This window comes from Carettochelys insculpta, chromosome 3 (assembly GCF_033958435.1).
Source record: "Carettochelys insculpta isolate YL-2023 chromosome 3, ASM3395843v1, whole genome shotgun sequence".
Lineage (NCBI taxonomy): Eukaryota > Metazoa > Chordata > Testudines > Carettochelyidae > Carettochelys > Carettochelys insculpta.
Genome location: NC_134139.1, coordinates 13,194,645 through 13,483,002, shown reverse-complemented (window position 1 = coordinate 13,483,002; position 288,358 = coordinate 13,194,645).

The following is a 288,358-nucleotide window of genomic DNA, read 5'->3' as shown; positions in this document are numbered from 1 at the left end:
GGCTTTACTAACCTTCCTGGGATCAGGGTGACTGCTTCCAGAGTCTATGTGTACCATCATTTCTACTCCATCTACTTTTACCAGCCTTTTATAACTACAGGGGCTGACTGCAACCTCCACCAAATTGAGAAGCAATCCTGAGTTGCCTCAGTCCCTGAAACTACACTGCCTGAGCTCTTTGAGGTTGCGGTATTGAGAGGCTAGGTGGCTAAACTCCCCCACCCATAACACCAATAGTTATTCCTCCTGTCCTATGGGGAGCTTGATGTGGGGTCCTCTCCACTCAAACCATCTCCATCCTCCTGAGTACTCTGCTGGTCGTTGGTCTCCTTCTTCCTCCTCCAAGGACTGTCCGGGTCTCTGGACTGCTGAACTCTCGTGGCTGATCTTGGTAGCCTGTCTTGCTAGGCACCTTCCCTGGCCATCAGCTGTCTCTCTGCTAATGCAATCATGTCATCATAGGTGGACAGATCATTCTGGCGTACGCAGGAGTGAAGGTCTGTGGTAGCTGCCTCATGAATTGATCTATGACCAGTATCTCCAACACAACCTCCAAGCATCACACCTCAAGTTGCAACATTTCCGAGTGAGGTGTAACAGAACAAACGGCTGGAACCTCAGTGGTCCACTCTCCTTGTGTTTCCACTCATGGAACTTCTGGGTGCATACAGCTGTTGTCACCCATGAATGGGCCAGAAGCAATTGGCTGCATTCTCAGCCAGTAGATCATAGTAGGCCTTCTGGGTCTCTCCACACTGGAAAGGAGCAGGTATACTGGCCCACTGTTCATGTGGCCACACCTCACTCAGAGCAGTTATCTCAAAAGATGGACAATAGACCTCCACATCATCCCCATTCATCATCTTTGGAAGACAGCCCATGGCTCGCAAGGCTTTACCCCTTCAGGCTTTGGGATATGGTTGGTAAGGAGCTTCAGCTGAGATACAGATTGATTAACAGGTAATTAGTTTCTTGCTGCAGGTGGGTGGCCTCCTGTAGTGCCAAACCCTGCACCAGGGAGACCTCCTGCTGGGCTCCCATGGGCTGCACCAAAGCTTTCACCACATTCTCCGTTGTGGTGTGAACAAACAAACAAACAAGCAAAGAAAACCCCAAATCCAACACCCCATTGTACCTATTTTCCCTCCTTTTTCGTTTTTGTTTTTTTGTAAACAGGCCTTCCTTTCCTCCACCATGCTGTACAATATCCCCCTTCTCTCACCAGTTGTAGTAAAGCTCCGGTTTTGCCTCAGGAGTTCTGCACTTCTGGGCAGTAAGTGCTTGCTTCAGAGACTCTCTGTGGCCCTCAAAATAGCCTCTCAACCTTTACTAGAGACAAGAATCACAGCCTACTTAGCCACCTCCATCACAGGCCAGCCAATGAATTTGGGGTGAAATGCTTCTCCAGACACCATCTCCTCTCTCGGTACCTTCTTTCTAGTACCTGATCTCATCCTTCTTGCTTCCCTACAGCATACCTCCTCAGTTCCAGTCCTTACCTCCCCCCAACACTTTCTGAGGGGAAGCCTTTCCACCTAGTCCCCCAGCAAGTTTGTGATGGACTGCATGTGCATTGATTAGCCTGTTTTTTCCCTTGCTTCTGGCATGCTCTTAATTGGCTCCAGGAGCCCACCTGAATGCACTGCAACAGCCCATTCCTTGGTCACTCAGGGTATGTCTACACAGCAAATTTATTTCAAAATAACAGCTGTTATTTTGAAATAACTGTCTTGGCATCTATGAAATGCAACCACTATTTCAAAGTAATTTCGTAATAGTGGTTGGCTTATTTCGCAATAGGTAAACCTCATTGCTTGAGGAATAGTGCCTCTTTTGAAATAGCTATTTGGAAATAGGGGCTGTGTAGACAGGGAATAGAACCTATTTCAAAATAAACCAAATCCAATGGCTTTATTTACAAATATGCTTTACTGTGTGTAGACGCTACATTTCAAAACAGCTAAGTGCTACATGCTATTTTGAAAAGAATTTTGTGTGCAGCAGCATTATTTGGTCCTGAAACAAAATCGGAAGAAGGGTTCTTTCAAAGATGGGGTTTATTTTTGAAAGAGCCCTGTCTACACTGCTTTTTTCCTTCCGAAAGAATCTCTTCCGTAAAAAGATTATGCAAATGAAGCAAGAGATTTGTAAATCAGTGCCTCATTTGCATTTTTGATTTCCCTTGTTTGTATTCCTCTTTCGAAAGAGGAATGCGAGTGTGGACACAGCCACTACGTGTACACGGCAGGAGCTATTTTGGGATATAGCAGTATCCTGAAATAGCTGTCGCGCATCTGTGCAATGGGCCCATCATTCTGAAATACTTTTTGAAATAACAGGCAGCTATGTCAACATCTCTGTACTCCTCATCACAGGAGGAGTAAGGGATGGCTTGAAATCGTGCTTTATTTTGACATGTAGAGCCAGCTGGACAGTGCCACATGCTGAAATAGTCTATTTTGAAACTGACCCAAAATAAGCTATGCAATTTGTGTAGCTTGGTTTGAGTTTAGGCTCTCATGTAGACATAGCCCCGTGACCAATATATTTGCCTTCCACCAAGCTCCTGTATGCCTGCCCACTTCTCCGTACATCAATAGGCCCAAGTAGTCTAAGTTTGTCATACTGTTTATAAATATAGTCTTATTACAAAATTGGATCAGAATCCCAGCTTTCAGAGAAGTTGTTTTTTCTTCTTCCTTTTACTCAGATTGTTTCATATCACTGATCTTGGAAGCTAGAACACTGTCATAACAGTGAAAACTGCTTGAGAAACATCTGTCATTGAGTAAAGGAGCTAAAATACATAGTTTACAATAACTTCTCTAGGAAAAGATCCAGTTACTTTGGCCTAAGGCACATTGAAAATATGGACTTTTTAGGATAGATGTTCCCTCCCAAAACAGCTTCCCAAGTTCATTGCTTAGGATAAAAAAAAGTTAATTTTTTGCTATTTTAGGAGCAAGCAATGAAGACTATACATGGATATGCTTTGGATATGTGCCTGAGTGACACCTAAGAAGTCTGTCTGAAATCCCAGACGACCAAGAAATCACATGTGAACAGATGGACTAATTCAGTATGATGCAAATGTGAAGGAAACCTGGCAATTTGAGACAACAGGGTTTGCCTGAATTCAGCACGGCAGCTATAAAGGCAAACCCTTTAGAAAAAAAAACTGTCACAGTAATCTTAAGGAGATGAGTGTAGCAGTGGGTTTGAAGCGCTCACCTTCTGTTTCCTGGTGCAGGGGGTTAAATTGAAACTCCGAGCTGCAACTCAATACAGCTTCAAGTTTCAGTCCAATTCATGGTAGAAATTTCTCCTCCACAAGCTGCTCTGCCGTTCATTCTGCATTGACATTATCTGCTGGAAATGCACCAGGACTAAAATTACGAAGTTGTTTTAGATCAGTCTTTGGCGTGATGTTAGCTCTGAATGTTCAGAGTGACCAGTAGCAGGCATAGACCCTAGGGGATTAGAAGTCTGTGTAACAGGAGTTTACATCAGTCTTGATTTCCCCAGTCATGATGTACATGGGAGCTGAGCAGGACTGAATAAAGATCCAACGGAAAACAGAACACCCCTGTAAAAGGAGAAAAGGAAGACTCGTAATCTGTCTGGCCCTAGTCAGAACAACCAAAAAGCTGCACTTAGGAGCAGAACAAGCAGAGGAGAGGTCTGAAAGCAGAGAGAACCTAGAAAGATCAGCCAAAGTGAACTCAGGCTGCAACAGGGGTGGAGGGTTTATCCAGGCATGGCAGAGCACAAGCAGAGAACTAAACAAACTGCTTGGTAGCCGAAGCAAACAGCTACAACAGGGAGTTCAGAATGGGATAGCTGTGCTCGTCTGAGAACCAGTGTTCCCTCAATTTTTTTTTCATCCCTGGGTGGAATAATTTTTTTCATGTGCAGCAGAGCATGTGAAGATGTGAACCACCAACAGAAATTAGCTCTGCTAATCAGCTGGGTGGTGCCTGAATCTCTCCTGGTTAGCTGCCCAAGTGCTCAGCTGACAGGGAACACATCCCTGGAAGTTGCCAGACTGCTCAATGCCACATCAGGTTTTTCCCCGGAGGGAATAAAACCCATCTTAACTCATTTCAGGATTTCAGAGGTGGTCAGCTCTTACAGTGGTCCTCAGTTTTCATCTCTGATGTCTATGGTTTAACTCCTGTCACTTCCAGCCCAGTTTTTTAGAATAATGCTGATGCAGAACATACAGTATAGACCACAAACTTTTCTAAATCCTCACCTCTCACATTTCTGACAAACGCATTCAGTCCTGCAGAGCTGTTGATGGGAAGGAAATTGAAGTCCATGATCCCAATCATTCCTTCCCAGCTAAGATCCTGCTTGGCTTGACTTCTTCACTAGAGGGAAGAAGGAAGTTCCATAGAAAACCTGTCAGGAGAGGAGATTTTGACAGGTGCCATGTAGTCAAATTCTTGTAAGCACTGAATCCAGGAGATCTCATTTGGGTAAAAGACTCTGAAGAAAAGGGGATTGTGGAAACATGTTCCAAGAGACCTCAGTTCAGTTTGGTTACAGAGATAGCTGGAATTGTCTGTCTGCACTGGTATCATTTTGTTGCATCACCAAGGATACTGTCAGTACAGGACAACCACTCTCCTGAGGTGGAATCTGTGAACAAAACCCCACTCGTCCACATGAAATGACCAGTGAATTTTCCAGATCATCTCCTTGTAAGGAACAAGCAATCCTGTAGCACCTTGAAGACTAAGAATTTTGTGTCTTAGGTAATGAGATGCTGTGGGCCTTAGTCTTTAAGGTGCTACAAAACTGCTTGTTTTTTTGTGAAGCTACAGACTAACACAGCTACCCCTCTTAGACTATTGTACCTGTGAGGAGATATCTAGCATGAGAGAGACTGCCTCTGGAATCCTGGAGGATTAAACAAAATATTGAGCAATCAAGAAAGCCACAGGGTTAGTACAGGTTCAGCCTCTCTAATCCAGTACCCTCAGGACGTGACCAGTGCTGGATGAGAGAATTGGGCAAACCACAGGACATCAACATTGTCTAGCAGCATTACCAACAATTCCCCTGCTTACTGGGCTCTTAGAGGTCACTTGTGGGTAAATTACAGCTAAATAACAGCCAGGGTTGCCAACTGTCAGTATATTTACAGACAGTCCATACAAAATTAGCTGAAATTAGATGTGTCCATAAAGTCCATTTAAAAAAATTAGGTGTCCATAAATTCCCTAAAAGTGCAATGAAATTTCAAAAACCCGCAATTTTTCTATAGCAATTACATTTCTCCTGTGCTGCTTCAGCCATTTTACTGAGGAGCAGCAGAAATTGGACATTTTAATTGTTTATTTAGGTCAAGGGTTGAGGTGATGTAATGTGAATCATGTGATGTTATCATCTACATTATCCTGCCGAGTTAGTGTCAGCACATTGGCAACATGACTAACTAAATAAAAGTGAGTTAAACAGCATATTTGTTCTTGTGATGTATGAATGAGGATTACTTTTTGCTTTTGGCCATTTATGTCATCTTAACATAGTACAAAAATTATGTCTGTAAAAAAATTTGTCTGTAAATTTTTCCAGTTTTGTCTTTAAGTGAAATTTCTGTGGGTTGGCAACCCTGATAACAGCACAGAACATGGAGAGCCAGGACAGGTGGCTGTAAACAAACTTTATAGGACCATGGGAAACAAGGCCACACCCGCAGAATCATAGAATCATAGAATGCTAGGACTGGAAGGGACCTTGAAGAGGTCATTGAGTCCAGCCCCCTGCCCTCATGGGAGGACCAAGTACTGTGTAGACCATCCCTGATAGACATTTATCTAACCTGTTCTTAAATATCTCCAGAGATGCAGATTCCACAACCTCCCTAGGCAATTTATTCTAGTGTTTGACCACCCTGACAGTTAGGAACTTTTTCCTAATGTCCAACCTAAACCTCCCTTGCTGCAGTTTTAGCCCATTGCTTCTTGTTCTATTTTCAGAGGCTGAGAAGAACAAGTTTCCGCACTCCTACTTGTGACACCCTTTTACATACTTGAAAACCGCTATCATATCCCCACCCCAAGCTTCTTTTTTCCAAGCTAAACAAGCCCAATTCTTTCAGCCTTTCTTCATAGGTCATATACCCCTAGACCTTTGATCATTCTTGTTGCTCTTTTCTGGACCCTTTCCAATTTCTCCACATCTTTCTTGAAATGTAGCACCCAGAACTGGACACAATACTCCAATTGAGGCCTAACCAGTACAGAGTAGAGCGGAAGAATGACTTCTCGTGTCTTGTTTACAACACACCTGTTAATGCATCCCAGAATCATGTTTGCTTTTTTTGCAACAGCATCACACTGTTGACTCATATTTAACTTGTGGTCCACTATAACCCCTAGATCCCTTTCTGCCATACTCCTTCCTAGACAGTTGCTTCCCATTCTGTACCTGTGAAACTGATTGTTCCTTCCTAAATGGAGCACTTTGCATTTGTCTTTATTAAACTTCATCCTATTTACCTCAGACCATTTCTCCAATTTGTCCAAATAATTTTGAATTTTGACCCTATCCTCCAAAGCAGTTGCAACGCCTCCTGACTTGGTATCATCTGCAAACTTAATAAGCGTACAGTTTATGCCAATGTCTAAATTATTGATGAGATATGGAACAGAACTGGTCCCAATACAGACCCCTGAAGAACCCCACTTGTTGTACCTTTGCAGCAGGATTGAGAACCATTAATAACTACTCTCTGAGTACAGTTATTCAGCCAGTTTTGCACTCACCTTATAGTAGCCCCCACCTAAGCTGTGTTTGCCTAGTTTATTGATAAGAATATCATGCAAGACTGTATCAAATGCCTTACTAAAATCTAGGTATACTACATCCACCGCTTCTCCCTTATCCACAAGACTCGTTATCCTATCAAAGAAAGCTGTCAGATTGGTTTGACATGATTTGATCTTTGCAAATCCATGTTGACCATTCCTTATCAGCTTACCACCTTCCAAGTGTTTGCAGATGATTTCTTTAATTACTTGTGCCATTATCTTTACTGGCACAGAAGTTAAACTAACTGGTCTGTGGTTTCCTGCATTATTTTTATTCCCCTTTTTATAGATGGGCACTATATTTGCCTTTTTCCAGTCCTCTGGAATCTCTCCTGTCTCCCATGATTTTCCAAAGATGATAGCTAGTGGCTCAGATACCTCCCCCATCAGCTCCTTGAGTATTCTAGGATGCATTTCATCAGGCCCCAGTGACCTGCAGACATCTAACTTTCTTAGGTGATTTTTAACTTGTTCTTTTTTTATTTTATCTTCTAAACCTATCCCTTTCCCACTAGCATTCACTATGTTAGGCATTCCTTCTTCAGCCTTCTCAGTGAAGACCGAAACAAAGAAGTCATTAAGCATCTCTGCCATTTCCAAGTTTCCCGTTACTGTTTCTGCCTCCTCACTGAGCAATGGGCCTACCCTATCCTTGGTCTTCCTCTTGCTTTTAATGTATTTATAAAAAGTCTTCTTGTTTCCCTTTATGCCCGTAGCCAATTTGAGCTCATTTTGTGCCTTCCCCTTTCTAATCTTGCCCCTGCATTCCTGTGTTGTTTGCCTATATTCATCCTTCATAATTTGTCCTAGTTTCCATTTTTTATAAGACTCCTTTTTTATTTTGAGATCCTGCAAGATCTACTGGCTAAGCCGAGACGGTCTTTTGCCGTATTTTCTATCTTTCCTATGCAGAGGAATAGCTTGCTTTTGGGCCCTTAATAATGTCCCTTTGAAAAACTGCCAACTCTCCTCTGTTGTTTTTCCCCTCAGTCTTGCTTTCCATGGGACCTACCTACCAGGTCTCTGAGTTCACGAAAATCCGCCTTCCTGAAATCCGTTGTCTCTATTTTGCTGTTCTCCCTTCTACCCGTTCTTAAAATTGTGAATTCTATGATTTCACGATCACTTTCACCCAAGCTGCCTTCCATTTTCAGATTCTCTATCAGTTCCTCTCTATTTGTTAAAATCATATCTAGGACAGCTTCTCCCGTGGTAGGTTTTTCAACCTTCTGAAATAAAAAGTTGTCTCCAATGCAGTCCAAGAACTTATTGGATAGTCCATGTGTTGCTGTGTTAGTTTCCCAACATATATCTGTATAGTTGAAGTCCCCCATCATCACCAAATCCTGGGCCCTGGATGATTTTGTTAGTTGTTTAAAAAAAGCCTCATCCACCTCTGCCATCCGGGTAGGTGGCCTGTAGTAGACTCCTAGCAGGACATCACCCTTGTTTTTTACCTCTTTTAGCTTAATCCAGAGGCTCTCAACAATCCGTTTCCTGTGTTCATCTCCACCTCAGTCCAAGTGTGTACATTTTTAATATGTAAGGCAACACCTCCTCCCTTTTCCCCGTCTATCCTTCTTGAGCAAGCTGTACCCTTCCATACCAACAGTCCAATCATGTGTATCCCACCAAGTTTCTGTGATGCCAACAATGTCATAACCGTATTTATTTATTAGCACTTCCAGTTCTTCCTGCTTATTACCCATACTTCTTGCATTTGTATATAGGCATCTAAGATATTGATTTGATCTTGCCTCCTAGTTTTGCCCTGACCCTCCTTTTTCTCTGCCATTATAGCCCGTGCTCCCACCCATTTCCGACCCATCTCCCAGGTCTCCATCTTCTCTACTTACTCATGGGCTTTGCTCCCCTGTCCCTGTCGAACCTATGAACGCCCATGGTAAGTGGTTATCCAGCTAACTGAATTCATGCTGGATTACGGAGGTTGCCAGGCCAGAGAGCATCAGACTAGGGAGTTTCAATGAGTAGCTAAGTGTCTGGAGGGCAAAATAGGTTCAGGCAGCCCACCCTGTTCTTGGTAGGGCTGTTTGTTCTTGGTTTGTGTTGATATTTTGTTCCTGTTACATATTTAATGTCAAATTTGGACAAAAGTGTTATCACTTGTCCCTTTTCAGAAAAGGGGCTGTGGGATTAATTGGGCACGTTTAGAGCCAGTGCTCAGGGGGCAATAGAGTAAGAGGAGATGGGTTTGTGTACACAGAAAATAAAATCTGGCTTATGTTTTCCCCAACCATGGTGCGTTGGGCTCTGTAATTGCTACACCACAGCTTTCTTCCTAGCTTGAGCAGACAAGCAAGTTACAGCTCTGCTTGAGCTAACATGCTGAAAAGAGCAGTGCAACCAAGCTAGTAAGTGAAGGTGAGATTTCTTAAGGATGCTCTAGATCAGAGTTAGTCTCTGTTTGAGCTGGGAAGCACACTCCCAGCTGTAGCCCTTGGAAGCCCTGGCAGAGGTGTGTAGAGAAACTTGAATAATTCCTTTCAGCTTGTCAGGGTTTAACACAAATTCTTAAGCTGTCACTTTCCTGAGCATTCTAAACTAACTCACATTGCCTTGAAGAAAAAATAAGATGAAGTCAGTGGTGTTCCCTGTTGAAAGAGCTATTAACCCAAAGAGACAAAGGGTTGGGAAAAATGAAACAGAGCTGTTAAGTGATGTGCCCAAGGTCACGTAGACAGTTTGGCACAGCTGCTAAGTGAATCTAGTCTTCCTGAGTTCCACACAGGTCCTACACCACAAAACTCAACCTTTTTGTCAATAAAATACAATGAATATAAATGTATGTTAACAGTAAGGGCCAGATCTGAAGATACTGACTTTCATTTTTGTAGGTGCCAATACATGAAGACTAGAAACTGTGCCTGCATTTATTTGTGAGTATAACTTTTCTCACCTGAAATGGAGGTTTTGTGAAGGTGAAGCTTGAAATTTGGCAATGAATATTTTGCCACGGTGCTGTAATACTGATCTTGGTTAATGTGCTGTCTCTCATAGAGCACCTTTAGCCGGAAACTCTGACCCACCAGACATTTAAAAGCCTGTTATCCCTTCAGCAGGCCAAATTAATTCCTGGGATAATGACACAAAATTCAATGGGCTAATCTAAAGGAGGGTTTATCCCAGCATGTTCACTTAATTCCGGCTGATGTTACTGGGAGCACAGAATGTGCTAGAAAAGAAACAGAATCTCTATTTTTAATGCCTGAGGTTCTGAGAGAATTTTTAGTTTAAACCCTTTTGGTTCTCATGAAAGATGTGAGTCTGTAGTTTTGATTGTGTGTGGAGCTACTGCTGTGTATTGTCCAGAAGCCTTCCCGCTACCTCCCCTTCGCAAATGAAATGTTAAATCCACGTGGTAACATGATTTAGAAATCAATACAGTCTCAGCAGGTAGGCTGAAATACAACAAAGATAAATAAATAAATAAATAAATGACAAATCCACTCAGCAAACAAAGCCTCAGGAGCAATACTGCTAAAAGGAGATTCCTTCCCCTGTAGCTGAGGGCATAGTGGCCAGTAACAGTGGTAATACCTCCAACATCAAGAATTAAATGGAACGTTTCCCCTCAAAGAGATTCCATTCGCTCACCTCTGGCCCTATCTCTGTCATCTACTTGTATACACTATTAGTGAAAGGGGATTTACTATTACATGAGACATCCTATTGTCCTCTTCAGGAAAGCTGTCCAGGATGTAAGCATGTGCTTAAGTTTATCACTACTGAGCACTGCAGAAGCATGGAAGTCAGTGCCAGTTCAGCAAGTGTCTATGTGCTTTGCAGAAGCATAGTCTTAATGAGAGGTTCAGTGTAGATCTTTTGTTTTCCCAGCTAGCACATAGACCTAAGGAAACCTAATTTCACTTAATGCTAATCCCTTTTGGCACACTAACGAACAGCAGTGATAGTGAGTCCCTTCCAAGGGAAAAAAGTCTTAAACTAAAAGAGGGAAAATCCCAGAACTATTTGGAAAATTACAGAGGCATGACTTGATTGCTAGATATAGGGTACAGAGATGAACATAGAAGGTCTGATGCCGAGTGACAAGAAATCAGAAGTTACTGATATCGTATGAGATTGATCCATGGTGCATAGGGACAATGCCAGGCTTACCATGCTACTTACACCCTGTATTTGGGCTCTGCAGGGGGCAATGTAACTTAAGCCCCGCTTACAGAGGGTGCCCACAGAGGGTGGCTAGGGAGGTCATGCACTAACCCTTCAGGGATAGTTTGCATTTACTTAAATCCAGTGGCCATATAGAATCCTAGAATACTAGAACTGGAAGGGACCTGAAGAGCTCATCACATCTAGTCCTTTGCTCTCATGGCAGGGCCAACCACCGTCTCTATCATCTCTGTTGATATTTATCTAACCTGTCCTTAAATATCTCCAGTGATGGAGATTGTACAAGCACCCTAAGCAATTTATTCTAGTAACTAACTGCCCTGACAGTTAGGAAATGTTTTCTAATGTCCAACCTAAACTTTCCTTGTTTCAATTTAAGCCCATTGCTTCTTGTCCTATTTTCAGAAGCTGAGGAGAATATTTTTTCTCCCTCCTTCTCGTAACACCCTTTTAGGTACGTGAAAGCTGTTATCATGTCCCCTCTCAGCCTTCTTTTTTCCTAACTAAAGCAACCCAATTCTTTTAATCTTCTGTTATCAGTCATGTTTTCCAGACCTTTAATCATTTTAGTTGCCCTTCTATGAACCCTTTCCAATTTCTCCACATCTTTCGTAAAATATGGGGCCCAGAATGGGACACAGTGCTCCAGATGAGGCCAAATCAGTGCAGAAGAGAGCAGAATGACTTCTTGTGGCTTGCCCACAACACTCCTGTTAATGCATCCCAAAATCAGGTTTGCTTTTTTTGCAACAGCTTACAGGCTTTGGTTCACTACACAGGTGGATTGAATGACAAATAAATGTAAATGGAACCAAAAGCCATTCACCTGCAGGTAAAGGAACAGAAATACTCTCACATATTTAAAAAATACCCAGCTCTTTGAAGGAAAATACAGCTAAGTATAGTTTGTAAAAGGCTGAATTAAATACACTAGATGGTCTCTCTTGATCTTTACTAGGCAAAATGAGCATTTCTTGAGCAATAAGCTTTTTCTTAATACCTTCTGATGCTAAACAGGCACACCAGGCTTGCTTGATGAGCATCTCTGGGATCATACTGAGCAGAAACACACACAGAGTAAAATGTGACCTGTTTAGAAAACTCGATGGCCAGCCGTGCAGCTCAGAAGTACACTTCAGAACAGAGGGATGTGAAATTTGGTGTAATTACCTGCCAGAGCAGTGGGAAAGCAATTGAAAGAGACTGTAGATTGGGCTCAGACATTCAGGATTGTATAGTAAATTCATCAAAAGGTAAAATTTTGAAGAAGTTACACGATGATTACCAGGTTGTTAAGTGCCTAAATGCTAAAATGCACGCATAAAGTATGAGATACCAAGCATTACTAAGGCCTGGCATACACAATCATTTTACCTGCAGAGCTACTTTGCTTGGAACAGTGATATCAGAATAGTCTGTAGCATAGTTTTCTGTTAAAAAAAAGAGGAAACAGTATACAGCTGGCTTCCCACCCCTAACCAGGGTTCCCACGGCTGGGGCTGCCAGCAGGGCTCTGCACCCCAGCTGGCTCCCCAGCATGGGGCTGCCAGGGACCCCTGCTCCTAGGTCAGGTCCCGGGGCTGGAGCTGCTGGAGGGGCCCCCAGGTTTTTCCCGGGCCCAGTCAGGTCCCTGCGGCTGCAGCTGCTGGTGGAGGTCTGAGCCCTTGCTGGCTCCCAACCCCAGGGCTGACAGGATTCCCTGGCCCTGGCCAGGTCCCCAGGAAGGCTGGAGCTGCTGGCAAGGCTCCATGCCCCAGCCAGCTCACAGCCGTGGGGCTGGTGGCCCTCTCCTTCTCACCGTCCAGGATTCTGGCAGGGGCTGCTGAGGTGCCGGTATGGCATACCATCGCGTACCATCACAAAAAAGCACTGGTTATACCAGCAAGAAGGTCCCTTCTATTAGTCTATGGATACAGCTACACTTATGAGAAAATCAACCCACTGGCGGTTGTTCTTCCTGAGTTTGATTTAGCACACCTAGTGCAGATGCGCTAAATCAAACTGTCATGGTGCTGCTGTCAACACTAGTACTCCTGGCAGTTGTGAGGCACAAGGGAAGTGAAAGGGAGAGTCAACTTCCTGCTGTGGGGATGGCAGCAAAAATTGATTTTAGATAAGTCAACCCCAGCTATGCAATTCTCGTAGGTGGATTTGTATACCTAAAATGGATTTTACCTCCTAGTGTAGATCTGGCCTAGCTCATTACTATGTAGGAAAATACTTCATAATTGTAAGCACTTTTAAGCTGGTGTAACTATGTCCACGGTAGTTGTATCGCTTTAGCTCTATGGCTATAGTTAAAATATTTGTGTATAAACAAGGCAATTCAATTTGGGATAGCTTTCATTTATGTGAATGGCTGGTAACAAAAAATAGAGCAGCACCATGACAATGCACTAAATCAAACCTGGGAAGAACAACTGCCAGCTCATAAGTGTAGACATCCCCTTAGATTGGTAGAAAGGAGCTTCTTACAGGTGTAACTATACTAGAGGCTGTTCTGATATCACCATTTTGAACCACTGTACTAAGATCTACTGGTGAAAAGTGATATAAAAAAGCTAGGGATTGGTATTTGAACTACCTCTTAATTATCTGTGTTATAAAAATGTGTAGCTATGCTGTCCTAATTGGCAGCCCAATAACTGTGTATGCTGGATTGGATCAAAGATGATGAGCCCCCATGATTATAGACTGAAATACAAACTATTCCAGACAGGAAAAGCTGATGTCACTAAGAACCTTTTCCAGCAATGAGCTCTGCAGGGTTGGGGATTTACCAGCTCAATCTTACACAGCTGGAATCAACAGGAGGTTTCCCATTGACTTCAGTTAGGGAAGGATCAGTCCTAAAAAGTTGTCATTTCTAGGTCAAACAAATTTTAACAGTAAAGAAAATCACCAACACACCAGGAAATAAACTAGATTTCCAATACACTGACAATATGAGGTGAAAGAACAAAGCAACAGTATTTTAGACATTTCATTACTGACCAACATTTAAAATTCTATATTAATCTGACAAAGGATATAAAGCAAACAAGAGCCAATGTCATATAGAAAATCATGTGACTCAACTGGCTGTATCTACACTGGCACAAAACTTCAAAATGGCCATGCAAATGGACATTTCATAGATTACTAATGAGTCATCAAAATGCATATTCAGTGCTTCATTAGCATGCCGCCATCTGCGGCTCTTCAAAATTGCTGCCTTTCGCTCCTGCGTAGCTCGTCCAGACGGGGCTCCTTTTCAAAAGGACCATGCCAACTTTGAAGTCCCCTTATTCCTATCAGCTAACCAGATGATAGGAATAAGGGGACTTCAAAGTTGGCATGGTCCTTTTGAAAAGGAGCCCCGTCTGGACGAGCTACGCAGGAGCGAAAGGCAGCAATTTTGAAGAGCGGTGGCCGGTGGCATGCTAATGAAGTGCTGAATATGCATTTCAGTGCCTCATTAGTACTCTTTGAAATGGCCATTTGCGTGGCCATTTCAAAGTTTTGTGCCAGTGCAGATGTAGCCAACTGAGTCCTAAAGTTCAAGAGGAGCATAAACGAGAAACAGGAGCTTATATTACTTTATCTTTAGGATATGATTTACAAAGTTGTAAGAATGGAGACTCTTGATTAGGGCCTGTGTAAGGAAGATACCGGACAGATCAGAGGTCTGGTTTTAAGCAAATAAGGGCACTGCATGTGTGTGCATCTGCCTGTATATGCACACGTCTGTTTTCCCCCTGCTCTTGCCCAGAGAACTCCAGATCAGTATTGACAAGAGGGGGCTAAATTAAAAAAAGGAAGTGGGCCAGGAAATCTTTGTAGCCTTCTGGATGGATATAACATTACAGGCTGAACCTCTGAAACCTGGGACTATCTGGTCCAGCAACATTCATGGTTCTGACACACCACAGATGTTGCTGGACCAGAGAGCCAGGGGGGCAAGCTGGGAGTCCAGTAGCCAGTAGCCCTGGCTGGGCAGCCACAACTGGGCCAGTGGCAGGGGAGCCAGTGGCCCACAGCCTGGTCCAGGGATCTGGTGGCCATGGACTGGTGACTAGGAGCAGGCCATTGTCCAGGTAGGGAGCTCTGGAGCGCTGACCTCCCATGATATGGCAAAAATCCCTGGATAGGGACTGCTCAGGTCCAACCTGCAGCTACTATTTCCAACACAAATACCTGATCATGGAAACAATCCAAGTGAAAAAAAATATGCTTAGGTGTTATGGCTCTTCCATTTCCAAAAATATACTTGTTTACACTCAGGCCACTTGTCACTGGTCTGGCAGTGTGAGGATGTCTTCCCTGAAATAAGTATAAATCTCTATATTTACAGAGAAGTGCTGATGGAATGTGATGATCAGAAGAAACCAGCTTCAGGCTTTTGGGAATGTCCCATACTGAAAGGTTTGTGGCTCCTTAGTAGGAAACTGATTCAAGAGTTATTTCGGGGCTAGAGCCCCCAAAGCCTTCCTGTTTTGTAAAGTTTGGGAAATGTCCTGATTCATTGAACTCAAACCAAGACAGATATCCATGAGAACAGCCATAGTAGGTCAGACCAAGAGTCCATCTAGCTCAGTATCCTGCTTTCCAACAGTGGCCAATGCCAGAGGCCCCAGAGGGAATGAACGGAACAGGTGATCCCTCCCCTCTCATCCATTTCCACCCTTTGACAAACTATTTCTACCCATCCTCGCTAATTCATATTGATGGACCTGTCCTCCATGAATTTATCTAGCTGTTTTTTGAAGCCTGTTCTGGTGCTGGCCTTCACAACATCCTCCGGCAAGGCATTCCAGAGGTTGACTGTGGATTCTTTGTGAACTGCAGTACTTCATCACTAGGGTTACCATATTTAAACTTTTAAAAAAAAGAGAACACCCCGAGAGAGCGTGTATCTGTATCAATATCTACCGACTCATGGTGCATGAATGTGTTAACAGTATATGTAGTACATTAATACAACATGAGTTGGTAGATACTGATACAGTCCCCCTCATAATCTGCTGGTCAGAGACATGGAGTAGGAATTATCTCATACCACAGTTAATTGTTGCAGAGTGGCTGTTGACTCATTCCAAATGAGGCTCTTGAAGCCCAGTGATGAACTAGCCCCTGTGAGCTCCTACTTATAATTCCTCTTACGGGAGGGGGACAGGATCCATGGAGCTTCTTATTCTTTGCTCTCCCTCATCCTGGCAAGCTTGTCAGGACACATGCTTCCTTCCCCCTACCCACTGTCCCTTATTTAGCCCCATCTTGGACTGGGGAGCTACCCCAATCTCTTCTGCCGAAAGTTCTTCTGCTCATCCCCTATAGAAATGTATCAAAACAAAAAGCAGTCAAGTAGCACTTTAAAGACTAGCAAAATAGTTTATTAGGTGAGCTTTCGTGGGACAGACCCACTTCTTCATACCATAGCCAGACCAGAATAGACTCAGAACAGACTCTGGTCTGGCTATGGTCTGAAGAAATGGGTCTGTCCCACGAAAGCTCACCTAATAAACTATTTTGCTAGTCTTTAAAGTGCTACTTGACTGCTTTTTGCTTTGATACTGTATAGACTAGCGTGGCTTCCTCTCTGTGACTATAGAAATGTAGCGAACACGGGGACTAAAAACTTGGGAGAAATGAAATGTCTGTACTTATAACTGAGGAAAGATGTACCAAGTGAGACGAAATGGTTAAAAGAAATCTTTGACATAGCTTTTATAATGGCAGTAGATGCACTTATTGTAACCCATCACTTATATTGATGTAGTCCTGCTTATCTCTACATTCTTTCATGGAATATGTAAGCAAATTACCAGGGCCGTTGTCAGTGACAGTATCTTTAATGAAAAATTAGTGATTCGAAAAGGAAAAGTGAAAAGACTAAGTCCTCCCTTTGTTAGATCCCTGCAGTAATTAGATTTGCTTATGCTAATTTTGCTTCTATGGCAATGACTACTGTCACGAGAGAAATTGGTTTTGCAGACAAGTTAGTAAATACAATTGTTTAGCTGTACAGTTGGAAGAGAGACATTGGCCTGCAGGGTGGTTGATGCCAGATTTGGTGGTCAGACAGATATGTTTCACTCCTTGGCTGTTTTATTTCCTACTTCAGTTTCCACAACAAGCAAGTCCGCTAAGGTGGACAGCTTGTCAGTAAGCCTAAGTGAACGATGGTGTATTTCACACTGCTTAACACGTGTCCTGACTGCAGCCATGGATGCACCTGTCCAAAGTTGGGGCCTATGCCATTGTTTGTTGGCAGGGAGGGGCTGGGCAGAGGCCAAAGGGCCCATTGTGGGGCCAGGCTTTGGGCAGAAAGAGCAGGACTGTGGGGGGCTTACCTCCCCATGCTGTAGTGTCACCCACTGCCCATGGACTGGATGGAAATAAGCCAGACAAAGAACATAAACCATGTAAGATGGAAAAGAATATAGATCCTCCAAGGTCCTGCCTTCCCAGCAGGAACTGCCTTTACTTCTCATTTGCTGTCTCCCGTGAGGATAAAATATTGTATTATAATAATTTATTTCTGCTATCACCTGCAAAAGTGCTAGGTACTGTACAACTGTAAAAGCTGACAAGATGCTGACTCCCAGCCCCCGCTAAGCTTACTCTCTAAAGATGCTTTTAAGGGCCTAATCCAAACCTCACTCTAGTCAATGGGAGACTTCCCATTAACTTCACTGGAGTTTGGATTAGGCCCAAAATGTTTTCTAGTTTGGATTTAATGTTGCAGGCGGGCTAGTCCATATGCTAATAAACCTTTGAGTTACAAAAGAAAGTGCCTTAAAGAGACAGTGCATGGCATCTGGCAGAAACTTCTCCAAGAGCCAACAGACACATACACATACAGTCATACACACTTTGGGTCTGTGCCAGACAAGAACAAGCACAATGTCTCTGTGTCACCCCCATATGCACATATATTCTCAAATTTCATTTTTTCAAAAGGCTGTTATTCTAGTTTTTGACTGGTGTATGCAGTTCTTAATTTTTATTTCTCTCCATTTTATTTCAGTTTCTGTCAAAGCTCCCAACACATGCTTGTATTACTGGTGTTGTTACTTCTTGGTCTGTGCATTTCTTCATTTTTATGTCTCTCTTACACTTTACATTTAATTCTTTGAGTAGTGAAGTCTAAAATGCTTAACCTGTCTTAGCTGGGGTAATTATCCCTACAGTAACTTTTTAAAAATACTAATTATAACTAGTGTTTTTGTTTCTACTGGTGATGCACATCCATGCATAACTTGGTGCATGTAACAAAATGTATTCCACTCATGGATGGGAAAACATAGAGGGAACATTGCTCTGCCCTCCTGCCATCTCAGATTGTCAGTGGTATTAAATATTGCACATACATCACCTTTCCTTTGTCTCCCCTATAGTCTTTATATACTGACATCAGGTCAGTGCTTCTTAGTGCTGGGTCTTTCTTTCGTTCTGCTCCTTAAGTTCTGCTCCAAAAGAGGAATGCAAATGGGAAATATTGGAAATGCAAATTAGATGCCAATTTACATATCACACACTTCATTTGCATAATTTGTTTTTGGAAGACATTCTTTTGAAAGAAAAGAAGGCAGTGTAGATGGGGCTCTTTTGAAAATAAACCCTGTCTTCGAAGGAGCCCTCATTCCAATTTGTTTTTAGCAATAAGGGTTCTTTCAAAAATGGGGGTTATAATTGGTAGAACCCCATCCACAATGCTTTTCTTCTTTCAAAATAATCTTTTCCAAAAAGAGATTATACAAATGAAGCCCAAGATATGTGAATAAGAGCCTTGTTTACATTTCCGATTTCCCTCATTTGCTTTCCTCTTTCAAAGGAGGAATGCATGTGTAGACAGAGCTCCTGTGTCCTCAGCAAATTCAACATAGAATGAGTGGTGCTCCTTTTGTGATGTATAATTTATTACTGATTGCTTCCTCTAGCTGTGGGTAACAAAGCGAGAGTGAAAAGCACACAACTTCACATGTGTTTAATGTCTCCATTCTGTGCGAAGTGAATGTAAAAAAAAAAAAGGTAATTTCTTGCAATTTTTAAACAAGGGCTTTATCTTGACCGCTCTTTTATATACCTTTCATGTTACCTTAGAATTCAATAGCTCATCAAGCGGAAGCCTGAATTGTTCCACTTGGAAAAGTAATGAGAAATGACCCTTTGAGTCACTATAGCTGCGTCTACACGTGCACGCTACTTCGAAGTAGCGGCACCAACTTCGAAATAGTGCCCGATGTGTGTAGACGCGACGGGCGCTATTTCGAAGTTAACTTCGATGTTAGGCGGCAAGACGTCGAAGTCGCTAACCTCATGAGGGGATCGGAATAGCGCCCTACTTCGACGTTCAACGTCGAAGTAGGGACCGTGTAGACGATCCGCGTCCCGCAACGTCGAAATTGCTGGGTCCTCCATGGCGACCATCAGCTGGGGGGTTGAGAGATGCTCTCTCTCCAGCCCCTGCGGGGCTCTATGGTCACCGTGGGCAGCAGCCCTTAGCCCAGGGCTTCTGGCTGCTTCTGCGGCAGCTGGGGATCTATGCTGCAGGCACAGGGTCTGCAACCAGTTGTCAGCTCTGTGTATCTTGTGTTGTTTAGTGCAACTGTGTCTGGGAGGGGCCCTTTAAGGGAGCGGCTGGCTGTTGAGTCCGCCCTGTGACCCTGTCTGCAGCTGTGTCTGGCATCCCTATTTCGATGTGTGCTACTTTGACGTGTAGACGTTCCCTCGCTGCGCCTATTTCGATGTTGGGCTGAGCAACGTCGAAGTTGAACATCGACGTTGCCGGCCCTGGAGGACGTGTAGACGTTATTCATCGAAATAGACTATTTCGATGTCGCAACATCGAAATAAGCTATTTCGATGTTGGCTGCACGTGTAGACGTAGCCTATAAAAACAGCTACAGAAGTGAAATGCAGTAGACCCATCACTGCACAAGAGAAGTAGTGATTAGAAGATTTTTTGTCCAACTCAATTGACTTTTTAAAATTTTGACGATTGCAACCGTGAAAGTTCTTACGTGACACAATATAAAACATCTTCTAGGATTTTAATGTATATTTATAGTTATCTAAGAGTCAGAGCCCTGATCATTAATTCTTATTTGCAACAGTTACTGAATGGAACTTCAGTGCATCTACCTTTAGGTGAACCTTGTAAGAGGATAATATTTATCTCGGTGGGGGCATATTGCATAATCAAACTGGAATTTGATGCGCTCATAAAGATTCAACTGACTGCCTTTGCCTTTTCATTTTGCAGGACCGCGTCCTGCAATTTCCCATTCCTGCCTCAAGCCCAATGTTGGATTGAAATTATCAAAAATTCTGGGTTAAGCTGATGGACCTGGGCCATGATCAGAGCTCTTGTGGGGGAACTGCTTTACGATTATGAAAAATAAACTGGATTCTTGGGAGGGAACGAGGACTGAACATATATTTTGTTGGTAATCAGTATTAGACATTAAAAACCAGCGCCAGTAATGCCTCCCTGCTCATGAGCTTTGTCCATTAGCAGACTTTTCTTTTTTCCCAGAAAGTGTGCATTGACTGAAATTCCACTAAGTAATTTGCTGTTGGAAACTGACAACTGTCTATCAACTACTTGCCTCATTTTTGATGGTTTCTTCCACAGGAGGGATGGGGTTTCTTCTAACCAGAGAAGAAATGGCCCTGTGGAAGTTGTTGTCTGGTGGTGTGGCAGATGGGTGGCTATTGACTTAGAGCCTGGAAGATAACTCAGCAGAAAAAGAAAGAAGTCCTGTGGCACCTTATGGACTAACAGATATTTTGGAACATAAGCGTTTGTGGGCAAAGACCCGCTGTTAATCTAAAAGGTGCCACAGGACTTGTTGTTGTTTTTGAAGATACAGACTAACTTGGTTACCCCCTCTGATACTTGTCACCAGAAAAAGGAAACCGCTCCAACTGGAATTCAGGTCTGCTGAATCTTGTGCTCAGGTCTGCCAGAAACAGGGTCAAATCCTCAGGTCTAGCAAGTCATGCTCAATCCTGGTGGTGATGGCTATGTAAAGACAATTTAAAGGTACTTTTGTGCTTGCTCCTGTCCTGGATCATGTGGAAGCTATTACTGACCACAGAACGTAGGTTAGAGATGCCACAGGTCTGTATTGACCAATGCTGGCTCGTTGTGGTCTAGGAAGAACAGTTATGTTGTCTGAGATTGCTGGACAGAGGTACCAGCTGGTCATTCCCCTTTCCACCCATTATATGCCCCAGAATGTCAGTTGTGGTGAGTGGATGGTATAGAACCCTCCACAACTGTGATGGCTCCACTCCAGGGGTGGGGGTAGAGTCTGTGGGCCACATGCAGTCAACCAGGATAATCTGATTGTGGGCCACAAGACACATTTTACTAAGGTTGTCCATCTGCAGGCACTGCCCCATCAGCTCCCAGTGTCTGCAGTTTTCAGTGCTCAGTCAATGGAAATTGCAGGAAGTGGCAGCCAGCAGAATCCGGCAGCCCCTTCACCTGCAACTGCCGTTGCCACCACAGCTCGCAGTGGCTGTGTTCATTGTTCCTGCAGTTCCCATTGGCTGGGAATGGCAAACCATGGCCACTGAGAGCTGCAAAGGGAGGAACCTGTGGATGGCCAACATCAACAAAAAGTCTTGTTGCCCACAGTCAGATTATCTGCCCACCACTGCTCCACTGACATACTGGGGTAATCACCAATTGCCCTACTAGAGCATTTTCTACTGGATGCTTTTGATAGTCTCCCACAACATTCTTGCCCATAAGTTGAGGAAGTGTGGATTGGATCCATGGACTATAAGATGGATAGAAAGCTGGCTTGACAGTCTAGGCCCAACGGATAGCGGTCAATGGCTCAGTATCTGGATGGTGGTCGGTTTCAAGCACAGCGCTGCAAGGCTCTGTTCCAGGGCCAGTGTTGTTCAACATCTTTATTAACGACCTAGATGAGGGACTGGATTGCACCCTCAGCCAGTTTGCTGATGACACTAAGCTAGGAGAAGAGGCAGATACGTTGGAGGGTAGAAATAGGATCCAGAGTGACCTGGATAAATTGGAGAATTGGGCCAAAAGAAATCTGATGAGGATCGACAAGGAGAAGTGTAGAGTCCTGCACTTGGGAAGGAAGAATCCCAAACATTGTTATAGGCTGCAGACTGACGGGCTAAGCATCAGTACAATGGAAAGGGACCTAGGGGCTATGGTCGATGAAAGGCTGGATATTAGTAAACAGTGTGCCCTTGTAGCCAAGAAGGCTAATGACATATTAGGGTGCATTAGGAGGAGCATTGCAAGCAGATCTAGAGAAGTGGTTATTCCCCTCTATTCAGCACTGGTGAGGCCACATCTGGAATATTGTGTCCAGTTTTAGGCCCCCTAGTATGCAAAGGATATGGATGTGCTGGAGCACGTTCAGCAGAGGGCAACAAAAATGATTAAGAGGCTGGAGCACATGACCTATGAGATGAGGCTGAGGGATTTGGGCTTATTTAGTTTACAGAAGAGAAGACTGAGGGGTGATTTAATAGCAGCCTTCAACTTTCCGAAGAGGAGCTCTAAAGAGGATGGAAAGAAATAGTTCTCAGTGGTGACAGATAGCCGAACAAGGAGCAATGGTCTGAAGTTACAGAGGGAGAGGTGTAGTTTGGATATTAGGAAAAAGTACTTCACCAGGAGGGTGGTGAAGTGTTGGAATGTGTTGCCTAGAGAGGTGGTGGATTCTCCATCCCTCGAGGTTTTTAAGTCCTGGCTTGAGAAGGTGTTAGCCAACACAAAAGGGGTGGCTGATCGGGCTAGTGCTTAGTGCCAGAGGGAGTCCCTTTTACATCCGAGTCTTTAACTGCTAGGACAGACTGTCCCTTCACAGCGGGCAGCCAGGGTGGCTGACGGATGCCCCAGGAGTTTGCCCCTTGGCAGGTGGTCAAACTCACCGTGCAGTTTCCAGCACACTAGCCCCACCGACCCTAAGGGGTTAATTAGCCAGAAGCCGGCTAGGGTTCTGTGGTTGTGTATGGCTCGATGCAATTACTGGAGGAGTCAGGCTTAGTGTAGTGGTTACTATGATTTATTACAGTGAAAAGTTTAGCAGGTATGAGATGTGAACTTACAAGTTATTTAGATTATTAAACTTAACTTTAGTTACAACAACAACAACACTTAACCTATTAAATGCATGCAAAATAATGCATAGCAGGCATAATTCTCACCACTACATTGTCCGACTCCGGCGTTGCCAGCGTCTGTCACTCAATCCCTTGGGAAGAAGAGTATGAGGAGGGTGTCCCCTTACCTCGGGATGCAAAGGCCCGTCCTGACCAGCAGGTTAGGCAATTGCACCTCAGTTCATATCTGCTGCCAGGCCCTACTTTATACCCCACTGGTTACGTACACCCTTCCTTATCTGAAGACACCAACTGTGCTGGTACGTCTCAGTGACACCAGTCTTAAAAGGCAGTTACTAGTTAATTTACACTTGTTATGTGAAGATAGCCGAATGTTAGCCGAATCATTAAGGCAAAACATTCTTTTCACATGGGCATAGGATTCCTCTCCTGGAACATTATGTGGGCGTATCACATATCGGTACTGTTCAAGGGTAGCCCAAGGCCCCCAGTTCCAGAAGCAGCCTGCTTGTCCCCTTTTTCTAGTTTCTTGTGCTTCTCGTGGTTTCGATGCCTTAGCACATCTGTGGCTTGAAGTAGTTACAGTGAAGGAGGAAAGAAGGGTTGGGAGATTTGTCTGGCTACACAAGGTCCTGGTTGGTATGACTTAGTTTGGCTCCTTACACTTATTTGTGCTTCAGCAGTAGCTAGAGTCTCCTGCTGAGTTCAGAGACTCATTCTGCCAAGTACTTAACAGGCCCAGTAGGAGGGCCCCATCCCAAAGTGCTTCCAGTCTTGACAAGGCAGTCAAAGAGTGGGGAAAAGGGAGTATTTTCCCTGCCCCCCATTTTACAGCTGAGGAAATTGAGGTACTTAAACGATTAGCTAACTTTGAGGATGTAAGTAAGCCATTTGACTTCACAGGGTTAAGGCTAAGATTTTATCCTAGGTATTTTTATTAACAGAAACGAGATGTGGGCAATAAATAATACAATCATTGCCATGTACACACAGCAATGCAGTTTTCACTACATCAGTACAGAAGCTTTTAAAATGCCTATTAAGGCTTATATAATTTTGACTATTGACAAGATTAATTGTTAGAGTGCAAAATGGTCATTTACTAAGAGTTTTCCAAGACTCTAAAACAGCATGTTTTACATCACCACTTTGTCATCTTTTTGATTGAGTGTCTGCCATCTCGCAAGATATCTTTGTAAAACAAAAACGACCTTTTACAATTCACACAGTTAATGGGCACCAATTGACACCTCAGGGTTATTACAGACAGACTTGGAAAGCAATCTTTTAAGTTACACCCAAATTCCACAATGTCAAGGCACTTTATTTTAGAAATGGCACTGCTGTAGTTCCAAAACTTGGCCTTTGCCAACTCATTGTCTTCAAACATGGGAATAGACTCAGAAACAATTATTGATGCAAGGTCAAGAACTTGGCCTGATTGGGACCGTAGAATCCTAGAGTTGGAAGAAACCTCAGGAGGGCTACGTCTACACTAGCACACTACGTCAAAGTAGCCTATTTCGAAGTAAGAACATTGAAATAGACTACTTCGACACGTTTCGTCTACATGTCCTCCAGGGCTGGTGCCATCGATGTTCAACGTCGAAGTAGCGATGGGGAACGTCGAAAGGAGCCGCCCTGGAAGGAAATGCGGAGCATCCACACGCACAAGCACTCTCCGTCGCATGCTATTTCGATGTTGTGCCAGCTGCTTCGAAGTAGCTGGCTAGTGTAGAGGCACCCGAGGTGATCAAGTCCAACCCTCTGCTAAAAAGAGGAGCAATCCCAACTAAATAATCACAGCCAGGACTTTGTGAAGCTGGGACTTAAAAACCTCTAGGAATAGAGATTCCATTGACTCCCGAGGTAACCCCTTCCAGTGCTTTGACACCCCACCAGTGAAATAGTTTTTCCTTATATCCAACCTAGACCTCCTCTGCTGCAACTTAAGATCATTGCTCCTGGTTCTGTCATCTGTCACCACTGAGAAAAGGCTGCTATTAAATCCCCCCTCACGCTTCTGTAGACTTAATAAGCCCAGATCCCTCAGTCAATCCTCATGTGTTCCAGCCCCCTAATTATTTTTGTTGCCTTCTCCAATGCATCCACAATCTTTCTGTAAACAATACTCCAGATCTGGCCTCACCAGTGCTGAATAAAGAGGAATTATCACTTCCCTAGATCTGCTGGCAATGCTTCTAGTAATGTACCCCAATATGCTGTTAGCCTTCTTGGCTACAAGGGCACACTGTTGACTCATATCCAGATTCTTATTCATTATAATCCCCAAACCCTTTCTGCAGAACTTCAGCTTGGCCAGTCAGTCCCCAGTCCTCATCAGATTTCTTTTGGCCCAGCCTTCCAATTTGTTCACGTCACTCTGAATCCTATCCCTACCCTCCAGCAGATCTATCTCTCCCCCCAGCTTAGCATCATCCATGAACTTGCTGAGGGTGCACTCCATACCCTCACCCAGGTCATTAATAAAAATGTTGAACAAAGACACCGCAGAACTTGGGGCACTCTGCTTGATACCAACTGCCAACCAGACATCGGGCTGGTGATCATTACCTGTTGGGCCCAATGATCTAGCCAGCTTTTTGTCCACCTCACAGTCCATTTATCCAATCCATAATCCTTTAACTTGCTGGCAAAGATACTGTGGGAAACTATACAAAATTTTTTTGCTAAAGTCAAGGAATATCATATCACAACTGCCTTTCCCATATCCATGGAGCCAGTTACGTCATAACAGAAGACAATGAGGCTGGTCAGGCATGACCTGCCCTTGGTGAATCCATGCTGACTGTTTCTGATCACTTTTGTCTCCAAGTGCTTCAGAACATAGTCCTTGAGGATCCCCTGCATGACTTTTCTGGGGACTGAGGAGAGGCTGACTGGTCTGTAGTCCCTCAGATTCTCATTCTTCTCCTTTCAGAGATAATTGTCAATGGCTCTTCCATCACATCACCCAACTCCCTCAGCACCCTCGGAAGCAGATCTGGCCCCATGGATTTGTGTCTGTCCAGCTTTTCTAAATAGTTCGTACCCTGTTCTTTCTCCACTGAGGACTGCCAACCCCCACCCCCCCATTAAACACTCAGCCAGCTTAAAAATTGTCAGCAGGTTGACAAAACCATTCATGTAGATGTGGTTTTTATTGCTGTTTTGGGGGAGGGCTTTCATAGCTACGAGGTTTTGGTCTTGACACGGAAGGACTATGCCTCCACCCGCATCAGTGAGCTTGAAGTTGGGCAGAGCGACAATTGCCCCAGGGCTCAGTGATTCAAAAGGACCCCAGGCCCTTGAAAATCAGAACCTGAGCAACTGCTGTGGCATGCTCCAGGCACGTCCTGAGGGCTGTCTGGGGTGTGCTTGCAGCACCGCATGCTGTAGGCGGCACTGAAGGCTGGCTGCCCCCAGCTCCGCCCCTTCTGCCTGAGGATATGCCCCCTCTGGGAGTATGGCTCTTGTCCCCCCATCAGCTGGTCCAGGAGCCCACCCAGTTTCTTGTCTCCCCTGCTCAATGGGCAAGAGCTGCCAAATCATTTGCCACCGTCTGTAGGCGGATTTCTCACAGGCAGTGAAAATTGCCATTCATCTCAGTGCAAAGGCTCAGACTGCCTCACCTGCTCTAATTTCCATTAATTGATTTAAAGTGACTACATCCAGGGTCAACATATAGAGGAGAAGGCCTCAAGGGGCCAGATCCTCTAGGGGGCCAAGAGGAGTAGTGGAGAGGGGCCTGGCACCCACAGCAGGGATTGGCAGAACAAGCTAGGGCCATGTCACGCCACTTGCCCCTGCTAGTTCCCCAGCCCATGATGCTTGGTGAAGGGATTTTCAGAGAAAAGGTGGAGGAGAGGTTGAATGAAAAGGGGCAGGGGTAAAGGCAGGACCTGGCTCACGTGGCATTGTTCCAGCGCTTCCTTGGGCTAGAGATGGAGTGAGAAGAAGTCACAGGTGGGAGGTGGTCACAGCTAACCAACTGTAACCTACTAGGAAGTTATGCCTGAGTCCCAGGAGTTGGGTAAAGGTGGGTGTTTGAATTAACAGGGTTGTACTTTGAGCCTTAGGAATTAGGCAAAGGTGTGTGTGTCTCTGAAATGTGGAAGGGTTAAAGAAATTTGTGCAGGTAACAATCATTTGGGCAGTGCCCCCCATGTCCTTCGTCACCGGCAGCCCCAACCACATCTTCAACAAATGAACTACAGCTGTGTTCCCATTCCTCTTTAAAAAAACAAAACCAACCAAACAACAACAACATCAAAACCCTTGCATCATCCTGTGAGTAGCTGGTATGAGAAGGGACAACTTCAAGTCAGCTGGTCCACCCCATGATTCCTAGGGAGGGAGGAATTGAAGGCATGTTCCCTTTTTCCTGCAACAATTGAGGGAACTGTGTTTTGGGAACTGGCAGGGCAGGCAGTAAATGATGTTTTATGACAATGTCAAGTTCATTTACTTTTCTAGGTGTTTTTCTCCAGATCTCACTAAGCTGAGAAGATGGGCAGTGCACGTTACGTGCACCTCATTCAGAAAAAAATGATGCTAAGGCTATGGTTCCTGATTTTGTTCATTTTGTTTGCAGCATCATCAGGAACAGAAGCAGTGATTTCATCAAAAGGAATTCCATATTTCTGAACCGACTTCCCAAGTCCCGCAGCCTGGGGCTGAAGTTGCCGAATGCATGAAAAAACAAAAACAAAACACAGCTTCGGTGACCTTCATGGCCAACTCTTAGCTTTACCTTTGCTTGAAGTAAGATGTGCTAAACTACCTTCCTGAATCAAGCCCAGATAGATTAAGTGACTTGATCAATATCACACAGGAAGTCTGTGGCATAGCCAGAAACCAGATCTTTTCTACCATATTCCAGTGGCACAAGCCAAAGACCATCTTTCCCCCATCACCTTCTTCTCTCCCTCTTTGCTACCTTCCTGTGCATGCTTATCTGATTTAACATGGTTCATACTAAGTATTGAATCACAAATGGGACATTACAGTGGTGGTGCAGGGGGAAAAACGCTGGAAGACAGAAGAATTAGGCTGACATTTTATGTCTTTTAAAAGTCTGACCTTTTGGAAATATCACTGTGTACATTTTAAATATTAATACAGGCACTAGCTGTTAGAAGGTGGAGGGGCTGTTGTTGGGGCTGACCTTTCATTGAAAGAAAAGAAAATTGACAGTTTTATTAGCTGTAGAGCTCTGAAAATGAAAAGTCGAAAAGAGCTGCCACTGTAATTAGCTAAACTAGCTACATTCTGTAAACGAATCCAAATATAAGGTTAAGTTGCAATGTTGCTGCAGGCGCCATTTGTACTTCTACCTTGATTCAATTCCTGGCTAATCTCTGATTTGGGAAGACTGTGTTTCTATTTTCCTTGTCTTCTCAAGGCATTGAGGTTGGAAGGGGGACACAGGGACCCTAGGAGCAATGGACCACTTGATTAAATCTCAGAGCCGAACGACAACTGGTATTCGGAGAAAATGAATCGCACCTAAACTGCACTCTTCAATTTAAGATTTCAAAATGCTAGTAATAAAATAATTACTTGATTTTCAGTTGCTATGGAATTACATTCGTAGACGTCTTTAGAACATGAAAGCACATGGGCCCAGATGCTCAGAAGTATTCAGGCTTTGAATGGAAACCTCTATTGATTTCACAGGCTAGTTCACGTACGACGTCAATATGGATCAAGCACAGGGAGAAAGTAGGGGTATAAGAATATGAATAAATAAGCAGCATTTAGAGTGAAAAAATTCCTAGGGAGACTTAAATCCTCAATGGGAAAAGAATTTGGGTTCACTTCAGTGTTTTGTGTGCAGCCAGCAGTTGCAGACATGAAGCAAAAACCATGGGGAGTTTAAAAGTAATATAGAAAACTCAGGCACTAGCTCAGAAACAAAACACCAGCCTTCTTGCTCGTTGGTTCTTTCTGTTTTTTAGGACTGTACAGTTTTTTTTGGGCTACTTTTGTACTGGCGTAGTTATTTGCCCTTTTCTGGTTACTACACATGGTCAGTTCACATCTAAGTTCAGTAAAAATAAAATAATTTAAAATATTAATCCTAATAAGGATTTGATAATGTTGAAACCATCCTATAGAAAGGACAGGCAAATAAGCAGCCAGGTACTAACAACCAATAATCCATTGAGGTTAAAAGGTGGAGAAACAATTGAAAAATAAATAGCACACCTGGCATGGAACTCTGGGATGGCCATTTGTCATGGAACGTGGTCATCATGTCAGCAATGTCATTTTGCATGAGTCCACAAAGATATTTTTTAAAGTTCTCATGTCTCTCAGTTCCCAGGAGATTTGGAAGTTCATCGTTACTTTCACTCCATTTGCCACAAGCCCCAGTTACCAGACCAGAGATGTGGACATTTATATTCCAAATGGTTTTGATTTCTTTCCCCAGCTCAATAATAGGCAACCTTCTACCTGTGGGCCCTTTCCAAACTGTCAGAATTATCCTCCCCATGAACAGTAACTTCAACATCTACTGCAGCATCACCCTTCATAAAACCCATATCTAGCTGACATAAATTTCCCTCACTATTCCTAAGATGTCATACCACTCTTGTCTTCCCCCACATTTACTAGCTTAGTCAATCACAGCAGAGACTGTGTACCTTATTCTGCCTCTTAATCTGCACATCTTTAGTTGTGTTGCAATGCCGGATATAAGTGAGACAGTCTTCCTCACCTTTCCATAACTTCCACACATAGCATTAGTTCCCTTTTTCCCTTTTGTTAACAGCTCCCTCATTGGCTAAACAGTAGCCTCATCTGTAATACAGCAGTTGAGGAAGATTTAACCATAAAGATCTCTTCAAGAACAAGTTGCTTAAATGCTTTTCCAGTATTATCTAGTGTACCTATATAATAGTGGTCAGTGTCAGTAAGGGCAATGTTTCATTTGACTCTATTAGGTTATATTTCATGTGCCAATTTTATATCTTTAAAAAATACCTTGATAACATTTATAACTAGTCTTTATGGGGGCATATCTTCCAATGGAACTCGACTACCTCTTACGACCTGCATTCCCTTTATTGCTTATTTTGTTTCTATCCCTCACTCCATGTTCTTTAACATCAGCACTTAAACCAACATCTACCAATGATTTACACAATTCCTTTACCATTGCCCCGCCAGCGGAAGCCATACAGGAGTCTCTCAATAACATTTTAATTTCCTGTAGACTATTTAAGATCTGTCCAGACTCCCTCCCTTGCCTAGCCTAATTACACACTACAGCCCATTATCCACAGATGGATGTTCTCTCAATGGCAATTTTTAGGACCCTCCACTACACAGACATCACCAATTCCTTCATTATTTAATCAATAACATTAACCTTTCTATCCCTCTTCCTAGCCAACACATGTCTTGTCAGGATCTGTTTTAGTTTTCATCCTTAATTCACTATATGCACTTATAGGCTACATCTACATGACAGTCCTCTTTAGAAATAGGATATTTCAAAATAACATAACCAGGGCTTGTCTACACTAGCCCCCTCTTTCCAAGGGGTCATGCAAATGACACCAAGCAGGGAATAGCAATGAAGTGTTGTGCTGCATATGCAGCACCTCATTAGCCTTATTCTCACCGTGTGAACTTTGAAGTTGCTAACTTTGAAACTCTGGCAAGCCATGTAGCCTCAGGCACTTCGAAGTACCTGTGTAGCTTCAAAGTGCCCTTACTCACAAAATTCCCCATAAAGGGAACTTCAAAGTTGAATGGGTACTTCAAACTGCACACAGCTATACGGCTTGCTGGCGCTTCGAAGTTAACAACTTTGAAGTTCGTGTGGCGAGAACTGTGCTAATGAGGTGCTGCATATGCAGCGCAAAACTTCAATGCTATTCATCAAGCCACCTTGTTTACATGCCCCCTTCGAAGGACGGGGGTAGTGTAGATGAGCCCCCAGATACAAAATGCATTTTGAAAATAGCACCCAGCTATTTCAGAATAGCATTTCTGGGTCCATAGCGCTATTTCAAAATAGTGCCATTGGAGCCCACTATGGCCTATTCTGAAACACGTGGTATTCCTAGGAAATGAGTTCTACCAGAACTGAAATAATGCACCCGTTATTTCTAATTTATTTTGAAGTAGTATGTGTGTCATTTAGACACTACCAAAGTTTTTTCACATAACTGCTGTTATTTTAAGGTAACATGGCCATGTAGACATCATCATATGTACCTCTTGCCTGTTCATTTAATTTCGAATTGGCTAAGATGTCCAACTTCTTGTTCAGTGCATACTTGATTGAGTAGTTTCACTATCAGCCTTCCTAACAACCTGACCTTCTTTCCTTTGTTCATTACTAACCGCATAATATTTGTCTAAAATGTTGGCTCAATGCCAATTTAGCATGGAAGGCCAGCCTACAAATAGAAGAGACACAGCCCATCTGTTGGGTAGCCACCTCCCTGGGCACATCCTCGGATTAGTGGCAAACTATATGATGGACCTGAGGATATTTATTATGCTTTTTACATGCAACTTTAATGGTCTTGCTCTTATGAGCCACATTTATGTTTTGTCCACTTTCCAAAAGTTGCTAAAATTCTGTGGGAAGAGAGGACAATTAAAACGATTTTCAGGATATTCTAAATAAAAAATAATCCATCATTCCATGAGCTGCTATTTGGTCAATTATCTGTATTAAAAACAGTAGTTAAATAAACATTAAGATGTTCAAAGTGTCTAACTACTTTAAAATTGTTCACATCCATATTATTAAAAGGGTTATTTGTTAAAAAACATAACTAAAAATGACAAATCTTTATCAACCTGGTCCTCATATATCACATCAAATTTCTCAACTCCCTTATCCTCCCTGACAGGGACATCACATATCTCATTCTTCTGAGGTAATTACTCACAGAAAAGAATGTTTTATGCATAGGTCCAGTGACCTGAATTAGTTCCATAATGTATTTAACGTTGTCAGCCAGGGCACTGAAACCAGCAGTAGGAGTGCTGTTTACCTGGTCTAGTTCCAATCTGGTATAAATATTAAAATTTCTTTTCTCCATAACAAAAAAGATAAAAACCCTCCCAGGGTAAAGTGTCCTTCACCAAGGTGATTCATCCATTCCTGAAGAAGGCTATCCTTGCCTGGGGAGATCTACGCTTACTGAGGGAGCAGATTTTCTTGGGGCAGCTTCCTCTCCCCATAGAGGATGGATTCACCTGCAAGCCAAGCCAGTTATTGATTCTCACCATGAGGAGGTGGTTGTAGGACTTCCTGCCAGCTTACTACCCAGTCTTAATGGTGAAAAAGGGCTCAGATGTTGCTAGAAATTGTCCCTCATGGCAAGTGGCTTTCTACTTGTCGTTATGTACATTGAATTTAGGACTTCTCCCAGGGCTGTGTTAGCAGTGTAAGAGGGATATAAATGATTAATAAGAATATCTCACAATTATATGCTGCTTTTCAGCCCCCGGACTGCAAAGCACTTTAATAAGCGTGTCCTAAGTTTTGTTATTGTTTGTCCACAGAACTCCTATTGAAGGGCTGAAGGCAGGTTGCTGGTAAGGCGAGGTCTGTGTAACAGTGCGCCTCCTACTAGTCACTCCATGAATTAGATTGATTCATGCGCCCTTTTGGATAGTGTCTGTCCCTTCATCACTGTCTCCATCTTGCTGTAGGTTCTGGATGTGTGTTACTCCTGGGCCATGGTGCTCTCTTCAGAGCACAGCCCTCTGGCTGCACTTCCATCTCTGTTTCCAGGGGAACTAGCAGTCAGCGGTGAACCACAGCCCCTAGTCTAGCTACTTCCTCAGGGGCAAATTGCAGTTCTTTGGCTGGCCACTCTTCGGCAGCCAGTGAGGCAAAGCCAGGGTGAGAGGATACAGTCCGGCTTACTACTGGGGGACCCCATAGCTGGCAGCCTCTCACTGCCACTCCTTCCCCTCTGCCCTTGCCTCATTTCCTTGGGCCACTTTTCATTGGGTGAAGCACCTACTCTGCCTTTGTATCAGGGCTTCAGGCTGGAGCTCCACTGTCTCTCCCAACGGTACTCAGCACTACTCTGTCCCTGATATTTCCCTTTATAGGCAGCCAGTCCTTCTCCCTCAAGTTCAGGGGAGAGACTGAGCTCCTCTATCTTGCAGCTTTTCTCACAAGGCCCAGCCTGGCCCTGATTGGCTGCTTCTAAGCCTTCCTCTGTTTAGCTTCCAATAAGCCCTTTCCCCATTGGCTGGGCTTTGCATAGCTGCTCTAAAGCTGCTTTAGTCCCTCCCCATCCAGAGGAGGCCACCACACCACTACAATCCATAATAAGAAAAGGAATAACTAGACACAAAGGAAATACTGCTGACATTTATGCAACTGCTTGGGAAAGAGTAGTAGAAGTACTAAATTCAAAATTCCACTTAAATTTAGGGAACCCATGTCCACTGAAGTCAACAGAGACACTGTTTATTGACCCCCTTGGGCTCTGAATCAGGCCTACAGTCATATACGATATAATTATCTATTTTTGAACTATGCAGAATACTTTCACTACTACAGCTCTAGTTAAGAAATAAATGTCCTCATAACATCTCACCCAAAGGATGTTGATATCAATAACATATAGTTTTGACCAGAAGTTAAAATGATCCATCTTTAATGAGAGAATGTTAAAACTCAGCAACAGTTTGTAATTGAATTTCACATCTCATCTAACCGCAGAATAGTGTGTGTGTCACAGGAGAAGAATCTCAAGGGAAAAGTTATTAGATTTGCAAGATTTTAGAGTGACTGGCAGACTCATTTAGCAGTTATTTCACTACTATAGTACTTTTCCCAATCACAGGAATGAACATCTTTGCAAGAGTAATTTAAAGGAACAAATGTCCTGAAAAGAAAGAATCAATATTTTGTGAGCTCTTGAAAAGATCGTGGGGCTGGTGCTGTTATTTTTATGTGATGTCCTTTCCCTGATGGGATTTTCTTGGCCCTTCCTCAGTGCCCAGGGACTGAACTTGATGGTCCCTTCCAGCCCTGCATTTCTATTATTTTATGATCTTCAGTATTTAGGCTGTTGGTGCTTTTCATAGTCACCAGTAATAAGAATATAAGAATGATCATGTTGGCCAGGCTAATGGCTCAGAGCTCAGTGTCAGATGTTTCAGAGATGATGGACAAAAGAAGGCAATTACTGAGCAATATATGACCTGTTATCCACTCCCAGCAGCTGGCAACCAGAGGGTTAGGGACAGCCAGAGGATGGGTTGCATCCCTGACCATGGGGGCTGGATCTGTCCTCTGTGAACTTACCTCATTCTTTTCCGAATCCAGTTACACTTTTGACCTTCACGATAAGCTCTGGCAACCAGTTCTGTAGGTTAACTCTGGATTGTACAAAGAAGTATGTCCGTCTGCAGGCCTCTATGCAAGTATTTCTGTGTGGTTGGGGTACTTTTTTTTGTAAACGTGGACTGCATTTTTTTAAAATATAAAAGAATTTAAAATAGTCATTCAATGAGTGTACATAAAAGAGGTTAATGAAAAATTTGAGTGGAAACTGACTGGTACAACAATTTTGTTGTAACATTAAAATTTATACAGTAATAAAGGTTTTATAGAAATTCCCTTCTGGGATCTTGCCGTAATATCATAAGTGAAAGCAATATTCCCTCATTCCCCCACTTCCTGTTGCTGATGGCCAAAGACATGCTGGGAATTGTAGTCCCTTCCCTGCCCCAGGGCCTGCTCTCTAGGCAGGGAAGAACTACAAAGAACTTTGAAGAACTACAGCTTCTAGGGTGTCTTCTGTTGCCCCATCATGCCCTGCAGGGATGAAGGGAGAGAAAATGGACAGGGAGTATATTTGCAACATTTGCACCCCAGTATACAGGCCTGTTTTATTAGTTTTAAACCTGCTGCCGAGTAGTTTCATTCAGTGACTCCCTTGTTCTTGTGTTATGCCAAAGGAGTAAAGAACTCTTCCCACACACCATGATTTTCTGTATTTTTATTCTTCCCTTTTTCTGCTATTAGCGGTTCCTTTCTTAACGGTGCCTAATGGTCCATTAGATGTTTTCATCTGCTCCTGCACATTGAGCAGATATTTTCAGAGCGCTATCCACCATCACTCTCAGCTTTCTTTCATTAGTGGTAATAGGTCATTTAGACTCCTTCACTTTGTAGGCAGCAGCACTGCTGACCAGGCTGTTAAAAGTCTGGTTGGCAAAGAGCTTGCAGACTGCCTGATTGGCTCTGCACAGCTCCTATGAAGCAATTAGCAAGTCCCTCCAGCTTGGGATGGCCACAGGTGCTCTGCATGCAACTCCACCCTGAGTGCCAGCTGATGAAGTGGGTCTTTGCCCACGAGAGCTTACGCTCCAAAGCATCTGTTGGTCTATAAGGTGCCACAGGACTTCTTGTGTTCAACAATGCTCACTAGCTCTGGAAAAGAATATAGTAAATGGTTGGCTTGCAGCATGGTTGGATTAAGAAACAACGAGGCCCACATTTATTTTTACTGCAAGTGACTGCCAATTAAAAGTAAGAAGTGGGATTAAAATAGCTCCTCAGTGAATTCAGTATTTCTCCCTTTGGCCATTGTGATCAGCTCTCAGCAATTAAAGAGGGCACCAATTCATGGATCAACCAGCTACTGATTCTCGTGTTAGACATTCATCCACTAAATCAAAGTCTCCACTCAGCTTTAATTTCAGACAAAAATGAGCATTTACTGGAAAAGCAAAGTATTTGGTTTTCATATTAATAATGTGAGATTCTGTGTATTTCTGCTTAGCTTTGCTTCTTGTTCTGACTTGATAGTTGTTCCCCAGCAATTTTCCCTTCTTTGCCAGGAAATGTAAGAAAGTAGCTCAGCCAAGCCTAATAACACCATTTATTCTATAAAAAGGTTGGCTGGCTCTTTCCTCCTGGGGTTCTTTATGCTTGATCTTTATAGTATTGTGCTACCAGCCACAGAACCAGCTGCTAGAAAAAGAGGGAAGAGGAAATAAATGGATGGGCTGAAGAAGAAGGTATTTAGGACTGATCTCTGCAGAGGATTTCATCTACAGATAAGAGGTTTTGGAATCTTTTCAGAGGTCTTTGTTGAAAAAAAGAGTGCATCTAAGTGACTAGTGGTCTAGAGTACAACTCTGGAGCTGTTGATTCAGTTTCTAGCTTCACTATAGGCTTAGGGGGTAACCCTGGCCAACACATTCCCCCTCAGTTTACTCATCTGTAAAATGGGGATAATTGTAAAGTACCTTGAGGATCCACAGGAGAAGAGCACTATATAAAAACTAGTTGCTGTTAGATTATTTGTACAGCACTGGATTGGGACTCAGGAGATCTGTGCTCAGTTCCTAGCTCTATCAGACTTTAACAAAACAAAGAGCAGTCAAGTAGCACTTTAAAGACTAGCAAAATAATTTATTAGGTGCGCTTTCGTGGGACAGACCCAGATCCAGACTTTGACAAGTTACCTAATCTGTGTCTCGGTTCTCCAGCTATAAAATGGCCACAATAATACCTGTGTCTCTGAACTGCTTAGCCTGAAGTCTCTTCAGGCAGGAACTGTCTCTCATTATGTTAGTGATGAGACTTAGTAGAGGTTGTACCACCCTCGTCCAACACCCTCAGGACCTGAGTGGTCCCAAACTAGGGAATTTACCGGGCCTGGAGAAGTCGGGTGCCCAGGACGCCTGCAGGGGGGGCCCACTCCTGCAGGACACCCCTGTGAGGCTGTTGGGCTCCCCCTGGCCATCCCTGGGTCCCTGCAGCTGTAGGGCTGCCGGAAGGGCTCCCTGCCCCAGCTGGCTCCCTGCTGTCGGACTGCTAGGGTTCCTCTGCCACTACTGGGTCCCTGCAGATGCAGAGCTGTTGCTGAGGCTCCTGACTGAGGCTGGACTCCCCAGAGTGGGGCTCCCCAACCCCCCTGGCTCCCAATAGTGGTGCTTCCTGACCTGGCTGCCTGCCCTGGGGCTGCCCCTGGTGCTCACCAGAGCAAGCTGCCAGCTGAGCTCTCTGCCACCAGTTGCGGTCCGGTGTGCCAGATACAGCTGCAGCTCTCTGATCCAGGTGTGCTCTGGCCCAGCAACTTCCCTTATCCTGCCAGACAGGGGATGTTGTTGGACAAGGGAGTTCTGGGTGAGAGAGTTTCAACCTGTACAAGGGGTCTGCTCTCTGTCTACACTTCTAGGAGTCAGGCTTCTGGTGCATTAATCCACCGTCCATCTCAGCATCATTTCAACTCCCATTTCCTGTGTAGGGTGATAGCTGGAAATCGTTGGTGGGAATTTAAAATTACTCCACATTCACCCCACTCTGCTCCCAGTGCTGGTAACAACGAGAGCTGAGTTTAGAACATGCCCCGGCCTTTTGGAAAATCCCACCCAGTGGGTCTGTAATAAAAGATGCAGCACTTTAAGATGTCACTAGCTTGATCAGTCATGTTGCTTACAAAACATCAGGCTCTAATAGGTAAACAGACACATGTGGGATCAAATGTTTGCCACACAAGCAATCAAACAAATTGATGAACAAGAAGAAATGATTATGGAACTATAGCGGTTCTATTATTAACCAGCAATCTGCATATCTTCCTCCAATTAATGTCTAAGAGATGGGATGTGACTTAGCTGAAACCTAATTACTGGCATAACACTTTGTTGATTAGAAGCACTGTAACAGTCAGTGCTTCTACTTCATTTGCATGAGACCCATAGTAACAACCCAACAGGACATCAGTCATTATGCGGCTGGCAGAAGTTTCTGTGCTGGCGATAACTTTCAGGGCAAAAGTACTTCCTTCTCTCTGTCACTCAGCTTAGTAATTGCCTTGCCACTCAGAACCTCCGCTCTGATCTGGAGACAGGGTTTTGCTTGACATGTTAAGAAAATGGTAGCGGAGGGCTTTTGTCAGGTTATGCTCTGCTAACGAAAGCAAAGAGGATGAGAGGCTCCGTGCCAGCAGATGTCGCATTGGGAGTGAATACGGCGTGCATCAGGTTAATGAATGGGCTTCAAAAGGTAATCATGAGCTGCCATGATTAGATGGCTATTCCAATGCTCAGGAAGTCCACATGTGCAGAAGAAGTGTTGGTTGAAGTGGAGCCTGGGCATAATGATAGTGAATCAGCAGGAAGAGGAAATTCCTTGGAGGAGCTTGTGGCTTCTGCAACACTTCATTCATTTATATGCCTCTTCCCTCAAGTTGTTGCCAGTCTGCAGCCCCTCAGGGTCGTAGCTGCTGAATACTCAGACAGCAACGCATCCTAAAAAACATCTGCTTCTGGGCACAGCTGTCCAAAGACTGCACCCCCTCCAGTGTGCCACCAGTCGGAGCATTCACAGCTTGCCATTGTCTCCCAGAGCTAACCCCTTCTTGCCTGGGCAGAAGCCCAGTTGGTGCAGAAGTCAGCAGTTCTCTTATTTAGCAATACCACCCCCGGACATCTGCAGTCTGCTGTGCCCCCCATCAAATATAAAATCAAACCCAAGGTTTCTCTCTGATACCCAAGGCTCTCCACCCTCAAAGAGGTTCCCCCACAACTGCTCAAGGGACCACCCATCCTGCCACTGTCTCAGCTGCCTCAGGAACAGCTAGAATGAGAAATCAGAAGCATGGAAGATGGAGCCTTCCTAGTTGGCATAACATCACTCCCACCCACAGCTGCGGCTACAGCTAAGTTCCCTGCTTTCCCACAGCAACAATGATGGGGAAAAAATTAGAAGAGGGGAAACCAAACCAGTCCAGGTATTTCTTTTAACTGCCACCCTTGTAAAATGCTCACTTCCTAAGGTGAGGAGCACAACATATCTAAATAGACAAGCTACAGGGCTTCTCTACATAGGAACATCCAGGAAAATTTAGTCTGAATTAATTAACGCCATGGATTTGAAGTCGGTTAATTAAATCCCATTCCATCCCCATGGGAACACCCTCATTCAGATTTAAAGTGGCCTTAGTTCAGTTTAGTTTAAAATGGATTCGGAATGCAGCTGTCTATTCAGGGATTCAATACAGTTTAACTAATCTGCTTCAAATCCACACCGTCAGTTTCTTTGGGTTAATTTTCATGGGTGGGTGTCTCATGCAGACAGACCCAGTGAGTTAAGCTGTAAGATTCCTTTTGTGAGGAGGATTTTAAATCTTGGATACGTGATATTGTTTCCTCAGCTGGAAATAGGGTTTGGGTGACCACCAGGATAAAGCAAAGGCAAAAGGTCTAATTCTGCTTCATACCCAGGTTCTTGTTTTCCAGTTTAAATGAGAATATGGGTTGCACCTCCCTTGTCTGGCATGGTTGGAAGCTGACAGGTTCTGAACAAGAGAATTTGCCGGATGAGGTGAGATCCAGGGTTTTTGCCCACAGACAGCTCCTGGAGCTGCTGCAGCCCCAACCTCCCTCCCGCAGGTCTCCAGACCCAGCCTGGGTCTTCTTAGGGCTACCACAGGGCTCCAGCTCCTGCCCTCACCCCAGGGAACCCTGGCTCTGTCCCTGGCCCCACAGGACAGGTGTGTGGGGGCCCTTTCTTTCACCCTGAACTGCTGCAGGGCAGTCAGGGACTATGGCTCCTGGCTCCATGCTGCCACGGGGTGAAGTGGGGGCTCCCAGTTCCCAGCCCCAGGATGCTGCGGGGCAGGCAGTGCTCCTGCAAAAGATACAGCCCCACCCTGGTACTTTCTCACCCTGGAACAACCATGGTCCAGAAGACAAGAGAGTATCAGATTTGAAAGGTGCAACCTGTATATGTAATTTACTTCCACTTCAAGGCCTCTTTATAGTGCTGGAATAGCAGAGAGAGGCTTTAGCATAAGTGGGAACCAGACTTCAAACTAACACACACAACACTGCATAGGCCAGCTGAACTCCCACTCAGATAACTCTGATAACTGCAGGGGAAAGGGGGTTTTTGGAGTTGCTCGGTTGCCCTATAGAAAGGCAGCAAGTAGGCCTCTAGGCTTGTGAAGAAGAAAAAAGTTTGAGTCTGAGTATATGCAAAAGACCCAGGTACAGCAGGGTGAACAATTTGTGATGAGTTATTTTATCTGGCAAATTCCCTCTTTCTCGGGGTTTGAAAACTCTGCCCAAGCCATGCAAATGGGTAACATTTATGCACTTCATCACTAGAGAAGCAAAGTCCCAAAGTATAGCACTGCCAATATATAACCCACACTTTAATGAGAAGCAACAAAAATAGCCAGTCTAGAATGATGGAAGGTGCGGATATTTGTTTCTAAGGCTCTTCAACCTAATTACCAGTATGTACGATATAGACGTGCACATTCCAATGAGGAATTTGTCACAACATCTGCTAGACAAAGTGCTGAATTAATCCATCCATATCACTTGCTTTCACTGATGACATGGACTTGTTTCGTAGCCAAGCATTAGAGTGCAATATTGCCATCAGAAAATCTTGTGATACGAATGAAATGATTTCCTGTCTTCAGCGTACTTTCTATTTCAGCACATACTAGTGAAAGGAATGAGTTATGAAGGACTGAGATGCAGCAAGCTTCTTCTCTCTTTGCAGCACAGTCTATATCTTATCCATGCCACATCAATATGGGAAGTCAAAGTATATCAAGTTATTGGGAAAAGCCTCCCTCAGCACTACTTCAAAGGGTTCTATTCTGCTTGGTGCACAAGCCATTGCTGTGATGGACATCGGAGAAATGACTCTTGCCTTAACAGTGCCAAGAGGCAGAAAGGTACTTTTCTATAGATTGACACTGAATCATGACAACTTGGGGCCTTGGTCTGCCCCTGGGCTTTCTTTGCAAAGTCTAAGGCTATGGTTACACTCGAGAGTTTTGTTGACAAAACCCCGGTTTTGTCAACTAAACTGGTGGGACGTCCGCACACAAAATGCATTTTGTCAACAGTTTGCTGACAAAACTCAGAACTTTTGCCAGCAGCGTTCTGCCTCTCAGCCATGAGGCATAAATCTGGTGTCAACAGATTCTGTCGACAAAAAAGCTGCTTGGATGCTTGGAGGTGGTGTGTGTGGGGGGTCTTCTCTCGATAGACGGGGCATCCAGAACAATGGGCAGCCCTGTCTGCTGTGTTTCTGGGTGCCTGTTTTGTTGAAAGAGCAGCCAGGCAGTCCAGCAGCTCTGTCAACAGAGCAGAGTGCTCTTTTGATCCGCTGTTAGTGTGCAGCCGCACTCTGTCAACAGAAGTTTTGTCAGGAAATCTCTTCCGACAGTGACGTCTATTGACAGAACACTGTAGCGTAACTGTAGTCTAAGTGAATAGTTGCACGTCTGAGAGAATTAGTGGGGGTTTTCCCCTCCGCCTGTTATCCAACATATTCAAGTCCTTTCTCACCTGAAAGGCAGCACTGGCTTGAGAGCTAGTGAAATAACCAGACTATAAAAAGCCAAGAGAATCGAAGTGAAGCTTTTTCTGGTCGAAGTATTTAAAATGCTTATTTCAATTCTATGAAGAATGAACATTTTAGAAGAAGAAAGATCCCAAAGCTCTCCACTTTCATGAAGGTGCAGCAACTCACTCTCTGAAATATCCAAGAGCTCCTGGAGCAAAACTAGGGAAGACCAAGCCTGATACTGATATTTCTATGTTAATAAAAAATCAGCCCGTCTTTATATGTAATAAAGAAGCCTTTTAGGGTGTGTGCCTAATATTTAAAAAAAAATGCTTTGCATGGCATATGTTGACACAGTCATATTTTTTCATTAGATCACTTTCTATTATTTGCGCATTGATTTAAAAATAAGCTTCTACAGGCTGGCACATAATTGAAAAGAAATCCTGTCTCTTACATATCATAGATAACCATTATGGCCTACATTTGACCCTGCTATAACTCCAGTGAGATCAAAGGAGTTGCGGCGGTGATGGCTTGTTCTAATACAGGGGGTACGCTTTGGAAATGATTCAGTAGTCCACCCCAAGCAGCAAAGCACTTAAGCATATGATTTAGGTACATGTTTAATTTAAGCTTTGCTGAATTAAACACATTTTTCTGAACAGGGTTGGACTGGTGACAGGTCCCACCTGCATCCGTAGCATTCCGGCTAATTTATTCCCTTTCCCTGAGTTTGTTCTCTCTGCTCCCAATCTCCCCATATTCTTCTCATCTTCCTCTTCTCCTGCCCATGTTCTTCTGTGCTCCTTCATTAAAGGGTCACCATTATTTTAGTTCCTGCTCCACAAAAGTCATGCACAGTCTTACCAGTAACATTTGGTAGGGGTGCTGCTTAGTTATATTAATATGAGGCAAAGGTACATTAAAAATAAATGTGTGCATGTGTCAGTACTGCCAGTTGCTGATGCAACACCACTCTGTGCATGACTCCAGGAGCAGGACTGTTTGCAGCAGCCAGTGCCAGTTCCTCACCAATGTTTCTTCTAATCTTTGCCCTCAGTATACAAGTTTTGTTTTAATCCAACCATGTTGAGAATAAATTTTTATATGCACCAAGGCATGTGCAACTGTACACCACCGGTAGAAACAAAAACCTAGCAGCGGGTGCTCTGCTAAGCACATGGGTGGCATTTGATTCTCCCCTGAGTGGCTAATCAGCACACATCTTAGGAACGCCAGTCCTCACTAAAAGAATTAGGTCAACCCAACTATCTTGCTCGGGGAATGGATTTTTCACACCACACTGTCTGAGTGGTGTAGCTAAACTGACCTGCCCCCCACCCCCATTTAGTCTGTGCTAGGACAACAGAAGGATTCTTCCCTATTGTCCCTCTGGGGTGTGTGGATTAACAACAGCAATGGGAAAACCCCTCCTGGAGCTGTATGAGTGTGAACACCAGGAGTGGGAAATTTATGGCCCATGGGCTGGATCCAGCCTACAACTTGTCCAAATCCAGCCCCTGAGGCTCAGGGTTCTCCCCCGATATCCAGCTGGGGGGAACAGTAGCACAGGGAAGTGCTGCCTAGAGAGACTTGTCCCCCACCATTCTGATTGGCTGGAATGCAGCCAATAGAAGCAGTAAGGGCAGGCCTAGGAGGGACAGGCGACATGAAGCCACATGTGCCTGTGGGGAGCTGCACAGGTAAGTGCTTCTTTATTGCCCAGACCCCACATTCCTTGCCTTCTCCTGCACCCCCTCCCACCAGACCCCTCTGTAAATTGATGGGGTTTCTGAGCATGGCAGAGGAAATCAATCCAGGGTAAAATTGCTGAAATCAGGGCCACTTACAGCCCAGGCTGTGATTTCCTTCTGACTAAGGCAAATCAAACCAGCCACAAAAATACCTCTGCCAGCCCCATTGGCCAGCCAGAGGCCACACAAGCAAACCCGCAGACTTCCCAGCTATCTCAAAATGCCCAGTTCAACAAGCCCCTACTCAAGTGAGAGGTTGTGAAAACCTATTTCACCAACTCCACACTGATTCTTCCAGGCCCCAAAGGGTCCAGCCACAGGTCCAGGTCAATATATACCTGGATCTTACCCAAACCACCATGCTGATGCCAGTCCTTCAGATCTAAAATCTAAGGGTTTATTAACAACGAAAGAAAGAACAGGGTGAGAGAGAAAAATTGTTACAGTGAAACATTACATACATCAGTTACAGATATTGATGCAGGGCAGTGATGTTATATGCTAATCCTTGATAGTTTCTGAAAACACACACCATGCGGGGTTAAGTATCGGAGGGGTAGCCTTGTTAGTCTGGATCTGTAACAGCAACGAAGGGTCCTGTGGCACCTTATAGACTAACAGAAAAGTTTTGAGCATGAGCTTTCGTGAGCACAGACTCACTTCAACAGATGCTGGTCTTGGAAACCTGCAGGGCCAGGTATTGCAATCCCAGGTTACATTGGCTTAGATCATGGGGACTAAAGATCTGGAACACTGGCTTTCTGAACTCTGGAACTGGACCCAAAACTGGAACCAAGGTGGTCACTGCCAGGGCCACCTAAGAGTTTTTCAAGTGGAAGGAAAAGTTCTTTCTGCTTCACATCAGACACTGTAGGGTCAGAGTCACCTGACCCAGGTGAGTTATTGTGGCAAACTCCCATTGGTGGCTGATTTTGCTAGCCCGCCTCAGTTATTTACATGGCGTGTGGAACAGATATCTGGGCATCTGATTTCAACCCCATCGCTCAGCCCATGTCACCTGACACCTGACCTGCATTCCACTGACAAGTCCCAAATTCCTGAGATGTGTAGTCGGCATCTGAGCCTTTGTCTTCAGTCCATCATCCTGGCTGGGGTGGTGATCTCTCCTCCTATTGTGAAACTCATCACTAGAACATTTCTAATACAGCTATAGAGCCAATACCTATAACTTCACATACAAACATGGCACAGACATACAAGTAAGGTAGACAGATTCCAGGCGTTACCAGCTTTCATTAGACACCTCACTTGGGTTACTTAGCACAAGAATTGGTGCCACTATGTACAACGGTGAGTGAAATGGCTCCAATATTCAATTTAATAATTCAATAATGTCACATCCCCCCTGGCAGCTGGCATCTGCACCCTCCCTCCCGTCCATACCTCACACCCCAAGCCCGCTTCCCGGCAGCCACCTCCTGTTCTGAACCCCTCATTTTTGGCCCCACCCAGAACCCAGGATGGCCCACAAAATCTAGCCCTGACTTGCCTAGGCTCTGGGGCTGGTGCGTGACGGGAATGAGAGGAGCGGTTTTTTTGTTTTTTTTTTTTTAATGTTTTTCAGTCAGGGACCACATCAGTGAGGTGACTTTTTTCGTTTTTTTAAAGTTTTTGCTTTCACTTGTGAGGCTCTCAACTGATTTTTCTGTTGGTCAGTGGTCTCTCACCCAAAAGTTCCTCACGCCTGGTCTACACTGAAGTGGTGCTGCACTGAAGATGTGCGGTTTCCATGTAAACCTAGCCTGAGTGTTCTGAATTAGTTTATCATGCAGCATCAAGTAACTTGTCAAGATTCACTCTGAGCTTGAGCAAAGGTTCAGTTTCCTCAGAGCCTACCTCAGTTTGACTTTTGTCTGCACTCCGAGCCTTCATTCCACCTGACTGTTTGCTCCTAGTAAATACAGAGCCAGTTCTACCTGTCTGGCCGTGCATCTTGAACAGCTCCTCTTCATTCATGTTTCTGTCAGGGAGAGCAAGCATCACATGCCTCTTATAAAGAAAAAAGTGCTGGAGATAAGAGCATGGAAATAGAATTTTAGCCATTCTCACCGTGGGAAAGGAACCAACTGAATGACACAATGACAATAGATAAATAAAAGCACAAGGATTTTGACCCCTTATAATAACCAGTTTTAAATAAGTTCTTCCTGCTTAACCCCCTTTCTCCTAAACTCTGTGTTTTTAAATTCTCTTTCCTGTTTCAGTTCGTCCTTTGTGAACTTCCTGGACCTGTGTCTCCAGCATATTGGAGAACAACAAGAAGTCCTGTGGCACCTTATAGACTAACATATTTTGGAGTCTCAGCTTCCATGGGCAAAGATCCGCTTCATCAGATGCATGAGTTGGGGGGTGGTTTCAGAGGAGTATTTAAAGAATGGGGTCCCGGTGAAAGGGAGGGACAGAGCTGACAAGGTCTATACAGTCAGGGTGGAAAAGGCCCATTGTCAGTAGTACATATGGAGAGAGGAAAAAACAGGTCAGATAAGTCAGGGGGGATACGGCCCATTGTCAGTCTAATGTGGAGATATTAACATCTAAGGCAGAGAAGCTCCTTTTGTAAGGTGCGAGCCATTTCCAGTCTCTGTTTAATCCTTGGTTAATGGGGTCAAATTTGCAAATAAATTGCAGCTCAGAGATTTGTCTCTCCATTTGATTTTTGAAATTTCTTTGTTTCAGGACTGCCACCCTTAAATCTGCTACTGAGTGACCAGGGAGATTGAAGTGCTCTCCCACAGACTTCTGTACATGACCGTTCCTGAAGTCTGATTTATGTCCATTTATTCTTTTATGTAGCGATTGTCCGGTTTGGCCAATGTAAATTGCAGTGGGGCATTTCTGGCACATGATGGCATATGTTATATTAGTAGATGTGCAGGTAAAGGAGCCCCGATGGTATATTTGATGTTAGGTCCTGTGATGATATGTGAGCAGAGTTGGCAGTGGGGTTTGTTGCAGGGATTGGTTCTAGGCTTAGAGTTACTGGTTTGTGATCTATAGTGGCTGGTGAGGATTTGTTTAAGGTTGGTAGGCCGTCTGTAGGCGAGGACAGGCCTGCCTGCCAAGGTCTGTGGGAGTGAAAGATCATTGTTCAGGATGGGTTGCCGATCGCTGATGATGTGTTGGAGAGGCCTTAGATGGGGGCTGTATGTGATGGTCAGTGGTGTTCTCTTGTTTTCCTTGTAAGGCCTGTCTTGTAGCAGGTGGCTTCTGGGTACCTGTCTGGCTCTATTAGTCTGTTTCCTCACTTCCTTAAGTGGGTATTGTGGTTTGAGGAAAGCTTGGTAAAGGTCTTGTAGTTGTTTGTCTCTGTCTGATGGATCAGAGCACATACGGTTGTACCTTAGTGCCTGGCTGTAAACAATGGATCATGTAGTATGCCCTGGATGGAAGTTGGAGGCGTGTAGATAAGCATAGCTGTCCGTGGGTTTTCGGTATAGGGTGGTATTTACGTGACCATCTCTTATCTGCACAGTATTGTCCAGGAAGTGAATTTCTTGTGTGGACTGGTCCAGGCTAAGGTTGATGGTGGGGTGAAAACTGTTGAGATCACGGTGGAACTCCTCAAAAGCCTCCTTCCCATGGGTCCAGATGATGAAGATGTCATCAGTGTGGCACAGGCAGAGGTAGGGCACTAGGGACACCTGTGGTAGCCAGAAATGGCACCTGTGGTAGGCAGAGGGTTCTGGGATGGCCATAGGTTGTGGCAAGATGCAGCTCCCCTGTGACAGTACAAAGGCCACCTTGTGCCACATACCAGGCACCAGGTATCACAAGCCACAGCAGCAGGGCACTGGCTGGGTGACCTGCAGAGGTGGAAAAAATACCCCAAAAGTTACATGAGTAAAGTGCAGCAGCTTTCATTTCTGGATACTTGAGTACAATCTAGATGAGATGTGTGCACCCATGCATGTGTGTGTGTACTTTCCCTCAAGTAGTTTTCCAGAGGGACACTGGTCACTTGTACTTAAGTACGTTCCCTCCCAAGCAGCTGCACTTTTACTCAAGTAACTTTTCGGATACTTTCCCCACCTCTGGCGACTCGCTAACAGTGTGTGCTGACTGGAGGTCCGCTCTAAAGGCAACACTGCCACCTGGTCCATGGTGTATTGCCACCCGGTCCATGGTGTATTGCCACCCTTCCTTCTGTTCTGCTGCTGGGGGTAATATTGCCTTCAGCGCTGGATACCTAGCCAGCATAGGCTGGTCAAAGGTCACCCAACCAGTGCTTGAAGTTTGGCCAGAGCTGAGCTCTGGCACCTCTTTCAATACAAATTTCAAACACTGGGGGAGGCAGCAAGGCCAAGAGGTGATGGGGCTGGGGAAGCCCAGGGAGCTCTTGGGAGCCAGGGGTGATGATGAAGAGGGGCACCATAATAAAGATTTCCCAGGGTGCAATTTTCCCTGTGGCTGGCCCTGCCTCAGGCCATGCAACGCAAGCAGAGAAAGGCATGATTGAACTTACTGGAGGCTAGTACGTTTATTGCCACAAATGTGACACCCATGACCATCTGGCTGCACAAACTGGTATGATCCTGCAGTGGAAGAAAGCCCACAGGAACAGAATACACTGTTTATTTGTTGGGGAGAACAGTTTGGTGAGATTTATCCCTTCCATAAGTGAGTCTGTCGGCAGTGTTCAAACTCTCCCCTTACTAATGCAACACTGCATGGCCTCCTGCAATAGAATAATGGCCACGTTCATTACTCTGTTGGTGATTACATTAGAAGGATGCCCAAAGCTTTACAGTGACATTGAATAGAAAGCATATTGGATTTAGTGCACTTATGGAGTGGGAAAAAAATAGTTCTAATTTAATTTATGTGTGTTCTTTATTCTAATAGCCACCCATTTGCTCACCAGAACAGTCTGGGCTTCGGGCTACCAGGTAATTTTTCTGTGTTATTCTTGCAGTCTGTAGCTCTTCAATCTCCAAAGTGGGGTTCACCATTAATCGACTTGCTGCTAATGGGATTTCTGAAAAGGACCAAACTACGAACAGCTATTGGAAGCTTTAAGTTGTTAAAAGTCTTGGAAAATGGATCTGAGTGAATTCAACATCAAGGATAAAACAAGTAGTCTGAAGCACAGCTGTTTTAACACGCTGTGCATTCTCTTAATTCATCAAAATGCGTTAAATTACAAATAGATTGGGAAGCTGAGGGAAATAAGTCTTGGAATTATTAAATAGGCTGTAGCTAGAGTTCTAGCACACTTTAAAGCAACCGATCTCAGTTAGTGTAAGCTTTTGAAATCAATGGAGCAATGCTGATTTATGCCCACGGAGAATTTAGCCCATTCTATTTATGTAGACTTCAGCATGTATAAAAATAGCAGTTGGCCATCTTCCAAGTACCTGGATACAAATGATCTGGAATGAGGGAGCAATCAAATTCTTACCAGGGCTCAGCATCAACTGTTTGCAGATGGCTCCTACTTTAAAATGGGTGACGTCACAGCCTCAGAGCTCAATTGCTCTAACATATGCACTGTTCAAAAAGGTTGATTTGGATCTCGATCATCTCTTTATTTAAACTAGAGAGTCTTTGGTTGCCTTTCTTATTGGAAGCTTTATATGTTGCCCTTTTAGAACTCTCAGTGCCTTCACACAAAGTCTAACAACACTTACAATGTAGAAGAGTTACTCAGCCACTTAGACTGTTATAAGGATTGGGCTACCTTAGAAAAATTGAACTAATGTAACTACATGGATTCAAAAATTAACTCCATGACCTCTCTAAAAGCAAAAGCTTTTCATTGCCTGTCATTTCCTTACTCTTATCCAATGTGTGGATGTTGGCTTTCACTTTCACAGGTCCTGGAGTTCTGAAGGTATTCATCTCCTGAAACTATTCTGTTCATCAGCGGAAGGATCCTTTCCACCGCTAATGTCTGTCATCATTCAGGGACTCTGGAGTTCTAAAAGAACTAGAAATGCAGTCCTCTGACATGGAAGTTGACAATTTCCAGTACAATAACTCTGCAAGGATTAGTCCTTCTTATTGGAAACCTTACACAATGCCCATTTAGAGAGTTCAGTACCATTACATAGAGTCTGACAGTGCTCATATAGTGTGGTTGGCTCTGCTACTTAGAATTTTTTTAAAAAAAGGAGTGGTCTACATTTGAAAAAATAACAAATGTAACTGAAGTGATCTAGTTGCACTGATGCAAACCCTTAATGTAGACTGTGGGGATCAGAAGTTTTCTGTTCACAATTTTTGACAAAGATTCAGTTTCTACTAAATCTAAATTTTCCAGTTTTCCACTTGGAAAGCCAAACGAAATATTTCATTTCAGGATTGCTTGACTCAGATCAGAACACTTTGGTTTGTCAAACTGAATCAAAAATATTTCATCTCAGTCTCATGGTGGGAAATGTAATCCAGTGAGGAAACCCTGCGCACAGAGAGAAATGATGGCAGGAAACACTCAAGCCAACATGAGGCATTGTGGCTACAAAGGGGACGCAGGTTAATGCATCAAAATGAACTGCAGTTTGACTTGCTCCAACAAACTGGGAACATTTTGATCCTAGAATGTCAAAATATTATGTTTGGGTCAAAAATGTTGCAGCAAAACATTTCTAGATCAGTTCTTCTAGAACATAGTTTCCCAAACGGGGGGGGGCATACCCCCAGGAGGCCATGAAGAAATTCCAGGGGGGGAGCAAGGCAACCCAGCCCCCTCATATGATTCCCCTCACCCTTTGCTTCTGGCATTCAGCCCCTGCCATTTTATGTTGGGGATCTGGCACAGCTGCTGTAAAAAGCAGGCAGCCAATGAAGACTCACTTGCAAAGGCGAGTGAGTGTGGGTTGTGGAGGGAAGAGGAGGCTGAGGATGGGGTTAGAGAGGGGCTGGGGGTGCCTGGCTCAGGTAAGGGGGATGGGGATGGGGTAAGAGCAGGGAGCTGTTGGTGCCTGGCTTTGCGGGAAAGGAGGGGTTGGGGCAGGTGGCTTGTGGGGCTCAGGCGCCTGGCCAGCTTGCAGGACTCACAGGACTTGGTTGGCTGGCTGCAGCACTGCAGGCTCAGGCGTCTCAGGCTGGTGGGCGGGTGGCTGGCCCCAGCAACATGGGGCTCAGGCTGGCAGCTGGCCTGGGCAGTGTGGAGCTTGGGTGGGCAGCTGGGGCGGCTGGCCTGAGGGTGCGGTGGGCAGCTGTGGGTGGGGTGGGCACTGTGATCCACAAGCCTGGATTTTGGGCACCTAAGTCTGGTGTTTAGGTGTCTGTGTAACTTGACAGCTCCTACCCACAGGCCCTGATTCTGGAAGTCATTTAAGACATTAAGTAATCCCATTAAAGTCAAGGAAACTATTCACTTTGCATGAGACAGATATTCCTGAATCAGAGTCAGAATGCTGTTACTCAAAAAGGTCGCATCATGACAGCATCTGAAAGGCTGCTTTTTGCCTAGGCATGGCCTGGGAGAGCAAAAATATAAATACCCAGAGATTTCTACTTGTTCCCTTATTAAAATCTTCAAGGTAACTCTGCCACAGTTGAAACTGGAAGAGAGAGCAGGACAATTTCAGTTACCCTGTGTTTGTTTTTGGTTTGGAAATGGGATTACCAGTGTGTCAGGGACATGTATATCTGCATCCTTTTGCCCATTGCTGGGATCAGTAATGCTACAAGAAGCGTTCCCTTTCCATCTCCCATGTGTAATCATTAGTCTGCCAGGCCAGCCTCTGCAAAACATGATCTTTTGGGGATGATGGAAAGAGCTGGTGTTTTGCTTCTGTACCAAGGCGCAAATTCTTCACTTCCATTGAGCATCTTATTCCATTCTGTTGATTTCAATGGGGCAACTCGTACAGTAAGCAGTTCCTTAGGGTGAGCAAGGGTGGCAGATGTCACTTTGGGGAATAAAGTCCCAGGTCCCTTACTAGGCTAGAGTAATTGGCTTAGCAGAGCGGTGTGAAGGGTGGCTTCAGAGACCATGCAACTGGAGGTTCTGTAGCAGCCTGGCCTTGGAATTGCTTGGGTGCTGTTCAAAACTATAATGGCAGTCAATGGTTCCCTTGGGACCATTGGCCAGTGGACAATGGCTGGAGCACACCACTCTCCGGTCGCACCTCTCCCTGGTGCTCCCCACATACGGCTGTGCCCTTATGGGGGAACTCAAAATGGGAGCTGGCCATAGTGAATTTGAACCCAGTTCAGCCATTGCTGGGCAGATAAAAACTAACCTCTATCCTCTTTGCAGTGAAAAGTGATAGGGTAAAAGAGACCCTGGTCCAGCGTTTCCTCCGATGACCAAACCACATACTTTCTCCAAAATTTGTCTTAAAATCTCCCGATACCTAATTTGGAAGGTTTGCTCTGACCTTCATTTGTCCATTGGTCTTTGATTAGCTTTCCTGCTCTGTGTCTTTGCACTGTAGATCACAAAATATTAAAAGGCACCCAAAATGAATTCTGGCTGTGCCCGTTTAGTGTCTTAGTTTCTGGTGGCAGTCTAGCAATATACTCTGCACTAAAAGACAGGAAAGGGCCAACCCCGGAAAAGCTGCTGGCTACTCAGTGTAATAACTAGTGTCACAAGAGCAATAAAATGTTATACAATTTTAATTGGTGCCCTGCTGGAAAATTATAGCTGTAGCAGAGGCTTGCAGAGCAGATGTGCAAAGCTGCAGCCAGAATACATCTGTTTCCTTTCTATTCAAGTCACCCTGTTCCCTACATCTGTAAACAAGGATATTTCACATAATGACCTCATAAATCATATCTACAATAAAATGATCTTTAAATATAGTCACATATTACTTCGTAGTTTTTAAAATGACCTTTCTCTCCCCTGTCTTTCCATCAAAAAATAATTCTGTTTCACCACTTATTTCCTGGAGCTTTGCCAGCTCTATAAATTGGGTGTTTCCTTTCATACTAGCACTTAGAGCAAAGAGGGGCGTAGGGGTACAGGGACATGTCAAAAGGGATTTACTTCCTCCTGCTATATGGAAAAATATTCAGCACCCTGTTTCCTGCTGTTTTTTCAGGAAGCTGGTGCCTACCAGCAGAGGTAAAAATGGCCACAAGTCACATAGGAAGTTAAACAGTGAGCTGTGTTTCCTGGATTCAGAAAGTTCCTGGCAACCTGTAAAGCGCAAGAAGAGATCATGCCCTCCCTTCTCCCTGGTTGTGCAATGGTACATGAAGGAAAGGCTCAGTAACTGTGTTGAACAAGAAGATGGAGGGAATGAGTTGCAGGGAACTTGATTTCCACCACGACTTGATTATGCCCTTTGCGGAGATTTTCCGTCAGTATGATAGGTAAATAGACACTCAAATTGTAGCAAGGATTTTATTGGACTAAACATAATGGATTTAAATAAAGACACAAACTTGTCTGGATCACAAACTTTTTGAAAGTTATCCCATGCCCATTTTCAGTGTCCACCTTGCCTTGTTCATTCTTTGGGGTACAGCCTGAGCTGGCACAGTGCTGAGTAAAAAATAAGTGTCATGACATGTGTTACATTATTTAGATCAGGGGTTCTCAGCCTTTTTCTTTTTAAGATCTGCTCCGCTCCCCAACAACTCCATGGCTCACTTTTACTAAGACAACTGTTTTTTCTCCACGTACAAGTGAGGACCCAGCGTTAAGGGGCTGGAGGTGGGGCAGTTGCCTGGGGTTCCACATCTCAAGGGTCACTGCAAAGGTAAGTTGCTCAGGCTTTGACTTTAACCCCAAATGCTGGAGCTCAGGACTCAGGGCTGTAATCCTACACACCACGACTTTGGCTTTCTACCGTGTGCCCTAGTGAGTCTAATACTAGCCATGCTTGGCAGATCCCCAGAAATCTGCTTATGGTCCCACACCTCTGGTTGGGTTACCATTGATTTAGATGTGTGTACTGTAGAGAGTGTTCCAGACAGAATGTGATTACCTGGTAAACAAACAAGATAGAGCTGGAATCCAAAATATGTGGAAGACTGTTCATATGCATCTGTAGTTGTAGCTGTTCTGTTCAATGAATGCTTCCTGTTAAAGGACTGTGATTCCATATATTTTGACAATAGGCTTTAATATTGATTGGGCAGACAGCCGAGCTCTGATGCCACAACTGACCTCTGACGCTAGCATGGCACAAACATTAAACCACAATTATATTCCCATGTGACAGAGTTGCTTTCACTACCATGGAGCCTTCTGGATGTCCTGAAAAGTAGCTCATTTGAGTACCAGAGCACTCTACTCTGAAGGTGTCTTGCCCACTATTACCTGTCTCTTCTGCCTACACCATTCTGGGACCCACATCCTTCCCACATCACAACCTCCTTTCTGTGGTTTACTTCCTTCTGGTGGTGTCCACTTCAGGGTTCCTCTGCTTCAGAGAACCGGCTATTCCTAATCCCACTGCTTGCCTCAGTGACTCACAGCAATCCTTAGTCCAACTCTTTCCCCAAAGCAAAGTGAAATCTGTATTAGTCACTCTTATCATTGGCAAGGGGTGTGGACATGCTGCCTGTTTCTCTCCTGGCTGCCCCTACGTAGCCCTACTACCTCCTCCAGACTTTTTGTTAGGGCCTGAGCCTGGCAATCAGTCAGGCTGGCTCCCGGCTGGCTCCCTTGCCCCTCCCAGCACCGCTCTGTCCTTGGTACTAGTCCCTCTTAGTCAGCCCAGTCCATCTCCCAGAAGGTAGACTAAACTCCCTCAAGTTCAACACTTTGTGGCTTGGTGTTACTAGAGTTAGCAATTACCTCATGCATTACAAAGACACCTTCCCCACCTTTGATATTTATAGTGATCTCAGGCAAGTCTCTTAACTTAATAGATACCTACAATAAGGTATTTTCTTCCCTCTCTTCCCACCATCCAAACCCCCTTCTGTCCTATACAGCTGATTTGTCAGTTTTCCTTTAAATTTTTTTTATCTCTGTTATATTTTTGTCGTGCCAGTTTACTTTCATCAGAATTCCCAGAGCTGAAGAAGTGGGTCTGTTCTGCCAAAGTTCATCATCTAATAAATTATTTTGTTAGTCTTTAAAGTGCTAGAGGAATGCTTTTTTGTTCTGCACAGCAGCTCTTCATATAGGGCCAAGCCAGGTGCTGATTGGCTGCCTTCAGCCTTCCGCTGACTGGCTCCTCCCACAGCCCTCTCCAAGAGCTGCTTTAACCCCTTGTTTTCCAGTGAAGAGTAGCCACTCTGTCACATCCTGAAAGACCAGAGTTTCAGCTGGGGTGCATTTTAAAGTTCTGTGCTAGTGAGGTACTTTATCATCACACTTACACTAGGATTTTGAAAGTATATTGTTAACACAACAAATTTCGTCTTCCATTGTCTGCACAGATTAACAGTGTCTTAAAGGGCAACAAAATATTTGGGCAGGTTAAAATGTGGCAAAAGAGACAAGGGTGAGAGGAATTAATTGAGTTTCTAAGAAGAAATTGGTGACAAGTGCTCTGAAGCAGTTGTGTCTACACTGCAGTCAAAAACCCATGACTCTACACTAGCTGGCTCAGACTGAGGGACAGTTTAACTGCAGAATAGACATTTGACCTTGGGCTGGAGCTAGCACCTGAGGACACTGTGCTATGGAACGATCCCAGAATATGGACTGCAGCCCAAGTCTGAATGTCTACACTGCAGTTAAATTGTCCCACAGCCTGCCTCCTACAAACTGGACTCAGCTGCCATGGGCCAGGCATGTGGTCCTCAGATGACCAAACCCTGTTGCTGTTCCATTTTTAGATCGCTCTCTGTATTTTTCATCACTGGCTGAGTTCAAACCACAAGGAGCAGATGATAATGTGCGACCAATAACGTGCTAAATTAAACGAATTCATCCAGCTATTAAATTCCTAAAGGCCTGCAATGCTGCAGCAAGTGTGCTGTCAGAGCGGAAGAGTGAATAGGAACATTTGGAGCTGGACTAAAATATTAATAGCAGCTCCCTTCTAGGAAATGTAAGTTATTGCTTTAATATTTTATAAACCAGTGCATACAGAGCTGGTTGAGAGCCGTGGAAAAACCCTCGGGATGCTTTTGTCACATGCCGTATTGCCTGAAGTCAATTACCAGTCAGTTTATTAGCTAGGAATTAACACTAATAAATATAGCAGACAAGCGTCTAATGCTTGGCCCATCCCAGGCAAGTAGGACCTCCATGCGAACACGGTCCCTAGGTCATTTTGTGCTTGCAGTATAACTGAAAGAAGACGTATCTCCTTCTCTCACAGAAGAAGTGCTGCAGAGCCCCTGCAGGCTTTCTTATCATATTGTCTAGCTGAATTGAAATTGCAGTGGTACAAAGACAAATTGCTAAATTCAGTGGGGCCAATCATCTGGGCTGGAATACAGCAAACAGCTTCGGACAACGGGCTGGAGATGGCGTGGGATGAGGAGCACAGCAATGCAAAATGCATGGAAAACGAAGCACTATAATGCTCCTCCTGGGCATGGTGAGGTTTACTCCACCCCAGAAGTGCAGGTGTTGTGCATAGGGTCAGTAAAGTGAAAAGAGGGGCATGATCCCAGCAAAGGGAGGGATGGGTTGGGAGGGAAAGCTATACTGTGTGTGCTCCTGCCAGAGAAAAGATCTGCCATAAAGAGCACAGTGTGAAATGGGACCAGGCCGCTGTTCAGTCTTCGTTTGTCACCGTTCATATGATAATTGAGCTCATTGGATCACAGCTTGGAGCCGCTGCACTTGTATTACCCCACAGAGGTCCAGCCAGGATACGGTCTCTTAGGGCTTCAGCTCCCAGGCATTGCCTTTTTGAGGTAGCTACCTTGGTCAGACTCTCTTCTAACCAGGGTTTGTCCACACTGTACAATTCCCCATCTGCACTGTGCTAATCCCAGCAGAGAGGCAGCCCACGCATGCCTGCTTGCTTTCACTTCAGCAAAGGCGAACAGCCTGGCTGCCCATTGTTATAGACACCGTATAGCTCTCTGCATGAAAGCCAGTTTTATTGTTACGTTAAGGCCTGGAGCACTCTGTGGACCATTTGCTGGCTCAGGAAGAAGGCCCGGAACTTGTTTCAAATTAACCTATTTATCCAAAATTCCTCTTTGTCTGTTGTGCCCTGAAGACTCCTGTTTGAATTAGATTAAGCATACCTCTCCGGGGGGGGTGGCTTCGAAAAGGTTGATAGCCAGAGAAATTACCTCAGCATCTCCGTCCCCCTCACCAAGTTACGTACAGTTCCTTAATAACAATTACACATTTTGCATTTTTAATACAGTGGATCCCAAAGGCATTAACGCTCACTTGGACAGATTTCACCCAAGTCAATCAATTTTAACTCAGGTCCCTCAGGATTGGCCAGGATATGGTGAGGCTGTTGTAGGAAGCATGTGGGAAAAGGTGCAGGGGTCTGCATTGGCTCCTGCTGCTGTTCTGCCTTATTGTGATTCTAGGAGTCAGACAATCGTGCCATGATGCACAGCAATCAATGGTGGCTGTGGAAGAGGTTCCCTGACAGCGATACCGTGGGCAAACCAGCCTGTTTGGTAGAGTTACCATCAGCAGATGTCCTTGGTACTCGTTTCTCCCTCCTGCAGTAAGCGTCATCTGTTGCATGACCAGCTGTCTGCATACAAGGTGACTCCCTTGGCCCCTTCCTCCTTCCTACCATAACCCATTTGTTAGCTAGTTAGGGCAATGTCTTAGCTGTCCTTGTGTTAGCACTAATGTCATTTGCTGCCTTCTGGTGTTTCAATGTGTCATAAACAAGGGATGGAAGCTGCTGCCATAATGTGGCTATATTGAGAAGGTGCCACTGGTGTTACACCCACGCTGGAAGATCTAGAGCATGTATAGCACTTCCCTGTGGATGAGTCTTTGTGTGCACCTTGCTCCTTGGCTAAAGTCCTTTTGTTGTGCAATAGGATAAAATAGCCCAGTGCTCGTTATTCATTCACTTTGTAGGTGCCTATGAGGGATAAGAGACAAAAATACTGTGGCATCCTTCCCTTTCAAACTGGGAAATGAAAACTCCACTGGAACTATAAATGAAGATGGACTTTCCTTGCCATTGAATGCAACATACTGTTCCTGTACCTGTTTTCTATTCCCTAGAAAGCTGTAAGCTGATTTTGCGAAGAGCTGCCAATTATTTTTGTGAAATCCCTGTGACTTTCCATGAAGAGGGGAATGAATTGTTTCTAAGCAATAGAATTTGCTGTTACCATGCAATGCCAATTACCCAGCCCACAAATATGTACTTCTATTCTACAGGGTGTGTTTAAAAGAAGAAGAGATTTCCAGATAAATGAGGTAAAATCACACAGTATTACCCATCCCAACCAAAACAGAGCTGCCCAGAAGTGAAGTCTTCAGTGCCTCACTCATGTGAGTGCTAGACAGTGGCATCAAATTTTGTGTAACTATTTGTAAACCCTGCAGATCCTCAGATATCCACTTTATATGCACCGATTTCTGCATCTGTGGATGCAGATGTGATTCTACTTTGTACAGATTTTTTTTGGGGGGGAGCGGGGATTGCAGATCAGAAGTGGAGCCATATTTTTGCATCTGTGCCAGTCTCTAGAGAAGCAGTTCTCAACCAGGGGGCCCATGACCTGAAAGGGGTCTATGAGCTGGTTTAGGGGATGTCCACAGAGCAGAAGGACAGAGCCCCGAGGCCAGCACCCCTTGCAGCCCAGAGCATTAAGTCGTGTTCTTGGGCCACCACCCAGGAGATCCCACCCAGTTGAGTAGAGGTGCACCCACAGCCAGCAGCATGTGTTTCTACGGCAGTGCACATCTGCACATGCCTGGGTGTACAAAACAAAAGTTAGTACACCACTAAGGGAAAAAATAGATGGAACACTGGGGGAGGCGGTGTTGGGGAGTGAGTCTCTGAGCTTCAACTCCCTGAAGACATCAAGGTTTGGCACTTCTGCCCCACAGGGACCCACAGACCCCCTGAAACGGGCATGTGGACCCATGGGGGGAGAGGGGTGAACGCAGAGGCCTGGTTGCAAACAGCTATTCTGATGGGTGCTGGTGTGGATGTAGATATATAGGTATCTAAAATATATATATGTATTTAGGTATCTAAAAGGGTGTCATAAGGAGGAGGGAGAAAACTTCTTCTTGGCCTCTGAGGATAGAACAAGAAGCAACGGGCTTAAACTGCAGCAAGGGAGGTTTAGGATGGACATTAGGAAAAAATTCCTAACTGTCAGGGTGGTCAAACACTGGAATAAATTGCCTAAGGCGGTTGTGGAATCTCCATCTCTAGAGATATTTAAGAACAGGTTAGATAAATGTCTATCAGGGATGGTCTAGATGGTACTTTGTCCTGCCATGAGGGCAGGAGGCTGGACTCAATGACCTCTCAAGGTCCCTTCCAGGCCTAGCATTCTATGAATCTATGGTATATAAAAGACGAACTGCAGATCGCAGGTTGGATACAATTATTTATTGCAGATGCTGATCCAAATTTTTGTATAGGCGCAGGGCTCTAAGTAGTTGCTTTCAGGGGTATTGGATAACTAGTGTGAACTAATTCTGAGATAAAAAGCAGCCCATCCCACCCTGCAATGAATTCTACATATGAACCATATTACTCTTATGGTGCTGCACAGAGTAATGTGCATTGTTGCTACTTTGAACTGTACCTGGTCACAATTTAGGTAGCTTATAAGATTAGTAAATAAGAATAGCTGTTACGAGCATATTACAGACATGAGAAGCAGGCATTACAGATGGCTATAAACACATCGTTACAAGGTGTTATGGATGGCTGTAAGATGGCTGTTGATATGCAGGAGAAATAGCAATGGATTATACCTTAATTAAAATATCAACCATTTATTAAGGTACCCATAATATAAAGCACGCCCGATTTTTTTTTCTGTCAAAATGGCTTTAATGTCATGCACATTTTTTTCACTTTCAAGTTCAGCTAATGAATCTTCCGTGAAGTGAATACAGCAGATGGTGGTGGCAGCAAGAAATTGCAGGACCTTATTAAAGCACTGGGACAAAAGAGACTGAGACAGTGAAGATGTGGTATGAAAAACACAAACGTGGGCAAATGCCTTTAGGGGTGGAGATAAAAAAACCATTTTTCTTAAAATTAAAAATTCTCCTGGGGAAAAGCTGTTCAATTTTAAATAGCTATTAAATAGTAAAAGTAAAAACCTCTACAATGAATTTTTATTTCGTTTTAGTTTTCCCAGATGAAAAAAAAAATCTTGGAAAGTAGGACCAAAGTTATCAGTAAATCCAAAAGAGCTTTGCCCAAGGGTTTTGGTTTTTTAACTGGCAGCAGTGCTAGGTAGCCATCTCCTGTTCCAAAGGTGATGGGCAGGCCTGGAGCCTGCCATGGACTCCAGGCTCTTGCAAGGAGAACTTTTCAGCTACCAGCAGGAAGCAACATTATTTTTCATTGAGTCCAACATTACCAGCCACCAAAAGCCTGTGGGAAGATTCCAGAGGTGATTCTCATTATTTTTGCTTATTTTGTGGGCTTTGAGCATGTAAGGGAAGGAATGTTTAATTATTGCTGTGCGATTTGTTAGTCAGCTGTTACACCCAATTCCCCTTCCTTTTCTTTTTGTTTTTTACAATTACCTTTTGCTAGAATAAAAGATTTGTGTATCCTGATAATCTCCTGGGCTTTGATTTGCTATAATGATAAATTGCAGAGCTGTGCTCAGAAGGGCTGTGGATTAGTTTATACACTGTGCAATTGGTGGAAGGCACAGGGTGTGAGGATCCTATGATACATGGGTGCTAATGTGGGTCACTTAGGCTATGTCTGCGCTACCCCAGAAGACTGACCCACTCAGGGTCAATCTTCTGGGCTTTGATTTTATGTGTCTAGTATGGACATATGAATGTGACTGCTCAGGGGTCACAGCTGACCCCCCCGTATTGGTGAGACGTGAGGAGTAAAGGAGGTCGAAAGGAGAAATTCTCCCATTGACCTTCCCCAGTAGGGATGGCTGAGTTAGCCGAGTGCAGATACGTTAACTTCTAACTACACAATTGCTGTAGCCAGCATGGAGTATCTGTAGCTGACATACTTTGCCTAGTATAGATGTAGCCTGAGTCCCTGAGGTGGGAGGAACAAGGGACTATGCCATGCTCAAAAAGCAAGGTTATCCAGGAACATATTTATTAAAACACATAAAAATATTCCTGCTTCAGGAAACACAGTGGGGTAAAAGCCACTGATTGATTGTTCAGGAAGCCCTAGTGGGGGTAAAAGCCACTGATTGATTGTTTCTCAGCTCATGAGGCCTAAGGTATACAACGTATACACACACCCAACTGGACCATACCATTGCTTTTCTGTCTGTTCTGCAAACGATAACAACAAACGCTTAAAGTTCCTGACATTTAATTGGGCTGTTACTCATTACAATGGCTCTGCACAGCTGATGGATAAATGAACCACTGTGCAATGCGATCCTGCCACCCCTGGAAGCCTTTAAAAAAAAAAAAAGGCAATCAATGAGGCAACCAGAACTTAAGAGGGTGAATCAGTTTGAAAATGAAGCTCTTTGCAGGGTTTGAAAGCATGCTGAGGTTCACCCTTGTCTGAAATGTGGTGTTTGATGCACTTTAGAAATTAAGAAGGGGGTCAGAGATTTGGCCCTACCTGTGGCAAAACATAAGGGATGCTTTCAACACCTAATTTGCATCTGAATTAACCAGGCTGGTTAAATAAAAAGCCACCCATTATGAAGGTGGAATTTAGCATCTGTCTTTCAGAATCCCTATTGTGTTGAGTGAGGAGGCACAGAGGAAGGGACGAGTGGTTATGTTAAAAGCATCAATAATTTAATTTCCTTAGAATTCGTAGACAGTTTGCACTGAAGAACTGGAAATTTGATTTTGCTGGAGGGGTGTCCTCCAGGAGCCCCTCAGCTTCTCTCCAGACTCCATGCTGAAGACCTTCACTGCAGCAAGAAAAGCTCTGTCTGGCAGCCTTCCTCATTTGGCCTCAAAGGCTACGTCTACACGTGAACGCTACATCGAAGTAGCTTATTTCGATGTAGTGACATCGAAATAGGCTATTTCGATGAATAACGTCTACACGTCCTCCAGGGCTGGCAACGTCGACGTTCAACGTTGATGTTGCGCAGCACCACATCGAAATAGGCGCTGCGAGGGAACGTCTACACGCCAAAGTAGCACACATCGAAATAAGGGTGCCAGGCACAGCTGCAGACAGGGTCACAGGGTGGACTAGCGCTTCCGGGGCAACAGCCAGCCGCTCCCTTAAAAGGCCCCTCCCAGACACACTCAGCCTGCACAGCACGTGGTCTGAGGAGCCATAGGCACACAGACCCTGGGCGACGCAGGCATGGACCCCCAGCAGCAGCAGCAGCAGCAGCAGCAGCAGCAGCAGCAGCAGCAGCAGCAGCAGCCAGAGGTCCACCCAGCCCTCCCGGCAGGAGCAGGACTCGCCCTGATCCATGCCATGCGGGAGGCAGCTGAGCACCTCCTTGCTACACCGGAGGAGGAGCTGCCCCCAGGGCAGCAGGGCTCAACCCCCAACCCTGCAGCACCCTGCCCCCCCTCCCCTGCCTCACACGCCGGCGGCTGTGGAGCTACCCCACCAGCACTGACTGGTGGGAGCGGCTGGTGCTTGAGGAGTGGGACGACGACCGCCGGCTCAGGAACTTCAGGATGAGCCGTCAGACATTTATGGAGCTGTGCCAGTGGCTCACCCCCGCACTCAGGCACCAGGACACTGCCATGTGGCGTGCCCTCACGGTGCAGAAACGGGTCAGCATCACTGTCTGGAAGCTGGCCACTCCAGACAGCTACCGATCCGTGGGCCAGCAGTTTGGTGTCAGCAAGGCCACCGTCGGGGCTGTCCTCATGGAGGTAAGAGAACCCACGGGGGGAGGGCAGGGCAGGGAAGGGGGGCCCGGGCAGAGGAGGGCAGGGGAGGGCAGGGCAGGGCGGGGGAGGGCAGGGCAGGGCAGAGCCACGCACTCCCTGCTCACCCTTCATTGGTGCTCTCCCATGTGCTTTCCCTGCAGGTTGTGCATGCCATTAACGCCATGCTCCTGCACAGGCTCGTGAGGATGGGGGACCCAGATGCCACCATCGCGGGCTTTGCCACCCTGGGCTTCCCCAGTTGCTTCGGGGCTCTGGATGGGACTCACATCCCCATCCGCGCCCCGCATCACAGTGGAGGATGCTACATCAATCGCAAGGGCTACCATTCTGTGGTCCTCCAGGCCTTGGTAGACAGCCGGGGCCGTTTCCAGGACATTTATGTGGGCTGACCTGGCAGCACCCACGATGCCCGGGTTTTCCGGAACTCGGGCCTGTGCCACCAGCTGGAGGCGGGGACCTACATCCCCCAGCGGGAGATCCCTCTGGGGGACACCACCATGCCCCTCTGCGTCATCGCAGATGTGGCATACCCCCTTCGGCCCTGGCTCATGCACCCGTACACGGGCCATCTCTCCGCTAGCCAGGAGCGCTTCAACCAGCGCCTGAACCACGCGCGCCAGGTGGTGGAGTGCTCATTTGGCCACCTGACAGGACGCTGGTGATGTCTCCTGACCCGCCTGGATGCGGGCCCCAACAACATCCCCCTGATTGTGGGTGCCTGCTGCGCCCTGCACAATTTGGTGGGGAGCAAGAGGGAGGCCTTTTTCCAGGGCTGGGCTGTGGAGGCCGGCAGGGCCGACGTGCAGCCACCTGCTGCCCCCAGTTGCCAGGTGGACCCCGAAGGGACCCGGGTACGGGAGGCCCTGCGGGCCCACTTCGATGATGAGGCCGCGGGGTGAACTCTGCCAGGCCCCCCACTGCCCACCCCTTCCTCCACAACACTCCCTGCCCCAACGCCCACACCACGGAGCACCCAACCGTACCCCCCCCCACTTTTCCTGGACAAATGACAGCACTCACTTGTGGCTGAACTTAAACTGGTTTTTCTTTGAAAACTTTGTTTTTTTGGAACTAGAATTAAAACAAGAACAAACTATATACAAGATGTGTGTAACAAAAGTAATGTGTCCAAAGAAAACAATAGTAATAAAAAAGTTTGTTCACTAAAAAGAAAACCAGGGATGATAAAGGGGAGAACTATTTACATGGGGGGGGGATGGGGCAAAGGGGGGCACAAAAAAGAGAACTACAACTGTCCATCATAGTCCTTTTTTAAACATCAACTATATACAAGGGGGGAGGCCACGTCCCGGGCCCCACGCCCCTAAAGTCCGGCACTGGGGGTGGACGGCCGGGAGCCCCACCGCGGCCGCAGCACTGTCCAGGGCTGGCTGGAGGCGGGGCAGACCGGAAGATATGCCTGGCGAGTCTCAGCTGGCTCCAGGGGTCCCTCGGCAGTCTGGCCCTCGCTGGTGGATGGCGGGGCGACAGCGGACGGGACGGCAACGAGCGGAGCAGCAGGTGGTGTGGCGGGTGGCGCAGTCAGGGTGGGCGCTGCGGCAGCCGGCGTGGCATGGGGGGCCAGGTAGTCCACAAGGCGGTTGAAAGTGTCCATGTAGGCCCCCCATGCCTCTTGGCGGCAGGCCAGCGCCCGCTCCTGCAGTTCGAGGCGGCGTTGCTCCACCCGCAGGCGCTGCTCCGCCACCTCCAGCTGCCGACGGTGGATGGCCAGCAGCTGGGGGTCCATTGCCGTCGGCTGGTGGTGGCGCGGGGTCCGCTGTCTAGCCTGCCGTGGGGCTGGTCGGTCCTCGGCTGAGGGGCTTGCCTGAAGCGATGGCCCCGGAGGGGTCTCTGGGACCACTGATGCCTCGCCGGCACTCTCTTCCGGCCCTTCCGATGGTGCAGCTGCGGGACACAGGAGAGGAGGAGGGGAAGAAGAATGGAGACAGGCGTTAGTGTGGGCCCCGAGCCGTGGCCTTTGTCCCCCCAGCCCTGTGCTGCAGGTTCCCCATCCCCGTCCCCGGGAGATGCTGCTGTGATGGATGGGGTTCAGGGGTCCCCCTGCCCTGCACCCCGTCCCCTGGTGGGAGCGACTCTCACTTCACTCCGCAGGGTCTGACAGGAGAGGTTTCTTAGGCCACAGATGCCCATTTTCTCCCAGGAGTGACAGCACCAGCTGTCGGAAGAGACAGTCCTTCCAACCCGTCGTGGGTAGAAGACCCCAAGGGGTGCCCCTCTGGGATGTAGCTTTCCCCCTCCTCAGGCTGGCTGCCTTCCAGCTCTCCCTTCCCCTAGCCTCTACCTGTGGCCCCCGCCCCCCCCCCGATTCAAAGCCAGCTCGGCTCCTCCCTCCTCTTTGTTCAGAGCAGTGGTGTCACGTGCCAGCTGTAGCCCCAGGATCATCCTTTGCCCCGGGAGCTATTCAGCTCTTGTTGCTCATATCTAGCCTGAGTCTCCCTTTTGCACTCCCCCCACTCCATCACATGCTGCTGCTGCTGCTGCTGCGGGGTGTCCCACCCCCTCCTCCCGAGGGCCCCTCGACGTTCCGATCCCCCCTGCCCCGGGGACGGGGCATGGCACTGTCGTGCGGGGTGGGGGGGGCAGGGGCTGATGCACTGCTGTGAGGGACATGGCCCTGCTGTCCTTGGGGCCATGGCCATGTGAGCATGTGGGGGGCCCTGGACACATATCTATTACCCACGCCCCTCAAGCCCAGGGGTGTACACCAGAGGGGGGTACATACCTGTCGGTCCACTCCCACGGTCCGGAGATCCCCAGGGGGCGGAGGCCCGGCTGCTGCTCCGGGATGGCAGGAGGAGGATCTGCAGCCCGGATTCTGCGGAGGAGGAGCCCCCCCACCTCCTTCTCCTGCCACGATGGCCCGGGGGTGGGCTCTGGGGGGGGCCCCTGGGGTGCAGGACTTACCTCTGGGGTGGACTCCGGCTGAAGGGCCTGCTGGGGCTCGTCGGCTGAAGTATCAAGGGTGGCCGGACGGGAGGAGGTGTGCCGGGGGCCCAGGATGTCCCTGAGCTCCCTGTAAAAGGGGCGAGTGACGGGGGCGGCCCCAGGTTGGCTGGCCGCATCCCGGGCCCGGGCGTAACCCTGCCGCAGCTCCTTCACCTTACTCCTGACGTGATCAGGAGTGCGGGCAGGGTGACCCCGGGCGGCCAGGCCCTCGGCCAGCCGAGCGAACGCGTCCGCGTTCCACCTCTTGCTCCCCATTACCTGGAGCACCTCCTCCTCGCTCCAGAGCCCCAGCAGGTCCCAAAGCTCGGCCTCCGTCCAGGAGGGGCCCCGCTGCCGCTTGCCAGCCTGGCTGTCCACCTGGCTGGGCTGGCTGCCCTCGCTCCCCTTGGGGGGGGGTCCCCGGGGGTGCTGGGGGGGCTGCCGGGCGGCCATTGAGGGTCCTGTGGCTGCTGAGGGACGTGCAGGCTGGTCGTGTGTCTGAGCTGCTGCTTGCACGTTCCCTCAGCTTCCTGCACAGGAAGGGAGGGGGAGGGGACCTTTAAGGGGCCGCTCCACGCGGCCACCATTGAGCTGAGGGGCTGGAGAGAGTGTCTCTCAACCCCTCAGCTGATGGCTGCCATGGAGGACCCCGCAATTTCGACGTTGTGGGACGTGCAACGACTACACGTTCCCTACTTCGATGACGTTGAACGTCGAAGTAGGGCACTATTCCTATCTCCTGATGAGGATAGCGGCTTCGACGTCTCGCCGCCTAACGTCGATGTTAACATCGAAATAGCACCCAAGACGTGTAGCCGTGACGGGCGCTATTTCGAAGTTAGTGCCGCTACTTCGAAGTAGTGTGCACGTGTAAACACGGCTCTACACGCCAAAGTAACACACATCGAAATAAGGGTGCCAGGAACAGCTGCAGACAGGGTCAAAGGGCGGACTAGCGCTTCCGGGGCAACAGTTAGCCGTTCCCTTAAAAGGCCCCTCCCAGACACACTCAGCCTGCACAGCACGCGGTCTGCAGAGCCATAGGCATGCACACCTCGAGTGATGCAGTCATGGACCCCCGGCAGCAGCAGCAGCAGCAGGAGCAGCAGCCAGAGGTCCACACAGCCGCCCCTGCAGGAGCAGTGCTCGCCCTGCTCGATGCCATGCACGAGGCAGCTGAGCACTTCCTTGCCACAGAGGAGGAGCTGCCCGCAGGGGAGAAGGACGCAACCCCCAACCCTGCAGCACCCCACCGCCCCCCTTGCTGCACACGCCGCCGGCTGTGGATCTACCCCACGAGCACCGACTGGTGGGAGCGGCTGGTGCTCGGAGAGTGGGACGACGACCGCTGGCTCCAGAACTTTCGCAGGAGCCGGCAGACATTTCTGGAGCTCTGCCAGTGGCTCACCCCTGCACTAAGGCACCAGGACACCGCCATGCAGCGTGCCCTCAGCATCGAGAAGCGGGTCGGCATCGCTGTCTGGAAGCTGGCCACTCCAGACAGCTACCAATCCATGGCCAGCAGTTTGGCGTCGGCAAGGCCACCATCGGGGCTGTCCTCATGGAGGTAAGAGGACCCACGGGGGGAGGCGGAGGCAGCCCTGGCAGGGGAGGGGAGGGGAGGGGAGGGGGGCCCTGGCAGGGGAGGGCCACACACACCCTGCACACCCCTCATTGGTGCTCTCCCATGTGCTTCCCCTTCAGGTCGTCCGCGCCATCAACGCCCTGCTCCTCCACAGGCTCGTGAGGCTTGGGGACCCGTATGCTGCCATCGTGGGCTTTGCCACCCTGGGCTTCCCCAGTTGCTTCAGGGCTCTGGATGGGACGCACATCCCCATCCGCGCCCCGGAACACAGTGGAGGATGCTACATAAACAGGAAGGGCTACCACTCAGTGGTCCTCCAGGCCTTGGTGGACAGCCGGGGCCGTTTCCTGGACATTTATGTGGGCTGGCCTAGCAGCACCCACGACGCCCAGGTATTCTGGAACTCGGGCCTGTGCCACCGGCTGGAGGCGGGGACCTACATCCCTCAGTGGGAGATCCTTGTGGGGAACACCACCATGCCCCCTGCGTCATCGCAGATGCGGCATACCCCCTCCGGCCCTGGCTCATGCACCCGTACATGGGCCAGCTGTCTGCCAGCCAGGAGCGCTTCAACCTGCGCCTGAATCACGCACACCAGGTGGTGGAGCGCACATTTGGCCGCCTCAAAGGGCGCTGGAGGTGTTTCCTCACCCGCCTTGATGTGGGCCGCACCAACATCCCCCAGATTGTGGGCGCCTGCAGTGCCCTCCACAACCTCGTGGAGAGCAAGGGGGAGGCCTTCTTTCAGGGCTGGGCTGTGGAGGCCGGCAGGGCCGATGTGCAGCAACCCGCTGCCCCCAGTCGCCAGGTGGACCTCGAAGGGACCCGGGTCTGGGAGGCCCTGTGGGCCCAGTTCGATGAGGCCGCGGGGTGAATGCTGGCAGGCCACCCACTGCCCCCCCCATCCTCCACAACACTCCCTGCCCTACGCCCACACCACAGAGCACCCAAGAGCACACCCCCCCCCGCACTTTTCTTGTAAAAATAAAAGCAGACAGTTGTTTGTCAAATCAAATATCTTTAGAACTCATTATTATTATTATTATTATTATTGATATTATTATTATTATTATTATTATTATTATCAACAAGACTAACTAACTATGTACAGGGGAAATCTAACTGATAAATATATATACATTATAAAAATAGGGATAACATGAAAGGGGAAGACAAGGAAGGGGAGAACTATTTACATGGGTGGGTAAGGATCAGCATTGTAACGGGTCAAATATACAAACTATTTGCAACAAACTAACTTAAAAGTGGGGGGAATATATACAAACGGAGTGGGGGCACGTCCTGGGCCCCACACCCCTAAAGTCTAGTGCTGGGAGTGGGCGGCCAGGATCCCCGCCTCGGCCTCAGCCCTGGCCGGAGCTGGCTGGGGGCCAGGAGGACCGGGAGATATGGCCGGCGAGTGTCAGCTGGCCCCAGGTCCCCCTCGGCGGAATGGCCCTCGGTGGCGGGTGGCGGTGTGACGGCGGACGGCGCAGCGGCTGGAGCAGCGGGTGGAGCAGCAGGTGGAGCAGGCAGGGCAGGCACTGCGGCGGCCGGCGTGGCATGGGGGGCCAGGGAGTCCGCGATGAGGTTGAGGGTCTGCATGTAGACCCCCTATGCCTCCTGGCACCAGGCCAGTGCCCGCTCCTGCAGGTGGAGGCGGTGTTCCTCCACCTGCAGCTGCTGCTTGGCGACCTCCAGCTGCCGACGGTGGAGGGCCAGCAGCTGGGGGTCCGTCACCGTCGGCTGTTGGTGCTGGGTCCGCCGTCTTCCCCACCGTGGGGCTGGTCAGTCCTCCGCCAAGGGGCTGGCCTGGAGTGATGGCCCCGGGGGGCTGTCTGGGACCACTGACGCCTCGCCGGCGCTCTCCGGTCCTTCCAATGGTGCAGATGCGGAACACAGGAGCAGGGGAAGAAGAGTGGAGACAGCCGTTAGTGTGGGCCCCGAGCTGTGGCCCTTGTCCCCCCACCCCTCTGCTGCAGGTTCCCCATCCCCGGGAGATGCTGCTGTGATGGGGTTCAGGGGTCCCCCTGCACTGCATCCCGTCCGCTGACAGGAGTGACTCTCACTCAGCAGGTACGACAGGAGGTTTATTAGGCAACAGATGCCCAGTTTCTCACAGAAGCGACAGTACAGCAGTCAGAGACAGTCCTTCCAACCCGTTCTGGGGAGAAGACCCCGAGGGGTGCCCCTCTGCGGTGTAGCTTTCCCCCTCCTCAGGCTGGCTGCCTTCTAGCTCTCCCTTCCCCTAGCCTCTAACTGCCACCCCTGATTCAAACCCAGCTCGGCTCCTCCCTCCTCTTTGTTCAGGGCAGAGGTGTAACCTGCCAGTTGTAGCCCCAGGATCATCCTTAGCCACTGGGAGTTATTCAGCTTGTTGCTCATATCTAGCCTGAGTCTCGCATTTGCACTCCCCCCACTCCATCACATGCTGCTGCTGCTGCTGCTGCTGGGTGTCCCACTCCCTCCCCCCGGGGGACCCTAGAGGTTCCGCTCCCCCCAGCCCTGGGGATGGGGCATGGCACTGTCGTGCTGGGGGGGGACAGGGGCTGATGCACTCTTCTGAGGGACATGCCACTGCTGTCCTTGGGGCCATGGTCATCTGGGAATGTGGAGGGCCCTGGTCATATCTATTACCCCCTCCCCATAACCCCAGGGGTGTGCACCGGCGGGGGGTACATACCTGATGGTCCACTCCCACGGTTGGGGGACACCCAGGGGGCGGACGCCCGGCTGGAGCTCCAGGACGGCAGCATTATCTGGAGGCCAGTGTCGCTGGAGGAGGACTCCCCTCCTCCTCCTCCTTCTCCGGTGCCCCGGGGGTGGGCTCCTGGGGGGGCCCTCAGGGTGCAGGGCTTGCCTCCGGGGCGGACTCCGCCTTCGGGGCCTGCTGGGGCTCGTCGGCCGAGGTGTCACGAGTGGCCGGAGGGGAGGAGGTGTGCCGGGGGCCCAGGATGTCCCTGAGCTCCCTGTAAAAGGGGCAAGTGACGGGGGTGGCCCCAGATTGGCCGGCCGCATCCTGGGCCTGGGCATAACCCAGCCGCAGCTCCTTCACTTTACTCCGGACATGATCCGGAGTGCGGGCAGGGTGACCCTGGGTGGCCAGGCCCTTGGCCAGCCGAGCGAAGGCATCTGCATTCCACCTCTTGCTCCCCATTACCTGGAGCACCTCCTCCTCGCTCCAGAGCCCCAGCAGGTCCCAAAGCTCGGCCTCCGTCCAGGAGGGGCCCTGCTGCTGCTTCCCCGCCTGGCTGCTGGGCTGGGAGGCCTAGCTCCCCTTGGGGGGGGTCCCCTGGGGGAGCTTGGGGGGCTGCCATGCAGCCATCGCAGCTGGGGTGGGTGTCTGTGGTGGCTGAGGAACGTGCAGTCTGGCCGCGTGTCTGGGCTGCCGCCTGCACGTTCTCTCAGCTTCCTGCAGAGGAAGGGAGGGGGTGGGGAGCTTTAAGGGGCCACTCCACGCGGCCACCATTGAGCTCAGGGGCTGGAGAGAGCGCCTCTCAGCCCCTCAGCTGCTGGCTGCCATGGAGGACCCCGCAATTTCGATGTTGCGGGATGCGTAACGACTACACGTTCCTTACTTCGACGTTGAACATCGAAGTACGGCACTATTCCCATCTCTTCATGGGGTTAGCGACTTCGACGTCTCGCCACCTAACGTCGATATTAACTTCGAAATAGCGCCCAACACGTGTAGCCGTGACGGGCACTATTTCGAAGTTGGCGCCGGTACTTCAAAGTAGTGTGCACGTGTAGACACGGCTAAAGTGTCTCTGCAGAGTGACACAAAGCACTTTTCTGCGCCTGCTGTCCATGGGGCTGGGGGTGCCGTTCCTTTGCAGCATTCACCTGCACTCCTGAGGAATGTTGAGCCCACTTGGCTGTGTCTACAAGGCAGAGCTATTTCGGGATCCCTCTGGTGTCTTTGACACAGGCCCGCTATTTCGAAATGATTTTTGAAAGGACAGGCACGCTATTATGGCATCCCTGTACTCGTCATTGCAGGAGAAATAAGGGGTGCCTTGAAATAGTGCAGTATTTCTACATTTAGCACTGTTTAGATAGTGCCAAATGCTGAAACAGCATATTTCGAACTGCACTTTAAATAAGCTACACAATTTGCACAGTGCAAATTGTGAATCTTTTTTCTAGTTTAGTCTGCTGTTTGGACATAGCCTTCAGGTCCTGACATTGGATCCAGTTTAGGGTAGTATGTTTTTAATTCTAAACATGGCATATACTATACATCGTTAGTTCTGTCCACCGAAATGGAAGGCCAGACACACAGCTATTATGAGGCTAAAGCACTGAAAGGAATAAAGTAATCTGCAGGAGAATATCAATCTTGTTTCATTGCAATGCAGTCTGCACATATTTATCCACAATCAAACAAACATAAGGCATATTCTCAGCGTATTTTTAGCCTGCAATAATCCAGATCCTTTTGTTGTTACTCACAATGTAGCTTTCGTGAGAGGTAATAGTCCACATTTTTCTTTTTTCCCCTAAATATTTTGTGTCAGATTCCACAAATACTTCAACTCCCCTTCCTCCAAAAACACAGTTCGCTTGGCTCTGTCTTGTGATGAAAGATCCATGTAATTTAATTCGTGATAGCACCTAGAGTCTGTAGCCAAGATTCCATTTATAATCAGGTAGTAATAGAGATGTCCTTCGGATTTATGGGGCCCTACACCATACTCTAAACAGGTGCCACTTTATGCCTAACAGCAGTCTGGGAGATGTGATTTTATAATCTTCAATGAATGTGGAACATTCTGATGGAACACACTGATGGAACATTTGCTGAGCAAATTTTAAACTAAGGCCCTAAACACTAACACAGTAAATTCAGAAACTGGTAGCATATACTTGAGGTTGGCAAATGCCCATTAAATGGCTTCATTACCACTTGAATGGCTCTGTCACAGGTTCAATGTTCAACTAGTGGCGTGGACAAGCTTTTTCACCTTTAAGTTAACTAGATCCTCTCTGAGGGAAGCAAACCCACAGAACAGGGATAGGAAAAGGAGAGTGGGTGAACATTAAGACTCAGAGATGCCCCCACATTTCTGAGTGCCCTATGTAGTTGTGTAGTCTGTGTATGGGGAAGGATGGCCCTGAGAGGTGCAAAACAGACACCACTTTATTGGGGTAATATGCAGTGGTGTAACTTTCACTTCTTTGAGGTTCATGCTGATCTGAGATCTGTCGTGGTTGCATCATGGCAGACTCCCTCAGACCTTGAAGCAAAAAGTGATTAGGCAATTACAGGGTCACATATATTGCTGCATGTTTATGGATGGAAAAGACATTTTCTCTTTTTAATATAGGCGCTAAGAAGGTGACGAGGCAGGGCTGATGAGGTATGTGAGAAACAGATCCTCAGCTGATATCCATCATCACAACTCCATTGGCTTCAGCAGAGCTGTGCTCCGTCTGCTTAGGTAGGATCTGGCCATTGTGTTTTGTTTCATCATAAGCATGAGGACATATTTTTGAAAATACCTACACTCTTTGAAAGGAACTAACCAGGCTCAACTTCGGATTACACATGTGATGAGATCGATTAATGCACTGCATGCACTGGGCAAATTACATTTCCACTGCTGCTCCATGGACCACATACAGTAGCAGGGTTCCCTCCAATATTTTCCATCCTCGTGCAGTATCAATTTTTATGTGTACTCAGACATGTGCCCATGTGCACCACCAGTAGATACATATGCTGTTGTCTGTGGGTGCTTTACTAATCAGGTGGGTGGCACCTGAATCTCTCCTGATCACCCATGTGCTCAGCTTACAGGGAACACTACGCAGTGGTCAGCATTCAAATGTCCATTTGTACCTGGAGTTATCACACTGACATCATCATCTGGCATTTTGTGGTGAAGGCCTAATCCAGAGCTTGTTTAAATCAATCACAAGGCCCCTACTGTTATCGAATCGTTTGGTTTAAGGGTTCATATCCCATTACTTAGCAGAGGGGATTGGTGTGTTTTTCAAATATCATTAGATGATATCTCCAGGTGTACGTTGACTTTTGAGCGGTGAACACATATGTTCCCTTTGAAACACTGATGTTCCACAGTAGCGTGTGTGCTGCTCTTTTCTACCCTGAGAACATGGTTATATCTTTCAATATGTCAGCATATCTCTAGGGAACACTGTTTCCCTATTCTACAAGTTATTTTACCTCAGGATCTAATTCCATCTAAGAGTTTACTAGGGCTGTTTACATCTGACCTGAGTGGGTTTGAAAACCACCACAGGAAGAGACCTAACAATATTGATTTTCTTTGTTATGGAAAGTTATGACACTAAACATTCATACCAGATGGAGCCAAGATAGTTTTACACCAGCTATAGCAAATTAGACCTTAGAGTCCTACAGGATATCTTTAAAAAATGTTAATCAAATTAAAATTGTAACCATTAGCTGGATAACGCAGTCAAGTGACCTAAGATGAGTGACATTTTACTCTTGCAGTATCAAGCTTTCAAACAGACTGAACACTGACAACTGCTGGGCTATAAAATGAGGAGAGCAGATTGCCACTAAAGCGAATACTTCCTTCCATCCAGAGAACGCTGTTGATGAAAGCGAAGTGTGGCATTCTCCTAAGTCATAGCGGCAAGTCTGAATTTTTTTAATTTTTGGGAGTTGATACAAATCAGGAAATATTCAGAGGTACCCAGCAATTCAACATCAAGATAAGGCAGAATAAAAGAATCTCACTGAACATCATAACTGGAGGGACTGGTTTCTTTCCATGACACCAATGGGATTCTGGACATGTTTATGGAACAGTCTTTTTAAAATAAAGGAGAGAAGTCTGTGCTTTCAAAGACCTGTGCACATATCCGAATACCTCACCCACCACCATATTCAATGCAATTCTCTTTAAAAATGAAATTAATTCCATATCCCTGAAAAGGTCATTTGCTCAGGATTACTGGCAGGTGCCATAAGCTTAAGAGATGTCAGTTGCATGTCAGTTCAGCTCAGCTGAACACAAAGCAAATCAATTTAGGCTGGTCAAATATTATCTAAGGCTGGTGAGGGAGTGATTTTGTATTTTATTATTAGCATTACAATAGGACCCAGAAAACACTAAACTGGATCAGGGTTAGGCCTTGTACAAACTCCTTCTAAGAGATAGGTCTTTGAGAAAAGCGGTTACAATCTAATTACTACAGCATGAATAACTGTTTATTGAGTTTTTTGTTTGGTTGTGTCAACACTACAGTGACCTTTCAAAAGATCTTCCAGAAGAGCTTTCAAAAGCGCACGTCTACACACAAAAAAGCGAATCAAAAGAGCAATCTGTTCTTTTGAAAGAGTGTGATCAGAGAAAAAAGTCTCATGTTTTGTAAATATGAAATTTAAGCTCTACATTTACATTAAACATTATATATAAATATATAAGGACAAAAGTTAGAAAGGAAAGGAACCAGCAAAATGAATAACTAGGAAAGCTAAATGACACAAAGCTGGTGGCTAATAGTGCCAATATATACACAATAGCAGCTTACAAAATTAGGAGAAAGGGGAATGTCAGAGCAACAGATTAGATGGAATTTCACGGACAAAACTTCTAATTTACTGTCCCAGAGACATTACAGGGTAAAGAAATTTTTATAGTGTCTTTTAATTGTCAGTTCAATTGTGTGGTTATCGTTGCATTAAGTGTTTTTATAAGCTGTGATGTTTCCAGGGTATTTGAGGCAAGGAAGGTGAGGTAAAATTTTGTATTAGGTCTCTTGAGGAGAAAGACAAGCTGTCCTGCTTACACAGAGCTCTTCTTCAGCTCAGGTTACATCTGCACTACAAGGTAAATTTGAATTTAAGGCAGTTAGCTCAATTGTACCACGTGACTGTCTTCACTGTTAATGCCACTAGCTTGAGTTAGGGGACATTAACATCGATAGCATAGTACCGTCAGAACCAGGTGGATATAGTGTCAAGTTGGCATTTAACAGTTCAAATGAAGGCTAGTGTCTTAAAATCAAATTCATTAGCCTCCAGAAACTTACTGGCGCTGCTGCCTCTGGCTTCCCGCACTGTGCCTCTCTCAGGAGTTGGGAAACTGATTAGATTATCACCTGGCTGCCTGCTGCATCTAGGTTCTGGCTCCCATGAGCCAGGTACAGCAGCACCGGTCAATTTCGTGGCTCCACCAAGCTGCGGGGACTTGGGAACCAAGCAGGAGGATGAGTGCTGCCAGCAGTGGGGGGTGCACATGGGCCTGGGGGAGGGTGCAGAATGAGGCCGAGGAAACTGTGGGATAGGTTCCCACAATGCACTGCTGCAACAGTCAATGTTTAGCCACTCAAGTCTGGCAGCACTAACTCGACTTTGGGTGGACTTTGTGGGGAAGTGAGGATACTCAAAATTGAATTTATAAAACCCAGAGCTACAAAATCAAATGTATCTGGTAGTTTAGATGTAGCCTCAGTGTCACAGTTAAACATCAGGTGGAACCCGTTATTTAGCGTTAAGATAGGCTATGGCTACACATGGGGCATGTTTATGAGGCAGTTTGGAAGATGCTAGTGAGGCACTGACATGAATATGCAGTGCCTCATTAGCATAATGGCAGCCACACGTGATTTGAAAGTGCCACTTTCGGAACACTTGCTGCCCATGTAGACAGAGGCCCTTTGAAAGGACCCCCCTGACTTTGAAATTCCCTTCTTCTTATTTGGCTGTCTGAGTATTGGCTATTGTATCACAGATATTTGATAGCAGCAATCATGTTGTCATTGTGAAGGGTGTGGGTATAGAGGGAAGTGACATTTATGGTCTGAGGGAGGTCGCTAACATTGTGGAGTCTCTGGAGGAAGTTGTTTGTGTCCTGGAGAAAGCTGGCCCTTTGTGTGAAGAGCGGTTTGAAGATGGTTTCTATGAATCCTGATATTCTTTTAGTAAGACCGCCATGACAATACCATGGGCTTGCCTGAGTTACCTTGTCTGTGCATTTTGGGAAGTATGTAGCAGGTCTGTGGGGTGGTTTCATGTGAGATGAAGTTGTAGACGTTCTCTTGGAGTTGCTTGGAGGAAGTGTTTGATGATGTCCTTAACTCTCGTGGCAAATTTTGGTGTGGGGTCTTCCCACTATTTATAGCAGATGGCGTCAGAGTTGTTAGCAGTCTTTATTAACACCATCGACACGTTGTTATAGAGGACTGTGACAGTGTCCCATTTGTCTGCTAGTTTGATTATTATCTGGTGGTTAGATTTCAGGGTGTATATTGTCTTCTCAGCAGTGGAGAGATTTGTGATAGATGTGAGGTTTGTTTAAGAATTCATAGTCATTTTTTCCCTTATGCAATCAATTGAATGGTTGGGCTTATGGTTTAATTTGCTGTGGAGTGTCTGGTGACCAACACTGCACACTAGATCTTTCAAAATCTAAGGACCCTGCACATGCCTATCACAACATGTGATGTACCTCATCCAGTGCACTCAATGCCCCCAATAACATCTCTGTGGGTGAAACCAGACACTCAGTGCTAAAAATCAAAAGCCCCACATCACCTTTCGGTGCACCCTTTCACAAAGTGCTGACTCCACACTTGACTTCAGCCCTCATCCTCAAAGGAAACTGGCACAAGATCAGCCTCTGAGTTTAAATTCATAACTTCCAGTGTCTAACAAAGTTATGGACTGAATAAAGATATTGGACATGTGGCTTAGGACAACAGCTTATAACACCTCTGTCAGCTCCCCACAGGGGCTCTGCATGGGGTGGCACAAGGGGTCTGATGCCCCAAATGCTGAGTGGGGAGGGCAAGGGGCTGGCCAGCAGCTGGCAGGGGGATTGGCGGGGAGGGCCTGGTGCATGCAGATGGGGTCCTCCCCCTACACTCACTAGCAGCAGCAGGGCTAGTGGAACAGTGTGTCTTCAGCCATGTCACTTGGAAGAGGAGGTGAGACTGACCTCATACTCACTGGCGGGAAGGAATGCAACACAGCTGGGAAAACAAAGTGATCAGGGGCCACGTTGCTCCACTTCCTCTGCTGGTGAGGGTGTGGGGGGCCAGAACCCTGACACTGTTGTGGGACTTGTGGCTCCGCTAGGCCCGTGGGCTGCCTCGTCTGGGGGAGGAGATGGGGTGAGGGTGGGGCAAGGGTGTGGAAGAGGTGGGGAGGGGGCAGAGGAGAGGCAAGGATAGGTGGGGCCTGGGGCAAAGGAGATTGTCCTGGCCCTTCCTTGGGCTGGGGGAGGTCACATGGCTGATGCTCACCCAGATCCCCTCTTACCAGTCACCCCATCTCCCGCATTTCCTTCTTACGATTGGATAGCCGTTTCCTCTTGATTATTCTGTTGTGTGAACCACCTTTGCTAAATGATCAATTTTACCTTGTATTTAGCTGTGACACTGAGTACCCTTCTCAGACCTGAAGAAGACCCCTGTTTAAGCCGGAACACTCATCTCTCCTGCCAACAGAAGTTGGTCCAATAGAAAACATTATCTCATCCACCTTGTCTCTAGCTATATTGTGACATTCTGGGATCAGATGAGAACTGCTCTGTTTCTTCTAGGCTGTCATGTTTCTTCTAGGTTGTCCCTCATGTTCCTATGAACACTGAATGAAGTGTACTCCTTTAATAAAAAGAAAGTGTAACATGCAAAAAAATCCATGACAAATTAAGATAAGTCTGGACATCAGAGGGATTACAATGTAATTATCAAATTAATCATGAGCTTGCCCTCATTATGTTCATTGTTGAACCAGGCATTGTGCAAATTCAATAACACGCATTAGATTGCAATTGCCCCAATGCCCTTTCCAACAATTAGTATCTACTGGGATTCCTGAGTTTTCTAATCAGATAACGTGCCTGGATGTTATTTAAAATAAGCAGTGTTTAGCTCAAAGAATATAACTCGGTAGACGGTAGAATGCAACTTATCTTTCTTTGCAAGACGCATACTGAAAACATAGCTCTCTTGGCTATATAGTCAAAATCAATTCACACCACCATTCGTTGCGCCTCAGGGATGAACGGATGCCGTGTCTGTGTCACATCCATAAGAGTTGCTTCCATTAGTTTCCATGCCCACCCAAACAAGCCTAATTCAATTGATTCTCTAGATGCCTCTGTGAAGGTTACTAGGGACAGAGCACAGCAAAGGAGAGCCACATCATTCCTGAACAGCTTTTAGAATGATAGGAATGGGGAGAGTTTGTAGAGGATGATGGTCATAAGAAAGGCCATATTGGGTCAGATCAAAGGTCCATCCAGCCCAGTAGCCTGTCTGCTGACAGTGGCCACTGCCAGGTGCCCCAGAGGGGGTGGACCAAAGACAATGATCAAGCGATTTGTCTGCTGCCATCCATCTCCAGCCTCTGACAACCAGGCCAGGGACACCGTTCCTACCCTTGGCTAATAGCCTTTTATGGACCTAACCTCCATGAATTTATTTAGCTCTTTCTTAAATTCTGTTATAGTCTTGGCCTTCACACTCTCCTCTGGCAAGGAGTTCCACAAGTTAACTATGTGCTGAGTGAAGAAGGGCTTTCTTTTATTAGTTTTAAACCTGCTACCCATTAATTTAATTTGATCTCCTATTGTTCTTGTGTTATGTGCACAAGTAAATAACTTCCCCTTATTCACCCTCTCCACACCTGTCATAATTTTATATACCTCTATCACGTCCCCTCTCAGTCTCCTCTTTTCTAAACTGAAAAGTGCCAATCTTTTTAGCATCTCCTCATATGGGACCTGTTCCAAGCTCCTAATCATTTTATTTTCCCTTTTCTGAAACTTTTCCAATGCCAGGATATCTTGTTTTAGGTGGTCCTAGCCAGGGGTTCTTGAAATCTCTAAGTTGCAGAGATTTTTGTTTGTAAGACTGTACAATTCTGATACAGAGAAGGACCAAGCACCATCTTTAGATATTTATCCAACCTGTTCTTAAAAATTTCCAATGATGGAGATTCTACAACAACTCTAGGCAATTTATTCCAGTACTTGACCACCCAAACAATCAGAAAACTTTTTCTAATGTCCAGCTTAACCCTCCCTTGCTTCAGTTTAAGCCTATTTCTTCTTACCTGATCACCATAAATCAAAGAGAACAATTTTTCTCCCTCCTCCTTGTAACATCCTTTTAGATACTTGAAAGCTGCTATTGTGAATCCTCTCAGTTTTCTCTTTTCCAAACTAAACAAACCCAGTTTCTTTAATCTTCTCTCATAGGTCATATTTTCTAGAGCTTTAATCATTCTAGCTGCCTTTCTCTGGATCCTCTCCAATATCTCTATAGCTGCATCTTCATGTGCCACTTCATCCGGAAATGGCATGCTAATGAGCTAACCGGAAGATGCTCGTTAGCATATTGACACGTGGTTCGGAGTCTGTAAGAAGTTCTTCTGGGTTCTGAACCATATGCTGACATGCTAACGAGACATGGAAAATTTACATGTGTGCTTCATTAGCATCTTCTGTTTAGCTCATTAGAGTGCCGCTTCTGGAAGAGGGGGCATGCGGAGATGCAGCCTACACCTTTTTTTTCAAATGTGGTGCCCAGAACTGAACACAGTACTCCAACTGAGGCACCCTTATACTCTTCTAAGCTGCAAACAGGTGTGGTGAGGGAATACAACTCTTCTTGAGATAAAGTAGAAGGGCAGCTTCTTTTCTATTGGCTCAGGCCTTCTCTTTGCTCCTACGTGCAGCAACCCCTCTCATGTAGTGATATGAGGAACCTGCAGCACCAAAAACGATAGGTTTCCCTGAAGTCTGTCTCTCACTGGGAGCCCTCATTCAGCTGGTTGAACTTCCTGTTCTTCATGCAGGAGAGACAGTAGAACCATTTCCCATCATTCTTCCTCTTCCATTTTTCCCACCCTAGGAATCTGGAGTGTAGAGAAGATCCCTGTGGCCTAGACATTTATGGTTTAATATACTGTACCAAGACCAATGGATGGAAAAGATTTTTGTAATATGCCTTTTAAATCCCCTTCTAATATAAAACCGACTTCTCTCACACCACCTACATGCTGCACAAATGTTTCTCCTGACTGCTGCCTCATCCCTCCACTTCTCCTTTCTCTCAGATAGTCATATAGGACTTTATGCTTAGCCCAGCCCCACCACATTCTGTTTGCCCAGCATCCTCCCTTTCTTTCAGAGGACTTCAACTATTCTGGAATTTTCCATTACACTTAAAAAAGTACCTACAGACAAGCACAACCTGTGTTTTAGATAAGCTTGCCGTTTTTGGACAAAATCTCAGTCTTTTGTCAGATAACTTTTGGTTTTTGTCTATAGTAAGTATATGGAGAAACCTTTTTGTGCGGTAAGTGGACACTTTTAGTGAAACCATTTGTTAAGTTGAAAGCCCATTTTTCCATTGAGAAAAGTGTTGATAGAAAACTTCCCACCAACCCTACACCTCCACCCCTGTTCTTTATTGTATTGAACCTTGAACGACTTCATGTATTCAAGTCTGTAGGGAAGTGACTCAGGGTTTTTTTTAACCTGATGGTAGCTGGCCAATAGGACCATGCACACACATAGCTAGAAAGGTTTGAATATACTTTGACAGAAGTATAGATTCTCAATTAGAGAAAAGAGTTCCATCTAAACTGATATGTTGCAACATTGTCTTGGAGGTAGCCATGTTAGTCTGTAGTTTTACAAATGACAAGCAGTCCTGTAGCACCTTAGAAATGAGCCAGTTTGTTAGATCATGAGCTTTCATAGTTAAGACCAACTTCCTCAGAGGATTGTGCTCATTTTACTGAAATTTTGTTTCAGAGGAAATAAAAAAGGCGGAGAGGAGATGACAAATTTGGATAATGTCTAAACATTCATTTGAATACTTATCAAATGAAACATTTTGATATTTCCTTTTAAAATGGCTTTTTTCATTTTTTAGAATTTAAAATTTAAAAGTCAGAATAAAAATAAAATATTCTGAAACATTTCTTTCTGAAGCTTTTGAAACATTCAGCTTCCATTCTTGATTGGAAAACCAAAACCAAAACCAAAACCAAAACCAAAACCAAAACCAAAACAAAAACAAGGTTTGAAATCTTTTGCCAAATGGAATCAGACCTACCTGTGTAATCAATAAGAAGGGAACAATATCTGCATCCTTTCTCCATCAAAATTTATACTAAAATCAATAGTAGCGTTGAGTGAGAAAGGATTAATGGATTGAGCCCACCAGCTTTAAATCTCAATTATCCAGGGCAGAAATCTGTTGTTCATAATATTGTCCTCATCACAATGTTTTGTTTCCTTCATTTACAGGGAAAATAGTTTTGTCAAAAGCTAACTGTGGTAAAAATTAATTACTAAACTAAAAAAATGCAGCTCATCCAACATGTAAACTGTCACCCCCTGACATTTTGCTCACAGAGCTTTTTGTCTGCCTTCATGAAATCACTACCCCTCACATGCCCAAATTAAATTAGACCTGATAATCTTGACATTAAAAAAAGAGATCCCAAGAGCTGCAGGCAAAGAGTGGCCTTACTGTCGATGAGGTGACCCTAACTGAGTTTAATTAGCGTGCAGTCTTGGTACAGAGTGCTTTAACAAATCTATTCAGCCTCAGTCTTGTTTTGCAACACTTTTTCATGATCTACATACTGACATTTTTTTTTCCTCCTGGGGATCACAGCTGCAAAAGATGATAACTTTTCATAGCCTTTGACAGTATGTTGCAGATGGCCTTTGGAAGCTGACTCTTAAAGTATTTCACCATTTGTTTTTAATGCACCCATCACACCATGTAGGCCGGGGTGGCCAATCAGTTAGAGATGAAGTGTGAAAATAGCAGTGGATAGAGTGCAAAGAGCTGTATTATTATACATAGATAGATAGATAGATAGATATTTATACATATATAGCTATACATCGATATATATAGATATATAAAATATAAATATCTATCTATATATAGATATATACAAATAAATATAGATCAATATGCAGATAAATAAAACCAAATATAAGTCTCGATGCCCTTCCCTGCCCCCATAGCCTAGCATGCCCCAGCCTTCCTGCTCTAACTCAATGCCCTCCACTTCCCCAGAGCCATAGACCCCCAGCCTCCCGCCCTTCACTCTAATTCCATGCCAGCAACTCACCAGAGCTGCTGGAGCTGCCGCTGGAACTGCTACCACGCGCTTCTCCTACCAAGAGGTAGGGTGCATGCATGGAGCGGACGGACGGCACTCCACATGTGCAGCTCTTAGGAGGAGCCTCGTTTAAAGGCTCAAAGAACTGCATGCGGCTCGAGAGCCGTGGGTTGGCCACTCCGGATGTAGGCATCAAAATTATTATTCCTACAGGCAGAGCATTATTTATTAAATTTACTCCAGATCAGCTACTGAATACCAACCAGCACTAGTTATATTGTAGCATTCAGAGGCACCCATCATCAAAACGGTGGCCCTAGGATCTTTGGTGCCAAGCAAGCATATGCAAAACATTCTCCCTACTCCAAAGAGCACACAGTCTAATGCAACACATAACATATGAAGGGGATGGGGCAAGTTTACAATTAATTATAAGCCATATGCAAATGGCAATTAATTATATAGCTATTTGGCTTTTTAAATGATTGTGTCTAGGAAAAAGTAAGTGCCAGATATCACCATATGCTTAATTGTTTTATGTAGCTTATCTTAGGAGGTTTCCTAAAATATGCAATTTTCAGTGGTGTTATGGAAAGTGTAGGATAGAGGTGATCCTTCATTTTGCCCTGAAAGGGGTCAGCTTTCAGGCCATCCTCATTTCTTGTAGGAGGCTGTTCAATATGACGGGCACCATTTCATATTTGGGGATGGATGTAACTCTAACCATGATTCCTGGGGCTACTTAGGCACTTAAAATTTTTTTTTTCCTTTTTGCGAATAGCAATCTACGAATTAGCTGAAATAAACTGTTTTAATTCATATTGAAAGAAAGACGTACCTGCTAACTCTATTTAAACTTGTATTTTAGGTTTCTGTGTAAGTTTAGAACAGGAGATAATAGAGGAAGGCTGCGTCTACACTAGCAAGTACATTCAAAATTAGGATCAGAAGACCGACCTCTTTTGAAAGAACCCGCGGAGCGTCCACACACACCCCACACCCTTTCAAAAGTAACTTTGAAAGAACTCCCGCGTTCTTTTGAAGTCAGTCCTCCATTCCTGGGATGGGAAGAGCACCCTCCTTTGAAAGATAATTTCGAAAGAGAGCAAGTGTAGACGCTCCGCGGCCCTCTCATTCGAAAGAGGGAGTCCTCCACGGCGGCGATCAGCTGGCAGGCAGCAGTGCCACTCACAGCACAGACGGAGCTCTATGGTTCTAGTGTCCAGAGACACTGGGGAGTCGTTCCAGGAGGCAGGCCAGGCCCCAAACCGTTGAGCCCCTCCTGGACAGAGGCCAAGATCCAGGACCTCCTCTCCCTCTGGGAGGATGAGGAGGTCCTCCAACAAATGAGGGGGTCCATCGCCACAAAGCGGTCACCTTCGAGCAGCTGGCAAAGGGGCTGCTCAGCTGCAGTCACCCCACCCACACACTAGACTAGATCCTGTCAAAGGTGAAAGAACTGCGGCAGGGGTATTGCAGGGCCCGGGATGCAGTCGGGGGGGTCGGAAACAGCCCCCACAAGCTGCCCCTACTACAAAGAGCTCCACCACCTCCTGAGGCTGAAAGAGGCCGGACCTCCCGCCATCCTCCTCGACACGTCCGTGGGTGACACCAAGCCAGAGAAGGTGACCAAAGGCGAGGAGCCCCTGGGGTCGTTCGCCAGAACCAGGCGACCGCGGACAGCTCAGCAACTTAACCCCACCAGCGATGACGAGGGCTGAAGTGAGGGGCCCCTCGCCATTGACCTCCCATCCGGGCTGTCCAGCCAGGCTTTCCATCTGACCATGCCTTGCCTGCCTTCCCAGAGGGACCCCTAGGTAGGTGGCGTGCACACCAGCCTCCCTAGTGTCCAGGGAGGGAGTGTCAGGTCCCACCCGGGGTGGCCACAGGCATCCCATATGGCCAACAGCCCAGGTGCATGTGGACCCTGGACAGCTATGCTCCCCGGGCTCTCAGGGGGATGATGCGCGGCGCTCAGCACCGCATAGATGGGACAGCACCAGGGGCTGGCCAGACTTGGAGGGACCAGGGAACAGTGTAGGGGATGTGCGTCCTTGGTATGCCTGCGGGGCACCCAGGGACATAGACCCGGTGCGGGGGTGGGCAGGACACGGGGACCTGCACCTAGGACTAATGGCCCATTACCCCCTCCCCTTCTGTCTCCATAGCTCTTGCAGCCAGTGGCCAGACCAGCCCCACCATGGAGGGCGAGGGGGAGCGGCCGGTATCCTGAGCAGGGACTGTGCGGGGTCACCTCTGCACCATCTGCCGGTGCCACCAGGGCGGCAACGAGGAGGCAGGGGATGCTGCCCATACCGCAGCTCTGCGAGACCTTACCGGCGTGCTGCGGGAGTGGCTTGCCATGGAGCAGCAGGCCTGGGACAAGGTCGCAGCGAACATGGACGCCCTGACCTGGGCGGTGGTGGGCCACCTGGACCCAGCTGCCGCCCCATCGCAAGCCACTCCCGCACCCGCCTCCCATCCCACCATCCCTCATACCCCCATCACCCAGCTGCCCCCCTACCTCCCAGTACCCCGGTCAGCCTCCCCACCCCGACCTTGACCACCTCCCCAGTCCCCTGGTTAACCTCCCCACCCCCAACATGACCCAACCCCCCCAGACTCCCCCCCACCCCACCTCCCTGCAGCAAATCACCCCCCATGAGCCTGACCTCTCTTGCCTTGTCCCAACCCACCTGCCCCTGGCTGCCCTGATACAGCTGGCCCATAAGTTGATGGCCAGGGCTGGCCAGGGTGAGGCCATCTCCCCCGCCCCCAACTCCCCTCATGCCGACCCCAGGGAGCCCTCAGGTGTCCCACCCCAGCAGCACCCCTGCCTCCCTGTGCCACCCACCCCAGCCCAGCTGCAATGGACCACCTGAACTCGGGGGGGGGGGAGGGGCAGATGTGGGCGATGGGGATCCAGTCCCTTGACCCCTGTAAATGAATAGGGCCTTCTGCCCTTACCTTCGGCCCTCCCAGGGCCCGGAGGGTGACCGCTGGGGCCATAATGCCCATGTATATGGTTCTCCCCAACCCCCCTTTCTGTGATACCCCCTGTATATAGTTCCCCCAGCCCCACTTTCTGTGATACCCCTCCTCATACATAGGCGGCAAAGCAGTAACAGCGGTTAAGTAAAGTGATTATTTTGTGGTTCCATCTGGGTCTCCTGTGCATGTGGGGGGTGGGGCTGGGGGGTGTGTGTGCATTGGGGTGAGGTGGTTACTGTGGTCCCCGCTCAAAGGCCTGATGCAGGGCCTCCCATACCTGCACCCTGTCCCACTGGGCCTGGAGGCATGGGGCAGCAGGGGGCTGCTCATACCCGTGCCCTGCCTCAGTGGCCCACCCATGTACGAATGACCCGTGCTCTGCCTCCATGCAGTTGTGCAGGGCACAGCAGGCCCCAACCACTGCAAGAACACTGGGGAGGCCACCTTCCAGCCTTGAGAGCAAGCATCTGAAGTGCCCTTTCAAGTGGCCAAATGCCCGCTCCACCATGTTGCGGGCCAGGTTCAGCAGCTCATTAAAAATTTTCTGGTTGGGCTGTGTGTGTCCTGTGTACGGACTTATGAGTCAGGCCTGCAGGGGGTAGGGCGCGTCTGCCACGATTCAGGGTGGCATTATGGTGTCCCCAGTGGGGAGCTCCTGCTGGGGTATGAAGGTCCCCTCAGCCACGCGGTGGCCTGGCCCCAAGTTCTGGACCACCCTGGCGTCATGGGCACGGCTGGACCAGCCCACACAGATGTCCTGGAACTGACAGTTGGCATTGACGAGTGCCTGCAGGACCATAGAGTGGTAGCCCTTACAGTTTATGAAAGCCCCACTACTGTGCTCTGGGGCCCAGATGGCGATGTATGTGCTGTCCAGAGCCCCGAAACAGTTTAGGAAGCCCAACTCCTTGAAGTCCTGGATGGCATCATCCAGGTCCCTCACACGCACCAGCTGCCGCAGGAGGACCCTGTTGATGGCCCAGACGACCTGCAGGGAGCGGGAGGAGGATGCGCTCATGAGCATGGGGTGGGGTGTAGCGTGCCTGACCATCCTGTCCCCTGCAGGGCAGGCCTACCTGGGGCCCCTGTCCCCATCCCTGTCCCATCCCTGGTGGGGGCTGCCCTGTGGTCCTCGATGGTGCCCCATGCCGGAGTGCCCCTCCATTCCCCAGCCCCCGCATGTGCACAGCTTACCTCATTGAGGACGGCCCCCGTGGTGGCTCTGCCCACCCCAAACTGATGGCTGATGGATCGATGACTGCCCAGAGTGGCCAGTTTCCAGAGGGTGATAACCACCCTTTTCTGGAGCAGGAGGGCTGGCCTCATGCTGGTGTCCTGGTGCTGGAGGGCTGGGGTGAGCCAGTGGCACAGCTCTAGGAATGTCCCCTTGGTCATCCAGAAGTTCTGTAGCCACCGGTCGTCGCCCCGGTCCTCCAGCACCAGCTGGTCCCACCAGTTGCGCTTGTGGGTAAGCTCCACAGGCAGTGGATGCCCTGGGGGACTGGCTGGGGAAGTCACACCCTCAGGATGACTTCCAGGATTGTGGCTAGTAGGCTAGCTGACCGTAGCCGCTGCTGCATGGCGGCCAGGACCACAGCCAGTGCACTGACCATTGCCTCGATGGGGACAGAGGGCTGCTCAGGTTCCATGGGGGCCTGGGGTGCCTCCTCTGATCTCCTCCGTGTGTAAGCCTGGGGACAGGTGGCTGGCCCTCGACGCATGCACGCTGACTTATGGGATGGTGGGGCCCTTTAAGGGAACAGTGGGCCATGGTCCTGGAAGGGATCATCTGTCATATGACCCTGCCCGTGAGAGTTCCTGCACCTGTCCTTTCAAAGAGCGCTCTGCATAGTGTGGACGCTCATTTTCGAAACTGCACTCCGGAACTTTTGAAAGAGCAGATCGCACCTTCGGTCTCTGTTTGTCTGTGTGGACGCTCCCTTTCAAAAGGACGGTTTTCAACATCCTGTTTCGAAAACCGTCCTTTCGAAAGGGGGCTGTAGTGTAGACGCGGCCCAAGACTTTCCAAGTCTGAAGCCTTGAGGTAGCAATTTTGAAGGCTTAACTCTGTACAAGTTTTATACTTTATCTTTAGCAGAGAAAAACAAAAAAGAAATAAAATTTGCTCACTTTTTCTAACATGCATTATATTACTGCCATTATCTACTTTATTTTAGTCAGTTGTTTTTCACTCCTCTAAAAAAGTACTTATTTAATGCAAGGATATGTAATTCAGTCTTTTCTTCTACAGGTTGAACCTCTTTAATCTGACACTTTATCTGGCAACATCCATAGTCCAGCATGATTTTAGTTAGCTGGATGACCACTTATCATGGGGGAGGCCAAGTTTCCCTTGGTTCCATGAAGTTTGTGTACAGCCACCTGTCCTGGCTATCAGTGTTCTGTACCACTATTTGGCTATAATTTATCCCTAAATGTCTTCTGAGAGCCCAGTGAGCAGTAGAAGTGTTGCTAATGCTGTTAGAGAATATTGACCTCCCACAGTCCAGCAAATTCTCTTGTTTGGCACTGGTTAGGTCCTCAGGATACAGGACTAGAGAGGTTCAACCTGTAATATGCATTAAATTCACAGCTTTTAGGAAAATTTAGGTGGCTAAACTGCATTCAAAAGCCTCAGTGACCAATCATTTAGGGCTCATCTACACTAGCCCCATCCTTTGAAGGGGGTCTATAAACAAGTTGGATGGGTGAATAGCAAGTACCGGTGCAGCTTTGAAGTGCCTGTGGCTAGACTGCTTGCCAGCGCTTTGAAGTTAGCAACTTCAAAGTTTGCATGGAGAGAATTATGCTAATGAGGTGCTGCATATGCAGTGCAGCACCTCATTGCTAATTCACCAGTCAGGCTCGTTTGCATGCCCCCTTCAAAGGAGAGGGCAGTGGAGACGAGCCCTTAGACTTAAATAAAGCCATTTTAATTCTGATAGAGTGTGTCCTCACCTGTGTTTTAAGGTCACATTTTTCATTATCTGACATTAATTTTCCTAGGTGTTCCTTTTGTAATGCCAACAGACCCAGGTTGCTAGCCCCAGGGATAGAACCTATAAGCATAGGGTCTAAAGTCCTGCAGGCTCTCAGCTGAGGCTGTAGAGCAGAGACTTCATGCACCCCAAATGAGGTCTCAGTGCCTCTGGGTACTACACTTTGTAGACAAGAATCTACAGTATTAAATACATGTCCAAAGATTTTATTAAAGTGACTTTGGTTATTACTTATTACATAGGCTGTGTCTACACTAGCACAAATTACTAATGAGGTGCTGACATGCATAGTTAGTGCCTCATTAGCATGTCATGGCTCTTTGAAATTGCTGCTTTTCACTGCAGCTCAGTTTATCCAGATGGGGGTCCTTTTCAAAAGGACCCCACCAACTTTGAAAAGGACCCATCTGGATGAGCTGCGCGGGAGCGAAGCGCGGCAATTTTGAAGAGCCACAGCCGGCGGCATGCTAATGAGGCACTAAACATGCATTTCAGTGCCTCATTAGTAATCTTCGACATGGCTATGTACATGGCCATTTCGAAGGTTTGTGCTAGTGTAGACATAGCCATAGAGTGAAAAATTGTGCTCGGATTCTCTGTGTATGAGTGGCACAAGATCCCTGTCTGGAAAAGCAAATAATTAAAGGGGCTGCTATTTCCAATTACATAAGCAGTCAAACACTCTGACATAACAAAACGCTCTCCAGGTTTATGCATGTGAGCAGTTCTATTGCAATTCATGGCACTTGAAGTTCAGCAAATGTTTAAGTGCCTTACTGGACAAGTGCCACATAGAGAAGAATGTGGCTACTCACAGCAGTAAAGCTGTTTGTAAAAATAAGGCTGCTAGGTTCATATATAGGCTTCATTAATAGGGTCTTTTATTTCACAATAGGGCATTGTGACCTATGAGGGAAGATTGAAAGAACTGGGTGTGTTTAGTTTGGAAAAGAGAAGACAGAGGAGACATGATAACAGCTCTCAAGTATCTAAAAGGGTATTACAAAGAGGAGGGAGAGAAATTGTTCTCCCTGACCTCTGATGATAGGATAAGAAGCAACAGGCTTAAAGTGGAGCAAGGTTGGACATTAGGAAAAACTTCCTAACTGGAATGAATTGCCTATGGAGGTCATGGAATCATCATCACTGGAGATGTTTAAGAGCAGGTTAAATAGACATCTAATCAGGGATGATCTACATGGTGCCTGGGCCTGCTCTAGGTCCCCTCCAGGTCTAGTATTCTATGATTCTGTGATCATTACACTGAGTTATGCAAGAAAGGAAGCAAGTTTGAGATCACAAGAATATGACTAGGTGCATGCACAGCAGAGTTGAACAGCTTTCTTTTAATAATTAAATGGTTTTAGCTTTTAACATATATTTTATCTTCAAGGGTAGAAGTGTCTTGTTTGACTCATGGCTGGTAAAGGTTGAGGTAGAAGGAAGTCTCACCTCTGTACTAGACATTATTTGAAAATGAAACATCTGCAGTCAAGCTTTTCAATTGCATTCTCCTTCTTTATGACTTTCAGAAGGGGTGTAAGCAACATGCCATAAACAAGAATATTGTGAAGAGGACTGAATAGTTTTATTAGCCCCATTTGAAAAATTATATTCCCCATCCACTCCAAAATATGCTGTGATATTCTACTGGCCATCATTTGTCACACAGAATTTAAGCCATCATTTCAGTGCAATGCATAATTACAATACCCGAGTAATGCATAATTCATCTGAGCCATCAGTTCCCAAGGAAAGAATATGAATTGTTTTAAGTGCTGTGCCTTTTGCTCATCATCAATAATACAGTAGATTCTGCTGGGGACAGGGGATTTGAGTTCATCTGCTGAAGAAAGTCTCAGAAGTGGGATTTTCACCCTGCAGGCGGGAAGGAAACTGTATCCATGTCCACTCATCCTTGAGAGGGAAAATTCTGAAGGATAGAGACAGGCGAACATGTCACTAAATTAATGTCCCAGTTCTGCTGTGGGGGTTGTCACATCAGTTCTGCTGCTGTCATCCCACACTGCTGTGGGCATTAATTGAGAACAAGTTTGTCACACTTCATTTCCCAGTCTTTGATGACAGATTTGGCTCACTCTTACCCTTGAATGATGGGCTATTGTTTTTTTGTAAGTGATCAAAGATGTACAATAAATTCCAACCAGAACTCAGGGCTGGAGTGGTAAGATGAAGGTTACCACTTTGATTTCTCACACTGTGGCCGTGTCTACACTAGCACAAATCTTCAAAATGGCCATGTAAATGGCCATTTCGAAGATTACTAATGAGGCACTGAAATGCATGTTCAGCGCCTCATTAGCAGGCCGCCAGCTGTGGCTTTTCAAAATTGCTGCTTTTTGCTCCCGCGTGGCTCATCCAGACTGGGCTCCTTTTCGAAAGGGCACTGGGAACTTCCAAATCCCCTTATTCCCATCAGCAGATAGGAATAAGGGGATTTCGAAGTTGGCGGGGTCCTTTCAAAAAGGACCTGTCTGGATGAGCTGTGCAGCAGAGAAAAGCGGCAATTTTGAAGAGCTGTGGCCGGCGGTCTGCTAATGAGGTGCTGAACATGCATTTCAATGCCTCATTAGTAGTCTTTGAAATGGTCATTTACATGGCCATTTCGAGGATTTGTGCTTGTGTAGACGTAGCCTGCGTGGTGGAGGTGAAGTAGGACTTGCAGGGCCAGAACAAAGGTAGGTTATGAATAATCCACAAGTGTCCCAGGCAGTTTTCCTCTTTGGATTGCACATGGTTAGCATACTACAGGTTTCCCTGCAGTTGAGAGAACATAACCAAACCGAACCACTATTAAAGATGAATAAATGTCTCCTTTTTGGCTGCATTATTGAAGTTTGAATCCACTTCGAACATGATGAGTGAGGGGCAGTTTGATAGCAGCCTTCAATCTGCTGAAGGGAAGTTCTAAAGAGGATGGAGAGAGGTTGTTCTCAGTAATGATGGACGGCAGAATGAGGAGCAATGGTCTCAAGTTACAGAGCAGGAGGGGTAGGTTGGCTATTAGGAAAAAAATATTTCACCAGGAGTGTGATGAAGCACTGGAATGGGTTACCGAGAGAGGTGGTGGAAACTCCATCCTAGAGGTTTTTAAGTCCCAGCATGACATAGTCCTGGCTGGGATGATTTGGTATGGGTTGATCCTGCTTTAGGCAGGGAGCTGGACTTGATGATCTCCTGAGGTCCCTTCCAGCCTTAGGATTCTATGATTCTATGAATTAAAAAATCACCAAGAAACTGTGTGTCCACATTTCTTCACAATCTGCTTGAGAAGTGAGGGCTGAAAAAAAGAGATTAAATAAGAGATTCAGGAAACTCTCCCTTTCCCACCCTGACTCCAAGCAACTCTGAGTTAGCAACTCTTGAGTTTTATTTCATCTCCAGTTTTATTACAATATATTTAAGTAGCTGAGTTCTAGTGGCACTAGCCTGTTGCATGATCTTACGCAAATCATTTTCATTGAAGTGAGTCTCTTATGTCACTGGACATGCTTGGGACAAACATATTACTGGGCTCCATACAGGAATATCTGGGCAAAATGTCATGGCTTGTGACATATAGGAGTTGAACCTAAGTGATCTAATGGTCCCTAAGTTCTCTATGAATCTAATATGAATTTGCCATTGGCAAGGCCCACAGTTTAAAATCTCAAGTGGCTGTTGTATTTTTGACTGCCTCCATTTTTGGGGATCATCTGGGCTGCAGAGAATGAGTGCTCACTGCTTTCAGGTCCCTTTATAGTGACACAAGTGACCCAAAAAACAAGACTACCAAAATCAGCAGCTGTTTTTGACAATTCAGGGCTCCCTGTAAATGTACGTACCAAGAACTCATTACTGTGGAAGCCAAGCAGCCACTGGGCCAGGTATGTTGTCATTCCATGTGACAGAGCTCACCCAACAGAGCAGCACCTCTGCCTGACCATGTCAGGAATTAGTTCTGTCAGGTGGCATGCCCTCTCCTAGTGGTGCCTTTGCTACTACCTTCTCTGCTTGCAGGCTGGTCTCAGCCCAAGTAGAGCATTGCTCTTGTCTTGCGTCGGCCATCTGGCCATGCTACCCTCTTGTCTTCCCCCTTCCATGATGTGGTGGTGGGTCGGGGAGAGTGTCAGGTCCTGGCCCAGGGACCCTGTAGATAGCAGCCTCATGCTGACTCTCTTTAACTTCTCCACTGGTGATGCTTCCATTCCCAATGGCATCTTCTTTGTCTTCTTCTCAGGACTCCCAGCCTGCACATTCATCTCCTGCCAGGAGCACCTTCTTGCTGCCCCAACCCCTGCCTGCAACTGCTCTCTCCAAGATGCTACCTTCCTATAGCCTGCTACGAACACAATCCTCTGTCCTTGGGCTCCCTGCAGTTGTTCCTTTTGTATAAGACTACTGGGCCCTTATAGGCTATTTCCTGTGAAGCTTCCTTAGACTGTCTTTAACTCTGCCTTGCTGGTGATGGTTGAACCTTCTCATCACACTCCACCAGCCTCAGTGTACCTTCTACACTTGTAACTAAAGCCTTTTTGATATTAAAAGGCAGCATAGTTTGGAGAGAAGCAAGCTCCCAGTAGTGTATGTAGGATAGGAGGGCATAAAGGAGGAGTCTGTGGCCAGAAAACCTTGACTAAGTTGGAATGTTCCTTTTTCACATTGGGTGCATCTACACTAGCTAGCTACTTTGAAGTAGCTGGCACAACGTCAAAATAGCACGCATCGTGTCTACATGCACCGTGTGCTATTTTGAGGTTGCAATTGAGGTTAAGCGGCGAGACGTCGAAATCGCTATTGCTATCCGAAGATGGGAATAGCGCCCTACTTCGACATTCAATGTCGAAGTAGGGCATGTGTAGGTGATCCGCGTCTTGCTACATCGAAATAGGGGGTCCTCCATGGTGGCCATCAGCTGAGGGCTTGAGAGACACTCTGTCCAGCCCCTGTGGGGCTCTGTGGTTGCCACGTGCAGCAGCCCTTAGCCCAGGGCTTCTGGCTGCTGCTGCTGCTGCTGCTGCTGCAGGTGGGGGTCCATGTTGTGTGCATGGGGTCTGCAACCGGTTGTCTGCTCTGTGGATTTTGTGCTGTGCAGGCCGAGTGTGTCTGGGAGGGACCATTTAAGGGAGAAGCTTGGGACTTTGCTGGCCCCTTATTTCGATGGGGAGCGCTTGTGTGTGTGGACGCTCCACTTTTCCTTCTGGGGCAGCTCCTTTTGACCTTCTCCATCGTTACTTCGACGTTGAAGGTCGATGGCACCAGCCCTGGAGGACGTGTATACGATACGTGTTGAAGTAGCCTATTTCGATGTTCTTACATTGAAATAGGCTACTTCAACGTAGTGTGCTAGGGTAGACATAGTCATTGTATACTGGGTAGGTCATGGTAAATTCAGAACCCCAATTTGGCAAGCAAAATCCGAGCAGGGACAAGCTAATGAATATACTGATTACTGAAAATACCATGAACTCTGATGTGCTTGGAGTGCAAAGCTAGGAAGGGCACAATCGGAAGATGAGTAAAAATCTTTCTTTAGCTACTTGCTGACTCCTCAGCTCTGTTGCACAAAGTGCATGTTTTCAACTCTGCCCTCTCAAGAATGGCTGGCCCTGCAGTGCTTTCCAATGGATTTTCACCAATGCTTTAATTAGGAAGCCTGCTTCTTGACAGTGGACCTTGAGCACATACGTGATGACTACGCCCTCTTGTCTCTCTCACACTGAGGGGTTTTCCTTTGTCAAAAATTGGATGTCAGCAGGATGTCTAATCTTATCAGTATCTGTGACAAACAACTTCCCCATTGATCCAACATTTTATCTGTCGTCAATTCAGCAAGCAACGACCAGTGACCCAACAGTTCTCTTCTATGTACTGCAGATATTGAAATAAGGCCTTGTAGGATTTTTAAAGGTGGTCTGTGAACTTCCAGAGAGCCACTCATGTACTGTGGTGTAAGACACCACACCATGTCTTATCCTCAGACCTAGGCCATGGAGGGGAGGTGGTGAAAATAAGAGATCTGAGGCATCTGTGCTGTAGGGTGATAAAATGATTTCATAGACCTCATGGCAACATGAGGGTCTTCAGCACAATTGTCTATGAACCAGAGACTGCACTGAGGTGAGATATTGGGAGCCAAATGGAGATCAGAATCCGATCATTCCTAAGCTGTGCAGTTGCTCAAATTTAGTGTTCATACTTGGTACAGAGATGAGCTCAAACTGTTCTTCACTGGAACCTGAGCTCTCTCTCAAAGTTCAGGGCAGGGGTTCAGGTCCAGACTTCTTATTCAGACCCTGTGACATTACGCAGGGTACCATCTGGGCTGTTGAACAGCAGTGTCCCCTCAATTTCTAAGCTGGGGTGCCTGTTACACTTCCCTGCTGAGCCAATTTGTCTCCACAACAGGGCAGATTGACACTGCAACGATCGATCCATTGGCCATCAATTTATCATATCTGCTCAGACGTGAGAAATCAATCTTCACATGCTCTCCTGTTGACTCTGATTCTCCACAAGGATGACAAGAGTAGCTGGAGTTGATGGGAGAGCAACCCCTGGTGACTTTCTTGCACAGAAGTCACGACAGTATGTCAACTTCAGCTGTGTAATTTAAATCAACAGGAGGTGGGGAGTTAATGAAGACAAGGCCTTAGTGTAACCACTCCTAGTCCACACATGCCCAGCCTCCGGCACATAACTTATTCCCAGATATACTGTCTGAGAGCTGGGGCCAGCCAGCCCTGAATTTCACTGAAGGGCAACACCAGTGAATTCCCAGTTCCAGATTTTCCAATGTGCATCTTTTCTTGCCCAGCTCTCTCCTGGACAAAATAAGCTCATGTAAAGTCTATCATTTCATTAAGAGAAAAACGATACACACACATTCTGTTGTCCCTGGTGGAATTTCCCAAGCATTTCAATTCAAGCACACTGGTTTTAGGTAAAAAAAATTAAACAAGTCTATTAACTACAGAAAAATAGGTTGTATGTGATTAGAAATAAGGAGGCATAAAGGCAAAATCAGTTATAAGAAAATAAAAAGGTAAAACAAAATTGATATTAAAGGCTGCTTCTACACTCTCATTCTCCCGTTGGAGGTGGCATTGTAATCAGGCAATTCGAAGCAAGCTAATGAGGTGCTAATATGCATATTCAGTGCCTCATTAGCATAACGGCAGCCATGCGAATTTCCAAGTGCAGACTTCAAATTGCAGATTGACAGTGTAGATGGGAGCAGCTTCAAAATAAGCACCTCACTTCGACATTCCATTACTCCAATCCAGTTTTGTGGGAGTGAGGGAATGTGGAAGCGGGGCGCTTATTTTGAAGCTGCCTCCATATACACTGTCAATCTGCAATTTGAAGTCTGCACTTCAAAAATCGCACATCTGCCATTATGCTAACGAGGTGCTGAATATGCAAGTTGGAGCCTCATTAGCCTTCTTTGAATTGCCTCATTACCATGCCACCTCCGACGGGAGAGTAAAAGCGCAGAAGCAGCCTAACTTAACAAAATAAATGAATTCAAAGCAAAAGTTCTTGCAGTCTTAGACCCCATGTCCCAAATCAGTGGTAATTTCCTTGTTCGTCAGGTCTTTATGCCATGGGTAGAGAAAAAGAAGGAATATTTTGGGGACATCTAATCCCCTTTCTTGCAATTCTTTTTCTTTGGCACCTTGTAGACTAACAAATATTTTGGAGCCTAAGCTTTTGGGGGCAAAGACCCACATGAAGTGAGCGGGTCTTTGCCCATGAAAGCTTATGCTCCAAAATATCTGTTAGTCTATAAGGTACCACAGGACTTCTTGTTGTTCCCAAAGATACAGGCTAACATGGCTACCTCTGTGATTCTTTTTCTTTGAAAGTCATCTTCAGCAGACATTCAGAAGACAGAAAGTCTGCAGAGAGATAGACTTCCAGCTGTTTCTCTGCCAAAATGAAAAATTTTCATTCATACCCTATTTCCTCTCAAAGAATGGTCAGCAAACAAGGTGATAATCCATCTGGTTTTACATACACTTGGCTGAAGCATCAGTTCGCTTTTTGTCTTTGTGGAATTGGTTTGTTCTTGCTTTCCTAAACTTGGGACATATTTTAGTGACGGTATTCAGTCTATAGCCAATAACTTTACATACGATCTTGCCACACGTATTTTACAAGGACAATAATAAGCAACAAATTATGAGTTTTCAAATATCTCATGAGGTATACCTTGTACGAAATCCATCATTGTTTCATCAAAAGGGCAAACCTATGGCTACAAACTGTCATAGATCCATCTCTGTTATGAAATGCTCCAAGAAACAATTGGACAGACCCTCTACTGGGGTAAACCAGTGCAACTCCATTGGCTTCAGACAAGTGGAGATATGCTGATTTACACCTGTTGAGGATCTGGCTCTCCGAAAACTGAGTTCTGTTGTTTGGAATCTGTTCTCGTGAGGGGAATGTGGACTGCATAGAACTATCTGGTCCCACGCTGGAAGAGATATTGAGGTATTTGGTACTCATTATTTATAGTTAATCAAAATGAAAATTGGTCAGATGCTAAGACAGGAAATGGATAAGAGGAATTGCCCCACCCCTTTTCCGTGTCCGGGTTCTACTTCTTGGCGGCTTGATTTGGGCTGTGTATTTTATTCCATGGAGCTCCACAGGGTTGCACATCACTGCAAAGTAACTTGCAGCTGGTTAGTGGGAAATCGGGATAAGAATTATGGTGAGATCAGGGGATTCCTGCTCACTTCAGCTGAAAATTGGAAGTGCTGCAACAGAGGCCACCCATCAGGTCATGCACTAATGGGGCCTGCAAATAGAGGATTTGTCTTAAAGTGAGTGAGGAAAAACTATTTTAATGTAAAAGATAGTGTTCTCTTCTGCTTCTTAGAAGTGTCCCACTCCACTGCTCTGTAACTGTGTTATTAATATAGGGGAGTGGTTAGCAATACATTTGCATGGAAAATGCCATATAAATTAAAGTGTATTATCTAAATTTAGGAACAGGAGAAAACAATGTTGTCTGAAGAATTGTGCTTACCGATGATTAGATGAAAGAATTAGATAAATATGTTGAGGACAGTTCTCGGTACCATGTAATTAGATTTACACACACTTAGAATGCATCGTACTGAGAGATAATGAACTGAAGAGTTTAGATTCCTTTGTTTTTATTACTCTGTCTCTCTAATCTGCTTTTTGAAAGGAAGGAGCTGGGAGAACGTGGGGCTGCCCATTCAGGCAGCACATTGCACAGAGCTGAAGAAGGAAGCTATTACTTTTTACAGGGTGATAGTACCTACGAGCAGGATAAACCAAGGAGAGATTCAGCTGTCTCCCAGCTGATTAGCACAGCACCCACAGCTGGTAGCATGGTGCTCATCCACACATGCATATAATAAAATTTAGTCTGCCCATGGATGGAAAAAATTAGAGGGAATACTGCCTATGGGCTTGAACCCCTTTGTGCCAGGTCCTGCACAAACCAGACAAGAAAACAGCAAAGAGCTTTCAGGTAGGAGGTTGTATGAGCATGCACGGACACATCTCCAGAAACCTCTGAGGTGCTGTTCCTCATTCTCCTGGGTATACAAAGCTTGCACCTACAACTTGCACAAAGGGACAGGGGTGTGGATGGAATGGGAATGACTAGAGACATCTTATTTCCACACATGCCTGTGTTCAGGTAGGAAAAAGATAGAGCAGGAAAAAAGACAATGAGAAATCATGAGAAAACCTTATAGACCCACAGATTTTTTTGGAGCATAAGCTTTGGTGGGCAAAGACCTGCTTTGTCAGATGCACATGAAAAAAAAGAATAAAAAACAGCATGTGAAAAAGAAAAAGCAGGAAAACAAAAACCTTACTGCTGCACACAAAGTCACTGAAGCTGATCGTCTGAGATGGGTAACATTTTGCACACGATCAGCTGAGTGGCTAGTTAAACAGCTGAGCAATTTCTCCTCTTGCCTCCACACTAAGGATCTTGGTTTTGAAGTACATAGTTGGGGCCTGTGGTCTGATCCTGCAAGTTTCTGAGCATCTCCAGAGATGGCTTGACTCTTCCCAGCAAGTGTTCAACACCATCCAGAATCAGCTCCCTGTTCATAGGCATGAATGTAATTCCCTAATTCATTTCTCTGTCCCTACGTGGGAAGTCATGGGCCCCAAACCCACTGTCCTTGCTTGCATTTATCTTTCACTGAAGGGCTGGCTTCACCCAGCGTTAGTGTTTTCTGAAATTCTGTACCCAGTTCTGGGAACTTCTGCAGAGAATATCCATCCTCCAGAGGAATCTTACTGCACCTTTGCCTTTTTCAAACTCTTGGTTCATTAACAAAAGACAGTATAGGCTTGACTGTCTAGAAGGTGGGACTCTCTGGCCTGGCAACATCCGTGGTCTGACAGGACCATGGATATTCCTGGATCAGAAAGCCCTGACATTTGGGACTCGGGCTGCAGGAGGGGGTCTGGCTGGGAGCCCTGGCAGGGTCAGTAGATCAGTCAGAGCTGGGGGAATGAGGCTGGCAGCCTGAGTGTGGCTGGCATCCAGGAACCCCACTGGGGCAGGCAGCCTGAGTGGACACGTGCTGGCATCTCAACTGGGGCAGGAGGCCAACAACCTGAGTGCAGCCAGAGCAGTTGACTGGCAGGCCTTCTGGCCAGGGCCGGAAGCAGAGCTGGTCTGGGCGTCGGGGGGCTGGCAGCTGGGGCCAGCAGTGGAGCTGGGCAGAGGGACCTCCCCTGGTCAGGTGAACTCTCTCCTGCAGAACCGGTCAGGTCCTGAGAGTGTCAGACCAGGGAGGACCAGCCTGTACATTTTTACAAGAGAGAAGGGGTTACTCTGGCTCAAACCATAGATATATTACAACGACAGATGCCAGCCAGCCCAATATTGGGTATTTATGCCTGTTCCTTTTTGTGATTGTAATAAGGAACAGAGCCAGGCTCATATCAGCAGGGAGGGGCAGGGCTCAAATTCATTGGGGCTTTGAATCTACGGTGCCTGCTCTGTATTGTTAAGAGAATCACTATTCTCAGTGAAGTCTGTGGACACTTTGCTTGAGTAAAGAATGCAGAAATGGACTTTAAAAAGGAATATTGGATCCTCCTTTTTCCAGCTTGAGGAGGGATGTGCTGGGGAGAGGAGGTGGGCTGGGGTGCATGTATATTTTAAAACTCTACCTTCCATTGTTCTTGAGTAGCAAATCTTCCTGCTTCAATCAGCTATTATTAAAACAAACTCTCCACAGAATTTCAACAGGACAGAGAAAAGACAATCTCAGGAAAAACAGGGTAGTCACAACAATGGGTGACAGCACTTATTTCAACAGCACTTAAAATAATCACTTTCTGTATGTTTTAATCTCCTCATCCGGTCTGCGAAGAGAGAGTGGTTTTGTAGAAGTGGCGATGAATTAATTGAATATGTCTCAGAGAGCTCAGTCAGCAGTTTTAGTCATAGGATCCAATTTTCTGAAGTGGCTGGCAGATTGTGGACGTGGTTGTGCACTGAAAGAGGTACAGAGGTACCAAAATTTACTCCGGCATCTCAGGGCTCTTCTGAGTATGCAAACAAAAGACTGCCCTGCCTGGCTCAGGGTGCTGCTTCTCGAAACTGGGGTGAAGGGGCAGAATCCTAGTCTGGTATATAGCCACACAGCTCATTTTGGGATCTGGCCCAAGTCTGTTGGCTGCTTTGTTGGCACACTCATCAGACATTCCGCCAGGGACCTTCAGAGCTAGAGCTCCTGCAGCTGCAGCTAATGAGCAGAGGTTTATTAGCCAGGGGTGTTACCGACTCATACCCTCTGTAGACTGGGCACACAAGGGCTACGTCTACACGTGAAGCCTACTTCGAAGTAGCCTATTTCGTTGTGGAGACATCGAAATAGGCTATTTCGATGAATAACGTCTACACGTCCTCCAGGGCTGGCAACGTCGATGTTCAACATCGATGTTGCGCAGCACCACATCGAAATAGGCGCAGCGAGGGAATGTCTACACGCCAAAGTAGCACACATCAAAATAAGGGTGCCAGGCACAGCTGCAGACAGGGTCACAGGGTGGACTCAGCAGCCAGCCGCTCCCTTAAAGGGCCCCTCCCAGACACACTTGCACTAAACAGCACAAGATACACAGAGCCGACAACGAGCTGCAGACCCTGTGCCTGCAGCATGAATCCCCTGCTGCAGCAGCAGCAGCCAGAAGCCCTGGGCTAAGGGCTGCTGCACACAGTGACCATAGAGCCCCGCACGGGCTGGAGAGACAGCGTCTCTCAACCCCCCAGCTGATGGCCGCCATGGAGGACCCCACAATTTCGATGTTGCGGGACGCGCAACGACTACACGGTCCCTACTTCGACGTTGAACCTCGAAGTAGGGCGCTATTCCCATCCCCTCATGGGGTTAGCGGCTTTGACATCTCACCGCCTAACATCAATGTTAACATCGAAATAGCGCCCAACACTTGTAGCCGTGATGGGCGCTATTTCGAAGTTAGTGCCGCTACTTCAAAGTAGCGTGCACGTGTAGACACGGCTAAGGGGAGCTGTTATACATACTAGTCAGAGAGCTATACAAGCTCTCCATACACTCCTCACCTAGCTTTCATCTTTTCCTTCTCTAGGCCCCAAGCCATCAGATAGAGGAATCCCTGCCAATGTAACCTGATACAGGAACAGGGTCTTCTTTGTTTTTAGATTGGGGTGAGCAAACTTTTAAAGTCAGGCCCCACTTTTCACCCCTACAATTAGCAGGGGGTCCCCTCCAGTCTAATCCAAACTGATGGAAATTTTGGGTTTAGTTATCTGAAAAAAATAAAAACTTTTGGCAGGTGTAAGAAAATAAGTCTGCAGAATGTAAAAACTTTTGGAGTTGGTATATAAATGTGAATACACAGACATAAAAATGATTATGATAATATAATGATAAAATCTATTTTCAATTAGATGGATGAGCCTGAGACCCAGAAGCTGATTGTGCTGCCCCTCCTTAAAAGAAATTTCATGCTCCCATGAGTGGGCCCACCCTCCACTTTGTGCATCCCGATTTAGAAGAAGGTAGGGCTTGATGCTTACTGGGGCTGGTTAGAATTTTTCCAACAGAAGACATTTTTTCCTTCCACTGAAACCCCAATTCTACAAAACTGAAGTGGTTCTCAGGATTCCTCCAGCCCCTTTTGGGGGAATTTCCTCATTGTATGTCTACGCAAGAGAGTTTTGTTGACAAAACTGGGGTTTTGTCAACAAAACTCATAGAGCATCCACACACAACATGCAGAAAAGCCATGTAGATGCTCCCGGGGATCCTTTTGTCAACAGAGTGGTTCAACGTATCGATGTACTTTTATGCGTAGATGAGATCTATCAACAGACGTTTTCTCAGAACATCTCTTCTGACGGTAACTTCTGTAGGCAGATGCTTCTAGTGCAGACATAGCCATTATATACACCAACTTCATTTCCCCCATTCATCCAGCCCTACAGCCAGCAGGGAGAGCATCCTTCTGCCAAGGCAAACTGTGCAAAAACAGGGGCCCATCAACACTGCATGCAGTTTGGGCTGAGAATTCCCTGCAGGATACTCCTTTGTCTTCACTGGATGAGCCTATTGTCCTTTAGCATTCCCCACGCCAGCCATCCCAGGAGCATGGAAGGATCCTACTGCATAGTAGTGAGCTCATTGATGGCTGAGTCATCTCTCAGGAATTGTTTGTATACCTATAATATAGCAGTAACGTCTCCTTCTGATGTTCTACTGTGAGAGAACATCCAGAAGGAAATGAATAATTCTGTATATCGAGTGTAGGGCTTCGGTGGGGTCCAGTGAAGAGGACCTGGGGCTACATATTAAATGTGAATGAAAAAGAATAATTTCCTCATTTAAAAAACTGCACTGGAAACACAGACGTTCCATACCCGAAACCGAGCATGAGATCTTGAGGTCAGCTGGGCAGGATGGTGTGCTCTTGAACTAGCAGAGCCTGGTGGCAGGAGTAGGCTGTGTGTGGACCAAGCACCAGAGTGGGAGGAGATATACACTTTTGCCAGGGGGTGTCACAACTGATTGCAGCCCACAGAGGAAGAGGAAGTCTTGACCTCCATCCTGGGCTGAATTCTAGGTCCTGGAGTGGGGTGTTTTAGTCATTCCACATACTTGTGTCCCTGTGGAATAGTGACAGAGTAATAGCCGTGTTAGTCTCTATTCTATCAAAACAAAGAAGCAGTCAGGTGGCACTTTAAAGACTGACAATTTAGTAGGTGATGAGTTTTCATGGGACAGAACCACATCTTCAGACCATAGCCAGACCAGCACAGACTCAAGACTTCTGGCCTCAAGTCGGTGAACAGGCTTGTGTCCCTGTTTCTCCCAGTCTCCACAAACCTGTCTCTGTCCACTCAACTCTGTCTGTTGTCCCTGTGCTTCTACCCACCGGCCATCTGCATGTACATGCCCACTGGCCCCTTCTCTGATCCCCACCCAATCACTTGCCCCCTACTTATCTTCTCTCTCTGCCTCTCTTCCCCTCCCCCTCTTTCCTCAGTCTGCCGTGTTCTCCATCAAGCTGTGTCTTCTTTCTGCTCGTTGCCTCAGCTATGAAGAAAAAATCTTATAACCACTTTTGTTAACCTGGGCAAAATGTGGGATTCCCCCTGACCTTGATCCTGGAAATAGCTGGGCCAATTTAGCTGAAATTTTCCAAAACAGTTCAGCTGGAAGCTAATATTCAGCATGGAAAATTTCCTCTTGACTGGTTACCGTTTGGCAAAAGTTTTAACCAACAGAAAGCAGGAGTTTATAGCGAGGGAAGTGCTGGGCAACCTTAACTATAGTCATCACTACATGTACTACTATAAGTGTCGTTAAGTGCTGCCATACATTCTAGCTGTCTGATCTCACTGAGTCTGCAAAACGGAGCTAAAATTACACCGAGAACTGCTTTTCTCATGATATTTCAGCACTTTCATGTTTTGCTGAACCTGAGCAGGGCAGCCCTGCATGAAAGTGAAAAACCAGTGCTGAATAAAAAGTTACCTAGATTGTCTGAAACATCAAAAAAGTTCTTGTATGTGTTCAGATTGTGGGGATGCTGGAGGTCAGTCCTTGCCTAGTGAAGCTCACACAAATTTAATAGCCCATGCAGAGCAAAGAAATAACTTACAAATATTAGACAGTAAATAGATTAGTGCACAAGGTCTCCTGTATTCTTGGGCATGAGAGGTGTTTGCACATTGCAGCTATAGGGCTTAAGACTTAGCAGTAGTCAGAAAGAATTTGGTAACAGAAACAAATGAAATGGCTTATTAGCCTTCAAGTTATAGGTGTGTTCATGCATGGCTCTTCCTCAGGAGCTTGAGCTCCCATTGAGTGAGTGTAGATACCAATATTTCTAAACAACACTCCACATAATTTATACTCTGGTAAAATATCCATCCCATGACAGAGGTCATCAGGCAATTAACTTGCAAAGCTTTAGCAAGATTTCCCCTTTCTTGTTGCTGAAGTATATCCAGGGCCATTAATGAGAGCTAATTAAATCAATCAATTTTCCCTCCTTTTCCAACAGCCCTGCATTTACCAAACAGATATCAGATGTGAAATGCTGTCTTGGAGGTATCAAATATCAAGCTGCACATTCATCACGTTGTCCTTCCAGCGTACATCTGTTCTCACCATTGCAGATTGCATTTATCATATGCTGACACCAGGTAGATTTCCAATACAGCTGCGTGTCAATTAATTCCTTTCTCATTTCCTTGTGCTACCCAAATGTGTTGCACTGAGTACTTTCTAGGTTTATATAGATGCTTAAACTTTAACTGTTTCCCTTCTAGGAACACAACAACTCTGAGCTAAATCTTCCAAATGAAGCCATGATCAATGTGTCTTGTCTGCCTCCATCTTGTGAATGATAAAGTGCTACATGTTTCCATTTCAGACTCCCGAGAAAGTTCTGACAGGTAGCTCAATAGAGACAGACAAATTAGGGATTACCCAGCTAGGATGCTTTCGTCTCCTCATGGCAATGACACTGTTTCTCATAGCAATCTCCTGCCCTCAGCAGGCCAACCCACTCTGGCTAAGATTAAAGAGGCTTGCATTTTACTGAAAATGAATACAAACGATGCAGTGGAATTAGATGTAAACCACGGCCAGCAGCACCAACAGCTGCTGTGGTCCTTGGGGGAAGGTGGGAGGTGGGACCTAACTTTGTGTCCAGAAAGGGTGGGACCAAGATAGGAAGGGGTGGAGCTAAGGGCAGTCAGCCCTCAGTGCCACCCAGGCCACAGCATTGCCCACCCTCTCAACGTTCTCATAGCCAATCACAGCTGAAACAGCACTGCTGTGGTGTTTCAAAGGGGCCAAGAGCTCTGGCCACGGCTGCTGCCAAAGCAGCAGTGGTGGAGGCTAGAGCTCCAGGCCCCTTTGAAATACCAGGCCTGGGGGCAACTGCTCCCCTTTCCTCCCCACCATTGGTGGGCCTGGCTACTGCCCATGCAGCATGCAAACAACACTCCACAAATCCTAGATGTTTTAATGGGTCTTTATAAAACCCAGCCTTTAGCTCATATGCCAATAAGAAGATAAGATCATGGCAGAAGACCCTGAAGTAGGCTTCCAAGCCAAACCCATTTCTGGTGGCTGTATATTTTATTATAAGACTTGGGGGTGCTGTGCTTTGGGACACCCAGGCCTGGGTGAGGGAAGGCAAAGGAGGTTTGCGTGGCTTGCACACACAGCCTGGCCTAGCTCAGGCACCAGAGTGCCAGGCTAGTGAGGGACTCTCAGGGTACATCTACACTGTAACAGAGGCACTGAATTTCATGGCCCAGGTCAGCTGACCAGGGCTTGGGCTTCAGGACTAAAAATTGCGTTAGTGATGTTAAGGCTGGAGTCTGGGTTCTGAGATGCTCTACTCTCAGCCCGAGCCCAAATGACTCTGCTGAAATTTTATAGCCAGGCAGCTCAGTCCCCAGGAGCCTATGTCATCTGAGCCAGGCCAGACAGGGCTGTGCTGTGGGTCTTTTCTCGCAGTGCCCAAGTACTTTAACTGTGCTGCTGGACACGCTCAGGCTCCAAAAATTATACCTGAAGATAGCAGGAAGTGCACTCTCCAAATCAAATGGCCACACAGTGGGCTAGGACCACGGTGCCCTAGAAGCCAAGAAAATGTCAATAAACTGATTTAAGTTCAGAGATCATCACAGCTAAAATGATCAATGGCTCAGCAATCATCACAGTCTAGCCCAGGTTAGCCAGCCTGGGAGCACAGTTTAAACGTCCGTGGCTGGCCTCTTTGGTTTTTTGTTTTACTCAGGCCAGCCAGTCAGCTCATCCAAGGCCTTCGTAGAAGCTGCCTAGAACTGAGGCTTGAGAGGACTGTAATGTAGTACAGACAGACTGCTGGCTGATTACAATCCCAGAGGAAGGCCGTCACTAAACATTAGGCATCTGGGAATCCTGGCTCTCTGGAGTTTGACAGATTTTCGTTGTACGGTAATATGCGTTAGCTATGGTTTAGGACTTGATCCACAGTCTATTGACATCAACAGGAGTCTTTCTTTTAAGTTCAGTAGGCTTTGGAATAAACCCAGAAGGGGATATATAGTCTTCTACAAGCATCTGCATGCTGGCAACAGAAGGAGGAAAAGGAAATAGCGTAGTCTTGGATAGTACAGTAAATCCTCAAGTTATGTGGGGTTGCTTTTCTGCAACCCTGCATAATTCGCATTTTCGTGCAAGTCGAGGGGAGATGGGAACCAGGCTGCAGCCTGGTTTCTGGCTCCCTTGGGCTTACAGGAGCCAGGAAACTGTCCAGCCCACCAGGGCTGATCAGTTTCCTGGCTCCCAGACTGGCAGGGAGGCAGGAACCAGGGAGCAGCTTGGTTCCCCTCTTCCTGCCACTTGCTGCTTTCAGTACCCGGGAAACTGACCAATTGGTCAGTTTCCTGGGTTGCACAAGCAGTGGGGAGCTGGGAACCAGGCAGCAGCCACTTTCAGAGAGGGGAAACTGCCCAAGGAAGCAGCCTCCCTGAGTTTCCTGGCTCCAGCCAGTGGAGAGGAGCTGGGAACCAGAGGCAGCCTGGCTCCCAGATCCATTCCACTCTTTGGAGCCAGGAAACTAACCAAAGTTGCTGCCCTGCTCAGCTTCCCTGCTCTGCAAGTAAAGGGGAGCTGGGAGCCAGGCTGCTGCCTGGTTCCCAGCCCCATCACACTCTGAGGACTGGGAAACCGCTCCTGTCAGGGATGGCAGCCTGACTCGTGGCTGTCACCCCGACAGGAGCAGTTTCCTGCTCCTGTTTGGGGCAGCAAGAGTCAGGCTATTGCCCCAGACAGGAATGGTTCCTGCTCCTGCTCCTGTCAGGGTCAGCAGACACTTTAGCCCGAGACATTCTCAGCCTGGTTGCATGTATCTTGATGGTTTACGGTATAACTAGGAGTAGGGGGATACAATTGAGAAAAGGAAGATGTAAACCAAATATCAGCAAAAATTCCCATCTGACCATGGCATAATCTCCAAGGGAAGGTTGTAGTTTTGTATAAGCCCCACTGCTAACCCCGGGAAAGCTTTGGAGGCTGTTGCAGACTTAGCAGTAGCCATGGATGGATTTTGCTATTATTATTTTTTACAAGCACCTGGGCTTTAAAATAAGCCTGCCCTGCGTATCATTTTCTAAAGTAAATAGATTTAAGCTGAAAGGGCCATTCCGCATCATTTTGCATATTCATATGTCATCCGGCACCGACAGCTCAGGACAACTTGTCAGTGGCTGGTGGGTCACGTCTGGAACATGCAACCATAATGAAGAGTGGATACTATTTTAGACGTTACATTTGCTACCTGCTGTAGATAAATTTACCCTGGTATTTGCTTCCTGCTCCAAGTATAGGCATTGTTATAGTAAAGTCAAATATGTGGCAAAGGTTGAGTTTTTTAATAATCTCCATTGCACCTTAGTATTTCCTTGCTCAGTGGAACACAGCTTCATCACATGGTCAGAGAAATTTCAATGCTCCTGCAAAATGTAATGCACCAAGCCCAGACAGAATATTTCTTGCTGTTCTAGATGCCCTTGGTTACGTGGGGTTTTATAGCTAAGGATCTATTTGTTGCTGAGCAGCAGAATGTCAGGAGTTCTCACGGACCTGCCCCACTCAGGAGGGGTGGGCAGAGGCATTCTGGAGTTTCCGAGTGCTTTCAGCAGAGCCCTTGGTGAGGTTCCAGTTGATCAGTAACAGAAATGATGAAGGTGGATGCAGATTATGGATGTCACAGACTCCATTTGAGTTCCACAGCAGGGCCTGAAGACCTGAAAGTAGAATGAGAAACACCATGTTTAGCTTTAACCACAGTGAGCTAGGGATGGAAGGTTTTCACCTGCTACTCTGAGAGCCCTCCAGCAGAGGGCAGTGGGATTGTAACGCCTTACTGTGTGGGGGGGTGGGCCGGGCCCACAGCAGTGCCATCTTCCCGCTGCAGTGAGTTGGGGAAAGGCCTTGCACTGAGCCCACAGCCCACCTGCAAGGTGGTGGCAGCCCACTAGCGGGCCACGGACCACACTTTGAGAACCACTGCTTTAGTACAATGGGGTAAAAGAAGGAATACGTCGGACTGGTGTTGTAAGAAACAGCTGCATCAAATGACCAGACACATACCTGCAGTTTTTATCTCTTCTGCCATGGGACAAATTGCTTGTCTGTGGGAAAGTCAAGTAACTGTTGTGCTTTGATTCCCCCAAACCTGGTTCGACTTGGAGTTACACAGGAGTAAATCAGAAGAAACTCTAGTGAAATCTGTTGGTTTACACTGGTGTAAAATCAGTGTGGGTGAGAACAGTGAAGTTTATTGCCTTCTCATTGGAAAGGTGCTGTATAAATGCACCGTATCATGAATAATTACTATGTTTACTATTAACAGAGAGGGAGCCGTGCTAGTCTATATACTATCAAAACAAAAAAGTAGTCAAGTAGCACTTTCAAGACTAACAAAATAATTTATTAGGTGAGCTTTCATGGGACAGACCCAATTCTTCAGACCATAGCCAGACCAGAACAGACTCAATATTTAAGGCACAGAGAACTAAAAACAGTAATTAAGGTGCATTATTTATTATTTGAATTGCAGTACAGGCTGAATCTCTTTTGTCCCACACTCTTTTGTCCGGCAATATCTGTAATCCAGCATAATTTTAGTTAGTCAGATGATCACTTTTCCTGGGTGTGGCCAAGTTTTCTATAGTCCCATAAAATTTGTTTACAGCCGCCAGTCCTGGCACTCAGTGTTCTGTGCTGTAGTTTAGCTGTAATTTGCCACTAAATGTCTTCCAAGGGCCCAATAAACAGTGGCAGTGTTGGTAACATGTTAGACAATAGTGAACTACATTTGTCCAGCAAATTCCCTCTTTTGGCCCCAGTCAGGTTCCGAGGGTGCCAGACTAGAAAGATTCAATGTGGAGTATCCAAACGTCAATGCTCAGGTCACTGCCCCATCGTTCTAGGCGTTGTACACACATACTTGATACTGTGGTGCAGTTGCTGAACAACCCAATAGGTTGTATGGCCCACTTGAAGTCACTGGGAATTTTGCCACTGATTTCAGTGGGCCCAAGACTTCATCACTATCTTTCTTTCCATACACAGAGATCAAGAACATGTTTCAGCCAATGTGACCTTTAGTTTATTTTGAAAGAATACCAAAACAAGAAAGAGTGACGTACATGCTCCATGAGAAAACAAGCAATATATTCATCCCCGCGGGTCAGGCTTCATCCAGACACTACATGGCAGCTGTTTTGGCAGCAAGAGAGGGGAAGGAGTAGGAGCTGGTGGTAAAATATGGAATTTTTTCATGAAAAATGTCAGCACAAGTGGTGCAAGGAACCCCATAATGGATAATCACGGCAGAGTCTTCCTTAATGATTCCCAATGATTCTTAATGATTCTGGGGGGAAAATACTGTTTACTTTTTGAAAAAATTGCAATTGTTCAGTTTTAGGGATTTTGTCAGTATACCTAAAACTCAACATTTTGGGGGGAAAAGCTTAAAAATTGGCTTCCCCCACCCTGGAAAAAAACACCTCAATTTTCCAACATGAAAGAGGCTTGATGGAAAATTTGCACCCATTTCTAGTGGGACCCTCTCTAAAGGTACAGCACACAGACAATAAGTCCTGACATGCACAGACTACCCTGCTGGTAGTGGATCTCTTTAACTCAGAATCACCATGCTCTGGTGAGTTTGTCAGGTCCTAATGTAATTTTCATTGGACAGAGTTTATATGGGATGTAGTGCTTTTAAAGATGAAGTGGTTTATTAAATAGATGTGTCTGGTTGACAAAATGGCTGCCCCGACTTTGACAAAAATGATCAATGAAGCTCATTTCATGTAGGAAAGATAATGGAATTCTCAGACTAACCCTACCTAACAGCATTTACTTGTCTAAATTCATGTGCCTAAATCATTCTGCTAATTAAATGTATTATATGAGAGGCGTCCACATAATTTCAGGGACCAAGTGAGGCAACAAAATATAGTTGGGCACATGTACTAAAAATTATTTAGCACAGAGAGTACCTGGCTGAGGCTGAAATCAGTTTGTAGGGATTACGGAGCTATAAATAAACAAGGAAGAGGGAGAGGTTATTTGCTTTGAGTTTTGAGCCAGACTGAGGGAAATAGCTTACACGAAAAGTGGGAAAGTTGACAAGGGCAGCAACATGGAGCCATAGTCAAATTTAACTTGTCAGTCTGTTTTAAGTAGCAATGCTTTTGAGCCCATAGTTTGTCCACATGTATTTATTGCAAAGTCTTCTGGCCTTCATCCACAAGGGTTGTCCACTGTGTTTGGTGGGAATGGCAACAGGAATATGCCAAGAAGGTCACTCAACCCTTTGGAGAAAAGCATGTCATGTCTTTATCCTGCATCTATATATTGCAAAACCACTGATGGACAAACCTTAGCCCCAATTCTGGCAACATTAAAATAACTTTATATGTGAGTAGTGCCAGTGAGTGTGTGTTTGATCTCCCTGGGATGGCCCACAGGTAGATGTCTATGGCTGATATCAGATCCTTCCAGGAAGGTGCAAGGAAACCCATAATGGATAATCATGGCAGATTCTTTCTTAATGATTCCCACTGATTCTTAATTACTCTGTTTTCTGACTGCCACTGTCCCCTGAGTGGATGTTTCCAAGGAGAAATACTCATAGGGTGTGTCTACACTACAAACTAAAGGGGCTACTTCTAAGTAGCCTGCACACTTTCCCTTACTTTGAAGTTAACTTTGAATCAAGGGAGGCTAACTTCGAAGTTGCTGCTCCATTCCCGGGAATGGAGTAGTGGCTTACTTCAAAGTTTAACTTCGAAGTTAAGTGTGTGTAGACACTCTGCACTCCTCACTTCGAAGTAAGGAGTCCTCCAAGGAGGGCCCCAACCCAGAGGATGGAGACAGTCTGGCTAGCCCAGGCAGGACTCTGTGGCCCCTGCCGGCTGCCTTAAAGGAAGCAGCTCCCCAGCAGCCGCAGGTAGGAAGCTGAGAGTGTGCCACAAGCCGGGGCAGCATGAGCTCTGCATTGGACTGCCCCTGCACAAAGCACCTGCCAGCCTCTGCAGCCCCTACCCACCATGGTGGCATGGCAGGAGCCTCCTCTGTCTCTGGGGGCGCCAGAGGAGAGGTCTGAGGGCTCACAGGGCCTGGGCAAGGGCTGTGCCAGGAGGGGACCCTCCTGGACTGAGGCAGAGCTGAAGGACCTCCTCACTCTGTTGAGGGGGAGGAGGAGGTCCTTCAGGAAACCGGCACCCACCAGCTCAATGTTGAGGCCTTCGCCCGGCTGGCCAGTGGTCTCGCTGCCCGAGGACACCCCGACCGCACTGGCAGCAGCGTCCGCCTCAAGGTAAAGGAGCTGCACCAGATGCACATCAAGGCCCACGACACTGCCAGCCCGTAGGGGCATGACCTGTGCACTGCCCCCACTACCAGGAGCTGCACAGGCTCCTGGGGCCAAGGGAGGCAGCCACCCCAGAGCACCTGGTGGACATCACCAGTCCCCCCACTGTGGACAGCGGCGAGGAGGTGGGCCCCTCCGGCACCACCAGCCACCCGCACGGAGACCGGCCCACAGAGACTGAGGGCAATGATGATGGCTTCTGTGGTGGGACCCTCGTCACTGCCCTCCCCTCCAGAACACCAAGCTAGGTGTCATCGAGCTGGGCCTTGCCCGAGCCCTAGGAGGTCATGGCCGGTACATTCGGGGGAAGCAGGACATTGCAAGGGATGTGGACAGGGCCCCTGCAGAAGAGCCCCACAGCCCACACACCTGAGGATGGGGAAAGGGGGGCACACAGGCTGATCCTTGCCAAGTGGGAACCCCTGGGCATCTGGGATCTTATGTTCCATCGGGCGGCAGGGAAATGGGGCAGGCGGCAAGGGAGTTCGGGGATCCAGCCCCCGCCAGGTCAGGAGCCAGCACTCATGGTCCATCCCCCATCCCCTTCTGTCTTCACAGGTCCCTCGCCAGTCAGCCAACATCACGGAGCTGAGTGGGCTGCGGTTGCAGGGAGTCAAGAGGCTGCCCCATCGCCCCAGCCTGCATCTCCCCACTGCTGTGGCCAGGCCTCTCAGAAACAGTGGTGGAGGGATGAGGAGGCGGCCGCCAATCAGGCAGTTGTGCAGGAGATGACTGGGGTGCTGCGGGAATGGCTGGCGATGGAGCGGGACATGTGGGTGAGGCTGACTGGCAGCATGGATGCCATGCTCCAGGCCTTGGCTGCCTGCCGTGCCCAGCCTCCTGCCCCTTCATCAGCCCCTCCTGCAGCCGCCCCTCCAGCAGCTGCCTCACATGTGGTGGACCTGGCACCAGCTGAGTGCCTGCAGCTGGCCCAGTGGCTGCTGAAGGAGGTGGGCGCACCTGCCCGACCCCGTGGAGGCAGAGCCTGTGGCACTCCCACCCCACCCCTACCTCCCCATGGTCCTGGCCCCAGCACAGCCCTGCAGGGGGCCCTGCACCCAGGGCAGTAGGGGCGGCCATGGCCGACATGACTCCTGGCCCCCCATGCCTCTGGCTAACTGACCCAACTCTCATGCAACCCCCCCCTCGCAGTTTGGTCCCTCACCCAAACCCCTGCCTCCCCATTGCCAACCATCCCCCCCGTGTGCACCGAAGGTTATCACATTCCGTTCCAGGCTGTACACTATTTATTTTCCCCATTAAAGTGTGTTGTTCCCACCCTAACCCGTGTCCCTGGTGCTTTGTTGGGGGTGTGTGTTTGGAGGGGGAGTATGAGGGTTGCAGGGTGGGGCTGTGTGTGGTGTGGTGTGTGGCCGGGGCAGGGCATCCCAGACCTTGACCCCATCCCACTGTGCCTCACAGCACAGGGCAGCTGGTCATAGCTAGTCCCTGGGGCCACAGCTCAGCCCTGCATAAAGAGCTCCAGGCGGCCTCCACAAGGCTGTGGAGGGCACAGCAGGTGGCGATGATCACGGGAACGTTCGGGAGGCTGACGTCCAGCCTGGCGAGGATGCTGCGAAACCTCCCTTCAGCCTCCTGAACGCCTGCTCGACTGTGCCCCTGACATGGTTGAGGCGATTGTTAAAGGTGTCCTGGGCTGGTGTGATATTTCCAGTATACGGGCGCAGCGGGTATGCGGTGTCGGCCATGATGCGGGGGGGCATTGTGATGCTCCCGAGCAGGAGCTCCCGTCGGGGGGAGACATACATGCTCTCCTGCATCCGGTGTCCCAGCCACGAATTCCAGAACACCCGGGAATCATGGGCCCTGCTTGGCCACCCCACACACACACACATCCAGGAAATGGCCCCTTAGGTCCTCCAGGACCTGGAGCACCACTGAGTGGTACCCCTTCCTGTTTATGTAGGTGCCCCCGCTGTGGTCCGGAGCCTGGATCACAACATGCGTCCCGTCCAGGGCTCCAAAACAGCTGGGGAAGCCCAGGTCCACGAAACTGGCAAGAGCGGCATCCAGGTCCCCCAGGGTCATGACGCGTTGCAGGAGCACTGTGTTGATGGCTTGGATGACCTGTAGGGGGAAGGAGGGGACATCCATGACCACCAGACCGGGAGGCCCCTTGCCCCCCACACCAGGAGCCCCCTGCCCCCACCCCCCCACTAGGAGTCCCCTGTCCCCCACCAGGGGCCCCCTGCCCCCTTCCCAGGGTGGGTCCATGGTGGGGGCTGGCCATACCTCCCTCAGCACTACTCCAACAGTGGCCTTGCTGATGCCGAATTGGTGGCTGACGGATCTGTGGCTGATGGTGGTGGCCAGCCGCCATAGTGTGATGGACATCCTTTTCCACACTGGGAGCCCTGGCCTCATGCGGGTGTCTCAGTGCTGGAGAACTGGGGCGAGCCAGTGGCAGAGGTCCTTGAATGTCTGCCGTGTCATCCTGAAATTCCTCAGCCACCGCTCCTCGTCTCACTCCTCCAGCTCCAGCTGGTCCCACTATTCAGTGCTGGTGGTGAAGGCCCACTGGCACCGGCTTGGGGTGGAATGGGGGAGGGGCAGCATAAGGGTGGCAAGGGCCTCAAGGCTGGGTCCCAGGTGGGCAAGCCGCTCATGTTGCTGGTGCTGCATGGCAAGCAGCATGGCCAGCAGGCTGACCATGATGGAGAGGGCATCGTCCTCAGGAGGGAGGGACCTGGCATGGTCTCCGGCTGTTTCCCTGTGTATGTGCTGCTGGTGTCTTCAGCCTGTCAGCCTTGAGCACGTGTGGGCTGTGGGTGTTGGGAGGGGCCCTTTAAGGGGTCGGCTGGCTGCGAGGCTGGAAGGGCTTGTCGGCCATGCAACCCCGTGTTTGCATCATTTCCTGGCCCCTTACTTTGAAGAAGGGACTAATTGTGTGTAGACGTTTAACTTCGAAGTAAGGGAGGGTGCATTTGGTGTGTGGACGCTCAACTTGAAAGTGGCTTACTTCGAAGTATAACTTTTTAGTAAGCAACTTCAAAGTTAGTTTGTAGTGTAGCCACAGACATAAAGACTCCAAGCTCTCTTTCTTGAGTGGCAACAGCTAATTTAGACCCTATCATTTTATATGTACAGCTGGGATTATTTTTTCCAGCGTGCATTATTTTGCATTTACCACTGCTGAATTTCTTCGGCCATCTTGTTGCCCCATCACCCAGTTTTGTGAAATCCCTTGTAACTCTTCACCGTCTGCTTTGGACTTACAAAACTACTCGAGACAGTTATCTGCAAGTTCTGAGGCCTCACTGTTTACCCCTTTATTTCCTGATTATTTATGAATACGTTGAATAGGACTGGGCCCAGAACAGACCTCTGGAACACGCCATTATCTACCACTCTCCTTTCTGAAAACTATTTATTCCTACTTTTTGTTTCCTATTTTTTAACCAGCTACCAATCCATGTGAAGACCTTCCATTTTATTCCAGGGCAGTTTACTTTACTTAAGAACTTTTGGTGAGGGAAATTGTCAAAGGCTCTCTGAAAATCTAAGTACACTGTCTCCACTGGCTCATTTCTTGTCCATGTGCTTGACCCCCTCAAAGAATTCTAGTAGATTGGTGAGGTTTGATTTCACTTTGATTTTTCACATTAAGAAAGGGATAGATAATATGGTATGTTCTGCATCTATATAAATCCATGGTATGTCCAATTCTTTAATATCCTGTGCAGAGGTGCTTGCCCAATCTCACAAAAAGATATATCAGAATTATAAACAATTCAGAATAGGGCAAGACAATGATTAGAAGTATGTTAGAGCTTCAGTATGAGGAGAGAATAACAACACGGGGCTTTTTAGCTTGGAAGAGAAATGACTAAGGGGGAGAGATGAGATGACAAATGTTTATAAGCATGATGGATGTGGGCAAATTAAATAAGGAAGTGTTACTTACTCCTTTCAACACAAGAGGTAGGGTAGTCTCTGTACCAGCGGTGGTTGAGTGCTTAAAGCAGTTGACTTGACATCTAAGGGAGTCTCCGTGTGCAGGTTCAAACTGTGCTTGTTGTGGACTGAGATGGATAAAACGTTGGCAGCTCATTTGGCAGAGTAGGCAACTGTAGTGAGTATTCAGCCTGCTATTCTTAGGTGGCTGGTTCAACTCTACTTTGAAGGTGCTCTTCTGAGGGAAGAGACAGCTCAATGGTTTGAACATGGGCCTGTTAAACCCAGGGTCCTTGAAGGGGTCTTTTTAGGGATCTGTGGCAACTACATTATTAAAAAAACCTAAATCTGTCAGGCATGGCAATCGGTCCTCCTGTGAGTGCAGGAGACTGGACTGGATGATCTGTGAAGGCCCCTTCCAATTCTGTGAGATAGGTATATCTCCATATTTTTTTTTTAAAAAGGAGAATTAATAGGCAGCAGGTTTCAAACAAACCAAAGGAAGTGTTTCTTCACATGATGCACAAGCAACCTGTGGAATTCTTTGGTGGGGGTTTTGTGAAGGCCCAGGTGATACCAGGTTTCAGAGAAGAACTAGAGAAGCTCATACAAATAGGTCCACCAGTGGCTGTTAGCCAGAATGGACAGGGATGTGTCTCTTGCCTTTGTTTACAAGAAAATAGGAAGGAGCAACAGGCTGGGTGATGTGATGACTGTTTGATAAGTGTGATAAGTCAGGGTGCAGGGGATGCTGCAGCACCGTCCAGGTTTTGTGCCTGGATTCTTCATTGCAGCCCCTGCACTTGAGTCAGGTTGCTAACCCATGCCATGGTCCCAGCCACAAAACCCCACATCCCGGCTGCCAATCCTGCCCCCAGCACCAGGGCTCTGCTGCAGGGCCCAGGGTTCTGACAGCTGGCACCAGGGCCCTAGCTGAAGGCCCCATGCCCAGGGCTCCACTCCTGGCTCTGCAGCTGTCCATTTCAGACCTTTTTTGAATCCTGCTGCGTGGATCATTTCACCTTGTTGCAAGGAGCCCCACAGTCTAGTGGTATGTGCAGCTTTCTCCCTCACAGGAACTGCAGAGCTACATGGAAATTGAGGTCAAACAAATTTAGCATTTTTTAAAAAAATTGATTACATTTGCCTGGGGGTTGAGTTTTCAGTGATAAATTCAGCTTATTCTGATTTTATCTAGCACAGTTTATTCTCGTTTGTGCAAACTGGGCCTAAATCACTACTGCTGGGCTGCAGAAATACCTGCTAACACAGAGCATGACCTACTAACACACAGCCGATGGCCACCTAAGCAGGGATGTGGGTTGTCTGAAGCGCAAAATGGTGATATTAGAATTTTGAATGGGAGGAGCTGGGACATGGGACTGATTGAGGGATTAGTATGACACATCCCTTCTTCCTGGAATCCACTATAATGAAGCCTTATTATTGTAATTATCATAACATGTCACTTTTCTATAACACTTTACATACACAGCCTTTAAAATGTTTTACGCTGAAGGTCAGTATAATTGTCCCCACTTTACAGATGGGGAAACTGAGGCACACGGGGCAACTTGACCTAGAAGGCCAGCAGCAGGCATCAGAAATAGAATCCAACTTCCCCTGGTCCCAGGTCAATGGTGTCTCCATTAGGCAACTCTGCCTATTAGTCTTCCATTCGGTTTCCTAAGGCATTTCTTTCATGTCTGACTGGGGGAGGGGCGTGGATTCATTGTAGAAGAAGAAAGCAGGGGTAGGAAGGAAGGACGGAAGAACCCAGAGTAACTGAATTCAGGGAACTTAGCAGTCAAGAATCAGTTGTTCAAATCATGTGGTAGTTCACATGCACATGTCTAGAAAACAGAGGGCTTTGCAATGGGTGGAGTAATTTGTCAGAAGACAGAAATAGATACACCAATGAGAGAGTCCCTGGTGTGAGGGAGAGCAGGATACAGCTGCTCTACGCTCAGGAAGTGGGTCTGGTGATGGCCACAGTATGTGGTAGAAGGGAGAAATTTTCCTGTTGTGGAACTAAAGTAAGAAATAAAAGTGGTGAATCTAACAACAAAAGCCAAGGTTACTAAATATCATCCATCCCCAGGAGATGCAGATAGATGTGGGAAGTCTCTGATCTGTTTCCTTTATTTGGTGTATTTTTTTGTGAACCATCCAAAAAGTACTGTACAAAAATACTGAGCAACAGTAGGGAGCTGAGTCAGACACATGTTTGAAAACTGAGCAGAGTTAAAGCTAACAAGGTAGTCTTAGCCATCTGTGTGGCCCAGAAACATCTTTTCCTGCTTCCTGCTAGAAGATAGTAACTGAGAACTTAGGGAAAAAGTGTGTTGAAATGCAAGACATTTCCCCTTAAATAGGCTATGAAATCCCCCATGTGACATAAGAGGTTTTGAAAGTTTCTACAATAATTTGGAATGGAAATCTGCGTTGGTTTCTGTCATGCTTCCCTTGCAGTGAAACAACTTGTATTCAAGCAGGCAGCCCTTGCCCAAGGAGCATTATAAGGTACTGGAAATACTTTCTCACCCTTCTCTAACCAGAGACTTGTCTCTTCACATTCGGTGAGAAAAAACACCCTCCTACAGGCCACCTAGGCCTACAATACTGAGCACAATATATCTTCACTCCAGAAGATCCACTTCATGAGACACACCTAGGCTTCTGTAACAGCAACGAAGGGTCCTGTGGCACCTTATAGACTAACAGAAAAGTTTTGAGCATGAGCTTTTGTAAGCACAGACTCACTTCATCAGATGCTGGTCTTGGAAATCTGACACCTAGGCTTCTGAAGCTTCTAGATCCTTACTTGGCCCCTCAGTCCAATGAGCCTACTTTTCTGGTGCCCCCAGCCCCTCTCACCAAGCTTTCTTTCCTCCTGTCCCCTGCACTGATGACATGGTTACAGAAATAGGGCTGAATTGCTCAGCTGTTCCGACAATGAAAAGCAGCTGCAGAGCTGACTTATCCAGCTGCCCAGGGGAATCCCCAGGATGCATCGTGACACGCTAGTATCTCCGAAATGACCACTCTTCAGGGTGACTGGTGTAGGGAGGCAATCAGGGGATAGAAGGTTTGGCCATAGGATCCTGGCTGTTGAAACACCAGGGGTCCATGGGCAGCAGGATTCAACTTAGAGCAACTCAGAGGCAGCAAAAAGCAATGGGCGTTGAGCCCATGGTGGTTGATGATGATGCTGATGTCTGCTACAAAGCTAAGTGCACCACCCCAGCACCTGTCCCACCTTGTCCCCAGTTGGCTGCCCCCCATTCCCCACCATAGAGCCCTGCCTTCCCTATCCCAAATCCAACTACCTGCCAGCAATGTTTGTGGGGGCAATATCTTAGACACAGACTCCTCTGTCCTTTTCAGGCAGGGTGAGCAAGAGTGCATAGCAGCCATGTAGCCTGACTCTTACCCCTCCTCCATCCCACCTCCCACCCCCATTGCCTCTGAGGCTACTGGCAACATTAAGTTTAAACAATCTGTTTAAAAAGCCCACACAACTCCTCTGGCCAGCTCTTTCAACAGACAGCTCCTGCTGCATGAAGTGCTGTCTCTTTAAAATTCAGGTCCCCGCTTTGTAACATATGGAACAATTAGCCTGTTTTTTAAACAAAGTTGTGATATTCTCCAAGAAGCTATAAAAAGGGACTGTCCCAGATAAAATGGGATGGGTGAGCACCCTATGGAGAGGCAGCCGGAGAGGGAAGGGTACGGGGAGCGTAGCTCAGAGTGTGTTGGAGAGGTGGGGAGAAGGGACAAAAGAGGTGAATAAGAAGTGTGTCAGAAGAAGTAGAGAAACGTCAAGAAAGGGACAAGAAATATGGAGGACCACATGGGTTTCATCAAGAGTCAGGTCAGGGAAAGCAGAAAAGCCACGGAAATAACACAGAGAAAATGGGACCTTTCTGATGCTCCTTAGCAATCTCCTTTCCCAAGGAACCATCTGATTTATAATTGGCAGTTGGGTCCAGATGCAACCCAACCCTAAGTCCAGATGGGTTTGGCTCTGGTAGTTTGGTTCCCTACTAGCTCTTGACCAGCTCCCTCTTAAGCCGCTGCCAAAAATCATAGGGCCAGTAAGTTCAGGAAGGGTTTAACCTTGCCTTCATAAACTGTCCAAGAAGGTATTCCTGAGCCAGAGAAAAGTGCAAAAGGTTCTGTCCCTGCATGCTCTTCCGCACCATGAAATGATGCTGCAGAATCAATAGTACATCAGTGAAGTTGGTAGCCATTAGTTAGCTTCTGATATTCGATTTTTTTACCACTTCAACTCAAGTGCTTCCACTGACAGAAAAGTGAGAATAATTAATTCCTGGCTTGGATAACAATTATCTGAGTATGTAAACCCCGCTGCCAAATGTATTTCTGAAAACACATCAATGTGATCAGTGGGGCTTTCCAGTTACATTTCCAATGACAGATCAATTTATAACTCCCGTTCCAAAATCTGAAAGTACTGCTCACAGAGATCAGAATTACAGCAGCAATAAAGCACCTAATCAAGATAGCATTTGATATGAAGGATCTAGTGATCATTGTAAGTGATGCTGGAAACCCGCATTTAGCATTAGTTAATGGCAAGACAAGCACACAGAGCCTGATTCTGAGCTTATTTGCATTGCCACTGGCTTCACTGGCGTTCCTCCTGAGTTGTACCTATGTAACTGCAACCAGAATCAGACCTACAGTGGTTACAGACCAGATACATATCATTGTACACTGCTGGCTGCATGAGCTGGGATTAAAAAAAAAAAAAAAAGCCCATGGTACCCATATGGGCCCAATCCAGGAGATGGACTACTCAGGACAGCTGCTTATTTGAAAAGTGCCTGTGCCTCAGATATGCCAAGCTCTGAAGTTTTTCCAAAACTGTCTGGAAGTAGCAGTCTTGCCAAAGAAACAAAGCTGATAAAAAAATACTTTTGTTAAGGAAACAACAGAAGCAGACATCTTAGAATCAACAGAGAGTATGAAAAATGGTCAAAACAACAGACCTTGATGTCTTTCCAACTAAATATTACCAGGCATTTCAGGAGGTTTTTGTGGGTCCCTTAGGAGATACTTTCAGTGCTATTCCATAGGGTAGGAACTTCTACTACCTGCAGAAGAAGCTATTGATTGTTCTCCCTACAGTTGGAAAACAACTGAGATGTCCACATTGCTGATGAATCATGACAAAGATTATAGAAGAAGGCAAGCAACCTAACGGCAGCCTATGCTCTATATTTATATAAATCAAGATAAAACTGGATTGATTGAGGATATGCAAATGTCAGACAATATTCAGGAGTATCTGGAATCATCTGTAATGGCAGATCCCAAAATCCCATCAGTTTTGTCATTTCTTGAGGCAGACAAAGTTTTTTTGCTAGATTGACTGAAACTTGCTGTTTCAAATCTAGCCCCATGTGAACACTGGCTCCCTAGTTCCTTAGATGGTTAAGTTCTATGAGCACCAGCCCACAAGCAGCTGTGTGAGTTAGTGGTGTTAAATCTTCCATTTGCACTACACTGCAGGACTAGACAGGGATAGCCATGGCCTCCTTGAATTTTGCTGCGGCCTTGGAGCATTTAGCATGGAAAGGAATGATGAATCAATCACAGGAACAAGCTTGCAGCAACACATCAGAAAATAGCATTCTCTGCAGATGGCGTAATATTATTCGGATCTAAAACCAAATATCTGCCTAAAATTAGTTTCTAAGGAAATCTACAAGTTTGCAAATGTATCTGGATTTAAAATATATCATGCCGACTCTGAAATGCCAGCTATAAATTTGACACTCTGAAAAGCTGCTCCACCAGAAAACATTTGGAGATGCATGAACAACACTTTCCATAAAATACCTCGGTATTCAAATCTCAAACAATCCACAAGAGCTCTGTGATTTAAATGGCAAACCTTCCTACAGCAAATGAATGGAGTGCTGGGGGAAGGATGCAATTTTTGGTTGGGAAAAATAGCCACAGACAAAATGAACATTTCACCATGGATAACGTTCTTGTTTCGGTCTTTCTGCATTGTCCCAGGTAAAATTTTATCAGGAATAGGGAAGGGGTTATGAGCATGTATATGGAATAGGAAAGCACTAAGTGTCCATGCAGATGCTTTTTAGAGATCCATTAAAGCAGGTGGAGTCGTTCTTCCACATATGTTATTGCACTGTCAAGCCAGCCAGCTCAAAGCAGAAGTGGATTAAGGGCTCATTAACACCACCAAACATTGGGTCCTGCTTGAACAAAAAAAAACCATGGCAGTGTAAAGAATGCTAGCCTACTGTGAATTAATTTAAAAAAAAATACCCTCCACAAATTTATAAACATCCTTTAGCAAAGTCTACTGTATGGATCAGCCAGAGAACCAAAAATAAAATAAATTCTTTTTCCTCACTAATAATACTCATTGGCTGTGTCTAGACTAGCCCCCAGCTTCGAAGGGGGCATGGTGGTTAGGGTGTTGGGAGATTACTAATGAAGTGCTGCAGTGCATGTACAGCACTTCATTAGGCTAAATCCTCCCCACGACAAGTTCGAAGTGTCAAACTTTGAAGTGCCGGCTTGCACATAGCTGCGGGTCAGCCACCGGTACTTCGAAGTGCACGCGCTCCTTCGAAGTCCCTTTACATTTTGAAGTTGCCGCGGGGGAGATTTAGCCTAATAAAGTGCTGCATATGCACAGCAGCACTTCATTAGTAATCTCCTGACACCCTAATTACCTGCCCCCTTTGAAGATGGAGGCTAGTCTAGACACAGCCATTGTAAACCATCTAGATCTTAATCCATACCTCAGTCCAAATCAGGAACCAGAGAGCTTTTAAAGATAGGAAGAACCATGGACTACATGCAGTTGGGTCACTGTTCTGCAAAGAAACTACTATAACCAATTTAGTAATCAATGATTTTAACTAGTTTACTTCCTCAGTGGTTTAGTACTTTCAAGCTAGGTATTATGTTTCTCCACTTTCTCAAAAAACTTTTATACAGAAAGCTAAGTTTAGAAGAAGTGAGGGAAGTGGTGAGTTAAAAAATGAAAAAACCCTGCTTTATACCACTCTTTGCAGACAACTTTCCTAACCAAAAGGAAACAAAACCAAAATGAAAACAAAAACACACATGACCCTGGGAAAGAATTTGGATAGACAAATTTTTCTTGAGTGGTGTTTTCTGTAAGCTCTGCATTTGTGCAGCTGCTCAGGAGAAATTCAAATGTCACTTAGATGATTAGTAAAGCGCCCGATGCTAAGTTTTCTGTTTTATTATTGAACATTCACACGTGCCTCGGTGCACGTGGATGGAAAAATCCGTATATTGACAGAATAGATAAGAGGGAATATCATATAGGTTTGGACAAGCTTTAGAATACTGTTTCAGTGGTATCTCGCACCAGTCAGATTAATACACACACATCGGCTATGTCTACACTAGAGGGTTTTGTCAACAAAACCCGGGGAGCGTCCAGATTCCCAAGGCGTTCTGTCACCGGTAAATTGACAGAATGCAGCACTTTTGTAAACAGTCTTATCCCGCTCCCCAGAGATCTGTCATCAGAAAGCCCATCTGGATCTTCTAGGGGTCCCTCTGTCTGCAGACAGGCTTCTGGGACACCGGGCAGCCCTGTCTGCTGTGCTTCTGGTTGGCTGTTTTGTGGAGAGAGCAGCTGGGCAGTCCGGCCACTCTGTTGACAATGCAGGTCGCTCTTGCAAGCCACTTTGGCCGTGAGCTGTCAACAGAAGTTTAATCAACAAATTGCTGTAATCTAGACAAGCCACAGAGTGAGAGGAGAGAGGTGTTGGAGAAACTGCGGTGAAAGAGATTTTTTGCATGATTGGTGGACGTAGCCAGTGGTTAAGGATTATTAGCATGGCAGTGGTATCAGAGGCAGGGGAAGGCAATGCCTTCCCAGACTGCTACACTGGCCCCACCTACTTTCCATTCCTAGCTCCCCTCCCTTCAGCATGGCTGGCGACTCCCCTCCTGTGCAGTCTTCTGGGGCTGCCCTGGTTTTAGCCATGCTCAGACTGGTGAAGTGTGCCTTTCTTGTGCTTGAGGGGCTGGGAAAGCTGGGGTTGCCAGCCTCCCCATTCTCTGGGGCTGGAAGGTGGCGGGTTGCATGTTGCCTAGTGCAGGTGGAGGTAGGCTGAGAGCCTGCCCTACATTGGGAGGGGTCTTGCCTTCCACAGGGTCCCTGGTCAGAAGGAGCACAACTGGGAGCTTGTCTCCCCCAGTCCTAGGTTCGCTCACCAGCAGGACAATGAGAATACAAATCATAAAAATTTATCACAAAGTAACAAGAAGTCCTGTGGCATCTAAAAGACTATCAGATATTTTGGAGCATAAGCTTTTGTGGGGAAAGACCCGTTTCATCAGATGCATCCGACGAAGCCCACGAAAGCTTATGCTCCAAAATATCTGTTAGTCTATAAGGTGCCACAGGACTTCTTGTTGTTTTTGAAGGTACAGACTAACACGGCTACTTCTCTGATACTTATCACAAAGTATTGGACATTTATTACCAATAACCCAGTAGTAAACCTCCTGGGGCTTCCCTGCCAAAATGGATATACAAAAGGAAATAAAGAATTAATCTTTCAGCTGCTAGGCTATTGATGGCCTGTTGCTGGAAAAAGAAAAATAGGGTAAATATAGTAGAATGGTTCAAAAATATGGGAGGTTGCTGTGGTGGAAAAGTTAACTCCGCAATTAAAGCAGAGAGGGAGCAAATAGGGTTAAATATATGTGTATTTCTTATTGAAAATATTCCTGCAAAACCCCAGCAATCCTGTTCATTTATATGTGCATATTAATGGTTGAAAGATCTTCCCGGCCTGTGGAATATTTATTGAGAGATTTCATTCAATTTAGCAAAACCACTAAAAATGAGTGACATGTCAGAGACATTGTAATGATGTTCTTTCAACAGGACAGTAGCCCCCTGTTAAATAGAGAGGTCTGAGGAATGTATTCCTGCCCAAGGTCTTTTGAAACTAAAGTTTTCTGTTGTTGTGATTATTCTTTTATTTTGGATATTACAGCGTGCGGATGTGTGAACCTATTTAATGCTTCCGAAATAAATAATTAATGGAAAAGTCAGCCTTGGACAGGTTGTTGCAGTCAAATCCATCTATCAGTATATTGTACAAAATGCATGGAAGGAATCACACACGCACAGAAAACACCAGATATTCCGGCTGCCCTCCTATCTTGGCTCAATGCTGAGCGATAAACCTGCCTCAGTGTTTAAATGGATGCTTTAAAAAAATCTCTAGCTGATTAAATACATAAATAAATAAAAACACAATGATCCCACAGCAAAAAGAAATGGCAGGAGCTCCCAGCCCATTTGGAGTGACACATGGTGATTTTTGAATGAAGCAGAGTATTAATGGATACAATTAAGATGCAGATTCATTTTAAAGATGAATTGGCTATGCAGCGACAAATTGTGGGATGCTTATTGCTGTCACACTGAGACAGGTAATCAGGGAATGAAGTCATAATTGCATCTCCTCTTGTTTTCCTTCTTCTAGAGAGCTGAATAAGATTCACTTGAGCAAACAATTTGCCACACACATTGTTCTTTCTGGGTGGCAAAGCAAAGCTTGCAAGGATGGGTCCCCCTGGAGTTTTGCCGCTATTAAAATCAGTGACGTGCTGGCTGATACTGGCTGTAGCATTCGTTCACGAAAAAGGAGAGGAGGAAAAAAAAATCCCAACACCACTGGCAGCAGGATCAGGTCTGCCAACAGGGACAGTTGCTGTAGGGCCTGGTGTTTTCAAGGAGGCCTGGAGCTCTGCCCACCACTGATACTAGTTTAGCAATGACGGCAGCAAGGGCTCAGGGGCCCTTTGAAGTGTCACACCACGGTTGCTCTGCCTCTCTGTGCAACTCAGAGGGGAGGAGGCACCGTGATCTGAGCAGTGCTAAGGGCTGATTGCCTTAAGCCATGCACTTTCTGCCCTTTGCCCCACCCCTTCTGCCATTGGCTCTGCCCCTTCTGGGATGTGGAGTTATGCTCCCCCTTGCTTTAGGGCCTGCATTGAGCATATCTCAAGCGTGGTTGGGGCTCCTTCCAGACAATGGAAAGGCATCTATATTGGACATGCTCACTAAGGTTCTCCTGAACCATGACGTAAGTCTGACCCTGACAGACTCTGCTTGCCAACACAAGGAACTAAACTTGCAACCATAGGAGCTAAAGCCCAAGTGGGTCTCAGCCAAGCCTGTAGATCAGAGACTCACCCTAGCACATGGGCTTGGTGTGTCTGGGTTACATAAGTGTGGAACATATCCAGTTATTAAAGAATAAAATGAAAGCAGGAACTGTCCAGAGGCAGAGGAGGAGGAGACCCTTCCACATACATGGGAAGAGTTAAAAGGCTTCCTTCTGTTTATTCTACAGCTGCTGTCAGCCCTCCTTGAGATGGGACAACTTATAGGAAGGGACTTGAAGGGAACTCATGGGCGAACGTGAGACATTTCCTACTCTTCTGGCCCTCTTTCCATAGGTGTTTCAGCGGCTGCTTTAGAGTACTTGGCTGCAGCTAAATGTCAGAGAAGCACGTCTCTGAGAATCTGCTTCCCCTGCATGGGCCACACTCCCACTGACCTAATTAAAAAAGCAGGATCACTTGAAGCTGCTGTTCACAGCACAGAGCTTAGAACAGAATTTTACCCACACTGAGGGATTAAATATGAATTTATTGATATACTGAGCTTATTACACAGCCCTTACGCTATAAATGCATTCTTGAGGCAAAAGCTCTGCAGAGGAAATCATCGCGTTACAGTAAATCACTAGAAATATTGCCATTTTAATGGGCATTTTACTTTTAAGAGACCAACATCTGTTCTGCTGTAAATTAGAAATAGACAAAAAATGAATTTCATTTTTTCATCAGCAACAAAGATACCTGAGGAGTATTAAATACACATATATGTGTGTGTAATTTGGCCTCTAAGTCTGCCAATGTTTCGTTAATCTTCTCTTTCTTTCCCTACGTTAATTCTTTTTAAAGCAGACAGGACTTTGCATGTGAAAGATGTACAGCTCCATCATTTGATAGGCCAGATCTGCGGTCGGTGTAATCATGACAGCTCTGACTTCATGGGAGCTTTGCTGATTTACAGAGACAGAAGGTGTATTTCTATATGTAACACTGACAGACTCAGGTCACCAGCACCAGGGATTGAACCTGCAATAATAGGGGCTAAAGCCCTGTGCTCTACCGCACAAGATAAAGGCCAGCTGCCTCTCAACTGCAGCTGGAGAGCAGAAACTTCGCTCACCCTAGTATGAGGTTTCACTGCCTCTGGGTAGTACACATAGATGCTGGGCCAGACAATTAATAGTCTCAGAGGGGCAGGCATGTTAGTTTGTAGCTTAACAAATAAGAAGCAGTCCTGGAGAAACTTAAAGACTAACAAATTGATTAGGTCATGAGCTTTTGGGGTTAACACAAGATGTTTCGTGAGAGCAGATTCCTGTTTAAGAGTTTCATTCATCAGAAAAACTAGCTCCCACAAGTCATCAACAAGGGAGTTTGTAATGAAGCACAGTGGTCCCAATCAATGAAATCATGGGCGCGTGCGCTTAGCTTTAAATGTGTTGTCCCAGTGATTTCAACAGAGTGACTCAGATGCTTAACGGTAAGGACATTGAAAACACAGTTCGGTGATGTTATCTCCTCAGAACTTTGACTTCACCTTTTCAGACATGCAGCAGGTCAAGTTGCTGCACCGTTGGACAATAGGTAGAATGGTCAGTTCTGATCAATCCTTTTAGACCCCGCTACGCATGAGTGTAATCCGTGTGTACAGAGACACTCCTTTGACGTAACAGGCAGCAACTACAGAGCGCTTGCCAAACAAGTCTTGGCAAAAGGTATCAGTTTACTCATTTTAGGTGTAGCCAGTTTTAAAAGGAAAAGCCATTGTCTTTACAACAGAGGAGGGCAATGAGTGAAAAATAATAGGCTGAGGAAGCTCAGGAGAAAACAATTTGGCCAAGGAGTATGGGTGGAAAATCAGATTATGATGTTTGTAACTGATAGGGAGCATAACAAGAGTGGCAGCAAGACAGCCTCTGACAGTCTTTGCAAGACATGAACCTTTGCAAGGACATGTGGGAAAAGTAGTCCCATTCCCGGTCAGATTGGCCCAGAAGAACTGGACGAAAGTATTATCTAGTGCTTAGAGTGCTAAACAGCCACTTGAGAGACCTCAGATGAAAGCCTGTTCTGCCACAGCCTTCCCATGTGACCGTGGGCAAGACACTTAAGTTGTGTCTACACTGTGGGAAAAAGAACAACAACATTTCATTGAGTCTCAGAGCCCAGGTTATTTGAGTAAGACTGAAGATGGGGCTATAATAGCAGAGCAGACATTGTCATTTCAGCTGGAACTTGAGTTCTGAGATCCCACAACTGGGGTGCAGCAATCTCAGGAATGTCTACACTGCTATTTTTGGGCACCCAGTGTGAGGCACTGAGACCTGTTGCCATGAGGCAGTGTAGACAGATCCTACATCTCTCTGTGCTTTAGGGTTTGTCGGTATGAACAGCCAGCTAATGGCAAGTTGGGGTGTAAATCCTCAGCACACTATCACATCATGCACTAGCTCTCCAAGTGTCCCCTGGTACCACGCACAGCTGTAACTCAAGCCAGGCACTTGGTTCCCCATCTCTAAAGTAGGAGCAATCACTTTTCACCAGGGGAGCTGGCAGCCACGCCTGGCCCCTGGGCCAAGTGGGAGGGGAGTGGGGTCTGTGGTCCCAGAAGGGGTGGGACCTCAAGTGCAAGGGGTGGGGTGAGGGGAGCCAATCCTCAGTGCCAGTCAAAATGCACCACACCAGCTCCTCGGCCCCCAGTATTCAGTGCTGCCTGAAACCCCCCACCCTTAGAGTGGGCCAGAGTGCACCATGTGGCACTCCAGTGGGAATGTAAAGGGCCCAGGGCTCCAGCCACTGCCACAGTAGCAGCAGGGCATCTGGGAATTCTGGGCCTTTAGACTACATCCCTGGGTGTTGTGAGGGCAAATACCACAAACACCAAGGTACTTAGAGAGTACAGCAATTGGGAGAGCCTTTTTCTGAAAATGGATAGAATGAGGCTGCATGGGTGTGGTGGATGGTTCCCCAGCCATTGTTCACATCTAAGCATATGGCACTAGTTCTGGTCACATCAAATGTAGTGTGGTGCTCTTTGTGCTAAAGGCCTTGGATGGACCTTGTGCAGGGTTCTTCAGGGGCCCTGCTCTCAGTGCAAGCCTCTAATTGCTACTGTAATAGCAGGCCCCAAACCAGGAAATTCTGCTGTGAGTTGTGTGCTGTTTTGTAAACATGGACTGCAATTTCTTTTTCTTTAAATATAAAGGCGTTCAAAATAGTCATGCGTGCAATGAGTGCGCATAAGAGAGGTAAATGGAAAATTTGAGTGGCAACAATGATTGGTAAAATGATTTTGTGATAGCAAACTAAAAATGTATACAGTAATAAAGGATTTACAGAAATTAACTTCTGGGATCTTGCAGAAAAACAGTATTCCCTCATCACCCTCCCCTGCCTGTTGCTAGCAGCCAAGGACATGATGGGAAATGTAGCCCCTTCCCTGCTCCAGGGTCAGCAGTCTATGCAGGGAGTTGGCCAAGGAACTACAGCTCCCAGGGTGCCCTGGGTTCCCTCCTCATGCCTTGCTGGCTCCCCCGTACAGTGTACCAGGGAGGAAGGGAGAGAAAATGGACATGGGCAGGAGTGCATTCACACCCCTTGCTCCCCACTGTCCTCCATGTATGAGCCTGAGTACAAATAAGCTGTCACCATTGGAGTGCTTTTCACAGGCTGAAAACTTGTGGGTTTGAAATAAAGGGCCATTAGCATATTTCAAAGAACATAGAATATATTCTAAATCGCTATATGCGTACAGAACCAGGTGTTCTTTTAGGAGAGGATGCTTTTCTCTCTGTCTTTCCCTGCAAACATGATTGAGACTCCTTGTCCGTTTGATCCCACCCTTGATTGCTTTCTGTAAGCCTCGGAGAAACCCCGGGGGGTTCCAGACAGCCTGCAGTGAAGTTTGATAGCACTTTGGAACAGGCAGTTGTGAAAGTATTAAAGCTCGTCTCATTAAGTGAGAGTTTACAGCGCTTTCGAGGGATGTGAGCAATAGCTGGTGAAAGCCATCCATTCCAGCTGCAGCAATGCAAGAGCAGGAGAATGTTTTACATTTCTTATGTCAGTAGCGCTGAGTGCTTGTTTTTTTAAAAGGGAAGCTACCGTCTCAGGAACAAACGCTCTTGTTTAGTGCTGTGTGGTTGCCAGACGGCCTTTCTTTATTACTGAGCAGTATTCAAGAATCCTTCTCCTTTCTGGCAAGCCTGAGATTGAATTACAGTCAGGTAAGAGCCTTCTGTCAGTGTTTACAGCAATAAACAACTGCTTACCTCAGTCTGATGGCTCTGTTCCTTGGCAGTGAAAGGCACTCTGTGGAGGCTGAGATGGAGGATGGTTCAAAGGGCACCTTCTTCGTAGCTATGGAGGAATGGCTGAGTCACAAAGAGTACCCAAACGGACTCAGCGCTCGGGTAAAAAACTGAACTTCAGTTTGAAGGATATCATCTCCAGAAGAGATGAAAGCTTTTTGTGGGGAAAGGATTGTACCCCACATCAGGCCTATTGCATGCCTCCATCTTACTGCCAGGCTTATGATCGGGCTGTCATAAATGCCTGTACCCCATAAAAAATGTGCCACTGAAGAAACAGATCAGATTCTGGTTACGAATCTCTCTCCTTCTGTCCTAATTAGATGCAGCTCAGCTCCCTTAGGCTCCTTTTCCAAATCCACTCAACTACGAAAACTCAGACGATTATTTAGATGTTCCCTTTAAGAAAAGGAAACAACTATGGAAGAAGCCTATCTGGGCTCTTCAAGACCCTGATCCAAAGCCAGTTCTTCTGCTTCACAGATGTGCGAATTTAACTTAAGGGTTCTCCTACTGTGAAGATGATTGAAGTGCCACATCTAAAGAGAGATTGTCTAGTGCAAAGGCAGCCCAAATACAGCCCATGGGCCAGATCTGTGATACTCTGGGCTGCCAGTATCCTATGGCCCAGCAGGACTCCCTCACATTGCTCAAAGCGATGGAGCCAGCTGGTGGGGCCAGCATGTGCCTCTCTGCGCAGTGTATCCCTTGGGGCGACTCTGTACCATGTCCGCCAACCTGAGCACTACTCTTGAACTGGGCAATGAGAGTTGCCTGAGCTGTGCTTGTGAGTGTGTGCACCATGTGGAGAACCCCTGACACCCAGGGGTGCCTTGTGCAGTGTGCACATGCAGGCTCTAGCAGCTGGCCACTTTCAGTGGTGGTGAGGTGTGGGCAGCAGGTAGGAAGCCTGCCTGAGGGTTCTGCTGGGCTCGTGGCCAGGAGCCAGCTATGGTTAGTGCCTCCTGGCCAGAGCCTACACCTGGAAACCCCTCCCACTCCCTCTGCACAGCCCAAACCCTCTGCACACCCTCCTGCACCTCTGTGACTGGTGACAACTTCCTCCCAGGCCCTGCACCCCCTCTTACACCATTCCCACAGGTTAGAATCCTCCCCACACCTTTCTGCACCCCATTTCCCCCCTCAGGTCACAACCCCATCCTTCACCCAAACTCCCCCCCAGACCTCACATCCCTTCCTGTACCCCCAACTCCTACCTATAGACCTACCTCCTGTTCTCAACTCCATTAATATCATAGAAAAGTGTGACCCTTGACCACCTGTCCCTATTCTTGGAGTGGCTCCAATTATTGTGTACCCAGCAAGCTTTGCTCTGGTTATGCCTACAAGGGTCACTTCCCCTCCCATCGGTGCTCAGAGAACATCCTTACGGCAACTACAGCAATTGCTGTTATGGAAAAGAGACGTTAGCAAGGGACTTAATTTATCCTCTATTAACGTGCTTTAGCAACTGGAAAGAAAGACGTGCCAGCCTCATGGCCCAGCTAACTCAAAACTCCAGGCAGATGCTCTCTGGCCTCTGTTTGGGAACTGCTGTTTTAGGTCTTACCACATTAGTTCACTTGATTTCATCCACAGAAAGGTCCTCCAAGCAGGTTAGAGTGGCTGAAGGGCAAGCTGCCAATCAGGGCCCAGGAGGGCTATATAAAAGGAGCTGAAGAACAGAGCAGTGGTTAGTTGATACTTGAAGTTGGAGAAGAAAAGTCTGCAGGCCTGACTGCCTGGAAATTCTGCAAGGCCATGGGCAGCTCATTGCTAGCAGGGACTGGTGGAGCATGAGGGAGTGCTGCCTGGCTGGTAGGCCTGAACAGAGACTGAACCTGGGGAGGACTGCAGGAGGATAGTGTCTCCAGGAAGGAAGCCCTGAGGATACACCCACCAGTACCAAGGCTGGACTACTTAAAGACCAAAGTTCAGGGAGGTCTAGAGATAGAGATACTACCGGAGAGGTAGTGAGAGAGGCCCTGGTAGACGGTATGGGGTTAGTGGCCTGGAAGTGGGCTGTTCTGGTTAACATGCAGACAGTGAGTGACTTAGTCAGAGCACTGAGTCTCTGAAAAAACTGCCTGAGAACCATTGAAAGGAAACAGCGGAACTAAGGAATGAGCCATTCCCAGCTGGAGAGAGGCACTAACCCCATTATAGCGCCTTTATGCCCCTTAGGCACACAGGGGCCAGAGTGGAGGTAACTATCTCATGACAGTTCTACTGACTCCAAAACCAGTGTCCTCTACCCCAGACCACATTACCTTTAAAGATGCTTACAATCAAGGGGGTGAGATAAAGGGGTTGAGTCTGTAAAAGGTGGATGAGAACTACTGGGACTAATACCAGAGCTCAGGTGCTAACATACGTGTTGTTATGGTACCTCTACATTGCAAGAACCATATGCTTGCAACTCAGGATACTTAACCCACATTAACTGACTCTGATTAAAAGAGCAGTGAAGACAAATCAACTCTACTTTGAATGTAGTTTAACGGCTGAAACTCAAGTCTATATGGGCCCAAGGGTTGAGTTCAACCCACCACTCTATGTCAAAAGACAACTGATACGTCTTCGCTGCTACTTAATCAAGTTAGCTATCACAGGATAGCTATTCTGAGCTGAAAACACACCTTCTTCTGAAGTCAAGACATAGACTCAGGGAGGCTACTAACATTTCTCATGGGCTGGAAGTACCTGGAAAATCCTTTCAAATTATGGTTGTCGCTTTGTTCTTTTTTCATGGGACAGCAGCAGACCTGAAGAGAAAAACCAGATCTACAAGTACCTTTATTTGGAAAAAATACATGATACTAAATTCACTCAGCTACGGAACAGAAATTAGACCACTTAAAACCAGAAGAGTTCTCCTATATTGATGGAACAGCTTTTTTTAACTACCCAAACAAGTGTCATCATTTCAGAAGGTAAACAAACATCTTTTATGATTTTGACAATGCAAAGCTATTTTGGTATCCTAAATTGTCTAGAGATGGAGAATCTATAGACTCCTTATATGAAGATACAATGAAAAACATCCTACTTGTTGGAGGTTGAGATTTCTATAATATTCTGAGCTGCTGATGGACAATTTGCCATTACTGTCGCCTGCTCGTGTTTCAGAAATGTTCACAAATATGTAATTGCTGCTGTTTGAACATCAGGGATTGAATGTAACTGCTCTCTTTTCTCAATCATTCCCCAATGTACCAAATTTCACAATCTGAAGATTTGTGTGAGGGATTCAAGCACCCAGAGGGTTTCATTGTTTGCTTTCCTTATTAAAGAAAATATGAATATATTGAAAATGTATAAATATGCATCTATGCATATTTACAAATGTATCTTCCTGTCTGGCCTCATGTATTTTTCATGAGTCATTGCTCATTTTGTTTTATTTAAAGAAAGAAAATCAACCCATTAAAACTGAAATTAAGTTTTGAATACTGTTTGGTGTGGTTGTCTAAAATCATCTCTAACTTTGAATTTTCTCTCTCCCGCAACCCAGTGTTCTCAAAAAGCTGATTGTAATGCAATGTAGATACAAATGATTAAATTAGCTGCCATGCCTGAGTCCAACAGGAATGTATTAAGACCCTGATCCTTTAATCAGATTTAAACAGGTGGACTCTGATGCTAGCATCGAGTTGTACTAGTTCTTCCCAACTTTAGGAGTCCATTTGCATGAGCCCAATTGCAACATTACAGTCTAAAATTATATTAGCTCCATTACAGGTGACCTTGTGAGTTCCTGTTAAATGAATATATGGGAAACGAGAACATGGAAAAAGCTGAGTGCTTGTTTATAGAGGTTGAGTGCATCAACAGTTAAGTGTGTTCTTTGCTCCTATCTCTTGTAGACTAGAATTGTTTTGATGATTAGGAGTAATGCTCAGATATAAACTCAAGCCATCACTCCTCTGCACCAGTCCTTCCCAGATATCTGCATAAGGCTCCGTACACATGGTCTTCACTGGAGGAGTGGTCCCCTGGCCAGCTGTGAGGATTTCATGGTTCCTGGACACTGCTGCAGTGGGAGTACTTTCTTACCAAATGCAGGCTGACTTACAGAACTATTCCACTCTTCCAGTAATCACAAAAGAGCACCTTATGGATTTCTAGGAGTCCTAGCCAGCCTGGAAAGATGGATACAGCAAGACAACCCTTTGAAAGTGGAAACAATAAAGTATCTCATGGTGAATGAGAGGGAACAGGGCTTCCGCAGAGATTTGGAAGAGCCTAGCATGGAATAGTCTCAGAAGGGTCGCCATGTCGGTCTGTAGCTTCACAAGAAACAAGCAGTCCTCTAGCACCATAAAGACTAACAAATGTATATACTGGGTAATGAGCTTTTGTGGATAAGACCCACTTCATCAAATCTGAATTTAAAGCAGTGGGTCTTACTCACAGAAGCTCATTACTAATAAATATATTTGTTAGTCTTTAGGGTGCTACAGGACTGCTTGGTTTTACTTCATTGATTGATTGGTTGATTGATTTACCTAGCACTGAAGATTGTCCTTAATGTTAAAAATTGTAGAAAAATGGGAGTCTTCCAGGCTCATTTTTGCTCATTTGTCTTTTTTTGGGCAAAAAGGGTTTCAGTGAAATTTTCTAGGCAGCTGTTTGAAGTACCCCACATAAGTTTTTCAGAAGCACTCTGGGCTGGCCAAACTCTGCTGCCTCTCAAACACATGAAGCCAATGGTAAAATCCTCATTGATTCCAAAGGGAGGAAAATTTGGTTAGCACTGAGCAAAGTTGAAAATCCCATCTATTATGTTTATTATTGTAAATACAGTATGGCTTGCACAGAAAGTGAAATTCACGTAGTTTAGATAGGCCATGGGACTCTCCTGTTACATCACCTTCTCTTGGCCCTTGGTGCTGACGAATTTCACCCAGAAATTTGTGATGTTATAATTAGTAACTTAAACATTTAAAACAATGCTATTCCAAGATGAAATTCAATAAAGACAAGTGCAAAGTATTTTGGTGAGGAAGGAAAAAAAGCAAATGAACAAATGCCAAAGGGGACATAGCTGGCTAGGCGGTAGTACTACTGAAAAGGATTTGGGAGTTATAATGGATCACAATTTGAATACCCGTCACTACTCTGATGCAGCTGCAACAAAGACTAGTATCTGGGATGTGTTAAGAAGGGATTTGTAAATCCCTCTGTATTTGGGACTGTTTTAGCCTCAGTTGGAGCACTGTCCAATTTTGCAAAAATGAGGAGTGGTGCCAATGTATCTGCAGGGGAGCCATGTTAGTCTGTTTCTGTAAAAACAAGGAGGTCTGTGGCACCTTAGAGCTAACGGCATTATTTGAACACAAGCTTTCATGGGCAAAACCCAAATTTGTCAGAATTCTTTTTCCCACAAAAACTTGTACCCAAATAAGCTGGCTAATCTTTAAGGTGCCACACGCCTCCTTGTTTTGCTGACACAGACTAACATGGCTCCCCTTCAGATAAATTGGCACCACACATTAGGCAAGATGAGGACAAACTGGAAAGAGTCCAGAGGAGAACAAAAATGGTAAAAGGTTTGGAAAATCTGAGGAATGAGGGAAGGTGGAAGAACTGGCCATGTCTCGTCTTGAGAAAAGGAGACTGAGCAGGGGACCTGATAAGTTCTCGTTACGTTAAAGGTTGTTATCCAGAGAATAGCAATGAACAGGACAAGGTAGGACAAGAAGTAAAGGGCTTGATGTGCAGCAAGGGAGGTTTAATTTAAATATCAGGAAATCCTTTCTAATGGTATTTAAGCACTGGCCTAAGATGCCAAAGATGGTTGTGGAATCTTCATCCTTAGAGACTTTTATAACCAGGCCAGACCAACGCATGTTTGGCAGGGTTTCCTGCAAGCTGGTCACATGGGTGCCCACCCAGGACAGATTCAGAAGCCACCCAGCTGATTAGCAGAGTGCCCACAGCCACCGCAGTGGGCAGCATATGTTTCTATTGGTGGTGCACATTCACACATCTCTCATAACAACATTTATCCTGCCCACGGATGGAAAAAAATAGAGGGGACACTGCTGGTAAGGCTGGTCTAGGTTTACTTTCATCGTGTCACAGTGCAGTGGGCTGGACTTGATTTCTTAATCCCTACATTTTTAGGAGAAAAATCCACACAATGGTTCAAATAGAGTAAACTCCCAATTTTATGGACCCCAATTTAGCAGCCTTTGTGAACAATGGACAACCCTTCCTGAAGTTCACTGGGATCCATAAAATCATGACCCCACCCCCCAAAAAAAAAGGTGAAGAGATTTACCGCTGCTGCAGCCTGGAGGAGCTGTCAACTCTGCCGCCGAAGCTGCCACGCACTCCTCCCACCGGGCGTGGGGCACATACACAGCCAGACTGGCCCTCACGAGGAGCGTGTGGTGGCGCCAGTGGCAGCGCCTCCAGGCTAGGTGGTGGCCCCTACAGCCGTGTGCAGTGCAGCAGCTCCAGCTGCGTGGTACCTCCAGCCACTTTGGTGGGGTCCCAGCCACGGGGTGTGGTCCAGCAGTTCCTACAGCGGTGGGAGCTCTGGTGAGTGGGAGGGTTTTGGGGTTTTTTGAGGGGAGAGGGTTGGGGGCTGGGGGAGCCTGGTGGGGTTGGGTGGGCATTTAATGGACTCTTGGCAATAGTGGACATCCCTCATTAGTTTGTTAAATCAAGGGTGTACTGTATATCCTTGTTATTGGTTTGCTGAAATCAATGGAGTTACACCAAAAATTAATCTGGCCATCTGAGTAAATAGCAAGCAAGTAGATGCCTTATTACTTGATTAAAGAAGAAAAAATTTTTGAAAGTGTGTGTGGCCTCCGCCATAACTTCAGCATGTTACCAATGGGGGAATGGCATCATTATTGTCAAGGTTACCAACAGATCAGCTGCAGTAAGTATTCCGTAGAAATACTTCGGCCACCATAGGATAAGAACATGTGGCAAACAGGCAGCAAAGTAAATGTGCCAGGTAACTGGTATAACTTAAGGCTATGTCTACACTTGTATTCCTCTTTCAAAAGAGGAATGCAAATACAGGGAATTGAAAATGCAAATGAAGTGCTGATTTACATATCTCATACTTCATTTGTGTAATCTCTTTTGAGAAGAGATTCTTTTGAAAGAAGAAAAGCATTGTAGATGGGGATCTTTTGAAAACGAACCCTGTCTTTAAATGAATGCTTCTTCCTATTTTGTTTCAGGAAGAACCGTTCTTTTGAAGAGGGGGTTTATTTTTGAAAGAGCCCCATCTATACTGCTTTTTTACTTTTGAAAGATTCCCTTCCAAAAAGAGATCATGCAAATAAAGAATGAGATATGTAAATCGGAACTTCATTTGCATTTTCGATTTCCTGCCTTTGCATTCCTCTTTTGAAAGAGGAATGCAGGTGTAGACATAGCCTAAAAAAGTAAGCTCAAGTCAGGAAGCAGATTTTGGAGACTGAAAAAAAAAACTGTAATAAATTTTTGTCTGTTCACATTGCATATTTTTATAATTTAACTACTGCACATGTACATGCCTCTTTCCACTGGTGAAATCTTTCAACCCCAAACCTACTGCATTTTAACTCCCCACTGGTATAAATGGGGGGGAAGAAGTCATTAGGGCTAACCCACAATTACACCAAAGAATTTGAGCCTCAGATTTTTGTGATATCGTGTGGAAGTAAATACAAGAATTGGCGAGCATTCTCTTCTAATGCTGACAATATTGTTTATTACATTGTTCATTAAAAATGTATTAACACTTTTGTTTGACTTTGAGGAAGTGAATGCTTTACAAGCTAGACAGCTGGGTTTAGGTCTTAACAAAGAAAATGTTTTACTTTTTTATCCATTTGAGTAAAAACTCATTGGAAAAGTTAAACATTTTTTGATTTGGCCTGTGTAAGTAACTAATCATAAGGAGAAAGTATGGGCTGTATCTGAGCTTGGAAAGATTAGATTTTCCAAGCGAATGTCAGTAAACGTTGATTTCACACCACACACACAAACCAACAGAAAAAATATCTCCATCAATAGTAATTGAAATTTATGGGCAGGCAATGCTACTCAAGAATGTAAAGTTTGATTTAAGGATATTTACTCTGTATGTTTTGACAAACACAGTTAACAATTTGTGTTTTAATGGTTACAAAGCTTTCTGGATCGCATCATCTACTGTCAATATCTATTGTCTGGCACTGCTCCATAATTTCCCACAGCTGTGAACATTTTAATCAATACCTAAAAAAAGCTTAAAATAAACATCAGTATAATTCATTGAAATACTATAGAAAATTGAATTCTGTCTTGCCAAGTTATACCACTGAAAACAAAAGAAAAAAGCCCTTGTTTTGCAACACTGCTTTATAGGATATTGAGTTAAGTAGGAACATGTAGGGTTATGGTTAAAGTGGTGATAAAATGAGTGCTTATCGGTTTTTATATACATAGTGTTTCTACAAATTTAATTGCCAATGAATGAATATGTGGTTGTTCTTGCACAGAAACTGAAGAAACAAGACTTGTGTACATAAAGGGTCTATCCAACTTCTAAGGGCTTAGAATCAGGACCAGTGTTGAAAAAAGAGATGATGTCTTTTGAAAATGCATCTTTCATTGCGAGTGATGACCAAGATCAACAATCTAGCCCTAAGTGACTTGCCCATGGTCACATAGTAAATCTATGGCAGAGCTAGGTATCTAATCTGGACCTCCTGATTTTCTATTCAGGGTTCTAACCCAAAACACATTTTTAAAAAGTCTATGTACAGGTTTGTATATTTCTAAGTGAAGGATTTACGGTAGTTGTTATGGAGGAAAGATCGCCTGGAGTGACAACGTTTCACACTGTTATATGTATACACAGAGAGAGAGAGAAAGAGAGAGTCTGGCAAGTGAACTATATTTCACCAGAAGGTGGGAAAAGACTTGGAACAAAATTGATCTTGGCTGAGGAAACATTTGACAATGTTCTGTGGGAAAACCCATCTGTCCTGGGAGATATCAGCTCCAGTAGATGTTGATGGTGCTAAAAATATCTGCCTGCATTCACAGTCCCTGGGCATTTTGTTTTCAGCCTCAAATATTTTTGGAGAGCCCTAACTTTTTAAGGAAGGAGAAATCTTTTTTGAATTTAGAGAAGCTTCTTACTTATTATGTATATCATGAAAGGTTTGGATTTGCTCAGGATGTGTCTATATGTGCTTGGCACCCTGTGCTGCATGGAAACAATAGCACAACAATCTGAGATGTAATTAATATGGATGTAATGGAAAAGGGCTGAACACAGTGCCCTGGGAGATACGAGAGTTTTCGTAACTGACTTATCTCCTTCATCGCTTCAGTATCACAGTTTCTCCTGAGGTGCATGGGAAATAAAAAGTAAATCTGAAAAGCAGCTTCAAAAATGGGTCCCACATATAAAATGGCATGCTGATGAGCAGGGACAGAGAAAGTAACATGCTTATTATTTAATTGCATGGACAACGAAGAGCCAGCCTTGGCACAGAATGTTTCCACAAAATCTGATGGGCTCAGTTCCAGTCTCACATCAGTGCAGCTCCAGTAACTGCTGTGAAGTGAGTCCTGTTTGAAAGATCAGCTTCTATCCCACAATAAAAGGCTGGATAAGGAGAGAGGAGATGGCAATGTGACAACTCCGTGGAAGCCTGGCTCTCACATGGAAGAGAGCCAGAGGTATAAGCTTCTTCAAGGCTCGGTGAGCCTTACCATTAGAATTTTCTAAGATGATTCTAAGAGGATTACATGACAGGGCAATCTCTGAATTCAGAGGGGCTGACTGACTTGCTGGGTGAGAGTGGGGGTGGAGTAGCTCCACTCTACCAGAAGGGGAGGGGTCTGAGGCAGAAGGGGTGGGGCTAAGGGAGGCTAGCCTTCAGCACTGCCTAGGTCATGCAGCAACATCTTCCAGCCCTCAGAGATGCCTGGAGTGCACTGCTGAGGGCACCAGCATGGATTTAAGGGGCCTGGGTTGCTGGCTGCCACCACCACCACTGTAGTGGTGGCCAGGTGGCATAGGTCTTTCTGAATCTCCAAGCCACAGGGCAGTTGCTCCCTTTGTCCACACCCCCATCAATGGGCCTATCTGTACTCAATTAGACCTCTGGTGCCCCTCTGGAATCACACAGCTCTGCCCCATTAGCTTAGGGACTGTTGTTTCTGAAAGCAAATAGGACCAGAGACCTATCGAGAGGCCCTGATTCTCTCCGCACATACACCGGTGAGATTTCATTGTCTTTACTGGGATTGCATCTGCTTGACATCATTGGACGTGACCCATCAGGCCAGCAGTGTAACTGAGAGAACATCATGCCATCACTATGCCAAGATCCAGTCCAGTGCAAAGTGTGCATTAGTCTGGACACCATGTTGCAAAAACAATATTGAAACCATTAGCCGAGTCCATAGGTGGCAGGCATAAGAGGCAAGGAAAGGCAATGCCTTCCCTGGGTCTGAGTGCTCAGCCTCTCTCCTTTCTTTCTATCTCTATTCTGAAGGCTCCCACAGCAGGCTGCAGCAGCTTGCAGACTGGTGACACTTCCCTTAAAGTGGATCTCATAACTTAAAAGTGAAAAGCCTAACAGCTTGCCACACCTAAAATTCTCGGTCACTGCTTATCAACATGCTCTTTTACACATGGATCCATTTCTGAAGTTAACTACAACATCTACTTTTATTTCCCATGCATCTCAGAAGAAACTGTATTACTGAAGCGACAAAGCTGGTAAGTCAGTTATGAAAATTTTCATCTGCCAATGCACTACGTTCAAAAGCTCACCAGTCTTTTTCCATTACTACCATATGAATTACATCTCAAATTGTTGTTCTGTAGTTTCCATGCAGCGCAGAGTGGCAGATCCATTAGCATAGCACTGAACCTGTGAAAGAGCCATTAAGTGGAACTGAAGCCATTTAACAGGCATATGCCAACTCTGAATTTACTGACAAAAACAGCTGTGCTTTGCTATGTCTACAGAATTTCAGTTTAAAGTTTCCTTTAAATATTGTATTAGTTTGTTGATAAAGATTATAAAATCACATCTCTAAATATCATTGCATAGATAATTAAATGCACAAAATGAGTATTCAATTTTAGCCTTAATGGCTTGGATCTTGAGACAGATAGTTTTTAAAATAAATTCTTTAAAAGACCATTCATCTAAAATACACACTTTCATTTTAATTAATATGGTACAGAAATTTGCTTCCAATATCTTCCCGTCTTTCCTATGTATCTCTGGTCTCCTTTTACCCCCTATTGGAGAGAGCTCTTAAAGGGATAACATTCCTTTTCTTACAAGTAGCTGGACAATTGAGTTTCCCTTTTACTTGTGTCTATTTGATAAACTCATTTTTAGAGAGCCCTCCACCAAAATTATTGTCTTAACTAAGATATAAAATCCTTTGTAATGGCTAAAATCTTTGGAAATATATTTTAACATAAACATATAGGCTACGTCTACACAAGCCCCCTCCTTTCGGAAGGGGCATGTTAATGAGGCAGGTCAGAAGATGCTAATGAGGTGCTGACATGAATATGCAATGCATCACTAGCATAATGGTGGCCACGCATGATTTGAAAGTGCCACCTTCAGAATGCATGCTGCCTGTGTATACAGTTTTAGGAAGAAGGGGCTTTTGAAGTCTGGGGTGTCCTTTCGAAAGCCCCCGTCTACATGGGCGGCATGCATTCCGAAAGTGGCACTTTGGAATCATGCACGGCAGCCATTATGCTAATGAGGTGCTGCATATTCATGTCAGTGCCTCATTAACATCTTTCAAACTGCCTCATTAACATGCTCCTTCTGAAAGGAGGGGGCTAGTGTAGCTGTAGCTACAGTGAAATTTCATAAACGTGTCCTGTTGTGAAAAAAATCACACAAACTAAAGTAATATTCCCTCTTTATAAAAGCAGTGAATTTTATGAACACACTAAAGTACCCTGACTGATTAATTTAAAATATCTTTGTTTTGGTGAGTTTCCATATGTAGTAATCAGGCGTGATTACTTTATGAAGATTTAAGATTATATGTAAAATATAAAATCAGCTTATGAATACTGATGACGAAAATGTAAACCGGAGAAGGGCTGCATCATGTAGTCCATAATATTTAAGGTTGTATTCAGCAGGACACTGATTTGCCCTTACAACATTTTCTTAAACAAATCTCTGACAAACTTCAGAGTATATTAAAAAAAAAACCTGTGACTGACACCTTCTATTCCCAAATTTAGTGCTTTTAATTAGGTACCTTCTGCGTGTCCAGCCTTCACAATCTGGCATGCTGTGGAAAACGTGTTCCATTTTCTTTAAAAAGAAATTTGACAAGAGTATTTTTTTTTCTAAATGCCATTTGCCACATTTGGGTTCAGGGATTTGGCTGGAAGAGGTGAGCAGAGAGAAGTAGGGGCAGAATGCGGGGAGGGGTGTATGGTGAGGGCACAGGTGGGAAGCTTCACCCTCTGCCCTGGCTGAGACATTGTGCTGGTGGCTTTCTGCCTCTGATGTTTCCTGTCCTGCTAAAATGCAGGAACATCAGCACCTTTCCCAGACCACTGTCAGGTGTGACACAGCATGTGTTACAGGGCACGTGGCCACCCTGGGGAAGAGGGGCGTGCGCAGTACATAGGTACATAACAAGTTTGATGTGGTTAATGGGATGAGGGAAAGGAGGAAGGCAGCAGCCTTGGCTTCCCATGTGGAGATTTTACAGAGAAGGGGAACTCCCACTTCTGTGCTGACCGAGAGAGAAAACTTGTGACTGTAACCTGAAGAGGAAGGAACGGGGCTATTCTCAGTGGTGGCAGATGGCAGGACAAGAAGCAATGGTGGGGGAGGTCTAGGTTGAATATTAGGTAAAACTGTTTCAGGAGGAGAGTGGTGAAGCATTGGGATGGTTTGCTTAGCGAAGTGGTAGAATCCTTACAGGTTTTTCAGGCCAGGCGTGGCAAAGCCCTGGCTGGAGTGATTTACCTGAGTTTGGTCCTGGTTTGAACATGGAGTAGAACTAGATGACTTCCTGAGGAGTCTTCCAACCTTAATTTTCTATGGCTACTTCTACACGGACAGCCTCTTGTTGACAGAGGTTACTGTCAACAGAGAAATGTCTGCAGTACCTCTGCCAACACATCACTTCTACACATAAAAGTGGCGAGGAAGAGCAAGCTGCTTTGTCGACAGAGAGCAGCCAGACTGCCCTGCCCTCTCTCAACAGAATGGCTGACGAGAAGCTCTGCAAACAGGGCTACCTGGAGAACCAGAAGCCCTCTCTGTCAACAGAAGTGTCTGCATGGGCACTCTGTTGACAAAACACTGTCGACAGAGGCGTCATACCTGATCAGACAGAGATATAACACTGCTGGTTGAACAGCTGAGTTGTCAACAAACTCTCAACAGAGGGCTTTACCCATGTAGATGCCCAGTGAGTTTTGTCAACAAAAGGTCAGTTTTGTTGAGAGGCTGCCTGGGTAGATGTAGCCTTTGATTCTGTGACTGCCCCGGAACATTTGTGTTCTGGAAGGGGAGAGGAGGATCAAGATGGCATGTGCAAGGAGTTTAATAGGACCATGCTATGGTGGTGGGAAGTGGGGATGAGCGGGACATTCTGGGGAGGGGTGGATTTATTGGCCCATGTTGAGGGAAGGAATTTACGTGTGATACCCGGAGAGCTAGGGCTGTCGCTGGCTCATGTGTTCAGAGCACTGGGGCCAGGGGGCAACCTGGAGCTTGCAGAGAAGCTGGTGCTCACTTTTTTTTGTTTTTGTTTGTTTTGTCTGCATAACAGCTCTGAAACCAGGATAATGCACAGAAAAGGGCAACACTGCATAATGTAGCAGAGGCACAGGCACTGCTCTGCTTTTTTAAAAGATGATCAGGTGTGTGAAAGTCTCAGGTAGGCACGGGGGATGAGTAAAAGGACTGCTGAAGTAGGTTGAAGGCACCTGGCAGCCAGCAAAAGTCTCAATCTGAAGGCTCAAAGCATTGGTGGAATTATGATCCCTGCTAACCCTTCCCATCTCTGGTTGTAGATGCTTAACTCCAGCACTGCTCCAGGGAATAGGCAGAGCATGGAAGGACCAAATGCAACAAAATACCTGTTCATGGGATTTGCAAGGCCAGACTCCTTCAGCACATTTTGGAATCGCATCCGCTGGTAGTTGACAAAGAGTTCAGTATGACAGTTCTGGTGAAGGGATTAGTCCATTTATTACACAAACAACTATAGACTGCGGTGACAACCCTAAAGTCAATGGCAAAACTTCCATGGGGCCAGGATTTCACTCCCTAGTTAAGTAAAGTGGAAAGTCAGAAAAGGAGGTGTTCAAGGAACATGTGGCCACTTCCTGCCATTTACCACTGGATGAGAAGTACATTAATGTTGGGTAGCCCAAAGCAAGAGGACTGCATAGGTGTGTGATCAAAGTGGGGATTTTGCAAGAGGTGTATCATCGAGACACTCATTTTATGTGCACCCACTGCAAGATATACAATCCAGAAATACACTACTTTATCCATGGTGACCCCCAAGGCAGGTTCCTTGATATTTGCATAGGCTCACCTGGCAAGGTGCATTCTGAGTATATTTTTTTTTTAAGAATTTCAGTGTGTCTGGAGAAAGGACTGAATTTGTTTGCACTAGGACAGAATGTGTGTGTTGTCTTTGTAATAAGATATACATCACCAATGCCACATGATCAAGACTATAGATACACGTTGCCCACAAACAACATTGTTCTTATCTAGATGAACTGGACCTGGTGTTCTTACACCCTTCTGTGTGGGCTAGTGATCCTTCTTTAGCTCCAGTGACAGCTTCAGGTTTGCAAGAAGTCACATCATACCAATCATCCATCAGGTGCAGAAGATAAATCGAAGGGCAAAAGATTGATGATCTGATATACCAATGGGGAATCCAAAGTCAGGGAACCCACAGATGCATGGGGAAAGCAAAGAACACCTGGTTTGCTACCTGCTTAGCTATTCCAGGACTCTAGTGTGTCCAGTGTAGCTTGGGACTCCTGCCAGCCACGATCTAGCTGTCTTCCTTTGTGCTTCATCTTAGCGCAACCATTTGTATATCCAGGTGACATTTGTGGATAAAATAAGGGAAGAACAAGTTTCAGAGACCCTGTCAAAAGGTAAGTATGAGACAGGTGATGGACACAGTGGTGTGCTGGTTGCATTGTATTCTCTCAGAACCAGTTCTGCATCCATTCTAGCTGTTGTCTTAAGCTGGGTGAGGTAACAGGCAAACGGCTCTCTGTCCTTAGGTGCACCCTGACCTCAAAGCTAATGGCACAGAGGTCAGTCCAAGGCAAAGTACAAGCTCCAATGTCCTTCCCCAAGCCAAACTCCTAATTCAGGGTGCGGCCATCTGAAGAACTGATGTAAAGAGCTGCCTTTTGCAGTGCACAACAAGTTTTGTTGGTCCTACAAAACCCAGGAATTATGCTACATATTCTTAAGCATGGTATACTGTGTAATACCCACATCTATTGACTTATTCTTAACTATCCAGTTAACTATATAGCTGTTAACTTTATACAACTAGAGAACACTCCTGTAATACATGCCCATTCAACGTCCTTAATAACCTCGGGGGATAGTACCCTGACAGTGACGGCAGCCCGCAGCGGGGCTGACACCCACTGTGGGCCTGGGGGCAAAGTGTGGAGGAGCCTTGCGCTGAGCCCCTGGAAGGGGTGGGGCCTCTGACCAAAGGGGTGGGTCTGAGTGCAGTCAGCCCTTACCGCTGCAGGGAGCACAGAGCTGGGTCCCCATCCCCTAGCCCTCAGAGCCACTCAGCTTGGCACTTCTGCAGTATTTTAAAGGGTCCCAGGGCTGGGAGCTCCAAGGAGCTTCAGGCCCTTTGAAATGCCAGGCCCTGGTGTAGCTGTCCCTCTTGGGCCCCCATTGGTAGGGATCTCCTCATGAGACCATGAGCTTGTCCAGTGGGTTCATCATACTCACACACCATGAGCATATGCAATCTCAGTGGCTTTAACGCCCTGAGGATACTCACTTGTAACTTAAGCTGGGGCACCAGAAAAATGGAGCTACTTCTTCATGGTGGCACCTCTGAAAACTGGACCTCAGGCTCAGATCCTGAAATGAGATTCACGCAGATGACATGAAATGAGACAAACATTGATTTTAAAGGTTGCCCTTATGCAAGTTACTATAAGACTGAGCGGTTTACAGAGATTGCAGGTATTTCAAGCAATAGCAACAATGTTTTCCTCCTGCTCCTGACATGCAGTTTCCTCCCATCGTGGACTGATATTGACAGCAGCTCTGTGATTTGTTCTTCCCACTGTTTCATTTTTCCATTCAGTGGTGACAGTCTCATGATTCACTTGCATTGGAAACTTTCCAAGCTTCATGACAGAGGGACCAGGGCGGAGGACCTGTCTGGGACCATGCTACAGCTAGTGCTCTGAGCTGGGGAGAGGTGCTTGAGTTTAGGCTGAAGGCTTCAAACTGCTCGTATAAATTATGTTACTGGCACACAAACAGAAGTTAGACAAAAAACATAACATATTTCTCCTGGGAGGTTGCATTGTGACACTGCTTTATTCTGGAGAACATAGAATCTTTACACACACAAAAACAACAGACAGAGACAAAACAGGCTGCTCCTTGAGGCAGAGAGCTTCTTCTCAACCCTCCTTTCTCTTGGCTAACAAATTGGCTGCTGAAGACCTAGATCACATATTTTCCTACAGAGCCCCCTAACCTGCAAGCAGGACCAGAACATCCCTTACCCTTAAAGCCACAGCTTGTCATTTTAACACCAGTTTTCAACACACCACATCAACGAATGATAATTAATGTGGCCCTAGGTTTCTTATTTGGTACCCACTGAATTTTAGATTCCTTGTCTTTTGACAATTCCCACCCATGTTCATATGTATTTCCTAGATCTGGAAGGGACCTTGAGAGGTCATTGAGCTCAGTCCCCTGCACTCACAGTAGGACTGATTACCATCCCCAACAGATTTTTTTTAATCTATTTGCAATGGACCCCTAAATGGCTGCCTCAAGAGGGAAACTTGCACCCCTGGATTTAGCAGGCCAGTGCTCAAACCACTGAGCTAGCCATCCCCCCTAAATTATACACAGACATACATATTGCATTGAAGTGGATGGGACCTTGAGAGGTCTTGTAGTCCAGTACCTTGCCCTCAGGGCAGGGCTTATCACCATGCCTGCTAGATTTTTTTTAAATCTATTTGCCCCAGATCCCTAAATGGGTCCTTCAAGGACTGAACTAACAAACCTGGGTTTAAGCAGGCTAATGCTTTAGCCACTGAGCGATCCTTCCTCCCGCTTAGCTTTCCACTACAGTGTGTGAAGTTGCACTCTCTTTATCAGATATCCATCAGTGAACTTACTCCAGCCAGAAGCATAATGCTAGGCCAAGCAGACTGCCTGTTTGGGCAACCACACTTCCATCAGCAGCCGAGCTCTTTCCACAAGTTCAAGCCTAACACTAAAGATTTCACCTACAAACAGTGACAAAAATACACACTTCACAGCCAACTGTCAGAAGCCTGTACACAAGCAGTGTCATTACAGTCCCGTTGCTTAGAGGATATTAGACATACAAGGTGCTATCTTTTATTGCAGGGTTTCTCAATCTCTTTTTTATAAAGTTCCCCTTTTTCAGAAAAAATTAGAAGTACCCCCAGACTTCTCTCACGTACCCCAATGTTACATGTGCCACTGGTTGAACAACTTGGTCCTAAGGTAATCTGAGGTTTTGAAACAAGAGCCATTCAATCTTTCCAGATTACTGTACCCTTTTCAGGAGTCAGATTGGTTTTGCATACCACCAAGCTTACACCTCATTTAAAAACTACTTACTTACAAGATCATGCACAGATATCCCAGAAGACTACAACTGAAAACTTGCTGACTTTCTACCGTCTTATTATCAAATAAATGAATTGCAGTGGACATATTGTACTTACATTTCAGCATAAGACACACAAAGGAGTAGGAACAAGTCACTGAATAAACTTTTAGATTGTGCTGATTTTACTAGTATTTTTATGTAGCCTGTTGTAAAACTAGGCAAATATCTAGATGAGTTAATGTACACCTGATGCATCTGATGAAGCGGGTCTTTGCCCACAAAAGCTTATGCTCCAAAATATCTGTTAGTCTACAAGGTGCCACAGGACTTCCCGTTATTTTTGAAGAGCTCAGTGCAACTCTAAGGGTACACGTATCCCTGGCTGAGAAACACTGTTTTACTGGACCCACTTTCACTGGTGAGAGAGAGACAAAACAGGAGGAGGTCCAGGAAAAGATATTACCTCAGCCACCTTGTGTCGCTAATATAGCTGAAAAAACAGAAATGTTGCAGGATTCAATGCAGCTGCCAATTATTCCACCATTATGCTGGTCTGCTTCTGCTAATACACTCACAACATGAGGAATTTTCCTTTTAAGGTTTTCAGTGTGTCAATTTTATCTACATTTTTCTGAGGAAGAATTATTTGGGAAAGGAGGGGGAAGCTTTGAAGTCAATAACAAAACCTCTGTTGACTTCAGTGGGAGCAGGATCAGCCCCATCCCTAATAAATGACAAGTTAATAATCGTTATATGAAAATGCTAAAAGGTATATAAAAGGCTGCTACAGGCCAGAGTGAATTTGAAATGGAATTTGGAACTGACTTACCCAGTGTAGTTAACAGTTTGTTGTCTTCTTAAGAGGAGATGGAATCATGTAAGAAAACGTTGTCATCCTGAATTGTTTAAAATGAATTTTTGTCTCCAGTGTTCAATAACAGCTAGTAATGGGTGAGCATGAGCATTTTGAAGGCTTAGGTAATAGCCCATGTTTATCAGGTTCTGGGTCCAGAAGTAAAGGCCTGAAAGAAATGCCTCACTCTAAATGTGGAAGCAGTATCATTAATTTAACTGAGACTCCTACCATGCTCAAAGCTGAGCATATGCTCCTGTGGATTGGGTCCTTGGACTGAAACTCTTGCAAAAACAGACTGTCTTCTGCAGCCATGTGTTCCAGCTATAAGGCAGCTATCATCCTCTTCTGGTATTTCAGTGCCTTTGCTCTCCTGGCTATCTAAATGCCACTTCATGTACCAGTACCAAGACAGTCACAACAAAGTCCCTTTGTGCATCTAGTCCCAGATGAATTAGATTGGCTGTTTGTCCCCCTCCAATGACTGAATTACAACAGCAGTTTGGCAGCCTGACACCACCTGCACACTGGCTTAGCCCAGGTCAGATCAGTGTTTCCCACAAGTTTTGAAAGCTGAACCGCTTTTCAGGAAAATGAAGCCACATGTGCCTCCATTCAACCCTGCCATGGGTTGCGTTAAGGTCAGTCCAAAGGGAGCAGCCACTCAGAGTAGATTGTATCTTCACAATGTGATACTTCCTTTCCTTTCCCACCTGCTTTGATAAGTTAATGATCAACAACTAAAACAGGTAGCAATGTGGATATTCAAAATATCATTGTGAATAGTGTGATTTAGCGAGGAACGGAATGAAGAGAGCAGTGCGGAGCTGTCGTTTCAGGCTCCCTGGTAACTCAGGTAGACAGCTTTACTTGGTGAGGGCTTTGAGAAAGATTTTTAAAAAATGGAAGTTGAGGTTCTGGATCAGAGGTCTCAAACTCAGTGAGCCTTAGGGCCAGTGTCAGTCCTCACATCCTCTTGTGGGCCAGGCTCCTGGTGTGTGTGTGTGTGTGTGTGTGTGTGTGTGTGTGTGTGTGTGTGTGTGTGTGTGTGTGTGTGTGTGCATTCATTCTCCAAATTCCCCCCACCCAGGTCTCCTGACCTCAGTTTCCAGGCCATGCACCCCCAGCCCTACCTGCCTCTCCTTCAGGGTCCCTGGATCCACTACTGGCAATTTCAAGCTTCTAGCTCTGCGCTACTGCTGGCACATGCATGGGGCCTGGGAGAGGTGTGTGCAGAGCTGCCCCATCTGTAGAATGGTTTGGCCTTGCTGCACCAAGCCCTTGGCTTTGAGGGGCCCGAACCATCCTATGGACAGGATGGTCCCCCATTCTCAAGCTAGCCAGTGGGACCCTGGGCAGGCTGGGGCCACCAGCAGGGGTTAGGCTCCTGCACTCACCACAGCAATGGGAACCTGCTCCACTTCACCAGCAGGGACTGCCTCGGCGAATGCATGCAGGCCTGCAAGGCTGCATCCCCTGGCACATGCACATCCCATGGGTCCATGGAGGGAGTAACCTGCTGGGGAGACTGGAGCCATGCCACCCAGTCCCAGATGTGGCACTGGCTTCCCCCTCTACCCCCACCCTCTCTCTCATAACAGCGGCACCATCTGGGGGCCGGGGCAGCTGGATGAGGAGCCCAGGGCCTGCCAGCCCCATCCAGGCCAGAGGACCCAGCAGCCCACCAGCTGGGCCTGCACCAGCCCCTGTGGTGCAGTGGCCACGCATGTGCCAGACCAGATGCAGCCCCTGCGAGGATGAGGTCGCAGCCTACACTGCGGCACTCCACTACCAGAGCACCCTCTCTGAAAGACGGCTGGCCCTTGATGAGGCCAAGCTGCAATGCAGGCGGGACACATGGGGGTAGGTGGTGGGGATGCTCCGCACTGTGTGTGGAGCCCTAGTGGGTCAGCACCCAGCCCCCCCACTGCTCCCCCCGCAGTCCCTGCCTCTTGCTTCTCAGCTGCTCCCATCCCCTCAGCCCCTGACCCTGAAGCCCTGGCTGCCCTACTGCCCGCAGGCCTGCCTGATGCCATGCTGAGGAACATTGCAGCATGACTTGTGGCCACGGTGGGGCCTATGGAGGGTCACCCAAGCCATGACCCACCCCGCTCCAGCCCTTCCACTGAAGCTGGGCCAGATGCTGACTGGCCCTACCTGCTGGTGCTTCCGGCCCCACAGGGGACCATGCACCCAGGGTGGGAGAGGCACCTGTGGGTGCCGGGGGTCATGGCCTTCCACCCCGTCCCTTGATTAGGGCCCCCCACCATTCCTGTCCCAGTTTCAGTCCACGTTTAGGTGCCCCTTCCGCTTACCCCTATGCATATAGTTTGCTCTATATATGGGTTTAGTCGTTATTTTTATAATTCCCTATTTACTATTTACATTGGTCACTGTTGTTAAAGGTTGAGGGTTAAATACATTTACATTTTGCACCCCCGTGTCCCTGATTACTGGGGGGGAGGTTGGGGGGTTGGGGTGGGGTGGGGTGTGTGCATGGGGTGTGTGGGGGGGGGCTGTGGGGAGGGGTGCGGGGTTAGTAGTCTCCTTGGCTGAATGCTTTTCAAAGCACCTCCCAGATCTGGAGCCCATCACGGTCAAGCTGCCTGTTGGGGGCAGCAGAGGGCTGCTGGTAGCGGGGGGCCAGCTCTGCCATCCAGCCCTGGGGCAGGGTCCCCTCATGTACCTCGATGAGGTTGTGGAGCGTGCAGCAGGCAGCCACGACCTGTGGGATTTTCTCCACCCCCACACTGAGGTGTGTGAGGAGACACCTGAACCATGCCCTCAGACAGCTGAAAACGCACGTGATGGGATACTGGGCCCAACTGAGCTTTAAACAGCTCCTGGGAGGGTGTGAGGTGGCCCATGTATGGATGCATCAGCCAGGGCTGGAGTGGATAGGCCTGGTTACCCACGAGGCAGAAAGGCATTATGACTTCTCCGACAGCACGCTTCTGCTGGGCACGAATGTCCTGGCCTCCATCCTGTGGTACAGGGAGGAATTCTGCAGGATCCACGCATCATGTGCCCTGCCTGGCCAGCTGACATAAATGTCCATGAACTTCCCACGGGCATTCACCACCGCCTGGAGCACAACGCAGTGGTACCCCTTGTGGTTTACGTATCAGCTGCCACTGCGGTCTGGAGCCCTGATGGGGATACGTGTCCCATCGATTGCCCCGAAGCACTGGGGGAACCCAAGCATGGTGAAGCCCTCTACATCTGTGTCCAGGTCCCCAGTGTGCACCAGTCACCGCACCAGCACGTGGTTGATGGCCCTCACGACATGCAGGGGAACTGAAATGGGTGCACTAGTGGGCATACGCAGAGGGGTCCCTGCCCCCTTCCCCTTCCACTCCCTCCCTCCCTACCAGGCCCCCCCTGCTGGGGGAGCCTTCCAGCAGTGGCCATGTGGTATCCCTTCTGGGCTAGGCCTGCCCACCCCCCCGGCCCTGCCTTCTCCCAATCGATGCCTGGGGTCCCTTGAGCCCGCCGGCTCCCTCCCTCCCGCTAGTGGGGTAGAGTCTGGGGCAGGGCTTACCTGGAAGATGACAGCCCCCATAGTGGATCTTCCCATCCTGAACTGCTGCCTGATGGATCGGTAGCTGTCCAGGGTGGCCAGTTTCCAAATGGCGATGGCCATGCACTTCTCCAGGGAAAGGGATGGCCTCATCCAGGTATCCTGGCATCATAGCATGGGGGAGAGCCAGCTGCAGATCTCCAGGCAGGTCTCTTTCTTCATCCGCAGGTTCTGCAGCCAGGGGTCATTATCCCACTTGCTCATGACGACCCTGTCCCACCAGTCTGTGCTGGTGGCGTGGGTCCAGATGCTCAGAACCAGTCACAGGGGGCCTGGCAGGGGCGGTGGGGGTTCAGAACCCATGGTCCTGGGCCTCTGTCTCCACAGGAGGCTGAGGAGGGTGGCCAGGAGGATGGCTATCCTGTAGGTGAAGGCAAGCCTGCTGTCCTGCAACTGGTGGGGGTCCATGCCTGCTGGTCATCAGGCACTGGACAGGGACTTGAGTCTGGCTTGCTGTTCACAGACATGGCTGGCCTCAGCAGTGTTTGCAGGGAGGGGCTGTTTGGGTGGGGCCCTTTAAGGGGCCGTGTGGCCGGCGGCCCCAGAAGGGCTCCCAGGCTGTGCGACCCTGTCCACATTGTTTCCTGCCCTGTTCTTCCAGAAGAGTGCCAGTGCATGTGGTAGATGCACTCTTTCGGAAGAAGGGGCAACTCTTTTGGGGTCCTGTTTGATGTGTAGCTGCACTCTTCTGAAAGAGGATCTTCCGAAAGACATCTTCCAGAGGATCTTCTGGAAAAAGTGTCGTGTAGAAATGGCCTGGATGAGTTGACGTACCTCCAGAAGACCTCAGTGTACTCCCAGAATTATGTGTACCCTTGGCTGAGAACCAGTGGTGTAGTGTTAAAACATGATAGTACAGGTTGAACTTCTCTAGTCCTGGCACTCTCAGGACCTGACCGGTGCTGAACTACAGAATTTGTTGGCGCATGGGAGGTCAATATTGTCTAGCAGCATTACGGAGATATCCACTGCTAACGGGTGTTTAGAAGACATTCAGGGGAAAATTACAGCTAAATAACAGCACAGAACACTGACAGCCAGGACAGGATGCTGTAAACTAATTTTATGAGACCACAGGAAACTTGGCCACACCTGTGATAAGTGGTCATCTGGCTAACTAAAATCATGCTGGACCCCAGGTGATGATGATGCCAGACCAGAGAGTGCTGGACTAGAGGGGTTGAACCTGTATGTAAGTTGTTAAAATCTCAGGAAAGAATGACTAAAACACGGCTTTTCTTCACATTGGCATATAAATTCAATGACTTCAAATAGTTGTACATTGCGACAAGTGCCTATTTAATGCTTACTATTGTAGCTAAACATTTCAAGATGATCTTTTCATGTCATTCTGTTTTGAAATACTTCAAGATAATGTGACACACAGAAATAACTTAAGCAAGAATAGATTGTCTTAAGCAAGACAACATAATAAAACATTATACATCCTGATATGTAGCCTGAATTATATTAAACCCCAAAAGCAGTATTTGAAAATAGTGAGTATCAGAATAGCTTGATATTTTATCACATTGTGAAATGATGACTTTCATTGTTCAAACTTCTCTTTTAGCATCAACATGCAGGGAGTCTTTCTTGCAAGCACAGACTTTGAAAACTGTATGTTTTCCATGTGTTCTGAATGCTTTGAATCATGTATATAAACTCCCTAACCTCATTTTTAAACCATGGTGGTAGCCTTGTTATATTTGATTTTTCAGATTCATTGGGAAAGCATCATGAACTGTTCAAATAGCACAGGCCACGCTGCCTACATTTACTTTTGGAGGTTGGCGTTTACTCTGTGGGGATTTGACATATCTACTTGACTAAACAATAGCTCAAACATGAGGGGAAAAGTGTGATAAAAACACTGAAAATGTCATGCCTGGAAGGTTCAAAACAGCACAAGGCTCAACTAATTTAACAACTTCTTTTTAGCTTTCAGAGGGACTGCTTTCCCATTGATATGTTTCTTGTTCACTCAGGAATATCTTGTCACTATTGCTTAAAGCTGTGGCATATTTCTCTGGCAGTAAAAAACTACATATATAATAAAACATTTCATGGCCCCTGCTTAACGCTTTAGAGCTACCTTGTAATCTTCATACAAGAAGAGCTCATTAAAAGTGCATTATGCTAGTGGGAAAGTAAGGCTGTCTTCTGCAGAAAAGGTTCACATAAGTGGGGACATTTTAATAAGGGGAAAAAAACCAGTCTTATGAAAAGCAATTACAGAGATCCCTTTAACACCTGGACTCCGTGGCCTTGATTCAAACTCAGTGTCACAAAGGTGGTGTAAGCAAATTACACTCCCTGGACCAGCAGCAGCCTCTGTGCCTCTGGGGAGGTAATCTGCCACATGGGACAGCAGGTGGAGTTTTAGTGCTACTATCATTCTGCATTCCGGCTGAGAAGGACAATGGTTACTTGGCATAGGGCCCATGGAGACTGCAGGTGAAATCCTGGAAGATGGGCTGAGGAAAGTCTGGGGAGAACAAAGCTTTCTAGGGCTATAGCTACGGGACCGTCCTATTTTGAAATAAGCTACTTCAAAGTGGCTTTTTTAAAATATCTTATTTCAAGATAACACAACCATACACAAAATGCATTTCAAACTAGCACCTGGCTAGCATGTATGGGTTACATAAGCCCATGCACCCTAGGACCATTGGAGCCCTCCTGTGTGTTGCCCAACCCCATTTATTACCCTTTCAGTGAGTTGGGTTGGGTTACTGACATGATTATGCAACACACAGGAAAGCTCCAATATTTCTTCTGTTCCCTATTTCTAAAGACACCAAACACATGGTTTAAATATAAGATCAACTGGTGTAAAACCAAATATTTTGAAGGAGCAGCTGCCTGCTCCTTCTGAGATCGTTCTATATTCTGCCTCTCTCTTGCACCTGTTAAAGGATTAAAGTGGTTGTATTTCACATGGATGTCACGTCATCATCAGAATCTAGACATGCGAGCAGACCATTTGGTTGAGGACCACCAATAGTAGGGATCACATACAAACCCAAGTGATTATGATTTCAAGGATGACAGTCATCAGCTATAATAACTTCCTAGTGATAAACTGCCATTGTAATCGCTCTCTTTTTCTGTGCGGATATCTCCGGGAGAAACTGGAGTTAGTCTTTTAAGTTGATATGCTGTACGGAAAGAAGACCTGAAGGGGAAGGCATGGGCTTCTGCTATTTGATCCCGCTCTTTCCACTTCTCTCCCATGTTCTATTTTAACATATAAAATAATATTCTCCTTGATCCTCTGATACCTCACCTAGTTAAAAGTAGGTGGCTTTGCCCAAATAGCTAAGCCATCATGCTTAATTCTGTCACAGATTTCAGCCCTTGAAGAGAGAGATCTGAAAGATACCCCTTAAAAGAACAGAGTGGAACTCACAAGACCACCTCCTGAGACATGCATACAGCAGGCATCCAGAACACTAAAATAGTGCTACACCCCACTCTTCCTATGCTTTCTGCAGGGCTTGAGGAAAGGGCATGTCAGCCTTAAGGGGGTTCTTCTGGCAGGTGAAGGACCCCCAGTGAAGATCTGTGTCATCAACATCCACAAGATTGTGTATGTGTGTATTTATTCGACACCCAGTTTGGGGCTGCGGTGCAATTGGTTACATGTCAGTCATGTGACAAAAATGTTTCGTTCTGATTCTCACAATGACAGGGACGTAGACCAGGCACTAGGAAATGAACTAGCACACACTGATGAGTGGATTAATGTGGCACTGAGAGATCTCAACCCATGCACCCTCTGACCAATGAGCAGCTAAAGTCTAGACTCCACAACACTAGCACACTTATGTCTGAGGCGTTCTTTTTGGCTTGGAAAGGTGACTTTTGTGACTGACAAAACATTGCTGGCTCCCCCTGCTTCAAGGACATCAGGAGAATGGAGCAGAGTTGACCATTCCAGAGTAATCGTGCAAGGGACCATGGCAAGGCAGTTCCAAAAACTTGTGGTGTAGATTCTCAAAGGTACTTCGTAACATAACTTTGAGGGACTAAGGCCTTTCACGTGTGGAAGTGGGGAAGAAGTACAGAAGGCCCCAGATATGGCAGAGTGAGAGACAGACAGAAACCAAGGGGTGTAATGTAAACCAAACCAATAATAAAATTTGGTCCTTCAGAAAGAATTTGTTCTCATTTGTATGTCAGAAAGAAATTATATTGCCACTTACACTGAATTTATATACTGTTAAATATTTCTATTCAGCTAAATTCAGTAAAGCCATTAATTCAAAAATGACACCTCAATTTCAGGAATTCTGGCATTTTTCAAGGTTCAGAGTGACAGTGTGGAAGCAAAAGTTAAAGTAATGCCACCTTCATATCATAACATTTTCTATTTGAAATATTCCTTGCACTATTTTGGGTAAATGAAGAAGCAGGAAAAGAGCCTGAGAATCCCTTGAATATTTCCCAGTGTCTATAAAAAAATGCAATCAGTGAATAAATCAAACACCACAATAAATGATTGTCAGCTCCTGAATAGAATCACAACTGAGGAAAACTGATTTCAACATACAAATATGGCTTTGGGTACTGTCATCATAGCAACACTAATTCAAAGAGTACAAAATCATGTAAATGAAAATGGTCCATATGCAGTTTGATCATTGCAGAGATATAGGAGTAGATTTCAAAATAGCTTTGACTATAAAATGAAACTGTGCAACTCCAGCTGAAATATATTTCGGGCCTTTGAAAACACAAATGCAATGCAATGCTCAGGGTTGGAAGAGATATTACCTCAGGCTAACACTTGGTCATTTCCCACCCCACTTTTCACATCTCTTTTTCTCCTACCTCCACATCCCCCACCACTCTGTGCTATAGGAATTAAATTTATCCTGAACTGTGAACTTTCAGAGAATTCCATCTATCCACATCATTATACCTACAAAGGCTTAAGGATCGGTTAGCTACAGCATAGATTTTCTATATGGTTACAACAAATAGTCTAATTTTAACCTTTTAAGCCAATGTGGTGTCTTCACAAATGAAATTTTCCTTTTTTTTTTTTTTTTAAATTCTGTAGCCCCCATTCCACTGGTGATAATAGGTAAAGGAGGGACACCAGAACATGCAATTTTCCAGAAGATCTCACACCCAACCTGCTGGTTGGGTTGTCCAGTGAGATGCCAATGCATTGACATTTTCTGGCACTGCAACTCTTGCCTGACTCTTTCAAGCAGCACTCTTCAGTACTCAATGAAACAGACTCAGATATGAACTACCTGCCTAAAATAAGTGGAACTGCTGGTGCACCAATTACTGCATTATTTTATGCTCTGTTGTTGGCCAGTCCTTCCATGAAGACATCAATGCTAAATTGGTTCCTTTGAAGGTACAAGTTGAACCTCACCCACATGGCACTCTCTCATCCAGCAATATCTGTGGTCCAGCATGATTTAGTTAGTGAGATGACCACTTATTCTGTGTGTGGCCAAGTTTCCCATCATCCCATAAAGTTTATTTACAGCCACAAGTCTGGCTATCAATGTTCTGTGCTGTTATTTAGCTATAATTTGCCTCTGCAAATATTTTAAGAGTCCAGTAAGCAGGGGAAGCTTTGGTAATGTGCTAGACAATATTGACCTCCTGTAGTCCAGCAAATTCTCTCATTCAGTGCTGGTCTGGTCCGAAGGGTGCCAGACTAGAGAGGTTCAACCTGTAAATTGTCCTGAATCCTGTTTCTTTGATGGCTTAACAACAGCATTCATACATTTTGCAAAAATTCCACTTAAAGCCCAAAAGCAACAAGAACTTTCTGTAAAATGGGGGAAACCCTTTGCTTTATTTTTAGAAGAGGTCTGAATTTTTACACAAGTCCACAAGTTTCAAAACAGTGAAAAGCCACAAATATTTTTCATTTTTTATTCATTTTGGGGGTCCTTTTATTGACTAGCTCAGAGTAGCTTTAGGGCTTGAGACAAAGCCCACTGAGTTATTGGGAGTCAATCCACTAAGAACAAAGGGTTTTAGATCTGGCTATCAACAAAGGGGTCCTTCAAATTTTTTTCTGTGCATGGATGGAATAAATTTTCTTATGTGTACCAAGACGTATGGATCTGAGCCACCAATACAAACACATACTGCCAGCTGTGTGTGGCTGTGGGTGCTCTGCTGATTAGCTGAGAGGCACCTGACTCTCTCCTAGGCACTTGTTCAAGAACTCGTCTTACAGGAAACACTGAGCACCACCCTCATAGGCTAGAGAATCCTATCACACCATCATTGTTTTAAGGCACTGAGAGTCTACTTAGCTGCACAGACACCAGGTATGTATGGAAGCCTTGTGGAATATTAATTAAAGCTCATGTTTGGTGCAGGATCTTGCTCCCCATGAAGCCAGTGGCAAAATTCTAGTTGACTTTCAACCTGGCACTTGGAGCCCTGGATTTTGTAAAGTTTTGAGGATGTGGCTTTGTGGGTTACTAACTCTTCTGATTTTACTATTCCCTATTTCCTTTGTGATGTTCCAAACACCTGCCCTATCTGAATTACATGCTGGCCACCGAATAGTTAAACAACAGGCTGGAGGATACCAACGTCTTATAAATGAAATGATAGAATCACACATTGCCTTTTCCCTATGCTTAAAATAAAAGACTACCTGAATTGCTCACAGTCCAATAACTGTTAAATTCAACTCCGAATGACACACAGTACAGTAAAGAACTTCAGCATCTACAGAAGGTTGAAAGGAAGAGAGCTGTCTTCTCCACTGAATGAGTGAGTCACTTTGAAATTTGATCCTATCTTGTTTAACAAGAGTTTATAATTCTGCACCAGAACGACTGATTCACAAATCAATGGAGAGGATGGAGATTGCTTCCTGATCCTTGATTACATTACAGCACAATCTCAGCAGTTTCTTTGGGGTGGGGGTGGGGGTTATTTAAGAGTGGAAAAACTTTAGCATTTCTGCAGGAGGTGACCACAGTTCTGTGAGACGAAAGGATGCTAATCGATGCATGTATGGGGAGGGGTGGCAGAAGAACCCTTCATCACGTACTGTAGCTGAAAAGGAAATTCGAAGTGGCTAAGCACAAATTAAATGAAAAACCCAGCGAGCATTTGAATGCACTTGATTCTGTAAGAACCTTTTCCAGGTCTGCTGCCTATCCATCAGTGTGCAGGAAGGGATATGCAGGCATAAAAATGAGTTTCACAACATCCCTATGGACATTGGTACTTTATGACCATAGATGGTCACAGTATGCACACAGCTATTGTTCATGAACATTTTTTTGGAATGGAACACTTTTTAAAAAATGTGCCGGGCTTTGTACTATTTCCGAGGGTTTGTTTCTGACTGAATAGGTTAATGGGGATGGCGGAGGGGGGGAAGAAGGGACCATTTGATCATCTAGCTCGACCTCACTCCATAATTTCTGCATCAGTTCCATAATATCAGTTTGGAAGTTGGGAAAAGTTTTCATTTCAGGTGAAAGGCGCCAACACTTCCTCCAGAATTTTTGGTGCACTTGAACCCATAGAAAACCTGAATATCTTTATGGGCACAAAATGGCTTTGAATATTGGTGATTAAGTGGACCCATGTCCTTAGTTTTGTCTGGAGGCAAGGGGTGACCTCCTTTCATCTCCATCAATAGAACTGACATATACAAACAAACAGGAGGTTAAATGAGAATTGGCTGGGCTGCATCTAATGTCTTATTGGTGCCCCACATATAAGCTGTGTTTAGATAAGTAGCTGGGGTGGATGGTAAAGAGTAAAGGTACAGAAGTGAGGAAGGACAAGAGAAAGCAGCAAGCCTGCTGAGGGAAAGAGGCAACAAGGAGGAGTAGGAAGGGAGCAGGGAAGCAGAGCTGGCCCGGTGAGGCCCTCGGCGGGACACTGACAGGAGGGCCTAGACAGTGGGAGTCCATTGGAGCACAGGGCCCTGAAACCCAAGGCAACCTCTTTGCTCGCTTTGCCCTCATGCCGAGTCTGCACAGAAGCCCTGTAGATCAAGTCTGGAAGCCTGGTTTCAGTGCTGGATGGAATGGAGAAGGGGCAGAGTGAAGGGGCAGAAAGAAGAAAGAATGGGAGAGAAGACATTTGGGAACAAAGGAGAACTGGTTGGATGGGCCACCGGCTGCTTCTTCATTTCAGCAGCACATAACACATTGTCAGCTGCAATATTTTGGCCTCTCCAGCTATTATTTGTATTTATATTGGTGTGTGTGTGTGTAAGAGCCCCACTCACAGGCCAGGACCCCATTGTGCTTATACTTCATAAGAGAAAATAGTGCAATACGTTGCTTCTGTGCAAAAAGTGCATTATTATCCTGCATTTGAGTCCTGGGCTCAACATTTGTCTTCTCACCTGAAGAAATTTTTAGAGCCATTTTTTTTAAAAAATGTGTTAATGTACCAAAGGAAGAAGGGAAATGACACCGCCAGGGAAAGAGTTAATGCAGATGGTTACCAAGCGGCCTTAGACAATTGATAAATCCCCAGTATGTTTTGTTCGTTGTCTGACATCTGATTATAAAACAGATTTTTTTCCTTGAAACAATGTAAAAACTATTAGAGTTCACTTTCCATATTGATGCGCTTCTTTCAGAAGGTGCTTTTTTAACTCAGAAGCAGAATGCTAATGCAGGGGTTGCTATGGCAAAGCACTCTTTCCTATTGAGAAGGAGAATAAATAATTGCATGAAATACTGAATCAATAGGCAGAAGATCAGGGATGATGGCTGAGTCCATGTTGGGGGGAAACATCCACTACAGCTGAATCTAATTTTAAAAATTAGTTCAGCTGGTATGGACTAAGCATGCTTTCCTCCATTAATGTAGACTAGTTAGAATAGCATCCTAAAGTCATATTATACTGGTGAGATCAGAATCTGACCTTGCTGACACTAAGAACAAGCATTTGAGACAATGTAGGTGTCCTCTGTATCATTAGCATGGTATTACAGTCTATGTGCTACACGTGATTTCTGCCACCACACACACCTCCATGCATTGGAAATGGTGGTGGGCTTTCCTGGACAGTATGAATTAATCCATTGAATCTACAGTTCATCCACTCACAGGCTACCTCCCAAATACAGAGGCCCCCCTAATACAGTAGGTGCATTTCATCCAGATTTATATGTATCCTAGAGGTATATACTGCTAGGTTCAACTAGTTGGACTAGCTATTGCATCAGCTATTAAGCAAATCCTTCAGCATTGTGTCGTTAATAATAAATGTGGTGCATCCAAAGATGCATAAATTAGTATAAAGAAACTGGCGAAGTGCTACCTCAAAGAGAAGAGAGAAACTGACTTTTTGAAAATGAGAACATGAATGTGAAGATGTTCCTGTTTTTAACTTAGTGTCCATTGGGGAAAACTGAAATGTACCAAGAAAAGAACCCAGTCTATAGCTCTGTGGCTTCACTGTGAAATCAGACAAGGGAGAGAAGCTTTGGGGTGTGGGAGCTGACAGTGAGAAGTTGGTGGTTGTAATACATGTAGGCACCAGTGCCATTGGGAAAGGTAGGAAAGAGATCCTGGAGGCCAAATTTAGGCAGCTAGAAAAGAGATTAAAATCTGGGGTCTCCATGATAGCATTCTCTGAAATGCTTCCAATTCCTTGTTCAGGGCCAGTTAGATTTGCAGAGACTCAATGTATGGCTGACATGTGGTCTTGGGAGAAGGGCTTAAGTTTTTTTAGGAAGTAAGGAAACTTTTAGGAAAGGAGGAGCCTCTAGAGGTAGGATGGTCTGTGTCTAAATCAAAACTGGACCTGACCGGTGGCATATAAAAAGTAAAAAGGCATAGAGGAGTTTTTAAATTAAGGTGTGAGTGATAGCCAACAGCTGTGAAGGAGCATGCAGCCTGGACAGAGACATCCCTTGTGGAGAGCTGATTTATTTGAATGCCCTAGTAAAGAGGAGAAGCTAGAAATTGGTAAAAGCATTGGTAGAAACCAAGGGGAAGCAAACAAAAGAGATTCCCTTTCAGTTGCACTACCTGAAAGCATCAGAGGGGTAGCCGTGTTAGTCTGGATCTGTAACAGCAACGAAGGGTCCTGTGGCACCTTACAGACTAACAGAAAAGTTTTGAGCATAAGCTTTCATGAGCATCTGATGAAGTAAGTCTGTGCTCATGAAAGCTCATGCTCAAAACTTTTCTGTTAGTCTATAAGGTGCCACAGGACCCTTCGTTGCTGTTACCTGAAAGCAGACAACTAAATACAGTAAACCCTCAATTTTACAGACTCCAATTTAGCAGACTTAAGGGGTAACACATGTCTGCCAGCCCCTGAAGCCTGCTTAATCGGGCCCTGTAAAAGCCTAAAGCCAAAAAAGTAAGGGGCTTACTGGGTCTGCCATGGCTGAACCCTCCATGGAGGCCTGGACTGCCAGTGGAGCCTCCATGTGGTCCTCCCACCAGGGATGGGGCACATACGTGGTCAGATGGCACTCACTTACATGCCCCCCACCCTGATGGGAGGACCACGGGGCAGCTCCAGTGGTGGCAGCAGCTCTTTCAGCCACACGCAGCAGGAAAGCTCCAGCCGTTCGCCAGTGGGGTTGCCCCAGCCACAGTGGGAAAGCTCCAGGGTTTCCCCAGCTGCGCACCAGCAGGGCCCCAGCCCCAGTGGGGTTCCCCCAGCTGAGTGGCAACAGATTTGGCATCTGCAGCTCTGGTGGTGGCAGCTTCTTTGGCGAGTCAGGGACATTTTTGGGGTGTGGGTGGGACTAGGGGTGGAGGAGCCTGGTGGGAGTGGGTGGGTAGTAAGCCCTTCATTTAACAGACTTCCAGCTTTAACAGACACCCCTCCCCACCATTGGTCCATTAAATTGAGGGTTTGCTATATTGTTATACTATGTAGTTTGAACCTCTCTAGTCTGGCCCTCTCTCACCCGGCAACATCTGTAGTCCAGCATGAGTTTAGTTAGCAGGATGTCCACTAATCCTGGGTGTGGCCAAGTTTCCTGTGGTCCCATAAAGTTTGTCTACAGCCACCATTTCTGGCTCTGCGTTATGTGCTGTTATTTAGCTCCAATTCACCCCATCTGTCTTCTCAGAGCCTGGTAAGTGTACTCGAAGGCTAAATACTAAGATGCCTGAATGTACATGCCTAGTGTTAAATGAGGATACTGATATAAGAGGCGTCCCAGAAACTTGGTGGAATGATAATAATCAATGAGAGGCAGCGAGATACAAAATAGATCGGAATGACAGCGTGGGTTGCATTGGTGGGGGCGGGGGGTGGCATATGTGTGCAAGCAAGCACATAGCCAAACATAGTCAACATCTTAAATGAATCAAACCGTGCCATAGAAGCTCTGTGGATAGGAATTCCATGCTTCAATAATAAGATTATAGCAGTGGGAACACACAGCCAATCACTTGACCACAATGGTGACAATCACTGTTAAATGCTCAGGGAGATTAGAGAAGCGCCTAACCCAGAAAATGAAATAATAATTGGTGATTTTGACTATCTCTCTATTGTGATTCCCAGGATGACATTCAGAAAGAAACTTTTTAGACACCATTAAATGGCAGCTTCTCAGGGCAGCTAGTCCTGAAACCCTAAGGAGAGAGATATTTCTTGATTTAGTCCCAAGGGTTGCACAGGCTCTGGTCTTTATAGCTGAAATGCTTAGTAACAGTGATCACAATGTAATTAAGTTTAACATGCTTATAGAGGAGTGGGAATATGCAAGAAATCCACATTTAACTTCAAAAAAGGGAACAAAACACAAATGAGGACGTTAGTTATGGAAATTAAAAGGAACAGTCACAAGCATAAAGAGCCTTCAAGAAGCCTGTGGACCTTATAAAAAAACTCAATAACATTCAAACTATATGTATACCCCAAATAAACAACAACAATATAAACCAGTGACTTCCCCCTCTCCAAAAAATGCCACCGTAGCTAAAAAGAGTAAAAGGTGAGGTTAGATATAAAAAGAAATCTTCAAAAAATTAGAAATTAAATCCTACTGGGGAAAGTAGATAGGAACAAATTAGGGTAAGTCAAGTGTAAAAGTATAATTAAACAGGCCAAAAAGAATTTGAAGAGCAACTAGCAGAAGATAAGAAACTAGCAGTAAAGTTTTGAAATACATTGTAGATAGAAAATACTTTGGAAGTGGGGATCGAACTGCTAAAGGAGCCCTTGAGGAACACAAGCCATTCTTATTTATGACAGATTAGAGAAACTGTCCCAAACTGAGGTGTGACTGGAAAAGTTATTGGAATAAAATGATTAATTAACAGTAATAACTAAGCAGGAACTGATGGTATTTATCCAAAAGTTCTGAAGGAACTCACTTATAAAATTGCAAAACTGTGCACTGAGGTACGTAAACTGTCAATTTAATCAGACTCTGTACCATATGACCAGTGGATAGCTCATATGACACTGACTTTTTAAAAAGATCCCAGACATGATCCTGGTAAGTATAGGCCAGTATGCCCAATTTTGGTATCAGGCAATCTAGTTGAAACTATATTGAACCCAATTATCAAACTCATAAACAAGTGTGATATATTGGAGAAGAGTCAACACAATTTTTTAAAGTATCAGAGAGGTAGCCATGTTAGTCTGTATCTTCGAGAACAACAAGAAGTCCTGTGGCACCTTAAAGGCTAACAGATATTTTGGAGCCTAAGCTTTTGTGGGCAAAGACCCACTTCATCAGATGCATGAGTGGTGGGGTGGTTTCAGAGGAGTATTTGAAGAATGGGGTCCCGGTAAAAGGGAGGGCCAGAGCTGACAAGGTCTGTGCAGTCAGGGTGAAAAAGGCCCATTGTCAGTAGTATGTATGAGGAGAGGAAAAAACAGGTCCGATAAGACAGGGGAATATGGCCCATTGTCAGTCTAATGTGGAGATGTTAACACCTAGGGCAGAGAAGCTCCTTTTGTAAGCTGCGAGCCACTCCCAGTCTCTGTTTAATCCTTGGTTAATAGAGTCAAATTTGCAAACAAATTGAAGCTCAGAGATTTCTCTCTCCATTTGATTTTTGAAATTTCTTTGTTTCAGGACTGCCACCCTTAAATCTGCTACTGAGTGACCAGGGAGACTGAAGTGCTCCCCCACGGGCTTCTGTACATGACCGTTCCTGAAGTCTGATTTATGTCCATTTATTCTTTTACGTAGAGATTGTCCGGTTTGGCCAATGTAAATTGCAGTGGGGCATTTCTGGCACATGATGGCATATGTTATATTAGTAGATGTGCGGGTAAAGGAGCCCCTGATGTTTTGCTTGATGTTAGGTCCTGTGATGATATCACAGGTGTAGATATGTGAGCACAGTTGGCAGTGGGGTTTGTTGCAGGGATTGGTTCCAGGCTTAGAGTTATTGTGTTGTGATCTATAGTGGCTGGTGAGGATTTGTTTAAGGTTGGTAGGCTGTCTGTAGGCGAGGACAGGCCTGCCTGCCAAGGCCTGTGGGAGTGAAAGATCATTGTTCAGGATGGGTTGCCGATTGCTGATGATGCGTTGGAGAGGCCTTAGGTGGGGGCTGTATGTGATGGTCAGTGGTGGTCTCTTCTTTTCCTTGTAAGGCCTGTCTTGTAGCAGGTGGCTTCTGGGTACCTGTTTGGCTCTATCAATCTGTCTCCTCACTTCCTTAGGTGGGTGTTGCAGTTTGAGGAAAGCTTGGTAAAGGTCTTGTAGATGTGTGTCTCTGTCTGACGGATTAGAGCAAATATGGTTGTACCTTAGTGCTTGGCCATATACAATGGATCATGTAGTGTGCCCTTCAAATCAGTGGCACTGCTATGGGCACCCGCATGTGCCCACAATATGCCAACATTTTTATGGCTGACCTGGAACGACGCTTTCTCAGTTCTCATCCCCTAGCGCCCCTCCTCTACCTGCGCTACATTGATGACATCATCATCTGGACCCATGGGAAGACGGCTCTTTAAGAGTTCCACTGTGATTTCAACAGTTTCCACCCCACCATCAACCTTAGCCTGGACCAGTCCACACAAGAGATTCACTTCCTGGACACTACTGTGCAAATAAGCAATGGTCACACAAATATCACCCTATACCGAAAATACACAGACCACTGTGCTTATCTACACGCCTCCAGCTTCCATCCAGGGCATATTACACGATCCATTGTGTACAGCCAGGGTGAAAGGGAAGTGTTATGTCCCTTTCACATAACATAAGACAATTAAATTAATAGGTAGCAGATTTAAGAACAAACACAAGGAAGTATTTCTTCACATAGCAGACAGTCTGTGTGACTTTTTGGCAAGGGATGATGTGAAGACCAAAAATGTAAGTCAAGCATGTGGCCTGCAGGCTGCATGTGGCCCCGCTGAATTTTTTTGTGACTCTGGGGCTGGGAGCTGGCTGGGGAGCGGAGTCCTGCTGGCAGCTCTAGCCCTGGGGAACTGACGGGGGGAACCCCAGCAGCCCCTGGGTAGGGAGGTTTGCTGGCAGCTGCAGCCCCAGGGCTGGGAGCTGGCCAGGGTGTGGAGTACTTTAAATTTATATGTAAATTACAAATTATTATATACAAATAAATAACAATTTTACACACCAAATTTTATGAACTATTAATAAAATTATAAAACAACAAAATTCATATTAAGTATTAAATTCTCAGTTAAAATTATTTCATTATATTCAAACAAGACCTGAAGAAATATTATAAAATATACCTAAAACATAATCTGTATTACAACTTACTGATAGCAGTAATTTTTCTTTGGTGCCCTGGCAAGCTATCAGTTTTCATTTGTGTGCTCTCAGTAAGCTTTGAGTTTGACATGCCTGGTAAGTGGTTTCAAAAAAGAATTAGAGAATGAAATGTTTGGCATGTCCATTAATACCTGCCAGCCAAGATGGTCATGAATTCAACCTCATGCATTGGATGTCCCCAAACCCATAGTTGCCATAAACTGGGACTAGAAAACAGGATAGAGCTCTCTTGATCTCTTCTATTAATTCATTTTGAAGCATCTGACATTGTCCACTGTCATAAGACAGGATACTTCGCTAGATGGACCCTTGGTCTGACTAAACATGGCCATTGTTATTTTATTATAATCTCAGAGAGGTAGCCATGTTAGTCTGTATCTTCACAAAACAAAAAAAGCAGTCCTGTAGCACCTCAAAGACTAATGATACAATTTATTAGGTGATGAGCTTTTGTGGGATAGACCCACTTCTCCTGATCTCAGCCACATTTCTCTGGCAAGAGCAGTGTAGAAAGGCAGGGGAGAGGGGACGGCAAGAAGAAAGTGTGGTTAGTGGTCCCAACCCAGCCATGGCCCACAGCCCCACAAGCGTCTAATCCATCCCCAATCAAAGTTAAAGATAATGCAGAAAACATAAGTTTTGTAGTATTTCAGGAAAAGGTATTTCTCCTTTAGCATTAGAAACATTTAACCACAGTTAGAAGCACAAAGTGTAATTGGTGGGATTCAGACTATTCAGGGTTCTGAAACACTGGAAATAGAACATAAATTTACAGATTTATTAACTGACACTGGTAAATTGGATGTGATACATAAAATGGAGTTAAACAAAGAAAATAGTTATCCAGGCAGCTAGCTTTGTGAAGTAGAGTTCAAAAGCATTGAAAATGTTAGTTAATTTTGATATAATGAAGGGTGGAAGAGCCAACTGAATAAGTGAATTCATTAACAGTAATAGATAAGAAAACAGATCCTTATACATACATTTAGATTTAAGAAACTGTTAAAAGGGATAATTTAAAAATAAATATTAGGGAAGAAATAGACAAATGTCAGGAGCAAAGTAATTTTTTTTCAATGCATCTACTGCATTTTGGAAAATATCGTTGAAGAAAAAAGTCAGTTGCTATGTATGTTTAACACATCTGGATATTGCTATTTCGAAAGCTTATCTTTTGGACTGTGTTCAGTTCCTGAGGTAGTTCATAGAGCAATACAAACGGTTTTAAAAATTTGACACACAACTTTATATAAAGGATATAATAACATGGGGAAGAACTTTAGAAGTGTATGATATAAGATAAACCAAAGTATTACCTAGGGCAAAAAAAGCAGGATTGAAACATAACACATTTAGAGTTCAAGAATTAACATTTCTAGAATACAAATTGACCAGTCAGGGATTACAGATTGAATCACAATCAATACAAGCCATTGATAATTTTGCCTAATCAGCAGCAACAGAGCTGTCAACAAGGACGGGGATATAGCATCTTAAGCAACAAATAAAAAGCAGTGTTAGTGTTAAATCTATTTGATCATAAAAGACTTACAACATTATCTTCTGCAACCTCAAAACAAGGCCTAGGAGAAATTCAATTTCAAAAATACAATGAAGTATCAAAACTAGTTTTTTATGCATCTAGGGCACTGTATCAAAATATAATGTGAGTATGTTAAGATAGAAAGAGGTTTTGGCACTGGTTTTTGCATACAACATATCCTGTCCTCTCCCTCCACTGCCATTAATATATGGTATATCTGTAATGGTCGAAATAGATCATAAACTATTAGCTCATAGTTCAAAATGTAACATGACAGATGCAACATCTCAGTTACAAACATTTTTCTTCAATTGTATTTATACGATTTTGGAGTCAAATATCAGCCAGGCAAATCATTAATTCTTGCTGATACCCTTTCTAGTACCTATGATGTAACCAATGTAATTGAAGATGATGATGTATTACATGTAGATGAACTTAAAATGGTTTCTACATCAGAAAGTTTATGGAAAGCTACTGTACAAGCAACTAGACAGATAAGCATTTATGGAGGGTTATTACAGTTACTGAAAAAAAAAAAGATACCAAAGCTATATAATCAATTTATTCAAGACATCAGAAATTGAAGGAAGTCTATTTAAAGGTAACAGTGGCATTTTTTAGGATTAACAGCAGACATGTTAAAATATATACACAAGGGTCATGTCAGCATAGAAAAATGTAAACAGAAGAAGAGGGGTTCTGTACTGATCACAAAGAAACACATATTAATTTATATCTGGCATTATTACAGTTTAGAATATAACTGTGCGCTGGAATGGGTTCCTCCACCTAGTGGATACAGTTCTAATGTGGCAGTCCCACCTAGTGGACAGAGTCTTAGGGTGTGGTAGGGGAACATGAGCTCTTCCACTCCACCTGGCCCTGGAAGGCTGGTTTAGCGTCACTCATTCAGTGGTGTCTTGCGTCAATCTCAAGTCCTCTTCTTTGGGTTATGTCCAACCTCATTCTGCATCTCACCCGGCCAGCCAGCCGTGGTCCCAGTATCCACATGCTGTGTCTCCCACATTCCTTGGCTTTAAGTAGGCTCTGCTTACATCCATCCCTGGAACTCTCAAAGCTCTTCCTTCTCAGTGGCCTGCCAGCCCCTCATGAGCAGCAAGTCTGCCTTTCACACCCAGACTCCAACCTGAGCATGCTCTGTATAGGAAGATGCGCCAGGCCTCCTTATCCCAGAGGAATTCCTTAACCCCCTTCTGTCCAGTAAGGTGTTCTAATACCCATCACAATCTCCATTACATCACGGTTTAACACTTATCCCATTGCTTAGAAAATTTAGATTACCTATGGTTTTTTTTTCCAAAAAGGGATATGGAAAAGAATGAATATAGGCATCAGTCTCATTTGTGTCAAAAGACTTGTTACGATAGAAGATTTCGTAAACCATCTAATTTAAAAACGAATGATACAGCGGTGGAAACTGGACTCAGAAAGGCACAGGAATATCACAGGCCCTCATTCCTTGTTGACTGCAGTGGGACAATGTGGATCAGGCTTTACCAGGGCAGCCTGAAGCCATCTCTGGGCAACAGAAGTTGGGATGCAGGTCACAGGCTAGCCACCAGAGTACAAGCCTGCCAGGGACCCTGGGTATGTACTGAGGTTTCTAGCCTATGTTCCCATGTCTACATTACTACAGTTACTGTGTGAGCTGGATTAAAGGCAGGACAGGTATGCTTACCTGTCTTACAATTACATCTCTCAGTTGCAGTGCAGACAACCCTTTTCTCAGAGCCAGCTTTCAACTGAGGCAGTCCTCTCTTGCATGTGCATGTCTGGAGATTCCACCTCATGGGCCATTGTTCTTCCATCATGCTTGTTCTTGTGAGATGTCCCAGTGGCTGTCTAATTCTTTCCCCCCAGCAGATTAAGGGGATCACCTGGGAGAGTGCAAATTGAGCAGTGATGTACCCAGCTGCCTGGCTTTGCATGTAGGGGATCCCCAGATCTGTCAGAGGCAGGGTGCACCCAAGGGGTGTATTTCTTATCAGTTTATGAGCTTGTGAAAAAATAATGAGACAACTGGCTGGGTTTTGCCCCCGGGTAAACTTGACAGGCGAAGCAAAATTCAGTGTTGGGAGCCATTTTCTAGACTCTGAACACATCTAGTTTAAAACAAGCATCAGAAGTTACTTCTCTTTAATCCTTTGACTTTATCTGTTCCAGTTCAAGGAAGAAAATAAATTATGGGCCAAATTCTGCTGCACTCTAAATCCTTCGCAATATCCATGAATGCAGAGAGTTGGAATTTGGCCCAGTATATTTTTAATATAAAACTTTTACCTTATTGCTGAGAAAATTGTGTGCAATTAAGTTTCATTATTCCAAGTCACTTTGATTGACCTTTCTGCAGCTGACTGTAAGAAGTTATAGCTTACCCAGTGAAATCTTCTACATAAATCCCTAGCCTGCCAGTGAGAATCTGACATGTAAGAGAAGACTCTCCTGACCTTCACAATCTTCCTGACAGCCATAGTCTCCTTCAACTTGCATGAGAAATTAATTTTGTCTTCTTCTCTGTTCTTTTCCATTAGGGTGTGATGAAGTTCTTATCTTTTTAAAACTTCCAGATAACATTTAAGACCATGGAACTAGACATTAATCCATTAAAGGCAGAGAGAATTCTATACATTGGTGCTTTGCATCTATGCACCCCACTGTTGTAACATCTGTGGTAAATATACTTTACCTCATTTTACCAAGTCCAGTGACGCTGCCCTGCAAGAATCTTGTATTCTGTTTCTGGGCCCAGCTGTTCCCTCTTTGTCCCATAGGTGAATGACCGCTGTTGAAGAAGTGAAGATATTGGAGTTGGAGACACAACTAGAAAGGTTCTGTATGATTGCAAGTACCAGTAGACTGTGGCTGTGGAATCTCTGGAAAATTCTTCATTACACCATTGAATTAACTGTTCCACTGAAGTCCATGGATTCACTCCCAATTCAAGTGCCATAACAGAGCGCAGAACCTGACCCGTAATGTCATAGCTTTCTAGTTCCTCCTCTTAGACAGAGCTTTTGTTATTAAGAATCTCAATAAATTTAGTTGGAGGATTCATTTACTGCCCAGGTCCATGTTTAGGTATCTAACTGAGCATTCAGGTGCTAAAGTTAAAGACCCAAACTGGAAAATTGGACCAACCCAAAATAGGACCTGACCTCATACATAGAGAGGGATGAATGAGGGAGGAGGCAAGCATAGAAAAATTAAGGGAATTGTTGCAACTCCCTGAGAAATTCAGAGGGCTTGTCAGGAAAAATAATATATAAGAGACCTGCCCCAGTTCTCAAGTGATTCTGATGCTTTATATTTATCTATGGTACACGAGTATTTAAAAGTGGATTGGGGAAGAGGTTCAATGGTTCTTATACTGACAAATGCCACAATTGCATACGTAGAGCTTGGACAGAAATAGGCTTTTCATCCCTCAAAATTTTCATGATTTTAAACGTGTTCCCATTCCCCATGGGAATAAAACTTAAACCCTTTGAAGTGCTCTGCAAAAATAAACCAAAAGCCAGGGAATAAGACCTGCCAATAACACTATGGTTAGAGAACTCAGCTGGGAAGTTAGCAAACCAGGTAGAATCCAGCAAAGCAGGGAATTGAAACCTGGGTCTTACTCTTCACTTCTCCACATCCCAGTAGTGTATACCAACTAGGTGGGTATCTGAAGGTGGGCGTCTGTCAGTCTCTCTGTTTTAATTGTTCCACTTTATGTAAATAATCAAATACTCACATGAGAAGGGAGGTGAACTTGGTCTTCCACATCTCAGGAACGTGCTATACTCACAGGATTCTTGGTTATTCTGGGACAGGTTCTGTCTCCATGGTATTGACTAGAAATTGCATTCTGGAGTTAGGAACCTTTTGCTGTCAAAGTTTGTTGGAACTCAAACTTTCCCAGGAAAAGTAACGAAGAGGGAGCCATACTAGTCTATATACTATCAAAACAAAAAAGCAGTCAAGTAGCACTTTAAAGACAAAAAAATAATTTATTAGGTGAGCTTTCATGGGAGACACCCACTTCTTCAGACCATAGCCGTACCAGAACAGACTCAATATTTCAGGCATAGAGAACCAAAAACAGGATGGAAGCTAGAAGGGTGTAGGAAAGTGTAGTGATCAGTAGCGATCAGTGGGTTTCCGGTACAGTGTGGTACCAATCAGGCCATCCTTGATTTGTACTGTAGTGTCCAGGAAATGTATCTCTTGCGTGGAGTAATTGCGTCATAAGTTGATGGTAGGGTGCAGATTGTTAAAGTCTCTGTGGAATTCTACTAGAGTCTCTATACCATGGGTCCAAATCATAAAGATGTATTCAAGGTATCTTAAGTAGAGGAGGGGTAATAGGGGACGAGAGCTGAGGAAACGTTGTTCCAGGTCAGCCATAAATATATTAGCATATTGTGGGGCCATGCGGTTGCCCATAGCAGTTCCACTAATCTGGAGGTATAAATTGTCCCCAAATCAGAAATAATTGTGGGCGAGAACAAAGTTACAGAGGTCAGACACGAGATTGGCTGTGTTGACATCAGGGATGGTATTCCTGATTGCTTGTAATCCGTCTTTGTGTGGAATATTAGTGTACAGAGCCTCTACATCCATAGTGCAAAGGATGGCATTGTCAGGAACTTTTCCAATGTTTTATAATTTCCTCAGGAAGTCGGTGGTATCTTGCAGATAGCTGGGAGTGTTGGTGGCATAGGGTTTGAAGAGGTGACGTGCCTGTTCTCTCCTACAGACAACCTCCCAACCTTATGAGGATTCTCACCAACACCCACAGTCTATACCACAGGAACACCAGTCCTGGGACTTTTCCTTGCAACAAAGCCCGCTGCCAGCTTTGTCCACATAACTATTCTGGCGATACCATCATTGGACCTGACCAGGTTATTCACAGAATCACGGGCACATTCTCATGTTCCTCAACTAACATCATATATGCCATTATGCGCCAACAATGCCCAGATGCTTTGTATATGGGACAGACTTCAAACTCTCTCAGACAACAAGTTAATGGGAACAAAACAGACATCAAAACATTCCTGATTTACAAACCAGTTAACTTACATTTTAATGGAGTGGGCCGTTCTGTTAATGACTTAAGAGTTTGCGTCTTATTGAAGAAGAATTTTCAGCCTGCTTTGGAAAGAGAAACTGCTGAACTCTCTTTCATATTCAAATTTGACACATTAACACATGATTTGAACTGGGATGCAAATTTTCTGGGACATTACAGGGGCTCTTTGGCATATTTGACTTAATCTAATTCTTGACTCCTCACCCTCACCCTCCGGCCCCTCTGCTCTCTGATTTGCTCACCTTGATAATTTTTTTTCTGATTCATCAACTTTGATTACTGTTTTTTGTTCTCTGTGCCTTAAATATTGAGTCTGTTCTGGTCTGGCTATGGTCTGAAGAAGTGGGTCTGTCCCACAATAGCTCACCTAGGATACATCTACACGTGCCCCAAACTTCGAAATGGCCATGCAAATGGCCATTTCGAAGTTTACTAATGAAGCGCTGAAATGCATATTAAGCGCTTCATTAGCATGCGGGCGGCAGCAGCGCTTCAAAATTGACGCGCCTTGCCGCCGCGTGGCGCGTCCAGACGGGGCTCCTTTTTGAAAGGGCCCCGCCTATTTCGAAGTCCCCTTATTCCCATGAGCTCATGGGAATAAGGGGACTTCAAAGTAGGTGGCTTCCTTTCGAAAAGGAGCCCCGTCTGGATGCGTCATGCGGCGGCAAGGCGCGTCAATTTTGAAGCGCTGCTGCCGCCCGCATGCTAATGAAGCGCTGAATATGCATTTCCGCGCTTCATTAGTAAACTTCAAAATGGCCATTTGCATGGCCATTTCGAAGTTTGGGGCACGTGTAGACACGGCCCTAATAAATTATTTTGTTAGTCTTTAAAGTGCTACTTGACTGCTTTTTTGTTTTCACGGGAAAAGTTTCAATTTTGATGAATTACCTTTTCTGAACAACTCCCCTCCCACTGGAGCCCATTTAACCAAAAATTCCCTACCAGCTTGACACTTGATACTTAACAGGACACCATAAGAAAAGGGTACCTTCTACTGTGGCTTTTTACAGAAAACTTTTTGTAAATGGAAAGGCTGGAAGGCCATGAGCCTAAAATTATGCAGTCACACCATAGATAGGGTTAAAACCATGTAAAGAATCACCTACATTCTACAGCATAACAAAATAGCCAAGAATTCAAATGCCAGCCACATACTGAGCAAGAGAACAATATATCTGTCTGGACACAGGCATTATATTGCTCCTATTATTGTTCTTGCATCTGAGGAGACTAAATGACTGAAAATCGATGCTCCCTTTCCATGTCAGAAATGCAAAAACCACTCCCCCCACCTTATGCTTCAGCAGGAGAAAAAGAGCACCTCTAAGGAGCATATGCAATTATGGCAAGAACTGTGACAACGCAGGGAGAAGGGGACTTTAAATGCATATGCTTAGTCTGTTTTGCAGGACCATTCAGCCAGGTTCAGGACCCTGTTCTGTTTTTGTTCACACAAATGTTTGGGGAGATGTCTTTATTCGGAGCCATAGGGGATTTCTTGCAGGAGGGGAGAAGCCCACTTTCATTCTGGGTAGTGCAATACAGCTATTGTGTAACTCCCCACATGCAGATTTGAACCTGGAACCTTGGGAGCTGAGGGCAGATGCTTCCACAGTTTGAACTAAAAGGCAGCTGCTGCTCACCTTAGACTGTTGGTGTCAGGGGGTGGGGGAACTCATTCTTCCTTGGTGAGGTGGTCTAGGTGCCGCTACATGAACCAGTGAACCAGAAGTAAGGAATGTGGCAGCAGGAGCTCAATCCTGCTGAAGGAATTTGAGGAATGTGTTCTTTAGAGATGGAAATGGGAAGAGTTGTGTGGGTGTGTATATGTAAATGTAAATAGTGTGTGTATATGTAAATCAGCTGATGAGTAGAAGGAGAAAGCAGTGGTGTTTCCCCTACTGTAAACAACTTGTTGTTGTAAAGTCACAAATTAAGCTTTCATATCATCCAGTGTAGGAACTGTAGAATATCACCAATGCTTGAAATTGTTGTGGGGCTACAGGGTGGTCGTCATCGCTGTGTAATATGTGAATCACACAGGGGTCCTCTCAGCAGAGCACTGTGAAGTAGAAGAGGATGGGGATGGGGATTCTGGTTGAATCAGCTGCCTGGGAGCCTTTTAGCCATGCAGCCATAAGTCTGGTTTGACTAGTTCTTCCCCCCACTGTTCAAAGTTATAACTAAAGCCCACACAAATGCTGAGGTCTGTAGTTATTTTGTGAGACTCCAACCTGGTGGATATTGAGATTGTGAGGCTAGGCCCAGACCTGAAGCCACTGAGAGCTGAAATCACGGGGTTTTGCCTACAGCCAAACCCACAAAGCAAGCAATGGACAAGCGGACAAGCAGCCAGCATGGTGGCCAGTGGAGTACAGTGGACAAGCAGCTGGCAGAGCACAATAGGTGGCTGGCAGGGATGACTGGCAGAGTGCACGAACAGGCAGCCAGCAGGGGTGGCCCACGGGAGCAGCAGATAAGTGGCTGGTAGGCAGTCTTGCTCCTGTTGGGCAAGTGACTCCATCCTGATGTACATGTGGACTCTGAGTTTGTATGGATCAGACTATGCTGGGAGAGGTACACCCTATGGCTACATCTACACGACAGCAATCTTTCTAAAGAAGTCCTTCTGGGAGATCTCTTCTGAAACAACTTCTTTTGAAAAACTGTGTCCACACATGCCACATCTACGCTACCCCTCTCTTTTGGAAGAGGCATGTAAATACCATAGATCTGAAATGCTAATGAGGTGCTGATATGAATATTTGGAGCCTCATTTGCATAATGGCAGGCACCTGGAGCAGTGAAAGTGCTGCTTTTGAATTGAAAACTAGCCGTGTAGATGGGGTTCCTTTGAAAGGAAACCCCGAGTTCGAAAGCACCCTTCTTCCCTTCTTCCTGCTTGTGTGGTTGAAAATGAAGGTTTCGAGACAACAAGGAGGTTGAACAAGAAGACAATTTGCAACACGATCCAAATAGCTACCCATTGTGGGCATTAGCAACCTGATAAGAAGAGGGGATGGATGGGGATGGGAAATATTAGTTTGCATTTAAAAAAATTACTATTGTGTTTCTTTGGGTTGATGATTCAATATTATTTTAAGATATATTTCTGTGAGTGGAAAAAGGAGTACACCATCTATTGAGAGCCTTAAAACTACTCTCTGTTTTCCTTGCTGAAGAGCAGCTACAGCTGGAAAACATCTTTTAGCCTACCCCTTTTTCATTTATAAGCATCAAACATCCTTAGTGGCTTCCCATTCTGATTAAAGACTTCCAAGCTGCATCTGGCTTTGTCCGTGAAGCATGCCCAGTGCATTCACTGCCTCTCCCTGTTGGATTCAGAGTATCAGACCCTTGGGCCTGCAACAAAATCATTGGAATTAATAGAAAGTCTGCTATTGATTTCACTGGCTCTTGGGTCAGGCCCTCAAGTGCCCTTTGCACTCCTCCAGCAACTCAACATGCATTTACAACCACCTCAAGTGGGCAGCTGAGGATCCAACGAGCCATCCTTTCTCCCGGTTCTCTCAGCAGGGCAGAGGTACACTACAAATTCTAGCAGCCTTTAAATTGCTCCAAGATCTATCACTAGCCATTTTGCTCCAAGGACTGAGAAAAGTCCAAATCACACAGCTTTGAGACTCCTGCTTGCTGCAACTGAAGACTGAGCCCAATATGCCTTGAATGACTGTATTGTTACTTCCATGATCTGATATGACTATGTCTTTGCTTGGACATACAGTAAACCCTTGATTTAATGGACTAATGGGGGAGACGTGTCCATTAAATCCAAAAGTACATTAAATAAGAGGGTTTACAGTCCTGGCTGCAATAGAGGGTTCGGAAGCTGGAACAGGCAGCTCCAATAAGTTATCTTGCTTTGGGGGAGGGGGGCAGGGGGGGATTTAGGATTTTATGGGTGCCAATTAAGCAGACTTTGGGAACAATGGGGTGGGGTAGGGGGCTGGTGGACATTCTCAAAGTCCACTAAATCAGGGTCTGTAAAATCGAATGTTTACTTTAATGCCACTAGCATCTTGAGCACTCAGCACATTTTAAGGTTTACTGAAGCCACAGAACAACTAGCTTTTATTCTGGTGAACTGAAGTGGATGAAACTTCTTACTTTTATCCTTTGAGATTTTGGGCCCTTTTGTGTGGCCTGCATGTTCTTCTCTAGAACATAAGAACATAAGAATGGCCATACTGGGTCAGACCAAAGGTCTATCCAGCCCAGTATCCCATCTGCCGACAGTGGCCAATGCCAGGTGCCCCAGAGAAGGAGAACAGAAGACAATGATCAAGTGATTTATCTCCTGCCACCCTGAGCTTTGTGACTGAAGGAAAGAAGCTTCTGAACTGATTGTCCACCTTACTTTTCTTCAGGTTACAATTTTTTTGTTATTTCATAACCAAGCTGTGTGTTGAGGGGCATTTGAATTATTTAATGGTTGTCATGCTGGAGTGAGTCTCTTCATCGATTTTCCATTCGCTGTTGTTTCTGAGATGAATTTGGAGGATGCAGTCTGTTGCTATTACTGGGCTTTGTGGATTCATGAATTTGAATCTTGCCTAGCATTTGTTCACTTTTGAAAGCTCAGTAAACCCCATGTGACCTTAGTGATCAAAAATCACTTTTGCTTTCTTTCAAAACGTAACCTTTTCAGGGCCAAATAATGCTCATGTAGCTTAGTGAATTTGAAGAGCAACTAGTAAAAAACTAAAATACTAACAGCAATTTTTTGAACTACATCAGAAGCAGGAATTCTTCTAAAAAGCAGTAGGGACACTATATGATTGAGGTGCTATAGGGGCACTCAGAGAAGACAAAGCCATTTTGTAGAAACTAAATAAATATTCTGCATTCATCTTCACTGCAAAGGAGGCGAGGGAGATGCCCAAACCTGAGCCATTCTGTTTCGGTAACAACCTGAGGCACTGCCCCAGACTGTAAAGTTACCAGAGGAGGTTTTGCAAACAATCAGTAAGTTGAACAGTAATAAGACTCAATAACCAGATGTAATTCACCTAAGAGCTCTGAAAGAGCTCAAAAATGAAATTGCAGTGCTACTAACTGTGGCGTGTAACCTATCACTTAAATCAACTTCTGTACCAGATGACTGGAGGATAGCGAATGTGTCTGCCAATTTTAAAAAAGCCTCTTAAAAACGATTCTGGCGATTGCAGATCAGCAAGCTCCAGGGTCAGGAATATTGGCTGAAGCAATAGTAAGAATGGGATTGTTAGACACTTAGATGAGCATGATTTATTGTGGAATGAACACATCACAACACAACCTTTATAAAGAAAAATCATACTTCATCAATCCTTAAGAATCCTTAAGAATTTTTGAAGGAGTCAACAAGCATATGGAAATGCTGATTCAGTGGATATACTGTACTTGGACTTTTAGAAACCTTTAACAAGCTCCTTCATCAAGGTCTCTCAAGCAAAGTAATCAGACATGGGATAAAAAGGAGTCATGTAACGGATCACTAACTGGTTAAATGACAAGAAATAAAGTACAGGTTGAACCTTTCTAGTCTGGAACCTTCTGTTCCAATAACATCCATAAACTAACCTGCTTTTAGTCAGCTGGGTGACCACTTATCATGGGTGTGGCCAAGTTTCCTGTGGTGGCATAAAATTTGTTTCCAGCCACCTGTCCTGGCTCTCAGTGTTCTGTGCTACTATTTAGGTGTAATTTACTCCTAAATATCTTCTAAGAGCCCAGTAAGCAGTGGAAGTGTTGGTAAGGCTGCTAGACAAAAATGGCCTGCTGTAGTCCAACAAATTGTCTCATTCAGCACCACTCAGGTCCTGAGCATGCTGGATTAGAGAGGTTCAACCTGTATAGGAGTAAGTGGTCAGTTTTCAGAATAGAGAGAACTAAATAGAGTCCCCTGAGATCTGTACTTGCACCAGTGCCATTCAACATATTTGTAAATGATCCAGAAAAGGGGGTAAAAAAGAATGTGGCAAAGTTTGCAGATGATACAAAATTACTGAAGACTGTTAAGTCCAAAGCTGACTGCAAAGAATTACAAAGGGATCTCACAAAACTGAATGACTGGACAACAATATGACCAGACCTGTTGACAGGAGAGCAAGGTAAAAGGGGCAGTTGTCCCACAGCCTGATGATTCAAAAGCAATGGCAGCAGCTGGAGCCCTGGCCCATTTAAATCACTGTTCGAGCACAGCCATGGCATGATCTGGGCAGCTGTGAGGTCTGCCGGGGATGGGGGTGGGGGGTGAGGAGAGAGGAACATGGCATGTTCTGAATGACATCAAATGTTGTCCCTATCCCCACCATTCTGTCCAAGGCTCCATCCCTTCCGGGAGCGCAGATTGGCACCCTCCGGCATCTTGTCCAGAGGCCCAGCACAGCTGTTGGCCCCACTGAATATGACAGATGAAATGTTGATAAATACAGTGTCATGGTTACTAGAAAAAGAATGCCAAAGATACACACAGAAAGATGGGGTTTAAATGAGCTATTACTGTTCAGGTAAGAAAACTTATGAGTCGTTTTGTATATTTCTCTGAAAACAACCTCTCAGTGTGCAACAGTGCTCAAAAAGGCTAACCGAATATTCAGAACCATGGGAAAGGGATCAATAATATGACAGAAAATATCACGATGCCACTATATGAACTGATGGAATGCCCACATCTCGAATGCTGGATGCAATTGTAATTGGCCCATATAAAAAAAAATCAGAAGTGGAAGAGGGACATAGAAAGGCAACAAAAATGATTGGGATTATAGAATGGTTCTGTATGAGGACAGATTAAAAAGACTGGGGCTATTCAGTTCAGAAAAGACACGGCTAAGAGGGGATATTATAAAAGTCTGTGACATCAGGAAGGGAGTGGAGAAAGTCGGTAAAGAAGTTTTATTTACCTCTTCATGTAACACAAGAACAAGGGGTCACCCAATGAAATCAATAGGCAGCAGGTTTAAAGCAGACCAAAGGAAGCTGTACTTCACAAAGCCAGGGAGCTCATTGCCAGGGGATGTGATGAAAGCTGAAACTATAAATGCATTTTTTTTAAATAGATAATTTCCCAGTGGCTCAGCAGTGGCTATTAGCCAAGACAGTCAGGGCTATGACCCTGTGCTACGGGTGTTCCTAAGCCTCTGATTGCCAGATCCTGGGACCAGCTGACAGGGATGGATCACGTGATGAGTGCCCCATTCTGTTCATTCACTCTGAAGCATTGGCCATTAGCCTCTGTTGTAAACCAGGACTCTAGGCTAGACAGACCCTTGGGCTGATCCAATATGGCCAGTTTAAAAACAAAATCTATCTATCTTCCAAGTTGCACATTTATAATTGCACCTCTTATTTCAATAGGATCTTGGTACCAAACTCCTATAGGTGCCTTTATAACCCCCAGCCTTAAGCCTCTTCTGCACAGGTAATTTTTACTGGTAAAACTAGCTTTCCTTGGTATAGCCTTGTACGCATTCACATTCACATTTCTGGAACTGTAGGTGACCTGAAAGGCCAGTGACTCGCACAGCTCTAAATGAAATGCCCCTGAAGATCCATCAATGGTACATAAGCAAGGATGAAGTACCCCTAATTGGTTATGTACTCTGGACCCAGGTCGCAGGAAGCAGCATCCTTTCTACAGCAGTTAGGAAAGAACATTTCATTTATCCCATCAACCACTTCTTGTACATTGGCCAGAGCCTGTGCTGCATAATATGGTTAATGTCCCCGTACCCCTGGATTCTGACTGGCCCTGCCATAGATTTTCCAGCACTGCCTGACTTCATACTGATTAATAGTAGTCCAGTGTTGCAAGCTTCCAAAACATGACCAAAACTCCCTTCTGCACTGTTAAAATAGCCCTTATTTTGGTGCCTCTGTGCCCCAGGCCTGGGACAAGCTTGGTTCACAGATAGAGGAATATGAAAACTTCTGCATCAGAAAACTCTTCAGCTACTGCTGATTGTTCCAGGTCTCCATCATGATCCAATGTCACCACTTGGTGCTCATGTCACAGGCTCAGAAGTGCTACTCCATTGCTTGCGGCTGGCCAGTGACTGCCTGCAACAGCTGGCAACTGTCACGCAATTTTCGTATTTTCACTGCTGCACATCCAGCTGCTGCAATAGGTGTTGTAGAGCCACAAATATGTAGGAATCTGTCTCTGTGTCTTCTAAACAGGCAAGACATTTCCCAGGGGAGTCAACAGACTTGTTGAACTCCTGGGAAAGATGGGAGATGGCCTGGCTCCAGGTCCCAGAAGAGGGGGTGCTCATGCAAAAGGAGCAGGGCTGGAGAGAGCCAGCTCTCAGTGCAGTACAGATCTGCTCTGGCAGTGCTTCAAAGTGTCCAGGGGTCTGGCCACTGTCACTGCTGCACTGGAGGTGGCAGTAGCCAGTATCCCAGGACCCCTTTAAATCACCAGGCCCTGGGGCAGTCACCCTTTTGTCTTACCCATCCCCAGTCATCAGGCTTGACAGATCTGTGGAACTGTTTAACCTCTGGCTTCTGGCAAAAAGATGGTGGAGAGATTAAAAATATGGGACAGAGGGATTTATGGGAACTTGACCCCAAACTCCCACAATTCCCAGCGAGGAAGAGTGGTATCCCAAAGTTCACTGAAAACTTTACCATGAGGGAGTGCACGGGCTGGTGGCGCAGGGGATGCTGGGATGCCTATCCACAGCGTCTCATGTTTTTTGTTGATAGTCATCACTGTGAGGACATGTGGCAACCAAGTATGGCTGTGATCTAGTAACATAGCCATGGTGGCTGCTGTAGGTTGGCAGAAATTGTGCCTGTAGACTTTTCTAGTGTAGATGTGGCTTCAGCTTGGACACAGAATGTTGTGAGCTTATTGACTTACTTGACTTAAACCCGAGTCCTCTGAGGGAGCATAGGTTATTTACAAGTCTCCTCCACTTAATTCTGTCTCGGGGAAAAACTTCTAGCTGACTCCAGGAGTATCCCAGTTGCTGTCCTTCAAGCTCAGTAGATCTTCTCTACATTGTCTGAGGTCTTCCTCTTTTGCATTTCCTTTGCGGGTTCCATACGAGAGCTTGATGGGCTATGCTGGATGAAGGTTTTCTGAGGGTGCGGCCTAACAATCCCCACTTTCTTCTTTTGATTTGAATGTCAAGTTGTTCTTGTCCTGCTCTGTTCGAAAGCTCCTCATTTGTCACAAAATCTAGCTATTTGATGTGAAGGATTTACCTCAGGCATCTGCTTATGTCTTCTGTTTGTTCACAACCAACCTTAGCATTAAAGTCTCTTTGAACAATTAGAACGTCACTTGACTTACAGCAAACTTTGGCTTGTTCAAGTTCTTTATAAAATCTGTCTGTCTTCCTCAGTGCTGTCTGCAGTTGGAGCGTAGACCTGGATTATATTCACATTGAAAGGCTTGCTTTCAAGTTTAGCTAACAAAACCCGATCAGATCCTGTCCAATAACCCTTTAAACTATTTGCTTCTTTTTGAATTTAAGATGATTCCCACACCCCTTTCATGTTTCTCTCCTCCTGAATAGACTATTTTGTACTCATCCGATGTAAAACTTCCAGTTCCCTTCCATCTCATTTCACAGAGTCCCATTGCATCTACCTTTAGTCTTTTTTCATTTCTTGCTTGATGTTCTCCAATTTCCCACTTGCCAGCATAGTTCTCACATTCCAAGCAGCAATCTTTATGGTGTTATTATTGTATTTTCATTTCGTTTTTGGTTTGCTAACAGTCGCTCGATGATGGTCTGGTGTCACCTGTAGCACACGACATACCTACCAGATGAGGATATTTTGCAACAGTCCTCTATGTCGTTCTTGTTAAATAGACAGTGGTTTTGGTTCATGATGTGGTTGGGAATGATACGATGGTGGTTTCCTCTTGCCTTCCATTGGTTATCTTTGGTTATTTCCGTTAGCCTTTGGTACTCCTGTACTTTCCTGCAAGGCAGCAGGTTGAGTTGCACTTTGTCTGGGTTGGTTGTGAACAAACAGAAGACATAACAGGAGCTCATAGTCTAGGTTCAAGAAACGAGAGAGGTGAAAGACTGGCAGGATGGGCTAGAATTCATGATTTGATCATAGGAAACACGTGGTCCAAGCAACATCCAAGGAGACTATGGATGTGGAAAAGTCCAGGAGAGAACGTGAAGAAACAAATCAATTCTATTCTTAAAAATAAAAGGTTTAGAAATTCTCTCATATCAGCTAAAACAATGCCAGGTGCTGATTTCTATAGTGATCATGCCCTGGTGGTAGGTAAATTGAGAGTAAAATTAAGGAAAATTCAAAATGTTGTCAGAAACATCAAACTTGATCTGAAATTGCTCCAAACAGATACAGAAGTTTGAAAGCAATTTGCTTTAGCAGTCAAAAATAGATTCAGTGCCTTAAGAGACCGAACTGATATTAACAGACAATGGGAATTATTAAAAGAATCCATTGTTACATCTGCGGATGAAAACATTTCAAGAAATAAAACCGTTATTAAGAAGAAGTGGATGACTGAGGAAATTTTGCAACTCATGGAAGAAAGAAGAGTAAAGAAAAAGAAACCTTCTGAATATGAAAAGTTGAACAAAGAAAGTTAAAATGTGCAGCTGCAAAGGAGAACTGGTTAAATGAACAGTGTAAGATAATTGAACAGGAACATGGAAGTGATACAAAAGAGATGCATATGCGAATCCAGGAGGCAACAGGAAGGAAAACATATTCATCATCTGGCTGTCTGAAGTCAAAGGATGGTAGTATAATAATGGAAAAGGATAACATTTTGGAAAGGTGGTCAGAATATATTTCAGAACTCGAAGATGATGAGAGAGTGGAAAAGTTGAGTCCCTTTAAGAATGTAGATGGTCCATCTATACTCAAGGAAGAAGTACGAAAAGCTTTGAAATGTATGAAAAGAAGAAAAGTGTCTGGTCCGGACAAACTCATGAGTGAGATGTTTGAAGCCTTAGAAGACTTTGGTATAGACACAATTATGAAACTCTTAAATGATATTAACAGTACAGGGCATGTCCCAGAAGACTTATCAAGATCTGTTTTTATTACCTTGCTGAAGAAACCATGTGCAACTGAATGTGAACAGCATAGGACAATCAGTCTCATGAGTCACATGACCAAAATTCTTTTGAAGATTATTATGAACCAGATTCAAAATCAACTACAGTCTGAGATCTCTGATGAACAATGTGGATTTGTGAAAGACAGAGGAACTGGTAATGCAATCTACATTTTGAGGTCATTAATAGAAAGAGCACTGGAAGTTCAAAAGGACATATATTTGTGCTTCATCGACTATAAGAAAGCGTTCAACAGAGTAAAAACATGAAGAAATGATGAAACTGTTGAAAGAACTGGACATAGATGGGAAGGATTTGAGAATATTTACAAACATCTACTGGGAACAGACAGCAGCCATCAGGGTTGGAAAAAACCTTAGTAGATATGTGAAGATAAAACAAGGAGTGAGACAAGGTTGTGTTCTTTCATCTGATCTCTTTAACTTGTACAGTGAAAGAATAATGCGCAAAAGAGAAGGTCTGCCAGGATTAAACATTGAAGGATGTAACATCAACAACCTGAGGTATGCAAATGATACTGTTTTAATGGCAGAAAGTGAAAAAGATCTTCAGGAACCGGTTAACGTTGTCAATAAAGAAAGCGAGCTGAAGGGGCTCAAGCTGAACATCTCGAAGACGGAAGTAATGGTTATTATGAAGACGAAGGTACTGCCAGCATGTGAGGTACTAGCAAATGGAACATTTCTTCATCCAGTGATTAAATTCAAATACTTAGGATCCTATATCACATTCAATAGTAGGTGTTTAACTGAAGTGAAATGCAGAATTGCTCAAGCGAAAGCAGCATTTCAGAAAACGAGAAGCATTCTCACAAACAGATCTTTATCATTGGAGATTAGGAAAAGAGTGCTGCGACGTTATGTAGAACCAGTCCTTGTGTGTGGGTGCAAATCATGGACTATCAGTAAACAAGTCGAGAAGTACGTCAAAGCCACAAAAATATAGTTTTTAAGAAGGATGTTGTGTATCTGATGGACGACCAAAAGGATGAATGAGTCTGTCTTAAAGGAAGCCAACAGTAAAAGAAGACTGTTAAATAGGATAAGAACAAGGCAGGCAAAATTTATAGGCCATATAATTAGAAAGTTTGCACTTGAAAATTTAGTGACAACAGGAAAGTATAATGGAAAGCGAGGATGAGGTAGACAAAGTGAGAAAATATTGGATAGTATCACTTCATGGTTGCATTTCCATAGTACTGTGGAGGGCCATGATCGCCTATGCTAATCAGCATGGCATAAATGAATGAATGAATCTGTTTATGATGTCTATGGCTTGTGGTGTGAACGCTTTTTAGTACACCAGGTCTTGCATCCATACAAGACCACACTCTTCACATTTGTGTTGAAGATCTGCAGGTTCATCTTTGCAGGTATTATTTGTGAACTCCATATGAGAAGAAGAGTCTTGAATGCTGCTGTTGTTGTCCCTATTGTGGCATTGATATCCTTGTCTGTTCCTCCACCTCTGCTCGTAATACTCCCCAAGTAGGTGAACTGCTCTACATCATCCAGCTCATTCCCTCCCAGTGTGATGGTGGTGTTGTTGGACTTGTTGATAGTCATTGTCTTGGCCTTTCCCTTGTTAATGCTCAGTCCAGTCATTGAGGCGGTTTTGTCTAGTGTTGCAACCTTTCCTTCCATGTTTTCATGTTGGTGTGAAATGAGGGAGATATTGTCAGCAAAATCAATGTCCTCTAGCTGTTTGAAAAGTGTCTGATGACTGCCCCGTTGATGGCTGTCTGTTGTCCTGCTCATAATCCAGGCCACTGTGATTAAGTATAGGAAGGTGACAACAGGCACCTTTGTCACACTCCTGAGAATATGCTGAAGTATTCTGTCAAGAATCCACTGTGAATGACTTGGCATGTTGAGGGTTTGTACATTGAATATATCAGGTTAATAATTTTGGATGGAATGCCACGGTGTTGCAGCAGTTTCCACAAAGTGCCTGTATCAGTGCTGTCAAAGGTTTTTTCAAAGTCTTTGATGGTTATGTACATGTGGAGTAGCACTCAGGTAACTGTTCTATGATCACTCTTAGTGTTGCTATTTGGTCAGTACAAGATCTCTTGCTTTGGATGCCAGCCTGTTCTTTCCTGATCTGTCTGTTAATTTCTGTCTTCTTTCTCTCTGAGAGAATCCTATTGAACACTTTTTCCTGGAATAGACAGTGGCATGATGCCCCACCAGCTCTTGCATTCCTTCAACTTGCCTTTCTTTGGAAGCTTGATAAGGTAGCCATATTTCCAGTCTTGTGGGATCTTCTCATTGTCTCAAATTTTCCCAAATAGATTATACATCATGTTGATGGATATCTCACTACCTACCTTGATTGCTTCTGCAGGAATGTTGTCTGGGCCAGGTACTTTCCTGCTTTTCAGATGGGCAAAGGTCTGTTGTTCATTTGGGCTACGTCTACACGTGAAGCCAACATCGAAATAGCTTATTTCGATGTAGCAACATCGAAATAGTCTATTTCGATGAATAACGTCTACACGTCCTCCAGGGCTGGCAACGTCGACGTTCAACTTCGACGTTGCGCGGCACCACATCGAAATAGGCGCTGCGAGGGTACGTCTACACGCCAAAGTAGCACACATCGAAATAAGGGTGCCAGGCACAGCTGCAGACAGGGTCACAGGGCGGACTCAACAGCAAGCTGCTCCCTTAAAGGGCCCCTCCCAGACACAGTTGCACTAAACAACACAAGATCCACAGAGCTGACAACTGGTTGCAGATCCTGTGCCTGCAGCATAGATCCCCAGCTGCCGCAGAAGCAGCCAGAAGCCCTGGGCTAAGGGCTGCTGCCCACGGTGACCATAGAGCCCCGCAGGGGCTGGAGAGAGAGCATCTCTCAACCCCCCAGCTGATGGCCGCCATGGAGGACCCAGCACTTTCGACGTTGCGGGACGCGGATCGTCTACACGGTCCCTACTTCGACGTTGAACGTCGAAGTAGGGCGCTATTCCGATCCCCTCATGAGGTTAGCGATTACGACGTCTCGCCACCTAAATTCGAAGTTAACTTCGAAATAGCGCCTGACGCGTGTAGCCGCGACGGGCGCTATTTCGAAGTTGGTGCCACTACTTCGAAGTAGTGTGCACGTGTAGACACAGCTTTGCAGAGGTATATTTGTAGGTGATATCTCCACAGGTTCAATGTGGGCAGGGTGGTTTAGTAACTCTTCATAGTGTTCCTTCCATCTATCGAGCTGCTTGCCTGGGTTTGTTAGCACATGCCCCTCCTTGTCCTGTATTGTCTAATCCACTGTACTCTGTGACCTAGCTAGTTTCCATGTCATGCCAAACAGCTCTTTCAGGTTTCTCCATCCTGTAGCTTGTTCTGCTTGCTGCCTAAGGTTTTTCACCAAATTATTCTTGTCCTGTTTTACAGCCTTTTTACCTTCTCTGTTGGCTTCTGAATATAGCCTCTGAGCTTCTGCCTTGGCTTCTCTTGTTCTGCTATTACTGAATGCAGTTTTTATTGTCCTTTTGTTCCTTCACTTCTCTCAGAGTTTTTGTTGTGATCCATTCTTTCTGATGCCTTGTCCTCTTTCCCAATATTTTATCACAGGTCTCTTTCCAGGCTGTTTTGGCGTGTTCCCAAGTTTGTTCCATGTTAGCATCTTTTGGGATGAGGTTTGTCAGAAGTGCATGCCAGTTGGACAGCTCCACCTGGAAACTGGTTCTTTTCTCCAAATCTTTCAGCTGCTCCATGCTGAATCTCAATCCTGGCTCGGTCACTTTTGTGGTGTACCTCTTGAACTTGAGCTTCATTGAGACCAAATGGTGGTCTGAACTTACGTCTGCTCCTCTTCTAGCATGGATGTCCTCCATCAATCTTCTGAAAGAACTGCTGATACAGTTGTGATCAATCAGAATTTCTGACTGGTAGTTTGGTGGAACCCAAGTGACCTTATGGATCCTTTTGTGTGGAAAAACCCTCCCTCCTTTCACCAATCCATTGAAGAAACAAAAGTCACTGAAGCATTCTCCATTTTCAATCATGTTGTCTTGGTCTTCTTTTTCCATGGTCTGTTCTCTGCCTGTATTTATGTCTCCACTTTTCACATTGACATCATCCATCAAAATCAAGATATCCTTCTTTGTTTCCTGGTTCACAATACTCCGTAGTTTTTCACAGAAGTCTGTTCTACATCCCTCAGCTGCTGCCTTGGTTGGTGCATAACACTGCACAATCAGTACTTTCCACACTTTGGTGTAGAATCTACCTGTGCTGATGCCTGATGATACTGCTGTCCATTCCATTAAAGCACCAGGTGCCTCTCTTGATAACATCAAGCCCACACCTTCTGTGTGTGGTGCACCCTCTTCTTCATGTTCTGAGTAGATGAGGGTTTCACCTGTTGCTAGGTGTAACTGCCCAGATTGCGTCCATCTTGTCTCACACAAGCCCGAAATGGCAAGCTTTTACTTTTTCATCTCCACTGAAGTCTGTGCGGTGTTCTCTGCTTGATACATGGTCTGAATGTTGCACATACCAAACTGGGTGGTTGTCCCGGGTGAGAGAAGGGTCAGCTGTGCGGCAGCTTCTTTTTGGCTTTCCCAACCATGCTTCATTCTCAATCTGTGCAGATTGCCAACTCCTCCCAGGACTTGTGTAGTTGTAGGTTTCCTAGTAGATGTTTCTGTAACTCTTTGTTTCTTTGCTAACCCCAAGCCAACCCATTTTACCTTGGGGAGAGGTATGTGCTTACTGCCATCACCCAAAATTAACACCTTTGCATTCTCTCTCACAGCAACCCACTTCTATATTCTCCACCCACCTACCAGGTCTTGTGCCTATTTACATTGGCACAACATGGATTTTATTTTCTCTAGCTTCCAAATCTGAGCGTGGAAACTGGGCACTGCTATAACAAAAATGACAGCAGTAAGTACCGTGAGTTAACAGCCCAGGCTGCCTTCATTAAATTGAAAACCGCTGAAACCTGCAAGTGTTCAGCATGTCTCTGAACTGGCTTCTCCATGGTTTGAATTTAGTGAATCCTCTTACTTCACATATTTGATTGGGGTGGCAGGAAAAGCACATGTAGATTCACACAGCAGTGATCTTTTTAAGATATTGGGGACCTCTTTGATATCAATGGCAAAATTCCCATTAGTTTCATAGGGGCTGGGATATAATCACAGTTATTTTTTCCCCTCTTTATTTCATATGTATCCAAGACTTTATTTGCATTGTGTTTCTTAATGCTTTTTTTCCCTATGATGCTTTGCTGAAACTGGGGTTGGTTGCTAAACAATTTCTGAAAAGCAAAACACCTGTCAGAACAACCCTGTGTTTTACTGTATTATTCTCCCTTCAACTGACGATGTGCTAGTCACAAAACAATTGCATAGCAACAATTGGATCAAGGACCCTATCTCCTCGTGACTTTAAATTCACCTTCTGTTCTCTCCCTGCCCACAAGTACATCTCTTAGTCTGTAAGCTTCACATTCAGAGGTGGCAAATATATCACACCAAATTATTCTCCCCTAGAGCAGGGTGAATTTGATATTCAGATTAGCTTGTCATTTATCTTGGGTCTGCAAAGTGATTTTACTTTCTTTCGGATTCAATTTAATTTACTACCATGCTGGTATCAGGTTTGTTTTTTTTAAACACAGAATTGAGCCAAATTGAGACTGACATACATGGTGCTTTCCCCACACATTCATACAGTGCCTCGTTTTTGTTTGGTTTTTTTTTCCCCAATGTGGAGTTAGAATTCTTGTTCGGAAAGATCACACTGGTGTGTATAATGAATTCGCATAGAGAAAGAAATAATTGAAACTCGTGGTTTCAGCTCAATAAAAGGTGATGGTTCAGGGGCCAGCAACCCTTGCTAAGTGGAGTACTTAAATTTGACCTTTTGACCTCTATATACGGTTCAAATGACAGTGATATTTTTTAAAGTTGCTAAGGGTGTGTCTACAAAGAAAAGACACTATTTCAAAATAGTTATGTGAGCTTCTACACTACGCAACCACTATTTTGGAATAGTGGTTGGCTTATTTCAAAATAGGTAACCCTCATGGCATGAGGAATAGCGCCTATTTTGAACCAACAGTTTTGAAATAGTGGCTGTTTAGACAGGGAATAGAGCCTATTTTGAAATAACCCATAGTGTTCCCAATGGCTGTATTCTGAAATAGGCTCTATTGTGTATAGACACTGTATTTTGAAATAGCTAAGTGCTATTTTGAAATACATTTTTGTGTGTAGCTGTGCTGTTTTGAAATGAGCTATTCTGGCATATCTCTTCTGGAATAGCTTAATCAAGAGTAATGCTTTTGCATTGACGTAGCCGAACAGTCCCACTTAAAACAGCTTCATTAATAAATAAATGAAGATGCAGAGCTTTGCCATTCAGGTGGCGGTTGGTAGCATTAGCTGGTCTTTTATTAATCTACAGTTGGCATGGCTTTAAGCAAGCTCCTGGCTGCATGGAGGAGGAAGCACAAGGCTGAGCTCCTGACTCACATGCTGATAACAATCAGCTTACATGCCACTCTTGGCACTTGTGCTGAGGGTTGCTGACCCCTGTGATAGTTGATACATTCCTCTGCAGATCTAAGGATCCTCCCTGAGCTAAGATAAGTAGAACTGCTCTGCCCTAGAAGCAGCCTGAGAAGAAACAATTCCAGGTGTATGTGGCTTACTGCAGCATTTCAGAGCATGCACATTACCCTCAACCACACCTGGCCAACAAGCACTCCATCTCTTCCTTGAATAGGCAGAGTGTCTAGTGAGTTTCACACTGGAACAGACTGGTACCCAAGATCCAAGATCCCAGTAGGCCAAGCAAGGAATTAGTGGTGGCACAATTGCTTTACTTCATTGCTTAGTGAAATAACATAAAGGTGCATTTCAGTCCTGTGTAAGCTTATATATGAATGAAAAATCTCACTGTCACATACTGTGATTGTATATTTGTTAATACAGAAAGTAGCTTTATGGAAGCCCATTTGGAATAAGTAACTATTAGTTTCCAGCACCATTTGCCTGTAATATTCAGATTGTTACTGGATTTCTTGGCTATAGGCTTCAATCTTCAGGGCCTCTTGGAGCTTGATTTGATTTCATGTACAATAAAAATGCTCCACATAATGCTACTGCTCTTGTGGTGACCACACCACTTGACAAATCTTATTACTGGACAGAATGTCATGTGAAGTGTACATATGTTTCAGTCAAAAGCCTGGAACCATCATAATACAACTGTACCATGTCTGTGAATGATGGAACATCTCAGAGGCATTAATTTCAGTGGCTACTGGACTTCTCTCATTGTGCACATGATCCCTTTAAAATGTAATGGGAGTCAGACAGGGCTCTCTAATATGCAAGTTAGTTGTTCTGAACATTTCCCAAAAGAAATGTTTCAACTTTGCTGTGAAAAACAATTATTTCCTATTGAAGTTCAGCTATAGTTAAGGAAGAACACACACAAAAGGAGAAAAACCACCACCAAAACCAGAATGAAATATTTCCTTCAATCCTGAATTAATTCTGGCCATTTCTTTTTGGCCTCTGAACAACAGCAACAATAGGAGAAAAATTTCCAATATTGTTCATCCAACTCTACTCCCCGAAGGACCTGACTGAAGAAGGGCTCAGCATCAGGAATCAACATATTTGCTAGTATGATCCTTTAAAATAATACATTCAAGACTCACAGTTTGAAACCAGATCTGGGTCCACATATCCCCCAAACTCAAGGGGAATGACTGTCTGTTCTGTTTCAAGCCTGTAACTATTTGAAAATAGAACTTACTGAATGATGTATTAGGAAGGTCATTGGCTTTAGAGTTTTTAGAAAAATGAGAGTCACAGTATTTTATTTTTAGCCAACATATTAAAAATATTAATAATCATAATAAACATGAAATTGACAGCCCGATTGAAGAGAGATTCATTGTAAAATTAGAATGTTTATGAAGAATTGCTTGGTTAGTGTTTATAATGCCCCTCAGTTTATCTGTACTCAAACTATGCTTCTAGGGATTAACAAAACACAACCAACTGTTTAGCTGTTCATAGTGCTTTGCACAGTGCTGGAGAGAACTGAGCTGTTAAAGGTGCCATCTTTTGGATCAATATAAAATCAAGATCCTATCTACCAAACATTTTTCAAAATAGGAATATTGACTCTGTCTTGGCCAAATTTCAGAGCAAGTACCCACCTGAAACATCCCTGAATTGGCAACTGGATACAGTATCATATTCAGTTCCTGGTCTAAACTGTCCTGTGGCTTTGTCATATAGTACTAGTTCACTTCCCAGAATTTGGTGCAATGAATGAAGCAATTCCTGTAGGAAGTTTTTAATCCTGTACTCCTTATTCACACGGAATTCTTATTTAAGACACTGTTGGGAAGATGTATAAAATTTGCAGAGAGCTTTGGATTCTTTAGATTTAAAAAGTGATCTATGAATATTCACAGATGTTTTCCTAGACACTGAGAAGATTGAATTTTCATGAATTATTAGCTTCAAAGTCCAGAAGTCACAACAGTGGTCATCTAATGTAATCTTCTGTGTAAACAGGCAATAAAATTTCCTCCAGGGTAATTCCTATGCCAGATCTTTTTTAAAAAAGTCCAGTCTTAATTTCAAAATTGCCAGTGATATATAAGCCAACACAATCCTGGTTAGATCATTCCTCTGGTTAAAGATTCTCTGTTAAAAATGTTTGCCTCATTTACAGTCTGAATGTGTCTAGCTTCACCTTCCTACCACCAGATTTTGTCAAATGTTCATGAACTAAAAAACACATTTTCAAGAAACAGGACAGCCAGGGACTGATACCTTTACTACTAGAGCAGGGGTTGGATAATAAGCAGTACATGGGTTTGATTCAGTTACCCAGGGATAGCCCCTACTGGGTGATGTTTTATTTACCTGATGAAGCAGGTCTTTGCCCATGATGGCTTATTTCCAAAATTTCTGTTAGTCTATAAGGTGCCACAGGACTTCTTGTTTTTTATTTACCCGAGCAATCACCATTCACAGCTGCAGTTGGCTGTTCCTGGCAATGGAGTGGCAAGTGTTTTTTGCCCATGAAAGCATCTGGCTACATGAGTCTATTTAGCTATGTCTACAGATGCACAAAAAAATGAAATAAGTGGCCCTTTTTCGAAAGAGCGGGAGAAGCGTCCACATGTATAAAACCGTCTTTCGAAAGGAAATTGAAAGAACAGGGCGCAGACTTCATAATCCGATCCCTGATCCCAGATCAGGAAGATTGGCCCCTTTCAAAATACTAAATTGAAACAGTACACGTGTAGACACTCCACAGTGCAATTTTTCGAAATACGGGTCTGCGATGGTACCTGTCAGCTGGAGCGCGGGGCTGCACCAGCTGGCAGCAGTGGGGCTCTATAGTCCCTGCATTCAGCTGATTTAAAGCTGCACACAGGCAGGAAACCCGTGGCAGGAAGCTGAGAGAGTGCTAGGAGCATCCTCTGCAAGTGCTCCAGCCCCACGCTCCAGCGCTACAGCATGGCCAGCAGCCAGCCCCCTGGCAGGCCCCCCTCCCCGAGCCCCAGCCGGGCTCCCAGGGCTCCCAGGGGGAGAACAAAAAGGGGCCCCCTCCTGGACGGGGTGGGAGCTGTGGGACCTCCTCAGCCTGTGGAAGGACGAGGAGGTCCTGCATGAAATGCGGGTCAAGCAGCGCAATGCCACTGCCTTCGCCCACCTGGTGCAGGGCCTCCACACCAGGGGCCACCCAGAGCGTACCGCGGAACAGGTACACTCCAAGGTAAAGGAGCTGCGGCAGGGCTATGCCCAGGCCAGGGACCACGCCAGCCACTCCAGGGCAGCTCTAGCCACATGGCCCTACTATTGGGAGCTCTGGGGAATCCTGGGGCCCCAGAATAGCTCCCCACCCCTGTTGTTCCTGGACACCTCGGCCGAGCACCTGCAGTGAGAGGGGGAGGAGGAACAGCCCGGAATGGGGACCCAGGAGGGCGAGGGGACCATGGAGTGGTTGAGTGAGGGGCGGACCTCACCATTGTCATCCCCTCCCACTCCTCCAGCCGGGCGACTGGGAGCTGGACATCCCTGGACGTCACTGAGGGACCCTCTGGTATGTCCAGGGAGGGGCGCACACCTGCTGCACAGGGGGAAGGGCGACGCAACAGCTCGTTGCCCGCACACAGGACCAGTGGTCCCAGGCTGCACACAGGCCAGCCTCCACGTGGTATGCGGCACCCTGCGGTGGCTCACCAGCACCTGCCTTCAGTGGACAGCACCGCAAGCCACACAGGGGTGGCAGCCGCTCAGTGCTGGACAGTACCTGGGGCCTGCACACCTCAGGTTGGGAAGGACCACCTGCATGAGATACCCCTGGACGTGTTCACGGGCCTGGGGGCGCGGGTCGGTGCCCCTTGTGGGGTCAGTGTCCTTTGGGAGGGCAGGGGTCCCATGGGGTGGGCTCAGGCACGTGGGCCACAGCCAGGTCTACTCTGTCTGGGGCACATTACTGACATGCTGTCCTCCTCTCCACACAGCCGCACCATCCATGGGCCAGGAGAGCCCTGCACTGTCCCTCGTCCCCAAGAGCCCCCCCGCAGCCCTAGGAGGTGCCCGGACGCCACCTCAGGCAGTGCACAGTCGGGGCCATGGCCAGAGGGCTCCCTGCTGGGCCAAGGAGGACCCAGCCAACCAGTGCCAGGCTGAGGTGGCCGAGCAGCACCTGAGGCTCGCCCAGGCCGAGATGGAGTGGCGGAGGGCAGCCTGGGAGAGGTTGCTGACCACACTGGAAGGCATTGGCCACACCCTCCGGGACCATGTGGCCAACGTTGCCCGACTCCTGCCCCCCCCAGAAGCTCCCTCCGCTGAGCCTGCACCTTCTGCCCCTGCTAAGCCTGCCCCCCACCCCCACCAAGCCTGCCCCCACCACCTCCACCGAGCCTGCCCCCACTGAGCCCGCACCCTCCACCCCCACCAGGCTTGCTCACCAGCATTATCTGCCAGTGCTCCCCACACCCTCTCCCCTCCGCCAGGGACCCCACACCCGGGGAGGCAGGGGCTCCAGGGGAAGACAGTGCTTATGGCCCACCCACCCCAGAATGAGTGCCTGCTCCCCTCTAAGTTAGGTTCCCCCCACTCCCTCCAAGTAAGGTTCTCATTCCCTGTACACAGCTAACGAGAACAGTATAGATAAATGTTTATTTTATTGTTTGCCACTCTGTGCAGTGCTCCTCAGGGTGATAGTGGGTGGTGGATGTGCGGGTGTGGTGCTGGTGGGGGATGGGGGGTGGGAGGGATGGTGGGTGGCAGATGTGTGGGGGATGTGGGTGTGCAATCGGGTCAGAAATGGCCGTTGGCAAAGGCCTGCCTGAGGGCCTCCCTGATGCAGTGGCCATCCTGGTGGACCTGGCAGATGGGGGTGGTGCCCGGCTGCTCATAGCCAGCGCCGGCCAGAGGGCCGCCCCCTGGGATGTAGGCATTGCCCTTTCCCTCCACAACATTGTGGAGGATGCAACAGGTGCCCACCATCTGGGGCACGTTGAGGACCCCTACCTCCAGCTGTGTGTGGAGGCACCTCTACGGCCCCTTTAGGCACCTGAAGACCCGCTCCGTGATGTTGTGGGTGTGTTTGAGGTGCTGACTGAATGCCTCCTGGGTGAAGTTGAGGTGTCCCATGTAGGGCCTCATGAGCCATGAACGCAGGGAGTATGCCGCATCTGCCACCATGAAGAGCGGCATGGTGACGTCCTTCGCCACCGGGATCTCCCGCTGGAGGATGAAGGTGCCGGCCCCCATGCACCGGCAGAGGCTGGAGTTCCGGAAGACCTAGGCATCGTGGGTGCGGCCAGCCCAGCCCGCATAGATGTTGGTGAACCGGCCCCTCGCATCCACCAGGGCCTGGAGCACCACCGAATGGTAGCCCTTCCTGTTGACATACTGGCCGACGCTGTGTGGTGGGGCATGGATGGGCATATGCGTGCCATCCAAAGTGCCGATGAGGTTCAGAAAGCCCAGGTCCTGGAAGCTGGTGACAGTGTTGTCTAGATCCTCCAGGAGGGCGACCATATGGAGCACCATTGCATTGATGGCTCTGACGACCTGTGGGGTGGAAGGGGAACACACACTGTAGTGCCGGTGTGGTGGCCGTCTCGCCCCACCTCAGGCCCATTCTGCTCCCCTCCCATTCAGCCCCCACCCCGTCCAGCCCCTTGCCCCCCTCACATCCAGCCCCTGCCCCATCCAGCCCTTTTTGTGATCCATTTCTCTAGCATGAAGGCTGGCCACATGCAGGTGTCGTGGTGCCGGAGTGCGGCGGCGAGCCAGTGGCAGATCTCCTCGGAGGTCTGCCTCGACATGCGGAAGCTCTGCAGCCACCTTTCCTTGCCCCACTCCCCTAGCACCACACACTCCCACCAGTCGGTGCTGCTGGGGTGGGTTCAGAGGCATCGGGGCACCCGGGAGGGCGCCCGGCGGTGCCCCAGGTGGGGGAGCCCCACAGCCTCAGGGCGACCGCCCAGCCACCCGATGAGATCGGATGCAGCTGCAGCGATGGTGCACAGCACTTCCAGCCGGACGTCCATAATGAGGGACTGTCACTGCAGGAGCTGTTGCTGGGCCTCCATCGTGGGCACAGGTGGGCTCTGCCAGGCTGGGAAGACTGGGCAGCACTCGGCCCGTGTGGGGGAGAGGGTGTTGGGAGGGGCCCTTTAAAGGGGGTGGCTGGCTGCGACCCCAGAAGGGTTTGTCAGCCTTGGGACCCCGTCCGTGGCATTTCCTGCCTCCCTTCTTTCAAAAGAGGGTTTGGAGCCGTGTGGATGCTGTCTTCCAAAAGACCTCGACGGCACTTCGAAAGAGCGGATCAAAATCCCGATCCGATAATGGTGGCAGATGCTGTCTTTCGACGGACGCTATTTTGACCTCCGAGCTTCGATTTTTGCCCTTTCGAAAGGGCACTCGTGTAGACCCAGCTTTTGTCTTTAAGGTGCCACAGGACTCCTCATTGTTCTGCTGACTTCCGTGAACATTGGATTGAGTCCTGAATGCTATTTATTAATGAAAATCAAGAGCAACTGAAAGGGAACGACGAGAATTTTTCAAGGTGCAGAATTATTCCAGCTCTCTGACACAACGTAGTTTGTGTACTGCACTTGTTTTCATAAGTCGCAGATGCAATGTACAGGAAAGTGTGACAAGTCTGTGGAAATAACAGGCTTTTTAAAAAATCGAAGTGCCAAATGGCATTCATATTTATGGGTTATATGCAGACAGCAATCTACTGAAAAGGAATGACTGAATAGTGCAAGCTCTTGCTGTAATGCTCAGCACATTCGGAGGAAAAGAAAAACCTCTCTGGAGAAGTTTCAGCCATTACATGTATGGAGAGGCATAAAAAAGGACAACCACAACCTGGACTAGATACAATGCCATGGAGGCACACTCCCTCATGACTGGGCATAGCCAGGGGTGCTGAGAGCCACTGTGGGCCCTGGGGCAAGGTGGAAGGGGTCCCAGCTTCATGCCCCAGGAAGGACATGACCAAGAGCAGAGTTGGGGGCAGGGGCAGTTAGATCTCAGCAGTGGCCCCCCACACTCCGTCAGAGCCGTGGGCAGCCAGAGCAGTGCAAAACAGCAGTAGCAGTGACTGGATCTCTGGTCCCCTTTGAAACGTTGGGCCCAGCGACAAACCCCTCTCTCCCACATTGTCTCCAAGCTGGGGTTGTTGCCATCTGATTCCTCCATCTCGCACACCTTTTCTGTCCACCCATCTCAGCCACATTCCTCCCCACATCCTTCTACACCCCATTGACCTGCAACCTGTCAACAAGAGTGAAAGTAATTGCCAGGTCTTCCTGGTGTGCTCAGGATCCATGACAAGGCTCTGGGCCCCTGGAAGGAGTAAGGCCTCTAACGGAAGGGGTGGGGCTGGGGTCAGACTCTCTCCTGCTAGTCCTTTTTAACTACTGCTGTTGTGGTGGCCATAAGCCCCAGTGCTTCAGTGGAAATTTGAATGGCAGCATTTATCATATACAAGCAGATACTGGTGTCCAGTTCTTACTGTACTAGCCTTTACTAGCCCACTTCCGCCCCGATATCTGCCTCCTGGGACCCCACATCTGCTCCCCTCATTCATTCCATCCCCCAACCTTTACAATATCTCTGATGCTCCTCACAGTCCCTGTGTCCCTTCCAGCCCCCTGAACCATAGCCTAGCAGCCATTTTGGCTTAAGGGCCCTCAGTCTTATTGGAAGTAGTGGGAGGTGGCAGCCAATTTTAACTGGGGCAGATTCACTTTCACCTGCAGATAATTCGTTGGGGAAATGGTGGTGATCTTGCTCATTCCAACCCAGTCATAATCATAGCAGGTGGTAGCCATTTTGAATAATGGCTACTTGGCACTTTTTAATGATATTTTCACAAGACAAGTGACATATACACCTCATCAAGCGGGAAGAGACCTCAGGAGGTCATCAAGTGCAGTCCCCTGTTCTGTTGGCAAGAGCAAGCACCCTCCCTTTTTTATCTATTTGCCCTAAATAGTCCTCTCAAGGATTGAGCTCACAATGCTGGGTTTAGCAGGCCAATGCTCAAATCACTGAACTATTCCTCTCCCTTAGAGCTGGCAGGGACCTCAGGAGGACACCAAATCCAGTCCCTGCCATCTTGGCAGGACCAAGCACTATCCCTGACAGACTTTTTTTTCTTTTTCATAAGTCTATTTGCCCCAGGCCCCCTCAACAACCCTGGATTTAGCAGGCCAGCACTCAAACCACTGAGCTGTCCCCCCCGCCATCCCCCCCGCCAAAAGCCAGCTAAACAATCAGAAGAGTGGTAATAAAAAATCACAAGAGTTGGCAATACTGAGGTTTCAGCACAGGTCCCTATAGAGACCAGCTAAAGTCTACTTCATCAGATGCCTTGTTTTCTCCCTCAGCCTCTCTCCAGCCCTTTTTCTCAGCCCCTTCAAGGGCTTACTCCTCCTCAGATTTTTCACCCCTCTGCAGAGTTCCTTCTTGCTTTTGTACCTTGCAATGCCTCCCAGGAGTTTATGGCCCACCTAAGCTTTCTACGCATCTGTATCTCCTTGTGCCAAAAATCCAGCCTTGAGCTGCTTCTCTGGGGTCTGGCCCTTTGATCGAGGCTTACCACAGGAACTCACTCCACCTTTGTGCCTTCCTGGTCTCACTCTTGATCTTTCTTATTGCAAGGCCTATTCTGCCTACTATTGCCCTGAAGTCCATTCTGTGTTCATCACCTCGTTCTCTATAGCTGGGACTCATCATCTCTCCTTCAAACACCTAGCTGCTCCTAGCTGGGCCTACTTCTAACCCGGGGCCTGGCCCATCCTTTAGGTGCAGTCAAGTGCAGTCTTTGTTCTCAAGCTGCATTTAACTCTTTCTGCCTGTGTAGGGCATACACCTCATCACATTGTTGTATCTGTATTTTACATGAGAAAATCCCAAATTGGGATGAAAAGAGCTTTTTTAAACAAATGCACAATTTTTCTTGGGAAAGGATTTCCAGTAAAATTCTATTTGGGAGGAATCGATAGAATTTTTCAGCTTGCCAGTTCTGGGGCTGGAAGTCTATGATGGATTTCCCTTTCTCCCTGCGGCAGAAAGTTATTTGTCATTTTAGTTGTCCCAGTGGAAAATCCTGATGACATTTTTTTGGCAAAATTGGAATTAAATTTCAGCTTTGTGAAAAGGGAATTTTCTATTGGAAAATTATTTCAGTAGAAACTTCCCCAGCACCTCTAGTCAAAACTTCCTTTTTGTCACTGTAATCATAACTTGTAGTTTCTTCTCAAAGCAGCACATTCTTCTTTTTATTTTGTGTACAGATTTATCCCATAGCCAGCACACAGAAAGACACATATATTGCCCTCAGTACTTATATTCAGGTGAATATATGGGTCTGTCTAATGAAATGTTCATTCTATGCTTTGCTATTGGACTCATTCAAAGTCTTTCCACTGCCAGATTTTTGGATCAAGACTTAATCCAGCTACATGGGCAAAATTACTGGAGGCACTTCATGCACTACCCTGTTCAAAAGTAAGAGAATGAAACAACTGTAATCCTTATTCCTGGTATCTGCATAAGCCCAGTGCACAGCTGTTGAGGGCTGGTTCACACCATGGATTTAACAGCATAACCATTCCACATTCCAGATAAAGCCATGCCAAAGCAGCTGTTTGGTGCCCTAGTGACAGAAGAACCTTGAGTCTGTGGTCTGCTTAACACTGAGCAGCCAAGTACCGTCACTGAGGAGTGAAGTGGTCACTTTAGCACATGCCCATCGGTAACCAATGGCTGATAAGGCTGGTAAGGATTACATTGCAGAGCTCCACCTCAAATGGTGGCCCAGAACAGACCCTGCCAAACCCAACTCGCAAACGGGGGAAAATGCATGGGCCATTCCAATGTATTACAGCCACAGAAGTGCCATCTGACTTTAGGCCAGCTTGGGACACTCCGGACTGATTCACAGAGGTGAAAGATGTAGCTTTCTCCAGGTCTCCAGATGTGGAACTTCTGAGGAGAGAGTGAATCCTGCCTGAGCCTTCACCCTCTCTCCCTTTGTGTTAGGGCTCTGGGGGCTACTTCACCTTAATGGGGATGGTAATTTTCATGGACATTCAGGGGGAGGCAAGAGGTAGGGAACTAAGGGTGGTTCCTGCAGTACTTAGGGTGGGGCTGCAGGAGTCTCTTGTGTGACTCTATCCTCCCCACCTGTGGAGGTTTCTTTGGTGTGATCAGTCCTAGGTCAACCATGGCAATTTGTCTATTGCCCATGTACACTACTGAGTCTCTCCAACCTTCTATGAACCAGGATAGACCTTGGCTTTCCACACATGCTTGACTGAGACACCCAGGAGGTAACCCCCCACCTCCTTGTTACTCCCCCAGTACCTTATGGCAGCTGAGGGGACAGCCATGTAGTCATCTACTGAGGTGAAGAACAGAGCTAACAAGCCATTACATTACTGTTTCAGGTGGAGGAGGCAAGTACCCTTAGGTTTCATGGAGGTATCAGAAATCTAGAACTGCTGGGGCTTTCCCCATGCTACTGATGCATCTTGAGCAATTGTTTAGCTTAAAATGGCCTAGTCCTGGAGCCTTTGTTGAGGCAAAATTTACACTGAAGTTGAATGGACTTCAGACTGAGATTGCAGCAATTTACATGACTGAAACGAGACTCTAACCCACTTTCTTGTCTAAATGACCCAAGATAAATATCACAGCTAGATGGAGCATAAAGGATAGTACAGTGGTGCTTGAGCAAAGGGATATATTCTTAACTAAACATACGATTTGCAATCTAGGCTGTTCAGTATCAGTTTTAGTTTAGCCATCCATTTATCTTGAATTGCATGTTACACTTCTGGAAGCACAGTTGGCATTGACTTGAATACGGATGAGCTGCTTAGGACTGGCATTATGGCAATGAGTGCAGGAAATTAAATCCAAGGGGAGGGGTCTTTTTAAAACAACAACCACAAAACAACAACAACAACAACAAACCAAAATATCCCTGCCTTCTTCTATTTCCTTGAATTCCTGCTGCATTTAACTTTTAAAACCATTTCCTTATTTAACTTCCTGCACTAAACTTCTTTATGATAGCAATAAAATTCTTTCATTAAAAATAAGAAGGCACACTGAATAGTACTGCAGTACCAATATCCTACTAAAGGCAAGTCCCATGGTAGAGTTATTCCAGGGTAAACAGAATTTTCCTTTGAAATGGGGGTTGGATTATATTTTTCATTTCTGAACAACAAAGCTTTCAAGACCACCCGGGTGGCATCTTTTTTAAAAAAAATCTGCTCAGAGTATCGACTGTATCCAGCAATACAAGAGTTCCCACTCAACCAATAAATCATGACCTAGAAAATGCAGGCCAGTGCCTAGTGTTGTTTATAACAGATTGCGGGACTCGTAACTTGGTTTAGTTGGTTTTCATTTCAAGGCTGTCAGAATGACCATGTATAATGAATTTAAAAAGGGGGAGAAAAAAAGCAAAGATCTCATCAGCGGCTGACTTTCGAGAAGGATAATGATTTTTGCTTCTGTAAAGCAATTAAATGGGATTTTGAAGGATGGAAGATGCAGTGCTTTCAATGCAGCATAAAAAATATTTTGAAGTTGCCAATGGTCTGGGAATACTGAACATCTCTCTTAAAAAAGTTTGGGTGTTTCTGGGGCTGGGTGCCTCTGGGAAATTATTCATTGAATGCAGAGATTTTCACCTGTAAAATGAAGACTTGAAGCTGGCCTAGATCACTAGCTGAGGTCAACAGCTCTTTAATTATCTGTAGGAACTCTTGGGTCTCTCGCTCCCACACAATTGAAATGACTCCCTTGTTGCCATCTTAGAAGGAAAAACATGGAGAAGGAACTTGTCTAGTTGTTCCTTCTGAGTCAGGCTTTGGGCATGTCAAGGATATCACACTCCAAGCTGGCACAGATGCTGATGCTGTACCCGTTCTGTAAACATCAAGTTTATTTTTCCAGAGGTGTTGGTCTGGGGTCTGACCTGATCACAATTAAGTCACCAATGGAATTCCCCTCAGTGTTCCCTGTATGCTCAGCACTTGTGGGGCTGCTCAACGGAGATTCAGATACCACACAGCTGATTAGCATTGTGCCTACAGATGGGCTTTTGTTTCTGCTGGTGATGCACACACACATGCCTCAGTGCACATAAAATTATTCCACACATGTATGAAAAAGATTAGAAGAAACATTGTTCCCCATGAGAAGTAGGTGTCCTGATCTGGGAAAAAGTGCTAGCGATTAGGACAGCTGCAATCCATTCACAGCTCTCCCAATGGGGTAGGACTTTTGGTAAGTCATTACCCTTCTCTTTGTTTTTTCCTCCCACTGTTTGACTGTTGTAAGTCCTCTGAGACAAGGACCGTCTCTTGCCCTGCAGTGAGCCTTAAATTCCTTCCAGCTAAACTCACTGAAAGAAAGGATGGTGTTAGTCCTTTGTATATATATTTATGACATTTAAGATTAGCATCAGTAACAAGGAGTCCTGAGGCACTTTAAAGACTAACAAGGTTATTAGGGTATAAGCGCTCATGGGCTGCAGCTTACTTGTCAGATGAAACAGACTAACCCAGCTTACCCTCTGAAAATTAGCATGAGTGGAACCAGACTGCTAAATCCTCCACGCCCACTCTCAGCATGTTTGTAACAAAATAATGTGGATCTGTATAGGGTGAAGTTTCCTCAGTCATCTGTATGTTTGAAAACCTTTGCTGCTAAATTTGTGCTATGGCCTCCTCCCATCTTGGAAATATGTTATGTGGTTTGTTAGCAACACACAATATTAAAACCAACAGTGCACTGATACAGCATCTTTCAAGGGCAGCTAGGAGCAATCAGCCCAACTGTTCCTGTTACACATCCCACCAGAATATTTATAACCAGAGTTTTTACAGCAGTCTAATTTACAGTTCTGATTCCTTCTCACTTCCCTCTCTCCGGTATAGCTGATGGTTCTGTATCATTAATTTCTAGGGGCTCTTACCTCAAGCTCTCTGGCCACTCTACTTCTCTCTCCAATAGACATGACAGCGTTTTCTACCCCATACAATGGCCACTTCTGAGCACATTCTGTGTCTATTTTCTGCAATAAAAACTGAAGCTGCTCAGCACTTCACGTGATGAGGCCCACGATAAAGAATAAATGGGTCATATTCATTTACTCACAAAGTTGCACCAGTTTAAATAAACTGTTTTCATTAACTGGTTTGGAGGAAACCATTGTGTGAATGCTCTCAGTTTAAGAGTGGTTTATTTAGGGCTTGTTTAACCTAGACAGTTGTTCCAGAGTAGTTATTCATGATTAGCTCCATAGATAGGGAGACCATATCTCCCTGTTCCACATATGGGACACAGAGGTATGCGGGAAGGGGGTGGATCCTTCCAGCTTCACCAAGCCCTGGGGAGCTAGGAAGGAAACAAGAGCTACCGGCCCTCCACGAGCTCTGGGGAAGTGGCAGGGATGAGGCAGCCCTCTACACGCCTGCTGCTTCCCTGAGGCTTGGAAAAGTGACCTATGTGCTCTCTGGCCAGCAATTGCACCTGCACTGCTGCTGGTGGAAAAGCTCAATGGGGGGAGGGCCCAAATACAGGACAATTAGGCCTTTTTAAAAGGTAAGTAGGGACGCCTTTTTGGCATCCCAAATATGGGAACATCCTGCCAATATGGGATGGATGGTTACCTTCTCCATAGACAGGGTCCTACCAATTTCGCGTCTGTGAAAAACACGTCAGGGACTGTGAAATAAACCCTTCTGGGTGAAATCAGAGGCCTCCTTGTTCCTAGGAGTGCCCCATCAAAGGAGGATTCCTAGCTCTGACTGGTCAGGGGAATGATGGGACTTCTCCCACCCCTGTAAACTACTCTGGTGGTGGAAGAGAGGGATAAAATCAGACCCCGCCCCGACTCCAGCTGCCTCCCCCTGCAGCAGGACTTTGAAAGTGAGCAGCAATCAGAGGTTCTGGTAGCTGTGTGTGGGGCAGAGTGTGCAGAGCAGTGAAGAGAGAGAGAGACCAACTATTATCCCTCCCAAGCCATTCAGGATCAGCAGTGAGGAGCCCTTGGCTGGGACAGAGGAGTTGAGACCTGCTTCTACATCTTGGAATCTTTGGGTTTGCTGTCTGCAGAGCCCAGCCCAGAAGGCAACACAGAACTGTAGCCAGGAATCCCATGGCCCCCCTACAACTGGTTTGTGACCCTCCCAATCTCCTTGTGGGTCAGGATCTTACAGTTAAAATCTCATGAAATGTCAGCTGAAAATGTGAAGTATAACAATTTTCAAATCCTATGGCTGGGAGATTGGCCATAACGGACCATGAATTTGGCAGGTCCATAACCACAGACCTATCCTTTTATTCTAGAATAAGCATGTCCATGCATGCAGTTATATAGGAATAGCTGTTGTGTTTTAAAAGTCATACCCTACCTCACTCCTAATTAATTGTGTGTGTTGATGCTCTTGTATCAGTATGAACATGTTATATACTGATTTAGCTTGCAGCTGTAAAATTACAGGTTTAAGTTAACTGAGCCAATCCACTCAAAAACAATACAAGGGACGTGCAAGCTCTGCACAACTTCAATTAAAGCAGCTTCTGTTAAACTGGTGTGACTTGCGTGTGTAGACAAGGCTTCAACCACCCTTAAAAGAGATGAGGACTGACACTCTTCTACTGGTTGCTTTATTTGAATAACTGATGAATAACTTAATAAATTGGTTCCACCCAATTCCAGACCTACAACAGAAGAGTAAATTAAGGATAAAGATTGCATTTAATCAGTGCACACCTCTAGCTGCTATTAGTGTTGATGGGAGCAAGGTGCCTTTGTAAAGAGGGAAGATGTTAAAGGATTACAATGCTTTCTGCAGTCAGTACATGGGAAATTTAGTCCGCTAGTTCTATTGACACTGTGGAAGTTCCTTCACATAAATCCCTTCAGCATTAGAGGAAACTGACTCTCAGTGCTTAAGGGGAACGGTTCCTTGGCTCAGTTTTTAGATTTCAAGTAAGAACTTATCAACAGTCTGTCCAGCTGGAATTCACAGAGGGCCGGACCAGACCTTGTGCAGCACTGAATTCCTGCATAGGCCCTGTTTTGAGAGCTTAAGCAGTATTTCACCATGATGTAGCTTACAAGGGGGAGGGAGTGTGGGAATTTCACCCTTGTGTGTGTTACCGTAATACATGCAGAGATGGGTATTTTAATTAGCAGGGACAAATTTGGGCAATTTTTCTAGGTGAAAATAGAAAAAGAAATATAAGCCTTAGGCATGGAATTGTGCTTTTTCAGGAAATGCTCCAGTTGGAAGCTTTCTGCCTTTCGATACTCTCTTCTTCAATTTTCACAATAAATTAATCAAAGCACAAAGGGAACTGAAGACAATTGATTCTTTTCTTATTTAATAAACAGTGGATTGAATAAAGTGACATGAGGTCAGCTTGTTCAATGGTATTCTAACCCAGCAGTTGTGCCAAACACCATCAATACCTCAGAAGTTATTTCATTTCCCTGTCCTACAAAGAACACTAATATTTGGTTAAAAGCATTGTCTTTAAGAGACTTTTAGATTGATGAAGAGCCCTTTTAAGTCCTGGCTTGACATAGTCCTGGCTGGGATGATTTAGTTGGAGTTGATCCTGCTTTAGGCAGGGGGCTGGACTAGATGACCTTCTGAGGTCCCTTCCAGCCCTAGAATTCTATGATTCTATGATCAAAGTGCATCCAGCTCTAGCTGCAAGTTTTGTAGTTTCTCTCTCCGAACTTCCTGACAATGGAGAATAGGAACCTGTTCTCATCCTAAGCAGTATAACTAGCACTGCCTGCAAGAACTATAAAATCATGACAGCTGTGAAAAAAGTGAATAAGAGTTATTTACTCCTTCCCATTACAGAAGAACTTGATTTCATCAAATGAAATTAATAGGCGGCATGCTTAAAAGAAACAAAAGGAAATACTACTTCACATAATTCACAGTCAACCTGTGAAACTCCTTGCCAGAGGATGTTGTGAAGTTCAAAACTATAACAGGGTTCAAAAAAGATCAAGATAAATTCATGGAGGCTGAGTCCATAGATTTCTATTTGTCGGGATGGGCAGAAATGGTGTTACAAGTCTCTGTTTCTCAGAAGATGCGAATTGGCAACAGTGGATGGATCACTTGATAATTACCTATTCTGTTAATTTCCCCTTGGGCAACTGGCATTGGTCACTGTTGGAAGACAGGATACTGGACTAGATGGACCTTTGGTCTGACCCAGTATGGCCACTCTTATGTCCTTAAGTTCTTATGTTCTGCAACGTGCTATCATTGTTGATTAAGTTCAGAATTAGATCTGTCTCTTCTAACAGCAATTTTCCTACAATGAAATCTTTTATATTTTTCACAATTTGATCTCTAATCATTGACTCAGATTCTATAAATTACATAGGAACATAAGAATTGCCATATTTTGTGAGACCAATGGTACGTCTAGCTGAGTATCCTGTCGTATGACAGTGGCCAATGCAAGATGCTCCAAAGTGGATGAACAAAACAGGTCCATTTTTTAGAGCTCTATTCTGTTTTTTCTTTCCATTTTATGGCAGATATGGGTCTTGGGACATCCACAGAATGAAGCTGCACCCATTCTATCTCTCAGCTCAGACCCCCGTCATGGGTGTGATTATTGCCAATTGTGTTGAATTTTTATGTTGTTCTTAGCTGTGTCTACACGTGCACGCTACTTCGAAGTAGCGGCACCAACTTCGAAATAGCGCCCGTCGCATCTACACGCGTCGGGCGCTATTTTGAAGTTAACTTCGACGTTAGGCGGCGAGACGTCGAAGTCGCTAACCTCATGAGGAGATAGGAATAGCGCCCTACTTCGACGTTCAACGTCGAAGTAGGGACCGTGTAGACGATCCGCATCCCGCAACGTCGAAATTTCTGGGTCCTCCATGGCGGCCATCAGCTGGGGGGTTGAGAGACACTCTCTCTCCAGCCCCTGCGGGGCTCTATGGTCACCGTGGGCAGCAGCCCTTAGCCCAGGGCTTCTGGCTGCTTCTGCGGCAGCTGGGGATCTATGCTGCAGGCACAGGGTCTGCAACCAGTTGTCAGCTCTGTGTATCTTGTGTTGTTTAGTGCAACTGTGTCTGGGAGGGGCCCTTTAAGGGAGCGGCTGGCTGTTGAGTCCGCCCTGTGACCCTGTCTGCAGCTGTGCCTGGCATCCCTATTTCGATGTGTGCTACTTTGACGTGTAGACGTTCCCTCGCTGCGCCTATTTCGATGTTGGGCTGAGCAACGTCGAAGTTGAACATCGACGTTGCCGGCCCTGGAGGACGTGTAGACGTTATTCATCGAAATAGAGTATTTCGATGTCGCAACATCGAAATAAGCTATTTCGATGTTGGCTGCACGTGTAGACGTAGCCCTTGTGATGCTTTGATGTGGACTGAAAGCTCCAGCTTGACTCACACTCAAGCAGATTAGGCACCAGCAGCTCCGTGACAGTGCACCGACTCAGATTCATCCCTGGCCAGTATCACAGAGGTGAAAGCCTTCTTATTCTGTTCCCAGTCACATGGGCCAGCCAGTCTGTGAACTGAGAGTAACATTTAATCCTAAATTTATACTCTACACAACTGCTCTTCCCGATAAATTAAATCTAGCCCTCTTGAAAGAATGACCTTAACATCCCTGTCACACAGCCAAGGGAGAAGGTGTATCTTTCATATGTTGTCAGAGTGAAATCGAACCAACCTAAGGTAACTGCTCAGTGGTTGAGATAAATTGCCCCATACATTGCTGCTGGTGGTTGGTGCTGCATAATTATATCAGGCTACAGGGTGAAGTTAGAGATTATTTGAAACGTTTCTCTAGGAATTCCATCCACAAACTAGTGGTATTTGTTCCTTCGTGGAGAGGAAGCGACAGGGATCTTTAAGAGTTTGAACTACTTTCCAAAACAAAACAAGGTCAGAATTAGGTTAGCTTGTCCCAAGAGTGTTTCTGGCACAGTTACATAACCTGGTCAGGATGAGGTCAAGCTGTACTGTTCTGTGCCTAGATTAGGAATCAGGCTGGCTAAAAATAGGAAGCAGGCTGAAGGACCACAGTGGTACTCAGTCTGAGTGAGGGGCGGGAGACATTGACACAGTGGAAAAAGAAAGAAAATTGGACCAACCTTAATAATGAGTCTCTGGGCTCTCTTAGAGGTGAATAAGTGAAAAGGACAGGAACTACAAAGTTCTGCATAGCTTTTCTCTCTAATCAAGTTCGGAAGGTGCTTTTTAATCTCCATGTGAGGAAGTTACTTGTGGTTTTGACAGACAAGAATATACATCTTAGTTTCTGAGCTGTACAGAACGTGGGGTAATTTTTTTTAAACCGATAATGGAGAAATTAGCTAGTGGATTGTAAATGATATATATTTTATGCACAGTTTTGGGTCCTGTTAGCTGTTTCTTTTAATCCAGCAATTGCATGCCAAGATCTGAAGTATGCCTCTGTTTAGATTGTATCTGTGTGCACAAAGTAACTTAGGTGGTGCCTTGCCAGCTGAATTGTGGATTTACATAGCTACACACGGACCTTCCAAGAGTTAGCGCTCAGGGTGGATTTCTTTTTTAAGCTGCTCTGTCCAATGTCAGATTCAAGAGCAACATAGCAGCTAAAATAATCTCACCTCTGTATGGTCACAGAGAGGTAGCCATGTTAGTCTGTGTGTATCACCTCTAGATGGCTGCTCAGTAGCTACTATATTCATCATGCCCAACATCTGACATGCTGCACTCAGACCCACTGAGCTAAGGTGAGCTGCCAGTGGGAAAGTTTAGATAATTCTTTCTTTTTACACTTGGGTGGGTTTGTGTTTTTGGAGAGGGCCACAGTATTATCATGCTATTGGCTGCTGTGGTGACTCTGTACCTTTGCTAAATATCTCCTTAGAATTGAAAACTTTTCAGGGTTCCATGAATCCTGTGGATAAGGGGACAGAATGACAGGTTTTTAAAATGGGTACTGTGACATCCATGGCTGTGCTCTATGCTAGCCCTTAGCTTGTCTGGTTTCCAGTCCTCTTGTCCACTTCTGTACCTCTAACACTTGCATAAAGAATCATAGAAACATAAAATGCTAAAACTGGAAGGAAGCCTGATGGGTCATCAAGTCCAGTGTCCTGCGCTCATGGCAAGACCAAGCACCATCTGGCAGGTCTTTAACTTGCTCTCAACAATGCCTCCATATGCAATTTATTCCAGTGTTTATCTACCCTGACAGTTAAGAATTTTGTCCTGATTTCCAGCCTAAACCTCCCTTGCTGCAAATGGTTAGGGAGAAAAACTTTTTTCTTACTCCTCCTTTTTAGCCAGCCTGATTCCTGAGTCTTCCAGAGACACAGAACAGTACAGCTTGACCTCAAGTACCTTCTAAGTACTTGAAAGCTGCTATCATGTTCCATCCAACTTCTCTTTTCCAGTCTAAGGAAACCTAATCTTTCAGTCTTCCCTCATAGTCAAGTTTTCTAGACCTTTACTCATTTCTTTGCTCTTCTCTGGGTCATCTCCAATCTGGCCACATCTTTTCTGAAATTTGGAACTCAAAACTGGACAATGGACTGCATTTGAGGCCTAAATCAGCATGGAGTGGAATGCTTTCAGCTTTCAGAATCCTGCATCTCTGTCTCCTCCACACACTGTCCTTCAGCCATATGTCTCACACCACCCAGCCATTGTCTTGCTGCCCACCACCTTCTTTCCACCCCACTTTCCTATCTTCACTAGAGTAAGTATCAGAGAGGTAGCCGAGTTAGTCTGTATCTTCAAAAACAAGAGGAAGTCCTGTAATACCTTATAGGTGCATCTGATGAAATGTGTCTTTGTCCAAGAAAGCTTATGCTCCAAAGTATCTGTTAGTCATGAGGTGCCACAGGGCTTCTTCTTATCTCTAGAGCAGCCATTCTTTAGTTCAAAAGGCAGACTAATCCAGTTTAAATTATGTCAGATCCTCAAGTGATGCAAATCACACAAACCCCACTAATCTGATGGACATCCAGCAAGTTATAACAAGTGAGGATCTAGCCTTATTATGATCATTTATGTATTACAGTTTTCTACCATCTTGTTCCATGATGACGTTATTATGTATCTCATGCTATCAGGTGGCTTTCTTAAACTCCAGCTTTGGGAATGCAGGAAGTGTGTGGGCATCTCAGATTACTTCTTCTTCATCTTCTTTTTTCTGTTTTAGATGTAAATTTCTAGCCCTTCTGATTGCAGAAAAACGCTAGAAAGCATGAAAGGCTCAAACCCGAAGGTAAATAAATCCCAGAATTTATTTGAAAAGAAAAAAGACTGTGATATTAAAGCCAATCTCATGATTTCTGGGAACCTGCCTCATGTTGCTGAATGGTTGGGGTTAACAATACTGATGATGACAGAATGGCAGGAATGGAGATTTTTTTTACCTTAATTTAAACATTAGTGTAACCAAATTATAAGTGGATGAGAACATTTTCCTTGCTGGCTGAAACCAGAAAGAGAACTGTCGGAGGCTGCTTCAGAGCTAATCAAAGTGATCAGCTGGGATCCCCGTAATTTGGGCTCCAAGAATACAGAATAGCCTGGGATGGGGACTGCAGGACAACGGATGGAATGTAGAAAGACAGGATGAACTTGTTGGAGTTGAAAAGTGAATTGAGGCACCCCTGAGGAATCTGGGAATTGGAGGGATGTGAGTGGGGCTGGATTCTGATGTGAAATGAAGAGCTCACTGTTCCTAGTGGTTCTCAAGCAATGGGGTGTGGTTCCCAGGGAAAAAATGGGAATGTGTCAAGAGAGACACACACTGTGTGTTTGGCTGGTTTGGATTTTTTTAATGGCTCGGGCTGTCAGTCTTGGTGGCTGGGGTTGAAGCAGATATGCTGTGCTTACCTGGGAGACAGGGTAAAGGGGACAGCCAGAGCCCCACACCTAGGCTCAGGCTCTCCCCAAGTCTCCCATCCCTCACCTGGAGGTGGCAGGGCTGTGGCTATCAGCTTGAGGTTGGCGGCACCAGTGCAGAACCAAGGTGGCAATGGGGCCTTAAATCTGCTGTGAAAAGGGGTTTGGGTAGTAACAGCCTTCGAGGCAAATCAGACCTGGACTAATGGTTCTCACTGTGTTTGGTAACACTTAGAGTCCTGAGCTCAATAAGGGCTGTTCACCAGATAAGAAGAAGTAAGCCTTCTCTATGCCCTTTTTGTAGCAGTTGGCTGGCACAATGGGAGTCTTCCAGAGACATCTAGGGCATCCTGCTTTTTCATTGACTTCAGTGTGGTTTGAATCTAGCTCTTACATCTTTATTTCTGGTAGCTGTAGAGTGACACTGGTAACCTGGCAGAGAAATCAGGAAGGCTGCATCTCGGATTTCACAGGCTCTAATGAAGATGGATTTGTCTGAAATTTTGCAGCGATCTCTCTGTTTGTGCTGACCACAGCATTCTGGCTTATTTGGCTGGCAACAGTATAATAGATGACAAAACGCTGTGCTGATTTTAACAATGTCTCTAGATCCGTAAAGTAGCCATTCTGGTCACCTACACTCTCAATGACATATTGACATTTTATCTTCCAGTTTGCCAAGAGCCTTGGAACACATTGTACTTCGAACGCATAAAGGTACAAAATGAAACCAAATCCCCATTCTAATGTGTTTGGCCATCACTATTACATTGGTATTAATATTAAAGAGCACAGCTCTTTTTCCCTAGAAACTTTCTAACAGATAAATTAATCTCCAATGACACAATGAGTCATGTCACCAAGTGCTTTCAGAGCCACCGAGATTAATAGACTATTCTCTGTTGATGGACCTTCGTTCTCATTAAGGTCAAGCCAAATTGCCTTACAAATAATTTAGTTGTGACCCTCAACTCCTTCGTTCTGAACTGACAGATTATACCACCATTAATCAGTGTAGGGTTTTGGCCTTTGGTTCTGACTTTCAGAAAGTAAGCTTACTCTTTGTTAATGTTCTTATTGGGTTCCTCAGATGCATTTATACTCAAGAAAATTTCAAGCTCTAGTAAGCACTGATGAGTCCTCTTGTTTCATGAAATATTGAACACACCTTTTAATAAAATGTATTTGTAATGCACAGATCTCAATTTGTGTTCTCCCAAGGAAGCAGATTTCTATTTGATAGGCTAGAGGACATGAGAGATTATTATCACTGCAGGTCTGGGCCTGAATTTAGTCACAGTGTCATAAATTTGGAAGATAGCATGGCTACTGATCTTCAGTTAATTTCCAGGAAAACTCTACCCTGGCTGATCACTGAAATAAAGGTATAGCAAAACCAAAACCAAACAAACACTGGTCCCCCAAAACAAATAAACAAACCACCTGCTTCATAACTTGCATGGGGATGAATTTAATCAAATGTTTTAAATGCCTCTAGTTAAGGATACCATCCACATTCCTTCTAAAAAGGGTGATAAAAGGGTGATAAAAGTCAAAAATGTTCTATACCATTGCCCGATTTCTCTTTTCTAAGACAAGAGTAAGTGATATTTTCCCTTAGATGCTTGGCTACAGTAGCAGTTGTGTGTGTGTGTGTGTGTAGCTAAGGGCTGAATATGACTCTGTGACATGGTTAAAGGAGATTGAATTTCGGCAGACTTCCCCTGCTATCTGGCCTTGCATTGCCTCGTGCAGCTGGTAATGGATTTTGAATAATGTCTTTCCTGAAGTATGGCTCTGCCCATCCTCTGTTGTGAAAAAGAAAGTCCTAAGTGCAACAGAATGCACTCTGTGTTCTCACCTTACTCACAATTGCAACATTTTAGTAAAAGGCCTGTTTTCTTAAGGTAACATTTGAAAAGTCCTAACTTGGTCATTACTGGCCTGATAAAAAAGGTGTGGCAGCATTTTATGTAAAGTTATAAAATGCCTTATGTGGTATTTTAAAAAATTATTTATAGGTGACCAAACCTCACAGCTCTTCTCAAATCGAAGTTGGCAAAGAAGTCCAGCCTAACCAAGGGAAGGTATGCTCTGCTTCAGTTGCATTTAGGCATTGAACAGAATCATCAAGTAGGAAAAGAAAAAAAGGCAAATTCAAACTGGTGGGAAAAAATGCAGGGAGCATCCTTCCACATAGACTCTTTGGCTCTGCATCACAGCAGGAAATGTTTTTCAAGACAGGAACTGAAACTATAAAAAGGAGGGACAAACAGCCCATGCACACCTCTCTGTCCCTGCTCATTTCTTTCACTGTACCGGGACAGAAAAAGGAAACAGTAGCTGGGCTCTGGTGGAAAGTTCTTTGTCATAAGAATTAAGTCAGTGAGGCTGCTGAAGGCATGTGGTGAAAATCTTTGCTTGAATCTGATACAGTTTAAGTGAGGAATTAGTGAGTATCTTATCTTTGTTTGCTTGTAACTGTTTCGGATTTTATGCCTCATTACTTGTGTTCAGAATTTCTCTTTGTTGTTAATAAACTTGTTTTTCTGTTTTCTGTAATCCAGTGTGTTTCAGTTAAAATGTATGAATAACTATTTGAGATGATAAGATGGAACACTATTCCCAAAAAGGAATATGGTATTTGTGCTGTCTAGGAGAGGGTTGGGCAGGACAGGACATAATTTTCTGGGGTAAATCCAGGGCTTGGGGTTTCTGGAGGATGAGAACCAGACTGTTAGTCAAGTGTGTTTGGCAGGCCGCAGTTCTACACAGCCACAGGGGTGTGACCCGCAAGCTGGAAAGTTGTTGTGAGCATCCTAGGACAGGGAAAATGGAGCTACTGCAGCAAGACATTGTAATGCACACAAGCCCCCGCTGGTCTTATCTGTACCCTGGTATGTGATACTATGATGGGGTGGGAAAATACCAACCTACTGGCTGGATCTGATCCACCAGGGTTAGTCCCTGGTGAACCCCAACCTCTATATTTAACTGTGCCTCTGCAGGTATTGAGTGGTCACACTAAGACAATCCTTTCTTCATCTTTGTCAGTGAGGACACATCTTGTTTTAATCTATAAAAGAGAAGAAAGTTGTTTTGCATTTGATTTACTAGTCAATGCATTCTCCTTCTGTTAGAAGTAATTGTGACCAAACCAATTCATGTTCTACATCCACTTTTGATTGAAAAGGTATCAACATAGTCAAGGCTGCCACAGCTTGGATCCATAGGACCTTATTGGCACAGTCATCAGAGGGATGATTGGATGGACAAACAAGTCCTGTGCTTATGGCAGTGGTCCCCTGATGCTTGTACTGCCCATGTCCATGATCTATTTATAAATCAGGCCCAGGGCTGTTCATCTGGCACTTTCCACCAGTACTACATTCTCTAAGAGAAAAGACAAAATTAATTTTCGTTTCCTGTGTCATCAATCAACAGGAAGGAAATTGCATGCAGCCGTCTTAATCCTTTAATTACAGCCATTCCCTCTGGTAGCCTGAATGAAAAGCTCTGTTCTCAATCTGCCTTTCTTTACTACTATTTCTTATAAGCACATTGACTTTTACGGGTGAATCAAACTGCATGTCTTGGCTGGGCGGATTTGAATCCTATTATTCAAATTCCATATTCAAACAGTTAAATGTTGATATAACAAAGATGCTTTTTCCTCATACATGTAGCTAGTGTTGTGTTGGCCTTGCAGCTTGCTTGACAGGGCATTGTAGCCGTGTCTACACGTGCACGTTACTTCGAAGTAGCGGCACTAACTTCGAAATAGCGCCCGTCACGGCTAGACGTGTTGGGCGCTATTTCGATGTTAACATCGACGTTAGGCGGTGAGATTTCGAAGCCGCTAACCCCATGAGGGGATGGGAATAGCGCTCTACTTCGAAGTTGAACGTCGAAGTAGGGCACATGTAGACGACCTGCGTCCCACAACATCGAAATAGCGGGGTCCGCCATGGTGGCCATCAGCTGAGGTGTTGAGAGACGCTCTCTCTCCAGCCCCTGCGGGGCTCTATGGTCACCGTGTGCAGCAGCCCTTAGCCCAGGGCTTCTGGCTGCTGCTGCTGCAGCTGGGGATCCATGCTGAATGCACAGGGTCTGCAACCAGTTGTCGGCTCTGTGGATCTTGTGTTGTTTAGTGCAACTGCATCTGGGAGGGGCCCTTTAAGGGAGCGGCTTGCTGTTGAGTCCGCCCTGTGACCCTGTCTGCAGCTGTGCCTGGCACCCTTATTTCGATGTGTGCTACTTTGGCGTGTAGACGTTCCCTCACAGTGCCTATTTTGATGTGGTGCTGCGCAACGTCGATGTTGAACGTCGACGTTGCCAGCCCTGGAGGACGTGTAGACGTTATTCATCGAAATAGCCTATTTCAATGTCGCTACATCGAAATAAGCTACTTTGAAGTAGGCTTCACGTGTAGATGTAGCTTGTGATACCACATGCAGGACTCTGGAGCTACGTCTACACGTGAAGCCTACTTCGAAGTAGCAGCTATTTCGATGAATAACGTCTACACGTCCTCCAGGGCTGGCAACGTCGACGTTCAACATCGACGTTGCGCAGCACCACATCGAAATAGGTGCTGCGAGGGAACGTCTACATGCCAAAGTAGCACACATCGAAATAAGGGTGCCAGGCACAGCTGCAGACAGGGTCACAGGGCGGACTCAACAGCAAGCCGTTCCCTTAAAGGGCCCCTCCCAGACACAGTTGCACTAAACAACACAAGATCCACAGAGCCGACAACTGGTTGTCGACCCTGTGCATGCAGCATGGATCCCCATCTGCAGCAGCAGCAGCCAGAAGCCCTGGGTTAAGGGCTGCTGCATACGGTGACCATAGAGCCCCGCCAGGGCTGGAGAGAGCGCATCTCTCAACCCCTCAGCTGATGGCCACCATGGCGGACCCCGCTATTTCGATGTTGCGGGACACGGATCGTCTACACGTGCCCTACTTCGACGTTCAACTTCGAATTAGGGCGCTATTCCCATCCCCTCATGGGGTTAGCGTCTTCGACGTCTCACCGCCTAACGTCGATGTTAACGTCGAAATAGTGCCCAGCACGTGTAGCCGTGACGGGCGCTATTTCGAAGTTAGTGACGCTTCTTCGAAGTAGCGTGCACGTGTAGACATGGCTTGGGAGTGCTGCTTTGAATAGCAGAGATGCTTTCAATCTTAAGGAAAAGGTTATAAAGGGTCCATTCATGCAGTGTTGATTGCAAGTTCTGGAGGGTGGAGGTGGAGTGAGTGTTATTTTTTATCCTGGGTACTTGTAGATTAGTAACAATGCATTTGGCAGTGCAAAGAAGGTGATTCATCATTGTGAAGGGAATAGGTCAGTGTGAAAATCCTAAGCCTTGTTTCCTGGCAGCAGAGTCACCAACAGTTGGTGATTTTATGCTGAGTCTCACAATATGTTCAAACACCAGAAGACAGTAAGATCACACATGTATTATGGTCACAGAATCATAGAGTTTAAAGTTCAGAGGGGGGCACCAGAGCATCCAATCTGACCTCCTGTGTATCTCAGGCCATCAAACCCCCACAGCCTCCCACACAATAAACCTAACCTCCAAGATTAGACCAAAGATTTACAACCCACAGAAGACTATGCTGTTGAGTATCACAAACAGAGGAGAAGAGGGAACAAGGTGCACCATTGTTTGTAAGCCCCAACAACAGCAAATAATTGGTTAATTCAGGTATTTGTAGATTATCCTACAAGCACCCCACACTGCAGAGAAAGATGAAAAACCCTGACAGGTCCCTGCCAATCTGACTTGGAGGGGAATTCTTTTCTGAGCCCTTGTATGGTAATCAGTGAGCTCATGAGCACAGGAGCAAGAATCAGGCAGCCAAGCACCTCAGAGAAAAGCATACTCATTACCACCTGCCCATCCCCTCCTGTGTCCCACCTCCAGCCGTGGACATCTCTGATGGTTTAGAGGAAGGATGCAAAGAACCCAGAATGCCTTGTGGGAGGGAACAATAAAGCATTCCTGGCTCCTGAACGTAACCAGCTGAAGCCCTGAAAAATGAGATTCTACACAGGTAAGACATAAACTGGAAAAGATCCCCGCCTCCCACATTGCTGAGCTCTGCCATCCACCATCACAAGCAATCCTGTCCTTATTATCCCATGCATAAATTTGTCAACATCCCTTTTAAAACTGAGAAAATTGTTTGCCCCCACAGCTCCTACTAGGAATCTGTTCTAGAACCTCCCTCCTTCGATGCTAAATCCCTTGATTTTTAAATCATCCTATGATTTTCTCGGCACTTGACTCACTAATTCTGGACTCCAGACTGGCAGTTCTGTATCAGGCCTCCGAACGTGAAACCAGTAGACCCTGATCATCTGCAGATGTCACTAGTGGGGGCTTGTCCATGATTTGAACCCAGACCTCTAGAGCTTAGAACATGAGCCTCGACCACATGAACTTAAAGCAAGTTAGCTATTAGTGCAGGCTGCAGAGCAGACTCATTAGTCTCTCTGTAAGTGGGCTCTGTTCCATTAGGTGGGACAGCACACCAGAAGGTGTGCTGGTTACATAATTTTTTTTCTGGTAGATGCAATAGGTCACTAATAAACAAGCCAACAAACCAAGAGCGAACTAAAGGCAACCAGCTGAGCAGACACCTCTTGATCTTATAACGACTAATTATTTTGGTACCACAGTTAGCTGGCAGTTCAAGAGTTGGACAGACACAATTTTCTGAAATTCTCGGTATCTGTACTAATAACTCCACCATTGGTATTGATACGTAAATGTACCTAAATAGATGCTTGTTGTGCACAAGGCAGGGCTTGCTTTTCAAGAGTTCATAGTCAGATCAGCAAGAGTTTAATGCCTTTTGTTGGGGCCAGACTTTCAGAAGAACCCAACTCCCATTTAAGCACCTCAGGAATAACCCAGTTTTCACAGATATTTTGGAGCATAAGCTTTCGTGGGCATAGACCCGCTTCATCAGATGCATGAGTGGGGGGGTGGTTTCAGAGGGTATTTAAAGAGTGGGGTCCTAGTAAAAGGGAGGGCCAGAGCTGACAAGGTCTATTCAGCAAGGTGGAAATGGCCCAGTGTCAATAGTACTTATCAAAAGAATTAAAAACTTGTTAGATCAGACGGGGGGATGTGAGCCTTTGCCAGAGTCTAATGGGGAGATATTACCACCCAGGGCAGAGAAGCTGCCTTTGTAAGCTGTGAGCCACTCCCAGTCTTTGTGTAATCCTTGGTTAATGGAGTCAAATTTGCAAATAAATTGCAGCTCAGAGATTTCTCTCTCCATTTGATTTTTGAAATTTCTTTGTTTCAGGACTGTCACCCTTAAATCTGCAACTGAGTGTCCAAGGAGATTGAAATGCTTCCCACAGGCTTCTGTACATTACTGTTCCTGATGTCTGATGTCTGTATGTCCATTTATTCTTTTACGTAGAGACTGTCCAATTTGGCCAATGTAAATTGCGGTGGGGCATTGCTGGCACATAATGGCATATATTAGATTAGTAGATGTGCAGGTAAAGGAGCCCCTGATGGTATGGTTGATGTTAGGTCCTGTGATGATGTCACTGGTGTAGATATGTGAGCAGAGTTGGCACCGAGGACTGTTGAAGGGGCTGGTTCCAGGCCTACAGGCACCGGTTTGCGATTGTAGTAGCTGGTGAGGATTTCTGTAAGGTTGGCAGGCTGTTTGTAGGTGAGGAAAGGCCTGCCTCCCAAGGTCTGTGAGAGTGTAAGATCATTGTTCAGGATGGGTTGCAGATCACTGATAATGCGCTGGAGAGGCCTTAGGTGGGGGCTGTATGTGATGGTCAGTGGTGTTCTCTTGTTTTGCTTGCAAGGCCTGTCTTGTAGCAGGTGGCTTCTGGGTACCCGTCTAGCTCTATCAATCTGTTTCCTCACTTCCTTAGGTGGGTATTGTAGTTTGAGGAAAGTTTGGTAAAGGTCTCGTAGATGTTTGTCTCTGTGTGATGGATCAGAGCAAATAAGGCTGTACCCTAGTGTCTTGCTGTAAACAATGGATCATGTAGTATGCCCTGGATGGAAGCTGAAGGCATGTAGATAAGCATAGCGGTCCGTGGGTTTTTGGTATACGGTGGTATTTATGTGACCATAGCTTATCTGCACAGTAGTGTCCAGGAAGTGAAGTTCTTGTGTGGACTGGTCCAGGCTAAGGTTGATGGTGGTGTGGAAACTATTGAAGTCACGGTGGAACTCTTAAAGAGCCTCCTTCCCATAGTTCTAGAAGACGAAGATGTCATCAATGTAGCACCATTTGTGCCTTGGTCTCATCAGGGATAATGTTCCTAACAGCTTGGAGTCCATCTTCATGTGGGATGTTGGTGTAAAGGGCCTGCACATCCATGGTGGCCAGGATGGTGTTTTCAGGAAGGTCACCAATGGACTGTAGTTTCCTGAGGAAGTCGGTGGTATCACAAAGAAAGCTGGGGGTGCTGGCAGCGTAAGATCTAAGTAGAGAGTCCACACATCTGGACAATCCTGTGGTGAGGGTGCCAATGTCTGAGATGATGGAGTGTCTGGGATTTCCAGGTTTATGGATCTTGGGTAGCAGTTAGAATAAACCTGGTTTGAGTTCAAGTACTGTGTCTGTGTAAATCTGTTCCTGTGTTTTTATAGGGAAGGTCCTGAGCAGATGCTGTAGTTTCTTTGTGTATTCCTCAGTGGGATCCTTGGACAGAGGCCTGTAAAATGTGGTATTGGAGAGTTGCCTGGCAGCCTCCTTTTGGTAATCTGTCCTATTCATGATGACAACAGCACCTCCCTTGTCGGCCTCTTGGATGACAATGTCAGAGTTGTTTCTGAGGCTGTTGATGGCGTTGCGTTCTGCATGGCTGAGGTTATGCGGTAAGCGATGCCGCTTTTCCACAATTTCTGCCTGTGCATGCTGGCGGAAGCATTCTATGTATAGGTCCAGTTTGTCATTTTGACCATCTGGGAGAGTCCATGAGGAATTCTTTTTCTTGTACCATATGTGGGAGGGTACCTGTGGGTCAGTGTGTTGTTCTGTGCTCCAAAATATCTGTTAGTCTATAAGGTGCCACAAGACTTCTTGTTATTCTCGAAGCTACAGACTAACATGGCTACCTCTCTGATACCAGTTTTCACAGCAGCTCAGCACCCAACATGTGGCCCTCATCTGAAAATCTGGACCCTGATTTTGGTGCCTTAGTGGGAGGTGAGATCTTCTGAAAATCAGATCCTGTCTGTGACTCCATTTAAGCTTCCTGGCCAATAAGTCTTCATTAAACTGACTGCTCCTAAGGCAAGATATATATACATATATATATATCTATATCTTTTCACATGAGCCTCAGACTTTTCCTCACTGCTGTATGTAGGCTGCTTATTTATAGAAACGTGTGCTTCACATATATTATACTGGATTCTGCAGGAAGGAAACCCAAAGGGATTTCAACAGCGTTGCTAAAGGTATTAGTTAATCATAGAATCATCGGGTCCCAGAATTCTAGGGCTGGAAGGGACCTCAGCAGGCAATCTTATTATAAAGGCACAAATAAGGTCAGGGTGTTTTTCCTACCTACTGTACAGGGCAAAGGGCCACCTGGTGAGGTGCATCCTGCCTCAAGAAGCAAATTTTTAGGAAATGGTACCAGTGAACAGGATATTTATACTAACATACTTGAGTAGGGGAAGCAGATGCAGCATTGTGAATAAAAGTTTATCTAAGAATTATTTTAGTGAAGCTTTTTGGACTATGTTACACAGGGGGTCAGACTAGATCACAATGGCCCTTTCTGGTGTTGGAAGGTATGAGCTTATGAACCAAACTGGCGGCTTTCAGCCAGCTACACAACTAAGAAAATGACGGCACAGGGTGGGAAAAATAACAAATGTTTGATTATAAGCAAATCTGCTTCACCACTGTAGTGGCTAACGTCTTCAGCAAAGAAGATGTTGGCAATGATAGAAAACTTGAGCTACATCTTCTGTGAAATGCTACTTCCCTCTTGTTCAGAAAGGCAAGGACATAAACCGTATCCAGGAACAGAGAATTCTTGTCTGCCCTGATGTTTATCTGACTGACTGCAGCTGAGTTTCACCTGATTTCAATGAAAGCCTGTGTAGAGAATATGATGTTCTTCTAGCTCTACTTTTAGCTGCTTCATAATTCATTTGTATTGTTTCGTGTTTGAGGTTATGGACTACGTTTGTGGCTAGTGGTACAGATAGGTGATTATGAGAGCTCCCTGGTAACAGGGCAAGCCTGAGAAGACCAAATTGGCTGCTCTGTTGACAGCTGGGCCGAGAGTGGGTTTTTGGCTGGGAATTAAAAAAAAATCTGGTCTAACTGAAAATGAAATTTTTGGCAAATCAAAGCATAGAAAGTAGACTTCAGGTCAAGTGAAACATTGAGCTCAACTTAGAACTAAACATTTTAATTAAAGGGCATTTTGAATCAAAGTCAGTTTGCATTTTAAAAAAGTCAAATTTAAAGTGCTTTTTCTCTTGGAGGAGGAGGAGGAGGGAAGTGTTTGGTTGAAGGTTTTTGACCACAACAGTTTGATTAAACTTACCCAAGTTCAGGAAATATTTTAGCATCATCAACTCTATTTTTCTCTTAAAAGAGTTTTGGTGGGAAATGTGCTCAGTTCCGTCTCCAAATTTGGCCTTCAAAACCTAGTGGAGACTTTTAGCAACAGGAAGTGTGGATTTGTCAGGATCAAGGTCCTGCAGCTGTGCCAGTCCCATTGCCAGGGAGCCATTGTGCATGGCTGGACGGCAGCAGAAACACCTGATTGGCTAAGGCAGTCAGGTGGTGTCGTCAGAGTTGCCACCAGCGTGGTGCTCTGCTCTCTCCAATGTATCACTTGGCTGCATGCGTGTGTTCCCTCTGTGTGCTGCCCCAGCTCTGCAGATAGCTGACACAGCAGACTCGAAGAGAACCCCCAATGACCACAGAGTCTAGTAAGGTGCGAAGGCACGTCAGCCAGGTTTATTGCCGTATTGGACACAATAGTAGTTCCCTGTAGATTTCTTAGTCCAAGTCAGGGCATACTACAAATATGCACCCACGGTCAATGGACTCGGCTCAGTCAGTGGCGGGACTTTTCACTGCCCCCTTGGCCGGATCCAGACCACATCCCAAGATTACATTCTTATACACAGGTACAAACAACTTACACATCACTCCTGATGTATTGAGGTACACCCCTTCTACGTAATCAGGTGCCGCCTCTCACCTTGTATATGATGGTTTCAACAAAACAACTCTATCCATCATATTACCCTTCTGCCCCTGTCATTGGGATGGGTCGGCCTGTTCTTCCTTATCTGTGGAATGTTCCAGGGTCGGGTGTTCTGGTACCGTGTTCCTATTTCAATATGCTAGGTAGATATGTTTATGCAACATCAACCCTCTTCTTGCCAACTTCTGTGAGCAATGCATTCCTTTAGCTCACAGCTGCACTTTGCTTTCTGTTAGCAAAGTTTTGACCATTACTTTGGTTCAGGCCTATGGCCTCATACTAGGCCTGTATTTGCTACAGGTGGTTTACTCTCGAGCTCTGCAAAGACAGATCACCAGTGGCTGCTCAATGCACATGTCTGTAGATTCTTTTTTTCCTTGTGCTTATTCAGTCCAAGTCCTGCACCAGCTTCACAGTAGTCTAGATCCTGCCTATAGCAAGCCTTGTTCCAGTGATGCTCCTTCACCACTGTCTCCAGGTAATCTGGTTTGGTCCCTCAGCCCCAAATACTGGTTCAGACTTTGTCTCAACCCTTGACTCTGGGGTTAGGGTCTGACAACCAGGCCTGAAAGAATGAGAGAAAAGGGCCACGAACTAGAAGTGTGGTCTACATATCAGTGCACAAATACTGCATAGGTTGTAAATGGGCTCAGATGACCCCTACTCTCCGCAAGAATACACTGACTGGGGACTGACTGTTGACGGGATTTACCAGAAACCAGGTTACATTAATGTTGCAAGCAGAGCTGGTCAGAAAAAACTGATGAAACCATTTTTCCATCAGAAAATTCAGTTTCATTGAAAGTTTGCAAAATCATGCTGATTTTTTCTGAAATCTTGTTTGTGACAAAAGAAAACAGGGCGGGCGGAGTTCTAACAATATAAAAGTGCTTTGTTCTGATGTTCTTTTGGAATGAAACATTGGTTTCTTTTTTCCATTTGCCACATGACTTACTTCAGTTTTGTATTTTGTATTGTAGGCAAAACAAAACTTAAAAAGTCCCAATCGAAAGGCTGCATTTCAATCCACCTGAAACAATTTTTTCACAGGGGGAGGGAGAGGCGGAGGGGATGGGACAAGATTTCCTTCCTTCAAATTTTTGAAAGTTTTGATTTTGTTCCAATTTGGAAGGAAGCAAAATTTCAGAGAATCAAAACATTTTGTGAAACTGTATTTCCAACATCCACAGAGCTTTAATTGCAAGCTTTTGCAATAGGCACTCATTTGGGAGTTGCAAGTCACTTTCTGTTCTTGACTGAATGTTGATCTACTATATTTTCATTGCAGAGGAATTTAAATGAAAACAAACCTGTGGAGTCATCATCAGACATATGCAAGGAAGCAAAATCCTCCTTTTTCAGGACACACTGAGTTCTACTGGTGTTGACTGCTAAAATGGTTCAATCGGGATATAAATAGGCTTTATGTATCTGGCTCTCCCAAATGCCTTTAAAACTTCATTCCCTGCTGCTGGCACTCTAAAAGGATTTCAGTCATCTTCTGATTCTGAATGCAGAGAAAAAGCATACATTGTTTGCAAGTTCATACGTGCAACCAGCCCCCCAGCTGACTGGAATAAGGGAAAGGCTCACAAAGAGCAACCAAACAGGGACATGTCTTTTGGAGAGGAAGAAATTAAATGGCTCAAGCCCAATATTCACTACAAATAAGATTCAGTGAAGCAGGCATTCACTATATGAGTTATCTGGCTCTCTGTCCTTATATATAGCTTGTCAGCGTTCTATTAAAACATTTATCTAAAGAAAATGATATTAATAGATGTCAGCAATCATGTTGACACTAAGGTGAACTGTGAAATTGGCACAATTAGGAGCCATCATATTAATAGTCCCAGACCCTTGTCTACACTAGGGTGATAAAACAAATGGCAAGAAATGATGCTTGAAATGCTTGGAGCTAGAAACCTTGAAGCAAGGTTTGTAATGGCAGAATATGCACCTGAGCATAAGGCTTAGCTTAGAACTAGCTCAATCAGTATAGCCTTCAAGGGATTCTCACCTAGCATACACAGGAAGCATCTCCACCAGTTTAGCTGGTGCCCCATATGGCTCATGCCATAAGACAATGAGTCATTCTCAAAAGTCCTTCCTCCAAGCAATAAACTCTGGTTGCTGTGGGCCCAAAGGCACCATGTGAGGATGTGGCGGGGGGCAGGCTTGGGGCAGCAGCCATGTATACTGAGACACTGCTTGCTTTTCTTCTTGTTCTCCTCACCGTCAGGGAGCAAGGGGAGAGTGCATGGCTTGTGTAACTCACTCCTCTGTCCCCTCCCTTTACCAGCTAGGAGTAAGAGGTATGCATGAATCTGGTGTACTTTCCCCTCACTCCCTCACAGTCAGGGGAATGGGAGGAAGAGCATGTGGTCTGCTTCCCCCTCCGCCCTCCTGAAACAGCATCCTTGTGCTGTCCGTGACCTTCTGCAATGTCAGAACGCACCAAACGAGTTGGTGAAATGATGGTTGTAAAGGAAAGTGCCAGTATGTTGGCAGGCCACCGTGCTGCCAGTTCCAAGCATTCAGATATCATCTCAGCCCCCGCCAAAACCGTGACCTGGGCTTAAGAGCCATGGTTTTAAAAACAGTTCATGTTAATTTGCCTTCTGGTTTGAGCCCTTAAAACGCCAATGACTATCAGAGCAGTGCTTCCCTAAGCGGTGCTGTTAACAGCAATGCTGCTGAGCAGGTGCTCTGAACAGCTGTAAAGTCAACTGATGCCAGTACTCATTCTATATTGTTTGGATCCTTCTTTGCTGTTCCCTCCTCCTTTAAAGCAGGCAGGCCCATGAGAGCTAAGCAGGTTTCCCAGTTGTCTGGTTTAGTGAACAGGGTTGCAGACTATGGTCCAGGGAGCCTCCATGAAAGTCACTGGGATGGACTTCGGCTCCCAAGGGCCGAAATCACTTTTGAAAGCGGGACTTTGTTGCATGCAGCGTTCCAATGCCCGCACACCTTAGAAAAACCTTTAGGCCTCGGATGCTGTTGAAAATTTACCCCTGAGCCTACTTTTGCAAGAAGGTCAAAATCTTAAATCCCTGACTTTCCTGCTCCCTTATTGCACCTTTTGTGCTGCCTGTCCTGAGCAATGGTGTGGTGTTTTAATGCACCCGTGCAATCGCACTGCAGTCAGTAAGCAGACCGGGGTGGAAGTTAATGAAGAATTTGGCCTTCAGTTCTGGCTCCAGCCCTGTTGTAACTGCACTATGTTCTGACACAACCAATGGTTCCCCTATGCTAACCTGTTACTGAGCTGGACTGTGATTTCAGAAATGAGGGAGGTCTGCTAGGGCTGACAGCTTCTTCAGGCCTCCAGGCAAATTGCATGTGGGGCTTGGTGCCACACTCCCAGAGGGGGCGGGGCTTTGGGTGGAAGGGGTAGGGCCAGTGCATCCAGCCCTCAGATCTGCATGGAGTGGCACTCTGGCAGCCCTTTAAAGGGTCCAGGCTCCAGCTACCAACTCTGCCGTGGTAGTAGCAGTGGTTGCCCGGAGCCCCCAGACCCATTTGAATCATGCGGCCCCAGGACAACAGCTGTCTTTGCCCATCCCCCATAGTCAGCTGGCCTGGGTACATCCACACTGCAGTTATGAGCATGCTTCCCAGCCAGTGCACTAAAAACAGCAGCATAGCTGAGGGGTAACATGGGCAGTGGCTTGCGCCAGCTCCCAGGGCATCTGGGTGTGTTCATACTCAGACAGTTAGCCTGAGCCAGAGCTTGCATTACCCCCAGATGCACAGCTATTTTGCATGCTAACCTGAGGAGAGCTAGCATGTCTCTGTCTATCCAAGCTGGGAAAGACTCTTCCAGCCAGAGTGTCACAAACCCTAGTGTAGACAGAGCATTAATGTTGAATTCCTGGTTGTATTTTCTGTTAATAGTAGGTATCATAATGGTTGGTAAAAGAGGACTACTCCTGAGGGATAATTTAGTACTACTGAACAGTAATCAAAATGTTAATAGCCTTAGAATTTAATCTCTGCAGGAGCAGTAATATAGAAGGGAGAACACCACTCAGATGTGCATGAATAATGCTAGTTGTAATATTATCACACATAGTATAATTAGTTGTGATATCAGGAATTAAAAATTACACTGATTGGAGTTCCAGGACTTTTGCCAAGGAAGTGCTGCTCATCAGAGGGATGAGTAACCATTATAAAGTCTGGTATCTCATGAACTACCAGCATTAGAAATTAATACTATGTGCCAATGAAAAAAAAATAAAATAAAACTCCAAGATTTGCTGTAACACACCATTAAGTTTAGTCCTTAAAATTGGTTCATTTTGATAAGCTGCTTGTCTTACTTTTGCCATTTCCATTGTAAATAGAATTGAGGTATCACTGTCTGGCAGACTGGGGTATGAGATAAGCCTAATCCTGCCCTTCCTACATATGCTTTCTACACTTGAAACTTTATCAATACAGATTTTAAGCAGGGTAACGTCTGGTCGTTAACCCTGGGACTTTGTGGGAAAGTTGGCTGCTTAAATTGTGCTACCATTGTATGCGGGAAACAAGACAGTAATCAGAATAATGTGACATAGTTACACAACATAGTACGTGTCTTGCCATTCAGAAGCAGCTTTCCAGTATTTATTTAATAGTAACTGATTAAAATCTAATTACTTAAACCTATCAATTCATACCAACCAGTAAAGAGGCAGGGTGATCTTGTGCATTGGGTATTGGACTTAGTAGGTGGGGGATCTGTGCTCTATCCCTGGCCAGCTATATGACTGAGCAAATCACTTCATCTCAATGTGCCCTTTTGTTTCCCACCCATTGACAGTCTTGTTCATTAATATTTTATTCTTTTGGGAGACAGTCTCTACCCTGACTTGGTATATATACAGTGCTTAGCACTGTGGAGCCCTGATATAAATTGGGCCTTGTAGGCTATTTGTTGATATCACAATTGTGGTATGTGCTCATGAACTATGGCCTCATGTCTGTGGATGCATGCACATGCTCACCTCCCCTGCACCCATGTGAATCCCTATTATCTACAATGGTATCTCCCCATATCTATGATGGGCAGGAGTAGGCCTATATCATAAGTTACAGGTAAAGGGAGCAGAGTTAAGGGTATCTATGCCTTACCATTGGCATCTACTGGCTTTTGAATGCTTCACCATGCAACCACAGCAGTGTCTTAAGATGCATTTTTAATGGAATATTTACTTGACAGTGGTCCCTATAATAATCATATCCTATGCTAACAAAATTCTCTGCATTTGCAGTTGTGGTTTATTTCCTCTGATGCTGAGCCCTTCTGATTTCACCTTTGGAGTTTAAACAGTTTAACTTTCAAGTTCTGAAAAGTGGCTGGAGCAGAACAATAAAAATGGCAGGTGGTTTAGAAAATGCAATCTACGAAGAGAATTTAAAACAATTGTGTGTGTTTAGTTTAGAGATGAGACAGCCCACGGGGAACAAAGTAACTTCCTTGACATGTGTAAAAGATAGTTATAAAGAGGGTGGTCAATTGTATTAAATGATCACCAACGGGAGGACAAGTAATCATCAGCTAACATTCTAACTCTAAGAATAGTTAAGCACTGGAGCAGGTTAACGAGGGAAACTGGTCTTGTGTCCTTCTCCTTCTTTAAAATCTCTAAGGTTGGTGATTCCTCAGTTACACAACTTCTTGAGGTCCTTCCCAGCTCTACATTTTTGTGATTCTCTAAATCACAACGATCTGGAACCTCTGCCCATCCCTTGATACGAACTAAACCAAACTACTGATTGAAGAATGAAACATTTTGGAAAATATTAAAGACCAAAATTGTACAACTTTAAGTACTTCTAGGACAGCTAAAGGTGAAATATTGTGCTGATGGTTTGCAAGTCTCTATAACTTCAATAAAGATTTGATCGATTGGTGCTATTGCTAGTCTACATAAATTCAGGAAGTGTTGGGAAACTTGTAAGAATCCCACCCATCCCAAAGAGATGCAGGATAAGCATCTGACTATGGGAGTAGTTGTCCATCTGAACGGATTTTAAATCTTCAGCTCATTGAGCTCAATGAATATGGACCAGCCTCAGAAGAATAAGCTACTTCTTTCTATTTTTATAGTGAAACAGTCTAAGACCGTGACAGACTTTTTAATCCAAAATTTATGTCAGGATTGCAAGTAGTGTTGTTAAATTTAATAGCATGTAATTATAAATATATATTAAACCAGAAAAGTAATATGACTCAGGACTGTTTCTGCATCATTTTTTTAAATTAGAAATGTAATCAGCATGGGATAGTTTCTTGGTGACTTATGTGAGAAAAGCTGAGGTTCACAGCTTAGTTCTTCAAGTAAGGAATCATGGTAAGGACAGGCAGAAATAACTAAGATGTCTGTTCACTAATGCAAGGAGTCTGGGTAACAAAATGGAGAAAATAGAGCTACTGTCACAGGAAATTAAATCAGATATTATTGAGTAAAGGAAACATGGTGGAATAACCAGTTTGACTGGAATACTGGTAATGAAGGGTCTGTGCTGTTCAGAGAAGGTGGAAATAAAGGAAAAGGTAGTAACATTGCTTTGCATGTTAATAATGTGGTAGACAGTAAAGAAATTAGAAGGGATGGAATGGATAAATGTGTTTGGGTCAAAATCATGGGGAAGCATGATAACAGACCTCATTGGGATAGTGTTCAGGGTCTGTTACAGACTGTCTAAGATCCAGTTGGGATATGAATAGATGCCTCCAATATTTTAAATAAATAAACACTAATGGGAATTATACATATAATGCCAACAGACCTGGGCTGCGAGCACCAGGGATAGAACCTGTGAGCATAGGGGCTAAAACCCTACACTCCACCACATGCCTCTCAGCTAAGGCTATAAAGCAGAGACTTTACTCACCCCAGATGAGGGCTCAGTGCCTCTGGGTACTCCATATGATTATGGGAGATTTTAATTTCTGAAATACAGATTGGAGGATAAGTGCTACTAATCATTACTGGATGTGAGAGGTGGCAGACTTCTTCACTAACACAACAAGAGGTGATACCAATTTAAATTTAGAATTGCTAAGTCACAAGGACCTTATAGAAGACCTGGTTGTGGAGGACAACCTTGGCTCAAGTGATTATGAGTTAATTCAGTTTAAACAGGATGGAAAGTTACATAAAAATAGCTCTCCCGTCTGACTTTGCTTTCAGAAGGGTAAACTTTAACTTATAGAGGGAATTAGTTGGAAAAGTGGACTGGGCTGAAGAACTCAAGGATCTGAATGTGGAGGAGGCTTGGAAATACTTTAAGTCAAAGTTCAAGAAACTATCTGAACCCTGCACCCTAAACAAGGTGAAACAATTTGTAGGGAAAGACTGCAGCCCAAATAGGAAAAAAAAATCTCAAGTTGGGTATTAAGAGAAAGCTGAAAGCCTACTGGGAATGGCAGATGGGATGAATCAACAAAGAAAGATACCTCTTGGAGGTCAGTGTAGGGAAAGAGTGAGAACTGCCATGAAACAAACAGAGCTGAGCCTTCCAAAGGATATTTAAAGCAATAGTAAAAAGGCTTGAAATTCGATGAGGATTTCTAACCATCAGAGGAGTGAAGTTCTGGAACAGCCTTCCGAAGGGAGCAGTGTGGACAACAAACCTAACTAGTTTCAAGAATGTGTGTGAAAAGTTTGTGGCGGGGATCGTAGAAAGAGATGGCCCACAGTCGCACATGACCCATCTATGATTACTGTTGCATCTCCAGTATCCAGGGAAAGGGGACACTAGTTAGGGGACAGCTATGAGCTACTATGGTGAATACTCAGTGTCTGACTGGTGGGTCTTGTAAACACACTTGGGATCTAACTGATCACCATATCTGGATTTGGAAGGCCATTTTCTATCTGGTCAGTTTGGCAGTAAGCCTGGAAGTTTTCTTCTTCTTCTGCAGAGTAAGTCACAAGTCACTTGCTGGTTTGAACTAGACTAAATGGTGGATTCTTTGTCACTTCTCTGAGTCAAGATTTGAGGGCTTCAATAACACAGCTAGAAGTTATAGGTCCACTGCAGGAGTTAGGAGAGACTCAGACTCTGTGGCCTGTGATGTGCAGAAGGTCAGATTAGATGATCATGATGGTTTCTTCTGCCCTTTAAATCTAGTACCCACATTCCAAAACGCCCCTCAACCTAACTTCCAAGCTTTTCTAGGCTGGCTCAGCAGAGGCACTAGGGATGAAATGGAGAAGAAGGGTTCATGGTGTGGGGCAGTCATGAGGAGGAAAGAACACCTAATCCCCTGCCCACCCCCTCTGCAAAAAAAAAAAAAAAAAAAAAAGGAGTATAGTGGACTTCAGCTCAGGCCTTGAGGCAAATCCCTCCTGATCATGGCTAACATTAGAGCAGATAAAAGTTGTTTTGAAAAATTGGTCAGGTCATCTTTTTTCAAAAAAGTCTTCTTTATCCCCCTCTTTTCTAACCATCTGAAATTTTAAAAATATAGATAATTTTTGTTTGGTTTTCCTTTTATCCTCCTTCGTTCCCCTCAGCTCTTCCCCCGCCTCCTTTTGTCAGTGGGAAGAAGATGTGGGAGAAGGAAGGGAAACTTGCAGAGAGAGAAAAGATATTCGGGGAAGCTTTCAAACCAAGAAGCAAGCAGGCAGGAATTCCTGCAGGATGAAAACTGAAACCATCAGTCTTTCACAATAGTAGCCCAAGCTCCAATTGCTTCAGGTGCAGCCTTGGCAACTACAAATTGTGGACTACAAGCTGTGGAATGTTGGGAGAACTTCCTGGGTCTGGTGAGGATGCACCTTCTGCCTCCCAGCAGGATCTCAGCACGTACAAAGCCGGGAGGGCTTAGGCTGCAAGCACAGAGGAGGTTGGTGTATGGTAAACCCGTTCTATGTTCTTTACAAAACAAAGCCTGTTCCTGGTTATCTGTCAGAGAGCGTCTGATTGGAGGTTCATGCACACGGGCACACAATGCAAAGCACATACAGGAACCTCAACCTTAGTTTCCCAAAGGCGTGTAAAAAGTCACGAGGCTTCCCCTCTTTTGCATAGCCTCCTTCAGGGCTAGTGAACAAGAGGAGCTACACAATCATCGCCAACCGCTTTGTTCAACCACCTCTTGTGAAGTTGCCTCTTTCGGCCAATGGCGGGAAGCTGACCTTGCTAATGCAAATAGAGAACTTCATTCTCTTGGCCTAGCAGTCTGTTGTATCCCCTGGGTGTGTCCGTTAAATAGAAAAGCAGCCAGTTGGTTATCCAGTTGTTTTAAAAGAAATTACTAAAATAAAATCTCCCAGAATCTAAATTTAAGACAAGGTGTTTTGTTTTTCTTTGTTCTCTTTGTACAATGCGAAACACAATGGAAACAATCACTGACTGTGACCCCACGGTACAACAATAACAAGGCAACGGAGTCTGAAAGACCCATCCTTCGCTTGGGTACATCAGTGTCAAGCCAGAAGTCTCCATTTGGCTTCTCACAGAAATATTTGCCCCAAAATTTAAAAATGAATTGATTCCACTGCACTGAAGGATCACAGTGGGAATGTACACCCCCCTTCAAATTCTCTTTCTGCAGACGTTCCGGCAATCAACAGCTACACAACAGCTCCCAGGACATGAATGGCAAGCTCACATTCTTGGATACTTGTGGACAGCTAATTTTAAGCTAGCACTTGCAAGTATGTGTACCCGACATGGGGCATTTCCCTGTCTGATGCAGCAGGGTGATCTCCCTGTTAGATTCCTAGCACAGAACTAATTAAATAAGCTTCCAAAGGATCACATTCCACCTTTGACAACTAGGGCTCCAAAATGGTACGTCAGTGGCAGTGGTGATGACAGAAAAGCTGCAGAGCTGCAAATGTAGCAGACTTCATGTGTTTTGTATGCGAGGAGATACGGCTTAAGACATAGGGGAAGTATTCCCAGTATGCTCACTAGACTCCTGGCACAGAGGCAATTAAACACTGCAGGTGACTCATGCCCACACAATTACTTTTTGTAAATGTGATTAAATAAATGCTGAACCAAGCCAATAAATCGTACAATGGCCTCATTTTTCTAGCAGTGCCTCTGGCAAGACCTGTGTAGACCAGAAAGGAAAAAAGTTAAACTTCTAAAATTCCCCAATCCTGTTTATATGTTTCCTCTTGCCGAACACCTGCCAGCTTTGGAGAGTTTCAAACACCTGTTAACGTTTTATATTACAGTACCATGAAGTGCCAGTGGCTGAGATCGGGATGCTTTGAGGTAGGCACTGTGTAAGTGCATAGCAAGAGAGAGGTCCAGCTTCAGAGAATTTGCAATTTAGATGGAGAAACAAGCTGGAGAAAGCAAGTTTTATCCCCCTTTGCTAGATGGTAAACTGAGGCATTAAGAGGTAAGTGACTTGTCCAGGATTACTAACAGACCCAGCAATGGAACGCAAGCCTACTGACTGCCACTGCAGCACTCTAGCCATCAGACCACATCACCCCTTAGCACTGTGAAAAAGTATAAAATAATATTAAGTAGCAAGGTTTTAATAAGTTATTCAAAAATTAGAAACTAGAAACCATTTGTAGAGTGAGACCTGTGCTTTCAAATCAGGTCATTCCAATACTATCTTGTTTCCAGCCCACTTGATTGTAGCTGCCAACATTCTCGCCACCTGCACAAGTTATGCCTTGTCTACTTTTACGTGCACCATCAATCTACTTAAGCTATACAAATAGCATAGCTGAAGTCAGCATACCTGCCATGGCATATTGCATGTGGTAAGGTCAGCAGCGGCTGCTCTCCTATCGACAGCCTCTGCTCTTCTCTTTTTGGTGGAGTACTGGCATCTCTGGAAACAAGCTCAGAAATTGATTTATCGCCTCTACAGCTGATGCAATGGATTGATGACTGGTGGATTGATCACTGCCAATCTGATCCACTGCATAGTAGAGACAAGGCCTTAGGATCAATGCTTCGCACCCTTTGAAATTTGCCCTTCTCCAACATGAAGATTCAGTGCATTCCGTATCACTCAGACTCAGGACAGTCACGATGGAGAAGCCGTACCTCCTTATTCAGTCCCTTGCATGCTTTCAGAGCCAGACGTACTGACCTTGATCACAAGACCAGAGTTTTTCTCCTCTTTACTCCTACAAGTTCTGCAATGCCAGTCCAGCTATTGAAGTCTGCGCTGAATTCTCTTCCCTCTTGTTACTTCTCTTGATAACACATCTGTGCAAGCCCAGTAGGAAAAGCAGAGGCTAATAGGGAGGAATTGGTCAGGCTTTAAAGTCACTCTGCTGCTACCCACCCAGAATCCCAGAGATTCTGGACTATTAACAATCACTGAAAGGAATATGACTGTCAGTTTCAAAAAATGCATTAAAACTAATTAACAAAAATAAAATTGAGATCACTGAAGCTAACTATTGTTACTAGTCATTGGCTGGGTCTACACTTGCCCCCAACCTTGAAGGGGGCGTGTTAATTGGGGCGATTGGAGATTACTAATGAAGTGCTGCAGTGAATGCTCAGCACTTCATTAGGCTATTTCTCCCCCGTGGCAACGTCGAAGTGTGAAACTTCGAAGTGCTGGCATGCGTGTAGCCGCGGGAACTTCAAAGTGCCTGCACTACTTTGTAGTGCCTTCACTCCCCAAAATTTTGAGGAGTAATGGCCCTTCTAAGTGCCCACAGCTACACGCATGCTGGCACTTCAAAGTTTCACACTTTGAAGTAGCCGCAGGGGAGAATTAGCTAAATGAAGTGCTGAGCATTCACTGCAGCACTTCATTAGTAATCTCCCATCACCTTGATTAACGTGACCCCTTCAAAGTTGGGGGCAAGCGTAGGTAAGCGCATTCATTCATTAAACCCTTGCACTCCAAGGCTGTGGCTACACTGCCCCGCCCTTTCAGAAGGGGCATGTAAATACAACAGTTTGGAAATGCTAATGAGGCACAGATTTAAATATTTCATGCTTCATTAGCATATTCCCATGGTATCTTGATTTCAAAAGGGGCTGTTTTCGAAATGCAAGCAGCCATATAGCCAGGGCTCCCTTGAAAGTAAACCCTTACTTTGAAAACACCCTTCTTCCCAATTATTTTGATAGCACTATAGCTATCAAGTCAAGGTCAAGCTGATTTTAAAAAGTTAGTTTCAGTACTGGGTAGAACTAAATCAAGCTGTCTAAAATATCACATTAATACAATACAAAAATATCAGTCCTCAAAGAGGGGTATAAGGATGTAGCTGTCCACGTTTCTATAAACATATAATACAGAATTTCAACCAGGTCAGTCCAGTCTTTAACTTGAGCTGGTTCAATATTTTGATGCTAAAACCAAGTTATATGCCTGGCAAAAATCAGGGATAAGGAGCTGCTGACACAAGGGGTTTTTGCTGGCAGAACCACATCTACAGTGCTTGTTTTCTGCCGGCAGCAGCCTCTTATCTTATGCAAATATGCAAATTATCCATGTGAATATACAAATAAGAGTATATTCACAAGGAGAGTATATTGCATTTTCGAGAGCCCTCCTTTGCATCAAGCTGCTGGCAACTATTGCTCAGTGTAGATGCAGTCTATGAGATTATATTTCGGGCTGGTTAAATATGGGAAACTTTTCTGATGCTTTTGCTATGTGAACTTGATAGGCAACTGTACACAGACCTACACTTTCATAACTTAAAATTAAAAGATATAAAATCTGAGATGTCTCCCAGGTAATAAAGACAAGAGACATAATTAGAAAGAGGGGAAAATAAGACAGCTAGGCAAAGTGGAGGGCTGCAACATTTACAGCAATCTGATTTCCAGTGGAATTGGGTCTGTAACTGCAAGCAAATTGCTAGATTGTGATATGGTGCACACAGTATGTTGTTAGAAGACCCCTTTTGGGGGAAGGAAGATGGTCAAAGGCAAGCATAGCTTGTTTGTTGAGGTCTTGACTACCTCTCTCCAAAGTGACTGGCTTGTAGGGATTTTAGGATGTCATTTTTCCTCAGGTTGACCTTTGACTTAAAAGATACGGCTTCTTAGCCTTACCCTGTCATTGTGTGGTTTGTAAGCTTCGCTGATGCCACCTTGCAATATTTTCCTCCAACACCTTCAGATAAATTGAGCACATGGCCTGCCTTCGATCCATGTAACTTGGTCCAATCTGATTCAAGTTAATCATTTTGGGAAAAGGCCCTCTTAAGCCATCTACTTTAAATGTGTGTTTGATGGTTTGTATAGCAGAGAGCCCCCCTTCACTTCCAATATTAAAAAAATAAACTATGGAACACAGGGTAATATTTTTAGAAGCTGACAAGCATATCTGGGTGGAAGCCTCTTGAGACATCATAGTGTCATCAGTTTATGAAAAGCTTGACCCCAAAATACTGATAAAATAGCTAATTATAAAGTTACCCTAGCAACAACCTGCCACACAACTTTCATCCATCAGCAAAATTAAAAATAAGTTTGGATACCTTATGGCAGATGTAATCATTCTTCTGTCTATCAAGACAATTTACAATTGTCATTCTATTTTGGAACACAGCTATGCATCAAGTAGGTTATCTTCGGAATCTTTGATCTTAATAGAAAGAAGTTATTTTTAAACCGCTCAACATGAAACCCATCTATGAAATACAAACGTAAGTCTATATAAGAGTTGTAGTCCCAGCTAAGCGATTTCTCTCATGGCACTGAAGACAATGAGGGTTGCATAGGTTACATCTGCAGAATCTTTATAATGTTGTGAACTGGAAAGAGGCCAGTTTGGCGGGGAGTAAGGATGGCATGTTGGTTTGGGTGCTGATCAGTATACCCTGTAATTTATGTGGTTGGGTGGCCACCCAGGAGACATTCAGGTGCTGCCCAGCTGATTAGCGGCATGCCCACAGCTGCCCACAGCTAGTAGCAGGTGTCTACTGGTGTGCCTCGGTGCACTTAACAAAATTTATTCCATGCATGGACAGGAAAAAAATACAGGAAACAGTGGGTGCTGATAAAGGCTACTGTAGTTCTAGCTCATTTCCCAGCTCTACTAGTGACCTTTTTTGTAGCAAGTCACTAGAGCTCAGACCTACAAAGATACTGAAGAAAGGACCATATGCACAAGAGGAGCAGAACCTGGGTCTCTGACCTCCCAACTCAGTACTCTCAGCACCAGGCTACAGAGTCCATCACACTCTGGCTTATAAATACATATCCACTTCAGCAGAAGAGATGGACAGAGTCCCACATCAGCTATCCCATAGCTAAGTGGTTAGCGTGCTCACTTCAGAGATAGAGACGTACCTGTTCAAACCTTTTCCCCACCACTGGCAGGGCTTTGGTCTCTCAAGTTCCAGCTGTCACTTTGGTTCAAGGCTACAAGGGGCTCTCTAGCCCTTACCCCTCTACCTCCTCCTCCAGTAAATTTGTGCCGAGCAAGGCAATCACCTAACTCTTTTCCACAAGTGTCTTACTTCCCTCAGCCACCTGACTCCAAGCATCTGGTTCCAGTGGGTGGCTCTCTAAGAAGAGACCAGCTCCTCCTTACCACCTGGACTTATGCACCAAATCAGAGAGTGGGCTTAGGACACATTCCTGTCAGCATCTTCCTCTAATCAGTTAGGTGGCTCTTTGCCCAGCATGACGGCTTTTGAGGATTGCATTCTAAGGCATCTTTTTCAGACCATTCCTTGGACACAGCGCTTCAATGTCTAGCTCAAGCTTTATGGAAGGCAGCGTTTTGTCTGTGGGCGTTAACAGCTTTGGTGAGCAAGGTGTAAGGGGAGATCTGGTTCTGTGCTTCTAGAAGGGGCGGGGCCTCAGGTGGAAGGGGCGGGGCTGGGGCTTCCAGCCCTCAGAGCTGTGCAGAGCAGTGCTCTGGTGGTGATGTACATGGGCTGCAGTAGCAGCAGCAGGGGGTCAGGAGCCCCCGACCCCTTTGAACTACCAGGACCTGAGGCAATTGTTTCCTTTGCCCCGTCAGAGGACATGGTTGTGTCAGTGATTTCTCAGGTATGGAGAAATTACGTAATACAGCAATGATCTTTGCAATGCCCCAAGCTTTTCATGGATCTGACAAAGATGCCAAAACCCCATTGACACCCATGGCCTTAGGTGCCTAAATCCCTCTGAAGTTCTGGGCTTTATCCTGCCTGTGCCTCATTCCCATTTTACAGATGATAAGGATACCCTGCCTTCCAGGGTGCTAAGAGGCTAGAACACCCAAAAAGAGCGAGTTCTGGAATGGAAGCCACAGAAGGGCATAAGCTGGGCAGCTCTGCATGTGATGTGTTCACTAGCAGTTAGAAAAATCTCTGTTTGCACAGAGCCAGATGCAGAAGTTGCTGGCAGGATTCCCAACAGCACTGCTTGCTAGACAAGGAGGCGGCAGAATCAAGTGCTTGTCAGGGTCATCAAAAGTTGCTCTTCAGCCTGGGTTTGCTGGACACAACCCTGCCTCTTTGCTCCAGTCACAGTCCCTCTTCCAGAGGGCAGGAGGAAAGCAGTCCAATTCCTCTCTGTATATTCTAGCAACCTTGCCACTTCAAGCCACCAGAGCAGGGGGACTGCTTTGCATATGCTTCCAACCACACGAGAGATTGGTCTAGGCCTGGGGTGCACCAAGTGCGGGGGGCACCCATGGGGTGTGAAATTTCATAAGGGAGGCACCAGCACAGTCAGCTGCTGGGTCTCAGGCACATCCAGCTCTTTAAAAATGCTGAACTATATTAGGGAGTATCTACCCAGCAAACCGCTATTTTGAAATAATTTGTAACCAGTGGATGGCTTATTTTGAATTCTGTAAACCTCATTCTACGAAGAACAGCACCTCCTCCAAAATAGCTATTTCAGAATAGGGGTTGCATAGACAGAGAAGAGGTGCTATTTCAAAGTAAGCTAATCCAGAGTAAAAAAGTAGTCATGACTGCTTTTTTGTATTGATAGAACACAGCAGACTAACACGGTTATCTCTCTGTCACTGTTCCTGAATAGCTTATTCCGAAATAACACTACTGTGTAGGTATAGCATAGAATGCTTCCAGGGGCTCTAATCCAAAGTAAGCTCTTTATGTGTGGACGTGCTATTTAGAAATAGGGTTTGCTTATGCTGGGGCTTCCCTGTAGTATGGACATATTATTCTGCCATGTTTTATTTTGGAATAATAACTCTGCAGTATAGACATACCCTAACTGATTTTATGTATGTGTACTCACATTCATATATCAACTAATTTTTTTTTACATTCTACAGACTTAATTTCTTACCCTTGCTGAAAGGTTTTTTTTTATGTGAACATAACTGAAATTTCCATTGATTTGGATTACATTAGCTAGGTTGGGGTTGGGGGGAGAGGCGGAAAATGGCTAATTGCAGGGCTGAAAAGTGGGGCCCAATGTAAAAAGTTTGCTCACCCCTAGTTTGTGAAACAGATTTTTTCCCCTTCTCCCAGTTTGCTGAAGCACAGCAATTAGGACAAAAACCTCCTTTTTTACTTGACCCTGCAAAGCGTCATTGGGGTTGCAGTGGCTTACCATGCGTATGGCTAGGAAAAGAGATTTTTATATTCTTTTCTGGACATTTCATCTGCAACCCACTGCAGGTTTCAGGTGGGTTTGACACATAAAGACTCGCCTGAAACAAAGGACAACCCGCTAACCCTGTGCAAGTCCTGTGTGCTGCTTTCATCGTCGGAAAGGTTAAACATAAAAACAGTTTTGCTTTCAACAAAATACCCTGATTTGGGGGGAAACACTCATTGCCATGGAAATGGAATATTTTGTAGTGACTTGGTTTTGGTTGAATACATTAATACAGAGGAAAAAAAAGCAGTTTTGTTTTGTGAAGGCACAGGCTAACACGGCGACCTCTCAGTGATTAATATAGAGGGTAATTTGAACATCAAGAGGAGGCAGTGAGTGACGCACCCTTTTAAGCTGATTTTTAAAGAAAGCTGGCTGGATTTTAGTATTTTTCCTTGGTTTAGTACCACTGGATATGGAGCACGCTCTCGGAGTCACAGTGTGCAAAGAGAATGTGCAAAGAACCTGTGCGAGAGAATGTTTAAAGTGGAAAAGCTGTTGCACAGGGGCAGTTCCACTCTCTCGACCTCAGAAGCCTGGTTCCAGTGGTGCAAAAAGGTGTCACGGCTGGTACTTCCTAGGCAGCAGTGGATGGCCTTGCCATCTTTGGTACCTTGTCATGCCCTTTGCTCTCCACAGAGCGTTGCAGAACCACCTTACTGGTTGTTGGATCTTACTGTTGATCTCATCTATCCAATCCTCTGGGGCCGACTTTGCATGCTGGGATAGGCAATTCCCTGTCTCACTGCAGGTTTCAGACCTGACTGCTACCCTCACCTGGTTTAGCCCACCTGTTGAAGTGGTTTATCAGGGTGTGGCCGCTGCATGCTACAGATTCTTGGAGACACAGGTGAGAGCTGGGTGCCAGGTGGGGACCAAAGGTGCACAAACTGCCCCCAAAGAGACACAACAAGTCCCCACACCAGAGCTGCTACCCCTCCCTGGATACCCCATACACCCCTGTCACACTGTAGGAAACTATAATAGAAAGACAGATATTTTGGAGCATAAGCTTTCGTGGCCAAAGACCTGCTTCACCAGGTGCACGAGACATGAAACATCTCATGCGTCTGATGAAGTGGGTCTTTGCCCATGAAAGCTTATGCTCCAAAATATCTCTTAGTCTATAAGGTGCCACAGGACTTCTTGTTGTTCTCAAAGATACAGGCTAACATGGCTACTTCTCTGATATAATAGAAAGAGTAGACCTGGAACCAAAAGGGATCCAGCTCTACTGGGCACCCACTCTGCCTGATAAGGGATTGTAGGGCTGGACAACACCCCTAGATGTCCAAAAGTCCTGCTACCGTTTAAGTCAATTACAAAATTCTCACTGAGATCAGAAGCAGGAACAAACTTCCCATTCCAGTCTCCTTCCTCAAAAGAGTGGGCTTGCCAATGCACTGGGACTACCTGTGAGTAATGGCTTGTCTACACACAAAGTGGTGCTTCTAAAAGGGGCACGGCCGCCAGTGGAAGGGGCAGGGCTGGGGCAGCAGGTCCACTAAATGAAATTTGGTCAAAACTGACACGTTTCCACAGGCACGCCCTGTTCTGATGAAACGACGTTTTCTAATGGGAAAATATTCTCTTAGGAAATTTGACCAGATTCAGTTGTCCATGCCAGGTCAGCCAAGGTTTTTTGTTTTTTTTTCCCACTGAAGCGCTAATGTAATTTATCTTTCTATCATCTTCCTACATCTTATAGCTAACACACCTGCTATTTCCAGTAGTAATGAACCAATCAAGAAGCTAGAATCAGAAAGATTTGTTAAAATACCACCCAAACACTCCACTTGATTTGGGACAGGATTATTTTTAGGTACTAGCCTACAGTAGCCATTGAGAGGATTGAGTGTAGTACTCTTATTACAGCTTGATTAAACTGGTCCTCTTGGTTGAATTTTTATTAGTAGGACATGAGAGCAGAAGTTTTTGATATGTAATCGATGAATCCTGGGACTCAGGGGTGGTGGTGTCTGCCAGCTATGTCCAAGATTTCCAAAAGGCCCTTTGCCCTTTAAAATTTTTAGGGATGAAAGAAGTTCAAAAACCCCTGCACTAGTGGGCTCATTATGCTGGGTTTTTATGCAGAAAGGCATTGCTGTCTAACTAGGGAAGTCAAAGAGTGGGAGAAGGAGTACTGCTGTATTACACATGGGATGTGTCTACACTAGTAACTAGCTTTGAAGTTAACCTTGAAGTTAGGAACTACTTAGAAGTAGCCTGCAGAGAGTCTACACATGTTTTCCCTTAGTTCGAAGTCTACCAGGGTTGACTTGGTGGAGTGGAGTTGAACTCTGAAAGATCAATCATGACTGGGTCAATCTCCATGTCATGTAGACATACTCTATGGCCAAGCATACGCTACACAAATAACTTTGAAGTTGCTCACTGCGAAGTACAACTTAGAAGTAACAGATTTTGAAGATGAACATCTACACACACCCTACTTCCAAGTTAAACTTTTTAAGTACTAGCCTAGCTAACTTCGAAGTAGGGAAACCATTTTCAAAGTCCTTACTCCATTCCCAGGAATAGAGCAGTGCCCTACTTCAAAGTTTAACTTCGAAGTCGGGTCTTTTCCCACGAAAGCTTGTGCTCCAAAATATCTGTTAGTCTATAAGGTGCCACAGGACTTCTTGTTGTTCTTGAAGATACAGACTACCACAGCTACCTCTCTGATACTTGTCTGTAGATATGCAATTCTCTAGCAATGGCAATTGTGTAGTTAGAATTGACTTATCTGCAGTTGACTTACCTGGTCGTCTTCATAGAAGGAAGTGGAAGCAGGTCTTTGCCCTCAAAAGTTTATACTCCAAAATATCTATTAGTCTAGAAGGTGCCACAGGACTTCTTGTTGTTCTCGAAGATATCTACAGACAACTTACCTGCCTAGTGTAGTTGTGCCCACAGAGAACTGCACTTGTCTATTTGGATTGTAGACTCTGGAGCAGAGACTGTCTCTTGCTATGTGTATGTGTGAGGTGGTTGTCCAAAAAATAGTATCTTTTATTGGGTTGGTGAGAGAGACCAACTGGAAAATTTCACTCTCTCATGAACTGAAGTTGCTCCAAGGAAAGATATGACCTCACCCGTCTAGTCTCTAATATTGTAGGACTAGCATGGCAATATCTGCATAGCATATGTGTATGTATAGCTGTAGCAGGGTGGTCAGCCTGCTCCAGGTAGAACGAGGGTTAAGCCCAGCCCTAGGAAAGTTATGAGACTATGGAGCCAGGGTTGAGCCAATTAGCAGCCAATTGGAATCCAGCTGGGGCTGTTTAAGTAAGGGCTCTGGGAGAGAAGACTCTTGCTCTGGCTCTGTAGCAGGAGGGATTTGGCTGCCAGGGAAGTTCCAGAGGCTCCCTGAGACAGAGTAGTGCTGGGGAGATCTCGCCTAACCCCACTTCCAGGCTGCAGAGAGACAAGGCCTGAGGGTACTAGGGTGCAGGGAGACAAGGGAGACAAGGCCTGAGAGTACTAGGCTGCAGGGAGGCAGCCAGGGCAGGAGAAGGCACTAGACGAGTGGCCATTTCTGACGGCCGTTTGCCCTGAGGTAAGGAGCTAGATGACAACTGTCAGAGGGTCACTGAGGCAGGGGTGGGGTTCACTGGGAGGGGAAGAGCCCAGAGTGTGGGGCACTGCCACGGGCAGTACCCTGAGGGAAGGTTTACATGGCCTGGGAGGAACGTGGGTTTACTACTAGTAGTAGAGAACAAACAGGTAACAGTGAGCAGGACACTGCCAGGAGAGGGCGCTCTGGAGGCTGTATTGAGCTAACTCCCAAGGGATGAGCAGGCAGCACCAGGGCAGTGAGTCATGTACACCTGGTTGCAATAGCACATTGCACAGTGGAGCCATGAATATAGTAGCAGCTTCCCTGCTCTTTTGTGATACTCATAAATATCTAATGAAAACATGAACTAAGCTCTGCTTAATTCCATATTCACCTTTTATTACCATTACGTGAGTCTCTATCCTTTTACCCTTTTGTGTCTGCACTTAGAGACATTTACAATATTCACTCCTGATTACCTCTCCTCAAATCTGTTTCTGCTCCAATCATGCTCACTGGTCTTTCTAATATGTTTGCTGCTTCTTAGCATTAGGAATTCACTATTAAATGACTCCTCCTCACCGCCTTCTGTGTCAGCTTAATTGCATTAAAAGCTGGACTTGCAGAGAACGGAAGATTGAAGATAGTTATTGGGTGAACCAGGGAGACGTGATTGCACAGATGTAAGCAAGGGGGTTGAATGTAACTTGAGAAGAAAATCCACTATATTTTCATTCAGCCACGTGCTGGTTGTCAGCCAGATTGGTGTGTTCAGTTAATCCTGTTAGTGATTTCTCCTTTAACACCACCAAGGGTTGTATGCAACCAACTGATCCTGTTAGTGCTGCACTGATCAAATGCCTGGGATTTTGGGGTAGGAAGGTTCCTTTTCCTGGCCAGCTACATTTCCTTCCACATGCGACAATTTCATTGAGATCACTGGAGGAAAGCAAAGAGTGGCAGGTAGCTAGGTAAATAACTTACAAAGAGACCCTTGTGTCGTGTGTTACCTCTCAGGCATGTGTTGCATCCCCTCTGGCTAGTTTGGCTTTATTCCTGCTGCTCTCATTTCCAACGCCTGTCCGATGCAATAAAGAAAAACATGTCTAGGTTCTTGTCCCGAAGCTTTACTGTCTCTAGCTACGTGCTCTGAATGTGCCAGGGTAATGGGGTGGGACATCCATTTGTGATTGTTGCAAACAAGCTGCAATTCCGAGGTGTTTATGGAGTTCAGCAGGAGCGTGTCTGCCATGCTTGAAAAGTATGTTTGGGGGAATTGGATTGACTGATGTATTCATAACCACTGGCATAAACTGATGCATTAACTGAAGGTGTTTCTCTTTGTTTTAATATAACAATAAACTCTTGCCCTAGGCCCCCATGTCTTTCTTTAAGAAGGACTTCGATGAGTTCATTTCAGCTCAGTCAGAATCAAAGCTCAGTAAAGGTCTTGCTCAGATAAAGCGGTGAATCTGCAATGCACAGGAGATGCCAAATTATTAAGGAGACTGTGAAAGCAACACATCTGTGAGGTTGAATTCTAAGGGCCCGAATCTGCAAAAAAATATAAAGTATATACAAATCCAACCCTTTCCATGCAGCAGACACCCACACAATACTGCTGAAGTGATGGGTAAAAAAGTTGAATTTCCACAGACTTGCCCCTGTCAGAAATCAGATTATTCCAGCACAGTTTCAACCTCTGTCGTCCAGCACCCTTGGAGCAAATGCAAAAATTTGCCAGACTATGGGAGGTCAGTATTGTCTAGCAGCATTACCTACACTTCTGCAGTTTATTGGGCTCTTAGAAGACATTTAGGGGTAAATCACAACTAAATAACATCACAGAACACTGAGAGCCAGGGCTGAAAGCTATAAACTAATCTTATGAGACCACAGGAAAGTTGGCCACACCTGTGCTACATGGTTGTCTGGCTAATTAACTCATGCTGGCGTACAGTTGTTGCTGGATGAGAGAGTGCTGGAGGAGAGAGATTCAACCTGTATTTTTAGCAGAACCAGGCTTTAATTTCCTACAACACTGTCACAAGGAGTTCTTCTTTTCCACTTGATGGCTTCTGTAAAAATTAAAAAGTGTACGTCTCTGGATATAGCCTACAGTCTACTCCACAGCCAATTGTAGTTTACTGGGCGATCTGGATTTAAATAACTTGTGTGTCACAGAAGTGGGTCTGCCCCACGAAAGCGCATCGTCTAATAATTTATTTTTGTTAGTCTTTAAAGTGCTACAGGATTACTTTTTTGTTTTGTGAAGATACAGACTAACACCACTACCTCTCTGTGACTTTCTGTTATAAGGCCCGGGAGCTGGTCATTCAAGCCAGCTGGCTCACAGTGCTTCAAATCTCACCAGATTTATTCACAGACTTTTACTTATTTTTTAAATGTACCTCTGAGATATTAACAAATGAGTTTCATGCTGGATAAGCACCCTAGAGGATCCCTGGTTGCAAGATATTAATCTCTCTTCCCTGTAACTCTTGTGTGTGGAGTGGAAAGCACAGTAAAATTACTTCTGCTAATTACTAAAATATGGATTTCATTGTCTGCATAATTGTCAGGTGCATTCTGCTTCCTCTTCATTATTTTTGATAGATTCCAAGGGACCAGGGTGATCTTCTGCTTTGACCTCCTGTAGATCACAGGCTGCAGAGCTTCCCCCAAAATAATTTCTAGTGCAGACTGTTTAGAAACATGTCTAGTCTTGATTAAAGGATTGTCAGTCATGGACAATCCACCATGACCACAATTGCCTGTAAACTGAGCACCCAGGTGGTCACCCAGGAGAGATTCAGGTGCCGTACAGCTGGTTGGAAGAGTGCCCACAGCCGCCCCAGGCTGGCAGCAAATATTTCTACTGGTGGTGCACATCCACACATGTCCTGGTGCACATAACAAAATTTATTCTGACCATGGACAGAAAACTAAGGGGGAACACTGACCATGACCTTTGGTAAATTGTTCCAATGGTTAATTATTCTCACTATTAAAATTTACAATTTATTTCCTTATTGTTGTAGCTTCAAACTTTCTAGCCCTTAGATTGCGTGGAGCTTTCTCTTTTAGAGGAGGGCAGCTGCAAATAAGTTTGACTCCTGCTCTTCTCATTTATAAACCACAACTTTAAACAGCTTTTTAATCTTGCTGCTGAGTCCAACTCTGCTTTCTGTGGTGTGTATGGAAGGCTAATGATCAAATTATCTTATCCTTTAAAGGAATATACCATCCATAATAACTTAATGCAGCATACAAGTATGCCTGGCTCTGAATAGTAAATACAGCATTTTGGTTACACTGCTACAACTTCTATCAAATGAAAGTGTTGTAACTGGATTAGAGCTGTTAAATCCCTCCTTCTTCTCATCCTGAAGGCATGCCAGACTTTCCCATGTCATATTCACTTCATACCCACACACACACAGAATCACAGGGCTGGAAGGGACCTCAGGAGGTCATCTAGTCCAGCCCCCTGCTTCAAGCAGGATCAACCCCCACTAAGATATCCCAGCCAGGACCTTGTCCAGCCGAGACTTAAAAACCTCAAGGGATGGAGAATCCACCACCTCTCTAGGCAACGCATTCCAATGCTTCACCACCTGCCTGGTGAAGTAGTTTTTCCTAATATCAAACCTACACCTCTCCCTCTTCAACTTCTGACCATTACTTCTTGTTCTGCCTTCTGACATGATTGAGAACAGTTTCTCACCCTCCTTTTTAGAGCTCCTTTTCAGGAAGTTGCTACTAAATCACCTCTAAGTCTTCTTTTCTGTAAACCAAACAAACCCAAATCCCTCAGCCTATCCTCATAGGTCTTGTGCTCCAGACCCTTAATCATTTTTGTTGCCCTTCGCTGAACCTGCTCCAGCAAATCCACATCCTTTTTATACTGGGTGGCCCAAAACTGGACACAATATTCCAGATGTGGCCTCACCAGTGCCGAATAAAGAGGAATAACTACTTCTCTAGATCTGCTCAAAATCCTCCTCCTAATGCACCCTGGTATGCCGTTAGCCTTCTTGGCTACAAGGCCACACTGTTTACTCATATCCAGCATTTCATCCACCATAACCCCTAGGTCCCTTTCCATCATACTGCTGCTGAGCCAGTCGGTCCCCAGCCTGTAACAATGTTTGGGATTCTTCCGCCCCAGGTGCAGGACTCTACACTTCTCCTTATTGAACTGCATCAGATTTCTTTTGTCCCAGTCCTCCAATTTATCCAGGTCCCTCTGGATTCATTCTCTACACTCCAACGTATTTACCTCTCCCCCCTAGTTTTGTGTCATCCGCAAACTTGCTGAGGGTTCAATCCAGTCCCTCATCCAGGTAATTAATAAAGATGTTGAATAACACCGGCCCCAGAACCAAGCCTTGCGGCACTCCACTTGAAACAGACCGCCATCCAGATATTGAGCCATTGACCACTACCAGTTGGGCCCAACCACCAAGCCAGCTTTCTATCCATCTTATAGTCCAAGGATCCAATCCATACTTCCTTAACTTATGGACAAGAATGTTGTCGGAGACCATATCAAAAGCCTTGCTGAAGTCAAGGTATATCACATCCAGGCTACATCTACACGTGCCCCAAACTTCGAAATGGCCATGCAAATGGCCATTTCGAAGTTTACTAATGAAGCGCTGAAATGCATATTCAGCGCTTCATTAGCATGCGGGCGGCAGCGGCGCTTCGAAATTGACGCATCTTGCCGCCACGCGGCGCGTCCAGACGGGGCTCCTTTTCGAAAGGACACCACCTACTTCGAAGTCCCCTTATTCCTTCGAAGTAGGCGGCATCCTTTCGAAAAGGAGCCCCGTCTGGACGCGCCGCGCGGCGGCAAGGCGTGTCAATTTCGAAGCGCTGCTGCCGCCTGCGTGCTAATGAAGCGCTGAATATGCATTTCAGCGCTTCATTAGTAAACTTCGAAATGGCCATTTGCATGGCCATTTTGAAGTTTGGGGCACGTGTAGACACGGCCCCACTGACTTCCCCATGTCCACAGAGCTTGTTACCTGATCATAGAAGCTAATCAGATTGGTCAGGCAGGACTTCCCCCTGGTGAATCCATGTTGGCTACTTTTGATCACTTTCCCCTCTTCCAAGTGCTCCAAAATGGATTCCTTGAGGATTCCCTCCATTATTTTCCCAGGGATTGAGGTAAGGCTGACAGGACTATAGTTCCATGGATTGTCCTTCTTTCCTTTTTTAGAGATGGGCACTATGTTTGCCTTCTTCCAGTCATCTGGTATCTCCCCTGATCTCCAAGAGTCTTCAAGGATAATGGCCAAAGGTTCGGCAATGACCTCTGCCAATTCCCTCAGTACCCTGGGGTGCATTAAATCCAGACCCCTGGACTTGTGCACATCTAGTTTTTCTAGATAGCTCAGAACTTGTTCCTTCCCCACAGATGGCTGCCCTCCACCTTTCTATACTGCATTGTCTAGGACCGTCATGGGGAAGTTTACTTTGTTCGTGAAGACTGAGGCAAAAAAAGCATTAAGTACTTCAGCTTTTCCTGCATCATCTGTCAGTAGGTTACCTCCTTCATCCAGTAATGGCCTCACGCCTTCTCTGATAACCTGTTTATTGTTCACATGCCTGTAGAAACCCTTCTTGTTACTCTTCATATCCCTTGCCAGCTGCAGTTCCAATTGTGCTTTTGCTTTCCTGATTACTGCCTGGCGTTCTCCAGCCATATGCTTATACTCCTCCTTAGTCAACTGTCCACATTTCCATTTCTTGTATGCATCCTTTTTGAATTTAAGCTGCCTAAGGATTTCCCTGTTAAACCAAGCTGGTTGCCTCCCATGTTTGCATTTCTTACTATGCAGCAGGATTGTTTGTTCCTGTGCCTTCAGTAAGGCTTCTTTAAAATACTTCCAGTTCTCTTTAACTCTTTTCCCCTTCATTTTCGTTTCCCAAGGGATCCTGCTCATCTGGTCTCTTAGGGAGTCAAAGTCTGCTCTTCTGAAATCAAGGGTCTGTATGTTACTGCTTACCCTTCTTCCTTTTGTGAAGATCCTGAAATCTACGATCTCATGGTTGCTGCAGCCCAGGTTCCCTCCCACTTCTATTTTTTCTACTAGGTCTTCCCTGTTTGTGAGCAGCAGGTCAAGTTGCACACGGCCCCTGGTCAGTTCCTTCAGCACTTGTACCAAGAAGTTATCCCCAACATTCTCCAAAAACTTCCTGGATTGTCTGTGTGCTGATGTATTGGTCTCCCAACAAATGTCCGGATGATTAAAGTCTCCCATGAGAACCAGGGCCTGTGATTTGGAAGCTTCACTAAGCTGCCTGAAGAAAGCCTCATCTATCTCCTGTGCTTTAAGTCTTTCCTTACATGTATATCATTTATGTTATATACTCTTTGCTGTTGAATAAATTTATTTTACCAGATGCTTTGCACCATCTAAGTAGCAAATCATTTGCAATTTAAAATAAGCATGCTTTAATGAGGACAAGATCTCCCCATAAAACATATAAATTTTTAAAATATAAAAAAAAGCTATTCCAGGTGGACCATAAATGGCTTCTAAAATATGAAGTGGTGATACACACATGTTCTCATGCATTGATAAATATGTAACAGATAAATGTTCACTGCGGAGAAGAATCTAAAAACACACACACTGAATGCAAACACTTGGCTTGGAATATTTTAGTCTGAACAGTTAAAGTTTGACAAAGCTATAAGAGAATGAAAATTGATGATGGAAAGAGTTACACAGTTTTTATTCCTCCCAGCTCTGCCTACAATTAAAGGTGCAAACACATTATATTCTCTATACCTGAGGGTAGGTCTACATAGTAGTATTAATACAAAATGAAGTATTCTAGAAGAGAAATTCTGGAATAGTTTATTTTAAAATAACACTGCTACACAAAAAGTGTGTCTCAAAATACCACTTAGCTATTTCGAAATAGAGCATCTACACACAACAGAGACTATTTTGAAATAGAGTCATTGGGGCTACGTCTACACGTGAAGCCAACATCGAAATAGCTTATTTCGATGTAGCAACATCGAAATAGGCTATTTCGATGAATAACGTCTACACGTCCTCCAGGGCTGGCAACGTCGATGTTCAGCTTCGACGTTGCGCAGCACCACATCGAAATAGGTGCTGCGAGGGTACGTCTACACGCCAAAGTAGCACACATCGAAATAAGGGTGCTAGGCACAGCTGCAGACAGGGTCACAGGGCGGACTCAACAGCAAGCCGCTCCCTTAAAGGGCCCCTCCCAGACACAGCTGCACTAAACAACACAAGATACACAGAGCCGACAACTGGTTGCAGACCCTGTGCCTGCAGCATGGATCCCCAGCTGCCGCAGCAGCAGCCAGAAGCCCTGGGCTAAGGGCTGCTGCCCACGGTGACCATAGAGCCCCGCAGGGGCTGGAGAGAAAGCGTCTCTCAACCCCCCAGCTGATGGCCTCCATGGAGGACCCGGCAATTTTGACGTTGCGGGACGCGGATCGTCTACACTGTCCCTACTTCAACGTTGAACATCGAAGTAGGGCGCTATTCCGATCCCCTCATGAGGTTAGCGACTTCGACGTCTCACCGCCTAACGTCGAAGTTAACTTTGAAATAGCGCCCAACGTGTGTAGCCGCGACGGGCGCTATTTCGAAGTTAGTGCCGCTACTTCGAAGTAGCGTGCACGTGTAGACACAGCTTGGATGTGCTATGGCTTTTTTCAAAATAGGCCCTATTCCTGGTCTTAACGGCACCTATTTCTAAAAAGCTGTTTCAAAATAAGCACTTTTCCTCATGCAATGAGGCTTACCTATTTTGAAATATCATCATCATCATCATCATCAATAACTGTGGGCTCAGCGCCCGTTGGTGTCTGATGCCTCTCTCACTATTTCCTTCCATCTTTCCCTGTCCAGTGCGGAGTGGCTTAGTTTCCGTAAGCCTGTCACAAGTATTTCAAAATAGCAGTTGTGTTGTGTAGATGTTTGGAAAGTTATTTTAAAACAATGACTGCTATTTCAAAATAACTTTGCTGTGTACACATCCTCTAGCACAATATACTAGCTTGGATCTTTGCTGTTAAGCCTTCTTTTGAAAGAACTAAAATCTTATTAATGGGCTTTTTTCTTGACCAGCTACAAGAATGACAAATAATGTCCTGAGTTATCATGTAGTCAGTATGTAGGCACTGTATAAGTGGGTGTCCAGACACAGCACTCCATTTCCAGGGAAATAAAGAAAAATGTGTCCTGAATGTTTAAAACTGAAAAAAATGTACAACTGCAGAACAGGTTTATGCTTCAGTGGCTATCTAGTGCTGTAAATTTTGCTTTGTTTTAATTGATCTGAACAACCTATTGATTCTTTTATGGCACAATGTGGTGAAATGTGATGTAACGTTACATATGGCTAACTCACTGTACCCCGAAGCCAATATCAATTATGTCTATAATTGCTTTACAAGGACTGAGGTCATGTAAAGGATTTTTTTCCTTCTCAATCACCACATCTGGTGAACTTCTTAAAATGCTCTTTAAACATAACTTAACTTATTCCAAACAGCCAGCTAAATTCTTCAGTCTTCATGCAAGCAAAATATCCCTTGAAGTCAGTAGGATTAAGTCAATCAACATACGGACCATAAATAAAGTACAGCAAATGGAAAAATTTTGCATCTGTACTGTTCCCTTTCAGCAATGCTGGTATAATATACCCTATAATATACCAACCACCTGGCTGCGCTTATCCCACCCCAATCAGCTTCATTCAGACAACAGGAGTTTCTACCCCTCCTTTATGGTCAATTGGACACCCATCTAAAGTAGTGCTGAAAGAAGTGACTTTCTGCTGTCCAGCTTTAATGAGGTGACAGAGCTGGATGGCAAGTTTCAGTTAAACTATTATTGGTCATTCTATTTAGCAGTCTGTGTAACTTATGACTCCATGCAAAGGGCACTGGCACCTTCCAAGAAATGCCCCACTCCCAGGAAAACTGGAACAGGGCCAGGGAGCCCACTGTTCCCCACCCACACGGGGGTGTGCTGAAAGCAGCCCTCTGCCTGTGTCCCCAACCAGATGAAGTGTTCCTCTGTTGCCATCCTGTGTGACTCTGTTTACCAGTTCTGTTCTGACACTGGCTGGCGTGGAGGGTTGGGAACGTGGCTGGCATCCTTCTGGGCCCTCCCTTCCCACCCTAGAGAAGTCTGACATCTGATCAGAGGGAGGGCTTCAGTTTTGAATAGCCCCATGTGGGTAGCAGAAGGGAGAGGACTGTGGAATCTTTGTGCCCACTCCATAAAGAGCACCATCCTTCTCTGATCCTGTGTGTTGTCAAAATCTTCCCACTTCCACAGCACTTTAGAATGTTATTAGCTTCTTGGTGACTACCAACAATTACTGGAAGGATATCTGGCCAGTCCCTGAAATCACAACTTCAGTCCCATCTCAAATCACAAAGAAGGGAATTTGTCAGCTCCAGGGTTAATGTGAGCTTGAACTCCCTTGACTGATGGATCACCTGGATGGATTTGTTATTTTATGAAGACCAGGCAAGCCAGCCTGACAGGAATGACAATTTTTTGCTCAATTTATTGGAGTCGTGACATTTATTGTATCTCTGGTATAAGTGCTTCCAAATTCTGTTATGTTTATGCTCTCTTCCCACTCCTGCTACAGACCATCCTTAATAATGCACATAGGTCTTGCCCTGGCACTTACTCATTTCCCCAGACATCTCAGGGAAATTAGCATTTCACCTTTGGCTTCCAATAGTGCTCCAAGCAAGTCATGGCCTCTTTCAGCTCTATTCCTGATAAAGCAGAAAGCTCCTTTGGATTGAGAGCTCCTTAACACTTTTACATGGGTACATGGAAAAAATGCTGATTAGGTCATTAGCTACTGCGGCAACATTGCCAGCCCCACTTCCTTCATCGACCCCTGTGAAATCTTTCCCCTTCTTTGAAAATGATAGGTGCTCCCTCGAATAAAGAGGGGCTGTTTCTCTGGATTTGTGTTGGGGCAAGCAAGGACAAAAACGACTCAAGAGAGATCTGTTTGTGTGGAGCACAGGGTAAGATTAGGACCTTAGGGTACACCTATAGTGAAATAAAAGACCCACGACTGACCTGGGTCATACAGGCTGTAAAATTTCAGTGTAGATGTGTGGGCTTGGGCTGAAGCCTGGACTTCAAGAGTTCACCGGGGGAACATACCAGGGCCCCAGGGAGAGTCTGAACCTAAATGTCTACATAGCTATTTTGAGCCCCACAGTCCAAGGCACCTGGCATAGGCTCTGAGACTTGGTGCCGCATTAGGAAATGAGGTTGGCATAACTACATTGCTCGGATGTGTGAAAAATCCATACCTATGAGTGACATACGCAAATCAACCTAGCCCCTGGTGTAGACTATCCTAGGCCAATGGGAAAATCTCTCACTGGCCTCGCTACTGCCTCTCTGCTGCAGTGAAGCAGAGTACAGATGGCTGCGGCATGGGCAGCAGAACAGAGGAGAATGTCAAGGGTGCTGCGGCTCTTGCTGCTGCTGTGAGTGTGTTGGGGGGCTGACACCTGCTGGTGCCCTACCCGAGGCCCCTACCCCCCCAGTGAAAGATTAGAACTCTAAGGTACACCTATATTGAAATAAAAGACCCACATCTGTAATCCCCTATGATGTCCTGGGCCCAGCAGCTAACATGGGGGACTGTCCTCTCCATAGGATGGTTGAAGCAGCCACAGAGTGCCACCCCCTCCTGCCCCACAGTGCAGAGCCCGGTGAGGCCACCCTGACCTGTCTTATGGAAGAGACAGCTTTGTCCTGGACAGTTACCTTGCTTGCTGACCCTGGCTCTTATATGAAGTAAAATAGTTGTTGTGACACGGATGGGCCATGGGATATTTATAATATGTTGGTGCAAGGGGCTGGCTCTCAGAAAGAAAAATATTGAAACTCTCTGACTTTATTTTGATACAGTCTCCTGCCATATCCTTGCCCATAAGTTAAGGAAGTATGGAATGGATACATGGGCTGTCAGGTGGATAGGAAGCTGGCTAGATGGTCGGGCCCAATGGGTAGCGATCAATGGCTCTATTTTTGGTTGGCGGTTGGTTTCAAGTGGAGTGCCTCCAGGATCAGCTCTAGCTCCGGTATTGTTCAACATCTTTATTAATGACCTGGGTGAGAGGTGGATTGCACCCTTAGCAAATTTGCAGATGACATTAAACTAGGGGGTCAGGTAGATACATTGGAGGGAGGGTCCAGAGTGACCTAGATAAATTGGACGATTGGGCCAAAAGTAGTCCTGCACTTGGGACAGAAGAATCCCAAGCATTATTATAGGCTGGAGACTGACTGGCTAAGGAGCAGTGCAGCAGAAAAGGACCTGGGGATTACGGTGGATGAGAGACTGAGTATGAGTCAACAGTGTGCCCCTGTAGCCAAGAAGGCTAACAGCATATTGGGGTGCATTAGGAGTAGCATTTCCAGCAGATCTGGAGAAGTTATTATTCCCCTCTATTCAGCATTGTTAAGGCCACATCTAGAATATTAGAATATTGTATCCAGCTCTGCCTCCCCACCCCAACCTACTGTATAGAAAGGATGAGGTATTTGGGCTTATTTAGTTTGCGCAAGAGAAGAGTAAGGGGTGATTTGAGAGTAGCCTTCAACTTCCTGAAGGGGGGCTCTAAAGAGGATGGAGAGAGGCTGTTCTCAGTAGTGACTGATGGCAGAACAAGAACCAGTGATCTCAAGTTACAGAGGGGGAGGAGTAGGTTGGATATTAGGAAAAACTCTTTCACCAGGAGGGTGGTGAAGCACTGGAATGCGTTACCAAGAGAGCAGGTGAAATCTCCATCTTTAGAGTTTTTTAGGTCCTGGCTTGACAAAGTCCTGGCTGGCATGATTTAGTTGGGGTTAATCCTGCTTTGGGCTTGGGGCTGGACTTGATGACTTCCTGAGGTCCCTTCCAGCTCTGGGACTCTATGATTCTATGAGCCTTCCTCTCAAGAGTGTTGCAAAGATGAATACACTAAAACTGTGGGGTGCTCAGATATGGGAATGGGAGCTATATATATTAGAGATGTCTCACTGACTTGTTAACAAGGTGTCCAACTCCTGAGCTCTTCAGTGAGAGTTCACCTGAGTAAGGACAAAACATCAGCTGGAGCTGTGTGTAAGGAATGACCAGTTCAAAACTGAGCTCTGGATCTAGATTTTAGTCCTAGGCTTTTTATTCTTAACAGTTGACTCTAATTCTTTCTCAGATTATGCAGGGATGCAGAAGAAGGAGATGAGTTATTCAGATTGAAAACTAGCTGAAAAGTTGTCATACATAGAAGCTTATCAAGCTGGAATATACAGGAGCCAAGATGTTCTAAATTAGAACAAACTAATCAGCTCAGAGAAAAGAAAATAATCAAACAGTGGTATTCATTTCTCTGATGGCTTTGTTTTTTGCTTCTCTGCTTCCATCCATGGCAATTAATTTGGGTCAGATGCTTTGCATCAGGCTTTCCTGTCTTTATCCCCTGGAGTGCTGAGAAGTTATGTGGCTGGATAAAAATGTTCCAATTCAGAGATGCTTCCACATAATTATGGTACCCCTCTCTGGCAGAGCACAGTGGGCATTGTCAATGTATTGACTGGTTCAAGTCTTCAGAGATTGCTTCAGATCAGAGAGCTGGAACCTCTTGGCAACTTTCCCAATTTCTTCTAACCCACTTTGGCATTCACTGTGAGAATTCCTGTTTTATGGGACGTCCCCAAGAAAAGATCTTATTCAAAGAAAAGAGTTTGAAAACTGTAGGGATTTATTAGGGGGTAGGAAAAATCTTTATGGGTTTCCCGTGACACATCCAACATCTACATTAGGTGGGTAGCAGATGATCTGTTCAAGCTAGTGGACTCTTTATCATGGGGACAGTTAATAACATTCCTAAATATCTCAAGTACCATCATTTTAATGTAAAATTGAGTGGAGAAGCAGTCCTGAGTAGGTTTGTGTAATTAAAGTTCATGCTGCAGAAGAAAGAAAGACCCAGCAAGCTGTAGGGTCCTTTCCAGCATCCCACTTAGCTGGCAATGAATGGTGAATCACTTCTGGAACAGGTTAGGGCTTTCTGCTTAAGAAAGTGAAAGGTGTTAACAAACACGTTGGTTAAATCCTGTGTGAAGCAGGGCAGGGTATCGGCGAAGGTGGCGTTCTTTCCCCTACAGCTGCTACCGAGCATTGCGTATGTGTTTTGGGGGAAGTAAGGGTTGTTCACCTTAGGCAGCACAGGGAAATGTTAAGAGCATCTAAGCGACTTAGAAGCCTAAGGCCAGAGCTACACTACAGATAAGTGGGGGGAGGGTCGGGGGGGGCAGTTGCCACAGGGCCTGGCAATTCAGAGGGGCCTGGGGCTCCCAGGCCCCACTGCTGCTGGCCTTTTCTGTCGCTGCTGGAATGCCATGCCGCATGCTCCATGCCACTGTGAGGGCCTAGTGCTGCACTCTGTGTGGTTCTCAGGGATGGCCACCCCCGGCCCCACCCCTTCCACCTGTGGCTCCATCACTTCTGGGAGAATGGACCCCCCCCCCACACACCTTCCCTGGGGGCCCACAGACGTTGTCGGCCCCATGACTACAGATCTGTATCGGTATAACTGAAAAATCCCCTCCCCTGAGCAACGTAGTTATTCTGGCCAGTCCTCCTGGTGTAGACAATGCTGTGTTGGTGGAGAGTTTCTCCCATTGGCGCAGCGACTGTCTCTCACAGAGGTGGGTTACTGCACCAGGGCGAGCAAGCATTTTACATCTGGCCCCAGTTTTTGTCCCTGCAATTAGCAGCACCCCTCTCCCTCCCCTGGCCCCCCATCCTGCGATGGCCCTGGCAGCAAGCCATGGTCTCCCAGAAGCGGCGCGGTGCAGTCCCTCAGCAGTGTGTCAGTGGAGGCTATGGGGCTGAGGGAGGGAGGTTGCAGATAAATCAGCCTTCTGAATGCCACTTTCTCTTTTGAAAAGCCTGGCCTTTATTTTTGGCTCATTCAAGGAAGAGAGACCAGCAAAAATGTTGATACATTTCCTTTTTGATCAATTGGACCCACAGGATCACTTCTCTGACCCTGGCAGTCAGACAGAGGTTGATAGTAATTGTGCTGGTTTTGTTAACTTACACTGCCTCTCACTGTCAGGGATTCTCAGCAACGATGAAACTTTAAACAAAATATGTTCCTCTCTCTTTATGCCAAACTCTCGGAAGCTTTGAAGCAAGCCCAGCCCAGGGTGCCTCGAGGAATTGAGTGTGAGCATGGCATATAAAACAGAATTAGCATTGAAAAGTAAAGCCCCTGGTGGAGCTTAAGCCCAGATATCTCAGCACACTGCTGCAAACAGACTTACTTTTCCTGCTGGCCCTGCCTGCTAGGAGTGAGCAGCTGACAGATGCCCCTCTGATCTGGTGTGGGAGTTGAGCTGCTCACTCCTGCTTCTCTAAACACACTGTCACCCAGCTTCTCCTGCTTACAGCTGCAAGCAGAGCCTTTTGTGATGTAGGCTGTGGGAAGCTTAGAAGAGTCCTCCTGAATACTCAGCCACCACTCACTTATCCATCTATCTCACAGAGCTGAAAGGAACTTCACAGGTCATCAAGTCCCATCCCTTGCACTCACAACAGGACCTATCACCATCCCTAGAAGATTTTTTTTTTTTTTTTCAATCTATTTGCCCTAGATCCCTAAATGGCCCCTTAAGGATTGAGCTCACAACCCTGCATTTAACAGGCTAATGCTGAAACCACTAAGCTATCCCTCCCTGAGGAGGGCTGTTAATCAAGCTGCTGTCCTGCAGCAAGGTCACGCCCTCCTTCCAGGAAAGAAACCCAGCGAGAACTGCTGCCTAGGGGGAAAAAATGCCAGGAGACAGCTCCCCACAGAGAGACTGCGCTTCACAGCATAACAGGAGCAGAGTGGCTGCGGGGAAGGCAACGAAAGCTGTGGGAGAGGGGGGCTCAATCGCGCTGCACCCACCTTACAAAATTTCACGCCCCCTCAAGTGGGTACACCCCGATCCGCTGAAGGGGGAAGCCCTCCTGTTGGCACAGGTTGATCTTCACCTAAGCACTACAGAACTGCAGCTGCACCGATGCAGCATGAAGTTCAGAGCCATTTGCAAAGAGAGGTCAATGCGAGACAGGCACTTAAGTACATTTGAGGAGTTGAGCCACAGGGTCTTGTTCCACAGAAGAGACTTCATGAGAGTGCTGCGGTGCCTAAGTCAGATACTTTGCCACCTCGTGGAATCTTCAGCACCGTGTTAGGCACCCAGCTTCCCTTGACAGTGTGTGGGACCCACAAAAACCAAACTTGCCTGCAGGAAATGCAGAGAAAAGGCAGCTTTTTTGACAGCCTAAACTCTGCCCTCAGAGAGTTAGACACTTCTATTCAGGTCATTCCAATGCCAAACGCTCTCCCACCAAGCGGGATGAACGCCCTTTTTCCTGTCACACCCCTTTCCTTCTTCCGTATGGGTTATACCAACCTTTGTGTGCATTAGGGGTAATCCTCAAACAGGCCAAGTTCACCCATGAGGAAGGGCCCACGGACCCATTAAATTCTGCTTAAATGAGGTTATAGGTTGCTGGCCCTCTGGACTGTGGTAAAGTTCTCCCTCGTGTTAGTCTGCCCGTGTTTTGTGAACTCTAGGGCAAATCTGGCGTCTCTCTGTCTCTCTCTGCTGTGGTCTCCCTTAAATCTCCACAATGGTTCTAAGTGCAGCTATTTTTGTCTAGTTTCTTGCTTATTTTTCTCTCATCATTAATTTTAATTAACACCAGAATTCCTCTACAGCATGTCATCTCCCTCATTTTCATTATAGGTGTTAATTGCAGAATTGAACAAAAGGTGAAGAAGAAACTGAAGTAAACATCAGAAGAAGCAGAACATGGCTGGCTGTTCAAGAGAACAGTCTGTGGCATGGTTTTATCGCGGTATTTGTTAAACTTTTACAAAAAAATGCTGAAATATAGACAATCACTTGAACATTTTTTCAGGGCTGTTTTTTTCAGGGAACATGTTTTATGCTTTGAGGGCCGGCTGTTCCGAAGTGGTGATGGCCAGATTTTATAATTATTCAGCATGCACAACTAGAGTCTGATTTTAAGTTTGGCTACTAGCAGTGCCTTTTTTGTTAAAAAAAAAAAAGAGACTTTGGTAGCTCAAATGGCTCCCTATCCCCTCCAGCAAGCCAATCCCATGGTGGGGGCTGTCGAGGTGCTAGTACTCAGTACCAGCACGTACCAGCACAAAAAAAACATTCGCTCTTAGTCTTCTGAAAATCCAGCCAGAAGTATCACAGCCCAGAACGTGCTTTTCCCCAAAGCCCAATGCTTAGATTTCTTCTATTTCTAAAGCTTTCAGCTGCGTCACCTCCAGTGTGACCAATACAGGCAGCAGGACCTAACGCTACATTTGGCCTTTTGTCACATCATATAGTAACAGACATCAGACACAGGCTTATATGTCATGTGGGTCTGATGCTGTTCCCACACAGAGGTTGTGCTCTTGGGAGACTCGACTGATTTCAGTGATGTTGCTCCTCATTTGCAGTGGTGACAAATCAAACCCAAGTATCAAATGAGAGAATTCCAAAGGTTTACCCACACACTGAAAGCATCTAGTGGGCAGACATTTTGAGTGACCACACAGACCTCACTGCAGCCTTCAACTCTTCATGCGCAAGACCGTGTCCAGGACTGGGTAGAAGTACATGACGAGTGGGAGAGGGCAAGAGGGGTCTTAATGAGCTGGGCACAATCACAGTCTTGGTACATATGAGGGAGCTGGATACAATCACATCTTGGTACTCATGAAGAGCCGGGCAAGCCTCCTGGGAGCCTCGAAGGGTTGAGACCAATGTTCTATTTAACCCTTTCTATCCAAACGCAGATATTTTTCCATCCATATGCAGAGTGATCTGTATGCTCATTGAGGCATGTGCAAATGTACCCCGCCAGCCGAAACACAAACCTAACTGTGGGTGCTCTGCTAATCAGCTGTGCAGAATTTGAATCTCTCCTGAGTGGCTGCACAAGCGCCCAGCTCCCAGGGAACACTGGCAAAAACCCTGGAAAGGTCCCAGACTTTGGACTCCAGCCTCAGCCCAAACTTCTACCCACCAGTTTTTCAGCCCCTAATCCTGCAAGCCCGAGTCAGCCACCAGCGGCAGGTTTTTATCCCAGCATAGACGTACCTTGTGTCAGCTTCCCAATCAATGACTGCTGAGCTCCACTCTTGGGTGCTGTGCCCACAGTGGATGGGCTGTGCCTGGAAGGGCACAGGATAGTCTTGCCATCGTAGAGACACACCAAGAGCTAGAAGAACTGGCCCTCTAACCAGACCTCATCCATAGGGTGACCATATTTCCCTGTCCCAAATACGGGACAGGGAGATATGGGGGGAGGGAAGGCTCCTCTTGGCTGCACCAAGCCCCGGGGAGCTGGCAGGCTCCCCCTGCTTCCCAGGGAAGTGGCGACCAAGGGTGCGCCCCACCCGGAGCCCCGGGAAAGCAGCAGCTGTGGGCAGTCCAGCCCACACCCCCAGCCCCCAGTAGCCTAAATATGGGACAATTTGTTCCTTTTAAAAAATAAGTCGGGACACCTTTTTGACATCCCAAATACGGGACCGTCCCATGCAATACGGGATGGTTGGTCACCCTAGTCATCTGCCCGCTCATAAAGCTGCCTTGCGTAAGGGACAGGCCTGTCACAGAGAAACTCCTCCTTTTATATCCAGACAGGGCTCTCCAGAGAGGTGATTTTCCTGTAGTTGGGTGAGACCTCCTCAAATGCCAGCTTTGGGGAGGGATGCTCTGTGTGCTTCTTCCCCATTGATCTTAGCCTTCTCTCGCTGCAAAGAAGAGCCCTGGTGAAAGATCCCATCCCAAGGCCTATCAGACAATGCAGCTCACTGCACTTGCATCTACCCGCTTATGCTCTCCTGGATTGGGGAGGGCAAAGAGTAGCTTCCATTGGTGTGAAAGCGCTACTCAAATCAGCATGTTTTGAGTGGGACGACGCAGTGAGGGGAGTCAGAGGCCAGTGTGCTGCCCCCCTAGCGTTAATAGCCAATCACTGGGCCTGATTCCGCCACCCTTCTTCATAGCCAGGAAAGCTCTCTGTGACGGATGATGAGTCCCCAAACCAGAACGAGGCCTGTGTGTTTAAAACCTCCTTGTAAAACGTAGTCTCATTTTGCACCGTATTGCACTGTAAATTCACACCTAGTTTATCAGCTTCAGTCACGCTGAGGCCTTTCTGCTTTCCAAGCTTCTCCTTCTAATTCCTACTGCTGTGTTACCTGACTTCCCACCCCTTCCCCACCAACATATTCCATTTCCTAGGTTGAATCTTATTCTGTCACTGCCCGTCTCTTTCCCTGACTTCTCCAGTGCAGCGTCTCACCACTGCAGTCAGTCATCATTGGTGCCGGCAGCGCCTCCTGGCTTGTGTCACCTGTACTTTTTAATCCCCGCTTTGGTGTAATTAATGAAAATACAGGACCATCAGTAACCCCCTGTGGGATCCAGTGTGACTCTGCATCCCTGAAAGGAGGCCATGCCCTTTAAAATAGCCTAGGGAATACAAACCACCAGTAAGACTTGCAGAATTTTGATGCAACCCTTTTCACTTTAATCTCTCATACAGAGCCTTGGAAGCTTGCAAGGTACACTGCCATATTATTAACTTACATTTAGTTATTGTAAAGAACTCTTCATCCATGGTTTATTTTTTTTTAAGATCCTCCTCTTCTACTGTCTTGGTCCTTCATTATTATAGCTTAGCTGGCTAGGACCCTTTTCTAATTTTTTCTTTTCAGTCAAGGAAAGAGAAAAATATCAGCTCGTTAATGCTTCCAGTCGAGGGTCGTCATTTGTCAGTGGACCTAGACCAGCGTCTCTTAAACTGTGTTCCACGTAACACTGGTATGAACAACTTGCAGGTGTGCTGGGAGGGTAATATGCACTGAGGGTCATTATTTTCTATTATTAAAACCAGACACAATGTTACTTCTTCGTTGCTAAGATACCTGATTAAATTACTTTGTTTTGGTTTTGCTGTGTGTGTTCCTACTGGGGTTTTTTTTGGTCTGACAACAATTTTTTGTGAAGAAAATTTTCACAGGTGTTTTGCATAAAAAATATTATTGTTTGCTGTTCTGTGGTCTCAAAATGTTTAGGAAACAGTGGCATAGAGGACTCTCAGATTCTTTTAAATCCTGATATAAAAGCTTTTCTTTATTACCATGCTCTCTAGTAATTGTAACTCCTTGTGTTTTTCAGCTTTCCTTTGCTTTCTATTTCATCTATTCCTCCATTCTCCGCACCACAAATAACACAAAATCCATTAGTGCTTGCTGCAAGCTTTCCACTCCTGGAGTACGTACTGGTGCAATGGCAGCTTTCTTTTTCTTACACCTTCCCATTTTCAAAAGGAACTGAAATTGGCTGTGCTTTATTTACTGTGCCTGTCAGCATCTGCTGGCCTTCTTCAAAACTCTTTTGGTTCCAACATATCCTCCCACTGGACCGAGTCCTCTAGTTTCTTTCATTCCCCACAATTTGCTTTCTTAGAATGTAACACTTTTTGGATAATTAACCCCTAAACCGAATTTGTTTCATGTTACATTAGTTACAAGAATTTCCTTACAGGTTGAACCTTTCTAGTCCAGCACCCTCTGGACTGAACAAGAGAATTTGCTGGACCACGAGAGGTCAATATTGTTGCATTACCAACACTTCCACTGCTTATTGCGTGCTTAGAAGACATTTAGAGGTAAATTACAGCTAAGTAACAGCACAGAACGCTGAGAACCAGGACTGATGGCTGTAAACAAACTTTATGGGACCACAGGAAAGCTGGCCACACCCATGATAAGTGGGCATCTGGCTAACTAAAATCATGCCAGATTACAGATGTCAGTGGACAAGAGACTTCTGGATTAGAGACGTTCAACCTGTAATACCTTTCCTTCTACTGTAATATCTCTCTGTTGATAAAAATATCTTTTTTGGTGGAGAGGAGGAAGGGCAGAGAGCAAATGATCTGCTCATGCTTCATACTGGTGTTGAAGTAGCTACATCTGCCCCTTCCCAACACTTAATCCTGTTTGTTTTATTCCTTTAAGTAACCCCAGTGAGGTCCCTTTGGCTACTTAAAGTTGGATTTTGACTTTGGGGAGTATGTATCACATGCTCTGGCATTTCTAAGCAAAACAATACTAATATCTCTTTATGGGAAAAGTCAGACAGAGCCAGGCCTTCAGCTGATACAAACTGACATAGATCTATTGACTTCAGTGATGCGATATCGACTGATTCCAGAAGTCATTGGAGTTGTGGTGCTTTACAGCAGCTAAAGCCCTGGATTACTTCTAAATAATGTGGGGTTTTGTGCTTGTTTTGTTTTGGTTTTTTTTAAAGAAAATCCTAGTGTGTACTTTAGAAGCAAAACTACAGCACAGGAAAAGCAAATGGCACAGATGACAAAATTATCACACCTTACTTGGTTCTGGCAAGCTGCGTGAGCACTGAACACTTGTCCATGTGCTTTGTATGCATTAGTGAGAAAACAAACACTTTCAGTTTATTATTCAAATTGGATTCTTTTTTTTTTTAATTTTTAGCCTCATACTCCCTTTGCTACATATGGGTGTGGGTGTAAAAACATTTTAATATAATTTTATTTTTCAAGTCATTTTCACAGGATTAAAAATAACAAAGGATGGCTAATGTCCATGGATGCCTTAACTATGGGTGTACAAAACTTTCAGGAGAGAGGGAAAGAGAAAGGAGACAAAAAGTGAGGAGAAAAGCAAATTTCTTGTTTGTACAACATCTAGTCCAAGAGGTCACAACTGCAGTTGCTAGTGGCTACTACAGTACAAATAATAAAAATATTTTTAAAAAAAAACCCTTTCTAAACCAACTATTTGGGATTTATTTGAAGAGATGCATCTGCCACCATGTTCCCATGCAAATCAGACACGAGGAGTAATTCTTCCAATTTACTCTGTGCCAATTAGGCTTCAACTGGAGTATTGTGTCCAATTCTGTCAGCACATTTCATGAAAGAGATGGAGAAATTGGAGAGGGTCCGGAGAAGAGCGACAAAAATGATTAAAGGTTTAGAAATCATGACTTATGAGGGAAGAATGAAAGAAATCGGTTTTTTTAGTTTGGAAAAGGGCAGACTGAGATGGGACATGATAGCGGTTTACAAATACGCAAAAGGGTGTTTCAACGATGAGAGAGAAAAATTGTTCTCCTTGACCTCTGATGATAGGACAAGAAGCAATGGGCTCAAACTGAAGCAAGGGAGGTTTGGGTTGGATTTAAGGAAAACTTCCTGTCGGGGTGATTAAGCACTGGAATAAATTGCCTAGGGAGGTAGTGGCATCTCTGTCCTTGGAGATATTTAAGAGCAGGTTAAATAGACATCACTCAGGGATGATCCAGATAGTGCGTGGTGCTGTCATGAGTGCAGAGGATGGGACTTGATAACCTCTTGAGGTCCCTTCCCATTCCAGTATTCCATAAGTCTGTCACATGATTGGATGATGTTGAAGAAAGAAAGAAAGATAGAACATTTTCTTCTGGGTGCATACATATTACTCTTCTATTTAGCAGTGGTGGAATCCACTGTATGTGATCTTAACAAGGGTGGATTTGACCATCCATCAGTGCTTAATTTGCAATGGAAGAGATGCCAGGGCTCAAACAATTAGATGCTGGGGTTTAAGGTTTTTTTTTTGCATTCATAATTGATGGAGCAAGCCTGGATGTGCCAGGGCTGTGAACTGCCAACCCTGCAGGTGCTGGGTCTTAGCTCTGACAAATCCACACAAATTAATGCTATCACTCACCTACTTTTTCATATAATAGTTAGGCCAAGTTATGAATCACTGTTCATGTTCTACTGAGAGGCCAAGTCAAGGAGCCAGGACAGGGAAACAAGTGCTAGAACTGTTGGCATGGAATAAAAATAGTGAAGTTAGTGTATGTGGTTGCTTCCTTTCTACAAATGTCAAATGAAGGATAGAGATCCCTCTTTCTCAGTCCCTACTACCTTTGGGGGAGTTTGTGTCTTGGGTATACAAGGATCCCACCAGCATGCAGGTACCTCCCAAATGACTGAAATAAAGAGAAGTCATCCACAAATCCATCATTATTTCCACAAAATATGTGTTCTTGAAGTTTTTCACTGACACGTTTTACTTCTTCAGCAAAATGTGTCAGCAGTAAATGATTCTTAGTTTCATGTTGAGATTTTTTTCTCATAAAAAATTGAACATGTCCATGAAACACATTGATTTCAATGGGGGAGAAAAGAGTGAAAAATGTCAACTCTCTCCAGTTTTAAGGGTTATTCCAGCCCTTGCTTCTTCTCTTTTTCCTTCCTTACTCTGGTCTCTGCACCTTTTCTCTCTTCAACAGCAGAGTTTATTAAGGTGTCACCATTAACATATAATGGAGTGTTACAAGACTCACCCACTCAGACCACCGTCTCAGTGTATTTATTACCCAGTGTTGCAGTCCTCTACTTCTGAGCACGCACTCTCTTCAACCAGTTTCTGCCTTAGAGATGGGCCTCCAGATGAGTCATTAACAAAAGACTACCTCTTCCATATTATCCAAACCCAAACAACAGAACAAAGTCTTTGTCCCAGTCTCCAGCTGGGCCTACCCTTTGCACCCCAAAGAATCTGCATTCTCTACTTCAAACACTCTTTTGTCCACCTTCTTGGCTCAGTTTTTGCCCTTTCCATGTCCTCTTGCTAGCTTCCCAGTCAAGCCCTCTTCTTTGGGTTATTCCCTACTCTTCCGTGAGCAGCAAGTCCCACACCTCACTTGCCAGCCATGCTCATATCTCAGAGCCTTTCATTCTCCTCTCTAGCCCAACCTCCACTGGTGGTCTTCCTTCTTCTTAAGTCAGAACCCAGGACAGGAGCACCAAACAGGGCTGGCTGCCCCATGACTTTCTGGCCAGTAAAGGGGCAGGTTGCCCTCTTACATTTAGGCTATGTCTGCTCTAGACATAGAAGTCTACTACTGATACACAATTTTAGCTATGCCAGTTGGGTAGCTAAAATTGACTTATTGGCAGTTGACTTCAATATTTGTCAACACGGAGGAGGGTTGACGGGAACATTTCTTGACCTTGACCCCAGAAAGTGCCATTTTGTATATGCATGAAATTAAACCCCACAAGATCAACCCTGAGCAGGTCAATCTTCTGTGGTACTGTGGATGTAGGCTTAGTCATTTACACATCAAGCAGTCCAGGTGTTCCAGAGCTCGCCCTAAATTAGTGTGGTTTTACTATAGTATTTTTTTCATTTCCAAGAGGTTTTCTCTCCCCTCTTGCAGTGTGATAGACTCATACCAAGAGTTACAGTGTATACCCAAGATACAGACAGGAATATGAAACTTTAAATTTCACTTAACGTCATTGTTAACCTGGTTTAAAAAAAATAGCTCCTCAGCCCTGTGCACTATTCCAGTGTTATCAAGAGCTGAAAGGAAGTGCTGTAGGTCTCTTTCAGTTATGTAAACCCCAACATAATGGACATTGTGACAAATATTTTGAAAATATCCTGCTATACACACATCATATAATATATTACATTGGCTGCACTAGTACATGAGCATCATTTTGGCTTTTTTGGAATATCTGCTTCAACACTACTACAGGTTGACCCTCTGTAATCTGGAACACTCTCATCTGGCAACATACATAATTTGGAATGATGACCACTTACAAAGGGTGTGGCCAATTTTCTAGAGGTCTCATAAAGTTTGTTTCAGCCACCAGTCCTGGCTTTCAGTGTTCTGCTCTGTTATTTAGCTGTAATTTACCCCCAAATGTCTTCTAAGAGTCCTGTAAGCAGTAGAAGTGTTGTTAATGCTGCTAGACAATATTGACCTCCTGTGGTCTGGCAAATTCTCTTGTTTGGTTGGCATCAGTCAGGTCCCAAGGGTGCCAGATGAGAGAGGTTCAACCTGTCTTTTCCCTGCTAGTACTGGAGTATGTGAGCAGTTTTTAATACACTTATATTCAAAACACACCTGTGGGACAGAGAAGGGCTGTGTGTCTATTTTACAGACAAGAAACTGAAGCCCAGAGAAACTAAGGGCCTAAATTTGAAATCAATTGCAGGTAGACACCAAATCAACTTAGGTGATTTCAAAATCCTACTGGAATGTCTAGCTGCATCTTTAGCAACAATATACCATTGAAAATCTGACTCTCAATTACTTGCCCAAGTTCATAAAGGAAGCATGGAACAGGGTACAGTCCTGAGCCCAGGTCTCTGAGGGCTAACTTAGCATCCAAATCATTGGAACATCCATCCATAATATTAAGACTGAGCCTTTCTGAATGCTAGTAGATGACCGTGTCACTTGTTATACGGCCCTCTGCTTTGTTTACCTGCAGCAAAACACAATGGCAGTATCAAGTTAGGGGCATCGAAAATGATTAGGGAGCAGGAGCACATGATCTATGAGGAGAGGTTGAGGGATTTGGGATTAATTAGTTTGTAGAGGAGAAGGGTGAGGGGGTGATTTGATAGCAGCCTTCGACTTCCTGAAGGAGGGCTCCAAAGAGGATGGAGAGAGGCTGTTCTCAGTAGTGACTGATGGCAGAACAAGGAACAATGGTCTCAAGCTACAGAGGGGGAGATCTAGGCTGGATATTAGGAAAAACTGTTTCACTAAGAAGGTGGTGAAGTACTGGAACGAGTTACCTAGAGAGATGGTGGAATCTCCATCCCTGAAGGTTTTTAAGTCCCATCTGGGATGGTTTAGATAGGTTTGATCCTGCTTTAGGCAGGGGGATGGACTTGATGACTTCCTGAAGTCCCTTCCTGTCCTAAGATTCTATGATTCTATGATCAAGAGAATTCTGCCTGGCTTTGCTGATTTCATCTCAGAAACACAGGCATCTACGATCGAGCACACAAAAAAGGGGTGTGATTAGAGCTTGACATCCTGGCTAGGAGAGACGACCAAATGGCTACTATGGAGCCTTATCCTCCATCTGAAGAAAGCGCTCTCACCTTTTTTTGGGGTGGCGGGTGCAGGGGCAGGTCCGGACGTGCCTTCCTGGCTGCCTTCTGAAGAAGATCTAAATGTATCCAGAGAGCAGCCCTGGAGATGAGAATGGGAGATCAATATTGGATGGAGAAATAGGGGGAGGGGCAAGCAGTATGTTTTGATAGCTTTGAATATCCCAGCCTTGGATCATTAGGTGTAGCCACAGGGGGAAAAATGGACACAGGGAAAAACTTTTCATTATCCAAAGAAAGCTATAATAGCATTTTTCCTACCTCATTCTCAGGGCCGCGCCGCAGCACAAAAAGCTCCTATAAACCTCATTGGGGCATGGCCGAGCCCTAATGCCATTAAACATCGCCTCAGCAACTTTTCTTCATTTGCATGATCACCAAGGGCAGCATTCTGTCCATGGTCTCTTTGATCTACTGTACAGAGAGATCATTAATATTTTATATTTCTCAACTCCTGCAGACCAGCATAAATAGGAATCAGCTTTTTAATTAACACTTTTTTTAAAAGTTTTTGAACAAACAGGCTGAGCATCAGGAAGTAAAATGCCTGCTGCTTTTCCAGAGTGTCTAGAGGGGCTGCAGAATGCCTGGGAAGATCTGATCATGTACAGAACTATAGGAGCAAAAGCACATTGTATCTATCCTGCTGACACCAGAGAAATGGTATATGGCAAAGTTAAAGAGTGCATGAACTAGGCTGAAGCTGTATTTTACCTATGGAAACGCGAAAGGAGATTGCACGCAGTATGTCTTGTAGGACACAAATGAACCATTGATTGAAACTCTTCTGCACACTTTATAGGCTTGCTGCTGCTCCTAGGATGGAAGGAAATAAGCCATATTGGATTTAATATTTTCTAGAAAATGATGCTTAAGAATTCTATCCCTTTAATAGGTGTGCATTCAGAAAAATACCCTGCAAATTTTATTGTGTTGAAAGAAAAATATTTAAATTGAATCTTAATATTCCCTTACTAGTGTTACTGATTTCCCACTGTGTTGGAACCATGGAACCAGGAATTCTGAGAAAGATCTTGGATCTCGTTGTGAATTTTTTCCATAAGCATTTGCATGGTCAGAAGCAGAACTTTTGTTGGGGAGGGTATCAAAAGTGTTAATCAGCTTAACCTACCGGTGCACAGCTATCTAAATCTGCTGCAGCTATGCCACTGCAGTGGTTATAAGGTAGACATACGTTTCCTTTCTCCTTAGATTCTCCTGCACATCTTTCACCTCTCTTCTGCTTTCTTTCCTTTTAGTTTTTCTCAAGCCTCTTTTCTGTCATCCTTTTCTCTTCCTCTTTCGACCAGTGGAGCGGCTCCTGTGAAGAACTACAGACCCACCATTTTCTTGCAGTCCTACCCTAGAGGAATATGTCTGGGGTCTAATATTTCTGCGGGTTCATGTTTTTTTCCCATAGGCTCTTCATCAGTATTTTAGGGCATGATGACACAATGTCATCTGCATTGTTCCCAGAGACCAGAAACATCATAAGAAGACCAGATTTCATGTTAGCACACCCTCAGAAATGGCTCCCATCAGATAAAATAAACTAACCCAAAAATCTCACCAATAAAAATAATAATATTAGGAAATTCAGTTTTATTTGTCCTGCTATTTCTATGGCATATTCTCCAGAGACCTGGTCCAGTGCCTGTTCCAAATTATAAATGGGAGTCTTTTACTGACTTCAGAGGATCAGGCTGTTGCCACAGATAGAGCTCACTTCTATGATGTGTTGAGCACCCTACATGCCAATGAAAATTCTTAAGAGTTAATGATACTCAGCATCTTTCAGGACAATGTCCTGATTCAACAAAGGATTTAAGCATGTACTTAGTTCTAAGCATGCACCTAAGTCGCTTTGGCCTCCATGAGACGTCACCATGTGTTTATGTGTTTGGCTGACTCAAGTCTCCCGTCCATAACCTAAAATTTGGCTCAATGATTTTGTCACGTACAGCAAGGTAGCCAGTAGCCACACGGCCTCCAAACATGTTTATGAAGTTCCATTGCTGTGTGCTAGTTCAAAAAATAGATTCCTACTTGACTAACAAACTTCCACTCGAGTTTCCTGCTCACTCAAGTCTCAAAGTGTGACAAAGCATAAAACTAGAGTTTCTGATCTAAGTAAGCAATAACCCTAAGGGTGTCAAATCCAGTGTCATTTTTATTTTATTTTCAAAAGAAATTTAATCTGACTTCCCAAGGGATTTTTATCTCGTGTCATAACAAAGTCTGCCCGCTGATGGATTTTCCACTTTTCTTTTATAGCTCGAGTAACAAAGAAATTGCTGCATGGGGAAGCAGCTCAATCCAAACTCTGATCTCCAGAATGATCTATAGTAAATTATGAAATGTATTCCGCAGTGGCTCACAGACTGACGTGGAATACAAGAGAGGTCAGTGCACAGCAGAGAAAAATGGCTAGGTAACATGGCCAGCTCCTCACCTCAGGTAAATCAGCATAATAATCCATGAACAATGCTGATTTTTCACAAGCTGAAGATCTGACCTATACAGTAAACCCACTATGTAACAGACCCTAATATAAGGGACTTTGGAAGTAATGGACGCTGTCTGCTCTTCCCCCAATCCCGCACCCCAAATAAAGGCCTGATACTCACCAGAGCCAGCAGCTGGGTCCACTAGGGCCAGAGGAGGTGGGGGATGGGGCTGCAGCAGGGCTCAGGAGCTCTCCTCCCCCAGGCCCCTGTGTGTGTGAAGCATGTCGGCACCCGGCCACTGCCTGCAATGGCGCTGAGCAGCAGCCATGGTGTCTGAGGCTGCTGCCTGCTGGCTGGCTGGGAGTGGCTGTGCTCTGCCTTTGCGGGGGTGACTCGGAGCCAGGGCTGGAGGAGCTGCAGCTCTGAGAGCTACAGAAGGTGGAAGGAGCCAGGCCGGGATTCCACTCCTCTCCTGGCAATTGGGAGAGGGAGATGGAGGTGAAGGGAAGAATGGGGCAGGAGGGGGAAAGGGATAGGGGGCAGAGGACAGGAGTGAGTGGTGGGCTGGGAAGGTCAGTGCATTGTCATGTAGTATAACCCTTCAGACATAACGGACTTGTGGCATTAAAGGACAACCCTTCCCCCCATCAGTCCATTAAATCGAGGGTTCACTGTAATAAATATTCAGCGATACATGATAGACTATATAAAGATGTCTCTTATATTGAATTTATGCCAAATAATTGCTCATAAAGGAACACATACCTCCGGGGCACAGGGGGAGGGCAAAAGTACCGTATTACGCTCCACTGTAAGCCATTATGTATCAAAGGACTAAAAGCTACTCTTCAATGCTGTAATTTTCTCCAAGGCACGAAGAATCCTTTCACCGCTATCAAGTTTACGTATAAAAGAAAAATATTATCTAAAGCAATTTGGAGGACCGGGTCTATTTTAGCAGCTCACAAATTATCTAGGACCTTGCAGATGGTAGTTTGATGGTGGCGTAGATGGAGCGCATTCACATGATAGATAAACTTTTCCTATAAGCTTTGTATTGCAAAGCTCAGGCAAAGACTTCAGATGCATAGTTATTAATGGGTAACTAACCCTTTGATTACAGTGCTATAAAGTTTACCATCGTGAAAGGTACTCATAGGAGCCTTATGGTGACAGCACTGTCAATGTTCTGCTCCTGTGTTACTATGCAATTACACAGACCCCGGTTTGGTGTGGCAGTTGTGTCCTTCAGCAGTACACAGGTTTTGTGTCAGCCTTGCACAGAGACTATACACCTTCCTCCATCCACCGGCTCACAGATTTAACTAGAGTATAAAAAGTTGCAGCATGGGCTCTGAAACATTCAGAGAAGGGTGGGTCTCAGAGCTCAAACTCCAGCCTAAGGTGCAATGCCAAAGCGCTGTCTTCACAGGTATGTTCTGCCTGTCCATTATCTTTTCTTTGCACCAAATGCATGGGAATTTGTGTAAGGTGCTGGGCAACCTGCACCCACAGACCATGACCACATGGGACCCATCAGGGTTCTAGGTGTGGCCAATGAGACATTTTGCTTACCATTGCCCTTGTGCAGAGTTGCCAGTTTCCACTGGTTTCTGTTCACGTAGTTTTTTCACTATCAATATTGCTAAAGTGACACGCACATAAAGCAAAAGCATGTGACATGAAATGCGTGTTGACTGAGCACAACAGAGATGTGGTCCCTTTGCATCCAAAGTGCTCGTATGGTTCAATCAGCACACCCGGCAAATTCTAGCTAGGCAAGCGCGGTTAGCAAAACTACCTCCTCCTGGGAGACCATCTTGGTTAAAACAATCTTGTGGGCCGATGAAATTAAGGAGGGCCACTCATGTGGCCCATTCACTAACCTACATTGCCCATTGTTATTCTAGCCAGCCTACATTTTGTTATCCTGATCAAATATGCCTGCAGTTCTACGGTTTTACTGCTTGAACTTGGTTACAAAAATCTCGCAGACCAGTGAGATGAAAGAGAGCAACTCATGCAGCCCACTCATTAGTCTAGGTTGCCCATTGCTGAGTAACAATCTTTAGCTCTTATATGACACTTTTCATCGGTAGATCACAAAGCACTGATATTACACACATCAGTAGATCACAGGTTTGTAGCAATAATAGATATGGGCACAATTTCTCAACCATAACTTTTTTTTCCACAACCAGATATACAGATTTGGTGAGAGTGACACATTTCATGGGGATTTGTGTGGCTTTCTCCGAGTTGTTTAGACTGAAAAAGCACACCTTTTAAAAAATCTAAATGTTTCAATTGTTTTGTTTGAAATGACTCTTTGTTTCTGTCTTCTCTTAATTTTTAATTTTTTAAAAATGTTAAAAAAAATTCAGAACCCAAACAAAAGGTTTCATTTTGGGTCTAAAGTAACCTTTGTTGACACCAATAATGTTTTTTAAGAAACTTTTTGATTCACCAAACTGCCGTAAATGTTGTTTTCAGGTTCCACTAAATCACCATTTTTTGAAATTGTCGGTGAACTGACAAAAGCGCCATCTACCCCTTGTATAGCTGGGAAAACTGAGACACAACAAAGTGAAGTGACTGGCCTAAAGCCATGCAACCAAAAATGTGGGCCTTTTCAGTCAGACTCTGCTTCCTCCCGGATCTTCTACAGTTACAAATATTAGGCAGTAATTATTCATTTGTTCTTTCTCATTCTTTACTCCTCTGCCCACTGTTATACTCTGCGTACATTTGAGACTATCACTCAGTCTGCTGACTCCACAGATCCACTCTCCAGTGCCCAGGCTGGGTTCACTCAGGATTAAGAAGGAAGTATCCCATCTCAACGAAGGATGGGAGGTCCTGGTTTGAGTGGTTTTTATTCCCCACCAGTTTCTCTTTTATCATCCAGAGGCTGGAATATCACAGAACAAATAGGCTGCAGCTGTGCTGGGGGAAGGAAACGAGTCACGCCTCAGCAATTTATGGATAATTTCCCATTAATAAGAGATAATGGAGTGCAGTTCAATAGATCTGGAACTGCAATGCACACGCTGAACAAGGGGAGAGGGAATCTGACAATCATGCACTCCTTGCTGAGAAGTAGCATCAATGGGGTTTTGTAGATCCTATTGGAGGTTGGTTTAAAATGGTTTAACTGTGCAGCATATTAGAAAATGCAGGTGTATAAAGCTGTATGAATGGCCCAGTCAGCAGTGATTTGTTTAGCAACCAGCCATGAGCTAAAATGAACATGGAAACCATTTTACACAAATTTCCATGCATCCACATTTCTCCTGATAATGCTTCTGTGAGGGATTCCTGCCTATGATCCCTGGAGATGGCCCTGTGACAAGGACACTGCCTACCCTCTGGTAAACAAGGGATTGGTTTAATCTCCCCTTGGCCATGTCTACACTACAAAGATAACTTCCAAGTTGCTTACTTTGAAGTGAGCAACTCTGAAGCTGAGTATCTACACACCCCCTACTTAGAATAGTAACAGAGAGGAAGCCGTGCTAGTCTATACACTATCAAAACAAAAAGCAGTCAAGTCGCACTTTAAAGACTAGCAAAATAGTTTATTAGGTGAGCTTTTGTGGGACAGACCCACTTCTTCAGACCATAGCCAGACCAGAACAGACTCAATATTTAAGACACAGAGAACCAAAAACAGTAAGCAAGGAGGACAAATCAGAAAAAGATAATCAAGGTGAGCAAATCAGAGAGTGGAGGGGTGGGGGGGAAGGTCAAGAATTCGATTGAGCCAAGTATGCAGACGAACCCCTATGGTGACTCAGAAAGTTGCCATCACGATTTAAACCATGTGTTAATGTGCTGAATTTGAATATAAAAGCCAGCTCGGCTGCTTCTCTTTCCAGAATGGTGTGATAATTCTTCTTCAGTAACACACATACCTTTAGGTCATTGACAGAATGCCCCATTCCATTAAAATGTTGACTGACTGGTTTGTGGATCTGGAGTGTTTTGATGTCTGTTTTGTGCCCATTGACCCTTTGTCTAAGGGAGTTAGAAGCCTGTCCAATATACAAAGCATCTGGGCATTGTTGGCACATGATGGCATATATGATGTTAGTAGAGGAGCATAAGAAAGTGCCCGTGATTCCGTGAGTAACCTGGTTAGGTCCAGTGATGGTATTTCCAGAGAAGATATGTGGACAAAGCTGGCAGCAGGCTTTGTTGCAGGGAAAGGTTCCAGGACTGGTGTTCCTGGGGTATAGACTGTGGCTGTTAGTTAAACTTCAAAGTAGGGCACTACTCCATTCCCGGGAATGGAGTAAGGACTTCAAAGTTGGGCTCACTTACTTCAAAGCTAACTTCAAAGTTTGGGAAAATATGCATTGACTCTCTGCTGGCTACTTCGATGTAGTGCCTACCTTCAAAGTTAACTTCAAAGTTAGCTCCTAGTGGAGATTTACCACCCCTTGTGAAGTTGTCTGGGGATGCGCCCTCAGAGTTCAGAGTAATATTTCAGGAGGCAAGCTCTTTGGAAAGACGGGGTTCCACTGCCAGGCTCACAGGATCAGGTTTCGGAGAGGTAGCCGTGTTAGTCTGGATCTGTAACAGCAACGAAGGGTCCTGTGGCACCTTATAGACTAACAGAAAAATTTAGAGCATGAGCTTTCGTGAGCACAGACTCACTTCATCAGATGCTGGTCTTGGAAACAGGTGGGATTTTCTCATGGTGGCAACTTACATGACTCTCTCATCCTAAATGCTAACTACTGAAGGGAAGTTCTTCATTGCACTATGGAACAGGCAGCTTCCAACATTGGGACTTTACAATGAAGCATTGCCTTAAGTGACGTAGCTAAAACCTTGACATAACAGCAAGGTCGAAGTTACCATAGCGAACCAGAGATGTAGCCATGTTAATCTGTAACTTCACCAATAACAGGTAGTCATGCAGTTCCTTGGAGACGAATAAATGTATTAGATCATAACCTAATTGATCAGATGGATGGAAGGTTTGGAGTGGAAATACAGAATCCATGGTTTATACATCAGGGAGTTGAGGAGGGGGGAAAAAGGAAGTTACATGTCATTAACTGGTCCTAGTGATCCATTTGATGAAGTGGGTTTTACTCACGAACACTCATGAACTAAAAACTTTTTTAGTTTCTAAGGTGTCACAAGACTGCTTGTTATTTTCATAGCAGATCAGTCAATGGTTCATCAAATGCCACCTCCTCTCTTTGTCAATAGCTAGGGCTGGACACTTCAGACGGTGGCACAACAAGGTGGGAAAATATGCACCAAAAAGTCGGAAAATATGCACCAACAAGCTCCACAGGGGAGCATGCTTCCAGACCTGTCAGCACCTGATTTCTTCCCTGTATCTTTTGCACATCCACATGTAGCTATGAATTTGCATTAACGTCACACTGTTCTCACAATCGGTGTTCCCTGTAATCCGAGTGCTTACACAGCTGCCCAGGAGAGATTCAGGTACCATCCATCTGATTAGCAGAGTTCCACAGCTTCCCACAGTTGGCAGCATGTGTTATTATTGGTGGTGCACATGTACACATGTCTCAGTGCATGTAACAAAAATTATTCACACACAAATGGAAAAATTAGAAGAAAAATTGCTTATGGGCTATACAAGCCTTTAATCCTTTTCCAGATCATTCTAACCTGTGATACGGCATTTCTGTGAGTCCCACAACTTAATTATATATTGTTAATATAGTATTTCCTTGCATCATTTTCCAATATATTGTCTCTCAATCACACTGGCTGTCTCCTTGTTATTGTACTATGAGAAAGGGCAAACTGGAGTGCCTGAAATATGCATTTCCTCTGCCATTCATTCCTACATGTTTCTTCACACCCCCCTCTGATGCATCTGTGTCACCTGTACAGATCCAGTATTTTCCAGTCTGTAATCCTATGGAGGTCTCTCAGTTGCCTCTAAGGGCGTGCTCCTGGCCTGTCTCTGGATCTCTTCTGATTTTGCGATACCCTTTTTTAATCAGCAACTAGAGCTTTACAGAGTGTTCCAGGTGAGAACATATCATCAGTTAGTGTATAATTTTCTCAGAATTAGATCCCATTCGTTGAGTGTACCAAGGCTGTTTGCCGTCTTGGCTGCTGCCTAATGAAAATAGCTTCTCCCTTTCTCCTTCCCACAAGCTGTCCACAATGACAGCATGAAAATGTTAGAACCAGCTTTTTTTTTTTTTAATTCTGTCAAGCAATAGAGTACTTGCTCCGTGATGAAATTCCAACACATATTAGGTTGCATGCAGAAAGTGATAAATCTTTTTTTGTTTTTTTTAATTCCTAGGCTATTTGCATTCACCCGTATCAAATCATCCATGACTTCTTGAGGATCTGTAAGAAAAATACCATCAGCTTCCTCCAAGGTCTGATGTGAATCCAAACTTCTCCAAAGACTGAGGGCATTTGGATTAGGGGGAGAAAGGTATTGATTTGGCTTATTATAGAAGTGGCTATGAAAGTCTGAGCCATTCCTCAGGTCTTTGGGTGTTCGTATCTGTGGGCAGGCCTGCCAAGAGTGGAGGCAGAGGGGTCAGTTGCCCTCCATCCCCAGCATTTCAAAGGGGCCTCTGCCAACATAGCTGCAGCAGCGGATGAAGCTCTGGGCCCCTTTGAAACACCACAACAGTGCCCTAGGCCCTGCCCCTTCTGCCTTTGCCCCTTCTGGTGGCAGGGAGCTGGGCCCACACCTACCTTAGCCCTGGTCACTGCTGCTACTACAGCCATGGACCTCTTTTGAACTGCTGCCAGAGTGTCATTCTGTGTGGCTCTGAGGATTAGGGGAGCATGCCGTGAGTCCAGGCAGGACTGAGGGCCAGCTGTCACAGCTCCACCCTTTCTGCTCTAGGCCCTGCCACACCACCACACCTGGCTCTGGGACCCTGGGGGGCTGTCAGTTCCCACTGCCACTCGGACCTTCATTTTTAAGGAAGAGTTCCCTGGATCAACCAGCGCTTGCTGAGAGGGAATTCTAGTGATGAGGGAGGTGCCCCTTGGCTCTGCTCCTGAATAAATTGGCCCCACCAATATGCACTAATGCATTATAATTTATAGGTCTCATATTGTCACCCAGTGGCCCTAAATGAAATCAGAGCTAGGCACGCCTAGACAGGCAAAAGGACCTACACTGAGATTCTTACAGTCTAAATTGGTAAGAGAGATAAAGGGTGGGAAAAGGAAGTATCCTTATCCTCAGTGTACAGATGGATCAGAGAGTTTAAGTGAATTACCTAAGGTTGGAAGACATCTGTGGGGAGAGGCAAGAAGCCATGACAGTGTTCCCTGTATGCTGAGTGCTTGGGCAGCAGCCCACAACCAGCAGTGTGTGTTTCTTCTGGTGATGCACATCTGCACATGCCTTGGTGCACACAACAAAATTTATTCTGTGCATGGAAAACATTAGTGGGAACACTGGCCATAAACTGGTCTCAGTGTCAACCCATTTCATTTTGCCATGGCTGGTGAGGAAGGAGACACTACAAGAGCAGGATGGTTTCATCTTGCTGTGGTGGAATTAAAAGTCCTTCGTTGCTTGGCTTGGAGAGTACACAGGCATGCAGTGTGGCCCATGTTAAACCATGGCAATGCAGAAGGGCTGGGGAAAAGACTGTCTTTCACATTGCTTAACACTATACTAAGACTCAAAGAGCATCATCTCTTTTACTTTGAAAACTGTTAACGTCACCCAGAATTTCAGGAAGTACCCGGCAGACTTTTAAATTGCTCCAGTGAAAATGAGCTAGCTCAATGAGACACAAAAGTAAATTACTTAATGATTATTAATCTCATGCCCAGATGCAATCACTTCCCAACTGAGATTTTTATTAAAAAAATTAATTTAGATTATTTTGGGAAGATAATGATTCTTCTTGACTTTCCCTCCTCTCTGTGTATTTCAATTTGCATAAACATGACATTAAAACGGTGAGAAATACTTTAAAGAAACAATTACTCCATCAGCAAACCCTGACAGTGCAGAATTCAGCTGCACCACTGAGATCTTTAAATAATAATAATTAAAAGAAAAAAGACTACACCTTATCTCTGCTTTGCTGTTATACAAAAACGCACATATTGCTTCTAAACGGACTGCAGTTTAATTTTGTGTTTTATGCCCTTGTAATAATTGAACTTGGATAAATATCATTCTCCTTAGATGCACCGTGGCAGAAAGTGGAGGAATAAAAAGCTGCTACCAGGTAGGAACCAAGGTATTTCATTTAGCATCTCATCATATTTAGAAGTCTAAAGCAGACACCTTCCTATTATCCTGCTGTGCTTGTCACTGGAAGCCTTTGTTCCATTCGAAACTTGTTAATTGCTACCTTAGTAACGAAGGAACAACACGCTGTGGTGCTTCTATTAGCAGTCTGTGGAGATTGCTTGCCCTTGGAAAGGCAGTGGGGATTAATTGACAATATATTCTTAGAAGAGGCACTAAAGATGTGTAATCAGTTTGATGTCCCTGTGTGGAGATCCTTAATACATTTAACATAAAAACAAGTTAATCAAAAGCTATACCATATGTTTCAACAAAACATGAACTGGTTTGTCAGATTCTGGAAGAAAAATCCTGTGTGCGCATCCAACAACTGAAAACCTGGCCGAGGAGAAATAAATCACAAAATAAAACAAACACTGCCTTTATTATGCGGCATTATTCTTGTAGTTCATAAGAAAACAGAGATGGGGACTCAAATGGAAATCAGAGAAGACAACATCCATTTCTCAGAATTACACTGAGCTGTTACATATGTTAGATAATAAATAACTCCTTTTACCACTAAGACAAACAAATAAACGAAACCCTTTCCTCATTCAGCCTTTTTTCCAAACCAGAAGCTTCATGCAAATCTTTGTAGGATTTCCCTGGATGTTTTCATTCCAACCCACCAGAACTGATACTTGGTTCTTGTTAGAGTTCCAAAAGAAACAGTGAGGCATCAAATTAAAAAAGTGCTAATCCAGAGTTATAATTAGGGACAAACTGAAAGAAATGTTAGCTTTGTAATGCCAGCTGTATTGTTGTGTCAAGAATATAAATCAGCCCTATATTTGCTTAACATACACCTTCTCTGGAGTTCATGCAGCCTTCACCTTGTAAAGGAATCCATTTTAGGTACTTACGTAGCTCTAATATCTGTACGCCCAGATCAGAATTTTCAACAACTGGGCCTATTTGCAATTGAGTTCAGCTTTGGTCTAGGCTGCATTTCGGGTGCTGACACTTTTCCAGTCTATTAGTACCACAATGGAAGCTGATGGCAGTGAATACCTCAAAAATCTGGACCTTACTTTAGAGTCTAAATGGGAGTTGAGCACTTCTCATAATCAGGCCATAATGATAGCAGAATAGAATCAAACATATCGTGCGCAATGCCTATGCCAGTGAAGTCTTCAGTGCAAACCAGACAAAAACAATAGATCCAGCCTCTTCTAGTGTTGTAAACAGTGGGGCCTAGGTCCACCACAGGCCCTGGGGCAGAGTGGGAGTAGTCCCAGCTCCACAGCCCTGGAAAGGGCAGGGTTTAGGCGGAAGGGAGAGGTGCCAAAGGGAGTTGGCCCTTAGTCCCACCCTGCTCACACCACCACTGGGGATGGCAGAGCAGTGGACCACGGCACTTCAAAGGGACCCCGAGCTCTGGCACTGCCACTACTTGGGCAGTGGTGATGGCCAGAGCTCTAGGCTCCTTTGAGATGCCACCCCATCAGTAGGCCTGGGTGTCAAGTGATGATAGTGACTCTCAAGCCACCTCCTTCTCCAAATACTGCCCATGAAACATCTTGCCCAGAACTGCAAGCACACAAGTGGTTATGAAGCTGAGGAAAGCAGTGAAAAGGAGCTGAATGACTCAATAGATTTCACTTTGTTTAAGCTTTTTTTATAATCGTCATCTGCTAAAACAATATCTGAGGAGAGCAATCAATGGTTGTGCATGGACCTTTCCTCTTCTGGGTGAGGTTAGAGATGGGGCCAAAAGCACACCTGTGGTCCAGAACAGAATGCTCTTAAGCCTGAAGATGAAGGTGGGGTTTCAGATTTGGAGTTCCCTTTGAGACTGAAGCTCAGCTTGGGACAATGAAGGATGATTGGCCTATCGCACCAAGAACAAAATCTTTGCTACTAGGGAGATAGTTCCAGCTATAGACAGGCAGTTTCCTTCATCTCTTCTCTCTTTTCTTTGTCCTGACACCACATCATGACTGTACCGGACTGTGGTTTTGGTCAAGGTAAAGCCTCACCCAAGTACACTTGGGGCAGTTTTCCTGTCCTTTTATTTCTCAGGTGGCATATTAGTGTTTTGTTCATAGAGCCCTGTTGGATACAAAGTTCGTGTTTGTCTCTGCAAAAATGAGACATGGATATCTTCATCCATATCTGTGGCTATAAAGCAAATATCCACAGATTTGCACAGTTTTGTTTATTACTCCAAAATTAAAAACAATTGTATTGTAACCAAACTGTCACATGATTAAAATGCAAATTTGGCCTGTTGTATTTGACCATTTCCCCTGTTCACTGGCAGGTGCTCCCAGACTACTCTCCGGGAACCCTTGTCCACCTGGAGTTCTCAAACGGATCTGATCTGCTCCCACCTTATTCTCCAGGGCTTCACCTTAAACACGCCTAGAACAGATTTGAGGGACCAAAAATTAACATAATAAATATTTTCTCCTATTTTAGAAATACAGTCCAGATCCTCTTTCTCACACATTGCTAATGGGAGGTAACAATTTCTGTTTTTCTCCTTATGTTAATTCAAATCAATAATGAAGTCAGGAGGGTCAGATGGATTTAGGAGCATGCTAGATTAAACCAGATTTAGATAACTGAGAAATAAATGTACTGACTTCATTAGCTCTTTTGAAAGTGCTTTTGTCCGTCTCTTTTATGAACCCCAATGACTTCTAGAAACAAATCTTTATAGTTTTTGCCTCCCTCTTGCCGTTATAATGGATAATGAGATCTTAATTAATCAGTCCCAGATTTTTGAAGAATATGAATAGTTGAAGGATAGAAATGACTTATTTGGGGGGTTGTGGGGATGACCAGAACAGAAAATAATAAAGAGCAAGAAGATATGTTAGCCACAAATATTCATCTTTATATCAGCTGTGGAGTTCTACCAGGTGTTGACCCTTATCTTGAGTACAGAGGTGTGGCCTGCAAAGACTACCATCTGCTCGGTCCCAAGTGTAGCACAACACATCTCTATGCTCTCTCTCTCTCTCTCTCTCCTAAAGACAAGGGCATCTGCAGTCTGCTCCAGTTTTCACATAAATTAGGGATGATCTTAAACCTGGCCCCCTCATTCATGCACCTGATGAAGTGGGTCTTTGCCCAAGAAAGCTTATGCTCCAAAATAGCTGTTAGTCTATAAAGTGCCACAAGACTTCTTTATCGGGGGCAGCCGTGTTAGTCTGGATCTGTAACAGCAATGAAGAGTCCTGTGGCACCTTATAGACTAACAGAAAAGTTTTGAGCATGAGCTTTCGTGAGCAAAGACTCACTTCAGCAGATGCTGACCAGCATCTGATGAAGTGAGTCTTTGCTCATGAAAACTCATGCTCAAAACTTTTCTGTTAGTTTATAAGGTGCCACAGGACCCTTCACAGTGGTTAAACCTTCTATCCGGGTGTTTAATTTTTCCATACCCCCTGCTGAAATATCCAGCAATCTCTTTTGTATGAAGTTAGTAGCATTACCATTCTTATTAACTATGAAATTAATTTCTAACCTGATTGGGAGAACAAAGATTGGCGGGGACTCTAGTTAATGTGAGATCAAAATTTACAAAGTTTAATCATTTAGACAGAGCACCTCAGGCCTTGTCCACACTACATGGTGCCATTGAGCTACTTCAGCTACGTAAATAGCATAGGTGAAGTTGACATACTGCAGTTTCTTGCGTGCGCTAAGGTTGGTGAGAGCCACTCCCTGTCGATGCTGCTACTCTTCTCATTTTGGTGGAGCACTGGTGTTGACAGGAGAGCACTTGGAAATTGATTTATTGCATCTAAGCAGACATGACAAATCGATGGCCAGTGGATCAATAGCTGTTGCATTGATCCCCAGTGTAGTGTAGATACACGCTCAGACTGGATTGGGACCTGTGCATAGTGTTTCTGCTTTAACCACATGGAAAACAGAGATTTTGTGGTGACTGATACAGAACATGTACACAGTGTGCCACTTCATTTACACAACTATACTGTCTGGAGGCATTATTACACAGCTGGCCTCCTGGTGGTCCTGAGTTCTAATCACGGTTATGGCAGCTACTCTCTGGGCTTGTCTACACTACCACCTTCCTTCGAAGGAAGGATGGTAATTAGGGTGTTGGGAGTTTACTAATGAAGTGCTGCGCTGCATACGCAACACTTCATTAAGCAAATTCCACCCCCTGTACCGGCATGTGTCTAGCCGCGACTCACCTGCCAGTACTTCAAAGTGCCAGGGCAACTTCAAAGTCCCTTTACTCCTAAAAAATTTGGAGGAGTAAAGGGACTTTGAAGTTGCCCCAGCACTTCGAAGTACCGGCGGGTCAGCCACGGCTAGAGGCACGCCGGTACTTTGAAATTTCCATGGGAGGGAGTTTGCTTAATGAAGTGCTGTGTATGCGTAGGTAGTAAACTCCTAACACCCTAATTACCATCTTTCCTTCGAAGGAAGGTGGTAGCGTAGACAAGCCCTCTGTGTTTTGGTTTCCGCATTTCTAAAATGGGTGTCAGAACTGGAGCTGGTTGAAAACACTTTTTATTTCCCTCTGACAGTTTTGCACAAATGTTATTTTTTATTTCCTGAGGGTCTGTCTAGATGGCAGCATAGTGCATGGCAAGCTGGGATGTAAAGCTACAGCACTCCAGCCTACCATGCCCTATGTGGTGGTGTGGATCCAGCTTCCATGAACTCAGTAGCTGCGTCTACACGTGCACGCTACTTCGAAGTAGCAGCAGTAACTTCGAAATAGCGCCCGTCACGTCTACACGTGTTGGGCGCTATTTCGAAGTTGAAATCGACGTTAGGCGGCGAGACGTCGAAGTCGCTAACCCCATGAGGGGATGGGAATAGCGCCCTACTTCGACGTTCAACATCGAAGTAGGGACGTGTAGACGATCCGCGTCCCGCAACATCGAAATAGCGGGGTCCTCCATGGCGGCCATCAGCTGGGGGGTTGAGAGATACTCTCTCTCCAGCCCTTGCGGGGCTCTGTGGTCACCGTGGGCAGCAGCCCTTAGCCCAGGGCTTCTGGCTGCTGCTGCTGCAGCTGGGGGTCCGTGCTGCATATACAGGGTCTGCAACTAGTTGTTGGCTCTGTGTATCTTGCACTGTTTAATGAAAGTGTGTCTGGGAGGGGCCCTTTAAGGGAGCGACTTGCTGTTGAGTCTGCCCCGTGACCCTGTCTGCAGCTGTGCCTGGCTCCCTTATTTCGATGCGTGCTACTTTGGCGTGTAGACGTTCCCTCGCTGTGCCTATTTCGATGTTGGGCTGAGCAACGTCGAAGTTGAACATCGACGTTGCCAGCCCTGGAGGACGTGTAGACGTTATTCATCGAAATAGCCTATTTCAGCAGTACATCAAATAGCCTATACTTTCAGCAGTACATCAAAGTGCACTACAGAACTTTTAGCATGCGATAGCAGGCAGACGAGCTGACATGTATGGATGGGAGCAACGGGGGCAGCTGCCCTGGGACCTGGTGATTTAAAAGGGCCCAGAGCTACTGGCTGCCACTGTTGCTGTGGTTTGAGCCCTGGGCCCCTTAAATTGCCACCAAAGCCTTGGGTGGTGTACTCTGGCAGAGCTAAAGGGCTGGTTGGAAGAGGCCCACCTCCAGACCTGCCCCTTCTCTCCAAGGCCCTGCCCATCCAGGGTCCAGAGCTGCCCTCCCCCAACCTGGCCCAGGGCCTAGCGACATCTGTCAGCTACCCTGGTAGCCCATTCCAGACAGCCACTTGGCATACAGCAGACCAGAACACTGAAGATTTACCCTGCAATTCGCTGGGCACAAAACTGCCATAGAGATGTGCCCTTGGCTTCATCTACATTTTTTCTTTGATCATTTTCAGGATTTTGTCAAAACAATTAACAACTTCAACACTTGGTTTTCAACAACTCAACTTTGGAAAGTTCATGTTTAAAACCAACATTTCTTAATTTGCAATGAACTCTCCAAAATTGGACCAAACCAGAAATTCTTCACAAAATTAATGTTCCCCACCTTAAACAAAATAAAAATAAAAATAAAAAAGCCATTTGTCTTGGAAAAAACATCCAAAGAATTATTTTAACAAATTCTAGTAAGACACCTCACATCTTTATAAGCATGTTGTGCATACAAATTTGTTATTGCCCCCTCAGTGCTTTCAGCTTGGAAAGCATGATAGAAGTATTAGAGTTGCCATTTAGTTTATTAATGCTGTATAGTTAAACCCTTTCAATGAAGTTAAAATGTTGTATATATCTATGGAGGAAAATATGGATTCAAGCACTCACAGCAACTTTATCTGCACCTATGGCAGCATGCTCAGAAATGCCTAAACTGCTCTACCAGCCTGATAAATCTGCTTGGAGCAAATTACTTCAGCATGGCTAAAATACAGAGCAGGATTGAACCACCTCAGCCTATCTCAGTTCAGTGACAGTCAGGAGAAACAGGCACCTGGAAAGAGCTCCGCCCCTTCTGTTGTCACACAATGCACGGGTATCCTTTTGCAGCCTCCCAGAATGCACTGCTTCTGGGCATTGTACTGGGAACTATGAGATAGGAGACCATTGGAAATGCAGTGATTTAGAACAGTGCACATTAGCAAAGTGCAAAGCTTCTTAACTGGAGTGTGAGCATTAAAATCAGCTGGATAGAAATGGTTCTGTTAGAAATGGTTCCATTTATTAGGGCAAATGATGCCCTGGTGAAGCTAATGGCACAGAGAGTCTGTCATTTCTAGGGGAGTGCTTTGAGTGTGCAGCCTAATATGAAGCAAGTTTATAAACACAGCAAGGGGAACTGAATGACCCACCTGATTGGTTTTGATACATGCAGCTTATTGTAGGTTTCAGTCCAGCTTATGTCAACAGTGTCCAAAAACGTGACCATAGCTTTTGCGTGGCCTTGTGTGAAATGACCTTGGGGGACTAAAGTCCTGTAAGTACCTAAAGATGCTGCTAGTCATCCAGGGGCTTCTGAAAATCAGACTTGGTGCCTATCTGCAACTTTAAGCATCTAACTACATCCAAAAACCTGGCCCCAAATATTCCCAGCCCCAAAGCACCTTATATGTTCTCCATCTTTACATTACTGCAAGGCCAGTGTGTGTTACACAAAGGCGGTCTTTGCTCTTCATTTCCCCCAGCATCTCACAAGCCAGAGCACGCGCTGGTGTGAACAGCACCCAATGCAACCTGCATTGCTATGACATCTCTGAATTCCCCATCCTTATGCCCCAATCATGCCTACTCCACCCTTTTCGTTCCACTCAGAATTGGAAACTTTTTGGGCAGGCTTAGCAGAGCATTGATTCAAAGGGGTTGCAGTTGGAATGACTCTTTCTCCTCAGAGGGCACCTGACCCAATGAGGTCAAGGCCTATTGGCCAAGGAGCATGGGCAAAGCATGTGCTGCTGAGTGTTTGGCTTGTACCTGTTCTATGGACACCATGCTGATTTCTCTGTGCTATAAAAATAATAGATTTACGGATGCTATAGAGCGACTAGAAAGCACTTACAGAAAGACCTCAGTGCAAGAACTTTGAGGTTTCTTATTAGTATCATCAGTGCAGCAAACCGTCATGTTAATTCAAAGCTTTGTGCATAAGCTGCTTCGGCGTATGCCTTGGTAATTCTGGAGTTTTGCAATGCTCTTGTTACACAATTTATTCCTATTCCATGGGGAGGGAACAGGGTGTTTCTCTCTAAATTTGCTTTAGGTGCAAAGAAAAAATGTGTGAATTTGCTGGTTCTGAACATCTTGTCCTTCTAATTTATACATCTGTTTGTGCAGAGCAGATGAATTATTAGCAGCAGAGTAATTTCAGCCCTAAAGTCATGAACAACTAGTATAATAGGCCGTTCATCTTCCCTTAGCATTGCTGCTTTGCTGCTGCCGCTGGACTCCGACTTGTATATTTGGGGGAGGGACAGAATTTTTGCTTTGTTATGCCACAGTCAGGTTACAGAGCAACTTGTGTTATTCCATTTTCTTGGTTCATTGGTAGTCTCCTGGGACTCTAGGGGGCCTCCATGGAGCATGTCTAGAGCTCAGGCTCACATTGGGAAGAGATAATGTGGCTTTTCCCAGGCTGCTTGGAGTCTGGGGATGGGAAGAGAGGTACAGCTGTGACTTGTCCAGGGCTCCTCCAGGCAAGTAGAGGGTGATCTTGAGGCTCCTTTGGGCAGGTGATGGGGTAGAGTCAGGTCTTCAGCCATCCCAGGGTTCCTCTGGTCTGGGGGGAAGAACGAATCATGCCAAACGTGTTTGATTTTCTTCTTTGACAGACTCAATTTGCTGGCTAGGGAGAATGAAGTGGACATATACCTGGATTTGGCACAGGGCCACATGACATGCTGGCAAGTAAGATGGAGAAATACAGACTCAGTAGAACTACCATTAGCCGGAGAAGCAAAGAACAGGTATTACTATTCAACATCTCTATTAATGATCTGGATGTAGGAACAGAGCATGGTGAGAGTGGGGAGGACAGAGCTAAAGTTCAGAGAGATCTTGATGAATTGGAGATCTGGGCTATAAACAACAAAGTGAAATTCAGTGAAGGCGAATGTCAAGTGCTAGTCTTAGGGAAGAAACACCAAATGCACAAGTACTGAATGGGAGGGTAACTGATTTGACAGCAGCACTGCTGAGAAGGATCTTGGAGATATGGTGAGTCACAACCTCAACCCAAATCAGCAATGCAAGACTGTTGCAAAACAAGCAAAGGTGATTTTAGTTGCATTCATCGAAGCGTAGAATGTAAGGCATGGGAGAGCATAGTACGGCCATACTCAAAGCTGGTTGGGCCTTATCTGGAGTACTATGCCCAGTTTTGATCACTGCTCTATAGGAAGGATGTGCAGAAACTGGACAGGATCCAGAGGCAAGCAGCAAAGATGACCAAAGGGATGGAATGCAGCCACGTGAACTAAGGCTGATAGAACTGGGTCTGCTGAGTTTGAAAACAAGGCGATTAAAGAAGGCTATCAGAGTGGTCTTCACATACTTGAAAAGCTGCCATAAAAAGATTGAGAAAACTTGTTCTTTTTTTATCACAGAGGGCAGGACAAAAGACAATGGGTTTAGACTCCACCACAGTAGATTTAGAGTAAATCTCAGGAAAAAAACAAACAAACCCATCCTAACTTTGAGAACAGTAGGATAATGGAACAGATGCCTATAGAGGCTGAGGGTAGGGATAAGTCAGTGGTTTGAGCTGTAGCAGGCATTAGAGTGCCAAATCCAGGGTTGTGAGCTCAGTCCCTGAGTAGGCCATTTATGGATCTGGGGCAAAAAGTTTTAAAAAAGGAAAAAAAAATCAGCCAGGGATGGTGATAGGTCCTGCTGTGAGCTCTGGGGACTGGGCTCAATGGCTTCTGAAGATTCCTTTCAGTTCTGTGGGGAAGGAAGGCCTTCAAAAAAAGGCTAGGTATAGTGGATAGTGATTTTCTTTGGCTGATTTATATACAGCAAATGCTGCACCTTGGCACAGGGTTAGACTACATGAGCTTGTGGCTCCTTCTAACCATGATTTTATCTTATATTGATAACTGAAGATCTCACAGTTGCTAAACTCATTGGACAACTCCAATTGTGTTTCCCAGAGGCTGTAACTACTAGATATTAAATATCCTCCCCGGCTGGGGTTGTCACGATATATGGGGCAGATGTTTTGGCTTGACCCATACTTCATACAGACCCTGGCTGTAAGTGGTATAAGTTGTTTATGTTTTTAAGAGTTCTGAAATATTTATCTTTCCATATCTAATGGTTCAAGGTACAATAAACTCTCGATTTAACGGACCCCAATTTAACAGACTTCAGAAATAGTGGACGCTGTCTGCCAAACTCCCCCGCCCCCTATATAAATGCCAGCAACTCACCAGAGCTGCCAGAGATGCTGCCACTAGACCTGCCGTGGCTGGGGCAGCTGGGGCTGAAGGAACTGCAGGGGCCATGGGGCCAGAGGAGCCACTGGGACCACTGCAGTGGGTGAGGCTGCTGAGGCCACCACCGGTAGGCTGAAGAAGCCACTGGAGCAGCTGCTGCCAC